The following is a 288358-nucleotide window of genomic DNA, read 5'->3' on the forward strand; positions in this document are numbered from 1 at the left end:
AAATGTACACGTACTGCCAAAATATCCTTCCACTGCTAAGCGACTGCCAATGACTATGAAGAAGACTGCCTATGACTGCCATGTAATTATTATAGGCGACTGCCGTAAGACTGCCAATGACTGCCATAAGACTGCCAATGACTACCAGTGACTGCCAAGAAAATGTACATGTAATTCCAATAGTGAGACACCCCTCGGTCGATATATCGGACCAAAGCCAATTTGACTGTGTACGACACGTATCACTGTGACAGTTTTGACGTCATAAACGTCAAAAGTTGATGTCATCCGATCGCGATCAAATTTTGATCGACGTTTCGTTTACATCTTCATCAGGATGGGACTAACGATTTGATATTGAAGAATAATGTGGGTCGATTTCGGCATAATTGGGGACGGGCTACAGAATGACGCCCTCGACGTTTCGAACTGATGCCTCTAAATGGATGAAATCATCAGGATTTGTCTTAATTATGGGTCGATTGGAACCAAACTCGTCACGTGGATAGAGGTACCCGAATGGAGTCAGACAGAGAGACGGGCAGATGGACAGACAGACAGATGAAAGTAAGAAGTTTCAGTTCAAATATTGGCACATAGTGCACACACAATTTTTTTTTGTTTCAAGCGAGAATGTGAAATGTTGACATATAATATGTTATTCTATTCAAAGTGTGATTTTCTATCCAATAAACTAAAAATCAAAAGTTGTAGTCATTTTCGATGGAACCGAAAGTGACAGAGACTAATTGAATACATCAATCAATCTCGATTTATGTCGTACTCTGGAAAAAAAATTATAGGGATGAGCAACTTTTGAAAAACACCCGGTATGTTTGTTACGGTTAAAATGGATACTTTTTCAAATTTTACAAACTAAAAACAATGTTTTTTTAAATCCTACAAATGTTATCTAATTATAAACCAAATAACAGTAATTAATTAATAAATAAAATTGATTATTTTATTTATTTTATATTATCTTTATTGGTTCACACTGATATAAAACTCTATAAACAAAATAATAAAAAACACTATATTTATGAAAATTACTGAAAAAATGCAGTAAACTGATAAAAATCGTACTCAAATAACAAATATAATAAATTATTCTCTTCAGATCTTTTAATTACTTTTATGATTCAGCTAACCTTGAATCGTCTTTAGCTTTATAATTCTAGCCAGATAAAATGAAATTTACAACAATAAACAGAGAACTATGGAAGGTTTATCTGATAAAATGGAAATTAGCCGCTGTGTTACGAAGCCAGTCGAGGGTCAACATATATCGCCCTAGTATTGACCAGAACTTGGATCTATGGATATAGAAAATTTTCCAACACGCAACACAAGAACTCAGACCTTTGAGATATATGGATTTTCTAATTTAAGGAATTCCCCTATACAATACTCATATAGCTTTCTCATTATTTTTAGTGACTCAGTCCAACAACACCCACAGTCCGGTAATAATATATTCTATATAAATTTAAGAGTTAAATTTTTTTGTACAAAAAAAAATCCAATTAATATTACTTCTAAAATTATAGTTCCATTAGAAGTCATTTTACACACCGGCACCGTTTTGAATCCGAAATACACCCACCGGCACGAAAAACGCCATCTTAAAATTCTGATGAATTTTTAAAGTTTTATATACCGAGTGCGTTTCAAAAGTGGCTCACCCCTATAACTTTTTTATTTCTTCAGATAAAAAAACGAGATTTGGTACGTTAGTATATGACATAAATTGGGATTGATTGACATATTCAATTGTTCTCGGTCACTTGCTGTTTCACCGGAAATGACTACAACTTTTGAAAATGACTACGTATTTTTTTACTTTATTCGATTGAAAATGACACTCTGAATCGAATGACATATCAAATATCCACTTCGGACATATCCGCATAAAAACAAATTGTATTTTAAACTTCAATCTAGAGTGCCATGATTGTGTTAGTCAAGGAGCCTTGGAAAATAGATTTGATCGTCTAATGTTTTTAGTGTCTTGTCCTGGTCGATTAATAGATGCCCAAATCGTATTTTTAATCATATCTCAATTTTTTCAAATGGAACGAGGGTGGCTCATTAGCATATTTTGAAAAGGCATTTTTTTATGAATAATTTGATATCACACAATTGGTATTTCGAGTCAAATTGTCGTTATGAACCGCATGTTATAATTTCAAATAATAAACCATATGCGAAAATGACTGGAAGTGACAAGAAAACAATTGAATATGTCAATCAATCCAAATTTATGTCATATTCTAACATACCAAATCTCGTTGTTTTATCTGAAAAAATAAAAAAGATATAGGGGCCCAAGCAACATTTCGACGTCGCGCGTCGGGACAACGTTGTGTCACGCGACCAAACGTCGGGGCGCAACGTCGGCACAACCTCGTGCCAACCTCGGCACAACCTCGTCTGCACTAGTATGGAGAATAATTTTTGGGTCGAAACGACGTTGGATACCTACGTTGGCTAGCAGCCTAATTTAGTACAAACTACAACATTGTTTAAAATCCTAATTCACAGAAATACAAAACTATAATAATATGGCGTCTAAGTCGCCTTTTATCCTAAATTGGGATAATTATAGTAAAAATATTATTTTTATGATTTAGTTAGTGACATATGCCAGATGGCAGTAAAGGAAAACAAAACAAAAGTATTTAAGTGTGGAAGATGTTTGAAGATCATTATTATTAACTTTAACCAACTCTGTAACTCGTTACCCAAGACAAAAAAGTTAAACACAAACAACTTTATTGATAAATGTATTGTTTCTACTTTGAAAAATACTAATTGGCCTTAAAATTAAAGAAGGTTTAAAAAGTTTCTTGAAATTTTTTTTTTAGTAAAATGAGAATAATTTATTCGCAGTCGAAAAAAAATTGTTTCCGCGTGTTGTTTAGGGTCAAATATTTCAAGTTAATGTATTCAAAAAGCAGGAATTGCTATTTTAGGAATGAAACGTTTTCTTATTCAACAACATGGCGGCTTTCACTTTGCTGTTTTGGAGATTAAGATGGAGTAGTTCGAGTAGTCGCATACCTGGACTAATAAAATCGCAGTTCAGCCTTAACAGGTAGTATACTAGTCGCAAGATTGCCTAATTTAGTCATCCTAGGGCCTAGCTTGTGCCGCCCCCTATAGGTATTCTAAATAAACGAGGGAGTGGATAAAGTATCGGTAATATGTCGATGTATATTTAAATTTAGTTTTATATGTGCCTTTCTTACGTCCCATTTTAATTAAGTTTTTTTTATAAAAACAAAAACAGCACTGAACTGTCTGACCATAAAACACATACACAAGAAGAAGTGCGAGCGCCTTGCTAAATATTGGGAAGTGAAATTGACGTTTAAATTTGACACTGTTGACAAGTCTACTGCTACTAGCGCCCCCAATTTCGCTTGTAGGAACTACGGACTAAATTGTCACGCATGGCGGGAAGTTTAAAAAAATAAAAAAATTTTATCTCTTCAATTATTTTTAATTATGACATACACAAAAACACAAAAAATACACCATTTTTTAAAAATATGTTTAATATCAATATCAAATATACAACAGAAATTAATTACCACACCACAATAAATTAATAAAATTAAAAGAATAATGTTACAAGTAGATCAAGAGACAAAATTAATTATAACAAAACTGAAAAAAATCGCGTCATAGATGGCTTAGAAATAAAAGATATATCATAATTTTGAAAGTAAAATTATATGGGAAATGTCATCGATCATCATTTTTAAGCCATCTGGACGATTATTTCAAACATACAAGCTGAGTTCGTTCATAGTGCTCTGAGACATCTAGATAAACAAAGAATAATCAATTAAAAGTATTCCAGGGGAAAAGAGAGGAAAAACCTGTATCGTCTCTGATATCTGTCAGGATATTGTTGAAAGTGTCATCTTTTTGCTCGAAGTTTTCAGGTCGATCAAAAAGATGACATTTCGAACAATACTTTGCTGTAACTTTCACAAATATCAGAGAGAGTACATACAGGTATTGCCTCTCTTTTCCTCTGGGATGCTTTATATCTGTTGTTCTTTGTTTATCTATATTTCTCAGAGCATACTGCCACAGAATATCTAGCTACGCAACAGAAAAATACTCGAAATGAAAGAGCTAAAATTGCACAAATAGAATGCTAGATGGCGCGACAATATCATAATCAGAATATAATTAGAAATTTTGAACTATCGGTTTTGGATCGACGGCTCGTCGACGGCCTTATAGCTCGGCTAAATATGCACAGTTGCCAGATTCAAAAAGACGTGAATTGGCATCCCATTCTTTTTATTGTGTATAATGCAGTATGTGTTTCTTTCTATTCTTCTTTTTTTGTCAAATACACTTATATTAATTATTCCTCTGGCTATTAAAATAGTTTTAAGTATATTATTACAAAACATATACATTTTTAATATACACTATACCTTATAATGTTAACTAAGAAAATACCTTTAATTACCTTTAAAATTAATAATATACAGGGCGATTGATAGTATATATACAGACATATTTATTAATGCTGGAACGTTAGTAATGAAATATAAGTTTAATAATAATGGAAATAATTTATTAAAATGCAGTACAAAAAATGTTAACTGACTAAAAAATACTATAATAACAAATTTCTTCCGTTTGCCACGTTATTTATATAGACCTAGGAAGATTTTAAGAAGTGACACAGGTACAATTAATAGTATATTAGTTCGGCATAAAAGTTGCTGTCACGACATCGAACAATAAATTAAAATTCGTAAAATAAATTAAAATTATTAATTAAACAAATCTTTATAAAGAAACGCAAGTATACCAAATTTGGGCCCAATCGAACTCCAGGAAATGATATCATAATAGTGTACTATATTATGGTACCACTCGATATACTTTGAGGTACCATAATATTGCAATGTCACCGAAGATCCGTAGTATACCAAATTTAAGAACAATCGAACGCCATGAAATGGTATCGTAATATGGTACTATATTAAGGTACCACTTTATATACATCATAGTTCAATCATATTACAATGTAACCGAAGATACGTAGTATACCAAGTTTGAGCCCAATCGAACGCCAGGAAATGGTATCGTAATATGGTACTATATTAAGGTACCACTTTATATGCATCATAGTACCATCATATTACAATGTCACCGAAAATACGTAGTATCCCAAGTTTAAGCTCAATCGAACGTCATGTACGTAATATAGTACTATATTATGGTACCAGTTGATATGCTTCATGGTACCATAATAATGCAATGTCATCAAAAATACGCAAGTATATATCAAATATGAGCTCAATCGAACGCCAGGAAATGGTATTAAAATATGGTACTATATTAAGGTACCACTTTATATGCATCATAGTACTATCATATTACAATGTAACCGAAGATACGTAGTATAACAAGTTTAAGTCCAATCGAACGCCAGGAAATGGTATCGTAATATGGTACTATATTATGGTACCTCTTATTATGCTCCATGGTACCATAATATTACAATATCACCGAAGATACGTAGTATCCCAAATTTAAGCCCAATCGAACGCTATGTAAATAATATGGTATTATATTATGGTACCAGATGATATGCATCATAGTACCATCATATTACAATGTCACCGAAAATACGTAGTATACCAAGTTTAAGCCCTATTGCCGCCATGTACCTAATATTGCTATGTCATCAAATATGGTACTATAGAAGGTACCACTTTATATGCTCCATGGTACCATGGTATTACAATGTCACTGAAGATATAATATACCAAGTTTAAACCCAATCGAACGCCATGTATCGTAATATAGTACTATATTATGGTCACTTGATATGCTTCTGAAAAAAACGGCGTCCAGTTGGCTGGAAAAGGACGATCGCTGACATTTCCCATATAAATTTACATATAAAATGACAGTGATATTCATTTCATAGCTATCGCTAACGCCGTTTTTTCCCGATTATACAATATGAACTTGGTATGAACACAATCGAACGTCAGGAAGTGGTATCATAATAGTAGAACAATACTTATTATATTGTCCCCGAATTACAATGAAAATTCAGGATTCAATTATACAATCAAACGTCAGGAAGTGATTGTAATTTAGCTCATAAGATCTATTTTAATATGTTTAAATGATGTAGCAAATTTGAAGGTTATCAGGAAGTATTACGATATGAATTACACAATGGCAACACTGCACAAAATTCTTTTAAATTTTGTTTGTAGAAAACTGTTTTCTTTTAAATTTATTGCCCTCTATTATGTAGTAGCGAAACTACCACATCAAAATATCTGATTTGGAGACAGACTTTTAAAGCCTGTCTCCTTTTGCTACCTACAGTTTTATACATGTAACGAGGCTTCTGTTGCGTAGCTAGATATTCTGTGATACTGCCGAACACGATTACAGTATATAATAATTTCAATATCCGAAGTGGAAAGAAAAAAGATCACCTTTCTGTTTTGTACTATGGTCCCTTTCTTCCGATGGCTCATCTTGTTGATATTTAGGATAAATAGGAAGGAAAATATAAAATTCAATTTGATTTTCTGTCACCTAAAATCAGGAGAACGACAATGAGCATGTTAAGATGAAAAAAAAATTATCAACACTTACCTACACGTTAGTCCGAGGAGTTTTATTAAAAATCTATATTTGCCTAAATAATTTATGTATTAAATTTGCAAAGCAAAATGCAGCGTGTAAACAAAAGAAATAAAATGGCGACAAGTCAACGTCAACGACCCGACAAGGAGAAAAGTGGTGTTCGAATAACAAATTATGGGTTACAAAAAATTGTTTTTGTCTCCTTTCAACGCACACTTTGGAAAGAAAAAGAGATGAACAGTTATACTGAAAGAATGTCAAGGTTTTATCTGTCACTCTTGTCAATAATTTATCGGTAAGGAAGATTCCTAGAAAATCGCTTGTAGTCAAGTTTTCAACCATTTCCAGTTCTCCCATAAGAAGTGTCATCCACCTGTGTCTGACTGACCAGTACAATGAAGTGAAAATTTAAGATTTAAGGTTATGGTTCAATACAGTTGCAAAAAGGTAGTGGCTCGACGTCCTACCAACGTAAGAATAAGGAAATTTAAACAACGTTGGGGGACTTCCGTTCGGTCTGTCGTCGAGGCAGCATCGTATGTTGTCTGATGGCTGATTGTTCGGGAGTCCATGTTGTTATTCTGAAGATACAATTGTAATCGTTTTATAAAAGTCTATTATTTTTTGGTGCAAAAATGTTAAATTATGTTCGTGTCTCATTCAGATACATATTTTTGTGAAATATTTTTAAAGAAAATCTTTTTTCACGTTGTCACGGGGGTAACCAGGCCCTATGTAGCCGGATGCTACCAGCATCTACCAGCAAAAATACTATATAAGAATTTTTTTTGTTAAATTGAAAAACTATACAAATATTCAAGAGAAACGACTTTGAGTCGGACGCTTTTACGAGCTTCTCTTGTCTTAGATTGAAGAAGAAAAAAGGATAGATATTCTATCACCCGGCCGGATAGTCCTGGAGCTGTGGCTGTAAAACTAAATTGAAATTGAAATTGAAAAACAACGTTGGAATTAGTAAAACAGACGACGTTTGCATAATGTTGGAATAGGTCCTGAAACTGACGTCGGAAAACTCTTTATTGCCCAACATTGTAACTACGTTGTTCGAATCACCTAAAGATCATTTAAGCAAAAAAGGTTACAAGACAACGTTTATTTGACGTCGCAGAAGCTTTTACTTTGTTGTAGTACCAGTTCAACGTCGGCACAACGTTACAACAACGTTTACATTTATTTTAATACCCAAGGTACGCTGCTAACTATTTATTGTATCTAATCCACCGTTGTGTTTAGTAAACATGTGGTCGCAAGTCGTAAAAATGCTACTTGGGGGTGAGCCACTTTTGAGACGCACCCGGTATTATTGTGTTCTAGGTAGTCCAATTTTGATTATTTTTTAAGCAATTTGTAACTAAATTATTTTACTAAGTTAAAATTTAAATTTTTCATCTGTCCATTATACGAGAAAACACAAAATGTTATTTTGGTGAAAGTTTGGAACACCCTGTGTTTTTTGGTTCATCTCAATAGCTTTTTTGCAGATATTCGCTTTTGAAGAAGACGCACTAACATTTTTTCGTAATTCTGACATTTAAACCATGTCTTTGCTTTTGGTCCAAGCCAACAGACCTATGAGATACGAGTAGTATTTATGATTTATGTCTATTGGCTATTTTGAAATTACTCTAGCAGAGATGGTTTCCAGAAGTGGAAGTCCAGAAGTTGTGTCCGCTATAGTTGCTTTAATTGAAGATGATAGAGATTAAAATTATGCCGCTAAGAGATTCAGTCATTCGTTCACGAAGTACAGTGCAGTCAGCTTCCTAGAGACAAGTTCATATGCTACACGTCCAGGACCCTTTGAATGAGAACTGCGAATCAAGAAGATCGACTTATAGTAAGTTTATCGCTAAGAAACCGCCGTTTGTCAGCTTTTCAAATTTATAATGAATTACACCTTCGTACATGTAAGTGAAAACATGTACGGTCATGATATCATGATATTTTATGCCAAACCACAACTTATCAGGTCTGTTGACTAGAAACTCGGAGTAATACTAGGAGTAATATAATCTAAAATTAAGACCAAGGAAAACGCATGGTTTTAATGCAAAAATTACCAAAAACTGTTAGTGTCTTCTTCAATAGCGAATATCTCCAACAAAAATAAAACTATTGTGATGAACTAAAAAGCAAAATATCGAGAAAGGATGTACCTAGATGATAAAATTATTTTTAAATTCCTTGTTGTGTTAACATATTCCCCAGCGTGTTTCAAACTCTCACCAAAATATCGACATTTTGATTTCCCTCGTATAATTGACAGGTGGGAACTTTCATTTTTAATTTAGAAAAAGATACGAAAAAGTAAAATAATTTAGCTACATATTGCTTAAACAACCATCAAAATCGGCCCATTGGAACAAAATATATTAAACTTTAAAATTTACATCAAAATTTTAGGGTGCCTGTTTTTCGTTCCTGTGAATGTATAATTTTTTACATCACAGTTACATCAATATTATTAATGAAACAAGATTGCAACAAATGTTAGGTTATATTTGGTTCACTGAACTGGTATAACATTGTTTCTACAAATTCTATTCTATATTCCAAAAAAGTTTTTAATAAAGATAAATGTTTACTTTGCAATAACGTTGAACTAACTTTTTCACTGTCTTCCTTCATTATACACAATTTATACTCCAAAAGTGTCTTTATACAATCGTTCATAATTTGTCTGAACTCACTAGGATAACAGTCACTAAATACAACAGCATCGTAATTTAAAACATTTGGAAAAACGCACACAAATAGAACAGCTTTCATATTGAAAGACGCTTCGCACAAACGTACATACACATCTTTATCATCAAACTGATGTCTTTTTATAAATTTGTATCGTCTCTCACAAAGAGAAACGTTTAAAACTTTCACGATTTCTTTTAAATTAAAATAAACACAATCATTTACATTTCCTGGAATAAAAAATCCATATTCCAATAAAAGACGAACATTATCGTGGGATCCATAGCAAATAAAAAATTGCTCGTGTTTTTTGTAGTTTCTTAAAGTACGTAGTTCATAATACAGTTGACCTTTATCCTGTATCACGTCGGCATTAGTTCCAGCCATGTAATGGTGATTAAACATGTCTAACAAAGGGCAAAGTGCCATAGAAGGTTTATCTGATAAAATGGAAATTCCTTCTTCATCAGACATGGACAAAACTAATTGAGGGTCAATGTAAACTGCCCTAGTATTGACGAGAACATAAGCCCACCTAAATAGGGACTTGTCTAACACAGAAACTAGAGTTTTCTTACAACACTGACATAAAGCTTGGTCATTTATTGATGATTTTAGTTTCAAACACCCCTCATTAAATTCATCTAAAAACTTCCTTGATTTAGCTCTTATATCGTCGGGAAATAGTTGTATATTGTCACTGAAATCAGTCCAAGGTAGTACCGGTTCTGGATCCGGTAAGGACTGGATATATTTCACCCAAAAAGAAGATTCCTTTTTATGTTTCTCAATAGCGATAAAAAAAGACAATAAAACGTGAATGCTGAATGAATTCTGCCCACGAATACATTGAAGTAAACCACTTTTATCCACTGTTGCGAATGTAATTAATAGTTCCATTGGGATACGTATTAAAACGTCATTTTCCTTAACACATTTCCTTGATGTGATTCCCCGGCCGGTGATTGGAAAATGTCGAAGTTCTAAAGCTGCCGAATTTAAGAAATCGTGACCATTTAACCATTTTAATAAATTTATTGTAGTACTCTCATGATTCAGGTTAATACTGCTGGCCTGACAACGTTTTCTCTTTCTTTTGCGATATGTTCGACCCATATCTACAAAAAAAAATATTTTACAAACGTATTTTAATATTACACTATAGAATAAAAAATAATGGAGCTCTTAATGGCTTCCAATGTCTTGGGGCTCTTAAGGATCGATAGACATTTAAATGACAGAGAAAGCAAATCTTTGACATAAAGTGCGACGTAGACAAAAAATAACCTCAAACCTGTTCAAATCATAACAAATCGCAAAACGCAGTACTTGTTAAATGCAATGCAAATATTTATTAGTGAAAAGCAGTGATTTTAAACTGACCTGTGTAAAATCTTCTTGCGCCAATATTTTAAATTGTTTTAGTCAAATTTCTAGCAAATTATACGTGTAAGCTGACGGTTAAACACTTTTCTGCATCACGCGCTTGGCTAACCTAAGTTTTTCGGTAAAAATCGAAAGTCAGGTGGAAATAGTTGGTGTTTTCAAATCGTTATAAATTCATTAATTAATATGGGAAGTACAGATATTGATAATAACTATGTAAATGGCTTAGAATATTGTAAAGAATATAAACGTTTAAAAATATTACCTGCGAATGACCAGACAAAAGCGTTGCAAACAATTTTACGCGACAAGTAAGTTCTAAAAGTCTATAAACTAGGCTTTTATTGATATTTAATATATTCTCTTTCAGAAATACTACTCGAAGTGACTTTAAATTTTATGCTGATCGATTAATACGTCTTGTTATAGAAGAAAGTTTAAACCAGCTTCCATTTACTGAATGCAATGTTATAACTCCGACTGGTGCTACTTACAAAGGTAAACATTAAGTTTTTGCATCGCATAAATATTTTATTTTGATTAAAAACAGGCTACAGCATAAAGTATCTGTTAATATAACAGAAACAACTTTTTTTAAGCTAATATTTTTTTTTTCTTTGATAAATTTTATGTCTAATATTTTGACGTTCTCCAGGATTGAAATACAAGTCCGGAAATTGTGGAGTTTCTATTGTTAGATCTGGAGAATCTATGGAACAGGGTCTAAGGGATTGTTGTAGGAGTATAAGAATAGGTAAAATTTTAGTTGAATCAGATAGCGAGACTCATGAAGCTAAAGTAGTCTATGCTAGATTTCCAGAAGATATTGCAAGGAGGCATGTAAGTAAAAAATAAAGTACTTTTAGAAATCCATTATACATTTTTTTCAACATTTAATGGACATTGTTTTTGGCATCTAATTTATCAAGAAAATACGTCTAAGACAAGCTTTTTATTAATACTAATAATTATCTTTACTGCCTAATATTAAAACCAGATTATAGAGAGCAATTTGATTCAGCACTTGAAATTTGTATACCAAAAATATTAAAATAATATTTAATTAGTATTTGGTGTTAAGAATATAAATAATTACTCGTGCTACAAAAAAATATAATCATCAAATCGAGGTTCAATGAAAAGATCATTTTGCAGTCATAGGTCAACAGCACAACCATCACATGAACTTATTTATATGCAATTATATGCAAGTTATAATAATCAATAAAAAATTTTAAAACAGAGACTGCATATTAACAATTTTTTTTTCTTTGACATATCTTAATATCTTTTATATATTTTTATTACCGAATATAATTTTTGTTACAAAATTTTCTGGCTAGGACATTTATTTTGACTAAACTTTATTTTGATGTAATATACATAGAACATGTTTTTATATTAACTATTTCTTATATTATCTAATTATTTTCTTTAACTACTGTTTATTCATAATATGTGAGTTATACCTATATAAAACATAAGAACATTGTACCTGCTTAAACAATTTATAAATCTATTCAAGGAGAGAAAGGGTAACTTTGACAGAAATCATCTAAAAATTGTCAGTCATTATTCTATCCTGGGGCATTGTAAAGTTTGTTCCTTGAGAAGATACATGTTTATATTTTTATTTCACAGGTAAATAATTGTATTTGTATGTTATTTTTTGAATGCCATTATTTATCATTATTATCCTGTTGCAACTGAAAATATCCAATGTGAAATAGAAAATTAGTGATTAAAAGTCGAAATTTATTTAAAAATATTATCAGGAAATTAACTAAAACTAAACCTACATTAATTTATTATGAGAAATCACAAGGTGTTTTGATTTACCCTGTTTATAATAAGCAATATTCATGTTTCTTGTTTTGATTCACCCTGTATATACTAACCAATATAATGTACAGTCTGTTCAACAAGTCAGGGAAAATTTCGACAAAAGACATCCTGACACAACTGTCATTGGGCAACGGCCCAGCTACGTCGAAACACCGGTTCCCATTAGAACACCGAAGTTAAGCGACGTAAGGCGATACTAGTGGATGGACGGGTGACCGGTTCGAAACTGTGTATCGTGCTGTTGTCAAAAAAAAAAGTGTAAAATCTATTGACACACACTGCTCATTCACGGCGGTTCGAGGCCGGATGAGATCGGATGTCTCGTGAGTAAGAGTCGATTTAGACACTTGCCAAGTCGGTAGGCCATTGACCATGATATGGCCGAGGACCGCGGTTCGGATTCCGCGTAAACAAGTAGGCCCCGTCCAGATTAGCCCTGGCAGCAAAAAGAAGGCGTTAACAGAAATCTTTACTTTTACAACTGTCATTGTCAGGGACAGACTATACAATATAATTATAGTTTTGAAAAGAAATATTTTCAATTAAAAATAAAATAATGAATTTACTATTTTATAATTTTAAGAGTGATTCAAATGTACAAAAAGTATTCTAAAAATGCTAATACATAGATATTGCATCAACCACTCGGTATAGTATATTCGGTATAGATGAATTATAACATTATTTAGTCTTAGACTTGCAGGGTCCAGTTTTGGTCTTGTTCTTAGTCTTGCATTTTTTAATGAAGCACTTTTTCTACATAGAAAATCTTTAAATAAATAATATTTTTAGAAGGCTGCAAAAAAATCATGATTTTTTTTTAAATCAAAAAATCGATTTTATTTATTTTTAGGATTTTTTTTATTTTAATCAATTTTCTATTTAAAGTCCTATCCTAAATGGCCAAGTCTTTGCAACTCTGCCCGATATTGACAATATTAACATTTTATTGCGCGTGTCGTTTTTCCACATGGGTCACTGATATATTTTATTCTGTAAACTTTGCCGATAGCCCTATTTTCGCAAAAAAATTCGGCCACTTAGTTCAAAGGGATTTTTTTTTGGAAATAGTCATAACTGTCTTAAGTCGAGAATAAAATTAGTACCATCTAATGTTCGAAGTGCAAAGTACTTATTGCAGAACAAAATGTGGGTAGAAATTTGCAATGAACTAGAAGACTTGATCAACATTCAGCTATTTCAAAAAGGTATAAAACAGCCTTGAACTAGAAGATCTAGCTCTCTAGAACTTGAAGAGCCTTGAATTAAACTCTAGTTTATCTTTTGACATTGATTAGTCCTCGGGAATAAAAATATAATCTGACATCACAAGAAACTAGTTCTACACATAGGTTCTGCACTAGAGTTTTAAGAATGAAATGTATTCAAATACCGGATTTCTGGCACTTCACAATTTCAAAATAAATCTCTTTCATTCAGAAGTGTAAGGGATTTACACGAAGTAACTTCAAAAATCGGTCCAACGTTTTAATAGTTGAATAGATATTAGGGATATATGTGTTATATGTTAATTCTTTTACAATTATTTTTCGATCTACTAAAGTATTTAAACGTTACCTACAACAGCAAGTGTAACTTTATACTTATTTGATAAATAGACATAGGGTGTATTTAATATAGGAATACTTTTTCATAGCTTTATAGGAAAAGTTTTTATAATATTTAGGGTTCCGTACCCAAAGGGTAAAAACGGGAACCCTATTACTAAGACTACTACGTCTGTCACAAAGGTCTATCTTATAAACCGTTATAGCTAGACAGTTGAAATTTTTACAAATAATGTATATATGTTGCCGCTATATACTAAACACAGAATTAAATAAATGTTTATAAATAAAAAAGTACTTTCACTAAACATTATCAAACACACAAGTAAGAATTTTACATAGAATCTTTCAAGTACTCGGTGGCCGCGTGGTTTAAAGTAGGACTTTACGCTGCTATGACGTTGGAACCGTAGTAAGGCACAGGTTCGAATCCTAGTCAAGGCGACTTTTTTTTTAATCGTTTTTTTTTTAATTTTTATATATTTTTACATATTTATTTTTACTTTTTACATATTTATTATTGATTAATACAATTTTTAGTAATGTGTTTCTTCTAAATCGGAAAAAAAGTTTATAATAATATAGTGTCTAATGTTGTAGAGATAATGAATGGTACGGAACCCTTCGTGCGCGAGTCCGACTCGCATTTGACCAATTTTTACAGTTATCTTTCGATTTATCATGAGTTTTTAAACAATTTGATTATTTTGATTTAAATCCATGATTAAAATTTAAAAAATCCGTTGATTTAAATCAAGTTGATTTAAAACATTGCACCCTGATTTTTAGTAATTTGATGCAAATAAAAATTTAAAGTAATGGGCTCTTTCACTATATTTTGGAATTAGCATAATTGAATAAAACAATTAATTCTAGAATTTTCTGTTATCTCACTTTTGAAAAATTTGAAGTCGTTCTTAAGAAAATAAATAAAAACCAAAATCCCCAGAATAAAAATCCGCACTTTATTTTTAATACGTCACACCTGGCATATTGAAAAGCGGCAACAGGGCCGCGGCCGGGCCACCATGCTGGCCCATCACCACCTCCACACAAGGCCATTCAACCTTTTCCAATATGGCGGAGATAGAAGTGCTTTAATTGGCGCGTATTTTAAAACCTGCTTTGTTTCCAAATAGACATTTTTCACACAAATATCGGGTTAGATTACGTAATATTTCACTAATTTTTTAATTTACAGGGAGTCTAAAGTTCTCCACATAAGTATGGAATTTTTTGTATTATTACTTTTATGAAAACATCAGTTAGTTACTTTTTATAAAAAGGTCTGCTTTCTCAGAAAATAAGTAGTGTTAAAATATTCAAACTTGAAGTAGCATATATAGGGTGTTAAAAATCATCGGAAAAAGAAATAACCCGAAATATATGACAGAAAATAGCAATATAAACTAAATATTCAATTGCAAACACTTACCTACCATAGTTTAGAATTTACTGAACGTTTGATAAATATATACTATTATGGACAGTATAGGAAGTTACTTGTCTTAGTAAAAGCCTTGGTAAATGCTCTTCGAATTATAAACTACACTGGCTTGGGTCAAAAAATATGGAATATTTTTCTATGTTTTGCAGCATTACACAAATGGGAATAAATTTAAACTATAATAGGTGAGGATAAATTAAAAATATAATATGTGTTTCAAGATTTTATATAGAAAAAAAAACTAAATACCTTTTTGGGGGTTCGTAAGTAAAACTTACGCTTAGCTTAGTTTTCTTTACTCTTTCTCTTTACATAGGGTATTGTCTTTGTGGTAAAGACGTCAGTCCTTTTTTTGCATAGTTCTTCAATAAAATATATTTGATATTCTGAACAAAAGTGACCTAAAAAAAGACTTACATCCAGGCCATTTATATTTTCAAATGTCAATGTTGTCAATATCTTTCTGTGATCTTTTTGATGTAAAAAGCTTGATTCTTCTTCCAATATTTTACTTATAGTGAGGTAAATGTAAGCAGTAGCCATAACTACATCCTCACTAGGGTAACAGAGGCTTTGGCCTTTGACCTTTTTGAGGCATATTTAATGCACTTCTTACCCGAGAACTACTAGTAGGAGTGAAATTATCTCTTTTAATAGCTGTCAACCATTTTTTACGAAGCTCGTCATTTTTGGGGAATATAAAAGCAGAAACCTTGGGACCCCCTCTATAATTCCCGTTACAATTTGGAACAGAGCATGTAAAAGGCATGCTACAATAAAATGTTAATACCTACCCTTTAATACCTATCTTTTGATTATTGTAAGTAACCATTATAAAGTACTATGCAGACTGGCGGCTAAGGCTTTTTACTCATTTAGGTGTAATATCTTGATAAATACTTCGCTAGTTCTTACCTTAAAATAACTAATAATAGAGGAGTACGACAAGCACAAAAGTTTGAAGTTCTCTATGTGGAATGTCTGGTTTGGATTTTTATTACACTATTATTTTATCACAATTTTCTAATCACACCATGCACTGAACACTAAGAACTAAACAAACGTGTTGCAGAAGCACAACAAACTAGAGATAATTAATTATTTCTTGTATGCAATCGGAACGAAAAACCAAGACCGGCTTTTCAGGTTAAAGGTAAACAATTTAATAATGCGCTGCCTTCGCCGCCATATTTGCCTTGCCCATATCATGTTGATTGACCTTGAGTTGAGGTGGTGCTGGTCAAATTAAATCGCAATGTTGCCAATTGTTGGCTGGCGCATGAGCACGGTTCTGCAATGTGATTGGGTGTATTTTTCATACGTCATCAATTGGCGCTTTAAAATTATTTCAAATTAAAGCAATTTTGAGGGCCTATAAAAAAATATTGAATGTCGTGGAACTATTTTTTTTTTGGATAAATATACTGAAAATAGTCTTCTATTTCAGATTTTGTCCTTGAATTGGGTATTTTATTTTTTGTGAAAGAGCCCATTATTATGATATTTCTCTGACAATTTTTTTTCAATATATTATATTGAATCGACATGCTTAGTCTTGGTCTTGGCCTTGCATATCAAAAGCTAGTCTGGGTCTTGGCCTTGCATATCAAAAGCTAGTCTGGGTCTTGGTCTTGTTTTTTGTGCAAGATCAACAAAATGACCAGTCTTAATCATCGCTAAACATTGTGGTATTTTTGAATGGGATTTTTATAGGAAATTCACCAATCAAAAAAAGCATAAGTATTTATTTAAAATATACTGTTTATTTCAGGTTTTGTTAATGTATCCTATAATGTCTACTGGAAACACTGTCAGTAAAGCGGTCAATGTTTTAAAAGAACATGGCGTGAAAGAAGACTGCATAATTTTAAGTAATTTATTTTGCACCCCTCAAGCTGTGCAGACAATATTAGAATCATATCCAAGGGTGAGTTTTTCATTTGTAGTTATTTTATTTAAAGTATTAATATTTTAAAAACTTATTTTTAGATGAAAATATTGACATCTGAAGTCCATCCAGTTGCTCCCAACCATTTTGGACAGAAGTATTTTGGTACTGATTAAATTATGGTTCTTTAATTACTCTCTTTGACTGAATCAAATTAAAATTATACAATTTCTATCTTATTTAACTTATATTATTGCTTTGCGTATATTTAATATCTAGCAATGTTATATTTTTAGTAAATTGTTAATACCAGCACTATATCGTTTTTATTAGAATTATTTTTATTGGTTTGATATTAGAAAAAATCTAAGTTAAAAATATTTTTTCTTTTTTGGGATTACATTGAAAGTTATTACAATTTTTCTATTGTTTGTAAATGTTAATATTTAAATATCATTAATCTCTGGCTTAATATTGTGGATACTATGGATTACATTTCTAAATATATGTAATTTTAATTCTAATAAAGGGTGTATCAAAAAGTACACAACAAAGGAGATTATTGAGTTATTGCAAAAACTTTATATGGAATTTCTTTGACATGACCATTAACAAAAGATAATTATTTTGACATCTTGTAACCACTGCCGTGGCGACCAGTTACAAATATGTGAAACTGAGGTTATGTGACAAAATATCAAAAAATGTCAAATGGTGGGTTCATACAGCAAAATAAAAAATGTCTATACCTATGTGGCGAATTCATCTCTCCAAAAAAATCCTTTATGGGTATTTCGCCACTGCACTGCAAGAAAATCTAACATTTCTGCGTTAAACCTAAACAGACACTACTTGTCAGAAGTTATATTTACAGTTATACAAATTTGCCTAACAAAGAAAAAAATGCTTAACGTTTCGGAAAGTTTATTTTTTTTTAACAGAACGTCAACGGTTTCTTGTAGACGTATCTGTTTTAAAAAAGTAAAGTGTTCTCGAATAGTTGAATTTAAATATTTTAAATAGTTTTTTTTCTTTATTCTTTGTATTTTTTTGCTTCCGACGACGGAAAGATATAAACTTTCCGAAACGTTAAGCATTTTTTTCTTTGTTAGGCAAATTTGTATAACTGTTAACTGTAAACATAACTTCTGACAAGCAGTGTCCGTTTAGGTTTAACGCAGAAGTGTTTACAAAAAATGACTATTTTATTTTGTAGATTTTCTTGCAGTGCAGTGGCGAAATATTCATAAAGGATTTTTTTTGGAGCAAAATAAAATCAAATAACAAATAAGGAATTCTTATTCAAACAGCAAAATAGAATAAAAAGAAATAATACGATTTGTGATAGTATTTTTCAACCTGATTTATAATATGGTCTGATTTTAGTTTACTGATTTTCCTTTATATTAGGGGTCTAAATAATATGGTGAATGTTATATTTAAAGCCATATTTCTTCTGTTTTCTCAAATACATTTATGTGTTTTCTAAAACTTCAACTTATAACCTCACCCCAAACCTTTGATATTTGAATGTTACTTATCTTGAACTACACCTTCTCCGTCGATGGAACTACATGTAATGTAATTTTTAAGAGTAACATGTAGTTTTCCGAACCCTGCATATATATAACCAACTTTCTTATGTTATTATATTTTTATTTTATTTCACTGTTTGAACCTACCATACGAGAAAAGTTGTTCTGAATTTTTGTATTGAGTATAGTTAACGTACGAATGGCCCAAGAAAAGCCAGATCTAATAAAAATTATTTCTAATGCAATAATTTTATTTTACTGTCCCTCAATAAAATATAATGCAGTAATTTTATTTTACTGTCCCCCCTATAAAAAATAACATTGTTAATATTTAGATTACCAACTTTATAACGCAAATTTTGAATGTGTAAATTCCAAGTAATGATTTTACCCTTATACCGTATGATCGAAAATAAACGGCGTCCAGTTGGCTGGGAAATGACGATCATTGACATTTCCCATATAAAATGACAGCGATCTTCATTTCGTAGTCATCGTTGACGCCGTTTTTTCTCGATCATACGGTACTAATTTCACTATAGATTGGAATATTTTTCGAAATGTATATTATACACATTATATATTCGTTTGTAGTTTTTTTCAGTTTGGGTTTTTATACAATTTTATTTTACAGGAAGGCACCAATAACCTATATGTATAGCATTTGTAAATAACTGGAATTAAATGGATATACCTAAAAGATGGAAATGTATGTACCTACGCTGTCCAAAGTACTGTATGTACCAACTTTTTGGTTTTATGAATTGAATAAAAAAGATATATTTATTATTTTTATTGATTTAAAAAATTTTATTTTTATGTGGCTCTGAAGTTATTGTTATCTGCTGTTTATACCGGGTGCATCGCAAAAGCGGCTCACCCCTATAACTTTGTTATTTATGGAGATAAAAAAACAGATTTGGTATGTTAGTATATGACAAAAATTAAGATTGATTGACATATTTAATTGTTTTTGGTCACTTCCTGTTTCACCGGAAATGACTATAAAATTTGATTTTTTAATGGCACCCTCAGAATTTTTTTACTTTATTCGATAGAAAATGACATTCTGAATAGAATGACATATAATATGTCAACTTTTGACATCTCGCTTAATAAAAAATCGTATTTTAAAATTCAATCTAGAGTGGCTATGTTAAAAACACTAATTCTTAATCAGAGAGCCTTGGAAAAATAGATTTGATTGTCTAATGTTTTTAGTGTCTTGTCCTGGCTAGTTAGAAAATGCCCAAATCGTATTTTTAATCATATCTCAATTATTTCAAATGGAACGAGGGTGGCTCATTAGCATATTTGGAAAAAGCCTTTTTGACGAATAATTTGGTTTGGTAAATATTAAAATCGCAATCGTAGGTTACAGTGAGGTCGCAGTTTCAATTGCGATTTGAGAATCGCAATTTTGCTCACCTCTAACCTCTACGTCGTCGGATACCTTTGAAATTTGAATTTGAATTTAATAAAATACCGAGGGTGCCATTTAAAAATCAAAAGTTGTAGTCATTTCCGGTGAAATAGGAAGTGACCGAAAACAATTGAATACATCAATCAATCTTAATTTATGTCATATACTAACACACCAAATCTAGTTTTTTTAACTGAAAAAATAAAAAAGTTATAGGGGTGAGCCACTTTTGAGACGCACCCAGTATAAAAAGTTGGAAAATTCGAATTTCCGAATTATGTTTCGCTATAGTCTGTCCAACTTTTTTTTAAAGTTGTCTGTCATTTTAAGTCACAATTTAACTTATATTTTCTGTGATTTTTTCGATATCATCTGTCACAATATTTTCTCAATCAATAGCCTCCCATACACCAGAAGATTTGGCCTGTCGACGTGGTCTGCGGATTTAGTCAGCGGATTTAGTCAGCGGAGTTGGGTTGTTACATACCAAAACTCTCGTATTTTGGTATTTGCGGTCTCTCGGCTTAGTCTGGCGATTAGATCTTTGCTCGATTAAATATTTGTCTTTGGGACAAAATTCGACGTTTTTTTAACAGTTTTTATATGTAAGGATAAGTGTCTAGCGGAATAAAATCTGCCGCTTAGAAAAACATTGTTAATCTAATAAGAGAAAAACAACGTTAAAAGTCCGCCGGCAGGGGCGCAACTAGACACTGACTTTTGGGGGGCTTAAGCCCTGAGACCTCTAAGGTCATATTGGTTTGAGGATAATACCAATTTTAAAGAAACAGTAATTTTTTTGTCCATAATATGTTTTCGTTTTTTATTTAATAATACCATGGAATTAAGTACAGGGTGGGTCAAATTGGACGCTTTTAAAGGGAAACACCCTTTTCTATAGGAGATAGACGAAAATTAATATCAGTCTCTCTGGAGCTCAATTTTTATCAAAAATATAATGGTGAAAACCGCACATTGATACCTGTTACCTTTTCGAAGTTACGGGGTGTTTTTTGAAAAATGTGCATTTTTAACAAATCGCTATAACTTTTTTGCTATGGAAAATTTTATGGTTTAAGTATATTTTTTTTACAATTAATAATTTATGAGTTATTAACAGAAAAATTCATTTTTTATTTGGGACGCCCTGTATATTTTTAATTAACTGAAAAAAATTTAAAATTACCTTTCCAAAAATATATAGCACAATTAATATTTTGTTATAGTCCCCTTCGAGATACAGAATTTAAAAAGCCACCAATACAGAATTTAGTTCACGATTTTTAACTAGTAGGCTTTGGACCCCTTATTGATGATCTCCCCCAATGGAACTCGAAAATATATTTTTTTCAGCAAAACGAGGCACCGTCTCAGAATGCTGAAATTATCAACACATTTTTGCAGCCAATTTCGAGCATAATAAATAGCTAACCAAGTGGCCAGCCGTTGGCCGTCTATGCCGCTGGACTTATCGCCTATGGATTTTTCTGTTTGCGGAAGAATAAAGATTCTCATTTTCAAATTGCCCGTATAATCTAGACAATAATTAGAAGTACTTAGCGGTTATGCGAAGGTATCTTTCACCCCCACTTTAATGAATTCCACGAGAAATATTGAAAAACGGCGCCATCCGTCCATAACAGAAGACAGGCGAAAAATGTCCACTTGTAGCAAAATCTCATGTTTTGGTTTGTTATTTATCTTTATTGTTATTAGATATAGTTTAAATGTCTTGATGTTGTGATGTTTTTAAATATAGTTCAAATTATTATAAAATTCTGCATTTCCCATTGCAAATATTATAACATTCGAAATTGTTTAACAAATTATTTGTGATGTTAGTAAAAAAATGGCATGTTCTATTTCAAGTAAAAATGACTTTTTGTGTCTCGCCTGAAATGCCAAAAGAAGTACATTATTGTATCATTTGTACTCCTAATAAAATAATATCAAAAACTTAAAACTAATATCAATAACTTGGATGATCAACCATGAGAACCTGACGATTGTTGCTCACCTTTGCTCGTAGAATCGGACTATATCACGTGATTTTATTGAACCGCACCAAACATCTGGGAGGGCTAATTTTGAGTCTGGAGGGCTAAGCCCTCCCTACCCCCCCTAATTGCGCCTCTGTCCGCCGGCGTTATATTCTTCGTTTTTTTAGACCAATCTAATCCGACAGATCAAGTTAGCGGATTTGGCTTGACAGGCGCTTGGTCCTCCAAAGGTTGGCCTGCCACACCAACAAAGTTATTTTCCGCAGACCAAGTATTTTCTGTACGCCAAATCTTCTGGAGTATGGGGGGGGGGCTATTGAACAGAGACTATATAATTAGTGTAATTGATTATACAGTGTGTTTAAGATAAATTGGACAAAATATATGAATATACTATTTCACTACCATTATTAACTAACTTATAACTCGGATATGGCTTTAAACTTATTTTACATAATAAGATATTCTAATTAAACTTGATATTTTCTTTTATTGAAGTATCTATGTTGATAGCTTTGAATAAGAAGACTAAGCCCACGGCCACACAGAAAGCGTTTTTAGCGTTTTGCGTTTTTTACGTCTTAAGCGCTTTTTGCGATTTTACCGTTTTAAGCGCTTTTTTCGATTTGTGTCCATTAAAAACACGCAAAAGATCCGGCAGGTCTGCAGTTTCTATCAATAATGTCAATTAGTAACGTCGCAAGCTCGTGGATTCCCGGCTCGTCCAACAATCAATCCTGTGAGAAAGAGATAGGCGAGATCGGCGCCGTTAGCGTTGAAGAGACGAAGATAAAAGATGCTGGGATTGAATTGTGGACGGGCCGGGGCTTATATTCGGAGACAAACACAATCTACCGCAAGTGCCAGTGGTGTATGTAAAAATAATGATGATTATTTGCCATTTATTTTAGGAATTTTAGTTTATATGTGTATAGTTTTTTTATGTTGTAGTGTTGTGGTTAGTACTTGTTATAATTATAATATAATATAATAAATAATTATAATTATATAATAGAATAGTAAATATTTCTAGTTGCTAATGCAATTTTACGACATGATTTATGAAACATTATGGAGTGAAACGTCTTTACGCGCGCTGGGAGTAAAAATTCAAAGCCGTGACATACGACCTAGTGAGACGGCCCTGACACACGAGCTCGTTGTAACGAAACGTGTTAACGGCTTAGAAATACGTAGTGACGCGACGTGTAATTGTGTGCAGTCCACGTGTTTATCAAAAATATTGATATTTTAATACAAATTTTGTAAAAGCGAATCAAATTATTACGCGTAAAAAAACATTTGTTACACGTAAAAACTATTTTTTACGCGTATAAAACTATTTGTTACTGGTAGAAAACTATTTTTTACGCGTATAAAACTATTTGTTACTGGTAGAAAACTATTTTTTTACGCGTATAAGACTATTTGTTACGTGTAAAAATCTATTTGTTACACATAAAAAACTCTTTTACTCATCAGAAACTTTTTGTTTCTGGTAGAAAACCTTTCTTGCGCAAAAAATATATTTTTTACGTGTAAAAAACTATTTGTTACACGTAAAAATCTAATTTTTACGCGTCAAAAACTTATTGTTTCTGGTAAAAAAACTTTTTTACCAAAAAAATATTTTTTACGTATAAAAAACTATTTGTTACACGTAAAAAAATATTTTTTTACGCGTCAAAAACTTATTGTTTCTGGTAAAAAACCTTTTGTTACGCAAAAAAAATATTTTTACGTGTAAAAAACTATTTGTTACACGTAAAAAACTATTTTTTACGCGTAAGAAAATATTCCTTTAATTTATTACTTTTTCAACATTTCAAACAACATTTCCTTCAAATTTTTAAATTTAATAAAAATATTTTTAGATAATACCCTAAAATAAAAAAAATGCATACTATTTAATTTATTTTTATTGTATTATTAAATATAACATCCGCCTATGACGGGGTCTCATCTTAGAAAACGCTAAAGGCGCTACAGAAAACAAACCGATTTCTTTTCATTTGCGTTTTTTGCGAGACACGCCGAACGCTACACGCTTTTGGTGTGGCCACTCCTATATAATCCTGTTATTTTGTTTTAGTCGGTAAAGACGCTTCACGCTAAAAACGCAAAAATCGCTTTCTGTGTGGCCGTGGGCTAAGAAAGGAGCATATCAAAAATCTTAGGTCCACCGCGATGGGACGCAAATATGGCCGACTTAATTCCGGTTTTTCAGTGCCGTTCTAATTTTATTTAAAAAATATAAAACTATGATGTAGGGTAGACGTGGGGTAGACTCTATATTTTTTTTATTTTACGTTGTGAATAAATGTTGGTAGTTATTAAAATTGTTATAAAACATATTATAATGAAAATAGATAAGTTTTAATAATTATTTATTAACACAAACATCCTATACGCTACTGAAGCAGGTAAGTCAAATTGACGTATCTAAATTCTTTGACATCTAATCTTTGACAAGTAGTAAATAAAAGCAAAAATGCAAGAAAAAATATATAATTAGTTAATTTAAGTGAATTCCATAAATGATCTGTTTACTACGTATGTATATTATATAGTCACTTACTAGCGAAAAGTTGTTCCATTATTTCACACGATTTTTGCCGAGATCTACCGCACGCTACACAACCAACTATTTTAGAGTTTTTTTCGATAAATCGCGATAGTGTCACTGTTAATTTAAGTTCTGCCACAATCAAGGTCAAGGATCCCCACCATAGAGTCCTTTTTCCGCCCACCATGCATGAATACATGGGCATCATTATGCTCCTTCCTTAGTCTTCTTATTCAAAGGTTGATAGTAATTAAATACAGGGTTGGGAGAAAAAGAATTTCACATTTTTGAAGCTCGTTTGTGTCCCATACAGCATCCCGAAATTTTAACTAGTTTATTCTTTATTACTCGGTGCAGAGACTCAAAAATAGAAATTTCTGAAGAACCTAAAATGCATTTTTCCATATGTGTTCAGTTGTTTTGTACACAAGGTATATAATTTATATCAAATTATCATGTAGAGTATTTTTCACACAACTCCTTTATTCAAATTATTTTAAGATCAAATTTACGTCCAAATCTAAATATTTTAAATTAAGCATATTTTGAGGTGTAAGTACATTTTTTTAAATATTTTTTCAACTTTGTAGTACTCCCGATTTAACCGAAAGGCTTTTGCCTACCAATTTGCATATTTTAAAAATAACGAGCCTCATTCATTTTATGACTTTTGGATTCAACATTAAATTCTAAACACAGCTTCTGTAGGTAACGAGCGCGCATTGAATAGTCACCAGCTGCACAAATAACTATTTTAATCAAAGATTTTAGTGCACTGCTGTGACTTAAGTCCTGTTTATTTTTTTTTTCATTTTCATGTTTAATAATTATTATAATTTTCGTGTTTAAAAATCTTGAGAAATAAAATTTAAACAAAAATAGTACAGTTCTAAAATAAAAAAATAAGAAAATTAGGTTATTGTTCAACTGTATTTTTTTCTCAAAGTTATGATTAAAATTAAAACTATGTTGTATAAACGCATATTAAAATTGAGTGATTGTGCTTATGACTGACTAAAATTGTGATTATGATTACGATTAAACTGGAAATGGAAAATTTTTTAAAAAGAAACTAGGTACATCTCAAAATAATCTTAACCTAATACATTTAAATTTGTCTATAAATTAGATCACAAAATGTTTTATTGGACGGATTGTATAAAAACTCCAGAGTATAATTAGTTTTGCAGAGTTGCAAATTAGGTATATGTATATATTTTTATGTAACTTTAAACTTATTTAAAGACTCTTCAGCAATTTGTTCAGACAACTGATGTGTACGAATTTATTTATTTTTTCTAAAAGCAAAATACGTTTGTATTTTTTGCGTCAAAGTCTCGAAAAATATTTTATTACTTTTATAATATCCAGTGACTGTCATATAATTAATTTTAATAAAGATATCCCCATATGGTAAAAAGGACTTATTATTTTAAAATGGTAGTCTTCACCTAAAAAAAAGATATTAATATACACCTAAAAAAACAATATTAATATGTTAAATTATTAATATAGTAATTATTTTGAGTTTGATTTTCTTGGGATTTAGGTCCAGAAAAACACTGTTTTTGTTATGACATTACACTGATGAGGCTATAATGTTAGCGGAAATGTTTGTTTTTTAAAACCAAATAAAGATACTTAAACCAAATGAAAACCTAATCCGCGTTTTCCCGATCCTAAATCCAAGAAAATCAAACTTAGAATATTTAGAAACAAGGTTCAAGAACTTCAAATTTTCCAAGAATAGAAAGTGTATAATAATTTTTTTTTTTTTAATATTGGCACATATGAAAATTGCCATACATTTCTGCTACAAGAAAGAGCATTTGAAAACGCTCGGGAAAACGTCTTAATTTTAAAATTAAATATTTATTTGCCGCTGAGACCAAACAAAATAGAAAATCAGTGAATAACATCAATTTTAGCCATTGTTAGTTATCATAACAAAATTGTATAAAACTATGTTACTTTGTTTTAAAATATACGAGCCCTAACAACTATATGTTGGGACAAGGTCATATTATGGAATTATTGCCCTGGTTTTTCAAAATGACTGAAAAATATATGTTTAATTTTTTAAATATAAACATAGCCATATATCCTAAACAACTTGGCAATATTTTTATGAATTTGTAAATCAATCTATATTTACAGTAGCGGATTTTGTTCATAAAAGGACAAATTTGCTGACAACTAAACGTTGGGACAAGTATTTTTAAATAATTAATATCATCATAGGCGGCTTTGCTATAAACGTCACAAATGTCGCAAACTGTTTACTTCAGCATTGACAGCTTGTAAGTGACTCGATAGTTTGAATAATGAGATTTACTGTAAGACGTTTTAATTTTCAATTTTGTTAATTTAATCCAAAGTAATGATCCGTGGAAAAGCTACAAATCAAAAACTACGCGAAATTATCATTCGTCAATACAGTACGGGAAAAACAATTCGAAAAGTTTCTGAAGTATTCCAAAAACCACGGTCTTTAATATAATAAAAAAATACGGCGAATCTGCCAACGTAGACGTTAGAGGTAAAAGTTCGGGAAGGCCAAAAGTTGTATCTTAGAAAGATTTACGAAATTTAGTAAAAATTTGCAAGTCTGCGAGAAGAAGTACTCTTCGCGAAGTAACAGTTAAATGAAATACCTTAACTGGTTTAAATATATCAAGAGAATGTTGCCGAAAATATATCCACAAATGCGGTCTGGGGTTTTACAAGTTAAACTTTATTTTGTGTGGATAATCAATTACCTGAAGATTATTGATACAAATTCTTATTTAGGCCAAAGAAAAACCGCTACTGACAGAAATTCAAAAGAAAAATCGCTACAATTGGGCAAAATCTAAATTATCATGGACACAAAATGATTGGAATAAGGTCATATTTAGCGATGAGTCTAAATTTGATGTTTGCGTTGGAGATCATCGAAAACGAGTAATACGAAATAAAGCAGAAGAATTTCATAAAGATTTCTTAAAGAGGGTTGTTAAATTTCCTAAGGGGATTATGGTTTGGGGTTGCATGTCAGCAAGGGATTTGGGCAAATTAAATTTTATAGATGGCACTGTTAACGCTCAAAAATATCAACATATTCTTGAGACCTCACTTTTGCCTAGTGCTCAAGAATTGTTTCCAAACGAAGACTATATTTTCCAACAAGATGGAGCATCGTGCCATTCAGCAAGATCAACTAAAAATTGGTTCGGTAATAATAATATAAAAGTTCTATCCCATCCTTCACGTAGTCCGGACCTCAATGTTATAGAAACTGTGTGACAAATGAAGCAATATTTAAAAAACCACCCTCAACGAACAATTTTTGATTTGCGGACAAAACTGCAGGAAATTTGGGATAATTTTTCTCCTCAAATGTGCCAATCTTTGGTAAACACAATGCCATTAAGAGTTCAGGCAATTGTTAAGGCGAAAGGTGATGTAACTCCGTATTAAACAAATTTCTTGTTGTGCTGTCCCAATATATAGTTGTCAGCAAATTTGGCTTGATTTTGTCAAAATAAGCTATTATCAAAAGTGATATCTGTTTGCAAAGTTATAAAAATATAGTAAAATTGTCTAGATCATATTGTAATGTTTGAATTTAAAATAATAAACAAAATAAAAATTGAGTCGTTTTAACAAATTACTATTTTTATTGAAAAAAGACCTTGTCCCAACATATAGTTGTTAGGGCTCGTAATGTGTTTTATTTGAGATAATGAGGAAGATTATAATATATATTTGATACTATTTGATACTTTAATATATATTGTAATCAAGGGCACGGTTTTAAATTAATTGTTGCCAACCATGGAGATATTCGGTACCGGGCTGACTAACTGGAATTTAAATTTCTCGCTGGAGGTTCAGGTGGTAGCTCTGCTGTAAAAAATGTCAAGTTGCCACATTTATTTATTTATTTCCTGACATTGTCATTCGTTTATGATTCGTTTTGACACTTTAGTTTTCTATTACAAGTTTTTAAAGATGTTTAAGATTAAAAATGTTTATTACCATTTGTGAAGTGTACAAGATAGCTTAATAGCCGTAAAAAACTCATCACAACATTATTAGAATATTTTAAACGGAAAAGCGGTAGTAATGGCCCTTTATGTCCCTTAAGTGCCGTTAAGAAGGTGAGTTTTGATGATTTAATTAAAAACTGTTTATGTATTTATAATTAATTTATTTTTGTTTCCTAAAATATTTTGATTAAAAGAAAATATGTAAAAGTGGGCAACACTGTGCCGGTTAAGCTTAATCACGTCACCAAAAGTTTATTTGATATAAACTATATCTGTACTTTTACAAGGTAAATATAGAAAAATTAAATTTAGAGAAAGGCCCAGGGGCGCATATACGGGAGGGGTAATGGGGGTAATTACCCCTCCCAGAAAGAAATTAATTAATAAGATAAAATTCGGTATAAAATAAAATTGTTACAAAAAAGTTAATAATACAAATTAAAACAGAATATCCAAACCAATCCAAGTAGATTTTTTTCCACAGTTACAATACATTAATAATAAGACTCAATCTATAGATGCGCCACTGGAAAATCCTGAAATTAATTTCAATATTTTTGTTTTGCTTCTAATGATGGAAAACAAGCTTTTAAAAATGTTTTTTGTTTCATTAGTAGTACCGTATGATAAAAAACAAAACGGCATCCAGTGGGCTTGAAAATGACGATCAATGACGTTTCCCATATAATTTTACATATAAAATGACAGCGAACCACATTTCAAAGCCATCGTTCACGCCGATTATTTTTGCGATCATATTGTAGAATTCTTTTGGTAATACGAGTAGTTAGTGCTGTAAATGGAAATATTTCCATGCATAAAGATATTGGGAATTTCCAATTCATCAGAGATGAAAACCAATATATATAGTATTATTACGTAATATATTTTTTTTTATATTGTATTAACCTATAAAAAATGTTCACATTTGATAGGTATATCACGAGCTCAGTTCATCCAAAAATTGCCAATTTCCCATCATATGGAATAATTTGTTAACACAAGAACGTTCTTTCAAAAAAAGAGAACGAATGAAAGAGTGGGTAAACTATTATACGTAACCCAGAACGAAAACTTGCTAAAGAAATACTAAAATAAAAAAAAGTAAGTTTTTAGTGATAAAGATTTTGAGGAAGTTGGATGACTTTAAAAGCCCGAATGCCGAAGATAATATTGAGGATGATGACGACAGTGGTTAAAAATCCTACTTGCTAGACTTGTTTGCCAAAAGTAATTATTTATTTAATTCTGTATCGTTATTTTTTTAGTAATTATTTAGATTTTATTTTTCTTATTTTTTTAGTCTTTAGGTAATTGTTTTAGAATTAATATTTCCATAATTTCCAATGTTTCAGACAATATTTACGCAAATACTTCCAATACTATATGCATTTCCGAAAGTCTTACAAGACTAGTAATAGTAGAATGTTACAAATTATTAAGACATTCTCAGTAAAAATTTATTACATGTGTGTATACAGGGTGTCCCAGAAATATGTGCAAGTATTTTAAGGGCTGGTAGATCTCGATAAAAGAAACATATTTTCTCTTTATCGTTTTTCAAATAAGTCTAAAATAACCGAGTTATTTCACTTTGAAAATTTCCAAAAAAAAATATTTTTTGCTAAAATTTTGAGAATCACTGGAGACCTTTCTGGATTTTCTTTCTTGTAGGTACATTTAATCTAATACCTATGTTGCCATATTATCAAGAAATTATGTTTTTTAACTAAAAACTTTAAAAAAAATCCAAAATTTTTTTCAAAATATTTGAAAATACGATTTTTTTTAAAAAATTTCGTATTTTCAATTTTTTTTTTTCGCGAAAAAAACCTCATAGGCGTGTTTCTGGGATTGAACTATACTACCAGTTAAAATACTTGCACTTATTTCTGGGACACCCTGTATAATGGTTACAAGAAGTTTTAATATCATACATTTCGCCAATGCACGGCGCATTATAAATCAAATAGGAAAATACATTATTTCCACTTGTATTATTGCCGTTATTATTATAAAGCAATAAGTAAGCATTTGAGGGGTGCTGATACCTTACACAATAAGCGAAATTGTGCTCTACGACAGGCCATTGTGCCCGGACTTTTGTGACTCCGTAATTCACCCCCATATTAAATGTTCATTTAGATACACTTCACGCCTCGGCGAGGGACGATGCACACTTGGGTTGGGCACTTTTTTTACTGCTAAGATACTTAGATTCATATTTCATTTGAGTCGCTGCAAATATGCAAATGCATTTTTTTATAAATTTATATTATAAACATGTAATGGTAAATATTTATAAATTATGCAGAAATTCTTGATAATTCAGTTCAGTTTAAACAATAGACATTATCTAATATCTATCTAGTTTAAATAATAGACTGTCTCTATTTTTCTAATAATGTAGTTATAAAAACATTTCGACCACAATCTGGTCTTCATCAGTTTCTCTACATGTCATATTTGTGAATTGTAAATCCACACACGTATGGTAATCGCAAAACAATTTCCGATGCACGTGATCAACTTTGAGTGACAAGCGATGGCGACAGCGCTGCCAGATTGTGATGGATTTATGAGATGAATCTGAATTTAAAAGTGACAAAATATTTTTTGTATAATTTTTCAAAGATTTTTACGTTTTATTTTTAATTTAATAAGTAATATTTTAGTAATTAATTGATTTATTTGTTTTATAGCTTATTTTACTTATTGAAGATTATTCTCAGCGTTATTATGGGTTATTTATTTATTTATTGATGTACATCTTACAACGCCATAAGTGGTAATAACAAGTAAGAGGATGCCAAACCAAACCAAATCAAACTAACGTAGAAATAACTTTGAAAGTGGTGTAATGTGTTTATCAATAAAACTTACTTCTCTGAGTGCAGTCAAGGGTAAATAAAGGACCTTTATTGTCACGTTCTTGTTCAAAATAGTTTATCAGGGAAGTTACAAGTTCTCTGCTTCGACTGTTTAAATGCTTTGGCGTATTTCCATCACACAATTTCAAGAAATGCAATACAAAAACTGGAAAATTTAGTTCTTAAAAGAACTGTTTGTGCTTAAAAGTACAATTTAAAAAAAAACTATGAAAATAGGCAAAAAGAACGAGAATACGATAAAAACAATACACAATAAGAACAACAACACGATATTATACAAAACAATGACTAAAGAATATAAGGACATGTAACGCCCCTATACGGGCTGCAGCAGAATTTGTGACCTTTTTTTTTGTTTTGGTGGCAAACAATGAGTCATCATTTGGTCACCAGCGACAATTTTAGCGGTTTTTAATAGGTTGTGTGTAGTAAACTTTGTATAAACTTTATTACAATGGGGATTAGTTGTTCAGCTTTCAAGTGTAAAAACAGCAGCTATAAGAAAGAGCCAGGAGTTACGTTTCATAGGTAAATAAACAGTCCACTCCAACTTTTTAGCGTTTTCTTATTGAATTCGATAATTATTCTTCAATTTCAATTAACATCTATATGTACTTGATATGTGCTATACGTCGATACTAGTTTTGTACCTTTTGTTAACATTTTAATACGTTTTTTTCGTAATTAATTAGGATAATACACCATAGGCGTAATCAAAACAATTTATCAAAATATATAAATATTGCTTCAAACAGCTAGGTTAAGAAAAATATGTGCCACGGCACTGTTTGGTGTCATCGTCACAATTTGCTCTCGGGTGTTATTTGTCCTTGGATTCTTTAGTCATTGATACAAAATAATGACTGACATTAGGAAAATTGTCAAATAATAAACGACAACCTTGCTGAAAACGGCGCACTGTGACCAACATAGCGATAATAAAATTCGGTTTAAACTAATTTTTGCAGCTTTAATCTAAATAAAATATCTGTTACATTATCATTGTTTATTGTTATGTGACGCGTTCTACAGGGTCCGGCAATTGCTGTCCTCCATTCGCGAACTTCGAGTTCCGGGCTTTACGCCCTGGGGCTACTCGACGGTTCTGAAAGGCTTGAACAGTTCGGAGCTGCTCAACTGCGTGAAAGGAGGACAGCAAATAGTGCATCTGTAGCTCCTAGCGTAAAAAACTTAGGAATTTTGAAAGTATGTACTAGGATGTATTTTAGGAAAATATTTTAACTTCTACAGGGTGGCTCAAAAAAGTGTGAGTAGATCGGGTTAATATTTTTTAAATGGAACACCCTGTATATTATTACATTTTTTGGCTTCCTTTCAGATCAATTTTCATAATCCTAAGATGTGAGTAAATATATTTTCATAGTTTCAGAAATATTAATAAATAAATAAAAAATATATATTTTTCAGTCTTCCTTAAAAAAATTATTAAAAATACGAGTACAAGAACTGTCCTGAAATCAAAACTATATTAGGTATTTATTTTAGATGGTTTGTACTTACTTTTTTCTATAAATATCTTAATCTTAAATCGTACAGGGTGTTCAAAGTTCTACGCCAAACCTTCTAAAATATAAAACATTTTTTCTTGTTTTTTTTAATGTATGTATATTATCTTTTTATTAGATGGAGAATTAAAAAATGAACATTTTTTGCATTTAGAATATTTCAAAATTTTTAACGATTTTGCAGATACTCGCAGTTTTATTTCATATGGCTCTTTCAACGTTAAAATTTGAAAGAAAAATCATTGGGTGGCTTTAATAAAAATTTACTGTGGAAAAACAAAATATAAAACCGCAAATATCTACGAAACCGTTAAAAAAATTAAATACTTTAAATACATAAAATGTTCGTCTATTAATTCTCCATTTATTAAAAAAATAATATACAGAGCGTTCTATTTAAAAAAAACAAAGACAAATTATTTTGTATTTTAGAAAGTTTGGCGTAGAATTTTCAAAATCCTGTGTGATTTAATGTTACGATATTTATAGCAAAGTAAGTACAGACTATCTAAAGCAAACACCTAATATAGCTTTGATTTCAGGACACTTCTTGTATTTTTAATAATTTTTTGACAGGTTGAAAAATGCATATTTTTTATTTATTTATTAATATCTCTGAGACTATCGTAATATCATATCTAAAAAGTGATATGAAAGGAAGCCAAAAATGCAATAATATACAGGGTGTTCCGTATAAAAAAAATTACCCGATCCACTCACACTTTTTGAGCCACCCTGTAGAAGTTAAAATATTTTCCTGAAATACATTCTAGTACATACTTTAGGTCTGCACTTAAACAAAAAAAAAACAAAAAAGTTTTTTATTCTAGGAGCTACAGATGCCCGACGTACTATTGCCGGACCCTGTATATAAAATAAATAAATAATCAAAGAATCGTATTTTTAATAATTCGCTCATTTTTCAGTTGACATAAAAATATTGTATAATATTTTAAGAGAAAAAAAGTAAATTATTTGATTTATTGTGTTAATTTTAAATTCCTACATTCCTACTGTTCCTTAATTATTTGATCGAGACCAAATGTCTGTGGCTCGATTTTTTTATATCTGAATTTTTTATTAATTTTCCTAATACGAATTGATGAAGTTGTAATGCAAATGGTCGCGCGAGGTAATACGTAACACCGGCGGCTTTGTAGGCCTTAAATCCAAAAAGTAAACCAGGCCAATAATCCTATATAAGGGGGTGAGTACAAATCGGTGCAGCTTGCGTTGGACAAACGCGTCCTCTACTCGACCGCTCTCCCCTAAAATCGTATTCGGGTTTTAAGGATTAAGTTTAACAGGGCGTCTATAATCCTGGCACTGTCATCTTGGACAATTTGCCAAGTGAAAAATGGGAGGTACTTTTGGTAACACTTGATAATGAGAGTTTCTTTATAAATAGAAAAAAAATCATTTAATTCGTTATGATTTCTTGAATTTTCTGTTTTATATATAAATTTATAGAGAATTTTTAACCGTAAGTAAAATATAAAAGTAATAGAGGTTTATTTCGTTGCTACGTTTGATATCATAAAGTCACCTATAAATACCAATGACTAAAGAATACAAGGATATGTAACGCTCATATAGGTACGGGCTGCAGTAGAACTTGTGATGTTGAACGCCATTTTTTTGGTTTAACGAATGATTCATCAGCTGGTTATCAGCGACAATTTTAGCGATTCTTAATAGTTTGTATGTAGTGAACTTTGTATAAACTTTATTAGAATGATGATTAGTTGTTCAGCTTTCAAGTGTAAAAGCCGCAGGGACAAGAAAGAGCCAGTAGTTACGTTTCATAGGTAAATAAACAGTCCACTCCACCTTTTTAGCGTTTTCTTAGTTTTCTTATTGAATTTCATAATTATTTTTCTGTTATTATATGTACAGGGTGGGTCAAATTCGACGCTTTTAAATGGAAACACCCTTTTCTATAGAAGATAGACAAAAACTAATATCGGTGTCTGTAGCTCAATTTTTGTCAAAAACATGATGGTGAAAACCGCATATCGATATCTGTTACCGTTTCGGAGTTACGGGGTGTTTTTCAAAAATATGCATTTTTAACAAATCGCTGTAACTTTCTTGCTATGGAAAATTTTGTATTTTTATGAAAACATTTCCAAAGCACCTTTTTACGTACAATTTAATGGTTTAAGTATAATTTTTTTAAAATTAAAAATTTAAGAATTATCAACAGAAAATTTGATTTTGTGTATAGGACACCCTGTATATTTCTAATTTATTGAAAATAATTTAAAATTACCTTTCCAAAAATATAACTGACAAAATTATTTTCAGTTAATTAAAAATATAGAGGGTTTCCCAAATAAAAAATCAATTTTTCTATTGATAACTCTTAAATTATTCATTTTAAAAAAATTATAGTTAAACCATTAAATTCTACGTAAAAAGGTGCTTTGGAAATGTTTTCATAGAAATACAAAATTTTCTATAGCAAAAAAGTTACACGGATTTTTTAAAAATGCACATTTTTGAAAAACACCCCGTAACTCCGAAACGGTAACAGATATTGATGTGGGGTTTTCACCATCATGTTTTTGATGAAAATTAAGCTCCAGACACCGATATTAGTTTTCGTCTATCTCCTATAGAAAAGGCTGTTTCCATTTAAAAGCGTCGAATTTGACCCACCCTGTACTTGATATGTGCTATACGTCGATACTAGTTTTGACCTTTTGTTAACATTTTAATACGTTTTTTTTTCGTAGTTAATTCGTATGATACCAAAGCATACACCATAAGCGTAGTCAAAACATTTATCAAAAATATAAATATTATATCTTCAAGCAGTTTAGGTTAAGAAAAATATGTGCCTCGGCACTGTTTGGTGGTATGGTAACAATTTGGTCTCGGGTGTAATTAGTGCTTGTATTCTTTAGTCATTGCCTGTGCCGGTACCTACACCTAAATCGTACCTTTTCAATATCTGGTTTATAATTATTGCAATGCCGTGACACTTTGTGATATATTTAGTAAGCAGTCAATAACACTGCAGTTACTATCAAAGATCTTTTTTCAAGTAGCACTAGTGCTTGTAGAAAAAATACATATTAAAGATTCTTTGTATGTAGGCTCTAATATTTCGATGACTTAAGGTAAGTAATTCTGTACGGCTTGGTGGAATGTAATTGAGGATGTATAGTTTTTCTCAAACTAGAGAATATTTCCTAACAACATCATCTTATACTTGTAAAAAGTCTGCTAAAAAAATTATTTTGTTATTTTCAATGGTGTCGCTACTTCTCTAGGCACCTCTGTAGAGTTGCTCAATTTACAGGTTTAATAAAAGTATCTTACAGTGGAACTATAAGTATAACTTACACTACTACAACTTGATTTTGGAGTTTTTTGGAGTAGCATTTGGTCTGTAGACAGAAATATTTACACAGATGCTGATTTGAGGTACAAGATGACCTGCAACCTGCAACCAGAACTCAGGTAATAGTCGTTAAAACAGATAAAAATAATGACTCGGAAAAGATTATGAGAGCTATTAAAGAGCTTATTAACACGATATCTTGATGATGATATTGATTATCAAGTTAAAGCCTGATGTAATTTTTTTAAACCACTCTAAGATTAGGTATGGTTAAGTATGAATATGTGGACACGTTTAGAAAAATTTTAGAAGGTAAGTAAAGTAAAGAAAGCCTAGTGGTACGATTTCGGCAACCGGTCTCTTTAATCGTACAATTTGCGTATCGTACATTGATTTTTAAAATGTTAAAGAAGCACAAAATTTATTTAGTTCAATGCTACGGAGAGGGTGATGATAGTTATCGGAAAATATATGATACTTTAACAACTGCAAAAAATATGACATTAATCAAAATCTTTATCAAAATTAAAAATAACCATCTATCAAAGAATGAAATCGAATTGATATTACCATAGAACGCCTGTTAAATTTTAGGACTTCATCAACCATATTTTTGTGTTTTTCTTAATTTTCTCTAAAACGGCATGGAAATTTGGAAAAGTATAAACGGGATTAACCATTTTAGAACAAGCAAAAATTTTTATGAAGGATGCATTTTTCCCAAAATGTCAATAATAATAAAGATTTTCCTTTTGTACAAGGTGGGTCAAATTTGACGCTTTTACGTTTTTTTAAAGAGAAACACCCCTTTTTATAGGACATAGACGAAAACTAATATCGGTGTCTCGAGCTTACTTTTTATTAAAAACATGATGGTGAAAACCGCACGTCGATATCTTTGCCGTTTCGGAGTTACGGGGTGTTATTCAAAAATGTGCATTTTTAACAAATCGCTGTAACTTTTTTGCTATGGAAAATTTTGTATTTCTATGAAAACCTTTCCAAAGCACCTATTTACGAAGAATTTGATGGCTTAAGTATATATTTTTTTAAATTAATAATTTACAAACTATCAACAGAAAAATTGGTTTTTTATTTGAGGTACCCTGTAGTATATTTTTAATTAACCGAAAAGAACTTAAAATTGTCTTTCTAAAAATATAGCACCCTTCATATTTTGCTATAGTACCCTTCGAAATACAGAATTTTTAAAAGTTTGCCACTTTTAAGAAGTAGAGAGGCTTTGGATCCCTTATTGCTGATATGCCCCTATGGAACTCGACAACAGATATATTTTCCAGCAAGACGAGGCATTATCTCACAACGCTGAAGGTATCATCAAATTTTTGCAGCCAATTTCGAGAATAATTGAATAGCTAACCGACATCCCAGCCGTTGCGTTGGCCGCCGGACTTAGTGCCTGGATTGTTGAATGGATTTTTATCTTTGCGGAAGAATAAAGGTTCTTATTTTTAATTTTTGTCCATATAACCTGGACAAGAATTAGAAATACTTCTAGCGGTTATGCGAGGGTATCTTTCACCCCCTCGAATTCCGCGAGAAATGTTTAAAAACGGTCCCGTCTGTCCATAACAGAAGACGGTCGACATGTCGAACACCTCTAGCAAAATCTCATGTTTTGGTTTTCTATTGATTTGTATTGGTATTAGATATAGTTTAAATGTGTTGATGTTAAATACAGGGTCCGGCAATAGTGCGTCGGGCATCTGTAGCTCCTAGAATAAAAAACTTGAGAAATTTGTTTAAGTGCAAACCTAAAGTATGTACCAGGATGTATTTCAGGAAAATATTTTAACTTCTATAGGGTGGCTCAAAAAAGTGTGAGTGGACCTGGATGATTTTTTTTAAATGGAACACCCTGTATATTATTGCATTTTTGGCTTCCTTTCAGATCACTTTACATAACCCTAAGATATGAATAAATATATTTCGATTAGTTTCAGAGATATTAAAAAATAAATCAAAAATATATATTTTTCAGCCCTTCTTAAAAAAATTATTAAGAATACAAAAACTGTCCTGAAATCAAAACTATATTAGGTATTTACATTAGATGGTCTGTTCTCACTTTGCTATAAATATGATAATCGTAAATCATACAGGATGTTCAATATTCTACGCCAAACTTTCTAAAATATAAAATATTTTTTCTTTGTTTTTTTTAAATGGAACACCCTGTATATTATTTTTTTATTAGATGGGGAGTAAAAAAATGAACATTTTTTGTATTTAGAGTATTTCAAAATTCTTAACGATTTCGCAAATACACGCAGTTATTATTTCATATGGCGCTTTCAATGGTAAAATATGAGAGAAAAATCATTGGTCTCTCTGATAAAAAATTACTGTGGAAAATGCCATATGAAATATAAAACCTCAAATATCTGCGAAACCGTTCAAAATTTTGAAATACTCTAAATACAAAAAAATGTTCAATTTTTAATTCTCCGTCTATTGAAAAAATAATATACAGGGTATTCCATTTAAAAAAACGAAGAAAAATTATTTTATATTTTAGTAAGTTTGACGTAGAATTTTGAACATCCTGTATAATTTAAGATTTTCATATTTATAGCAAAGTAAGAACAGACCATCTAATGTAAATACCTAATGTAGTTTTGATTTCAAAAAAGTTCTTGTATTTTTAATAATTTTTTTAAGAATGGCTGAAAAATATATATTTGTGATTTATGTTTTAATATCTCTGAAACTATCGAAATATATTTATTCATATCTTAGGGTTATGTAACGTGATCTGAAAGGAAGCCAAAAATGCAATAAGATACAGGGTGTTCTATTTAAAAAAAATCATCCAGGTCCACTCACACTTTTTTGAGCCACCCTATAGAAGTTAAAATATTTTCCTGAAATACATCCTGGTACATACTTTAGGTTTGCACTTAAACAAAATTCTCAAATTTTTTATTCTAGGAGCTACAGATGCCCGACGCACTAATGCCGGACCCTGTATAATTTAAATTGTTATAAAATTCTTGAATATCTCATTGCAAATATTATTTTCGTTTTAATTGCTGCTCACATGCTAGAATTTTTTTGCATTGCACATACTTAAAACTTTTTTGATGGCATCTTCGTGAACATTTCAATACGCAACTTTGCCCCAATTTAACCAGGTTCGTATCTATTACGGTTACCGAGATACCAATGCTCGTACCTCGAATTTGTATAGCACCCTGTATATATAAAAATAAAACAGTCGGGTTAGTTACACGTTACACCATTTATAACTCAAGAAGGGCTGGATCGATTTGAACTCTCGATCTACGATTTTTTTGACCCAAGAATATCGGAAAAAATACAAAGAAAATTATTTTTTAAATAAATTAGGTTTGGACATGGTTTGGAACTCCGCGATCTTCCGCAATTGACAGCTCACGTCGCGACCGCTTATACCGGGTACGTCTCAAAAGTGACTCACTGACACTGGTCTGGATCATATAAAAAACATACAATGTAGGATATATTTGATATTATACCGGGTGTGTCTCAAAAGTGGCTCACCCTGATGATTACAATTTCTGAATTTTTAATGGCACCCTCGGTATTTTTTTATTTTATTCGATAGAAAATGATACTCTGAATAGAATGACATATCATATGTCAACTTTTGACATTTTCGCATATAGTTTATTTGAAATTGTAACATGCGGTTCATAACGACAATTTGACTCGAAATACCAAGTGTGTGATATCAAATTATTCGTAAAAAAATATTTTTTTTCCAAATATGCTAATAGCCACCCTCGCTCTATTTAAAAAAATTGAGATATGATTAAAAATAAGATTTGGGCATCATTTAACCGGCCAGGACAAGATACTAAAAAATTAGACGATCAAATCTAGTTTTCCAAGGCTCCTTGCTTAAAAATTAGTATTTTAATACAGCCATGACACTCTAGATTAAAATTTAAAATACAATTTGTTTTTGAGCGAATATATCAAAAGTTCACATATGATATGTCATTCGATTCAAAATGTCATTTTCTATCGAATAAAGCAAAAAAAATACCGAGGGTGCCATTTAAAAATCAAGAGTTGTACTCCCGTAAAATAGGAAGTGGCCGAATACAATTGAATACGTCAATCAATCCTAATTATGTCATATACTAACATATCAAGTCTCGTTTTTTAACAAACGTTTTTTTAAAAAAATCATCCAGGTCCACTCACACTTTTTTGAGCCACCCTATAGAAGTTAAAATATTTTCCTGAAATACATCCTGGTACATACTTTAGGTTTGCACTTAAACAAAATTCTCAAATTTTTTATTCTAGGAGCTACAGATGCCCGACGCACTAATGCCGGACCCTGTATAATTTAAATTGTTATAAAATTCTTGAATATCTCATTGCAAATATTATTTTCGTTTTAATTGCTGCTCACATGCTAGAATTTTTTTGCATTACAGCCAGCGCCGTTCAAAGCCTACTTATTCAAAGTGGACGAATTTTTAAAAACTTTATGTCTCAAAGTGGAATCGAGCAAAATATCATGTATGCTATATTCTTGGAAAGGTAATTTTAAATTATTTCTAATGAATTAAAAGTATATAGGGTGTCCCATATAAAAAATTAAATTTTCATTTGATAATTCTTAAATTATTAATTTTAAAAGAATTATACTTAAAGCATTAAATTCTACGTAAAAAGGTGCTTTAGAAATGTTTGCATAAAAATACAAAATTTTCCATAGCAAAAAAGTTACAGCGATTTGTTAAAAATGGCCATTTTTGAAAAACACCCCGTAACTCCGAGACGGTAACAGATATCGATATGCGGTTTTCACCATCATGTATTTGATAAAAAATTGAGCTCCAGATACCGATATTATTTTTCGTCTATCTCCTATAGAAAAGTATGTTTCCCTTTAAAAGCGTCCAATTTGGCCCACCCTGTACAAACAATCTGGGGACATACTGTATAATATATTTTAATTTTAAAACTTTAGGTTTATAAGAATAAACACAGATATCACAATAATTAACTACATTTAAATAATGCTAATTTAGCTCTCTATTATCTTGAATCAAAAACTCGTGATACGGAAAGATCCCCGAAACCTCCTATCATAACCTATCATCATTACACATCCTACCGACAATAAACTAGTTAACAAAACAATCTAATAAAGGCACAATGGGTCAATCAAAACGTAAAATCCCGTCTCTCGAGCGGTCACTAAGGCATGAAGATGTCTCTTTCGATAGAGGGCAGGGAAAGCGAAAACGATCGACTCCTGCGGACCTCGCTGCACCTGCACGTTTCCGGGTGCAGTGCGGCAGGCAGGGATATTATTGCAGCGGCGATGAAAGTTGGACCATTGAAGAGTCGGCTCTAAAAGGATCAGTGGCGTAGGATTATCACATTAGAAGATTAAAAAAGAATAAATGTTAATAAATAGAGCAAATATTGTATTTTGATAATCTATTTGTTATAAGCAGATACAAGGTATCCAGTGCCTCCAGTCCTTTCTTGTAAAATATGAGAGCAATGTAGCACAAAAATATACAGGGTTGACTACAAATAGAAAGACTACAAATTTGAGGTACGAGCATTGGTATCTCGGTAACCGTAATAGATACGAACATGGTTAAATTGGGACAAAATTGCGCTTTGGGATGTTCACCAAGATGCCATCAAAAAAGTTTTAAAAATTTTTAGGATTGCTGAGTTTTTTGGAAAAAACTTATTTTTTTGAAAATCAAATTTATTTTTTCCTTTCGTTACTTTTTAGAAAATCAAAAACTAATTGCACATTCTCATAGCCACTTTATTAGTATTTTTGGATTTTCAAATTAGAGATACAGAGGCGAACTTATTTTTTTTAAATACGGACCAGCATTTTTTATTTCAGATTTTGAAAGAACTCGGTCTCCTGAGTACATTGATATGTATGCCACACTCAATGTTTTTTTTTGTTTTGACACTTGAACACAATTTATTTAAACTAATTTCAAGTCCGGCTCTGTTTTTTTTAATATTTAATCTATTCATCGTTACAATATTGATAAGTTTTCAAACTTAACAATGACGTGGGGAAAAACATTAAATACGGAAAAATCAAATGCAATAAAATAATATAAAATATAATTAATATAAATATATTATTATAATATAAACAATCAAATCTTTTTCCCGGAAGATGTATTGGAAATGGTAGAGCAGTATAATGTCCAGCGAGGTTCCTGGACCTATCGCCAAGGGGCTACATTATTTGACGTCATTTGTAAAAGTGAAATCAATTCACCTCAACATTTACAATAAAGAGTACAAAATGCATTCGGAAGTATAAGAAGAAAGTTCACAGAGCTATAAATAAAATTGAGCGAAAAATAAATTTGTGCAATAAGGAGGTAACCCTTTTGATCATGTAAAACATTAGAAACTAGTTTGTAGAAGTTGATTTATTTACAATAACTACGATTAATATTATACAGATTATTAGATCGCATACTGAGATTTCAAATTCACAATGAAAAAATTAAAAATAATATCTTAAAATTTCTGACCTGGATATTATTTATTTGAATCTTCCAATTGGCTCGATTTTCCTTATTCAATGTTAATTGGGGCTGATGAATATTGTTGCGATGAATATAATCAGATTAAATAATTTATGAAACCAGAGTCGGACTTGAAATTATTTTAAACAATAATTAAATAGTTTTGTTGCTGTTAAGGTATCCAAAACAAAAAAAAGTATAAAGTGTGGCACATCATTGTATTCAGGAGACCGAGTTCTTTCAAAACCTGAAATAAAAAATGCAGGTCAGTATTTAAAAAAAATTAAGTTGGCCTCTGTATCTCATAAATTGTCAGCTAATTCGAAAATCTTAAAATACTATCAGATAGCCCTAATAAAGTGGCTATGAGAATGTGCAATTATTTTTTTGATTTTCTAAAAGCTAACGACAGGAAAAAATAAAATTGATTTTCAAAAAAATAAGTTTTTTCCAAAAATCTCAGCAACCCTTGAAATTTTTAAAACTTTTTTGATGGCATCTTCGTGAACATTCCAATACGCAACTTTGCCCCAATTTAACCAGGTTCGTATCTATTACGGTTACCGAGATACCAATGCTCGTACCTCGAATTTGTATAGCACCCTGTATATATAAAAATAAAACAGTCGGGTTAGTTACACGTTACACCATTTATAACTCAAGAAGGGCTGGATCGATTTTAACTCTCGATCTACGATTTTTTTGACTCAAGAATATCGGAAAAAATACAAAGAAAATTATTTTTTAAATAAATTAGGTTTGGACATGGTTTGGAACTCCGCGATCTTCCGCAATTGACAGCTCACGTCGCGACCGCTTATACCGGGTACGTCTCAAAAGTGACTCACTGACACTGGTCTGGATCATATAAAAAACATACAATGTAGGATATATTTGATATTATACCGGGTGTGTCTCAAAAGTGGCTCACCCTGATGATTACAATTTCTGAATTTTTAATGGCACCCTCGGTATTTTTTTACTTTATTCGATAGAAAATGATACTCTGAATAGAATGACATATCATATGTCAACTTTTGACATTTTCGCATATAGTTTATTTGAAATTGTAACATGCGGTTCATAACGACAATTTGACTCGAAATACCATATACATATAAAAATAATAAATAATAAATAAGTGTGTGATATCAAATTATTCGTAAAAAAATGTTTTTTTCCAAATATGCTAATAGCCACCCTCGCTCTATTTAAAAAAATTGAGATATGATTAAAAATAAGATTTGGGCATCATTTAACCGGCCAGGACAAGATACTAAAAAATTAGACGATCAAATCTAGTTTTTCAAGGCTCCTTGCTTAAAAATTAGTATTTTAATACAGCCATGACACTCTAGATTAAAATTTAAAATACAATTTGTTTTTGAGCGAATATATCAAAAGTTCACATATGATATGTCATTCGATTCAAAATGTCATTTTCTATCGAATAAAGCAAAAAAAATACCGAGGGTGCCATTTAAAAATCAAGAGTTGTAGTCCCGTAAAATAGGAAGTGGCCGAATACAATTGAATACGTCAATCAATCCTAATTATGTCATATACTAACATATTAAATCTCGTTTTTTTAAGTGAAAAAATAAAAAAGTTATAGGGATGAGCCACTTTTGAGACGCACCCGGGATAGCTTATTTGTAATAATTGACGTCCACTGCAAATCACTAACATACTAGACATTGTACAATAGAAAATCAACGGAAAAAGTGGGAAAATATCATATTCAAATCTAGAAAGATATTGAAATACTGTATGATCAAAGAAAAACGGCGTTAGCGATGGCTATGCAAATTGTCATTTTATATGCAAATTTATATGGGAAATGTCATCGATCATCATTTCCCAGCCAACTGGATGCCTTTTTTTTTCGATCATACGGTATATAAAATCGAAATGTTAAAAAAATGTGTGCCGCCAAACGGGTACCTCTATCCACGTGCCGAGTGTTCCAATCGACTCATAATTAAGAAAAAATCCTGATGATTTCGTCGATTTAGAGGCATCGGTTCGAAACGTCGAGAGCGTCATCCTGTAGCCCGTCCCCAATTATGCCAAAATCGAACCACATTTTTCTTCAATATCAAATCGTTAGTCCCACCCTGATGGAGATGTAAAAGAAATAGTGTATCCAACTTTGCAGGGACCGTGTGTACCGTCACTTACATATACATATAGCCTATATACCCACCAAATTTGGTCGCGATCGGACGACGTCAACTTTTGACGTTTCTTACGTCATAACTAACTGTCGCAGTGACACGTGTCGTACACGGTTAAGTTGGTTTTGACCCAATCTATCGACATACCAAATTTCATTTAAATCGGACAATTTTTTGAATTGATTCGTTGATGACGGGTTTCATAGTGCACGAAACGTCGTCAGACTGAGGTCAGACAAACAAACGGAAGTAAGAAGTTTAACTTCAAATATGCGCACATAGTGCACACTGTGCACACACAATTTTTTTATCATTTGTTTCTCTATATCTTTAAAATTATCAAAACAAATTTAATAATTATTTAGATTATGTAAAGTAACTAGGGACGAAGTCAAAAATGCAGTACCTAATATCGCGGACTGTCCACGCACACTTTTTAAGCCACCCTGTAGAAGTCCTTAATATTTTCCTAAAATAGGCCCTAATACCTTTGTTTATATACAAGGCTAGTACATACTCGACTACATACTTTAGGTATGCACTTAAATAAAATTTCTTATTTTTTTATAGAACCCACAGATGTCCAACACACTGTTGTAAGACCCTGTATATTGCAAATTATAACCAGTTTTCTTTTCTATTCACCGCCACTGTGTTTCTGCACAACCCCCGTCAATCCATTTCGTCTCTCTGAAGCCAGCCGGCATCTGTCACCCATCACCATCATCGGAGGACCCGACACCGTCCAAACAACGGGGACGCGGCCGGCGCTATCCACCGCCAGATCTACAGGCCGGCCGATTCCTGCTGAAGGACCTCGGTGGGAACAGGCACGTGCCAGGGAACGGACACGTGCGCCCAAGGGCCGCGGGCCACCGCAAGGTGTCGCGCACGTGCCTCAGTTCAGAAGCGGACAAGTGCCGATTGATATCATGAATTCATTGATAATAAAGCATCGAGATGAAATACAAAATCATAAAACACTAGCTGTAAATATGAAAAATTATGATACATTGGATTTAAGAATATAAGACAAATATTTTTTTTTATTTTTAGGTTTCTCAGAAACATTCGTTCCTCATAGAAATTTGCATCCTGTCAAACACAAAAATTCGAGTCAATATTCAAGCATTTCATTTCGTTTACGCGGAACCTTAATAATATAAAATCCGCTCAAGAAGAAAGTGCCAAAATTTGTAATGAGCATATGCCGCTTTTACTTATACTTACTTATTTTAATAGCTTTTTACTAGAAAGGCTCTCTACATAGAAAATTTTTAAATACAGTTCATACCAAATAAACTTTTAATCACTTGATTAAGCTTGACCGGCACAGCGTTGTCTTCTTTTACATATTTTCTTTTAATCAAATTATTTTAGGAAACAAAAATAAATTAATTATAAATACATATATAAACAGTTATTATTTACATCAACAAAACTCGCCTTCTTAACAGCACTTAAGGGACATAAAGGGCTACTACTACCGCTTTCCCGTTCAAAATATTCTAATAAAGTTGCGATGAGTTTTTACGGCGATTAAACTAACTTGTACACTTTGCACTAAAAGATTTTCTAAAGAGAACAATGTTCGACTGCAAGGTCTGCTACTATAATTTTTAAGTTTAAAGTATCACAACACTATTTATTTAAACCTAAAACTCGTAACACAAAACTAAAATGTCAAAACGAATGACAATATCAGGAAATAAATAAATAAATGTGGCAACTTTACATTTTTTACAGCAGAGCTACCACCTGAACTCCCAGCGCGAAATTTCAATTCCAGTTAGTCAGCCCGGCGCCAAATATGTCTATGGTTGGCAACAATGAATTTAAAAATCGCGCCTTCGATTACGTAACTAAAAGTTTAATTGATATCAAATATAAGTTGTATTTTAAGTAATTTAATGCAAATAAAACAATATTTGTCTGATGCAAATAGGAAAAAAGTAATGTACAGGATGGGTCAAATTCGACGCTTTTAAATGGAAACACCTTTTTCTATAGGAGATAGACAAACACTAATATCGGTGTCTGGAGCTCAATTTTTGTCAAAAACATGATGGTGAAAACCGCATATCGATATCTGTTACCGTTTCGGAGTTACGGGGTGTTTTTCAAAAATATGCATTTTTAACAAATCGCTGTAACTTTTTTGCTATGGAAAATTTTGTATTTTTATGAAAACATTTCCAAAGCACCTTTTTACGTAGAATTTAATTGTTTAAGTATAATTTTTTAAAATTAATAATTTAAGAATTATCAACAGAAAATTTGATTTTTTATATGGGACACCCTGTATATTTTTAAATTAATTGAAAATAATTTAAAATTACCTTTCCAGAAATTAACACACTTGATATTTTGCTCGATTCCTCTCCGAGATATGTTTAGAGTATATAAAAATTCGTCCGCTTTAAATAAGTAGGTTTTGAACGGCACCGGCTGTAATGCAAAAAAATTCTACCTGTGAGCATCAATTAAAACAAAAATAATATTTGCTATGAGAGAATGCGGAATTTTATAATAATTTAAAATATATTTAACCAACATCAACACATTTAAACTATATCTAAGAACAATAAAAAAAAATAGCAAACCAAGACACGAGATTTTGCTACAGGTGCTACATATCGATCGTCTTCTGTTATGGACAAACGGGGCAGTTTTTGAACATTTCTCGCGGAATTCATCTCAGTGGGGGTGAAAGATACCCGCTCATAACTGCTAAGTATTTCTAATTCTTGACTAGATTATACAGAAGAATAAGGAACCTTTATTATTCTTCCGCGAATATATCCATAGGAAGAGATCCATGGGCATTAAGCCAGGCGGCCTCGACGGCCAACGGCTGGGATCTTGGTTAGCTATTCAATTATTTTTGAAATTGGCTGCAAAAATTTGCTGATAACTTCAGCGTTCAGGAATGGTGCGTCGTCTTGCTGGAAAAATAGGTTTTCGAGTTCCATTAAGGGCATATAATCAATAAGGGGTCCAAAGCCTACTAGTTAAAAGTGGCGAACTTTTAAAAATTCTGTATTTCGAAGGGGATTATAACAAAATATCAAGTGTGCTCTATTTTTGGAAAGGTAATTTTAAATTCTTTTCAGTTAATTAAAAATATAGAGGGTGTCCCAAGTAAAAAATCAATTTTTCTGTTGATAACTCTTAAATTATTAATTTTAAAAAAATTATACTTAAACCATTAAATTCTACGTAAAAAGGTGCTTTGGAAATGTTTTCATAGAAATACAACATTTTCCATAGCAAAAAAGTTACAACGATTTGTTAAAAATGCGCATTTTTGAAAAACACCCCGTAACTCCGAAAAGGCAACAGATATTGATGTGTGGTTTTCACCATCATGTTTTTGATGAAAATTGAGCTCCAGAGACCGATATTAGTTTTCGTCTATCTCCTATAGAAAAGGATGTTTCCATTTAAAAGCGTCGAATTTGACCCACCCTGTACGTTCCTCATACAGTGCCAGTAAATATTAATTCATTTTAAAAACCTAACTTCATCCACATCAATTACTGTCCTTGTCTAATATTTTTTTAATTATAAATAAATTTAAGTTGGGGTAAAGAGATCTATTATTTCTGAGTGAATGTCCTGGCGCCCAATAATTATTGTTTTATTGATTAATTATAACACCTATTAAAAAAAATAAAAAAAGAAAAAACGAACCTACGACTGCTCCCAAAGACGAAAAGCTGCCGTTTGCATTGTGTCAAGAAAACGTTACAAAGTATTAATTCCTGCTTTACTGGTTTATATATATGCACTGGCTAAATTACTGCCGGCGGTATAGAAAATAAACAATTGACGAAAGAAAGACCGCCAATTCTCTGGCCACGACACTACAAACAGGAACAAGACAGTGAGATCCTTAGACCCAGCTAAAGGGCAAGTGGGGATTCCCCCTAACACCTCACTAGGAGCTTCTCCACCAACGTCTCACATCTAGAGAAAGCAAAATATACAGCAACTAAACTTTTTAACTTTAGTTTCAACCTTTTTTATGGTTCTATGTTTTTTAAGTTTTAATATGAATTTTGATTGCTTTGAATGTCTTGATTTTAAAATTGAATGTCACATTAAATTTCCAGCCAACTGCTGTATACAACGGCTTCAATCGTAATTCCCATAGATAGCAAGTTACCGGCAGCGGCTAGAAGTTAATTGATTTTGACGGTAATTGATATTTAAAATACAGCCGTTGGACGGCACTAATCTACTTAGTTAAGTACATGCCGCCGTGTGAACGACAAATTAATTGAATTTACCCACCGGCACTTACATATATAGAAATATAATGCCGGAGGTTGTTTAGCCAGTGTGTTATACAAAACCAAAAGGCGATCGGCCTGAAATGACGAGTTAATGTAACAATCAAGGCGGCTTTAATCTCCTCCGACAGGATCACCCCACCCACCGACTCACCGACGACGCGACGTCCTGCTGCAACCCCAACATCAAAAACAAGTGCGTTCTACCCCGTATTAATTCTGCATTAAGAGGGGCGGGGCGAATTAAGCGGCCAGTTTATTCGGCAACCTGATCGCCCATACACACTTGCTCAAAAATGCAGGGACGGAGTAGCTCAAATAAGAAGTTGATTTTGGGATACAGGCTTAGATTAAATTAAGATAGACCTATTGTGATCCTCTTGTGATCTCTATTTTTTTAACTAGTGATAAACAGACTGGTCTTGGTCTTGTATAAAATGCAAGACCGACCAAGGCAAGGTTTACGCAAGACCAATACCAAGCATATGTAAGAGTCTTGCGGTTTTGCAGTCATTTATTTTTTTCACGTTTTTTTTTAATTTACATCTCATTTTTATACAAAATAATTATAAAAAATAACGAATGTTTAATTTACTTACCCCTCACCCCATGTTAAATAAAATTAAAATTTATGTTTATGGTATACAGGGTGGTCCGAATTGTATTCCGGAAACTTCGGCAACATATTCTGCAGATAAAAATAAGTAAAAAAGTTCGTATAAATTATGTCTTAAAATGCTTAGTAGTAGGGTGTAGAAGTTTCATTTTTATTTCGATTTTTTCCAAATAATTTATGAAGTAACAACGTCAATATTTGGATAAAAATTGGTGTCTGGGAGTTTTTTGACATGAGCAATTTGATTTTTGATGTCAATATGATTCCTACTTGTAGAGGGCGCCACCTACATATGTTTAACTGATTTTTAAAAGTAATAACTTTTCGACCATATCTATATAAAACTACTGAGTAAAAAAAATATGCATTTACGGTGTTTTTGGCGTAAAAAGGTCTCTTGGTAAAAATCGCTACGAGTAATGGTTCTCGAGATATTAGGAATCGAAATTATCAATACCTATCATCATTGACATAAATTAAACCTATTGACTAAATAGTTATTAGACTGAAATCATAAATAGCGTGTTTATTTTTTGCCAATAATGACATGTATTGACTATTTCCACTCTAAATATCTTGAGAACGGTTGCTCCTAGCGATTTTTATCAAGAGACATTTTTTACGTAAAAAGTCACAGAAATGTATATTTTTTCACTCAGTAGTTTTATACAAGTACGGACCAAAAGTTATTACTCTTCAAAAGTTAAAACACATGTAGGTGGCGCCCGCTATAAATATGAGTCATATTGACATCAAAATCAAATTTCTGATGGTAGTTTTTTGACATGAGAAAAAACTCTCCATTTTCATCCAAATATTTAAGGTACTTCAGAAATGATTACTTACTTTTATCTGCAGAAAATGCTGCCGAAGTTTCCGGAATACAGTTCGGACCACCCTGTGTATACAGAATATACATATATTGCCATATTTATTTAAGGTGTTTTTTCAATCTTTCAAATAAATAAGGTTGATATAAAAAGTTATTATTTGTTCGGAGTTGTTTAAATTTACTACAAATAGTGTTTGCATAACATGTTACAGGAATCAATGCTGTTTCAATATAATGTATTCAAAAACAAAAGTTTACATCAGACAAAAATTGTTTCATTAAACTGCCATTTGCATTAAATTACTTAAAATATTATTTATTTGAAGATATTTTATGTAGAAAGTTCCATTGGTAAAAATCTGTTAAAAATATATAAAACTTGCAAGACTCTTTCCGCAAGACCAACACTGGACCCTGCAAGACCAAGACGAAGACTATATATTAGACTAACCATCTATGATTCCACATGCTTATTGCTGTTTTGAGTCAAATGTTCGGTATGAACACAGCCATGACACTCTAGATTCAAATTAAAAATACCATTTTTTAAACAAAAATTTATTCAGAATGTAACTTTCTATAAAATAAAATGAAAACATTTTGAAGGTACCATTTAACAATCAAAAGTTGTAGTCATTTCCGGTGAAAAAAGTCAAAAAGGAAGTGACCGAAAATAATTGAATACGTCAATCAATCCTGATTTGTGTCATGTACTAACATAGCAGTGCAGTGGCGAAATACCCATATAGGGATTTTTTTTGGGGGAGATGAGTCCGCCACATATGTAGGTAAAGACATTTTCTAACATACCAACTCTCGCTTTCTTTTGTTTGAAAAACTAAAAAAGTTATAGTGGTGAACCACTTGAAAAACACCCGGTATACATAAAAAATACCTACGCATCAAATATGTTATAGTTATAACTAATTTTTATATTTTTATTAGATAATATGTTTAAAATCGACATATAATTGCGACTTTAAAAGGTATTCACAAACAAAATTTCATAGTAAAATATATTTTTATATTTTTTATTATTAATATAAACAAAAAAGACAATAGTGTGTGTTTTATATACTTTATCTTTAACTCAATTAAAAATACTTCATAATACACCTCTCGATACATTAGGAACGGTCCATCAATCTAACCCGCGACCATTATACCGATCCTGCCGCAGGAACGCCACGATATACGGGGTGTCAACGACAACCGTGACCCCTTCTTCACCCTGCAGCAGGGGACGATGGTAAACACCCCCGACGATGGTAATGGTGGTGGCGAGAGAAGATCCACCCCCGGTCGCAGGCAGCAGAAAACCACCAAACAATTACAGACGATCACCCCGGAAACAACTTGTCAAATCAGCAGGGTGCGCACGTCAAAAAAGTCGCGTTTTCGTTTTGTGGCAGCATTCGAAAATCCAACGGCGGCAACTAGTCTTACGGGTGTTTGTTTTTTATAACCGATTATTGTTTCGAAAATCCGTTTTTTATGATTCTCAAAATGGACATGTCCCATTCCGCGTTTCCTACCGTTAATTCGTTATCACCGCCGAATTCTTTGCTGCTTCGACGGCCGAATAATGCAGATTTTAATTCGGTATTATCAGCGAGTTTGGGATCGACTACGGGTTTTTGGAATAGTCCAGCTCATGATCCGTTGGTTCCTGGTAGGGTTATTGCCAGTATGGATATACCTCAAGGTACTATGTCTCTTCCTATAGATCCTGTTTCATTAATGGGAAATGTTGATGTTCAACAGGTAAGTTTTGTGTGTGTATAGATTTTAATAATTATTCTTAGTCAAGAAGTAGTATTTTTAATTTTTATAAATGTAGTTTATATAGATTTAAAGGTTTCGGCTTCCTAAGCAATGAAAAATGCATAAAAAGTTTCATCACAAATGAGAATAAATCAGTCTGTTTTTGATAGTGTAGCGTACAGCATCTCTCGCGACTTCTGCATGCTCAACGTTGGCAAATAGTATACCTAATATGTGGCAATACTTTCCAAAAAATCAAAAATTACGCTTTTGAATGAAAAGATAATATCCGCAGCTTATAGTCCAAGATCGCAGAGTAATTTTTATTATTAATTATTACTTTATTATTAATTATTATTTTAATAATAAATTATTAATTATTACTTTAATAAAAAAGCTCATCTTATTTAAATAAAGATGCAAAAATAATCGAAAGCAGTTAGTATTTTTTAAATATTTAAATACTTTATTCGGAAACGCATGCGCATAGTTTTCTCTCGCGCTCATAGTCACGGCTGAATAATTTATGTGTTTAGAGGATGTTTGGTCATTACAATCTGTCTGACTGATTAAATATAACTTTATAATAGCTGTCTTAATAACATGTAAAAATCAGGCATGTAAAAATAAGTAAAGTTTATTTATTTTTTGTGGAGCTTTGATAAAGTCTATCTTTATCAAAAATCCACTTTTTGATTTGCTATTGTCTGATAAAAGTTCAGGTCCATGGAAAGATACGAAAGTCTGATACTTTTGGTACTACTTCAGAGTAATATTCTACAATATTTATATAAAAATCAGCCATATAAATTTAAGTTAAGTAACTCTTAATTCTAGTTACCTTTCTCACCCTGTATCTGCCAAGGTGTCATAGGGCGAACTCCCCAAACACGCCGGTATTCAAAGCACATGAGAGCACTACTGAGAGCTTATAAGGTTTCATCCTTGTGAAAATAAATTATTTCAGATTGCTCTGGGATCTTACTCTATTATAAGAATCATGTAATATGAGATCCTAGATATAGAGATCACAGAAAAAAAATATTATAAACCAATCATTGATATTACAAAAATCGATTATATCCTTTCATCAGCGTCGAGACTAGCCTTTTTTTCCGGAAAAATAACTTCTTTGTAGTTCAACTTAGGTTTCTGTATTCGATGTTAATATTTATTTAATATCACACCAAAAATATCACCTGTTATTTCAAAATACAGGGTTGTTCACCACATACGACACGGAGTATTGTAGCTAAACGATGAGATTTTTACAAATTGTAAGTTTTGGGTTCGTTGAAGGACTGTTAGGACTACAATTTAAAAATATTTTTACAAGATACAGAGTGTCCCAAATAAATAAAAAATATCAAAGTTGTATTTTTTTAAATGGAACACCCTGTATATTATTACATTTTTAGTTTCTACTATTAAAATAAAGGTAAATTTGATTAAGGTTTATTACACTTAAACCTTACCGTTTTTGAAATATTTTCAATTTTGTCAAATTGCAGTAAAAATTTTAAGGCTTCATTTCTCCAAGGGTATCAAAGTTTTTAATACTAAATATTTACTGAAGTTTATTTATTGATCAGTTATTGTGTTGTAATAATAAAAATAATACTACCTTATACAAAGTATCTAAAAATTTATTTTAAATAATTATTAGCTTTAAATGGCAATAACCTGTTTAATTAAAATGGAACACTCTGTAAATTTTATGAGAATCAGATGCACAATTTAATTGTCTATGAAATTGTATTATACCATTTTTTTACCTATTTCTTTAAGTTTCCGTAGAAAATGCATTTTCTTGTAATTTAGAACTTATTTATCAATATACCCATGGAATATGTACTTAAATTTTAGATTATTTTTAAAGATGTACTAAATTTTTAAAGAGTACAGATACTAATATTGTCGATATAATTCGTTTATTTCATTAATAAATTAAAAAAAAAACTGTTTAAATAATTGTTAAAGAGGACCAATTTATGATTCCAGTATTCAAACTACATTAACTGACTGTTTGCGTTGATTAATAATAATTGCCCCAAATACTAAAAAGCTGAGTTTTGTATGTGTATTAGACAGTGTGGTAAAAAGTAACACCTTAAAAATTATATTTAATTTTTAATAAATGCTTATTTATAACAATAGAGACGTTCATTTTCATAACTTATTATTATATTGATTTCTGATTCAAATCCACATTTATTTAGAATAATTTATTAACGAACACAATTAAGTATGTAATTAATTAGTGTTTGGGCGGAAATAATGGTGTTATATTTAATTAATTGTATACTCTTTTATAAAGATTTAAATAGTTTTCTTTTTACATATTACTAGCGTTTACATTTTGCAATCTAAAATGTCAATATTCCATGGGCATATTGATAAATGAGGTCAAAATTATAAGAAAATGCATTTTCTACGAAAACTTGAAGGGATCGGTAAAAAATGGCATAATACAATTTGATAGACAATTAAATTGTGCATCTGACTCTCCTAAAATATACAGGGCATTCCATTTAAATTAAAGAAGTTATTGGCGTTAAAAGCTAGAAATTATTTAAAATAATTTTTTAGACACTCTGTATGAGGTAGTGTTATTTTTATTATTGCAACACAATAACTGATTAATCTTGGAGAAATGAAGCCTTAAAATTTTTACTGAAATTTGACAAAATTGAAAATATTTCAAAAACGGTAAGGTTTAAGTGTAATAAACCTTAATCAAATTTATCTTTATTTTAATCGTAAAAACTAAAAATGTAATAATATACAGGGTGTTCCATTTAAAAAAATACAACTTTGATATTTTTTATTTATTTGGGACACTCTGTATCTTGTAAAAATATTTTTAAATTGTAGCTCTAATAGTCCTTCGATGAACCCAAAACTTATAATTTGTAAAAATCTAATCGTTTAGCTACAATACTCCGGGTCGTATGTGGTGAACAACCCGGTATACATGGCGTCAAAAAATAGTGTATCTAACTTCTGTAGGTAATTCTACAGATAAAAATAAAACAAAAAGTTCCTATTAACATATGCCCTAAAATGATTCCTGAAGAAGTTACAGCCCTCGAAAAGGTAAAGTGCTTATTTTTAAAAACATTGTTAAACAATTTTTCTTCAAATTTGGCACTCTTTACACACATTTTAATGCCAAGCCAAAGCGTATGGCGATGGTGTAAAATTCCGTAACAGTCCTGAAAGGACATTTTCCATTAGGGCAGACAGTACTACTGGTGGTTCTTTTTTTATCCTTATAGATACATTAATTTCAACAAATGACATGAAAAGCTAGGACTTCTAGACTTGAACTCGCAGATCATTATGACTTAAATCAAAAATATAGACTTAAGTCATAAAACCGACTTAAATTACATTATTTTGATTTAAGTCTTTACGAAAATGACTTGACTTTGAAGAAAATTATACGTTAAAGACAGTAAAAGACTTAAGACTGAAGATTTAAATCAGTTTGATCTTAAAAATGACTTAAAACTTATGATTTAAGTCTTTTTGGAACTGGCGAGTCTCAGCTCTTGTACTATTATAATTAATTTACACGTACATTTTTCTTATAGTTTTCTTAAGTGTCAAATGAGTGCTTATTTTGTAAAAATTATTTATAGATATCTGCTGGTATTACATTTTTTGGGACATTGGGTTTGGACAAGGCTTCAAAAGAAATATGGAATCAACCGTGTCATTGGGTACGAGCGATAAGGTTAGCCGAGGACTGTCATTCCTATAATGTACAGCTCAAACTTCAACCTTCTTACAGGTAAGATCATGGCAATATCGTAAACATTTAGTTTGCACGTTTAAAAAAATAGCACAAATTTAAATTCATGATTTCGCATCTAAAAAACTCATAGAACTTAATATTACATAAGTAAAAAAAATATCAAAATAGAATTAAATTCACGCACAATAAGTGGATAAGTCGACAATTAATACTTAGTAAAAGCCTTGTAAATGGTAAATTGTAAAAGGATAGTATTGTCATAGATTTAGGTACTTAATGTTCTTTTGAAGTTTTTAGTTACTATCTATGAACTTTTAACTCTAGGTATGTGCTATTTTAATATAGTTCCTATCAAATAAACTTTTTGTCACGTGATTAAGTTTGACCGGCACAGCGTTGCCCACTTTTACATATTATCTTTTAATCAAAATATTTTAGGAAAGAAAAACAAATTAATTATAAATATATAAACAGTTATTATTGACATCAACAAAACTCACCTTCTTAACAGCGCTTAGGGGACATAAAGGGCCATTACTACCGTTCTCCCTTTCTAAATATTCTAATAAAGTTGCAATGAGTTTTCACGGCTATTAAGCTATCTTGTACACTTCGCACTAAAAGAGGTTCTGAAAAGAACAATGTTCGACTGCAAGGTCTGCTAGTAAAATTTTTTAAGCTTAAAGTGTCACAACATAATTCATTTAAATCAAAAACTAGTAATATAAAACTAAAATGTCAAAACGAATTAAAATGTCAGGAAATAAATAGATGTGGCAATTTGAAATTTTTTACAGCAGTACCTGAATCCCCAGCGAGAAATTTAAATTCCAGTTAGTCAGCCCTGGGCCGAATATGTCCATGGTTGGCAACAATGGATTTAAAAATTGCTCCCTTGATCACGAAACTAAAAGTTTAATTGGTATCAAATATATGAGTAATATATAAATTAATAAAATAAACATATTTTCATTTATTCTTTATTGTCAATATTGCTGTTTCAGAATTTATCCCAACATTCGAAAGAAACCATTACCCAAACTGATTATACAAGTTGTGAGACCTATATCTTCTGGTCAAGAGCTGCAGCTATGGTTTTCTGAAGATATTTTAGGCATGCTCCAAGTAGTCTTTTTAACACCTTCAAATATACAAGGTAAATATCTTGTTATAATTATATAGAGTGACTGCGCACTGCATATCTCATTGCCACAAATTAACTATTTGACAGACTATATATCGGAATTACGGACGTTTTAGAAAAAAAATGCATTCAAATATTTTATACGAATTTCTTATTTACTTATATGTAATTAGCTGTCATAGGAAATAATGGAGATATAGAGAAAGCTTAAAACTATTTACCATAATTTCATATACCGGTTTATTTTTTCAGATAAAAAAAACGAGATACGTCAGTATATGACATAAATTATGATTGATTGACGTATTCAATTGTTTTCTGTCACTTCCTGTTTCACCGGAAATAACTACAACTTTTGATTTTTAAATAACACCTTCGGTATTTTTTTACTTTATTCGATAGAAAATGACATTCTAAATAGAATGACATATATCATATGTCAACTGTTGACATTCTCGCTTAATGAAAATTCGTATTTTAAAATTCAATCTAGAGTGCCATGGCTATGTTAAAAACACTAATTCTTACTCAAGGAAAATACATTTGATCGTCTAATGTTTTTAGTGTCCTGGCCAGTTAGAAAATGCGCACATCGTATTTTTAATCATATCTCAATTTTTTCAAATGGAACGAGGGTGGCTCATTAGCATATTTGGAAAAAGCATTTTTTTACGAATAATTTGATACCACACACTTGGCACTTGGCATTTCAACACAAATTTTCTTTACGAACCTCAAGTTTTAATTTCAAATAAACCACATGCGAAAATGCCACAAGTTGACATATGATATGTCATTCTATTCAGAGTGTCATTTTCTATCAAAGAAAGTAAAAAAATACCGAGGGTGCAATTTCCAAATCAAAAGTTGTACTCATTTCCGGTGAATCAGGGAGTGACCGAAAACAATTAATTGAATACGTCAATCAATACCTAACTTATGTCACATACTGGAAAAATATTACAACATTAATACAAATATTAAAATACCTACATTAACTGGAAAAATAAAAAAGTTATAGGTGAGCCACTTTTGAGATGCACCCCGTATTGCATTTCAAAAAACTGCCTTGGTATATAATATTAATTCAATAAATTTGAAGAAAAAAATTGCGCATTGTATTTATAATTTTATCTAAATATTTACAATAATAATTGATTGATTAATTAAATTTTACACTTTTTCCAGTTTTTTTTTACACGTATTTAAATAAAATAATTAAATTTGAAATTTATTAGCAATTCACTTTTACGGGATATTTTTTTAATATTACAACTTATAAACGGCTGGAAACCTGTTATATGCTACTGAACTTTTATACCACCTTCTAGACAACCTTGAACAAAGCAGTCGTGGCCGAGTGGTTAAGGCGTCTGACTCGAAATCAGATTCCCTCTGGGAGCGTAGGTTCGAATCCTACCGGCTGCGGATTTTTTCTTTTTTTTAGACAATCGGTAATTCGTAATTTTTATTTTTCATATTTTTCAGGCCAAGAAAAATACATCTGCCTCCGTTGTTCCTCCTTATACGAATCGCCCAATCCCTTAAAATTACACATTACGTTGGCATGCAGCAAATTTCCAATTTCCTCGTTATGGTGTCGATTGGCGGATTTAATGAAAGAATCTCAATCACCGCAGAGCGTCGATATAGAAGGTATTCCCTTTGATCTGAAATTGAGTCCAGACCAACAAGTTGCCAGACAGAAACAAGCGTTAGATTTAACAACAGCTGGAGAAAATGAACAAGGAGGACATAAACAATTGTATAGGCCTTATATTGAGTCAGCATTCAAACCCTTTAAGTAAGTCTATTTTTAATATATTTCTAAGTTAAGTCTCTCTGTCCCACATGATGTGGCAAACACCTTCCAACTTCGGCGTGTAGAGATAAAATTCATCCAAAGAGTCCAACATTGGACATAATACCGGGTGCGTCTCAAAAGTGGCTCACCCCTATAACATTTTGATTTTTTCAGATAAAAAAACGAGATTTGGTATGTTAGTATATATGTAATATATACTAACACACTGAACCACCGAGTATTTCACAGTATATGACATAAATTAGGATTGATTGACGTATTCAATTGTTTTTGGTCACTTCCTGTTTTACCGGATAATTACTACAACTTGATTTTTAAATGACACCCTCGGTATTTTTTTAGTTTATTCAATAGAAAATAAGACTCTGAATAGAATGACATATCATATGTCAACTTTTGACATTTTTGCATATGGTTTATTTGAAATTATAATTAGCGGTTCGTAACAGTATGATTTGACTCCAAATACCCAGTGTGTGGTATCAAATTATTTGTCAAAATATGCTAATGAGCCACCCTCGTTCCCTTTTAAAAAATTGAGATATGAGTAAAAATACTTTGAGCATTTTCTAACTAGTCAGGAAAAGACACGAAAAACATTAGACGATCAAATCTATTTCTCCAAGGCTCCTTGATTAAGAATTAGTGTTTTTAACATAGTCGTGGCACTCTAAATTGAATATTAAAATGCGATTTTTTATTAAGCGAAAATGTCAAAAACTGACATATGATATGTCATTCTATTCAGAATCTCATTTTCTATGGAATAAAGCAAATAAATACCGTGGGTGCCATTTACAAATCAAAAGTTGTAGTCATTTCAGGTCAATTCCGGTGAAACAGGAAGTGACCAAAAACAATTGAATACGTCAATCAATCCTAATTTATGTCGTATATTAATATATCAAATTTCGTTTTTTTATGAAAACATAACTAACTGAAAAAATAAAAAAGTTTTGGGGGGAGCCACTTTTGAGACGCACCCGGTATACCACGTTCGGACTTTTGGTAAATTTAAAATATTTATATTTTAAAGTATTATTATTTTAAATAACCAAATCAAAGAAGCTTCCAACGTTGCAAGCATTGTTCGGTATGCTACACGTGTACCCAAATGACATTTTTAGGAGGCTCAGTAGTGGCCTTGCTTCTAGTATTGCAGACATATCATACAAAAAAAAAATTTGTTTCATAAATTGGTAATCATATCTAAGCCATTGTATCTGAAATTAATTATCGAGTTAATTCTATAATAATAATAAATCGTAAATAACATTCGGCGTAATATTAAATCAAAAGAAAGAGTACATACCTTTCTCTTTCTCTGTTTGTATTTGAAGATAGCATTCACCAACTCCAACAGTAAGTTTTTTTTTGTTTCAATTGCAATAATTTTGCGCAACAAAAAATTATCATACCAGCGGCAATCCCAGAATTTAGGTATTATTTGATCCATTTGACCAAGTCAAGAGTACCTATATACGACACTGATTTAAATTTACACAAACAAGATGAGTCTTAAATAAGTGCAAATATTTTAGGGGTAGTATATTTCGACCCCAGAAACACAATTTTGAGTTTTTTTCACAAAAAATTTTTTTTGGGAAATTCCGGAAAATTCGGAATTTTTTGAAAATTTTTTTGGAATTTTTTTTAGTTTTCAGTTAAAAAACATAATTTCTGCATAATGTGGCAACATAGGTAGTAGATTAAATTTACAAGAAAGAAAACCCAGGAAAGATCCAGTTGTTATCAAAATTTTAGCAAAAAATCATTTTTTTGGAAATTTTAGAAGTAAAATAACTCGGTTATTTTGGACTTATTTGAAAAACGATACAGAGATAATATGTTTCTTTTATCGTGATCTACCAGCCTTGAAAATATTTGCACTTATTTAAGACTCACCCTGTATAGTGCCAAATTTAAGTCCAATGTTGGAACAAACATTTACCCCATCACTCATCGCATGAAGTTGACACACTTGCGGAATTCAATATTGTACAAATGTTGGACACATTATGATGTAGTACTACCTTTGCACTATTAAGTTACTAAGTACTTACACACGTCATACGTCTCCTCAACGAACACCTCAGTAGATGAAGCTGAGAAACAACAGCGAATGCAGATTCTGTCGGGAAAATAGGCGAAATACCTCATCACTGAGTGCGCCGAAACGACAACCGTTCGTGTCATAAACTTTGGTACTGCTGAATTATACTTACACACGTCATACGTCTCCTCGACGAACACCTCAGTAGATGAAGCTGAGAAACAACAGCGAATGCAAATTCTGTCGGGAAAATAGGGGAAATACCTCATCACTGAGTGCGCCGAAACGACAACCGTTCGTGTCATAAACTTTGGTACTGCTGATGTCGGAGATGGAGAGCTGACCTCTGGTGGAGCCGTCTCAGATACTGGTTGACAGTTTCGATGGTAAAGGCTTGGCGACTGCATACGGGACCAACGGCATACTGATTGACTCAGACGGCATAAGTACAACTACCTATACTTGTATTTGTGCCATATCATGCGTGATTAATGATGAGCAAATTCAAAACCCAAACCCAAAAGTCCCTTAATCGTGGTCATTTGCCTCTAATTTCACCCCGTTATGGATTGAATTATAAATAATTGCATCTTAATGCTCAATTTCATCCCCTAAGGAATCTTTATGCAAAGTTTAATACTTCTAGAAAGTATTTAGTTATAACATTTTAATACTGCTTTCATTATTTTACTCTTTTAGGGGATGAATTTCCGCGTATCACTTTATAGTTCCCCTTTGCGTTACTTAATGCCAAATTCCATACTCCTAGAACAGATTTTCAATTTTTTTTTATATGATCTTTGAACCCTAATTTTACCCCCATAGGGGATGAATTGTCAAGAATCGTTTCTTAGTGAATTTAGTCACTTAAAAAACCATTGTGCAAAATTTCGTACGATTTTAATAATTTTTTACACAAACTTTCATCCCAAATTTGAGAAATCCAAGGTTGAAATTTGAACTCTCCTCCTCTTAGGCACGATTCCCACTATGCCGTATCGTCACCGTCACGTCGGTGTCGCGCCGAGCCGCCCAGCGTCTCGTCATAAAACTTGAAGTAAATGGGAGATGGACGGTGCCACGACGCGACGGTGACGTTACGGGTAGTGTGAATATGTTCATTGTTGGTAATTTAAGAATATTTACTGTGGTGGCCGGCGGCAAACCGGCGGCTCGACGTGAACGTTATAGCGATAGGACGTTATAGTGAGATTCGCGTCTTAGGGGTTAATTGCCAAAAATTGCTTCTTTGTGCTCACGTTTACAGCTTATATTGTTTTGATTCTAGACGTGAAAGGTCATCTCTAACAAGAAGTCCAGTAATACCAGATGCACATGCAACTCCAGATCTTCCAACTGCCTGGCCCAATGTATTTGGAAGCGATATAGTTCAGCTTCATCGAAACTTGATGCATAGCCAGCTCGCAACACCAAATCAAATACCTTGCACCGATGATGCCCAGATCGAAAGTTTGGTAATTACAGTTTATATTTACAAACCTGAACGATAATTAAAATATTTAGGTCTTGAATTGAAATTTTATTCCATTATTTGTGATGATATAATATATATAATCAAGTTGTGTAAGAGTAAGACGCCGCCTTCTGATTAGGAACATTTAACAATAATTGGTTATTAATAACAAATTATGGAGATGATCTCTTAAGAGATCATCTCCATAATTTTCGTAATCTTTGTGTTATTAATGATGGAAAAAGTTAAATTACAAATCCATTGTCTCATTGAAGAGAATGAAAAAGATCTTAAAAAGCGGCAAAGTTAGTCAGCAGTGGGGATGCAACCATAATATATGCAAATAAGTTGGTTCTTGAGGGTGAACTATAATACTATTTTTCTATTAAAGAGTTTGTAGAAGCTAGGATGGATCCTGCAAGAAACTAAACGTTGCTCAGGCAGGGCCTTTTGACTGCCAGCAGAGTACGTATTACCCCTCGGACGGTCTTAAATCGATTAAAAAAAGCAGGTTTACATTGCTATAGGCCTATAAGACGCACTCCGTTGACCGCGAGAGTCAGGTTGAGGTCATAAAGCTCAACATTTGCTCTGGTGCAATGAAAGAGCTAACTGGAATGGTGAGTGGCATACTGCGATGTTCAGCGATGAAAACCGCTTTTGTCTTCGTACTGACAGATGTACAGTTCGTGTGTGGAGACTAAGAAATACAAGACTTAACGACCGATATGTTCAAGAAGGGCATCCCTTTGAAGTTAGAGGTGTAATGGTCTGGGGTGGAATTTTCTACGGAGGCGGAACGGAATTGTATGTCTGTGAAGGTACAATGACAGGTGAAATTTATGCTGACTACATCATTGGAGGATCACCGAGGGCATCTTATAGGCCTATAACAATGTAAACCTGTTTTTTTTAATCGATTTAAGACCGTCCGAGGGATAATACGTACCCTGCTAGCAGCCAAAATTGCCTGGCTGAGCAACGGTTAGTTTCTTGCAGGATCCATCCTAGCTCCTCTCATTAAGCTTTGGTCTTCCCTAGCATTTTTCGACCTTGGTCTACCCTCCCTATACCTCTCCATGACAGATCATAAAGATTTAAGTCTAGAAATTACACTTTAGGTGACGTTAAATCGATCAGTCACATCGATCTGTTGCGCACCGCCAAGAACCAACCCAATGACATGATTTGCTTCCTCTACTGTTAAATGACGTCTGTTCATATTATCCATGAAAGAATAACCACAATATCGCAAACTGCCGCTTAGCAACACGCAAATAAATTCTATTTTAAATAAAAATTAAATGTACCATTGCGATCAAAAAAAGTAGTAGAACAAAATATGATTTAATCTGCTGGTCTATAATAAAATAAAAAAAAACTTGCAAAATTGCCCATTTTTAAAAGGTATGTAAATTTTTTATACTTTTATTTCGCCACGTATACTTACCAATTATTACCAAATTCATGGTAACGCCTAAAAAGTTAAGTGGCATAATTGTATTGTTCGACGATATCCACTTCTCGATATCCTTATAGACCAGGAGTTCTATCTGGGACTACTAATTCTTGTACTCCTTTTTTTTTTGGTCGCAATGGCACATTTTTGATGATAATGCTTTTTATTTGTTTGGGTACAGATTTTTATGTTTACAAACAGTATTTTTTAAACATAAACGACATAGGTGTTAATAGCTATAACACATTTTTCCAGAAAAATTTTCTTCCTAGCGAAAACAAAATATCCTTAACTATTTTCGATTAGTTTATTTAACCCAGTTTCGTTTTTAGATCTTTTATGGGTTAAATGTTTTTAGTTTTCTGTAGACTGACTTTTAGGTGTTCCTACTTTTGGTATATGTTTATTCGTTATCTAAAAGTTTTAAAAAAGTTTTATTTATACACCATTTTAACCTAAATATGTTTTTGTCATACGCTCCCAAAAACAGCTATTTTACGGACTCATTTCAGTCCGTAAAATGTTTCTTTTTCGGCCTAGGCCGTAAAGGTCGTCATGGCAACCTTTATGGACTAAAATGTCTAAATTCGTTATTTGGTTGTTTTATTTTGTCATTCGAAATTTGTCACAAAATCACATAAAATTATACATATATTTAGGTAAAGCCAAACAAGGTCATATTTGTCTGTACTGTGGCAAGTGCTATTCCAGAAAATACGGACTGAAAATCCATATTCGGACACACACGGGTTACAAGCCGTTAAAATGTAAATTTTGCGATAGACCTTTTGGAGATCCCAGTAATTTGAATAAACATGTCAGATTGCATGCCGAAGGTTATACACCGTACAAGTAAGACAATATATAAAATTTAAATAATAACGTTTTTTAAAGGTCCACCATGTTCATGCCAACTTTTTACCTATTTCACAAATAGTACAATATATTTTTACTTTTTTATTAAACTCTACTTGATCTACAGAAGAGATAATAATAATAAATAATAATAACAGCTAATATTTTCTAATTTGTTTCAGTTTAATTTCGTCTTTTCTCCTATTGATATTCGGAATTTCTAGGTTTTACGAGATTAGTTTTGCATGTGTTCTAATTTTTTTAGTTTTCTTGAACATATACAGGATCCGATAATAGTGCGTCGGGCATTTGTAGCTTCTAGAATAAAAAAACTTGAGCATTTTGTTCAAGTGCAAACCTAAAGTATGTGCAAGGATGTATTTCAGGAAAATATTTTAAGTATTATAGGGTGGGGGGTCAATAAGGTGTGAGTGGATCGGGATTATTTTTTTTTAAATGGAACACACTGTATATTATTGCATTTTTGGCTTCCTTGCAGATCACCTTACATAACTCTAAGGTATAAGTAAATATATTTCCATAATTTTGGAGAAATTAATATAAATAAATAAAACATATATTTTTTTCAATCTTTCTTAAAAAATATATTACAAATACCTACAAGAATTTTCCTGAAATCAAAACAATATTAGGTATTTACTTTAGAAGCTCTATACTTAATTTGCTATAAATATCGTAATCTTAAATCATATAGGGTGTTCAAAATTCTACGCTAAACTTTCTAAAATATAAAATAATTAGTCTTTGTTTTTTTTTAAATGTTTTTTTAAATGTAACACCCTGTTTATTATTTTTTTATTAGATGGAGAATTGAAAAATAAACGTTTGTTGTATTTAAAGTATTTCAAAATTTTTAATGGTTTTGCACATATCTACTTCTGCCCACAATTTATTTACGTTATTGTACAGGGTGGTCGAAATTGGTCTGTTTTAATAGAGAAAACCTATTTCCTGAGTAGATAGAGCAAAACCCACATAGATGTCATGGGCTCGATTTCTGAGAAACGTTTAATGGCCTAAACCGCCTGTTGATATTTTCACTGTCAACCGAGATGCGGAGTCTTTTTGATTTTTTTACGATTTGGAAAATTGCCCATAACTTTTGTATTTCCCGGAATAATAAAATTCTGTAAAAACGTTCTTGGCACTTTTTTAAGCACAATCTAGTGGCGTAGTAATTTTTTTTCTATACTTGCTTTTTTAGTCAGAAATAATAAAAAATATAATTCTTTGAATGGAAATCATAGTTGGCTATGAACTTAAAACAATGCTGGCATTTAACCCTTTCCAACGATATAAAGTTATGTGTATTTGTTTCTAAAAATGTGAGAAATAATAAAATTAAAGACTTTTGAAAAGGTAAATCAACATTCTATATTAGTATTACCATTTACAATTAAAATCCAGGGTTACAACTGCACTATCAAATGGAGAATTTAGAGAGAATTGGATTGGAACAAAGGATCCCATATCTTGGCCTGTTAGGTCCTGTGATGTAACTCCTTTCAACTTTTTTTGGGGGAAATTAAAAGGCCTTATATATAAGGGAAGAACCATTGGAACGAGAGAATTACAGAAGGCTACTAGGCAAGCTTTTAGACTTATTACACCAGTTCGCCTAATAAATTGTTGTAACTCTGTGCGCAAAAGATGTTTATTGTTTATTCAACAAGGGGATGCTCAGTTTGAACATCTTTGATGATTTTTTTAGAAAACTATATTCGTCACTCAAAAAATACTTTTTTTTAGTTTTATTCTCTGTTTATTGTATCGATTTCAATTGTAATTACTAATACTAATATAGAATGTTAATTTACCTTTTCAAAAGTCTTTAATTATGCGGATAAAGAATAATATAGAATATTAAATTGTAATAAAAAATAATTAGGCAAATAGGCCAACACAAAATCAAGGCCCGCTTCGATATAAAGATCAAAAATGTAATATTTCTCTCATTCTTAGAAATAATGTCCATAACTTTAGATCATTGGAAAGGGTAAAACGCCAGCATTTTTTTAAGTTTATAGCCAACTATGATTTCCATTCAAAAAATTATATTTTTTGTTATTTCTGACAAAAAGAGCAAGCATGGAAAAAAACTGACTACGCCACTCGATTGTGCCTAAAAAAGTGCGCTAATAACGTTTTTACAGAATTTTATTATTCCGCAAAATAAAAAAGTTATGGGCAATTTTCAAAATGGCAAAAAATTCAAAAAGACCCCGTATCTCAGTTGGCAGTGAAAATATCAACAGGCGGTTTACGCCATTAAACGTTTCTCAGAAATCGAGCCCATGACATCTATGTCGGTTTTGCTCTATCTAGTCAGGAAATAGGTTTTCTCTGTTAAAACAGACCAATTTCAACCACCCTGTATATTGTTAATAATGTATTTTTTAGGCGTTCTGAATAATCGTAAATTCTTAAGTAAAATTTATAATTGAAACCTTAATTCAATTGAAAAACCTTCATTCAAAAATCTCGAAATTAGTGGAATAAATTAGTACTTTCAATTAGCGCAGAAGTTTGTTTCTCTAATTTCAACTTAATCATTCAGAACATCAAAATTAGTAATTAAAAGTTAGTAATTAGGGAGTATTGTTATTTTTGCCCTTAATTATCATCCGTCAAGAGAAATTGTTGTTAGAAATGAAAATTTTATTATTTTATAAGTTATTAGACTTTCTCTATATGGATATAACTGCGTACCGGAAGTTGTTGTTAAGATATTCTATTATTTATTATTAAGTTAATTGTATTTTTTAGACATAATGAATGATCGTAAACTCAAAAGTATAAAGTATAATTGAAACCTCTAATTTATTCCACTAATTTCGAAGTTCTGAATGAAGCTTAATTCTATAAGTTTTATACATCTGGATATTTTACAATTTCCTGTTGTTTCAGGTGTGAACTGTGTGGAAAAATCTTAGTAAGACGACGAGACCTGGAAAGACATCTGAAATCCAGACACATGATGGAAACGCATTTGGGCCAGGATATTTTACCATCAAATTCGCCAGCTGCCAGTAACGATGATTCCAATTCTGTAAATGAGGAAACCATCGAAATTCAGAAATCTTCTGAAGACGTCATAAATCTGACATCTAACATTAAAAAGGAGAATAATGCAGATGACCATTCTTTAACCAGCATTAAGTCGGTTGAAGACGATGACAACAAAAATGTTTAGAGTTATAAACAATTGAAGTTTCCTTTACACAATGTTATTATTAATAATAAAATTATTGACAATTCTCTTATCTCATGATCTAGTATTTTTAAAATAATGTAAATAAATATAATTCTTGTTAATCCTCATATTTGAATGCCTTAACTAAATATGTATATATGAATAATTAATTTGTATATAAATGCTGTAAAAAGATATATTTTTTATAAAATGTTATAGAGAAATTCGAAATTTATATTGTATTTACTTTGTGAATAAAGTTATTTAAATAGTTTTCTTACTTTAATCGATCAATATTTTACCGAAATTATAAACTATCCAACAATGTCATTATTTAGTAGTTTTAGTGCCTTGAAAATCAAGTATATGGGAAAACACCATATGATCGAAAAAAAAACGGCGTCAAAGAGGGCTGTGGAGTGACAATCGGTGACATAAAACAATTGACATAAAACTTGTCAAAAATTAACACTAATTATAGAAAGATCAAAAACGATGGAACGTTTATAGACACACAAATATATTCCAAAAAATTATTATTTCTCCAATTTTAAACCACATCATTTAAAAATCATTTTTAGTCAGTATAAAAATAAATTACAACCTTCAAGGCTTGATCTTGCCAAAATCATCATCGATAGTCTTTCCTCAGCCGCTTTTGACACCATTTTTTTTGATAATATGATAGTTTCATATATTGGGTGGTATGTATAAAGTTAAATAAATATACTTATAAGTTTTGTGAGCAACCGGCAAAGATAGTACTATAGTAAAAGCATTTGCCTCTTTTTATGCATATTCATAATTGTAATATTTTTATTTAAATTTACGAAGAATTTATTTGTTCATCATTCCCCAAAAATTAGCGCTAATACATTTGTATTTATGAAATAAAAAAATGATTGAGATAAATAAATTAAATTCACATAAATAAAGTTCGAATTATTAATTAAATAAATATATACATGAAAATATGTAAATAATTCATTCAACATACCTACTACTACACTTTTTTTATTCTCTTATTTTAAAATTTAAATTAACAAAAATATATCCGGAATCATTTTTTCTACTCTGATTTAATTTCTAGCACTTTTAAACAATAGTTAGCAGTATACAAAAACTATCTATTTACATAAAAGTGACATTTGGAGACATTATTGCGAGAAACGATAAATAAATATGTATGTGGTATAATTTTGGACTTCTGATTTATCTATTGTTGTTCAACTGAAGATCATACCACCTACGACTTTGTCCCAATGAACATTACATTACTGTCTTTTTCAATTATTGTCTTTATAGTATGAGTAACAAAAATTTTGTAACGTATATTTATAGTGACATTAAGGTATGTAGGCTCGAATAATAGTCCAGGAGGCAGTGAAGATTTTCGGTACTTATTTTTGCAATTACCAAACACCGATATAATTATTTGGTATCTAAGCAAATTTCACATATATTTGGGGGGGGGGGGATGATTTCGATGCGTTGGACCGGAAAATCTCTCACTAACAGAACCAAAGATAATAGAACTATTTTTATCGCTGAAAAAAAAAGTGCAGTATATTTTTGTACGTACTAATATACAGTATACAGTGTGGCGCACCTCATTCACCTCGGTTGATTATACAAGGATTATACGAAAACGGAAAGATATAGAAACAAAATATTTTATGGGTATATGTGGGGAGGCAATGTGCACAATTTAAAATTATTTTGAAATATACAGGGTGTTTCAGAACTAAGATCCATACCAAAGTTATATTTTTTCTTACGGAATACACACACGGTATTTTATTTCATTTTTGGATTCTTGGGCCCAAAAAAGGCAGTTATTATAAGGGTTAAATATGTTTAAAATCTTTAATATGTTAATATTTGATATTTAAACTTGCATGCTACTATAGAATAGATTATTAACACCCTGTACATTACTTTTCAGAATTAATTATTGTGCTGAAATTAAAGGCAGAGAAATAAACTTTACTGGAAAATGTTATTACTTCCTTAAATTTATACAGGGGTATCAAAAATTGCTGATCTATTTTAAGGATTTATTTTATATAAAAACTTCGTTATTTCAAATGCAACTGTATTTGTTAAAATAATCCGAAGCAGATGCAAATGCTCTTTCAAACTATATTAGGGTTTCCTGTACCTATCTAGCTGAGATTTTGAATAAAAAGCGATTTTTAAATAAAATTGCAATCAAGATGGCTGCTGTCGCCGTGGCAATTTTCTACTGACAGTTAGTAACTAATTTCAAAGTCGACATTAGTTTATGGACATTATTATTTATAATTTATAACAATTCAATTAGATTTACCTACAATAGTTTAATAAATAAGTATTCATTATTTTATCAAGAAAAATAAAGCAATATCTGCTGGCGGAACGAATGGATATGTTTCTAATGATTTTATTTTGTTAGGAAAATTACTTCTTAGCTTAAAGAGTTTACGCTCAAAGGTTTCCAAAAATAGGAATCTTCCTGATAAGCGTTCCTTTGAAAAACTACTTGGCCTATTTTGCAGAGCTGGTAATGTGATTTATAAAAAACCTGTTAGAGGCAGAAACCTGTCGTTGGAAGTGAAGAAAATGAATTTGCCGTAATTATCTCTTTTATAGAAAATCCATATAACTACAAGTCATCGTAAAGTAAATCAAAGTACTACATCTTCGTTTTTCTTGATAGAATAATAAATACATATTTAATAAATATTATTTATTAAACTATTGTAGGTAAATTAAGTAATAGTAAACTGGGTATAAATTTAAATCATTCCATAAACTAATTTCGATTTTGAAAATATCTACTAACTGTCAATAAAAAACCTGCCATGATGACACTAGCTCTTTTGGTTGTCATTTTATTGAAAAAATGCTCTTAATTCAAAATCTGAACTATATAGCCATAGGAAACCCTAATATAGTTTGAAAGAGCATTTGAATCTGCTTCGATTTATTATAAAAAATACAGGGTGTTGTATTTGAAATAACGAGGTTTTTATGTAAAATACATCCTTAAATTAACCCCTGTATAAATTTAAGGAAGTAATAACACTTTCCAGTAAATTTATTTCTTTACCTTTAAACTCAGCACAAGAATTAATTCTGAAAAGTAATATACAAGGTGTTAATAATCTATTCTACAGTAGCATGCAAATTTAAATATCTTTAAATATCTCAAAAACCAAAGATTTTAAACATATTTAACCCTTATAATAAATGCCTTTTTTTGGGTCCACAAATCCAAAGATGAAATAAAATACCCAGTGTTCCATAAGAAAAAATATAACTTTGGTATGGATCTTAGTTCTGAAACACCCTGTATATTTCAAAATAATTTTAAATTGTGCACATTGTCTCCCCATATATACCCATAAAATATTTTGTTTCTACATCTTCCCGTTTTCGTATAATCAACCGAGGCGAATGAGGTGCGCCACCCTGTATATTAAAGTACAAAAATATACTGCCTTTTTTTTCAGCGATAAAAATAGTTCTATTAGTGAGAGATATTGGTGCAGTTAAGAGGCTGGAAGGTGCAGTAGTCTGGCCAATCTGTGAGAATGGGTAATATGTCTGGCAGGTGAAAAATTGGATAATAATTATTGAAACCATTGCCCTTATTTTCGCAGTCCTAAAAATTTGTGAGATGATAGTTTATATTACAGATGATAAGTTTTATTTGCTAAATATTTGTTGTAGGTTGTAGGAAATTTAATTCTCTAAAAAAACCATCTCTTGATTTTATTTTGTATCTCCCTTAGTTTTTAAGTTATGTTATAGCAATAAAAAATCTGGTCAAAGTTATTTGTCCTAAACTTGGTTTGGATCTAGAGCGATTTTTAAAATTAAGAGTAATGTTTCTCGATTTTGCTATATTGAAAATCACGAAACTGCAGAGTGTGAAAAAAATTTTTGCATCTAAAAATACGAAATATACGACCTGACTTGTGAGTCTGGCCGGGCTTTCGTGATTGTAAATAATGCCAGATGTGTATTTTCAAATCCGGGAAAACAAGAGCAAATATTTTGTAATTTTTGCAATTTTGTCAAGTTGCTGCCAGACTCCAATTCGTAAATCAGCCTGATTTGCTTTTGTTTTTAGTTTATGGTAGTATCAAATAATACGTTAAAACTTCAAGCATGGCGAAATATGGGTTATGGACATGTTATGGATTTAAAAAATCTGTCAAATTTTTGTATCCGCAAATTTTCAGCCAGACTGACTTTTCTCCACTTGGAATGTGCGAGACTGTTATTTCCATTAATAAAATGATTCACTTTAATAAATGTCATATATTTATAACTGCAAAAATAAGCTGATTTTTTTTTTATTTTATTTAGTAAACTCATCCGAAAACTTGAGCCAGATTCACAAATTGTCACTTATATACCTACCTATTCACCCACTGAGAAAATAAGTACAAAATAAGTTCACTGCCTCCTGGACTAAAATACTAATACAATGTGTATAAGTACGAATTTTTTCCGACTACTACATAACATTTTAAAGAAAGAAAAAATGCTGATTTAATATAATATAGATATTGAAAAATATAAATTGTTGTCAGACAAAATAATCTAATAATTTCTTTTTTTCCATAGCAACTGTTAAAATTGCCTTATAGCTATCAAAAATAGTAGATAAAATAGTACTTTAATTGCAAGGGTAGATTAAAAAATGATATTTTAACAGCGAGGATAGGTTAAAAACTTTATTTCTTCTCGCACGTTTTTTAATTGTTTCCATTTTTGAAAATTTTCAGTATTCCTTTTCATAAGTTATTCGGAATTTAAATGGAAGTAGTTTGGATATGGCGTTTGTCGCCTCAGCCTCAATATCTGTTGGTAATTTACTTATTTCGTTTTGAGACATTTCTGGCTCCAATTCAATCAGCAATCGACACAAAAGAGAATTAAAAAATATTGACTCAAAACTGACAACTAAGACGACTGCTAAGAGATAGCTTTATGTAATTGTCAAATTACATAGAAACCAACGCCAACCCAGCATAATATTTTTTTTTCTACTCGTAATAAATTCCTTGAAATAATAATTTCTGTAAAAAATATTGTTTTATACACGACGATAAAAATTGCATTATCGTCTATCGAAATTAATTCACTCGCGATTTCATCGCTCGTGAGTTAATCTTTTCGGTCGACGATAAAATACCATTTTATCGTCTTGTAATGACTACTTTTAAAAGTTTTATTTGCATTAAATTACTTAAAATACTATTTATTTAAAGATTTTCTATTTAGAAAGTACCTACCACTAGTAAAAATCTATAAAGAAAAAGACTCAGGAAGTCTTGGTCTTGTATCTGATCATCGCTATTTTCTATACGCAGAGGTGCTAATAAACCCACCGTTTCCACTGACAAGATTCAGAAACTGGATTGATGGATGATCCATCAAATATCTTCTTTTACTTTCTCATATACAATACAATTGAATATAAAACAAACGATAGAATTAAATTTTGAAGGTTTTATATTCACAAAAATTGTACAGTCGGGAACCTTAACTACTTTACACTAAAAACAATCCTTAACATGAAATTATTCTTTAGCCCCTTCTTGCTGCTGCTGTTGTTCAACTTCAACAACATTTTCCTTCGAACTTTCGGCAGCTTCAACTTTGACAGCTCTTGCGTCGACAATTTCTGCGTTATCTTTTCCTACTTCAGCTACAGTTGCACTGGATACAGCCGGTACAGCTCCATCAATAATAGGAGCGTTTAGAACTGGTGTAGTGTAAGAGGTGATGATGGGTTGAGGACCAATGGAATATGCGTTAACGGCAAATAAACCGTTATCGTTTACACTATAAGAGTAGCTAAAAGCTGGTGAAGCTATGAAAGAGGCTGGTTGGATAAAACTGAACGCTGGTGCGGGTGCACCTTTTACTACAGCTGCGGGTGTGGGTACTGTGATAGATTTAGTAGCTTGTTCTACGGGAATGGCAGATTTTACTTCTAGTGCATTCACTTCGGTCGCCTTAAAGATATATTATTAAGTTTTGACTGTATTTAATATATTTTAGTTAATTTTGTACCTTGGCTGTCTCCTCAGCAACACGGAGAGCTTCCAAATGTCTGGCTCTGGCTTCTACCACTTCAGGAGTGTCATGTACGGGTTCAGGCTGAGCTAGTGGTATGAATTCTGGAGCTGAAGGGGCAATAGGCAGATTTGTAGCTGATACTCGGAATCCATTTGCGGCATCAGCTCTATAAAGATTCGCAATGTGTAATATAAAACATTTGTATTAAACAGGGTGAGTCTTAAATAGGTGCAAATATTTTTAGGGTGGTATATTTCAATCCCAGAAACAGTTATCTTTTCGCAGAAAAATGAAAATTTTGTATTTTTGGAAAAAAATATTAATTTTTTTTTAATTTGCAATTTAACATACAGATAGTAGATTAAATTTAGAAGAACGAAGACCCAGAAAAAATTCTGTGGTCTTTAGAATTGAATCAATTTTTTTTTTAATTTTCAAAGTAAAATAACTCGGTTATTCCCAATGACTATATTTCAGACTTATTTGAAAAACGGAAAGAAAATTAAAACATTTTTAACATGTTTATTTTATCGAGATCTACCAGCCATCAAAATATTTGCACTCATTTAAGACTAACCCTGTATATAAAATCAAAATAGCAGATATAGCTACTACTATTAAATATTACCTATTTAACAGTCTATTATACAGGGTTATACCCATATTTTGAAAAAGCTTCAGAAAAAGAAATTTGGCCATAAATATACCATAATCTATACTGAATATTTTTTGAGATATGAAAATTATTAGACTAAATTACTTTTATTTAATGCTCTTTCGAAGTTATAATCTAGTAACTTTTTTAATATATAAAGATAATCATATACCGGGTGTTGCTCAAAAGTGGCTCACTCTTATAACTATTTTATTTTCTCAGATAAAAAAATGATATTTGGTACGTTAGTATATAACATAAATCAGGATTGATTGACGTACTCAAATGTTTTTGGTCACTTCCTATTTCACCGGAAATGGCTACTTTTTATTTTTAAATGGCACAGTCGATATTTTTTTACTTTATTGGTAGAAAACGATACTCTGAATAGAGTGACATATTATATGTCAACTTCTGAGATTTTCGCATATATATGGTTTATTTCAAATTGTAACATGCGGTTCACAGTAGCGTAGCGTAGGCCCCGCTGCACCCGCAGCGGCGGGGGGGCCTCGTGATTTTGAGGACACCGCATTATTTGTTCCTTTTTTACATTTTATTTGTTCCTAGTTCCTATTAATTTATTTTAATTAATCATATTTTTATTAGAAAATTTCTATTTATGTTTATTTATTTTTATTATTTAGTTTTCTTTTAGTACCTAAGTTTTGTTTTATGTTGATTTATTTTGTAATGTTTTATTTTTTATGTTCCTTTATTATTATTTTTTCTTATGTGGAATAAGTTAAATTTTTGTTTTTATATATTAAATGACTTGATATACCTACATAAAGCTATATTATGTTTTTTAGTGTTTTTTTTATTTTAATATAAGGGCCCCTAAAAATCTTGCGGGGGCTCACATTTGAATTTACGCTACTGGCGGTTCATAACGACAATTTGACTCGAAATACCAAGTGTGTGGTGCCAAATTATTCGTAAAAAATTGCCTTTTCCAAATATGCTAATGAGCCACTCTCGCTCTATTTGAAAAAATTGAGATATGATTAAAAATACGATTTCGGCATCTTTTAACCGTCCAGTACAAGACACTAAAAACATACGATAAAATCTAATTTTCCAATGCTCCTTGATTAAAAATTATGTTTTGAACAAAGCCATGGCACTCTCTAGATTAAAATTTAAAATATGATGTCTTTTTAAGCAAAAAATGTCAAAAGTTGACATGTGATGTTTCATTCTATTCAGAGTGCCATTTTCTATCGAATAAAGTAAAAAAATATCGCGGGTACCGTTTAAAAATAAAAAGTTATCAATACACAAATATCGTTCTTTTATCTGAAAAAATAAAAAAGTTATAGGGGTGAGCCGCTTTTGAAAAACACCCGGTATATTTCAAAAATCACTCGGTATGCATGTTATGATATTGGAATGAAAATTTTACGACAAATCCACTGAGCGAAAATAATTGAAGCTTTCAATTAAATAACATAAACTTTAGTAAAAAGTTTAATTGGAATTACCCTATGAAGTATGTAGGAATTGCCCTATAATTTTTTTTCCAAACGTAACAAAAGTATTCGTTTTTGCGACGTGATTGACAATATAAAAAAGGCATTTTAGCGCCTAGGCATAAAAGTAAAGCACTTTTAGTACGAAGTAGTATAAGTATAAAAGTACGAAAATACCGTATGATTGTCAAAAAGAAACAGCGTCAGCGATGGCTATGAAATGAAGATCACTGTCATTTTATATGTAAAATTATATTGGACAACTGGAAGCTGTTTGGACGCCGTTTTTTTTTCGATCCTACGGTATATTATTAAACTGACACAAAGTGTCAAATTCCACGAGCGTAACCATAGTTTCTCGAATATAATTACTTACAAGGATTTATTTAAAACTTTTTATATTTTTTGGAACGTTTAAAATTGTTTAAAAATTTATTTGTGACTTTTGAAAAAAATAGTATGTTCTATTCCGAGCAAAAATTACTTTTTGTGCCTCACCTGTATTGCCGTTAAACGTACAACCTCGCCACAAGAAGTATAATTTTTACTCCTAATAAAACAATATACTATTTTGCCGGTATGTTACATTCCTTAAGGAAAAAATTTGAATCACATTTGAATAATATAAAATAGTAAACATGAGATATATATTTTTGGAAACACTTGCGGGTCACTCTGTACACTAATTCTAATTACCTGTATTGAACATTTTGTATCTGTCCATTTCCATCGATGTAAGAATAAGATCCTACGGTCTGACCATCGGCAGATTTGATTTCGTTTTTAGCTGAGAGGTCATTAGCATAACCGTACGAATACTGACCAATTGAGTCCTGGGAATGATACTGGCTAGAATGGCGAGCCAATGGAATGGCTGTTAGAAAAGCTGGAGCAGTTATGCGGGTAACTGCGGGTACAGCCACTGATGGAATAACTAAATAAAAAATGTATCTATATGTTACTGTAAATGTCCGAAATACGGTAAAACCTTAGTTAATGCTTTTGGTAAATCCTAGGTTTAGCGCGCTTATCCTAGGTTTTACCGCATTTCGGATATTTACAGTAACAAATATAAGACTGATACGTTACAAAAATCGATATCGTAAAACGATAATCGTTAAAATTTCAATGCCTAAGTAAACAAAAACAGAGATGTCTTTGTATATCGACATCCTTAATTTCTCGATATTGTTGCTATAAGAAAAATAATTCGTACTTTTACCAATGCGGTGTGGTAAATCCTAAGATTTACTGTTTGGGTCCGCCATCCAGTAAAAGTCCGAAATGGAAGCAAAATAAAGAAGTTTTCGAGCTTTTACCACTTGCTTTTGGTAAATCCTAGATTTAGCGCGCTTACCCTAGGTTTTACCGCATTTCGGACATTTTCAGTGACATATACAATCATTATATTATTATAATACATGGTTAGTCTTAAAAAAGTGCAAATATTTTTAGGGGTGGTATATTTCGACCCCAGGAACATTTCTATGAGTTTTTTTTCGCAAAAAAAGATGTTGAAAATCGTGCATTTTCTTTTAAATTGTCCTGTATGTTTTAGAAAACGTTTTAGAACTGTCTGTTGACCGCAAATTTTTCCAGGGTATAGTTTCTTAATATCTGATTAATATCATGGTTACGGCTTTACTATATGGTTACGACACTAAAAGTGATGCAAATACAAAAAAAGATCCGGTGGCTCTCAAAACTGTTTAAAAATAAACTCGGTTAATTTGGACTTATTTGAATAACGGTAAAGAGAAAATATGTTTCTTTTAGCGATATTTACCAGCCCTGAGAATATTTACACTTATTTAGGACTCACCCTGTATATTAAAATATAAAAAAATTAAATGGGAACAATTATATAATAAATTTGTGGTTTAAAATAATTGAATTTTATCGGAATAAATTATTAATGTTTGACAAACTATGGCAGAAATTATCATCGATTTTTTTTTCAAAGGTTCCCGTGACACCCTTTCTTCTCTATAGTATGAGATTCTCTAAAAATCTATAAAATGTAAATATTAAAACATTTTAGATAATTTAATACACTTAGTAAGATTCAGAAAAAAATTAAAAACATGTGAATTTGAAGAATATTAGTAACTCACCACCAGCTTTAGCAATGACGAAAAGTGCGGAAGCCAAAACGAAGAACTTCATGTTGAGTTTTGTTTTTTTTGGTTGCGCTGCTGAATGATAATTCAGTACTCGCCGAACTGCCTCAAGACATCTCGCCGGATGCTTTATATAGAAGACCGCGCCCGAAAAGAATAATTTTAATCCTGATCTGATCGAAAATAAACAATTAAAGAGCATCTAGTTTTTAATTTTGCGTTTGTGTCGTGTGCGGTAGTTGTTGTCTGATTGGTTCGGTTTATAGTATGGTGGCTAATGTCTTGCTGTTTTTATTATAGATTTATTATACATTTTTATATTATGTGTTTCTTTAATACACTCACCGGCACGAAAAATGGACACCTGGAAATTTAGATGTATTTTAAATTTTTATATATTGTGTTCTAGTGGACCGATTTTCATGATTTTTTAATCAATTTGTAGCCAAACACCCACCCTTTCAAAATTAAAAAACAAAGTTGCCACCTGTCAATTATATGATGGGGAAAAACAAAATTTTGATATTTTGATGAAAGTTTGAAACACCCTGTGGAGTATATTAAAAAATCAAGAAATTTAAAAATCACTTTATCATCTCGGTGTATCTTTTCTCGATAGTTTGGTTTTTGGTTCATCTCAATAGCTTCATTTTTTTTGGAGATATTCGCTTTTGGAGAAAGTAGCATTTTTTCGTATTTTTACATTTTAACCGTACCTTTGCTTTTGGTCCTAGCCAACAGACCTGTAAAATCGTGTTTATGATTTATCTAACGTCTGTCTTTAAAAATCATATTATTATTGTCTGTTCGGCAGTTACTTTAGCAGAGATGGTTTCAAGTCCAAAAGTTGATCTCTATCATGATCAATTAAAGCAGCAATAGCCGAAACTTCAGAACTTAAAACCATCTCTAGTAAAGTAAACATCAATAAACAATAATAATATGACTTTTCAGTAACAGTGCAAAAACAATAGACACTATTTTATAAGTGTGTTGATGAGGATTCAAAAGCAACAGCTTGCTTTCAGTGCTAAAATTGCTGTGATTCGTTGCTGTCTTATTTAAAAGCGAATATCTCCAATAAAAATAAAGCAATTGAGATGAATAAAACAACAAACTATCGACAAAAGACGTACCTAGATCATAAAATAATTTTTAAATTCCTTGGTTTGTTAATATATTCTACAGGGAGTTTAAAACTTTCACCAAAATATCAACGTTTTGTTTGCCCTCGTATAATTGACAGATGCGATGTTTCATTTTTAATTTAGAAAGAGATACTAAAAATCCAAATAATTTAGCTATCTATCGCTTAAAAATCATCAAACTCGGTATACTAGTTCAAAAACTATTGAACTTTAAAATACATCAAAAAGAATTTGAATTTTTTACCAAACCACAGCATAAATAATATAAAAAATATAACCTACAAACATCCTTCAAAACACAAAATACACGTTTAACCCACACTTAGTCAATGAACACTAAACAATTTCTAAACATCCTGTAAGAAAATCGATTCTATTGTTTAAAATCTAGTGCTGTAATTTTGGATCTATTTTGAAATATTTTGTTTTTTGAATCGTACAATTATTTCGTCTCTTGTACGAGCTGAAAGTTTTTAAATAAAACGCTGATTTTGAAGCTTACTCTTCAGATGAAAAATAAAATCAAATACTTCTATATTTCCACATCTCGTGGGAAGCACAGCTACAGTCTCGGTAGCATTGAATGAGTGTTATTCTTTTTCAGGAACAACGTACTATAACTCTGCATCTTTTAGTGGCAAAGTGGTACAAGATGGCTTAATAGCAGTAAGCAACTCATCGCAACTTTATTAGAATATTTTGAAGGGGAAAACTGTAGTAATGGCCGTTAAGTGGTGTTAAAAAGGTGAGTTTTGTTGATGTAAATAATAACTTGTTTATATATTTATAATTACTTTATTATTTGGTTTCCTAAAATATTTTGATTAAAAGAAAATATATAAAAGTAGGCAACGCTGTGCGGGTCAAGCCTAGTCACGTGACTAAAAGTGTATTTGGTATGAACTGTATATCCCCAATAAGTCTAATCATTATATTGAACATAACATGCTAATTTAAATTTCTTAGTTCGTAGACTACTTAGGTTTCCACTTACCAACGAAAGATATGAAATAGAAATTACATTAGGAATAATAGCACAGTGTAATGGTTATCATCTTTCATTTGTTGATAAAATAATTAGAAAACGTATGTACAAATTTGCGATTTCTGCAAACTTTTTAGATAAAAATACGCCATAAGTTTTGATTCAATAGATACCATTTGATAGTTAACCCGTGGTACTGCCCGTGGTTTATAAAAAGAATATTTAAGAATGTCAATTATAAACTTGTGTATAGGCTTGGTGCATTTCAATTCATTTTAAAAATACCAACCGCAGCGCCCGATACGGCAGAAATTAGAAATACATGTCGAAAGTATTTCACGCAGACACGTTAGCTTTCATGTCGATCGCATTAAAATAATATTAAAATCGTGACTTTTTCGTGTATCAAGTAGGAGTATTTGCTACAGACTCTGCGATAAAGCAGCGGAGAAGATATAGCCTACTTCGGGTTTTTCTTATTACCGATTCTAAACCTTACTAGACTGTGATATGCATGCGCAGAAGGGAATTTGAAGATTTTATTTCATTTGCGCAGAATTCTAGGACGGTTCAGAATCGGTAATAATAAGAACCCGAACAAAGCTAATATGTAACTGCAAGGCTAGATCGAAGGAACTATGCTCCCAGCCTATCAAGGACCTGCACAAGTTGGTGCAGTATATAGAGGGATAGGAGAATGGGTGCAGACATAGAAAGCAGATAAACATATAAGATAATAATCCTCACAAGTCGCAGTGTTTCCGACAGAGAACGGCCCCTTATTATTGGAAAAATCATAAAAATTTGTAGTATCTTTTGATATTTTTTATTATTTATACTAAAAGCTAAGTTTTATCTAAACATTCTCAAATAATTGCATAGTCCTTTAAAATATTCTAAAACAGAAGCAGATGAATTTCAAGACAATTGATCTAAAGCCGTAATTAAATTTGCCATCCCTAAAAGACTTTAAAGTATAAATAGAAAATTTACGTAAGTAGACAAAATCAATAAGGTAATTTCTTTTTCTGTACACCGAGCAGCAGACTATACCAAATCGATCCTTGCCGGCTTTGAACCAATCTACGTGACTTTTGCGTGTGTATTTTCGTACGGCCCGACGACGACAAGGACATGCATGGAACGAGTACATGTTTTCGGTTTAAGACCTTTTATAAATTTATATACTTTTCGGTCGTTTTAACTTAAATAAGGGCATAAATATTCGACCGGTATATAATTCCAGTATCGGAGAAAAATGCTAAAATAAATGACCTCAACGTCTTCTGTTTTGCTAAGGGAGTATGGAAGGTATTAATTAGCTTGAATTATTGTTTTGTATTTGTGGTCAATTACAAATTTCAAGAAAATAATTAAGTTCATAAAATTGTTATAGAGATATATATATTAGATATTTGAGGTGGCTATCGACCTGTTCCACTGCGACCTTTTCAGATCTACTGTTGTCCACTTCTGACCCCTATGTTACATTCTACAATCCTATCTTTTTCAAAATTCTAACAACTCTTTGTCAATGGTCTATCATTTTTCATTGTCTAATACATTCAGACGCAAAAAAACGCAACGGAGTAATTTTTGGTCAAATTAAAGTGTTATATTTTTGTCAGTTTTAGCCCTATTTTCATGAATCAACTTTAATTCGTAAACTACGTTTTTTATAAATTCTAGTATTTAGCATATTATACAGGATTAATCGTTTTTTTAACTTTTACTTTAAAACACCCTGTGTAATAATTTCGTGTGTAAATTTTCCTACTTTATAATTTTGCAGTCAGAACTATCACTCCTGAGCATTTTGTTTTTTGATTCATGTCAATACATGCCTTGGTTAATTTTTAACAACGAAATGATCACAATCAATTTGCCATTTTCCAATTATCAACTCTTTGATGTAATTTTTTAATATGACGAGATTGCTTTGGTGAATACAAGTCGTAACGTCATATTACGCTGCATTGGATACTCTATACTAAATTAAAAAAAACGTTAAAGGCTAACGATAACGATACATTCCTGGTTTTTATAAACATTTTTAACGATAACAGAACTAACGATATTAAAGAAAGCATCTGTAATATTCAAGTATACAAACAGAAAAAAAAAATGTAAAAAATACCCTAATACTTTGTATTGCCTCCCTTGGCTGCTATAAGTATGTTGGCTGCTATAAGCTGTATACGTCCGTTCATACTGTCATTGAGGTTACATATACCATATTGCGTTATGCTTTCCCATTCTTCTTTAAGAACCAAGCGAAATTCATTTAATGAAACTGGTACTCGCTTCGCGACCTCTAACCCTCCTGCAAAGCATTTCCTAAACGTCGAACATGATGGGCAGTTTACAGTAATATATAGTTCACAATAATAACCAAAGCCGCCAAAGTGTCATATTGAAAAATAACTTGAAAAAGAAATGATAATTATTGAAAAATTTGCAAATTGTTAATGGCAAGTTCATTTCGCTCTTAAAAATTAACCAAGGCATGTATTGACGTGATCCAAAAAACAAAATGCTCAGGAGACATGGTATTGACTGTAAAATTATATTTTAGGGAAATTTACACACGCAATTATTGCATAAGGTGTAATAAAGAAAAGTTAAAGTTAGGGTAAATAAACAACCCCTCGATTTTTTAACCTAATATGCCAAATCCTAAATTTTATATAAAACTGAGTTTACGAATTACAGGTTGATATAATTATATACAGCTTGCTAAAAAAAATCATGAAAATAGGGCTAAAAATAACAAAAATATAACGCTTTAAATTTAACCAAAAATTTCTCCGTTGCGTTGTTTTTTTGCATCTGAGTGTACAAAGAACTCCACATTTGCCAGGCTGTCGCACTGCGATAGAATGTGTTCTGTCGTTTCTTCTTCAGATTGACAAAATCTGCACAATGCACATGGCTTTGTCAATCAATTCCATCAGCTTTAGATACCTATTATGCTTACTATGTCCTGTTAATTAGATGCAGGAATCAAAAGAAGTCTATGTATTAGTGTGTATAGCACGCAATTCCATGACCTAACTTAATAAAATGTGGAAAGATTCAGCTGTTTCACTTAGCTACAAACTAAAGACTACTAATAAAAATATAAATGGGGAAGATTAGAGCTAAAGAGCTCTAATTTTCCTCTTTGCCACTTATGTCTTGGAGACCTAGACGTTGAAGCTGACTATATGCGATGTAAAATCGAGGCTTTTGAAATGTAGTGTTATTTGCACAGCTCACCGTACAAACATTTCAATTCTTGAACAAATTTATATCGAATCAAGAAGATTATATCAACATCTATAAGTTTCCAATACCACTATAAGTTTTAAATACCAATCTTATTTAAGATATTGGACACCTACTTTGGCCACATATCCAGAAAAATCAATAACCTAGGAAAACTAATTGTGAAGGGACAAGTAAAGAGTCGTCCTAGAGGGAAATCAAACCTTTAGGTGGACCAAATGAAGAAAATGCTAGGTCACAGTCTGCACGAGGCTAGTACTGCCACGCAAGACAAAACAACATGAAGAGACATAGTAAATGCAATTGCTTCATGATGTCACTATACTCTCATAGTGTAGAAGGAAGGAGGTGGAAGACGGTCCTGTTAGTAGACCCACTACAGCTTTGACAGTATATCTGTCTTTGTTTACCTATCTCTGTTGCTAAAATAAAAAATCGCAAATAATAAAAAAGTAGTGCCTTGTAAGTAATTATACCGGGTGCATCTCAAAAGTGGTTCATTCCTATAACTTTTTTATTTTTTTTAGATAAAAAAACGAGATTTGGTATTACTCCAGTGCAGTTATGACATTCACCATGTTGAAATTGCAAAAATTTTTAGAAAGCTGCGACCATTGAAAATAGTTAGCCCTAGTAACGCTTATTAACATACTAAAAGTCCCCATTTGTCCGATGTGTGCGTCATCAAAAAAACTCGGCCGCCATCTTGAATTTTGGTACTTTTTGGGAAAAAATGTTAATAACTCGAAAACGGTTTGTTATAGCGAAAAACTTCAAGAGGTAAAAATTAAAGAGAATAAAAAGCTCTATTAGAGTCAATAAAAAATAGTTTATTATCCTAACGCAATGACGTACAAAAAAAATTTGAAAATCGAGCAATTTTTAAAAGGAATCACCGAAATGCAAATTACTAATTTTTTAAGCTTATTAACAAATAACATGAATATTTAGCAATTTTTAGCCTTTTTCAAGAAATATTTCTTATTGGTGGGTTAATAATATTTCTCAAAATTAACAAAAATTGTAAAAGCTATCCTTTACTAAATACATGTGTACTAATAATGTGCGAAAGCAGTCTCCACCTTGTCCCGGTCGGGGCTATTTGCACTTAAACCAAGGTCTTATTGTTACCATTTTGTAAACAACGTGTTTTTAAAAATACAGTGACAGTTTGAAAAATTAGGCTACAGGTTGGAAAAAAAAATAAAATGTAATGTAAACTGGCGACTTTCAAAACGTTGCAAAAATATCCTCATCTGCGACAAATTACATCCGTTTTTTTTAGTTCCTGCAGCACAAAAATCTGAGCTAGTCGAAACTGGAAATACATTCTTATTTTCATTATATGGTCGACATAGGCTAGCAAAAGATTTAGATCTGTTGAGGTATTTTAAATATAAAGCCCTTACATCTCGTCAGGTACTTATAGTAAAAATGTTGATTTAGCTACCTTACCTCCAACAACTAACGTAGCTGAAAATCATTATTATAGGACCTATTTATAAATGCGGTATTAGCTAAATAACGGAGAAGAGGCAACAGAATGTGGATGAAGTAAAAAAACGGATACCGTAGTTTCAACAACAATGTCAAACGCAGTGGCACCAGAATTTGTATTGAAAATGATTTACTGTAATTGCAAATCTGGATGTAATAAACTATGTACCATTGCGATCAAAAAAAAGTAGTACAAGAATTAGTAGTCCCAGATGGAACTCCTGGTCTATAAGGATATTTGAATTATATTGAATTTTGGATTTAGCCAGCAACACTGTTTTTTTGGTTATCCCTAATGCATCTGCAATGTCCCTTATGGGAACTTCATCCCTTAATCGCGTAAATATAATCGACTTTTGCTCTGAAGTTAAAGGCATTTTTTAAAAATTACGTGACACTGACACAAGAATATAGACCAGCAGATTAAATCATATTTTGTTGTACTATTTTTTCAATCTCAATGGTACATGTTTAAAATCCAATATGCCATGTTCATGCTTGTGTGGTAACTGTAATGGTATTTCTTGCGAGAACAAACAAATATCGATCGATGAAGCACAAATCGAATAAAATTGTAAATTTCATTTTTTTCTAGAGATGACAGTTTGAAAAGTTGGTAACACATTTTTATTAAAATGGTCATAATTTGAATTATTGTTATTTGATTTGTAGGGGTATGTTTATAATATATTTACCATAATGAAAAAGTGTTAAGATCTTAGATTAAGATCGTAGATGATATTTATGTCAAAAAGACATTCGCAAGTAGTTTATTACATTTTATTTTTTTTCTTCCAACCTGTAGCCTAATTTTTCAAACTGTCACTGTATTTTTAAAAACAAGTTGTTTACAAAATGGTAACAAAAAGACCTTGGTGTAAGTGCAAATAGCCCCGACCGGAACAAGGTGGAGGCTGCTTTCGCACATTATTAGTACACATGTATTTAGTAAAGGATAGCTTGGACAAATTTTGTTAATTTTGAAATATTATTAAACCACCAATAAATATTTCTTTAAAATGTCACAAGGACTGTATTTTAGTTGAATTGATGCTAAATATTCATGTTATTTGTTAATAAGCTTAAAAAAATAGTAATTTGCATTTCGGTGATTCCTTTTAAAAATTGCTCGATTTTCAAAAAAATTTTGTACGTCACTGCGTTAGGATAATAACATAATAATAAACTATTCTTTATTGATTCTAATAGAGTTTTTTATTCTCTTTAATTCTTACCTCTTGAAATTTTCGCTATAATGCACCGTTTTCGAGTTATTTACATTTTTTCCCAAAAAGTACCAAAATTCAAGATGGCGGCCGATTTTTTTTGATGACGCACACATCGGTATGTTAATAAGAGTTACTAAGACTAACTATTTTCAATAGTCGCAGCTTTCTAAAAATTTTTGCAAATTCAAAATTATTTGCACTGGCCTATATGTTAATATATGACATAAATTAGGATTTATCGACGTATTCAATTCTTTTCCGCCACTTCCGGAAACCGGAAATGATTACTACTTTTCATTTTTAAATGGCATCCTCGGTATATTTTTCTTTTATACGATAGAAAATGACTGAAATGATAATATAATTAAGTCATTTATTAATCATTTTATTAATAGAATGCCATATCATATGCCAACTTTTAACATTTTTGCTTAAAACAAAATTGTGTTTTAAATTTCAATCTAGAGTGCCACGGCTGTGTTAAAAACATTAATTTTTAATCAAGGTGCCTTGGAAAAATAGATTTGATCGTTTAATGTTTTTAGTGTCTTGTACTGGCCGGTTAAAAGTTGCCCAAATCGTAGTTTTAATCATATCTCATTTTTTTTCAAATGAAACCAGAATGGCTCATTAGCATATTTGGAAAAGTATTTTTTTACGAATAATTTGGTACCGCACTTGGTATTTCGATTGAAATTGTCATTATGAATCGCATGTTGCAATTTTTACAAATAAACCATATTCTAAAATGTCAAAAGTTGACATATTCTATTCAGAGTGTCATTTTCTATCGAATAAAGTAACAAAATACCGAGGGCACCATTTAAAAATCAAAAATTGTAGTCATTTCCGGTAAAACAGGAAGTGACCGAAAACAATTGAATACATCAATCAATCCTAATTTATGTCATATAGGTACTAATATACCAAATCTCAATTATTTATCTAAAAAAATACCGGTATATTGCATCAATGGGTACACTCGTCGAATTCGCCACTTAATATCAGTCAAATAATTATTATTTTGTACTTTTGTACAAAAAGCGTTTGGCCTAAAAGTGATCTTTTTGTATTGTCAGTCACATCGCAAAAAAATAATACTATTGTGACGTTTGATTTTTTTTTATATAAAATTAACAAATTTTACACAAAAAAAATATAATCGATCGTCATTTTCAACATAACTTGACACCGTTTCTTTTTCAAAATAATTACGTAAATATGTCCAGATTTTTGAGTAATGACGTTACAAGTTCAAAAACCGAAATACAGAGAATTGTTCTTAATGTTTAAAAACATCATTAATTCTTCTGGTTCCACTGGACAACTATTAAAATAACTTTTTTAGTTTAATGTCAAGTTAAACACAGTAAGCTGGTATATTTAAATCCGCGGTAATTCCTGTAAATCTAGATTTTTCAGTACCACGCCTTACACAAGGTCTGGGTCCCATTGTTGGCAAGGACGTTTTCCTATAATGAGCGTTTCTTACGGTTTATGTTCTCGGTGTTTTAATGTGAGATGCAATGAACTTATTTCATATTAATACTTGTCAAAATATGGCTAATTAATAAAGGGTATATATAATTAGATCATAAATTACCTATTATAATTGATACTTAAATACAGTAATTGACGGAAGATTTAATAAAGTGTTATGTTTTACATAAACTTCTTAATTAATTTTTAATTTAGCTTGCAAGTTCAATCACACCTAGTTTGTAATTTATTTTTAGCACCAATGACTGTGATTTTATTTAATATGTTTATCACGAACAATTCGAATTTGCAAGGAAATTCGAATTCTTCATAATCTATATCGAGTGGTTTTGGAGATATACAGGGCGAGTCTTAAATAAGTGCAAATATTTTAAGGGGTAAAGCACGATTATGAGTTTTTTTCGCGAAAAATTAATTTTGAAAATTAGGAATTTTTTGAAAACTTTTTTGGATTTTTTTTTTAATTTTTAGTTAAAAAAACATAATATCTTGATAATAGATAGACAACATAGGTAGTAGATTAAATTTACAAGAAAGAAAACCCAGAAAAGATCCAGTGGTTCTCAAGATTTAAGGAAAACATCATTTTTTTGGAAATTTTCAAAGTAAAATAACTTGGTTATTTTGGACTTATTTGAAAAACGGCAAAGAGAAAATATATCTCATTTATCAAGATCTACCAGCCCTGAAAATAGTTGCACTTATTTAAGACTCACCCTGACAATTTTTAAAGTAAATTTTCTGCCTGCCTATTTATTACCTATTTAAAGTACAAAAATGTCTATAATAGCAAGTGAATTAAGATTTTTGAACTGGATGAAAAACGTAATGCAAAGCAAATTACGAGCGAAATAGTAGTTTAGAAATACTAATCCCTTGTCTATACCATCGACCAACTTTATATTTATTTTTTCAAAATATCAGGAAAATAAATACCGTATGATCGAAAAAAAACGGCGTCCAGTTGGCTGGGAAATGACGATCGATGACATTTCCCATATAATTTTACATATAAAATGACAGCGATCTTCACTTCATAGCCATCGTTGACGCCGTTTTTTCTCGATCATACGGTATATTATGTTGGACGATGAAATCCATGAGAGACTGGTTAACGAATAATATTATATTTTTTTGTCAGGATTTTTTTCATCATTATGAAGTTTTAATGAATTTGGGGAATGTAATCACCATTTTTAAAAAGGTCTCTTCCTGTTTCACCGGAAATGACTACAATTTTTGATTTTTAAACGACACCCTCGGTATTTTTTCTAACTTTATTCGATAGAAAATGACACTCTAGTAGGAGATATTAGCCGATTGGGCTCCTCCACATGCGCAGTTCGCTTGACCTTGACATATGTGGCTTTCAAACCTCCTTGAGTGATTCCAGAAAGAACCTTGTTGTGAGACCTTAAACGACCTTTAAGGTTGACTTTCAGATGTATTTGAAATGCGTTTGTGTACCCTTCACAAGGACGCATGTGGAGGAGCCCAATCGGCTAATATCTCCTACTCACTCTGAATAGAATGGCATATCATATGTCAATTTTTGACATTTTCGAATATGGTTTATTTCGTGTTTATTTGAAATTGCAACATGCGAGTCATAACGACAATTTAACTCGAAATATATACAGGGTGCTACAAATTCGAGGTACGAGCATTGGTATCTCAGTAACGGTAATAGATACGAACATGGTCAAATTGGGGCAAAGTTGCGCTTTGTGATGTTCACCAAGACGCCATCAAAAAAGTTTTAAAAATTTCAAGGATTTTTGAGTTTTTTGGAAAAAAACAGATTTTTTTGAAAATGAATTTTATTTTTTCCTGTCGTTACTTTTAAGAAAAGCAAAAAACTAATTGCACTTTCTCATAGCCACTTTATAAGAGCTATCTGATAGTATTTTTAGATTTTCAAATTAGCTGATAGTTTGGGAGATACAGAGAACAACTTAATTTTTTTAAATACGGACCTGCATTTTTTATTTCCGGTTTTGAAAGAAATCGGTCTCCTGAGTACAATGATATGCACACTTTATACTTTTTTTTTGTTTTGGGTACCTTAACAACAAAAAAACTATTTAATTATTATTTAAAATAATTTCAAATCCGACTCTATTTTTTAATTATTTAATCTGATTATATTCATCGCAACAATATTGATCAGCGCTAATTAACATTGAATAAGGAAAATCGAGCCAATTGGAAAATTCAAATAAATTATATCCAGGTCAGCAATTTAAAGATATTATTTTTAAGTTTTTTTATTGTGAATTTGAAATCTCAGTGTGGCGATCTAATAATATGCGTAATATTCATCGTAGTAAAAAATAAATCAACTTCTAAAAACTAGTTTTTAATGCTCGAAATGTTCGAAAGGGTTACCACCCTCCCTATTGCACAAATTTATTTTTCGTTCAATTTTATTTATAGCTCTTTGAATTTTCTTCTTATACTTCCGAAAGCATTTTGTACTCTTTATTGTAAATGTTGAGATGTATTGATTTCACTTTTACAAATGACGTGAAGTAATGTATTCATTTGTATATTATTTTTTATTATTTTATGGCATTTCATTTTCTATATTCAATGTTTTACCCCACATCATTGTTAAGTTTGAAAGCTTATCAATAAGTTAGCCAGGAAGTTATTCAATTAACGATGAATAGATTAAATATTAAAAACACAGAGCCAGGACTTGAAATTAGTTTAAATAAATTGTGTTCAAATGTCAAAAACAAAAAGAAATATTAAGTGTGGCATATCATTGTACTCAGGAGACCGAGTTCTTTCAAAATCTGAAATAAAAAATGCAGGTCCGTATTTAAAAAAATTAAGTTGTCCTCTGTATCTCACAAACTATCAGCTAATTTGAAAATCTAAAAATACTATCAGATAGCCCTTATAAAGTGGTTATGAGAATGTGCAATTAGTTTTTTGATTTTCTTAAAAGTAACGACAGAAAAAAATAAAATTTATTTTCAAAAAAATCCGTTTTTTCTAAAAAACTCTGCAATCCTTGAAATTTTTAAAACTTTTTTAATGACATCTTGGTGAACATCCCAAAACGTAATTTTGCTCCAATTTAACTATGTTCGTATCTATTACGGTTACCGAGATACCAATGCTCGTACCTCGAATTTGTAGCACCCTGTATAAATGTGTGGTACCAAATTATTCGTAAAAAATGTTTTTTCCAAATATGCTAATGAGCCACCCCGTTCCATTTGAAAAAATTGAGATTCTGGGCATCTTTTAACCAGACAAAACATTAAAAACATTAGACGATCAAATCTATTTTTCCAAGGCTTCTTGATTAAAAATTAGTGTTTTTCACATAGCAATGGCACCCTAAATTGAAATTTAAAATATTCTATAATTTTGTTTTAAGCAAAAATGTCAAAAGTTGACATATGATATGTCATTTTATTCAGAGTGTCATTTTCTATCGATTAAAGTAAAAAATTACCGAGGGTGCCATTTAAAAATCAAAAGTTGTAGTCATTGCCGGTAAAACGGTTGATTGACGTATTCAATTGTTTTCGGTCACTTCCTGTTTCACCGGAAATGACATATCATACGTCAACTTTTGACATTTTCGCATATGGTTTATTTGAAATTATAACTAGCGGTTCGTAACGAAAATTTGACTCGAAATACCAAGTGAGTGGTATCAAATTATTCGTAAAAAATGCTTTTTCCAAATATGCTAATGAACCACCCTCGTTTCATTTAAAAAAAATGAGATATGCGTAAAAATACGATTTGAGCATTTTCTAACTAGCCAGGATAAGAAACTAAAAACATTCCAAGGCTCCTTGATTAAGAATTAGTGATTTTAACATACCGTGGCACTCTAGATTGAATTTTAATATACAATTTTTTATTAAGCGAGAATGTCAAAACTTGACATATGATATGTCATTCTATTCCGAATGTAATTTTCTATCGAATAAAGTAAAAAAATAACGAGGGCGCCATTTAAAAATCAAAAGTTGTAGTCATTTCCGATCCAAATTAAACAGGAAGTGACCAAAAACAATTGAATACGTCAACCAATCCTAATTTATGTCATATACTAACATACCAAATCTCGTTTTTTTTATCTGAAAAAATAAAAAAGCTATAGGGGTGAGCCACTTTTGAGACGCACCCGGTATATTGAAAAATAAATTCTTTTGTCAAGAAAATATTCTAACAATTTCTTAGTAGTTAAATTTGAAAATTACTATAAACACTATTTTTTTCACTCAAGATTTTCTATGTAGAAAGGGCCTCTAGTAAAAATCTATTAAAAAATGCAAGACTTGCAAGAGTCTTGCAAGACTAAGACTAGACCCTGCAAGACCAAGACCAACGATCTTTCGTTTGCTCATCTTCACTGCTTTCAAATGAAAAACCCACCATATTTATTTTTTTATCAATTTTTTTATTCTATATTTGTTTAATATAGCTAGGGTTATCATGTTGCTATACCTATAATAAACCGTTTTAAAATTAAAATTAAAAAAAGTATTTTTTTAAGAAAATAATGTAACAATAAATGCAGAGATATCATTTACTCAGACTAATCATATTAACACTGAATATTTAATGTAGTCACTGTTTTAAGTTTGAGTAAAATTATAATAGTATTAAATAATTAAACTAGCCAAGGATACTAACCAAAATTTTGTCAAATAAAACAGCCTTCAAACCCTTTCGGCGGTATTCAAACAACGCGTATTTTTAAGAAAAAATACTGACCTTTGTCTAAATGTCAATTCCTACACACCAAAGTCTGATGTAATGGAAATCAGATATTTACATTTTATTTATTAGTAACACTCTTTTATTTCTTGTTGCTAATGATGTTTAAACAGAAAAAAATTGTCACATAATGGCGAGTCTATTCAATGCTCTATTGAGGACCGCAGGCACAGAGGAACATATTCATCAAAAAGATTGTTAATTTCCTGTCTTCCACCTACTGAAACTTCACTGTCTCTACGTTTAAACATCGTATTAGAGACCTGGATAAACCTGGTTCTCGTGGTGCTAGATTGCTTCTCGGGAAAAAAGCTAAAGAAATCAGTTTTTTAGTGACAGTGCCAAGATAAATGAGTAAGTTATTTTAACTGAACTCTACCTTAACTTTACATAATCAAAGTAACGTTTAATTAAACGACATATTTTATTTATATTTAAAGTACATACAGGGTGTCCCACTTAAGATGGATACAAGCCAATATCTTGATTGTTTGTTGAGCGATCTTTTTCGTTTTTGGCAGGAGGCTGTATGGCTATAAGACGTACATTTTGCCTAGGGTAAGAAATGCGATACCTCATAGACGTACGTTTTAATGGGGTTTGATATTTTTCGAGTCAAGAGTAAACTACCTTTAGGACAGTATTTATTTCAAATCTGATAAATTATATTGAATCCTCCTTACCTAAGATACTTAAGTTCTTACTTTGATAAATATTGATACAGGGTGCGTCATTAAAATAAAACATTTTTATTTTTATTATTATTTTTTAAGTACTTACGACGCCACTGGATAAACAACAGGTTTATTATCAATAACCAATTATCAATTAACTTATTTTGTTTACTTTAAAAAATTGTTTTTTAAATTTGCTAATACAAATGAATAAAATGAGTTACAAAATAATTTAAAAAAATTCTAATAATTAAAAAATTAATTAAATTATTAATAATTTCAATGGAATCTGAAATATGATTTTTATTCGTTTTTTTTGAGGAATATTTTAAAAAATCCAAATAGTTAGATATTTAAAACAATCACTATTAACTTTGAAAAATATGCTCTAAACAAAGATTTATAAAACTATAACGAACTAAAAGTCAACATCTTCGACCAAACCACCATAAAAAAAACGATTATTAATTGATAATTGGTTATAATTGGTTATTGAAAATAAACCAGTTGTTTATCCAGTGGCGTCGTAAGTACTTAAAAAAAAAATTAAAAAAAATAAAAATGCCTTATTTTAATGACACATCCTGTATCATTATTTATCAACATTAGAACTTATGTATCTTAGGTAAGGAGGATTCAATATAATTTATCAGATTTGAAATAAATACTGTCCTAAGCGTAGTTTACTCTTGACTCGAAAAATATCAAACCCTATTAAAACGTACGTCTATGAGGTATCGCATTTCTTATCCTGGGCAAAACGTACGTCTTATAGCCATACAGCCTCCTGCCAAAAATGAAAAAGATCGCTCAACAAACAACCAAGTTATTGACTTGTATACATCTTAAGTGGGACACCCTGTATATATCGGGTGGTGCATCGTCGTTGGAAACATAGGAAATCCGATGCAAATTTTAAACTGTTCAAATATTATTGGCTCCCCTATTGATTTTATAGCGAAGTTGTAAATAGATTTTTTAAAGGTCTACGTTTGGTAAACACACATGCCAAATTTCAACAGTCTTGGACAAGCGGATTTTGAGTAATTTGAGAAAAACTGCATCTATTTTTAAATTAAAATTGAACAGGTAACAATCAAACACCAGTCAAAAACCGACATACATTAAGTTGTCAACGCCATTTTCAAACCGTAACTTAATTTTAATAAAAGTTTAATATTCAGTAGTAGTATTTTATTGTTATACACATGAAGAAAAAGTGAGTATGATAAAAGTTGAGTATGATAAATGAGTATGATAAAACTACGCAGGAAATTATCTTAGACAGTATATCTGACATCTTTCGGTTAATTTTTCCTGAATATTAATATTAAATTACTTTTGACAATGACAAAATCATAGTTTGTAAACCTAAGGTATGTTGGTTTTTGACTGGTGTTTGATTGTTACCTTTTTGGTTCTAATATAAAAATAGATGCAATCTTTCTTAAATTACTCAAAATCGGCTGGTCCAAAATTGTTCAAATTTGGCATGTGTATTTGCCATGCACAAACCATTAAAAAATCTATTTTCGACTTCGCTGTAAAATTATTAGGGGAGCCAATATTTGAACAGTTTAAAATTTGCATGGGATTTCCTATGTTTCCAACGACGATGCACCACCCGGTATATTTCGCAAATTAGATTTCGAATAAATGTTGTGTTATCTCTATTACTAAATATAGCAGATATCCGGAATCGTTGTTGAAAACAGGAAATCCCATGCAAATTTTGAATTATCCAAATATTGGCTTCCCTATTGATTTTACCTCTTTTACAGCATTTATGGAATTTCGGCGCGGTTCGGCTTTTTCCGGAATTATGTCGCCCAATATTATTTATTCAAATTTATTATTATTTTCTTTTAATTTTTTAAATAAAATACAGTGTGTTGCATATAAGAAATTTTATTTTATATAAGGACAGGTATGAAATAAACTGAACACTGGAAACGGACGCGACGTTATGCTACGATTCACAATGATTTTTGCAGTTCACAGTTCACACAACTTTTTAAGTTTTTAATGCCACTTTTTCACAATTATCACGGGTTTGAGTAAATAATATTTTAATTAAACTCACAAGATAGCAATAATTACTTTCAAAAAGGAAGCTTTAAACACTTTTCGGTATTTTTTCAATGAGGGAGGTTTAAGTTTTAATTTTATTATTTTTTAAGATTCTGACTTTGACAAGAAAAAATGATTTCTGTTCTTGTTTGCGGTTGTTCTTAGCAACCGTTATAGCAGCGCCCTACAACGTATGCGCTCCAAAACAATTATAAGTTTTGGCGGCAAGAGCATTCCAATCTAAACTTGTTTCCTTTATCTATGATTACTAACAGTGGCGGATTAAGCCTGTCGGGGGCCCGGGGCGGCGAAGCTAAATGTGGCCCCCGGTCTGTTCAGATAATGATATACTTCTAATGCACATTTTGTAAAGATGGAATGACGTATGTATAATGGTTGACAAAATTCAAGTATTTATACAGGGTGTCCCAGGCTGAGCGTACATTAGAAGTTTCTAAAGAACTACAATATCTAGATCGGAGATTTTTTGCATATCATTATTTCACATCGAGATCTATCGATTAAAAACATTTTCAATATGGCGGCACTTCTGGAAGTACCGGAAGTTGACAGCAACTTTCTTATTTTAAACGGGTGCCCTCATATTTTTTCATACTTAAATTCTCTCTACAATTTTATGAATTTTGATATTAAACACTCTATACCTAACGTTAACTGTTTTTGAGGAAAAAAAATATTTATAATTTTTGGACAAAAAAATCTTCTTGTCAAAAATATGTGTATAGCCTAAATGTCAAATTTTGTGATTACCACAGCCATTAAAGACCATAAAGAGAAGACATGTGGCTATCTATTTCAAAAATTAAATTGTGTCTGAATAAAGCATTGTGGCCGAATGTCATATAATAATGGCCGCAGCTGTCATGGAACTCCGCGATTAAAAAATTATCATAAATCATTTTTTTCAAATGGAAATCCACTTTTTTATTTTACTAGTGAAAAGGCTTTTCAATTAGTTACTTTCTGACTATACATGTTCCTATACCGAAAATAAATCGTTCTTCAGTTATTTAAGATTTAGTTAAAAGCGTATACCTAGAGTTAGAGCGTATATTTTTCTTGATTTTAACCAGTAGGCCTATGACTTTAAACGTCAAGTGATATAACAATAGAGCTGGCCATGTTATATTGTGAAACTTTGTTCAAAAATCAGTATATTCTCGATCATCATTTCCAAGCCAACTTTGCGCTGTTTTTTTTTCGATCATACGGTATATTATTAATAATATCAACTATTAGATATCACTAAAGATCGAAAATACGAGATATATTTTTATAAATACACTTATGCAACTAAATTAGAGGAATAATTCACCACAATACATAAAACTCTAAGATTTAATCATCTGCTGATGATATTAAAACATGGTTAGCGAAATGCGCGTCTAGTGCAAAAATAAAGTGTTTTAGTGTATTGTGGTAAATTAGTGTTTTATTTTGCTGTTGTAACACCAAAGGTTCCAACCCCATTGTAATAAATTAGAGGGATTAAATTATTGAACATAATTTTGCTAACGAGCCACATACTTCTATTCACGAACATTCACAGCATTAGATCGGGAAATCGCGAATGTTCGTATGTATTTAATGGCAACTTATGATGACAAAGTGATGAAAATACCGGTTCCACAAATGAGCCGCGTTACTTTCGCGACTGTTCGCGTGTTCCAGGGAAATACCGCTATAAAATATCGCGATTTTGTAAGCCCTCCAAGATTCGAGGGGCCCCTTCGCTGTCTCAGGCTCGTGGCCCCCGTTATACTAAAGACGGCAGTACTCACAATCGGTTAAAAAGCTAGAATGTTATACTGTGCATAGGTTGCTATTTAAAATGTTTATCCAGTAAAAATACATAAACCATTGAAATATAGCTAAAATAAATAAATTCAAGTTTATATTCATAATTATAGTAATCTTTAAAATTATGAAAAATAATAATTATTCTATATTTTAAACAAAGAAAATTACTCCTTGATTTAATTTCCTAAATAGAAAATACTATTGAAAAATATTGAAAATACTGGGGCCTGATAATTGACAATTATTAAGTAAATATCTGCTTCTATTTATACTGTTTATAGTTTGCGTATACGTATGGTTTGCATACTCCACCTACAAATTGCTTCATAACTACTGAACACATATTGGTCTTGTTTGCCAGTTGAATAAAAAATTACTTATTGAGATTTGGATGCCCCCTGAAAGATGGGACACGGGGCGGACCGCCCCTTCCGCCCCCCCTTAGTCCGCCACTGATTACTAGGTCTAAATATTATAAAATTTGATTAAATCACGTATAAAAACGGTGTCCAAAAAGGAGTAAAACACTCAGGAGGTGATTGATACTTAAAAAATAAGGGAAGTTTCCATACATCTTTCCCTAGAACGTTCCCCTCTGGTTATGTTATATGCTTATATTATCTGTATATATTTTATGCAAATAGGTAATATGAGTATTGCTTGATATGCTGTCATTACAGTGTCATATACTAAATAATTCAATGTAAATCGCTTTTAACATAATTGCTGAAGATACAAGGTTTTCAGCAGTGGAGAATCTAAACTTCTTTTGGCAGGACCAAATTGGCACAAAATAGGATTTTTTGAACCAAACTCATAATTTTATCAACTTTCAAAAACAGATCGGCAACATCATAGGTGAATCAATGGAGCACCTGGCCCCCACAGGGCCCCCCTAAGGCCAACTCTAGTTTTCAGAGATATTTAATTGTTTTAATTCGATACCTGCGGCTTACCTACGCGGCGTATCGAAAAACTTTAAATGTAGGAGTTCAGTACATAGGTACTTAGACACAAAAAATGGGAGTTTTACAAATGATTATAAAAAAGATAGTTTTATTAATAATAAACGTCATTAACAGCATTTATTTATTTACCTCTTTTAAAAATAAGTATTTTTTTATAGAACAGAATGCCTAACACGAAGAAAAATAAGCAACAGCCTCATTCGAGAGCAATGAGCAAACAAGACGAACTACTGGCCGAACAGACCAGATATTTTCTTAATATTAATAAGAAGATATCAAAAACAGAAGCCCTCAAACAGTTTATATGGAATCCAGAAACAAAAGCTTTCATGGGAAGGACCGGTTCGAGTTGGTGTAAGTAAAATTAAATTAATTAATATTTAAACGTACTGGTAATTTGCAAGCTCTCAAGCTTCATACAGAACCTCCAAATTAGTAGAATAAATTAGTGGGTTTCAATTAACGTAGAAGTTTGTTCCTTTATTTTCCTTTAATTAAAAAAAATAGAAAAAATAAAAAAAAATAGATTCGTACAGGGAAAGGTTGTATTGGTTGTCCCATACTACTATTTTATATTGTTTATTCCATCTCTGTACAAATATGAATGGTTTTGTACTCGCCAAAGGAGCAATTTAACGCTATTTTAAATTATCTCAACTGACTAATCTAATGCTCTGACGCATACGACATTATGTGTTAGTTAATTTGCCTTTATCTTGCAATTTTGTTTTGGTTTGCTCCGGTTTTAACAAAATTTCGTGTATTATTAGTTTACAGACGACGGTAAATCACTTGAAAATTACTGCTGGTGGTGGTAGGTGGAGTTATAGCGCGGTATAATACTAAAATATACAAGGCGTTTCAAAAAACATGTACCATCCCTCGTTGGGAGATTTCTCACGTAAAAATAAGATTTATATTTTATATTAACATAGGTCCGATTCTGCTTTGTTTCATAGCTACAGGGGATTAAGGTCTTCATTTTTATTCGATTTATTATAATTGTCTTCAAAAAAATTGTCAAAAAAAATTTTGAGGGTAAAAGTTATTATCAGCGTAACATAAAGGCGAGATAAACACAATTTTATTAATTTGCCTTAATCCAAGACTAATAATAGCAATTAATTTTTTCCAACTGTCCAAAGTGTGTATGTACTCAATGAATCCTCGGTGAACAATATGAAAAAAGATCTGATAAACATGAGTGCGGAAATACATAGCTTTAAAGTAACAGGCTGCTTTTATCAGTTTTTAATATATTAAAAAATAACGGTTAAGTAATCTATTAAATTTATTTATATTTGAATAATGAAATGAATGAAATGAATGAAATGAATGAAATGAATGAAATGAATGAAATGAATGAAATGAATGAAATGAATGAAATGAATGAAATTAATGAAATGAATGAAATGAATGAAATGAATGAAATGAATGAAATGAATGAAATGAATGAAATGAATGAAATGAATGAAATGAATGAAATGAATGAAATGAATGAAATGAATGAAATGAATGAGGAAATGAATGAAATGAATGAAATGAATGAAATGAATGAAATGAATGAAAATGAATGAAATGAATGAAATGAATATGAAATAGATGAAATGGAAATGAAATGAATGAAATGAATGAAATGAATGAAATGAATGAAATGAATGAAATGAATGAAATGAATGAAATGAATGAAATGAATGAAATGAATGAAATGAATGAAATGAATGAAATGAATGAAATGAATGAAATGAACGAATGAAATGTGATGTTTAGATATTTATTTGCGATATAAAAAAAAATAAAAAAAGTTACTCTCCGGCCGGGAATCGAACCCGGGTCTCCCGCGTGACAGGCGGGGATACTTACCACTATACTACCGAAGACTTGAAGATTCGTTTCCCTAACCATGTAAAGAACCAAACTATGACTTTTATTTAGCCGCATAGAGTATTTTTAAACACTCACACACACACACCTACATTCCTATATTTATAGATACCATACACGTTTCTAAATATTTTAATATTTTAACATTATGTCTAAGATTATCACCAAGGTATATTTATTATACTTGGTAATTAGAATTTGTATCATTTAAAGCAATTACCTAATAATAGTTGTATAATGTACTTATCTAATCTATTATATTAAGAGATTAATGCGTCTATATTTAATTCTTAAAAACTTAGAAGTATGTTAGCAATACAATTTTACTGTATTACTGTTTACTATTATACGATTTGAATTTTTCCCAAAATGATTTTGTTCTAACTTTCCCGCCAACGATTTGGCAGTGAAATCCTTAGATTAAGGTGAAAAAGAATTTTTATGGATACCTACTTACTTACAAATTTTTTGAAACTGCAATGAAAAAAAAAATAATCTCTTTGTTTTAGAAATACAAATATTTTTTGTGCTGCCTTTTTGTCTATAGGGTGAGCCAAAAAACTAACCTGTGGAATTTATGGGTTAAAATAAACCTAGGTAATAACCGAGAAAAAAATATCCCCGGAAGACAGGATTTTTAGCTCAAATTTAAAAGGTGTCGGTGAACATTCAAAGTTTTCCATTTAAGTAACACGTAAAAAAATATTTTTCCATTAACAGTATCATACCATTGAAACGGTATACGATCAAATTTTTTACATCGCGGATTCTTGTAGAACATAAAATTTACTAAAATATCTATCTGAGAGTAATCTAGTTTTTTCGCTAGATATGAAAAATTTTAATCAATAAACACTAAAACGGCATATTTATGTTGATTTTTTTCACTTTTCAACGCTTTCAAATATACGAATTATTGAATTGAAAAAAAATACTCTCAGATAGATTTTTTAGGAAATTTTATGCTCTACAAGAATCCCAGATGTAAATTTGTTTATCGTAAACCGTTTCAAAGTTATGGTACTTTTAATGGAAAAAGATTTTTTTACGTGTTATTTGACAGGAAAACTTTGAATGTTCACCGACACCTTTTAAAATTGAGCTAAAAATCCTACCTTCTGGGGATATTTTTTCTCGGTTATTAGGTTCATTTTAATCCATAAATTCCATAGGTTAGTTTTTTTGGCTCACCCTACACTATACAGGGTCCCATGTGCGAATATTCCGTGGACAGAGAATTACTACGTATTTTTGGAATAAAAATAAGTTCATTGGATACAATTTACCTCTACAGTATATCCACCCCCGGATTGTCTTTACAAGAGGAAAAACTTTTTTATTATTGACATTTTGAGAAAAATGCATTCTTCATAAAAAAATGTTTGCTTGTTCTAAAACGATTAATCCCGTTTATACTTTTCCAAATTTTCATACCGTTTTAGAGAAAATGAAGAAAAACATGACTGAATACTGAATATGTCTCCAAAAAATCCTATATGGGTATTTCGCCACTGCAAGAAAATCTACAAAATAAAATAGTTATTTTTTGTAAACACTTCTGCGTTAATCCCAAACGGAAACTACTTGTCAGAAGTTAGGTTTACAGATATACAAATTTGCCTAACGAACAAAAAAATGCTTAACGTTTCGGAAAGTTTATCTCTTTCTGTCGTCGGAAGCAAAAAAAATACCTCGAAAAATACAAAGAATAAAGAAAAAAACTATTTAAAATATTTAAATTCAACTATTCGAGAACACTTTAGTTTTTTAAAACAGATACGTCTACAAAAACCGTTGACGTTCTGTTAAAATGACACTATATCAAGTTAAACTTCAAAATTAACAATTACTACCTGATAACAATAAAATTACTTAATAAGGTAAAACCAAAAAGCCCCAAACTTTCTGTATGATTATTTTTAATTTTTACGTAGGTATGTTATGTTTATTTATGTTATGTTCTTTAAAATCAAAGAAGCGATTGCCATACATTACTGACATCTACAGATGCATGAGCATGAGCAATACATTTATTTTTTATTAAATCTCCCTTTCTTAAATAATCTTTATGTCCTTCGAACATTTAAGGGCCTAGATGTTTCACCAATGTAAAATTAATCGCATTCGCATGGTATTTGGTATATTACATTTTTTGTTTGTTGTTCTGTATTCATTGGATTAGTATGTGATAAAATGGATCTAAGTGTATTTTGTGTTTTGAAAGATATTCGTATGTTATATTGTTTTCCTATCCTTCTTATTTTTTTCCGAAACACCTCGTATGTATGGAATGTAAGTTAAATATATTGTGTATTGTTATCATTGTGTCTATGATTTGGGGTTTTTATTTCGTTTAATGTTTTGTCAATAAAATATGGTTGGAAGTCCTAAATATCAAAAGGCGTCTCTATGGTAATATCAATTCGATTTCATTCTTTGATAGATGGTTATTATTAATTTTGATTAATATCATATTCTTTGCTGTTGTTAAAGTATCATATTTTCCATTTTCCGATAACTATCATCACCCTTCCTTTTTTTAAAACAACGAAAACATTACGTTAATTAAAATTCTATGAATATTAACACTCTATCAAAGAATGAAAACGAAGTTTTTATTAATTTTCTCTAAAACGGTACGGAAATTTGGGAGAGTAAAAACAGGATTAATCATTTTAAAACAAGCAAAAATTTTTATGAAGAATGCATTTTTCCCAAAATGTCAATAATAAAAAAGTCAAAAGATTCCTCTTGTAAAGACAAACCCTGGAACAAACTGTATACAAAAGTTTGAAAAAGTATACGAAAGATCACTTAATTTGCAGCCCTAGATTTTAACGATTTGATAGTCTTGTTTGAACTTACCAGTTTTTGATATTGTTTTATGAGGAGTAAAAATTACACTTTTTTTAGCGTACGTTTGAGAGTTCAGGTCACAAAAAATCATTTCTACTCCAAAGAGAATATGCAATTTTTTTTCTGACGTCACAAATAATTTGTTAAACAATTTCGAATGTTGCCAAATAATATTAAATGATTTAAAAGTAGTACCTCGTAGGTAATTATATATAGAGAAACTATGGTTACAACTGGTTGAATTTGACTCTTTATGTCAATTTAATAATATACTTTCGTACTATTCTGCTAGGAGTAAAAGTGCTTTACTTTTATGTTTAGGCGTCAAAATGACTTTTTTATATCACGTCGCAAAAATTAATACTATTGTAGCGTTGAAAAAAAAATTACAAAAGTGTTCTTAGGTAAAGTTAGTGTATTGTACAAAGATTGTTAGTGTATTCTACTACAGTGTAAACTATGTTACATAGATTACTATGTTATGTGTGATTCTACCACAGAACAGATACAAATCAGAAATTTCATTTATGGGATTTCCGTTGTCAAGATTTTATTTTTTATGTTATATGCGCGCAGGCGGCACAAAACCATGCGCAAGGTTTTTGTGAGGTTGCCAAGGTAACCCATAATTCTCAGTACTTGAAAAATGTATTTTTATATTATAATCCCACGGCCACATTTCTTCACTCATCTAGCATTTCTTTCACGAAATAAGTGACGCAAGTATACAAGAATTACCGAATATACATAATTATGAGGAATTTGATATATTTGGAAAATTAAAATATGCCTAAAAATTAACATTATTATTACGAAAAACGCGGCATGGCAACGTCCCTTGAGTCACAGAATATCTAGCTACGCAACAGAAGCCTCGTTACACGTATAAAATCGTAGGTATCAAAAGGAGACAGGCTTTTACAGCCTGTCTCCAAATCAGATATTTTGATGCGGTAGTTTCGCTATTACATAATAGAGGGCAATAAATTTAAAAGAAAACAGTTTTCTACAAACGAAATTTAAAAGAATTTTATGCAGTGTTGCCATTGTGTAATTCATATTGTAATACTTCCTTATAAAGCCTACCTTCAAATTTGCTACATCATTTAAACATATTAAAATAGATCAGAGCTCTTTTTTCAAACTTTTAGGTATTTAACTTGCCATGTTGGTTGGAGTTAAATCTTACGAGCTGAATTACAATCACTTTGTGACGTTGGATTGTAATTGAATTTCCTGGCGTTCGATTGGACTTAAACTTTGGTATAGTAAGTATCTTCGGTGACATTGTAATATGATGGTATTATGATGCATATAAACTGGTACCTTAATATAGTACCATATTACGATACCACTTCCTGACGTTCGATTGGGCTCATATTTGAATATACTTGCGTATTTTTGATGACATTGCAATATTATGGTACCATGAAGTACATCAAGAGGTACCATAATGTAGTACCATATTACGATACCATTTCCTGGCGTTCGATTGATCCTAAACTTTGTATACTACGTGTGTTCGGTGACATTGTAATATGATGGTACTATAATGCATATAAAGTGGTACCTTCTATAGTACCATATTATGATACCACTTTCTGACGTTCGATTGATCTTAAACTTTGTATACTACGTGTGTTCGGTGACATTGTAATATGATGGTACTATAATGCATATAAAGTGGTACCTTCTATAGTACCATATTATGATACCACTTTCTGACGTTCGATTGGGCTCATATTTGATTGTACTTGCGTATTTTTTATGACATTGCAATATTATGGTACCATGAAGCATATCAAGGGAACCATAATGTAGTGCCATATTACGATACCATTTCCTGGCGTTTGATTGGGCTTAAACTTTGTATGCTCCGTATGTTCGGTGACACTGTAATATGATGGTACTATAATGCATATAAGTAGTACCTTCTATAGTACCATTATTACGATACCATTTCCTGGCGTTCGATTGTTCTTAAATTTGGTATACTACGGATCTTTGGTGACATTGCAATATTATGAAGCATATCGAGTGGTACCATAATATAGTACAATATTATGATATCATTTCCTGGAGTTCGATTGGGCCAAAATTTGGTATACTTGCGTTTCTTTATAAAGATTTGTTTAATTAATAATTTTAATTTATTTTACGAATTTTAATTTATTGTACGTTGCGTGACAGCAACTTTTATGCCGAACTAATATATTATTTATTGTACATATGTCACTTTTTAAAATCTACCTAGGTCTATATAAATAACGTAGCAAACAGAAGAAATTTGTTATTATAGTATTTTTTTAGTCAATTAACATTTTTTATACTGCATTTTAATAAATTATTCCCATTATTATTAAACGTATATTTCATTACTAACGTTTCAGCATTAATAAATATCACTATCAATCGCCCTGTATATTATTAATTTTAAAGGTAATTAAAGTTATTTTCTTAGTTAACATAATAAAGTAGTGTACCTATATTAAAAATGTATTTTGTGAGCATATGTTTTCTAATAATATACTTAAACCTAAAACTATATTTTAAAAGCCAAACGAATAATTAATATAAGTGTATCTGACAAGAAACGAAGAATAGGAAGAAATTTTTATACACCAGAAAAAGAATGGGATGCCAATTAAAGTCTTTTTGAATCTGGCAACTGTGCATATTTAGCCGAGCTTCAAGGCCGTCGACGTGTCGTCGATCCAAAACCGAAAATTGAAAATTTCCAATTATATTCTGATTATGATATTGTCGCGCCATCTAGTATTTCATTTGTGCAATTTTAGCTCTTTCATTTCGAGTATTTTTCTGTTGCGTAGCTAGATATTCTGTGCTTGAGTGCAGCATTTTGCGACGTAGTACCAAATGTAACAAAAATTTACCTCATTTTCTGCACAAAAAAAGTTAAAAAATATTATCATTCAAATATTTAAACCAAAACAATTGAAATTGATTTTAGAATAAATAAAACCAACGGGCATCGTCAGTTTTGCACTCTATTTTGCTTTACTGCTCAATATAAAAAAATTATTATTGCAATGGTAATTAAAGATTCAGGAATTTCTTTGTTAAAATCTGACAACTGACAACGTTGCTCAACATTTCTAACCTAAAAATATGAATGTCATATGAACGGGCGGAAAAGTAAATTAACGGAAAAGTAAATTAAAATAATTTTAATTTACTTTGTGGTGTGTTTGTGATATTTTGTGACTATATTTGTTTGACAATTTTGTTTATAATGGGCCTTCGTTACTGCTGTGTTCCCGGCTGTTTAAGCAATACGGAGACTGATATGGGTCTTAGCTTCTTTTCATTCCCATTGGATCCAAAAAGGTAGATAAATATTTTTTATCTACACAATAAGGAATGTTTCCTCTAGAATTTTAAACAATCTAGTAAGATTTTTTAGAAATTCTAAAGTTTTTGACAGACTCATGTATGTACAATCATCTATTAAATAACGAAAAATATTTTAATCAATTCTAGATGTTCTGACTGGGTTAAGAACTGCAACAGGCATGATTTTAGAGCAAAATCACCTATAGATTTGCATAGAGGGTATAGAGTTTGTGGAAAACACTTTCAACCTACCATGTTTGCGGGAATGTCTCAAAGCCGTCTAAAGAAATTTGCTGTTCCAACTTTACTGATGTCAGGTGGGTTCATAAGCATTGTTTTTCATTTTACTTGTAATTTTTTTCAAATCATCAGTTGCTTGTTTATCTGCACAATCGATTTATACACTTGCACAAACGAACATTTAAATAAACAAAAATAGTTTATAGATAGGCATTTAGAAAATCCTGCCATACCGATATAGGGTATAGAATTCCAATTTTCAATAAATATTTTTTTATGTTTTCAGCTGTTTCGGAATCTACTTCACCAGATGTAATCGCTATTCCATCAACATCCAAGGAAGTTACATCTGAAGGTCAGTAAAATATTTTATAAACACAAGGCTGAATACAGGGTGGCGCACCTCATTCATCTTGGTTGATTATACGAAAACGTAAAGATATAGAAACAAAATATTTTATGGGTATATGTGGAAAGACAATGTACTTAATTTAAAATTATTTTAAAATGTACAGGGTGTGTCAGGACTAAGATCCATACCAAAGTTATATTTTTCTTATGGAACACACGGTATTTTATTTCACTTTGGGATTCTTGGACATAAAAATAAGGTATTTATTATAAGGGTTTAATATGTTTAGAAGGTTTGGTTTTGAGATATTTAAATACATTTAAATATGCATGTTATAATAACAAAGTTTGTCAACATCCTGTACATTAATTTTTAAGAGTTAATTCTTGTGCTTTGACTTTGAAGCCAGAGAAATAAACTTTACTAAAAAAATGTATTGCATCCTTAAATGTATAGAGGGGTATCAAAAATTGCTGAGTCTATTTTAAGTATTTACTTTACATAAAAACTTTGTTATTTCAAATACAACACTATGTATTTTTTTAAAAGAAGTTGAAGCAGATTTTATTTTATATAGATATGTTTCTAAATACGATAGGTTCTTAAATACAGATTTTTTAGATATTTTTAATTAGCAAGTAAGTTTAGTTTAGATGATATATATTTATCTATTTTTTTAAATTTTCATTTGTATTAATAAATTTTAGGATCATTTACATTTAAGTAATTGTATTAGATTTTGTACCTAATATCACATTGCTAGGATTATATGTATAATTTTTACATATTTATAATAACAAATAAAATGTTATTTTATTTCAGTCAAATTGTTTTTTATTATATTCTGTCTACATTTTTCAAATGAAGGTTTGTATTGAAAAAAATAAAATTGCTGAATCATAAAATCATGACAGCGTCAAGCTTATAGTGGGACCCTGAAATTTACATAAACAGGGTCCCAAACTGCAGATAAAGTCGCTTATTCCTATAAAAAATTCACTACAAATTAGGTTACTGCAGCAAAATCCTTATTACTTATTGCAAATCCTGCATTTTTTCCTAGGCCCCCTTTACACAAGTACAGTATGATCGAATAAAAACGGCGTCAGCGATGGCTATGAAATGACAATCGATGACATTTCCCCATATAAAATGACAGCGATCTTCATTTCATAGCCATCGCTGAGGCCGTTTTTATTCGATCATACGGGCTAATCGTATGATCGAAAAAAACGGCGTCCAATTGGCTGGGAAACGACGATCGATGACTTTTCCCATATAAATTTACATATAAAATGACAGCGATCTTCATTTCAAAGCCAACGCTGACGCCGTTCTTTCTCGATCATACGGTATCCTCTACCACAAAACCCACCTTGTCCGAATTATTTTTGTGATTATTCTCTTTGAAAATTAAATATTAATGTTTATTTCTAGAAAAACGAGATACAAAACAATGACTCAACTCAATGAACACTTTTTTTGTAAAATAACGCTTTAAACATTTGAATCAATTGGCATGATTTTTCGTATTATTTTTACATTATTTATTTTGTCACTACTAAATCTTACTTTTTTCAAATAAATACTGTTAAAAAACGAAATACGCTCCTGTCACGATTCACACGTATCTGAGTTCGACCCTGGCTCGTTTAAAGCCATCAACTAATGATCAGCTGTGCGGCGCGCAGGAGGATGAAATCTGTGCGCGAGGAACGGAATTCTTACAAGACACTTGAAAAGCACCGACGTTCAGTGAAATTTCTGATTTGTATCTGTTCTGTGATTCTACTAAAGACTAATGTTCTTTGGTAGAATATCAGTTTTAAGGTTCGGTGTTTGAAATTCCTAATTTAAAAAATGTCCTTCGATTAAATGTATGTACAGAGTGCACCAAATTGGATACTTTTAAGGGGAAACGCCATTTTCTATAGGAGATAGACGAAAACTATCTATAATATCGGTGTCTGGAGCTCATTTTTTATCAAAAACATGATGGTAAAAACCGCACATCGATATCTGTTACCGTTCCGGAGTTACGGTGTGTTTTCCAAAAATGTTTATTTTTAACATATCGCTGTAACTTTTTTGCTATGGAAAATTTTGTATTTTTATGAAAACATTTCCTAAGCGTCTTTTTATGTAGAATTAATGGTTTAGTATAATTTTTTTAAAATTAATAATTTAAGAGTTATCAACAGAAAATTTGATTTTTATATGGGACACCCTGTATATTTTTAATTCATTAAAAATAATTTAAAATTACCTTTCCAAAAATATAGCATACTTGATATTTTGCCCACTTTGAATAAGTAGGCTTTGAACGGTGCTGACTATAATACAAAAAAATTCTAGCTGTGAGCAGCAATTAAGACGAACTATATAATAATACTTGCAATGAGAGATGCAGATTTTTATAACAATTTAAACTATATTTAACAACATCACAACATCAACACATTTAAATTATATCTAATAATAATAAAAATAAATAACAAACCAAGACATGAGATTTTGCTACAGGTGTTTGACATGTCGACCGTCTTCTGTTATATGGGCAGACAGGACCATTTTTAAACATTTTTCGCCGAATTCATTAACTCAGAAGGGTGAAAGATACCCCCGCTATCTAACCGCTAAGTACTTCTAATTGTTGTCTAGATTATAAGGGCAATTTGAAAATAAGAACCTTCATTCTTTCGCAAACAGAAAAATCCACAGGCGCTAAGTCCGGCGGCTTCGACGGCCAACGGCTGGAATCTTGGTTAGCTATTCATTATTCTCGAAATTGGCTGCAAAAATTTGATAACTTCAGCGTTCTGAGGCCTCGTTTTGCTGAAAAAATATGTTTTCGAGTTCCATTAGGGAGAGATCGTCAATAAGGGGTCCAAAGCCCACGAGTTAAAAGTGGCGAAAAATTCTGTATTTTGAAGGGGACTATAACAAAATATTAAGTGTGCTATATTTTTGGAAAGGTAATTTTAAATTCTTTGCAGATAATTAAAAATATATAGGGCGTCTCAAATAAAAAATCAGTTTTTTCTGTTAATAACTCTTAAATTATTAATTAAAAAAAATATACTTAAAGCATTACGTAAAAAGGTACTTAGGAAATGTTTTCATAAAAATACAAAAGTTTCCCTAGCAAAAAAGTTATAGCTATAGATTTGTTAAAAATGCACATTTTTGAAAAAAAAACGTAACTTCGAAACGGTAACAGGTATCGATATGTGGTTTTCACTATCACATTGTTGATAAAAATTGAGCTCCAGAGACTGCCATTATAGTTTTCGTCTATCTTCTATAGAAAAGAGTGTTTCACTTTAAAAGCTTCCAATTTGACCACCCAGTATATAATAAAGATTGGTTAAGATTAAGGGAGTATTAATTTCATGGTATTATTAAATAAAAAACGAAAAAATATTATGAACAAAAAATCACTGTTTCGTTAAACTTGGTATTATCCTCAAACCAATATTACTTTAAAAAACAAACCAATATTACCTGTGATATATTATGTGAGTACGTCTCAGGGTTTGAGCCCCCCCAAGAGTCCGTCTCTAGTTGCGCCCCTGGTGCACCCCAAAGTATTAAAATGCGCGCCGTAGCTGTGGCCAAATTAAATTTAATAATAAATAACACAAAATTATATTTTATTAATTATGACGATCATAAAAAATAAAAGTTTAGAATAACGCATAACTAATAACAATGTTATAGCTGATAGGTGCTTAGATAGGTACATTAACAAAAATGACCAATAATAAGTAGATATAATTATTATTAAAGCGGTGACTAACCTTTGCCTTTACTTTGCCTAGCCCCGGCAACGATCGCAGTGTAGCGAACGCAAACAATGGGATCTCAGGTTAATAAAATACCTTCCTAACCGGCCATGGTAACTCTTCCATCACTTTTCAACCGTCTGAATGCGACAAAGACAATCGAACGAAACCGAGTGGTCGTAGAATACCTGAATAAGCCAACCCATTAAGTCCGAGCGTCCACTTTTTCATTTACCTGACTGTTTGAAAATGTGTACGTAGTAACGTGAGTGTGAACCTAACCTTAAAATTTTTGTTTGGGTGTAGTTTGTTTGTATGCGTTTTGGGCGTCGAATTTTTGTTTATTTTTACATAGTTTTCTAAGTTATCTGTGATAAAAGATGGCAGTTAAACAGAGCTATTCACAAAGGGACTATTATAGGAATAAAATATACGATCCTAGGACTAAGGCCGTGCTGGGAAGATCTCCTAAAAACTGGGGTGAGTTGCAATTTTTGGCGAATTTTGGTGATTTTAACGCCAGACTAGGAAAGATACATATTATTACTTAAATTAAATTTATTTTAAAATTTAAGGCAGTTCTTTTTTAAAACTACTTATTTAAAATTCATTAGGTATGTTATCAAAGTTACCATATTAGAAAAAACAAAATTCACTAACAACAATTTATTTTTATTTTTAAAAGAAAGTTTTCAAAAAGTAACTGGTGGTTTTATGGCTTTCTAAATAGAATATTGATTAGTCTAGCTATAAAGTAACTAAAATAAAAACATAAAGAAGTTACTAGCCCATAACTCAGCTTTATAATGCTGACTAAATACGTGATGTATTTCCATAAATACCTTTTGTTATCATTAGAATTAAGTAAGAATTATCTGTGATAAATGTAACGAGAATTACTATTGTAATTTTTTCAATGAATTGAATACATATATTATACGTACCTATACCGTATTTTAAAGTCAATTGAGTTTAAATATTATTTAAAACTATTTATTTAAATATTTAGTACACATAATATGATAATTTAGCGTTTCTATTTGAAAAAATATTGGTATTTAAAGATAATTATACCTACACTGACCGGCACGAAAAACGGATACCTCAAAATTTTCATGTATTTTATAGTCGAATATATAACATAAGATCGAAAAAAAAACGGCGTCAAAGATGGCTAGGGAATGACAATCGATGGTAATTTTGGCGAGGTCAAGCTCTAGATATCATTTATTTGCCCCGTATTCTTATTTATTTGTTAATGGCGCTTACTGCCAGTTGGTTTTAGGAAGGTTGGAAGTTGCAATTTATTTTTATATTGAATAAAAATAATTTTAAAATGATATAGTTTAAAATTCGAGAAAAAAAAATTGTGAGGGGAATTTGGAAATAAATTTGTGTGTCTAAAACGTTCTATCCTTTGTTAATCTCTCTATAATTAGTGTTAGTTTTTGACAAATTTCATGTCAAGTTTTAGTAAGCGACTCGAATTAATTATAATCGCCAAAATTATAATCGAAACTTTTGACGACGTTTGTTTTTCATATAATATACCGTATTATGTTTTAATGGCACGATTTTGATGATTTTTTAGGCACCATGTAGCTAAATTATTTGACATTTTAGTCCTTTAAATTAAAAATTAAATTTCTCATCTGTCTATTATAGGTATACCTACGAGGAAAAACAAAATGCCATTATTTCTTATTTTAATCATGGATTTAAATAAAAAAGATCAAATTATAACAAATCGAAAAATAACTGAAAAAGTTATAAAAACTTTTTCTATAAAGCTATACAAATTGTACCTATGACAAAAACAACAAAAATATACCATAGGATATAGATCTCTTCGCCAAAGAAAAAGTTACACTTGCTGTTGTAACGTGTAAATACTTTTACTAAATTGTAAAAGATATAACACATACCGGATGCATCTCATTGGCTCACCCCCTATACTTTTTTATTTTTTTTCAGATAAAAAAAACGAGATTTGGTATGTTAGTATATGACATAAATTAGGATTGATTGAAGTATTCAATTGTTTTCGGTCACTTCCTGTTTCGCCGGTAATGACTACAACATTTGATTTTTAAATGGCACCCTCGTTATTTTTTACTTTGTTCGATAGAAAATGAAACTCTGAATAGAATGACATATCATATATCAACCTTTGACATTTTCGCATATGGTTTATTTGAAATTATAACTTGCGGTTCGTAACGAAAATTTGACTCGAAATACCAAGTGTGTGCTATCAAATTATTCGTAAAAAAATGCTTTTTTCAAATATGCTAATGAGTCACCCTCGTTCCATTTGAAAAAAATGAGTTATGATTAAAAATACGATTTGAGCATTTTCTAACTGGCCAGGACAATACACTAAAAATATTAGACGATCCAATCTATTTTTACATGGTTCCTTGATTGAGAATTAGTGTTTTTAACATAGCCCTGGCACTATAGATTGAAATTTAAAATAATTTTTTTTTATTAACCGAGAATGTCAAGTTGATATATGATCGGTATGTCATTCTATTAAGAATCTAATTTTCTACCGAATAAAGCAAAAAAATACCCAGGGTGACATTTAAAAATCAAAAGTTGTAGTCATTTCCGGTAAAACAGGAAGTGGCCGAAAACAATTGAATACTTCAATCAATCCTAATTTATGTCGTATACTAACATACCAAATCTCGTTTTTTTATCTGAAAAAATAAAAAAGTTATAGGGGGTGTGCCACTTTTGAGACGCACCCGGTATACCTACTTAATATGTATCCATCTATTTAAATATTGGACCGATTTTATAATTAATTTCCTGTAAATTCATTAGACTTCTAAACGGCAGAGATTTATCTTAAAATCGTGAAGTGACAGAAATCTGGTACACGAATTCGGAAACTCTAGTGCAGAACTAGTTTCTCCTGATGTTAGGTTATATTTTTATTACAGAGTATCGTATCTATGATCAATGTCAAAAAATATGCTGGGGTCAAGGCTGTTTTATATCTTTTTTGAAACAGCTGTATGTTGATCAAGCTAACTGCTGTCTTCTCCAATTTATCTTTTAGTTACTTTCCAAATTTCTACCACATCCGCATACTTTCTACTGACATTTTATTCTGCAATAAGTACTGTGCATTTTATTAGATGGTACTAATTTTATTCTCGATTCAAGACAGTCTTGACCATTTCCAAACAAAATCTTTGATCTAAGCGGGCGACTTTTTAGCGGAAATAGAGGCATTGACAAAGTTTACGAACTGGAAAAACGACATGCACTTTAGAAATATCGATATCGGGCAGTGTTACGAAGATTTAGCTATTTAGGATAGAACTTTAACTGGAAATAAGTCGTTAATTAGCTGGAAATCCGATTTAAATAGAAAATTGATTAATGTGAAAAAAATCCGATTAAAATAATCGATTTTTTATATATTCTTTTGTAAAAACCTTGATTTTTTTGCACTCTGGTTATTGTTTTTGTAATTTTACTATCATTTGAAAAGAAATTTTGAAAATAATTATTACTAATTAATTGAAACCAAATCAACGAAGCGGTACAATACCGATGAAGATCACAGTTAACCCCCAACCGTAATCTTGATTTGTTTTATGACTTCATACTTAGTCTCATCATCTGCTGACAGTGCGAACATGGTTAACAAAACGCGCGGCCAGTGTTAAAAGTAAAGTATTTTGGTGTATTGTGATGAATTAGTGTTTTATTAAACCAATCACACAAGGCTAACAATAAATTATGGAACCAGAGGAATAATTTGCATAAGCAACTACGAGGAATAGCACTTGTTCATATATTATCTCTGCATTATTTATTTTTACACTTTCACTAACAACTAATTATTATCAGCAATAACCTTTATTAAAAATATGTTGAACAGCATCAGTTTTATCTCCTCTGCCATACAATTGAGCCATATTGCCCTTTGAATCTAGATATAATTAGTTTGCTCTTCTAGTTCGTCCAACATATTATTGATCATAATATTATGGATAATTAATAAAATCAAAATCTTAAGCAATTAGACAACCCTTACTTATTACTACAACCCAATGATAATTATTTATCTGTTCAATTAAATGCTCATCACTCTTACATTATCATCGGATTTTAAAACTTTTTTATCGCACTGTATACTCATGAAATATTATTTGCGTTTAGCCAATATTATATTATTGTTACAGCCAAAATCGGATTATTCTATCTGATATTCTATGGAATGCTTGCTGCCATGGTCGCCATTTGCATGTGGGTGTTCTTCCAGACGCTGAATCCCAGGATACCAAAATGGCAGCTTGAAAGATCGATTATCGGTACCAATCCAGGTTTAGGATTCAGGCCGCTGCCACGGAACAGTACCGAAAGTGCCCTTATTTGGTTTCAAGGTTCCAACAAGAAGAACTACCAACCCTGGGTGGATAGTTTGTTAGAATTTTTAGATGGTAAGTGTTTTGGTAAATATTGTCATTGAAATACCAAAAAGTTTGAAGCGAAAGGCTGTTGAGATTTCAATTTTTCGTCTACTATATTCCAATTTCCAAAAATATGCAAGGACATCCAAAAAATAGGATTTTTTTAATACTTTAGAGGAAAATTAAAAAAAATACATTTTTTGTGTTTGCTCTAGAATTACATAAAACAGAGCAGGTCTAACAAGAGCAAGTCTTAATATAATTTTTTTTTTATTGTAATACCGTATCATCGAAAAAAACGGGGTCGAGCTGGCTTAGAAATATCCATATAATTTTACGTATAAAATGAAAGCGATCTTCATTTCATAGCCATCGCTGATGCCGTTTTTTTTTTTATCATACTCTACCATGCTCTATACAGAACGTAAGCGACATCGCACATGTACAAGGTGTTCCACTAAGAATAACTCGGCTGTATCTCGTAAAGCCGTAGAGGCCATGAAAAATTTCTGGAAATTATTTTCAACCTTGTAGAATGGCTGCTAGAGGGTGCAACTACTATGACAAATAAGAAAATGGAATTTTTACAAAATTCTATTAGTGTTTAGATAAAGTGTATGTACTATAAATAATTGCGTCATAATTTTAAGCAAATTTCCGAGTTTTTTTTGAGCAATTTTTCCTTATCTGTTTGATGATCTCTTTTTATTTAAATGTTAATACCTCCGGACTGAAAAATCCTCCTCATTTAAAAGAGCGTTCCTTACTCTATACTTAGTATACCATATAAACAATAATAGAAGTAGAAGACACCAAAGACATTCTAATAAATAACAGAAAACTGGAAATAGTAGAAAAATACATATATTACAACTATAATACATAGTTCGGGATCTTTACTACCAACTACCTAACTACTAAGTTAGCATGGAGTACTTATGGAAATCAAATTCAAATCTAGAATGCTACTTTATCTAAAGAAGAAAACATTCGACCAATGTGTACTACCAGTCATGACCTATGCATGCGAAACCTGGATACACAAAATATGCGGGAATAACAAGAAATACCGTTAAAGAATAGAGCGGATACGACAAAAGACCCAGGTAATAGATTTCATCCACAGAATCAAATCCCTCAAGTGGCAATGGGCAGGACACCTGGCAAGAAGGACGGACAACAGATAGACTACAAAAATTCCAGTATGTTACCCACGAGGAATTAAGAGACCTAGAAGAAGATCAAACTTGAGATGGGACCATGGTGTTAAGAAAGTAGCAGGGCCGAATAATTTGGGCCCACATAGCCAACAATAGACAAGGAGCCCAACTATAGAGTATCTAAATATGTGAGGGAGGCTACACTATAATTGGAAATGGTTGAATAAGCTGATAATGATGGTGATGATGATGATAAACAATAATAATAATAAGCATTTAACAGTAGACGCTGTCTTCCAATTTAACAAACATGACGCGTTTTTTTCAAAAAAGAAATTAAATGTAATAGTATATCTAATTTTAGCTAATAGTAAAGAGGAATAAGAGCTTAAACGGTCAGCGAAATCACCTTGATATCTTTTTTCAAACCGAAGATATATTAGCAAAAATATAACAAATACGAAAAATAAGTCCTTAACTGCCTTATTTTTATAACACGGGATCAGCAGCTCTCTTGATTATGTCCATTCTAATAAAATAGAAATTAGTAATTTATTATAATATAGTAGTATATATGTAGTATACCAGAATACCATAATATCAAAAATATTAATATCTAATAATTAAGATGCCAATGACATTGAAGAAGAAACGACGTCGACGCGACGCCGACGCCTCAGTGAAGTCATGGTAGACTTTGGGAAAAAGTTCGTTTTAAAGTAATAGCTTAAACGTCAAAGTGTTATTAGATCAACATTTTGATAGTCGTAGCAGTGTTTTTTATATATTCGAGAAAAGTTTATCTTTATCAATGACTATTAAAAAATATGTAACTGTTCCATATCTACATGTATCTATAATATTTAGACTATACTCGAAATATCAAATTTAAATTACTTTAATCAAGGATATTAATAGAACTTGTCACTAGAACATTTAAACAGACATAATTCAAGTATTTTGATTGTTATAATATTTCTAGGAAATTAATGATTGTAATTTCGCCGATATGTTTATCGCCTTATATTTAAACATTTCCAAACAAACATTAAGTTTCAAATAACAAGATAAATTTTGATATCTATATAAGTTGTAGGAATCACAGGCGTTTATTTGTTTGAAATTGGTGAAATACCTACCTATTGAACCTTGCTTTTGACAGTGATGTGTTAAGTAAACTAATATTCAAGTGATTTTCCAAATTCATATCTTATATCGCTTTTTTTATCTAAATATTGATATAAATTTATTATTTGCATTATACAGGGTGGTCCGAACTCTATTCCGGCAACTTTGGCAGCATATTCTGCAGATAAAAATAAATAAAAAAGTTCGTATAAATGTCCTAAAATGCTTAGTTTCAGAGATACAGGGTGTAGAAGTTTCAGTTTTATTTCGATTTCTTCCAAGTAATTTCTGAAGTAACGTCAATATTTTTATGAGAATTGGTGTCTGATGGGAGTTTTTTAACATGAGAAATTTGATTTTGATGTCAATATGACTCCTATTTGTAGGGAGCGCCACCTATAACCATGTGTTTCAACTGTTTTGAAGCGTAATAATTTTTTGTCCGTACCTGTATAAAACTACCGAGGGAATAATATACATCTCTGTAACTTTTTACGTCAAAAATATCTTTTCGTAAAAATCACAACGAGCAACCGTTTTAAAGAGATATTTAGAATGGAAATATACATACGTTATATACATACAATATAAGTCATTATTGATGAACAACGTTGAAAAGATATAGTTATTTCACTGAAATAATAAATTTGGGAATTTTTTATTTTTTTTAAACTAATCATAAATTTTTCTGCAAAAAAATAAGAAAAAAATAGTTTCTATTGAATTTTTTGGCACAAAAATATTTCAAATTTATGATTTCACTCTAATAACTATTTAGTCAACATGTTTAATTTATGTCAATAATGACAGGGATTGATAATTTCGATTCCAAATATCTCGAGAACCATTACTCGTAGCGATTTTTACCAAGACACATTTTTTTACGTAAAAAACGTCGTAAATGTATATTTTTTTACTCAGTAGTTTTATACAGGTACGGACGAAAAGTTATTAAGCTTCAAACTAGCTAAAAAATATGTAGGTGGTGCCCTCTACTAGTAGTTATATTGACATCAAAATCAAATTTCTCATATTCAAAAAACCCCCAGACACCAATTTTTGTCCAAATATTGACGATACTTCAGAAATTATTTGGAAAAAATCGAAATATAAATGAAATTTCTACACCCTGTATCTCCGAAACTAAGCATTTTACGACATACATTTATACGAACTTTTTACTGCAGAATATGCTGCCAAAGTTTCCGGAATATAGTTCGGACCACCCTGTATACTTAATTTTAAACTAAAGGTGTTAAAAACTAAAGGTTAAAAAAATGAAAGGACAGTAGATGGTATCTTCTCTACAGATGCCTCAGTAATGTTTTCATTTTTATTAGATTGGATTAAAATAGCCTCGTTTATTTTTTATTTAGATCCTATGGTTTCATTCATTATAATTTTTGCATTGTTAAAATCACTCTATTCTGTGCCCTGTGTCCCACGAATGCTGACAAATCTCTCATTTGCAAAATTGGCCTTTTTTAAATAATCTTTATATTCTTTAATTCAGACATTTAACAGTCTAGATGTTCCACCAATATAAAATTTATCACATTCACAATCTTCGTTCACATTTCACTCCCAAGTATACTCGCTTTTTTTCAATCATATATGGTTTACATTTAGCATATTTAACAATATCAAAACTTTGTTAATTATTTTATCTTTACTTTTTTTAGGTTATTATTTTCCAAGTAAAATTGCCAAAGGTAGTGGGCAAATCAAAACGTGCTCATATTCTGACTTCCCTAACGAAGATGAAGTCTGTGAAGTAGATGTGAGAGAGTGGGGAAGATGTAACAAAGACGAATTCTTCGACTATCACAGGTAGAATTTCTCCGTTTCTCAAATTAATGATTGTTAATTAATATTATAGAGGTCCGTAAGTTATCTTTTAGTCAATTAACTGGGTGACAATTTGAAAACGAACAGTATTTAATATTACCTCTACCGATGATAGTATGAAAATTTGGCGAAATACGTCAATTTACATATCAAGGGGGACTATTTTTGAGGCATTTGTTGTCGTGTTACTTTCAACCCTTTGACCTCACCCCTAAAATTTTAAATGGCAACTCCGATTTCTTTTACCATTTTTGTGTTCCTTATGAAATTCTCAAAAAATAATGCAGGTTATGTAGAATTCTATAAGAAACACAAAAATGGTAAAAGAAATAGGGGTTGCTATTTAAAATTTTAGGGGTAGGTGCCCTGGGGGTCAAGGGATTGAAAGTAACACGACAACAAACGCCTCAAAAATTGTCTCCCTTGATATATAAATTGACGTGTTTCTCGCCGAATTTTCATACTATCATCGGTAGAGGCAATATTAAATACTGTTCGTTTTCAAATTGTCACCCTGTATATGCATTGGAAAAAGTTAAATCCCAAATATAAAATAGTTCATTTCATTTTATATATTTCGTTCCTTTAAGACGAAAAATACTAAAACAATTTTAATTTGGTCATAATTTTTTTTTAGTGTTATATCGCCCTTATGCACTTTCAACTCACTACTATATTTCACTTAATTTATAGGAGTTCACCATGTATATTCCTCAAGCTGAACAGAATATACGGATGGAAACCAGATTATTATTTATATGACCACGAGCTTCCTCCAGAAATGCCAAAACAACTTAAAGATCATATCAGGAGTATCAACAATACACAGGATGTAAGTACCAAGTCTTCGTTTATATTCCTTTAATAGGATAACGCAACAACAGCTTTAAGCAGAGGAAAGACAGGCACCATTTATATGACATACCGCATGGCGAAAAAAAGGCGTCTAGTTGGCTAGGAAATGACGATCGATGACATTTCCCATATAAATTTACATATAAAATGATAGCGACCTTCATTTCATAGCTATTATTGCTGACGCCGTTTTTTTTTTTCATCATATTGTATACCGGATGCGTTTGAAAAGTGACTCAGCCCTATAGCTTTTTCATTTTTTCACATAAAAAAAAACGAGATTTGATATCTTAGTATATGACATAAATTAGGATTGATTGACGTATTCAATTGCTTTCGGTCACTTTCTGTTTCACCGGAAATGACTACAACTTTTGATTTTCAAATGGCACCCTTGGTAAGGCATTACTTTATTCGATAGGAAATGACACTCTGAATAGAATGACATATTATATGTCAACTATTGACATTCTCGCTTCCAAAAATGTATTTTAAATTTCAATCTGGAGTGCCATGGATGTGCTCAAACCACTAATTTTTAATCAAGGAGCCTTGGAAAAATAGATTTGATCGTCTAATGTTCTTAGTGTCTGTTCCTGGCCGGTTAAAAGATGCCCAAATCGTATTTTTAATCATACCTCAATTTTTTCAAATGGAACGGGGGTAGCTCATTAGCATATTTGGAAAAGCACTTTTTACGAATAATTTGGTGCCGCCGAGTACCACACACTTGGTCAAAAGTTGACATATTATATGTAATTTTATTCAGAGTTCCATTTTCTATCGAACAAAGTAAAAAAATAATGAGGGTGCCATTTTTTCATAAAATCAAAGTTGTAGTAATTTCCGGTGAAACAGGAAGTGACCGAAAACAATTGAATACGTCAATCAATTCTAATTTATGTCATATTTTCCAACATACCAAATATCGTTTTTTTTTTATCTGAAAAAAATAAAAAAGTTATAAGGGCGAGCCACGTTTGAGACGCACCCGGTATAGAACTAATTATAAAATTTATTTCAGAGGAAAAATATCTGGGTGTCTTGCGAAGGAGAAATGCCATCCGACAAAGAATACATAGGAAGCATAACGTATTATCCAAATAATTTTCAAGGATTTCCAGGATATTACTTCCCCTATTTGAATAAAGAAGGATATTTGAGTCCTTTAGTCGCTGTCCGATTTGAAAGACCTGTTCGTAAGTAGAAATATTTTTATGAATAGCCTTCTTACAAAAGAGATATTTACCAAGGAACTACTAACTTTTCAACTCTTCCTTACTTTTATCTATGTTCACTTAATAATTTGCTACTTTTGTTTTCTTTTGTGAATTTTAGCCAATAAATGTTAATAATAATTAAGATTAATTAAAAAATATATTTCTAATAAAATAAATAGAATAATATAATTATTCAATATAAAGATATAGATACCCTACTGACCCTACTGGGAACAACTAAGAAAAAAATAGAAAATTGACATAGTATTTATTTTTGATAAGTATTTGACTAAAAATATAATAGGGACCTTGCCCAAAAAATATATACAGGGTGTCCCTGAAATAAGTGCAAGTATTTTAACTGGTAATATAGGTCAACCCCAGAAACACGCCTCTGAGGTTCTTTTTGGAGAAAAAAAAATTGAAAATTCGGAATTTTTAGAAAATTCCTTTGGATTTTTTTTTAGTTTTTATTTAAAAAAAAATAATTTCCTGCCAATTTCATTGCCATAATATGGCAACATAGGTAGTAGATTAAATTTTCAAGAAAGAAAATCCAGAAAAGATCCAGTGGTTCTCAAAATTTTAGCAAAAAATCATTTTTTTTGGAAATTTTCAAAGTAAAATAACTCCGTTATTTTGAACTTATTTGAAAAACGATAAATAGAAAATATGTTTGTTTGGTCGGGATATATCACCCCTAAAAATACTTGCACTTATTTCTGGGACACCCTGTATAATTTACAAAGTTTGGATGTGGCAGTTTCACATTTCTGAGAGCAACGACAATTGAACTTGCTTCCATGGCTAACTAAGTGAAATTGTATAAAAATGATAAGAATTGGATATAACTCAGTCATTTTTCGAAAAAAATATATTACAGCTAATATCTCTGAAAAGCATAAAAATGGCGCTTTTTATGAAGTCGTAGCCTACTATGGTTTCCATTTAAAAAAAATATATGTTTATGTCATATGTGAAAAATGACAGGCTTTAGAAAAAAAACCGGAGGACACAAACTCATTAGAGATGTGATTATCTAAAACTTTTATTTGAAAATGTTTTGTCTAAAATAGATTATAATGGAATTAGAGACAATTTTTAAAATAGCCGTTATTTGTTTTTTTCGAAATATCTAGTAAGCTATGAATTAACATAAAATAAATATAATATCATATAGTTATAACATAACCCCATAATCTCCAGTAGTTTCCGAGCTACCCATAGAGAACATCGTAGAAAACTCACCCTGTATTTATTTATATTATTGATTATTGAATTAAAAAAACTCTTATTATTCATTTGAAAACTACCGGTTCTTAATTATAATTTTTGCATTGTTAAAATCCACTCTGTGCCCTGTGTCCCATGAATGCTGACAAATGTTAGAGTTACTCGGCTTCTTTTAAATAATTTTTATATTCTATGATTTCAACATTTAGCGATCTAAAGGTTTCATGAATATAAAATTTATCACATTCACATGGTATTTTTGTTTGTTTGAATTATTTTGAATTATAACGGGTTATTACTCATCGTACAGTCTCAGGTCTTTGACAAATGTCATTATCTGAAACAGTTCATAGAGCTTATAGTTCTCCATCTCCGATATCAATCGTACTAAAGTTTGTGGCACAAATGGTTGTGGTCTCGGCGCATTCAGCGATGGGGAGTTCTGGTGTATTCCCCGTTTTTCCTACAGAATTTGCATTCATCGTCGTTTCTTAGCTTAAATATACTGATGTGTTCGTTGACGAGACAGTGTCCTGTTAAAAACGCCATGACAATCCAAAGATTGTTCTTACTTAAATCAAGGAAAATCTTTAGGTCTTAATCTCGGTCATAATTTCTCAGAAATTTCTTTGAGTGTCTTAGACCGTTGGAGGATTCTCATTCCAGGTTACGGGTCGAATCTTCCAGGTTCTTGTGTTCCGCTTTAAGTTAGTTTCCAGTTGGAAAGCAGAACAGTTCTGGTCCAGTTAGTTGAGCGTTCGCTCCTTTTCTAACTAGATCGTTTACTTTTTCATTGCCTTTCTATCCCTTGGTGAGCTGGCACCCAGAGTGGACTTTATTTCCTTTGCCTAATTTCTTCAGCTTCTCTAAGCATTCTTTGACCAACTTCGAATTAATGACTACTGAGTTGATCGCTTTTAGTGCCGCTTGACTATCGGATAAGATGTCTATTTCCTGTTTCCGATAGTTGCTATCTAAGATAAATTGTACTCGTCTTTCGATAGCGTAGATTTCTGCCTGAAAGATGCTAGAGTAAGTGTCCATTGGTTTGAAGTATTTAGTTTTCGGCCTAAATACTCCTATTCCTTTTCCTGCTTTGGTTTTCGAAACATCAGTATAAAAAATGTCTATACCTATGTGGCGGATTCATCTCTCCAAAAAATCCTATATGGGTATTTTGCCACTGCAAATTTGCCTAACGAACAAGAAAAATGCTTAACGTTTCGGAAAGTTTATCTCTTTTCGTCGTCGAAAGCAAAAAATAATACAAAAAATAAAGAAAAAAAACTATTTAAAATAATTAAATTCAACTATTCGAGAACACTTTAGTTTTTTAAAACAGATAGGTCTACAAAAACCGTTGACGTTCTGTTAAAATGATATATAAGATTTTATAATTAAAAATTTAAATTAATTAATTATTTAATTTTATTTTTTTATATTTTTATTTATTTAATATAAGATTTTATTTTAAAGAACATAACATACGTAAAAATTAAAAATAATCATACAGAAAGTTTGGGGCTTTTTGGTTTTACCTTATTAAGTAATTGTTATACAATTTTTGAAGTTTTGAAGTTGATATAACGTCATTTTAACAGAACGTCAACGGTTTTTGTAGACGTATCTGTTTTAAGAAACTAAAGTGTTCTCGAATAGTTGAATTTAAATATTTTAAATAGTTTTTTTCTTTATTCTTTGTATTTTTTTTGCTTCCGACGACGGAAAGAGATAAACTTTCCGAAACGTTAAGCATTTTTTTTGTTCGTTAGACAAATCTGTATATCTGTAAACCTAACTGCTGACAAGTCGTTTCCGTTTGGATTAACGCAGCAGTGTTTGCACAAAATAACTATTTTATTTTGTAGATTTTCTTGCAGTGGCGAAATACCCATATAGGATTTTTTGGAAACAACAGTATATTACGTTATGGTATGATATTTTACCTGCTGAGCAAACGTTTTTCTTTTCCAATATTTTTGTTTGTAGTTCATTATTTATTGGCTTAGTACGGATAAAAATGGAAGTGTATTTTATATTTGCCACAAAGGTATAGGACATTGTAGTGTAACAACCCATGTTCGTCAACAAAGTTGAAGAGGTAATATTTTAGCTAACTGTATAACAAGAAATTTAAATGAAAGAAAGGAACCTACGTTGTGTTAAATATTTTTTTATTGTCATTACCTCGGATGCGTCTCGACAGAAGCAATATTTTGGGAAATTTGAGTAGAATAGTTTATATAAATAAAACGCTAAATTTGTAAATAGCCCTACTTATTTTATTAAATGAAATGAAAGAAGTGCCGTAATTTGACTGGAATTCACATGTAAAAGAGCACGGAGCACGGCAGAGAAAACGATGATCACTATTCCAGAGAATCTAACTATGTCCTGAACTTTAATAAAAGAGAAATAATTAGCGATGGGAACTATCGAATGAATTAGACTATCGAATGGTTAATGAATGAATGATTTCAACTATCGAATGGTTTTATTCGAATAAAATCATTCATTCATTTGTAAACTAAAGCATATGTGACAACCTCGCCGTGCGACTAAATGGTTATCGTTGAGCCACGACTATCGAATGCTTTTGATAAATGAAATTTAGTATTCATTTGGGATTTTGTATGCGTCAGTGCATTATTGGTTCTTCCAAATTTTTATAACTTCGCCGTATAAATACTGTGCTATTTTTGCGTTTATTAAAATAGTTAAAATACTAAAATAGTAGTTATTTTTTAATTTTATTTATTGACGATTGTGTGCATGTGCAGGTGGTCAAAAATTTTCCGATAATTTGTGTGGTTTTCCGTAGTCCGATCTTTCAATTATTTCATTTTATATGGTATATGGTCTATTTTTAATGGGAAATTTTGAGAAGTAGCAATTTTTAGAGAGATGAGATGAACTTACAATTAATTTTAAAAATACATATTTGTATTTTAGATGTTTTAATAATACCTATGAATTAGTTGGAACTTAATAATTATATTTAAGTAATGTGGTTAAATAAATGGTTATCGAACTCAAACTATGGGGTGAGAAAATTAAAATGAAAATTTTACACGTGCCAATTTAAAAAAAGTTAACGATGTTTGTATTTTGTTTATGCTAATTCTCTTACATGTAGTTTTTGCGAAGAAATATTTCATTATTTTTAAAGTAAATGCCAGTAAAAAGTAAATATAATTTTTAAATAGTAATATAAAGCACCTAATATAAATAATTTTGATTTCTAATTTTTTATTTATATTTTCCTTCCATTACACCGCTTGCTTAGAAAATTAATAAATGTTTATATTTCATGATTTTAAAATTTGTTGTTATATTTAATATACCAACGTTGCCAAAAAAATTAGAGGCTATATTATTTTTAAATAGGATCTAATATAAATAATTTTGACATCTAATTTGTTGTTTATATTTTGCTACTACTTAAAAAAATATTTATATTAAATGATTTTAAATTTTGTTGTTAATAGGTATAACAAATTATTACTGTTATTATTATTTATTAAACCAGTCTTTGCTTAAAAACATTAAAAATAATTTTCCTACATCCAAAATAACAAGTATTATTGCAGTGTAACAACAGAATATTAATAAAAAATGCAGAATATATAGACATACTATCCCTAACTAACTAAAGCCAAACAATAATATTCTTTGCTAATATCAACTAATACAAAAATATGGCAACAGCGCCCTTCATAATGTATTTTCTGTGTAAATACTAGCACCTCAATAAAAAAATAATGTGTCCTTATCTATATATGACTCCGCAAAAAATCAAAGATGCCGGCTTCTTTCATTGCATTGCCACCGACCGCTTTCTCGGAAAAAAACCTACGTCGCCGGGCGACAACTAAAATTCAGTTAATATTTTATTATAATCGATCCTGACGAATAAATGAATTTCATAAATGAATGAATTTTATAAATGAATGAATTTTATAAATGAATGAATTTTATAAATGAATGGTTTTTGCTGCCGAATTACTAGAATACAATATTTCAAGGCAGATGACGGATCTATTCGATAATTTTTATTCGAATAGTTTTCAACGAATGTTTTCTTACTAACTATCGAATTATTCGAATGAATTGCAACTATCGAATGTTTCGATAGTATTCAATCGATAGTTCCCACTACTAGTATTTTCTGTGTAAATACTAGCACCTCAATAAAAAAAATAATGTGTCCTTATCTACATATGACTCCGCAAAAAATCAAAGATGCCGGCTTCTTTCATAGCATTGCCACCGACCGCTTTCTCGGAAAAAACCTACGTCGCCGGGCGACAACTAAAATTCAGTTAATATTTTATTATAATCGATCCTGACGAATAAATGAATTTCATAAATGAATGAATTTTATAAATGAATGAATTTTATAAATGAATGAATTTTATAAATGAATGAATTTTATAAATGAATGGATTTTATAAATGAATGGTTTTTGCTGCCGAATTACTAGAATACAATATTTCAAGGCAGATGACGGATCTATTCGATAATTTTTATTCGAATAGTTTTCAACGAATGTTTTCTTACTAACTATCGAATTATTCGAATGAATTGCAACTATCGAATGTTTCGATAGTATTCATTCGATAGTTCCCACTACTAGAAATAATAATAATATAGAAACTGTCCTCATACCTAGGTTTATAGTTTAATACATTCAAAACATGCCACATTTATATCGTTCAAAACTGAAGAAAGTTAGTTTAACGGGTCCCCACCCGTAGGTACGAAGTCCCTGGTTGCGGAGATCGACGCTAAAGTTGAAGGTCTGGTGCAAATATCTTTAGATCATAAGTTATTCTATTTATTGTTTCTGGTTGCCCTTTTGCGAGCTAAGATATTCGCCCATGTACGGACGAAAAATGTTAGTACACTCAACAAGGCCCTTATTCTCACACACCACAAACATCGGCACGAAGGAACAGTAAACGATTGTATTTAGATTACTTTTAAACTGAAATTATTTAGAGCATAGCTAGATTCCATTAAATGCATACACATGTTATATTTATTTTATGCACATTTTATATATCTTTGTTAGATCAAATAAATAAAGAAAAATTTAGAACAGAATGACAACAGGAAAAATGAAATATATTCTTAGTTAACAATAGTTAAATAATGAGAAAACATTTACTTTGCCTTTAATAACATTCTTTGTCACAAAACTAACGAACCAAAATATGGTAGTCTAAACGCTATTATTTAACAACTATCATCTCTGCTCGTCGCCTGATTTCCCTCTCTCTAGTTTGTGAATAATATTTTAAAAATCAATAATTTTATTTATGTATACAGAGTGTCTTAAAAATGAATATTTTGAATTTAAAGAAATATGTCTATTTTTAAATATGTGTTTCATCTCAACATTATTTTTAATATAATTGTAATTTTGTTTCAGCCGGAATCGTAATCAACGTCGAGTGTCGCGCCTGGGCCAAGAACATAAAGTACAGCAGAATGGACAGGACCGGTTCAGTGCATTTTGAACTTTTAATCGACTAAACACGAGCAGCGGCCGTAATCTTATGTCCGGTACGAAATTGTAGATCTGATGTAAATTGATATTAACTAGTATTAAGCGAAAAACTCATCTTGACTGTATCACGGTCTATTTCGAATAAACAGGGAGGTACTGAAATAATTATATTCAGGAGAACTATGATTCTTTTAAGGTATAAGTAAATTTCGAAAGTAACGCCATATCTTTAAATTATACCATGGCATCTATAAAGTCTAGCATAAATAAATTTTTGTTTTATCTTTTTTTTACAAAATAGAACATATTAATGTATTTTGGATTCATTAGTATCTCATTGGATCCTATTTCTCACTGAACGATTTTACCTATATGTTCTCTGAAGTTTTTCTTGCATATTTATTTACCAATGAGTGAAGGAAAAGAAGTTTGTTTCAAAAATAATAAATTATACAGAAAAAAATTACCTATTGAACCACATATTATATGTGTTTAGAAGTTTTTGTAGCTATAATATATTTTTTTAAATAATTGATTCAAAGAATCATTTTTATATGCCTCCAGACTTCCGAAAAGCACAAATAACTACTATATAAGTACTTTTATATTAAACGAAACTGTACAATATTTGTAGAAATAAAATATAAACCATTAATATGTAGATTATTTTATAATTGAAATACTACCAAAAAAAATATCTATATGAAATGAAGAAACACAGCACACACATCTATTGTGATAGAGTACCTAACAAAAACAAAAATAATAATGTGTTTATTATTATTTTATTTTTGAATATCCGTTGATATTGAAATCTTGACCTCAATGCCAATTTAATATAATTTTTACAATTTGTTTGATAAATAAATATTTCTAAATAATTCAATTTTTTTGTGAGTTAATAATTTAATTTAATTACGTATAGTCTGTCCAACTCTAAGAAGTTAGACAGCAAGTGACAGAAAATACGATTTACCTGTGAACTAAAATGACAGACAATTGTCACTGTCATGCATTCTTCCGTTGGACAGACTTTAGCTTATATTATTTTGTTATTCTATTTCATTAGGATGTTTTTGTAAAAGAAATCATGTAGGCCACTGACTTTTTTCTCTTGTTAGAGAAATTTATTGCTGATTAAAAGTTGTCTCTTGATATTTTGTCGATTTCGGCCTCCTTGAACGCAATAAACGCAATTTTATTAATTTGCTTTGATCCGAGTCTAATAGCAAGCTTTAAAAAATTTTCTTATCATTAATCTGCGAAAGTTTTAAATTTCCTATAACCATAGGTATGGACTAGGGTTTCCAGAACAGGAGCTGTTTTTCGGAACCGGGAATTTCGGTATCGCGCCTCTTAGGGGGGATGCCAAACCGGGATTTCCCGTTTTTTTTCGGTACTTTTGGTACTGACTAAATTTTGGTCAATGGTGGTGCAGTTCATCAATCAGAAAGCAAGGGATGATTTTTCATAGTAAAATGGTTAAAAATTTGACATTTTTAATGAAAATACTATCAAATTATTAAGTAATCAGTCATGAAAAAAATAACATGAACACAAGTAAAGAAAAAAGTATTGGTAACTTAAATTTCACATCAAACAACATATACCAACTTAACTGAATTTGAGACAAAAGCACTAAAATATTGAATTAAAAATGTAAATATCTATTAAAACCTAACATAATAAATATATTATAAGAACTTCCAAAAAGAAAAGAAGCAAGAGCAACAAGAAATAACATCATTAGATACTTATTTAGAAGAGTTTAATTTCGACCGCTAGAAAGTATCAAAGAACTTTCTCACCTAACAAAAAAATAATTTTTTAATTATTCTGTTCTGTGATGGCCAAAAAGATCCGAATCCTAATTGGTAGTATTAATTAGAGTTTCCGAAACCGTATTAAAATATTTTCGTTCAATGATTGTGGAGTTCGTCAATTAGCAAGCAAAGGATGGTTCTCAAAAGTAAAACCGATAAAAATTGAGTTTCAAATAAAAATAATATCAAATTATTAAGTCATGACAAAGTAAACATGAACATAAGTGTAGAAAAAACAAACATAGCTTAAAAATTACATCAAACAACATCAACCAACTTCCAGACCAACTTAATTAAATTAAAAAAAAAACTTAACATTTTCAAAAGATGCAAATGCCTATAAAAACATAACACAAAAAATATAACTAATACATTCAGCAATATTATACTAAATAATAAAATAACATATTTAAACTGTAATAATTGCTAATAAACATATAAACTAAACCAGGATTTCCCGAACCCTAGTATTGACGTACGGAAATGCATAATTTTAAAATTACAGGATGTTAAAGCTTTTTAAATTTATGTTTTTTGTAATTATTATATTAAATACCATAATTTTTTTATTCGAAATTGCTGTAGGTTCGACTAATAGTAATAATATTTAATAATAAATTAGATAAAATGAATAATTTATTAATTTTATTTTTAATTTAATTTTATTAATTGGGATTAATTTAATATTATGTACGTAAGATCAATCCATGTGCTGGGACAGCTGGATAACTAGAGTTACTATTTATTCTTTATTTAGATATATCCGTTTGTTATAAAATGACTAAAACATCGAACACATGTTCAACAATAATACACTGCTTAGAGCGAAATCCAACCAATTAAAATAAATAAAGTTTGAAGATTAATAAAAGCAATGTATTAATGATCTTGCATTCTTGCGAATATTATCACTTAAGAGTCCAGGCACATGAAAAATATATTAACATTTTAATTAAAAATATTGATAAATAATATTTTTACCGTAAAAGTAGACATTATTTATATTTGACAGATGCTAATGAAGATACAAAATCATGAGAAAATTATATTTTAAAGAAAAATTACTTGTTTCTAAATTATATTTTCATAATAAAAAAAAAATAAATATGAAAACTGGTGGTAAAAATATATCATCAAATATATGGCATAATATATAATTCCTTCTTGACCTTAGTTTAAATCAAAAGTTTCACAAAATTATCTTGAATAGATGTTTGAAATATTTCTTCTAAACACTTAAAAAATTACTCATTAATACTTGAAAATTACTCATTAAAAATTACTCATTGATATTATAAACATTTTCTTTAATTTCCCAAAATTGTTATTTTTTACTTAAGTTTTTTTAACTAAGATTTCATTGACTTTTTTGTTACAAAATAAATTAATGATATTTTGTTATACCTACCGATAAGGCATTGGTGCATCTGGAGTTGGACTAGAGGGTTCTTAGTTGGTTCTTAGCCCCCCAACCTGAAAATTAACCGCCCCCAGCCGCAAAAATGCCCCCACTGATGTTTGGTGCGAGTCGTTTTAAATTCGTTTTAACCTTAAATCATTATTATCTTTTAAGTGGGCTGAGCCCATCAAAATAAAAGACTTAAGCCCCCTAAAAATCGGTGTCTAGTTTTGTGCACTGTCAATAGGAATTATCCAAGGTCCTATTTTCATTAAATAAAATGCGCATAGAATAGAAATGGACTATATTAAAATGTTACGATAATTATATCTATAGATGAACAAACATGCAAACATAATTAATGAGAGAGATGTGATGTAAATTACAGTTTCTATATATAAATAGCTTAAACTATGACAGTACTTTTCTACTAGTTCCAATGACTGAACAACTTATTTCGTTATGGGATTAAATCAGCAATTGCTTAAAAAATATCTTTTTAGATTCCAGCACATTTTAGTAAGTATTTTTTATTATTTCGTTAAAGAACAGGCATATTTATAAGTATATAAGCGTATATACATTATATTATTTATAGAAATTTCTTTATTAAATCCTATGTTACTCTATTAGCCTTGCTGTTTTTATTTTGTTGTAACATATTTTATATATTTTAATGGTTGTTATATTTGACTAAAATGTAGTCTGTCAAGAGTCAGGAAAGATTTCGATAAATATAACAGTCAAAAAGTGACAGATAATACCATAATACAATTTACATGTGAATTAAAATGATGATACACAAAAATTGTCCTTCATATATTCTTTGTTGTCCTTGTCACAAACTGTCCTTGCCCTGGATCCTTTCGTTGGAAAGACCTGGATTGACGACTATAATTTACTTTTATTTATTACTTATAGTTACGTATTGTATTAACAAAAATTGCAAACTATTTAAAGACAGATTATTATACGTCAAACAAACCTTCAATGGAGTAAGGACTACAGCTTATTTACTACCAGCTGGTTATCTTCGCTCGTTTTGAGTATTCGCGTTTCACTTTTTGCGCCTTTTCTCGTACACCCTTTGTACACAAATATAGCAACCAAGATTTTCCTGGTCTTAGTATTGTAGTATAATATTCTTAGTCTTGATCTTGGTCTAGGTCTTCGTCTTATCGTCTTGGTCCTGCTGCAAAACTCACACTAGTACAGTACTCACACTGCACTTTTTTAATATACTTTTTTACTAGAAGCACCTTTTACATAAAAAAAATCTTTAAATAAGTAGTAATTTAATGCAAATGAAACTTTAAAGAAGGAATCAATAAATTTGCCTGACAAAAAATTTTATTTTTCAATATACAGGGTCTTCCAGAAATAAGTGCAAGTATTACAACTGGTAGTATAGTTATATACCCCACAAACACGCCCATGAGGTTTTTTGCGAAAATTTGTTTGAAAATTTCATATTTTTCTTCACATTTTTCTTAAAATATTGAAAACTTCTTAGTGCCGCCTGTTCAGTTTCCCGAAATTTGTTTATAGTGCATGGAGAGAATGCAATGTTGCCCACGTTATCCACATTCTGTATGATTATTATAAGTTATAAGTTCAAATTTTTAAATTTCGACATAAAAATACTTAAATTAATTTATTCATTGTAGATTTTTTAATCATTGTAGATTACTATTAAGTATTGTGTAACGCCTACTGTTTTAAATACCTTTTTACAGTTTATTAAACTGAAATAATGTGTTACTGGTAATTTGTTTTGTTTCGTTAGGTTTGGTTTGGTTTGACTTACGTAACATAAACTAATATGTAGGTGGGATAAGAAATTTCTATAAAAAAAACCATAAGTTGGCCAGCTCGCATTGAACAGGCTATGCTACTACTAAAAAGTTCTCAATTAAAAAAAAATAAAAAAGAATATACAAGTAATCAATAAATTTTCATTAGTGATGAGAGAGACTAGTCTTCGTTTTCGTCTTTCACAAAGACCAACTTATGCAAGACTTGCGCAAAACCTAGACCAAGACGCAGCATGAAAGACTCTTGCTGTCTTGCGGATTTTTGACGTTTTTTATTTACGTCTCATTTTTCATAGATATTAATTAAAAAAATACGGAAATTACTACTCCCCCTATAATTTATTAAACAAAAATTAATAAAAAAGTGTTTCTCCCAAACTATTGCCAGAGAATATGTGATTTATAGTAACCGTATCCGTAACCGTAACCGTAACCCTAACCGTAACCGTAAAATAAGCCATAAGGGCGTGTTGTTTTCACTTTTGTAACTAAATAGTTGGCCGACTAAAAATTGCATGTCTCAGCGCCTAGGCTTATTGTTTCGAATTTTCGATCAGAGTATACAGAATACATATATATAAAAACGTAATTCAGAGTATTCAAGGTGTCTTGTATTTCAAATTAATATATATATATATATATATATATATATATATATATATATATATATATATATATATATATATATATATATATATATATATATATATATATACCAGAAATGAGTGCAGATATTTTAACTGGTAGTATAGTTCAACCCCAGAAACACGCCTATGAGGTTTTTTGCGAAAAAAAATGTTGAAAATTTTATATTTTTCTTGACATTTTCCGGAAAATGTTGAAAAACTTTTGAGTGCCACTGTTCACTCCCCGGGAAATTCGTTTACCGGGCATAGAGAGTGTCCGAGAATGCAACGTTGCCACCTCCTACCATACCCACATTCTGCATGTTTATCTATAAATTCAATTATTTTAAGTTGCTACAGAAAAAAATACGAAAATTCATTTTATTCATATTAGTGTAGATTGCTCTACTAATTCTAGAGAAACGCGCAATATTTTAAATACTTTTTACAGTGGAGTAAACTGAAAAAATAAATCTTAACAATTATAGCTTCTTTTTTCGCCATATTAGGAAATATTTTCAATCGTTTCAATAAACAATTATAACCTTTAATGTTTAGTTAGAGCTTACCCTTTTAATGAAAGTGTTTTTTATCCAGCACACATATACGTAAACACATACACACCAAATATCTATTAAACTGAACATCACAAACCTATCACATGCCTATTACTTTTAAAATATTATTTAAAATTTTTCACATGATAATAATCAAACACTAAACTCATAAATACAATAAAAAATGTTAAAAATTTACTACATATCCGGAGGCTGATGGTAGACAGTCCGGGGTTTTCTTCGCCATTTCTTCAAAACCGACGCAACCCCGACAACGATTTCGAAAACACTGAAGGAATTACAATTACAAATTACAAATTTTTATTTAGAAATTTTTTACCTTAGCGTCCTCTACTGGACTGATGTATTACTATTATGGGTCAACGTTTTGGTGGTTGTATAAAGATAGATAAATCAATTTTCTAAACGTTTAATGTATGGAGTAGGGATATCCCAAAAATAAAATAAAAGTACAAGAAAGCGTATACCCAAGAAAGAATTAAGGTAAAATCAAAGAGTATTCTACGTTATCTAAAATATAAAAATATGGGAAGCCCCGACAACAATCTGACACCTGATATCAAAGTGATAAACAAACATCGGCGCATGCGGCAGCGAGCACTTACACTTAATTTTTCAGTTCATTGCTAGATAGCCTTTTACTAGGGATGCACTGCAAACAAATATTCCAGCAAAACTAAAGTGTTTTTTCTTATTCTAAATTCTAACAAATAAATAAACCTGTAAAACTGTATAAATAAAATCGGTCATCGATTTAAAAAAAAAGATCGATTATACCAAAAAATCGTTTGATAAAAATCACGTCGATTTGATAATAATCGATTCGAATCGTACATCCCTAGTATGGTGTGTAGTTTAAGGTTATGTTTAAGGTTAATCGTGGGTTATTAAACTCGCACAAAAACAAAACAGAAAACAACAAAAAACAATGCAAACAATGCCAAATAAACCTGTAAAAAAGTACTTTTATTATTCAAAATGAAATATCATATAATTCAGTTGGTATACGAATATTTTTTGATTTATTTATAATGTTTGGTGTCAAAAATATGTGAGAAATGAGGTAAACAGTTTAAATGTCTTAATAAATTCGTTTTTAATTTATTAACCTTTCAGGTATCTACCTAATGGTAGGAAGAAATTAATTATGTAATGGTAGGAAAAATAATTTCACTTTAATTATGTATTAGAAAATCAGTAATCTTAAATTAGGATGCATCAATGGAGAAGAAGGCAATTGTAATCACAATACAATAATAGATCTACAAATACCAAGCAATACATTAAATCAAAAATCTCAGTAACACTGTTATTATGTACTCCCTGTGGTCTTATTAAGTATAAAGTTTTGTTTTACATGAAAATAATTATCCCATTTAATTATGCATTAAATTTTAGTGTCAGCTTATTGATAGCTCGATTACCAGTCAAATAGTTTCGATGTTTTCTATACTATGAAGAAAATTTGATCTGATTAGATTAATTCAGATGTAAATTTATGTTATACGGTAAGATATTTTTAAACAAACCAAGAAAGTTCTCTTCAGACAAGTTCTGGTCTGAAATTGCAAATATTAACGAAAAAGTTATACATGTAGTTTTCTATTCATAAATGATATTATTGATTTTATTCTAGGTGAATGTATCGAGTCATATATTATGCAGAATATATTGAGAAAATGGTAAACTAACTAAAAGTGCTAACAAAATTTCTTAGGAAGTTATCGATATACCTAATTATTAGAAGCTGTAACAAATGTTCAAAGAGTCAGAGTATACTTTATTAGAAGTGTGTTAGATAGAATTATACACTTTAAAGAAAATATCTTTTATTATTGCAGGTAATGCATATTGTGTAATGCATATAATATGTGAAATCTATTATTACATACAAAGATTGAAAATTATTTAAACAGCTACCTGTATGTTGTCTCACAATCTCATTTAGTGAATGGGTTATTAAAAATTGAACATATTTACACACAGAATATTGTGGATATGGATATCTGGAAAGCATGTTATAACCATTTTTATTTTTAGGATTTATGAAATGATTACATAAATATACTAACAACAAATTGCAATGCATCTGTATATTAGAGACAAAGATGAAAGAGAGTAACAAGAATATATGTATTCAAAAGAAAAATATCAAGACCATTTGTAGTAATTAAAATTAAAGAATAAAATACATAAAATGTACCATATGATCGAAAAAAAAACGGCGTCCAGTTGGCTGGGAAATGACGATCAATGACATTTCCTATATAAATTTACATATAAAATGACAGCGACCTTCATTTCATAGCCATCGTTGACGCCGTTTTTTCTCGATCATACGGTAGTTTATGTGTGAACAAATTCTCATTTCATATAAAAATTGGAGCTCTATCTAGAGTATATTTGAATATAAATGTTTTTATGTATTGGAAGGGGGACTGTAGTTTTCAAATATAATAAAGAAAATAGACTAAAAAAACATGTGTGTAAGTTCTTTTTTAAACTATTCTGTAGTTACGTAAATGTGTTTCAAATAGGTTGCTTTTCACAATAAAGTCAATACACAGTAATTATGCTTTACTTTTTCAAAACACACTCTTGTTTTTTATTATCAGAGAGTTATTAATATTAGAAAATTTAGTTACATGAATATAATAGGAGTAAATATTATGTTTCAAGTTTCAAATAATTAGAATATGATATGAGTCATAATAGCTTAAATATGATTGCTAATAAAATACCTAGTTTATACACATTTAGATATATCTCTTTAAATATAAATTAGTATTGCCACCATGCGATTAATGGGAAATACAATATGGTCGTGAAAACAAAAACGGCGTCAGCGATGGCTATGATATAAAGATCGCTGTCAATTTATGTGTAAAATTTTATGGAGAATGTCACCGACCGTTATTTTCAAGCCATTCTGGACGCCGTTTTTTTCGACCATACGGTATTTCTAGGTATGGAATTATGTCTCTAATATGTAGTTAGGTAATTTTTTCCATTTGCCTATTGTTAATTATAACGTCGTCAAACTATAAAATTTGCTATATTTTTTACTTAAATTTTTTTTAGTAATATCAGAACATGTTTTGAATAGTTTAATTAGTAATAAAGCTACTAACATGTTCAGTTATTTTTTTTTTTTCTATAAAGCTTTTTTGATAAAAAAATAAGTATACCTGCTAAGACGTTAAATTGCTTGAGAAATTACGATCGATGCCATTTACCATCCACTTTTACACAATAAAATGCCATCGATCGTAATTTCAAAAGCAGAAAACTTGCCGCCGTTTTTTCCAATGAAATGGGCGGTGGGGAGAAAATTACAGATTCCTGTATTATATTAACGTCATTATTAATCGCATGTACACAAAGCATGTACACTATTAAAATCGATCTAATTTCTAATATTATCGAGCTTTTAAAATTCGAGAAAGTGATCGGAGATTGTGTTTAAAGTGTTGTGAAATGTTCGTTAGTGCATATTTTTGTGTCGGTAATCGGTATCGGTATAGGCAAATCGCGATGGAGTATACAAATCCGAAGAAGGTGGATATGCTAAGAGCATAGGTACTTTCTGGCAGGGGAAAGCGCTGTAGAAGCTCGGGGACTTATTCCGAAGAGTATCCGAATAGATAAATCCCTAATGCTCGAACCTTTGTAAGTATGGTTCAGCATTTGAAGGATTCGGGAGAAAAGCAACGAAGAATTGCTACAAAACGTTAAAAATTCCATGCTCAGAAGAAGGAGAGCATGTATTGGAAATGGAGGTCGTCATGTTGAACAATTATTGTAATAGCATGCAGTCAAGAAGCAAGGGTATACCGGGTGGTGCATCATCGTTGGAAATATAGGATATCCCATGCAAATTTTGAACTGTCGAGATATTGGATCCCCTTGTGCAAATTTGTAATGTATCTTTAAAAACCATTTACGATTTAGCTCTAAAATTAATAGGGGAGCCAATATTTCCACAGTTGAAAATTTGCATAGTGTTGTTAAGAATTGTAGTGAAGTGATGTTATTAAGTGTAGTGTTATGTGCAGTTTTAAGAGTGGTAAAATGGAAAAAAAGAAAGCTCTGCAGTTGTATCTCTCTGCTATAGGGATATCTTTTTTTATTGTTTGGTAAGTTTTTTTTCTTTTAGTTTATTTTGTGTAATGTGAAAAGTAGGGCTACTGGCGATCACCCACTTAAAAAAAGTAACGCACCTCTGCAGAACCTCTTGGATGGTGTGGGATTTTGCAAGTACTTTTTAAGTCTTTCTAGTCGATGTGGCAACAGCGGGCGGCGAACAAGCTGAGATCCGCGAGATCTCTCCCCCGCGCCGGGGGATCCGCGAGATTCCCCGGCGGCTCTCAAAATGTCGCAATTTTTTTTTTAAACTTTCAAAGTTAAATAACTCGGTTATTTTCAATCTATTTTAAAAATGGTAAAGAGAAAATATGTTTCTTTTGGCCAGATCTACCACCCCTTAAAATATCTGCACTCATTTCTGGGACACCCTGTATATATATATATATATATATATATATATATATATATATATATATATATATATATATATATATATATATATATATATATATATATATATATATATATATATATATATATATATTTTAAAATATGTGATAATTGTGTTGAGTAGTTTAATAATAACGCGTAATATACCGGGTGCGTCTCAAAAGTGGCTCACCCCTATTTTTTTTCCAGATAAAAAACGAGATTTGGTATATTAGTATTTGACATAAATTAGGACTGATTGACGTATTCAGTTGTTTTCGGTCACTTCCTGTTTCACCGGAAATGATTACAACTTTTGATTTTTAAGTGGCACCCTCGGAATTTTTTTTACTTTATTCGATAGAAAATGACACTCCAAATCGAATGACATATTCGCTCAAAAATAAATTGTATTTTAAAATTCAATCTAGAGTGCCATGGCTGTGTTAAAAACACTAATTTTTATAAAGGAGCCCTGGAAAAATAAATTTTATCGTTTAATGTTTTTAGTGTCTTCTTCTGGCCGGTTAAAAGATGCCCAAATCGTATTTTTTTAATTATATCTCATTTTTTTTTAAATGGACCGAGGGTGGCTCATTAGAATATTTGGAAAATGCATTTTTTTCGAATGATTTGATACCACACACTTGGTATTTCGAGTCAAATTGTCGTTATGAACCGCATGTTATAATTTCAAATAAACCATATGCGAAAATGTCAAAAGTTGACATATCATATGTCATTCTATTCAGAATGTTATTTCCTATCGAATAAAGTATAAAAATACCGAGGGTGCCATTTAAAAATCAAAAGTTGTAGTCATTTCTGGTAAAACTAGAAGTGACCGACAACAATAATTGAATATGACAATCAATCCCGAATTTCTGTCGTATACTAACATACCAAATCTCGTTGTTTATCTGAAAAAGTATAAAAGTTATAGAGGTGAGCCACTTTTGAGACGCACCCGGTATAATATCCACACCCATAGAATTGGGACTCTTAAGTCAAAAAATCTGGAACGATACAAATCAATAAGCCGGCCTTCGTCGCAAAAACCGTTCGATCATCGTTGTCCAAACCACCGACCGCACAGCTTCCACTCTCGCACTCCAGATGCCGCTCTCGGGGCGCCGTTCCATAGCGACGACGACGTCGGCGGCGGCGTCGCAGTGCTAACTTTGGCAAGGGTGACGCGCACGTCGATAGCCGCCTTTCCACCCCTTCTTGCAGCAGAACCACCACAGTGCGAAGCGGCAGGACGTACAGTTGCAAAAATGGCAGACAAAAAACCCGCTGACGGCCAGCAGTTCTACCAGAGACCGCCGAAACTAGGCAAATGGGAGGCCTTCAGCCAGTTCCTATGGAACTCGGAAACGAAGCAGTTTATGGGAAGAACCGGAGCCAGTTGGGGTAAGTTTTTTTTACTTTTAATCCAGGTTACATCCTTTTGCATAGATATCCCTAATTCACCACCAAAATCGATTAAACAAAACCTACTAAAGATTCAAACTAAATTCATAAAAATCTACTTTTCTACCCTTTCAGCATTGAACTCTTGACCTTTTCATAGCACTCTTACATAATCCTAACATTTTATTAATAAAAATTCATGTCTTGGCGCTATTTGAAACCGGCATTTTTTCTAGCGCGTTAAAAAAACGGGAATAGGGCAAAAAGTCGTTTGAATAAAATATGGGTTCGGGGGTTGTTATTTAAGGGTCTTTATTAAGGGACGGCGCCATCGCGGCGACTCTGGGGATTTCGGAAGGCCGACGCCCGCTATAAGGATTCGATTTATATAGTTGGTAATTTGGGAGAGTATATATTTTCTCGGATTTTTTAAAACAGAATTTTTGCGTTTTATTAAAAATGAAATATGCAGAGAAGTTTCATCAAATTTAAATTTAATTTATATTATTTTAACATTTATTTAAGCAGACTCAAGAAAATAATTAATACTTGTGCCACACTCCTTTAAATTATACAGGGTGTCCCAGAAATAAGTGCAAGTATTTTAACTGGTAGTATAGCTCAACTCCAGAAACACGCCTACATGAGGCTTCTTTCGCAAAAAAGAAAATTCAAAATGCGAAACAAATTTTTGAAACATTTTTTGGAGATTTTTTTAGTTTTTAGTTAAACAACATAATTTCTTGATAATATGGCAACATAGGTATTATATTAAATTTACAAGAAAAAAAATCCAGAAAAGATCCAGTGGTTCTCAAAATTTTAGCAAAAAATCATTTTTTTGGAAATTTTCGGAAGTAAAATAACTCCGTTATTTCGGACTTTTTTTGAAAAACGATAAAGAGAAAATATGTTCCTTTTATCGAAATCTACCACGCCTTAAAATACTTGCACTTATTTCTGGGACACCCTGTATATTAAGGAGCTAATTTGTAGCAATATTTGCTTTATATGAAATAAGAATTTGAAATTTAATATACACCGGGTGCGTCTCAAAAGTGGATCACTTCTATAACTTTTTTATTTTTTCAGATAAAAAAAACGAGATTCGGTATTTTAGTCTATGACATAAATTAGGATTTATTGACGGTATTCAGTTCCTTTTGGCAACTTCCTGTATCACCGGAAATAACTACAACTTTTGATTTTTAAATGGCACCCTCGGTATTTTTTTACTTTATTCGATAGAAAATGACACTCTAACACCAAAGGTTCCAACCCCCAACTGTAATGGTATAATATTAACTAAGAGAGATCGTATTTAAAAATTTTACTCCCATTTTCATATCATAACGAACTTTGGAATGTTTTGTTAAAATATCTTTTATATTTGCTATTTTGCCTCTTCAGTCCCATTGTTCAATCCCACGACACCCAAAGAGTTTTTTAGATGTCGAATTTTTTTTTTAATATCTTTGTTAAATTATAATTTAATTATATATATTTTTAATAAGTTAATATCTTTGTTAAATTGTTATTATTCTTGTTTATTAAATCTGTCTTCATTGTTTTATTTGCTATAATTCTATGCACTTACATATATTAATGTGTTGCGCTTATACATGTCCAAAACAATGTATATCCGTTCTTATAATATAAATTAAACTGTTGTATTTAATGAATTTTTGATAATAGGTCAGTGAGGTTTAATCTTTCGCCTTTATTTGTTTACTATATAAATAATGATAGTTTAAATGAGCGTTTTTATTTTATATGCAATAACGGGGGATATATTACATAAAAATGCCCCAACAGGAACAAATTCTATCAATAATACAAAAATTAAGTACATTGAGGGAAAATTATAAAATGTTAGACAGATGGAATATTAATATTTGGCAATATTTGGGATATTACAGTTGAGGGTTGAAACCTTTGTTGTTACACAGCAAAATAAAAACACTAAATCACCACAATACACCAAAACACTTTTACTTTTACACTGGACGCGCGTTTCGCTAACCATGTTAGCATCATCAGCAGATGATTATAAACTATCTATCTACTATCAGTTTATAATCATCTGCTGATGATGCTAACATGGTTAGCGAAACGCGCGTCCAGTGTAAAAGTAAAAGTGTTTTGGTGTATTGTGGTGATTTAGTGTTTTTATTTTGCAATATTTGGGATAATTATGCTAAAGTTATTTTCAAATTATGTTAAAATTATATTATATTAATTATTACGAAATTTTACAATTTTATGTTAAAGATTATATTAACTTGATATCTATTACAGATTGTTCCTATAAGTCTTATTAAGTTGATGTTTTTAAATAGAAATTAGAAATTCCCATATACTTTTTTAATTGTATAAAGTATATTATTTATTTTAATCATGACAAACTACTAACGAACTTGTAAATGACAAGAAAATAAAATTCAACCTTTGTATAATCGAAGAAAACGGCGTCCAGTTGGCTTGGAAATGATCGATGACATTCCCCATATAATTTTCCATATATATAAAATGACAGCGATCTTCATTTCAGAGCCATCCCTGACGCTGTTTTTTTTTTCGATTGTATGGTATATGACATATTATGAACATAATGTATTAAACAAGGATTAAACTAAAAATAGCAGAAGTTATTAGTTTCATTATATTACAGTTATACACGACACTAAACGACAAAATCGATCTATCAACGTTCTCCATGATCATGAACCAATTAATAATTATATTTAACAAGTGACTGACGAACCTTAATGATGTTGTGCTGTTGAAAGCTGGTTAAATGTGCCTAAATTTATTTAGTTTTTGTGTTTAAAATATATCTTAATTAAGTACAAATGTACTTACTAGGCGCATTAAAGGTGATAATAATGTGCGTTTAATTAAACACTACTTATTGTGATTCACATGTTTTTTTTTAATTTTAAGTTTTTTAGATACTCACTATTTAAATATCAATATTACTGTTGATTAACGCTTGTTTTTCCTATATAAATTAATCATTTTACGAAAAATATCCATTGTGATTATTTAACATGTCGTTCAGAGCTGCAAGCTTGCAGTCAGAGTTGCAAGCTCACAGAAAACTTAAGTAAGAAATATAGACTTAATAAGTCAAAAAAACGACTTAAATAACGTTATATTGATTATATATTATATGAAGTCTTTACAAAAATTACTTGACTTGAAATAAAATGGTTTAAGTCAAACTTTATGTTGAATTTGACTTAATATTTAAATAATTTTGATTTTAGAAATTACTTAAGATTTAAGTCTTATTAAAACTGACTTGTTACAGCTCTGTGTATACAACATTCAATAAATTATCAATTAGACAACTTGATCAATTAAATATCTAAAAGTCATTAAATGTCGTTAAACTTAATAACATGTTTATATAATATTTTGATAAGTATAAGTGATAATTTAAATAAATTTAGTAGCTATATTAGCTAGATTTTAGCTGTTTTTGCCCTTTCCTATGTCTCTTATCAAACTTCATTAAACTTTAATACGTCATTTCCAGTAACAACCTGCCCTAATTTCTCTTGGGTGCTTGTTAATGATTCATTATTTTGCCTCAACTTCAGGAATTAAATTGAATGCATCAGTAGAGCTACTTGATTAATTAAAATATATTTGAATATACCCAGTGTTATGCAGAAAATTGTACTTAATTAGCGTTAAGGGAATAAAGTATGTATGCGCACAGGTTAATTAGGTAATCGAATAATTAGTTCAATTAGAGGTGAATACTAAAATTTCTCCTATGTTATTGATTTGCTCACGTCATTATCTCTAATGACGAAATATATACCATAATATATAACCATTTATTACTTACGATTTTTCAATATTTAATTAATTATTCAATACATTTCATTGAAATGTATCTTTGAATTATAAATATAGCAACTATAGACTAGATATAAAAATAGCATTTTTATAATATAATTTAATTTGTAACTATTTTTCGAATGCAGTTGGGGTGGAAACCTTTGGTGTTCCTAAGCAAAATAAAACACTGGTGCATTACAATAAACCAAAACACTTTATTTCTAATAGCGAACACGCATTTTGCTAACCATATTAGCATCATGCGTAAAATTATGATTACTACAGTTTTAATCATTTGCTAATGATGGTAACATTATTGTTAACTAAGTACCGTATGATCAAATAAAAACGGCGTCAGCAATGGCTAGGAAATGATAATCGATGACATTTCCCATATAAATTTACATATAAAATGACTGCGATCTTCATTTCATAGCCATCGCTGACACCGTACACTATCCACTATTACACTATCGAATTTCTTTGTCAAAGTGTAAAATGTGTGTGATTTTATAAAATATTGTATATTAACATTGTCAAATTTTACTTAAAATATAATTTATAAAAGATCTTTGACAAAGAAATTTGATAGACTCCTTGGACTTTTTCTTGCAGTCTAATAATACTCTTACTCTTGGTCTTGCTGGGACAGTCTTGTTCTCAGTCTTGGCACCGTCTTGGTCTTAGTCTCAAATAAAACTTTAAACAAATAAATTATCAGAATAATTCTCTAATGAATTTTTTAATATAGGTATTATATTGAATCAGCATTTCTTCCTCTAAAATATTATGCAATAGGCAGGAATATACTATTTGTAATAAATCAAATCAATAATTTTGAACTATACATTATATTTTATATCATACAGGGTGAGTCTTAAATAAGTGAAAATATTTTAGGGGTAGTATATTTCGACCTAAGAGTCACGAATATGAAGTTTTATTGGCGAAAAATTTTTTTGAAAATTTGGAATTTTTTGAACATTTCTTTGGAATTTTTTTTATTTTTTAGCTAAAAATCATAATTTCTTGATAATATAGCAACATAGGTAATAAGTTTTCAAAAAAGTAAACCCAGAAAAGATCCAGCGGTTATCAAAATTTAAGCAAAAGATATTTTTTTGGAAATTTTCAAAATAAAATAACTCTGTTATTTTGGACTTATTTGAAAAACGGTAAAGGGAAAATATGATTAATTTATCGAGATTTACAAGCCCTGAAAATATTTGCACTTATTTAAGACTCATCCTGTATAAACGTGAAAAAAAATGCTTGGTCTTTTTTTGAAAAAATAAAAGTGTTGCTTATAGACCAGACTTAATATCTTTTTCATATTTGTTCATGTTGCTTATATACTTTTCTATATTTCTTCTTTTGTCTACTTTTTTTTCTAAACAATTAACGAGATCTTTCTAAGCTTTCTTGTTCTATTAGATTAGACTAGATTAGATTAAATAGAGGTGGCTAGCAGCTAGTTCCACAGCACCTTTTCAGATCCGTTGTGGTCCTGTTCTGATCTCTAAGTCTCTAGGTTGCATTCTTTAGTTCTATCCTTTTGAAAAAGTATTGGAGACTAAACCCACTATAGATCTTTGTCAATGGCTTATCATTGCTTAATACAATAAACTGCATATTGGCCAGGCTGTGGCAGTAACATAAAAAAATCTTCTGTCGTATGTATATGGCTTCATCCGTCAATCCCAGCATCTTTAGACGCTAATTAAGCTTCGAATTCTCTGTTCGTAGACCAACTAAAGCTTTGATTGCTTTTCTGGAAATGTTACAATTTCAAATAAACCATATGGGAAAATGCCAAAAGTTGACATAGGTATGTTATTCTATTTAGAGAGTCATTTTCTATCGAATAAAGTAAAAATATACGAAGGGTGCCATTTAAAAATCTAAAGTTGTAGTAATTTCCGGTAAAACAGGAAGTGACCAAAAACAATTGAAGACGTCAATCAATCCTAATTTATGTCATATACTAACAAACCAAATCTCGTTTATTTATCTAAAAAAAAAATAAAAAAGTTATAGAGGTGAGCAACTTTTGAGACGCACTCGGTATATACGGAAGATATTTTTTTTAATTTGACGCCCTGATAGTAATTATCACATGACATATAACAAAATGATTTATTTGTTAATGAACATGTCGAACTGAATCCGCAAATTATTTTCGATAACACAATTATATTTTGTTTCATTTGATACAAACTTTTTATCACACCCTGTGTATGATTTAAAATTGACTAAGTTATGCCAAAGGTTATGCTTTATCCAGGATCCTAACGAGTCACATCTTCATTAGGAAAACGTAAAAATCAAATTTACATTCAGTATAGCACCAAAATTTGGATAGCTTTGATATCGCTGCTTACTTCTGTAGAAAACTGCAACTGTTCCGTTTCCACCCTCCTCCCACTGCCCCTGAATGGGGGGCTTATTGATCGCTTTATTCTCCAACCTTCCCTATCTTTCTGTCTCTGTCTCTCTCTCGCCCTCACGACACATTTATCTGTAAGCAGAGGCGAAACTTCCCTCTCACTGACCCACTTACCATTCGTGTGCCTGATACTGAAAATGGGAGATGATGGCCGTTTGCCATTGAAATAAAAGGTTTTAAAATAAATAAAAAATAATAAATAAAAGGTTGTTAATAAAAAAACAGTTTACTGTCTGGAAAAGTTCATATTTAAATAGGAGTTCCTCGTTTTACGCGGAGGTTATGTTCGTTAAAAACGCCGCGTAAATCGAAACCGTGTATTTCAAAACCAAACCAAACTTTTTATGATGCAAGAAAAATGCAACAGAAAAATTTATAGTCAAGTTTAAAATGCTAAACTCTTAGATTTTTGCAAATTGTGAAGGTAATATAAATAAAGGTAAATTTGATTGAGGTTTACCGCATTTTAATCTTACGGTTTTTGAAATATTTAGGTTTTTGTCAAAATACAGTAATAATTTTAATGCTTTATTTCTCCAGGCGTATTTAAGTTTTTAAAACCAAATATTGTACTGAACTATTTCTATTTACTAAATTTTGTGTTGCTATAATAAAAATTACACTACGTTAAAAATTTATTTTAAATAATAAATTACTTTAATTTAAATAGAACACCCTGTATATTTTATCAGAATCAGATGCACAATTTAATTGTCTATCAAATTGTATTATATCATTTTTACCTATGTCTTCAGGTTTTCGTAGAAAATGCATTTTTTTATAATTTAGACCTCAATTATCAATATACCCATGGAGTATTGACATCTTTGACTATTTTTAAAGATGTAACAACTTTTTATGGTGCGTTTAGACTTGAGCACGCACGCACTGGTCCTCCGCGAATGCTCAAGTGTAAACGGCTGTGCGCGCACGCTCACTCTGAATCTGTCTGTGCGCGAGCAGCCGCGAACGTGAGCCATCTGGTGTCGGTTTTTGATCCGTGCTCAAAGGGATTTTATGTGTGCGCGAATGCTCAGTTTGCACCGGCAATTTGTTTTGTCTGCGTTCGTGCGTATGTGATTTTTTTTCATTTTCTTTATTAAAATTATGGAGTGGATCAATGAATCTTCGTTATTATTGGAGAAAATATGAAAAGTTGCCTATATTATGGGATGTTAAACATTTTTTGTATTATTAAAAAATAAAAAAAAAACGCATGACAAGACCTTGTAAATAAAATTAATATTGAATATGTCGATATTAATCAAATTGCTAAACAAAAGACATAAATTTTAGAAATTTCTTTTGTTCGTAATTTTTGGTGTTATTAAATTTTGTAAATATTCAAAGTCGGGCCTGGTCATTCTTGTAAAGTTTTTGAATTGATCATAGTTCTCCTCAGACACTAAGTTGTTGCAGTAAATTATATCGATTTCTAAAAATTTGGGTTTTCAACGATGTTTTCGATTTTTCTCCTTTTTAATAATTAAGCTGTGCATAACAATGACTGCAGCCTCGACTATTTCTTGGTCGTCCATTATTTTCGCCAACACAACTCTGCTGTGCGCGCACAAATGGATCACTTCATTCGTCGGAAAATAAGTTTTTAATTTGAACGGAGCCGAGAGCGCGAACGAATGCTGTGCGCGCACGCTCAGCTTGTGCGTGCTCAAGTCTAAACGCACCATTAAAGGGTAAAAATACTAATATTGTCGATATAGTTCGTTTATGTCATTAAAAAAATTAAAAAAAAATGTTTAAATATTTGTAAAAGAGGACCAATTAATATGATTCCAGTATTCAAACTACATTAATTGACTGTTTGCGTTGATTAATAGTAATTGCTCCAAATACTAAAAAACTTAAATTTGTATGTGTATTAGACAGTGTGGTAAAAAGTAACACCTTAAAAATTTTATTTCATTTTTTGACGGATGCTTATTTATAACAACAGAGACGTTCATTTTTATAACTTATTATTATATTGATTTCTGATTCCAAATCCACATTTATTTAGAACAATTTGTTAACTAACACAATTAAATATGTAATTAATTCATATTTGGGCGGAAATAATGGTGGTATATTTAATTAACGGTATACTCTTTTATATAAAGATTTAAATAGTTTTATTTTTGTATACAAATAGGCTGGTAATATTATCGTTTTTAGCACCTGTTCATTTGTTGCTTTAAAACAATCTAAAATGTCAATATTCCATAGGTATACTGATAAATGAGGTCTAAATTATAAGAAAATGCATTTTCTACGAAAACTTGAAGGGATAGGTAAAAATGGTATAATACAATTTGATATACAATTAAATTGTGCATCTGATTCTCCTAAAATATACAGGGTGTCCCATTTAAATTAAACGTAAAAAGTTATTGCCGTTTAAAGCTAGAAATTAATTAAAATAAATTTTTAAATTTTTAGACACTCTGCATGAGGTAGTATTATTTTTATTACTGCAACACAATAACTGATCAATAATTAAACTTTAGTAAATATTTAGAATTAAAAACTTTGATACCCTTGGAGAAATGCAACCTTAAAATTTTTACTGGAATTTCACAAAATTGAAAATATTTCAAAAACGGTAAACTTTAAGTGTGATAAACCTTAATCAAATTTACCTTAATTTTAATCGTAGAAACTAAAAACGTAATAATATACAGAGTGTTCTATTTAAAAAAATACAACTTTGATATTTTTTCACTCTGTATCTTCTAAAAATACTTCTATATTGTAGCTCTAACAGTCCTTTAACGAACCCAAAACTTACAACTTGTTAAAATCTAATCGTTTAGCTATAATACTCCGTGTCGTATGTGGTGTACAACCCTGTATAAGTATATCAACTTTAATTCGGAAGCTCAGTGTATTATAAATTTTAGTATTTGACTTATTATACAGGGTTAATCAAAGATTTTTTTTTTGTCCTATTTTTAAAACGCCCTGTGCAATAATTTCGTAAGCAAATTATCCTAAAACATTATTTTTCGGTCAGAACCATGTCTCCTGAATATTTTGTTTTTATGAGCGAAGTGAAGTTGCCACAAACATTTTGAAATTTTTTCAATTATCGTTAATTTTTGATGATATTCTTCATAACGACGAGGTGGCTTTGGTGTGTCGAATATTGTGCAAAAGTCTTGTGTCAATATGTGTCATCTTGTTGAAGATGGCTGAAATTTGTAAATAAAAAAAAATCGCTTGGTCCTTAAAGAAGAATGAGAAAACATAACACAATATATTTGCCACATTAACAGCATGAACCGATGGCGACGTCTACAGGCAAAATACTCTAATACAAAGTATTAGAGTAGTCATAAATGACCTAAATAAAAAATATTTTCATGGTGCCTGTCTGTCTGTCTGTCTGTCCGTCTGTCCGTCTGTAACACGATAACTCAAAAACCGCTGAACCGATTTTAACCAAATTTGGCACAAAAATACTGTGGCACCCGAGAATCTGGCTATTAGTTTTTGGTGGGGGTGGGGGGTTGGTAAGGGGGTATGGGAGGGGGTTAAAAATTTTAAAAAATCGTAACTCAAAAATTACAGTGGCTAGTGAAACGCGGTTTTCAAATTAAGATTAGGAATAATATTTGCAACAAAATCCATACATATATAAACCTCAAAGGTTTTTTTTGTTACATCCATCCCGCCGAAACTGCTTTACCAATCTTGATAATTCTTTTTTTAAATGAAAGGTATATATGTCTAGATTTGTTATAAAGTATTTTCAAATTGTTGAATGGCTATTTCTTTGTGTAAATCGACTAAATATTAAAATATACCTGAAAAACACCTACACACAATACCTCCAGAAATAAATTATTTGTCATTGTCAGTGGTTTGTCAGTTAGATTATATATCTAGTTTTTAGATATTTTAGGGATCAATTCATACAGCCAGCTTTAGATACATAAATATTAGAACAAAGGTTCGTTTACACGATATTAGTGAATTAGCTACACAAAGCGATTTTAGGAAATTTCATCCTCTTAGAGAGTAAAATTATGTCGGAACAATTTGTTGTATGAAAATTCCTTACTATGTGGTCTAGAAGAATGAAATCCTACAGAAAGAATTAGAAGAGATTTTTGAAATTCATCAACCAAATGGGTAAAGTTAGTAAAAATTTATATAAAACTTGGTGACCTCTGGATTATACACATAAAAATTGGCACAAAGGATCATTTAAAAAACATGAGTTAGTTATTTGAATAAAGCGATTTTATGAATTTATAATCTTAGAGAGTAGAATAGGGAATGAAAGTTTACTGTACGAAAATGCATTACTATAACATCTAGCAGTATAAAATTTTATACAAGGGTTTATTTAGTGACACATCAATAATATAAACGAAATATTTCTTCTTCAATTATCCTTCAAGGAATAAAAAATAACTATAAATAGAGTATTAGTGCTCTTAATAAACCAAAAAAAAAAGATGAAAAATAAAAAAAAAATATCAAGGTAGTATATTAAGTAAAGCGACAATTGAAAATTTCAAATATTCATTTGAAAACTTCATATTTCAAAACTACAAACATTTATTTTAATAATACAAGGGTAATACAGTTTATATGTGACCATAGGTAGGGGTTCTATCTATAGAGGGTAAATAATCATTTCACTATTTATTATTTTGGAGAGATTTTATTTTTTCAGATTTTGCAAAATTTCTTTGCAATTGATTTTGGTTCGATTTCGAAAATAATCTATATAGAAATAAGACATAAAAAACACTGAAAAGCCGCTAAACCGATTTTAACCAGATTTTGCACAAAAATACTGTGGCACCCGAGAATCTGGCCATTAGATTTTGGTGGGGGTGGGAGGTTGGTAAGGGGGCATGAGAGGGGGTTAAACATTTTAAAAAATCGTAACTCCAAAATTACAGTAGCTAGCGAAACGCGGTTTTCAAATTAAGATTAGGAATAATATTTGCAATAAAATTTGTAATAACATCAAAATCAGTCAAAGTCGCAGTTTTTGAGATAAAAAAAATGGAAAAATTTTATTACTTCGAAACTAAAAGAACTGCCTACCAACTTTTTATTAACATATTTTAGTCGCAGTTTTTGAGATATTAACATATTTTAGTATGGGCGGTTTTTGTTTTTTTTTGGGTTAGCTATTACAGTTATTATTTTAATATCCTTAGTTCTGTTAGTGTTACTAATATCTACTAAAACCAATAAGCCTGTATATCGGTATTTTTTAACATTTTTTTAAATTTTAATATAGAGTTCCAATCAGTGTCGATATGATATTACTACAATAGTGAGCAAAACCACCTAGTGATATTAAAAAAAATAAATCATAAAGTAATATGATACCTAAAAATTGCAAATTGTTTGTTGGTGGTTGGAAAAGTTCATTTCGCTCTTAAAAATTAATCAAGGACACATGGTTCTGGTCGAAAAGTATGTTTTAAGAAAAGTTACTCACGAAATTATTGCACAGGGTGTGTGTTTTAAAGTTAAGGTAAAAATAACCTGTCATTAACCCTGTGTAATAAGCCAAATACCAAACTTTATAAAAACCTGAGTTGATGAATTAAATTTGATAGATTTATATAGAGTTCGCTAAAAAAATCATGAATATGGGGCTAAAAGCAAAAAAAAAATATAGCACTTTAAACTTGACGAAAAAATTCTCCGATGCGTTTTTTTGCATCTGTTGTGTATAAAGGATGAGTTTTAAATAAATGTAAATGTTTTTAGGGGTAGTATATCTCGACAAAGTTTTTTTTCAAAGTGGGAAATTACCTGGCGACTGGCAGAGATCGATATTTATTGCTCTACCCAAGAATATCAAAGCGAGTAAATGTGACGACTTTAGGCTTATTAGTCTGATGAGCCACATGTTAAAAATACTTTTAAAAATAATCCTCAACCGAATATATGCTAAATGTGAACAGAGCATCGGAAAAGAGCAGTTTGGATTTCGTAGCGGACTAGGCACACGTGAAGCCCTGTTTTGCATGAGGCTATTGTTGCAAAAATGCAGCGAATTACGCAAGAACATCTATATGTGCTTCATCGACTTTGAAAAAGCATTTGATCGAGTCAGACCTTAGAGTCAGACATACAGAGCTCTTTCGGCATCTGAAATTGTATAACGTAGACAACTATGACATGCGCCTTTTAGTAAACTTATACTACGATCAAACTGCTGCTGTTAGGGTCGATGAAGGAACTACAAATGACATCCCAATAAAACGAGGAGTAAGACAGGGGTGTGTTTTGTTACCGTTATTATTCAATTTATATTCGGAGAACATTTTTAACGAGGCTTTATCCGGCAGAATAGAAAGCGTTAAAATTGGAGGCGAGATCATAAATAACGTAAGGTACGCAGACACACACCGCCATTGTCGCAGAAAGCATGGAAGACTTGCAAACGTTGTTAGATAGGGTTCATGAAGCATTGCAAATGGGGTATTAATATAAATATCAAGAAGACGAAATGGATGTTTGTGGGTAGAATACAAATTGATTCGATCCCGATGAAAATCAGCGGACACAATATTGAACAAGTACAGCATTTTAGATATTTAGGAAGCTGGCTAAATAGTGAAAATACATGTGAGGAAGAAGTAAAGGCAAGAACTGAAATGGCACGTAGAACATTCAAAAAATGGAATACCACACTCACTAATAGAAACCTGTCACTGCAAACCCGATTGCGAACACTACGTTGTTACATATGGTCCACTCTTCTTTACGGATGCGAGACATGGACGCTAAAAGTCGAGAATATAAATAAAATAGAAGCCTTTGAAATGTGGTGCTACCGGAGAATTCTTAAAATTTCTTGAACCGAACATATAAGCAACGAGGAAGTTCTTGGACAGCTGAACAAAGATCGGGAACTGTTAACCACCATCAAGGCCAGTAAGGTGAGCTACTTCGGACACATAATGCGTGGCACCAAATATTATATTCCTCGTTTGATTATTCAAGGAAAAGTCGAAGGTAGAAGATGGGTAGGTCGAAAGAAACTGTCATGGCTCAGAAATATACGGAACTGGACCGGTCTGGGGGTGGAGAGGCTGTTTCATGCAGCAGAAGATAGACGACTCTTCCACGAAAAAGTCATGAGGATCGCCAACGCCTGAAGACAGGCACGGCACCGCAAGAAGAAGATATCTCGACATGTCGATCCCAGAAACACGTCAATGACATTTTTCAACATTATAAGACATTTGCTTACGTATAAATTTTTTTGGGAACTGGAACACTGTGAACTTTTTAATTCGCTGGGCAAATGTGATTTTTTACATAAATTTGAAACTATTTCTAAGACTGATGAACTTAATTATAGTACACAGAATATGTTTAGAAGTTTATGCAGAATATTAAAAACCAAACAATAAGTTAAATACGTTTTTAAGGTAAATATTTCTTTTTATTTCAGCAAAGATTTTGATTTTCTACATCATATTCTATGCCGTGCTAGTTGGATTTTTCGCAGTAATGTTAGCAGTATTTTTCCAAACGTTAGATATCAAAAGACCAAAGTGGGAGCTGGATAGATCTTTAATTGGTAGCAATCCAGGTAAGTAAAACAATTGTATAATAGTAGGTCAAATAGAAGAAATTTAAACACACTTCTTAAACAACTAAAAATATTAGGTTAGGTTAGGGTACGTTGCTGGGGTTTGGGATCATGTTTGATCCCTCACTCGGAGGCCTTGGGCCCATTGCGATACCCCTGTATTGTTGTACCAAACCTTCCTCTCATTCTTTCTTTGCGTTAAAGCACTTCCAGCTCTTTGCGAAGTTCCCGATGTCGCCGATGTTGTCTGCTATTGCTTCCTCTAGTCCTCGAAAAAACCTTGCCCTAAAGTATTAAAGCGTCGGTATTCCAGTGCCGAACAGGTGCTCTATTGTTTCTTCTTCCTCTCCGCATTCTCTGCAGTAGTCGTCGTTGGAAACCTTCCATCTCACGAGGTTTACCCCCGTGGGACAGTTTCCAGTGACGACACCTACAATTATGCGTACTAGGTCCTTTTTGTGCTCTAGTAGTTGTTTTGTCATTTTGCTACCTACTGGTCATAGTCTTCGAGCTGTAGCGCAGTCCTCACGGTGTTGCCACGTCTCTTGCTGCTTGGCCTTGATGACAGTTCCTATAGCTTCCTTCAGTGTGTTGATCGTCACAAGTGGTGGGTCATCTGCCACGGCCTATCCCCTGGCCCCGTCTTTGGCGAGTCTGTCTGCTTCCTGATTGCCCACCACATTGCTGTGGCCTGGCACCCAGCACAGAGTAGCCCCGTCCTGACGCAGCCAGGACAGTGCTTCTCGGCATTCCATCACTGTTTTCGATCTCACTGATTGCATGGTGATTCTTCTTGGCGCCCAAGCTGTCAGAGTATATCACTATATCCCCTATTGGTCTATCAGCAATTTTCTCTCTTATACAACTAGCCGCTTCCTTTATGGCGTAAACCTCTACTTGTAGAACATTACAGCCATCCAATAACCTTAAAGATCGTCGGATGTCTAGTTTCTCTGTGAAGATGCCTATACCTGTGCCTCATGAAGTTGCGGAAGCATCTGTGTAGACTGATATCTCTTGAGTGTTCATGAGATAGCTAAAAATTAAAAATATTAACATGAGAGAGAGGTCAGATTAAATTAGATTTTTGAGGTGGCTATCTGCTTGTAACCACTCTGACCTTTTCAGATCTACAGTTTACCCCCGGATTGTCTTTACAAGAGGAAAAACTTTTTTATTGTTTACATTTTGAGAAAAATGCATTCTTCATAAAAATTTTTGCTTGTTTTAAAATGTTTATACTTTTCCAAATTTCCGTAGCGTATTAGAGAAAATTAAAAAAAACATAGTTGAACAGAATTTTAATTAATACGAAAAGAGTGATAACAGTTATCGGAAAATGTGTTTTTTTTACAAACTGAATCCGAACAGTAAAAAAACGCCGTTAATGGAAATTAATACCATCCAATACCATCTATCAAAGAATGAAATCTAAATGATATTACCATAGAAACGCCTTTTGATTTTTAAATTTCGACTCCATTTTCATGTTATTTCAAAATTTTTTTTAAATGGGTATGGAAATTTTGAGAAAATATAAATAGGATTAACCATTTTACAACAAGCAAAATTTTTTATGAAGAATGCATTTTTCTGAAAATGTCAATAATAAAAAAGTTTTTCCTCCTGTAGAAAATCCAAGGCATACTGTATTGTTGTCCTCTCTCTTTTCAAAAAAGTCTTTCATTTAGTAACAACTTGAAGAATGAACCGCCCTTTGCCAATGGCCTATCAATATCAAGTACAAAAAGTTGCACATTTGCCAGGCTGTCGCACTGACATAAAATGTGTTCTGTCGTTTCTTCTTAAGATTGACAAAATCTGCACATGGTTTCGTCCGTTAATCCTGCCAGATTTAGATGCCTATTAAGCTTACAATGCCCTGTTTACTAACTACTTATTAAAAGGCTCACTAAAAAAAAGACCCACTACCGCTTTGACTGTCTTTCTGTCTTTTTTTATCCGGTCTGCTGTAACTTTTGGCGAATTTCTACTTGGTCAGTTCTACTATGAACTGTTTCTGGAGACTATTCTGGAGATTTGTTGGCGACCCACTATTTTCTGCCCGTTCTTGTAAGAGTAGAGATAGTTCAAGTCTAGTTGAAAAATTACTATAATATTAAAATACTTAAATTTTGGTATCAAATCTAATGCCTGATACATTGTAGGACTTGGATTCAGACCAATGCCCTCAGACAAAAACATAGAAAGTACGTTAATTTGGTACAAACATTCCGACAAAGGAAATGTTCAGTACTGGCAAAAAGAAATTAATAAATTTTTAGGCGGTAAGTCTTCAAAATTTAAAAAAAAAATAGAAACTTTTTTTTCTATGAAAACCTTTTTTTGCAGTATACAATAAAAGCAATAATCCTCACGCGGACAAGTTGGAGGAATGTCGACAGTTTCAACTACCATCCCCCGGAAAAGTGTGTGACGTGAAAATCGACCAAATGTGGCATCCCTGCTTGAAAGATGCGGGCTACAATTTCGAATCCAGTGAAGGAGGTCCATGTATCTTCCTAAAACTGAACAGGGTAACGTATAACTGCATTACAAAAAAGTTACTCCTACTTGAATTAATTCATTTTTTTTCCAGATCTTCAATTGGAATCCTGAATATTTTAATTCGACCACTATAGAGGATCCGGGCCTAAAAATGAGCGAAGAACTGAAAAGGGAAATAAGAGACGCTGAGGCACAAAACAAGGTATTTTTATATCTATTTAACACAATATATTAAATAAATATTTTTATTAAAATTAAGTAGGTATACAGTTAAATCAATTGATATTTACGTGCACATCGTTTTTTAATTTTAGCTACGACCGTATATCTAATAATTGGCTCTCAATATTTTTTTCTAATTACTTTGCTTAAGTTATAATGAGAGCGTATAATAGTTGATTTGATATTAATCATAATTTTCTGTCATCCGCCTACATTATTTAGTTGTTGTCGAGGAAAAAACGACTAACAAACTATGATTTTTTTTTAAAAATAGCTATTATTTATAAAACATTTTTATCTAGTAAAAATGTTTTTTATGTAAACTCAGAAATTAATATTATTGAATTTTTGGGTTAATATTCACAATATTCGACGTTATGAATCTCCGATCATTACTAGAATTATTATTTTTGTGTGATACCATTTTTTGTGAATAATATTTCTAATACACTCAGATGCAAAAAAAACGCAACGGAGATATTTTTGGTCAAATTTAAAGTGTTATACTTTTGTTATTTTTAGCCCTATTTCAGGAATTTTTTAGCAAGCTGTATATAATTACATCAACTTTAATTCGTAAACTCGGTTTTTTATAAACTTTAGTATGTATTTGGCATATTATACAGGGTTAATCGAGGGGTTGTTTTTTTTTGCCCTAACTTTAAAACACCCTGTGCAATAATTTTGTGAGTAAATTTTCCTAAAATATAATTTTACGGTCAGAACCATGTCTTCTGAGCATTTTGTTTTTTGAATCAATACATGCATTGGTTAATTTTTAAGGACGAAGTGATCTCGCCATAATCAATTTTTTCAATTATCATTTCTTTTTGAAGTTGCTTTTCAATATGACAAGGCGGCTTTGGAGATTATTGTGAACTATAAACCACTATGAACTGTTCATCATTTTCGATGTTTGGGAAATGCTTGGCAGGAAGTTTAGAGATGGCGAAGCGTTACCAGCATCATTAAATGAACTTCGCTTGGTTCTTAAAGAAGAATGACAAAACATATCGCAACATGATATCATGCAGCCTCAATGACAATATGAACGGACGAATACAGGCAGTTCTAACAGCCAAGGGAGGCAATACAAATGCACGGTATTAGGTTATTTTTTACAATTACTTTTTCTGTTTGTATGATTATTACAGATGTTTTCTTTAATATCGTTAGTTCTGTTATCGTTGTTAATATTTATTAAAACCAGGACTGTATTTTCAGTATTTAACGTTTATTTTTAATTTAGTATACAGTATGAAATAATAATCACCAAAACCATCTCGTCATATTAAAAAATTACATCAAAAAATAATGATAACTGAAAAAATTGCAAATTGCTCGTAATCAGTTCATTCCGCTCTTAAAAATTAATCAAAGCTTGTATTGCCATGAATCAAAAAACAAAATGCTCAGGAGTCATATGGTTCTGACCGTAAAATATTTTACGAAAATTCACGCACGAAATTATTGCACAGGGTGTTTTAAAGTTAGGGTAAAAAAACAACCCTTCGATTAACCCCGTATAATATGCCAAATCTTAAAGTTTATAAAAAACTTAGTTTATGAATTAAAGTTAATATAATTATGTACAGCTTGCTAAAAAAATAATGAAACTAGGGCTAAAAATAACAAAAATATAACACTTTAAAATTGACCAAAAATTTCTCCGTTGCGTTTTTTTTGCATCTGAGTGTATAAATATAAACTTTTTTGTAGTATTTAGGTTTAACGCGTACTTCTTACGAACTTCTTCGATCATATTGTACTTCTTACGTACATATATTCGCAGTCAAAATAAAAAACAGTATATTAACAACTTAACAATAAACTAATCGAAAAAAATATTTTAGCATCGCATTGTCTGGGTAACTTGCGAAGGCGAAAATGTAGCAGACATCGAACACATTGGTCCTATCCGATTCATCCCTCAAAAAGGTTTCCCGTCTCAGTACTTCCCGTACACGAACCAAGACGGTTACATCAGTCCACTTGTCGCCGTTTATTTTGAAAAACCGAAACGTAAGTATACTCTAAAATTAAAAAAAATCACATATTTGATTGAACATACTACCACAGATTAGGTATCTTATAAGTATACAGATAAAAATCTTGTCCCTAATTAGTGGTACCAAAAATTGTTTTTTCTGACGATGTGCAAACGAGTAAAATTTCCTGTGCGCAAAAATAAACTCGCGTAAAATAACAATAAACAACGTAATAGAGAGATATCGCTAAACCGAATAGCGTGCATGTACGTTAATAAGGCCAGTTGTTATTTCCTTTACGTGAGGTGGTATTAACTCTCTTCATTTATAGTTATCGGATCGGAAAGAATTCTGTTCGCGTCGCGTCCGCTTAAATAGCGTTAGTTAGCGCAAAGTTAGGTTAAGTTTAAATAACTTAACCTAACTTTGAATTTAAAACTTTGAAATTGTTTTGTTTACTAGGTATTTTAAAACTAAAGGGCTAAAGTGCTTATTTCCAGTGCTTTATTGTTCAACGTCTGCCAGTGGGTTTAGGGCAACAAGCAACAAATTCTCTTAGAAGGGCTAAGTCGTCATCTGCTGTAAACCTAAGCCTCTTTATATGTTCTTTAATATTGGAAGAGGTGGAATCCAGATTTTGGGCCATATTTATTTAATGAAAACAAATCCCAGCTACTTAAATATCCAATTACCTAATAAAACTAAAGTAATAATTCAAAACAATTCAAACATAACCTAAAATAAAAGATCTCGCTGGCCGGCCCCGGTTCAAGGTTATTAAAAGATACAGTACGTCTGTCTGTTCTGTAGCTACGGGGTATCCGTGAGAGGGGAAACGATATTCTCTCGATGTTTTTCGTGAAAAATTAGACGACGCGTCCCATCAATAAAAATTCGACAAGTTTGCAAGTAGCCAATAAAATGAGTGGGCGGAGCGATTTACGGTGACGTACTCGTCAAGTCGACGTATAAAATATATTGCTGTTTATTTAAATGTTTTTTGTCCGCATTCCTTTCATAGACACAGATCCAGCAGATGTACTGTAAGGTTGTCTCGTAACTCGATCCGCCATCGAGAACGTCATCTACTACGTCATAGGAATGATATACCGCTCATAGATAAGGGGATAAAAACTGCCCACAGTCCGACAGTGCATTTCCGAATCGATATTCGTTGTGTACTTTATTGTTTATAGTGTATGGCGTCAATAGTTTTCAGTTGTTTGATGTGTGATTTCTTTATTGTATTGTCCATTTATCTCTCTTTGTCGGTTGCATTTATTTTCTATTCCTTTTATCTATGATTTTATACGTTCTATCTACGTCAGAGGGATGCTATTCCGCTTCGCTCCTATTGGTCCAAAAGTTACGAGACAACCTTACCTTTTAACAACCTTGGCCCCGGTTGTCAAATACCCGCACATGCCCATTTAAGCTATTTTTAAACGATATTTAGAAATAGCGCTTGGTGTAATTGATCCGCAAATTACGTCAGGCGGTAACGTTATTAGCGGGTGTTCCGTTAAAAATTGACTCGCGCATATCGTAACCATGATAAGGTACGTGTAATTACTGCATGACGCTATTCGGTTTTCCGATATCTCTCTAATAACTGTGCCGGTCAGGCGCTGTGCACAATTTTAGAGGCCATAAGTGGGCGTGCTATGTGCGCAAACTAGTAACCTAACTAGTGCCCGATTCCGAAAATTGGAACCACGAAAAACAATAAAGAAAAAACAAAGTTTATAATATGTATAATCTGTGATACTACATTAGTTTTTGTGATGTGTTTTTAATAAAAAAAAGTTGGGCCTCCATTGCGATTGTTGGATATTGAATTCGTACTGATGGAATTTAATTATTATTTTGGATGTACCAAAAATTTAACAAAAATATTTTTTATATATATCATGAGTTATTGAAAAAAAAATATGGTAGATTTAGTTAATAAAACCGAAAATGCAAGAAAACATATGTAATTATAGTTAATTCTACCGAATATCATTATTGACTGGTCTTCCACACGTATAATCTGTCCAACGATAGGATCCCTGACTGTGACAGTTGTATCTGTCATTTTAGTTCACAAGTAAATTGTATTTTCTGTCATATTTTGGATGTCGTCTGTCGAATTCTTCCCTGATTCGTTACACAGACTATAACGTATATTATATATTGTTTATTTACTTATCAGTGAACTGCACAACAAACTATTTTACAGTCTTTTTTCTGAAATTCCCAATGATTTCACTATTAATTTAAATTCTGACACAATATTCTCTGTGGGTTAGTTGAACAGAGGGCAGATGTATAATCTTCTAAAATAAAGACATAATATAAAAGTCCGTTAGAATACGGAAATAGATTGAAGTTTTCTGATTAGAGTGATATATAATTTATATGGTTTTGTAACAAATTGCTCGCTATTTATATATTAATCAAAGCACGTGCATTTGGAATTTTTGGTGTGGCTTAACACGACAGGGTAGTGCCCTTGTAGTGCTAAGCTTTAAGCAGATTTCTGAAATATAATATATATTTCCTTCGGCCACATACCCGCTTTACCCGACCCCCGAGAGCAACCTAAAAGTACAGCCTAATAGATCCTTAATAATTATTAGCTAGTAAAAGAATAAACTTTTTATTCTATATAAGAGTCCCTCCCTCAATATTTTGAGAAAACAACGCTTTTCATTTCTTGTTCATAATTAATGTGAATAATAATAGTGTGTGAGAAAACAGATAAAACACACTAACCGTGTTTGTTCACTGGCTTTTGAGTTATGTTTGTTTACTGCGTGGTTATACGGACTTAGACCACTTGTTGACCAAGCTGCGCAGTCACTTCTCTTAGGTGACAAACCATGTGTTGCTCTCAGTGGCTTGAATTTGAATTAGGACTTACACCACGTGGAAATTGATTAGAGAGCCCCTTGACGAACAATATTATAACTCTCAAAATTATAGACTTCACCATTTAGCAGCTAAGGGGCTGATTTGAGACACTCGTATACAAAATTGTTTTTGTTTTCAGGTGGCGTTCTCATCAACATCGAATGCAAGGCTTGGGCCAGGAACATCATTCACGACAGGGTCGATAGAAGGGGTTCCGTCCACTTTGAGCTCATGATCGACTAAATATATCTCAAACAATAATTAGGAACGCAGGAGCTCTAAGAACTGCCAGCTTTCAGTCATACATAGTACATATATAGTAATCGGGCCTTTGTTTTTACAAGCAAAAATTACACACTGTAATAATAATTTCGCTCATTTAAAAAAAAATATTTCGCTGATTTTGCATCGATATTATAATTTTTTATACCAAGGTACATGATTTTTTCTTGTAAAAATACGGCTGAAATATGACGCTGCACGCATTTTGATCACTTGTATATGTTATACAATAATTTGAGATTTGCTGTACGATTCTATTGAGAAAATGCATTATATATTATTTATTTATTTAAAATAATTCGGAATAGAAATATTACAATTTTGAGGAATCGCTAATTAATTAATAGATATTCTATTTATTTATATATCTCTAAAGGACAACGACCCAACTACGTAGAAACACTGGTTTCCGATAGGTCATCGGAGTTAAGCGACGTTAGACGATGCGAGTAGATGGACGGGTGACTGTCTGAAAACTCTATCGTGTGGTTGTTCCATGGCTAGAGTGTAAAATCTATTGACACACACTGCTCATTGACGCAGGTTCCTGGCCGGATGAGATCGGATATCTCGTGAGCAAGAGTCGATATGGACACTCGCGAATTCGGTAGGCCTTTGACAATGATATGGCCGAGAACCGCGGTTCGGGTTTCCTCAGATTAGCCTTTGCAGCGAAAATGGAAACGACTTCAAAAGTTAACAAGCACGTTATAATACTTGATAAACTTTTGGTGAACTATAAATTTTATATACTTTGTGATCTGTTAAATAAAAAGGCAAATAAATACCTATAATATTTATGTTTGTAAAATGTGAATTGCATTTTCAAAGAAATTTAAGATATACCTACAAAGAGTGACAATAAAGTAAATAAGAAGAAAAAATGGATCGAAATTATATACAGTATGTCCCCGGATTGTCTTTAGAAGAGATCACTTTTTTATTATTGACATTTTCATAAAAATTCATTCTTCATAAAAAAAATTTTGCTGCTTCTAAAATGGTTAATCTCGTTTATACTTTTCCAAATTTCCATACCGTTTTAGAGAAAATTAAGAAACTCTTGAAAATATGCTTGAATTTTTTCTAGAAATTCTAATTAAATTTAATCCTAAAATTGTTCCTATAAGTCATAAAAATCAAAAGGCATTTCTATGGTAATATCAATTCGATTTCATTTTTTGATAGATCGTTATTATTCATTTTGATTAACGTCATATTATTTGCAGTTATTAAAGTATCATCTATGCCGTGGTATCACATTTTCCGATAACTATCATCACCCGTTCCGTATCATTGAACTAAATAAATTTTGTGCTTCTTTAACATTTTAAAACAACAAAAAATATTACGTTAATTAAAATTCTATGAATAACAATCTATCAAAGAATGAAAACGAAGTTATATTACCATAGAAACGCGGTTTGAGTTTTAGGATTTCAACTTTCAACTATATTTTCATGAGTTTTTTAATTTTCACTCAAAAAAAGGGATTATACATTTTAGAACAAGCAAAAATGTTTAGGAAGAATGCATTTTTCTCAAAATGTCAATAATAAAGAAGATGTTCCTCTTGTAAACACAATCTTGGGACATATACTGTATATGGATGAAAATGATATCGTCATAGCAAAATTGAAATATTTCTAAAGAATGTTATTTAATAAACTTTATTTTCCATCTGATTCATCTATTTTTTACCATTTTCGATTTTCTTATTTTTAGGTTAAATAAGTTTTATAAAAAAAAGAAAAAGAAAGTTAATAAAAAATAAAGCTCAAATATCAGTCCTCAATAATTTGTTAATATAAACTTAATATAATTCTAATAGTAGTTCAACTTTATTACTGATTTAAATTAAAACTACCGTTTAAAATACCCTATTGTTATTATTAAACTAAAAATAACTTAAATCTATAAATATACTAGTGCTTTCATTTTATTTTGTCCCACAATTCTAAACTATATCCTGTTTATTTTTGGGTATAATAAATTTCGTTAAAAAGCAAATTATAGGGTTTCAATCAAGTTTTATTATTTATCATGTTATACAAATTCCGGTATAAACTATATTTTTTTAATGGGACATTAAATTGTTATATTAGATAGCACATTTCTTTGTGATTTCAAAAATATATCACACATGCCTCTTTTTCTTCATAGTTTTATTAAAAATTAATATAAATGTGTAAAAATGATATGGTATATAAAACAAACAGTATGACCAACTATACCTAGCTTAAAACCAATAAACATATTAGCATTGGTGTATATTGATTCGAATTTTGATAAAACTCTAAAAAAAAGATATAGGTATATGACTGAAAATATATTTTTGAAATTAGAAAAAAAACATGTTATCCAATACACTAATAATAATATATATAGGATATTCCATTAAAAATAGTTTTTTATCAACTGTGACATTTGACAGCGTATGACATTTTTTGTAATATACCATAAAACTTGACTAAAACCCTTCAATTTATTATTTTAATGGATGTTCTATCTCCAAAAACAAAAAAGTTATGGTCAATTAAAAGTGGGACAAAATAAAATGAAAGCACTGCAGCTACACCTTAGGATTGGAGCCCTTTGTAAAATAACAAAAATATACACTTTTACCACAGTAAAATATGCAGAGACATCTTTTAGCCCCCCATACGCCGAAAGATCCGGCCTGCGCATTCGGCCCGCGAGCCCAGCCTTCGTATGAAATTTTTGCGTTTGTGGCCTTTGGCGGGCTAAGCCTGTCACATCCTACAAGCCAAGTCCGTGGACAAGGCCTGTGGGATTAGATTTGTCTAAAAAACGAGCGAAGGATAACATCGGCGGACGTGTAACGCTCTTTCTTTCTAAGTGGTAGTTTTTATTCCGATAAACATTTATCTATATAAAAATTGTTATAAAATGTGGAATTTTGTTCCAAACGAGAATATTTAATGGAGCAATGGTCTAATAGGCAGGCCAAGTCTGCTGACCAATATACGAGAGTTTTGGTACGTGAGGCCAAGTCCGAAGGCCGGACCTTTCTGTGTATAGGGGGTTTTTGAGAATAGTGATTGTAATGCACCAGAAAATCTCAAATTATTCCTATAATTTGTCGAAGACATATTCATACATATGTCTGTGTTTGTAAAAGGATAGGTGTCAAACGCCACTTTGTTTCAATGTATATAATGTTATAATTGAGTTAGCTCAAAGATAACTATGAAATAATAAAAGATCTCCTTTGTGAAAGAGTACTCAAAAAAGCTTTAATAACTATAATATAGTTTTTAATATAAGTCAAATTTCAGGTCTTTATTTTCATTCAGTGGTTCTTTATTTTTCATCTCTAATATACTCAAATCACAAAGTATCAACAAAATACTTTGAGGAAAAGAATAGTCAATGAAACACACAATATGAAAAATTATATGTGCAAAAAAATAACTGCAAAATATGACTTATATTCAAAAAAATGTATATTATGTATTTTTTGAATTTATGTATGTATTAAGAATAGTTATTTTGCTTCTTCTGCTTTTAAGTTTGCCACAGATGTCGATTGCTCTTTCACGTGTACCCTATGTATTTATTATTACATTTTTAAGTTAAACCAATTTACTATAAAATGTAAACTTAAAACCTTAACTTTCATGTTAATGCACTGTTAAATTGTCGCTAAATGATATTGAATCGTACTTAATGTTCTTTTGAGAAGAACTATGCATAATAGAAGAGAAGAAAAATAAATTTTATTGTTATCGATAGATGTAAGTGTTAATAGTACTTCATAGATTATAGATTATTATAGAGGTTAATAAATTAACAACAAAAAGGCTATTGAAATCTGATCATTTTCTTTTTTTGGGGTACATTTTGCATATCAACAAGGAAAACAGAAACTGACATTCTAAAACAATACCAAGCGCACAAAAAAGTATTTTTTTCTTCACGTTTAGGTACATTTTTTTCAAAATTGATATATTAATTTTGCCTAAAATACAATTTTAAAAAAGAAACTATTTAAAAAGAATAATAAATTACAAAGCTTTAGTTAGGTATAAGAATATGAAGAAAATAGATATACAGGGTGGCGCACCTCATTCGCCTCGGTTGATTATACGAAAACGGGAAGATGTAGAAACAAAATATTTTATGGGTACATGTGGGAAGGAAATGTGCATAATTTAAAATTATTTTGAAATGTACAGGGTGTGTCACAACTAAGATCCATACCAAAGTTATGTTTTTTCTTATGGAACACCCGGTATTTTATTTCATTTTTGGATTCTTGGGCATAAAATAAGGCATTTATTATAAGGGATATTATTCAAATTCTTAGCTAGATAGGTATAGGAAACCCTAATATAGTTTAAAAGAGCATTTAAATCTGCTTTGATTTATTTAAAAAAATACAGGGTGTTGTATTTGAAATAACGAAGTTTTTATGTAAAATAAATATTTAAAATAGACCAGCAATTGTTGATACCCCTGTATACATTTAAGGAAGCAATACATTTTTTTAGTAAAGTTTATTTCCCTGGCTTTAAAGTCAACACTAGAATTCACTCGAAAAGTAATGTACAGGGTGTTGACAAACTTTTTTATTATAGCATGCATATTTAAATATCTCAAAAACCAAAGCTTTTAAACATATTAAACCCTTATATTAAATGGCTTATTTTATGTCCAAGAATCCAAAAATGAAATAAAATACCGGGTGTTCCATAAGAATAAATATAACTTTGGTGTGGATCTTAGTTCTGACACACCCTGTACATTTGAAAATAATTTTAAATTATGCACATTGCCTCTCTACATATACCCATAAAAAATTATGTTTCTACATCTTTCCGTTTTCGTATAATCAACCGAGGCGAATGAGGTGCACCACCCTGTATATCTTTTTTTTAATAATTATATTTTTATACAGGGTGCTTTTTAATAGGCGTTTTAATGGTCAATGTGGTTAACTTTTTACCTTAGAAAGACTTGAAAAATCACCCTGTAAAATATCGGACACTTATTCAGAAACACCTTGTATAAAGTATAAAAAAATTGCGGTTTGCATTTCTTGTTTACATAACTATCTTATCTTAGGCGTTTTCTTGGTAATACTGGAAATGTATTTAATATAAAAGATAAACGTATAAATAAGTAAATAATGTTATTTCTATGTATTAAAATAACTAAACTTATTTCAACATTGAAAGAAATTAAAATCGATTTTGTTTAAAAAAAATCAATATAATAAAATTATGTTTTTTAATTAAGCCTAAATTGAAGCAAAAACCCCATAAATATATTATTATTATTCCTTCTTTATTTTTTAATTAATGTAAGGAAAAATAGGGATTCACATAATTTTATAATAAGAAATTCATAATTAAATTACAAAACCTTTGTAGTAGATATAAATTAAAAGACAAATTAAAATACTACAATATATAACATGATGCATTTGATTTGATATTTTTATGTATTTTTTAAAACTCCATCCACGGAGGACAATAATAAAATGATATACAGAGTGCGTATTTTTTTGTGGCTACTGTATTGTATTTTAAGTTGAAATTCTTATTCAAAAAAAATATCAAATGCATCATTTTGTCAGTAATATCATCCTATATTACACCTACTTTATATTTTATAACTTTAAGAAAACAATAACACTGAGAAACAGTATTTATTGATTTGATTTCAATGTTTTTAAAAATGACAGTATTTAATGAATATAGCAATTATTGTTTGATTATGTCTGTATTCTTTATAATATTTGTCTTAATAATATGAAGAAAATATTAGAAAAGAGTAGCAATCTTTTGCAGAATGTATATAATTTTGTTCCATGTAGGTATTTCCAGTGAAATTCTACAAGTTCATTTCCTTTCAGTTTTTATAGGTATGTAATTAAAAATGCTCTGATTAACTTTTATAAATTATATAAGAAAATGGAATTAAATATGAGTCAACTCAACTTCTAACTTATAATTATTAAAAACAATAGCTAAACAGTGCATCTTAAAAATAAAACTTGTTTTGCGCTTTAACGTGTCGTAATTTTTTTATTAAATACTTACTTAGGTACTTTAAATAAAATAATTAAAATAGCGGTTCTAAAATGTTGTTTCTTTTATCCTTTATTATTCATATCCTAAAATCCATAGAACTTAACATTATTTAGTAAAGTGCACTTCTAATAAATGTAGTTTTGTTATCAACAAAGGTTATAAAACTATAAAATTTAATAAAAATTTATGAGAGAACTATGGGAGAACTAAACTAATAAGTGTGTACAAATATTTATGTAACTCACAATACACTTGTTTTATTTGACGCATCTGCGCAATGTTCGAAATCTGAAAGCTGATAGCTGACCGTCGATCGAGAAATCCAGCTCGAGCTAAAGTTGATTTCAGGTGGATGACACTTCTTATGGGAGAACTGGAAATGGTGGGAAACTTGACTACAAGCGATTTTCTAGGAATCTTCCTTACCGATAAATTATTGACAAGAGTGACAGATAAAACCTTGACATTCTTTCAGTATAACTGTTCATCTCTTTTTCTTTCCAAAGTGTGCGTTGAAAGGAGACAAAAACAATTTTTTGTAACCCATAATTTGTTATTCGAACACCACTTTTCTCCTTGTCGGGTCGTTGACGTTGACTTGTCGCCATTTTATTTCTTTTGTTTACACGCTGCAGTTTGCTTTGTAAATTGAATACATAAATTATTTAGGCAAATATAGGTTTTTGATAAAACTCCTTGGACTAACGTGTAGGTAAGTGTTGATAAATAAGTTTTTTTTCATCTTAACATGCTCATTGTCATTCTCCTGATTTAGGTGACAGAAAAGGATCATCAAATCAAATTGAATTTTATATTTTTTCATCCCAGGACCGATAATAAAATATATATTTTATGGATACCTTCCTAAATATCAACGAGATGAGCCATCGGAAGAAAGGGACCATAGTACAAAACAGAAGGGTGATCTTTTTTCTTTCCACTTAGGATATTGAAATTATTATATACTGTAGTCGTGTTCGGCATTATGCTCTGAGAAATATAGATAAACAAAGAACAACAGATATAAAGCATCCCAGAGGAAAAGAGAGGCAATACCTGTACTCTCTCTCTGATATTTGTGAAAGTTACGGCAAAGTATTGTTGTAAATGTCATCTTTTTAATCGACCTGAAAACTTCGAGCAAAAAGATGACACTTTCAACAATACCCTGACAGATATCAGAGACGATACAGGTTCTTCCTCTCTTTTCCCCTGGAATACTTTTAATTTATTATTCTTTGTTTATCTAGATTTCTAAGAGCACTATGAACGAACTCAGCTTGTATGTTTGAAATAATCGTCCAGCTGGCTTAAAATGATGATCGATGACATTTCCTATATAATTCATAGATGGCTTCATTTCTAAGCCATCTATGACGCCATTTTTTTCAGTTTTGTTATAATTAATTTTGTCTCTTGATCTACTTGTAACATTATTCTTTTAATTTTATTAATTTATTTTGTTGAAATTAATTTCTGTTGTATATTTGATAATGATATTAAACATATTTTTTAAAAATGGTGTATTTTTGTGTTTTTATGTATGTCATAATTAAAAATAAATGAAGAATTAAAATTTTTTATTTTTTTAAACTTCCCGCCATGCGTTACAATCTAGTCCGTAGTTCCTACAAGCGATATTGGGGGCGCTAGTAGCAGTAGACTTGTCAACAGTGTCAAATTTAAACGTCAATTTCACTTTCCAATATTTAGCAAGGCGCTCGCACTTCTCCTTGTGTATGTGTATTGTGGTTGATTTGATACATCATAATAATTAACATTAACAATACCGACCATTTTTCTTGTAGTATTTGTAGTTCGTTAAAAAGTGCATAAGTTAGGCATTTATTGTTTGGTTTATATTGAATAGATCAGCTCAAGATGTCCCTAAAACTTGTTGGTGTTTTGGTATGCGGTTTTGTTATTGTTGCAGGTAGGTCTTTTTATAATATTGGGAAATGAAAAGTGGTGGACCAGAAATGGGAGGCGTTTTTGCTAAATCACAAACTCATGTATACTTCTTCTAATAACAAATGCTTTATGGGCAATAAGTTGGAAAACCTATTGCTCATAAATAAACACCATTTATATGATGAATCAGCACTATCAGCAGTTGTTTTTTTTTAATTTGAAGTATGTGGTTCTGTTCAAATTATTCTTTTTCACATTTTAAACAAAGGTTATAACATTATCATAAACTATCGTTAACAAAAGATTATAAGATGAAATAAATATTGGTTGAATAAATATTTGTTAGCTGTAATAAGTAAAGCAAATTTTGAATATGGGGTTATGACGTTTTAAATCACAGAACCTAGTTAGGTAAATCCCAGATAAAACTTAAAAAGTACATAAACTGAAATAGTAATAAATAGGTATTTTTATCTTTCTATTAAGTAATTTGCAAGTGATAAGAAATTACCGAAATATGAAGTGGATGCCTAATTGGTTTTAATAAAATTTTATAAAGGATATTTTTTCTTTTGTGAGATAAAAGCATTATACAGTACCTAGTACCTATGATATTTATATTACGAAAAAAAACGGCGTCATCGATGGCTGTTAAATGAAGATCGCTGTCATTTTATATATAAAATTGGACACCTTTTGTTTTGGATCATACAGTATATATATCGGTGTTGCCAGTTACACCATAAAACACAATATATTAAAGCACAGTTTAAACTAGGGTTGGCAACTTTTTTTGGATGAAATATAGTACCGTATGATCAAATAAAAACGGCGTCAGCGATGGCTATGAAATGACGATCGATGACATTTCCCATATAATTTTACATATAAAATGACAGCGATCTTCATATCATAGCCATCGCTGTCGCCGTTTTTATACGATCATACGGTATTTTTACTATTATTACAGAAAAAAATAGTGCGCGGGGTCAATATACATATAGTACGTTTTAAAAAGGGGTTAGAGGAATCTTGGTAATACCGGAATCTTATTTGTAAAACCTGATATTTGTCCAAATTTGTATTCCGAAGTAACTGTTTTCATTGCAAAAAACGGAACCATTCCACGGTAAATTTAAATTAAAATATATTAAAAGTTCAAAAATTTAAACTTGCCCTATTTCTTTCCTCTCGCCATTTTTGATTCATCAAAGAAAATATTCTTTCGTAAAAGCAGAGGTAGCCGGACAATAGTTTAAATAATTCCGGCAAGGAATCTTCTGATTTTTGAAAAATGTATTGTCATGTTTCATCAGTACTTTTCTCAAGAAAGTTAGAAGAATCTTTTATTTTTAAATAATTTTTTTTAGAATGGTTACTGCGGAAAGCAAATCGTCTGTATTTATTTTTAATTTCTTTTTTAATTCCAAACGTTCAGTAATAGAGGCACAATTATTATTAAACAAAAGTTCGTTTTTTAAACTCAAGTTTTCTAAAAGACATAACCTATTATTTTCGTTAAAATAAAACCATTTTTCTAAATAAGTTAAACTTCAAATTAATGAATACTTTATTTCAGTATTTTATATAAAAAAAATGATATCTTTATCTTTTTATTTACGATTTATGGAGTTGGTTACTTGATAAACATCGAACTACAAATTACTTAATGTTAATAGTTAATTCTATCTGATATCTACATTTTTTAAATATGTTAGGCAAATCTTTACAATTATTTTTAATTAAACTTTTAAATGTATTCTGGCGTTATCATATACAATACATTTTCTTAACTTGTCGATAAACGTATAGTTTTCAATTTTTTTAATATTTGGAAACTTTTTATCACAGGTATATTATTACGAGTTGCTAAATACTCGCTAACGCAATTTTAGGACGCGCTTTTTATTATCTAGATTTTATTTTGTTCATATTATGCTGTAGTTTATTTCATATTAATATTCGTGCTTTAGATCTAAATTTTAATGCTATTCAATTACTTTAACGCGATAAAAAGTTAATGTTATTTTTTAATACCTTTCTGTATAATATTTTTCATATTTATATCTGGCAAATATTTCATTATTCAATAAATACTATTATTTATGCAAAAACTATATGCAGTACCATATGGCACAATACAAAAGCCGGACTAGTGCGGTGACGTCAAAAATCGATGTCTCTGGCCTGTATGTCATGTTGGTTATGGCCGAACTAATATATTATTAATTGTACCTGTGTCACTTTTTAAAATCTACCTAGGTCTATATAAACGTGGCAAACAGGAGAAATTTGTTATTATAGTATTTTTTTAGTCAATTAACATTTTTTATACTGCATTTTAATAAATTATTTCCCTTATTATTAAACGTATATTTCATGACTAACGTTTTAGCATTAATAATTATCACTATCAATCGCCCTGTATAATATTAATTTTAAAGGTAATTAAAGTTATTTTCTTAGTTAACATAATAAAGTAGTGTACATATATAATAAAGATGTATTCTGTGAGCATATGTTTTCTAATAATATACTTAAAAACTTAAAACTATTTTAAAAGCCAAATGAATAATTAATATAAGTGTATCTGACAAGAAACGAAGAATAGAAAGAAATTATTATACACCAGAAAAAGAATGGGATGCCAATTAAAGTCTGTTTGAATCGGGCAACTGTGCATATTTAGCCGAGCTTTAAGGCCGTCGACGTGCCGTCAATCTACGTCGATCCAAAACCGAAAGTTGAAAATTTCTAATTATATTCTAATTATGATATTGTCGCGCCATCTAGTATTTTATTTGTGCAATTTTAGCTCTTTCATTGCGAGTATTTTTCTGTTGCGTAGCTAGATATTCTGTGCCACAGTCCTCGTGGAAAAAGCCATACGAAGTCATTGGTAGGATTTAAAAAAGGCGTCCATTAATCCCAAAGAGACCTGGTTTGTCTTATTGCTTTGGTTTTTGTATTTATTGATAAGATTATTGACGTCCAATCAGAAATTTGCTGAAAGGGAAACCGATGATAACCCATTTCAATTATTTGAGTCCCTACCAAAACGAAATAGAAGATTGTGCTAGGACCGTGAGAACCTGCAGCTTTGATTCCCCTGATTCTGAGATGTCCTATGGGCCGATATAACAACAGTGAGTAAACTTGCTATGGTGTAACCAAAGACGAGACCTCTTTTCTGTACCTCGCATACCTTATTTGCTCGTTTACTGTGTGGCCCGAGATTTGCGAATGTCTAGACGCGACGTTCAAAGAAACTCCAAGCCGCGACGTTCAAAGAAAAGTTTGGGCGTGTAGGGGAGCAACTCCGATACGATTCAGAGATTGGAAACGTCTTGAGGCTAACCGACAATGCGCATGGTCAAGCACACATCTACCTGGTTACCAAGGAATGATCAACGAGTAAGCCGATCTATCTCAATCTATGGAAGACCCTGACTGATGAGAGAAGCCCCGCTAACAACAACATTACACGGTTAGCCATTCCGAAGCTGGCGCGTGGACTCGATGTTTTGAGTTGGCGTACAATCTGGAAGATGATTGAAGTCCTGTTTAGATTTATGGGAATCGATATCCTCGTTTGCTGTTACAACCCAAAGCAGATATCGGCGGAGATATTCACGTTAAATTCAAAATAAATTTGTCATATAAATATTTGTAAATAAGTTTATTAATTAGTTTTAAGTGTAAAATAGTTTCCTGTTATGTTCTTTAGTGTAAATAAACTTTGTTAAATAAATAATACTTTAAATTATCCACACGGAATCCACTAAAAGAGTAATAATAGATAAAATAATGATTGGAAAGGGAAAAGAGCTGCTTATGTGTTATTAATCAGTGCTGATAGTATAACTTATTTTCTTTTAGCGCAAGTTTCTCATGCGCCTCCACCAGGACCAACAGGGCCAATTAAACCAGTTACAAATTCAACAAGCAAACCTACAACAACTGTAACCACTCCTAAAACAACTACCATTTCGACATCCAAACCTACAACTCCAACTACTAAAACTACAACCACAAGTACTACTCCTGCTTCTACAACTTCCACATCTACAACTTCAACATCTACAACTCCGGCTCCTGCTCCGACCACAACCCCCCAACCTCCCGTTGGGCCACCCGTTAATACATTTAAAATATCTTATTCAAACTCTTCAAATTATTGTCTGTTGATGAATGTTTCACTTGAAATTGAGGTATCAGGAACCAACACAACAAATTCTACAAAGGTAATTTTCAATATTTTTTCTATTTAAAATTTAATGAGAAATTAAAATATCTTACGATCATTATTTGTATTATTTAGTTGTATTTTCGATGTTATATAATAAATATTGTGTTTTTTAGCTTGACGTTCCTTTATTGCCAATTACTTTTGGAAGCTGTTCACCTGATTCTGGAAAGCTACAAATTTCCTGGGGAACTAACAGTATTGAATTTCATTTTGAAGAAACTAAAGCTAAGAAATATGATTTTAATATAATTTATGTAACAGTTGGTAAGTAGTCTTTTATTACATAAATATAATATGAATATAGTTTAGTATAAGCTTGGTGCATTTTTCACCGGTGCTGCCACCCTCGGAGAATCCCGTAAACAATCGAGTTATACAAATACACGAGCTTAAATAGCGAGTATAAGAAAAATGTGTTGTAATTTGGGAACATTAGTAAGTGCAGTTGGAGAAAATTCTAAAAAAATAAAATAAAAAGAATAGAGTAGAATATCTTTTTGAAGGTCTAGTGTGTATTATAATTTTATTATAGATTTTATATTTTAATTTTTTATAGAAGTTCATAAAAAATTAAGGACTACTTGATTAAAAGAAGTATACCATTAATATTGATTAAATTATATTTTATCTTCACAGTATATGCTTATTTAATTTTTTGATTATGTAATGGGCACTCTGTTTACTTACTTGTTTCGACGAACTGCCTGAATTCAGTTTTCTTTTGATCAAATTGGTGTGATAAAGCTGGGAAGCTGTGAAGCTGTGCACCCAGCAATAATGCAATTACGCCCTCCTTTTCGTGTTGACGTACAAATTTCGTACCTAGGAAGTTTGTAGTTTAAATAACTGCACTAGTAAAAACCAAAATACTTAAATATTATGATATAGCCATGATTTCAGTTTTATTTCAATGGGATCAACATGAACGGTAATCGGGACCGCATGAAATAAAGTAGCCGGAAAGTTCTGATTTCTGCCATACCGAGCGTTGCTTGCAGAACTTTTAAATCTCGGTTAAAATGCACCAAGTCTATAAGGCTTGGTGCATTTCAGTTGATTTTAACAAATTCCGACCGCAGCGCTTCAACGAATTATCAGTATATAGTTCACGCCGCCGCGCCGTCATGTTGACCGCATTAAAATAATATTGAAATCGTGGTTTTGTTATAATATTTAAGTATTTTGGTTTTTTGCTAGTGTAGTTATTGAAACTATAAAACCATAACCATAAATAAAACTAAAAAAAACTAAGTGAAAAAAAGTTCGAACTAGGCGTCGCGTCGTGTTGTGTTGTGACAATTTCTAATGTTAATAAAATTGCCGAAAAAATGTTAAAACGTGTAAAAGAGAGTGTAATTAGGGCGTTGTTGGGCGCAGTAACATTCAATAACTCAACTTTCCCGGGTATTCAACTCTCTCGAAACAACATTTCATAGCTTCATAGTTTCTCACACCGATTTGATCAAAAGCAAAAATGAATTCAAGTAGTTGGATTGGAGGGAACAAGTGAGTAAACAAAGTGCTCGTTACATAATCAAAAAATTAAATACACATATACTATGAGAGGATAAAATACAATTTTCAATATTAACGGTATACTTTTTTTAATCAACGTAATGTTTTATGAACATCTTCTAAAATTATAATTATGTACCTTTAAAACATTTCGTTACAGCCGAAATAGCCCCAATTATGCCTCACTAGCCAAACCGGTGATTAAAACTATGCTGGCTACCGTAGTTGAACTCATCTAAAAAGTTTTTTAACTGGAATAATAAATTATAACACAAGTTAGACCTTCTGAAGATATCGAAATATTTACTTTTTAGGGTTCCGTACCCAAAGGGTAAAAACGGGAACCCTATTACTAAGACTTCGCTGTCCGTCCGTCCGTCTGTCACAAAGGTCTATCTTATGAACCGTTATAGCTAGACAGCTAGACAGTTGAAATTTTCACAGATAATGTATCTATGTTGCCGCTATAAGAACAAATACTAAAAACAGAATTAAATAAATGTTCATAAATAAAAATGTACCTTTACTAAACATTATCTTTTAAGTAAGAATTTTACATAGAATCTTTCAAGTCCGTGTAGTTAAAGCTTTAGGACTTTACGCTGCTATGACGTAGTAAGGCAGGTTCGTATCCTAGTCAAGGCGACTTTTGTTTAATCGTTTTTTTTTTTAATTTTTACATATTTATTATTGATTAATACAATTTTTAGTAATGTGTTTCTTCATTTTTTTTTAAATTACTTATACGCGCATTCAAAATTTCAGCTAAATCGGAAAAAAAAGTTTATAATAATATAGTGTCTAATGTTGTATAGATAATGAATGGTACGGAAGTATTGGTCAAGTGCGCGAGTCCGACTCGCACTTGACCAATTTTTTTATTTTTATTTTTAAAATTTTCACAAATTATACTCCCTAACACTTTTAGAAAAATTAAATGATATATTTTTCATATACTCGCTATTTAAACCCGTATATTATGCTAGTTTTTTTAAGATATTCTCCGATGGTAGCAGCACCGGCGGAGAATGCACCAAGCCTATACCCAGTGGAAAAATCTACCTTATGTGAATATTACATTGCCATTCTAAAAATAGAAATAAATGTTAAATCATGATAAAAAAAAGTTTCCCCATTTTATTTTAGAGATAAACTTGTTTGGGGCTTTTTAAAGTACTTATTAAAATTAAGCAAATTTTTAGTTAATAAAAATTAAATGTGAGAAAACAAAATATTTTTGTTGTGTATATTGAATGTTGCACGATTGAGGTATAATTCTATTAGTAAGTGTAGTTTTTTTTGTAGGAAGTGATTTATACATTTACAACAAAACTGCTTTTCCGGCTCGCGTCTCTGAATCCTACAAATGTGATAAAGTGCAGACTTTGGATCTAGCTGTATTAAACAACTCTACTACTAAAGCTGCCCAGCTACATCTTAGCCATCTCCAATACCAAGCTTTTACAAACTCTAGCAAACAGGAATTTAATACAGGTAAGTTCCATTTTCTAAGTTTTTTCTATGGTTTGTAGGAGTTTTAAAAATTGCACCATTTTCGTATTTATTAGGTAACAACAACAAAATTCTTTTTTTCAAACATCACAAAAGTATTAATTTTTGCAACGTGATTGACAACATAAAAAAGTCATTTTAACGCCTAGGCATAAAAGTAAAGAACTTTCGAACGTCCGAAAATATATTAAATCAAATTAAACTTACATAAAGTGTCAAATTAAACGAGTGTAACCGTAGTTTCTGGACATAGAATTACTTACTAGGTATTACATTTAAATCTTGTTATACTATTTGCAACACTGGAAATTGTTTAAAAATGATTTGTGACGTTTGAAAAAAAAATAGCATGTTCTATTTGGAGAAAAATCCTTTTTGTGCATTGCCTGCAATGTCAAATGTACAGTCTCGCCACAAAAAGTATCGTTTTTACTCCTAATAAAACAGTATACAACACATTTTTGTTGGCCAGTGAGTTGTAAGTTTGAGTCAGTTGATGAAGTATCATTTATTTTAAAATATCTCTTTGAATCAATACAGGAAAAATTAAAAATAATTTTACAATTTTTCAGTTTCTTTCGAGTCTCTTCGGAACTATTTGGATATTTTTAATTTGCAAAACGGCATCTTTTTGGTCACCAAATTGTTCAACTTTTCTATAATTTGACCTCTTTCAAAAGCCACCTTCTATGTAGTGTTGTAATACAGAGAATGTTTCCACTGACAAGGGAATGTTCGTGAACGTTCAAGACCATTGTGCGAGAACATTCCCTTATAAGAGCACGGATCAGCACAAACGAGAACGTTCCCTGAAAACATTTTTACATTTTTTTAGCGGTTCTTAATTTTTGAGTCTGAATAGCATAAGCTTTGTACAAAAATAGTATTTTCATTTTATAGTATTTAAACGACAATGTGATAACGAGAAAATTGCGACCTGTTTTTTTTTGTACCTCTAGCCGAAATTAGGAGTTCGGGGATTCCCCAGTATACTATTAAGGACAACGTTCCGATTACCTATTTGTTCTCAATTTTTTTCTTTTTTCTTGAGAATACTAAGAGCTGTTGTACTAATGAGAATAAAATTAAAAAAGTTTGTGTGATTAATCTTCTAATCTAATTTTGGCGTAATTATAAATTACTGACATTTTCTCGTTTCTGTTCATTTATTCTCATTCATTTTCGATGAAAATTTTCCAAAAATAAATTCCCGAGCATTCTACAATCTGCTTGTATTAGATAAAAATTTTGCAGTTTATTATAAGATCTGACTAAGGAATGTTGAAGTTTTTGTAAATACTTATTACTCGAAGATATTGATTTTTTTATTTATTGCAGTTCATAGTCTATCTCTATTTAATCAGATGGCCTTGTTTTAGAGAGTAAATAACAAAAATTATTTATATTATTTTTTTAATAAAACAGTCTTAGATGTTTCAAGTTTAGTTGGAATAACTTTATCTCTACATATGTGTATGTTTAGGCTTGATGGGCCTTTTTCAAAAGTTTCTTAAATCTAACCGCCTAACTACAGTTTTTTGTATATATTCTGGGGCCGTGATAAAAACATGGCAAATATATTTGTTGCACAAAAACGGGTTATAAGAATAATACAGAAAATGGAGTATAATCAATCGTGCCGATCTATTTTCAGACAACTGGGGATTATGACAGTCTATGCATTATATGTATACGAATGTCTAATATTTGTATATCAAAACAAAGGTTTATTTCAAGCGCCAAATAAAGACCAATATACCACAAGAGCGGACTATCTTTTATATCCCATACATCGCCTTCAAGTAACTGAAAGGAATCCTGAGTATATGTGTATTAAGTATTTTAACAAGCTCCCTCTAAAATTAAGAAAAATTGAAAGTTTAAAAATATTTAAAAAAGAAACTAAAAAATTGTTAACTGAAACGGAACCGTATTGTTTTAATGATTATTTTGGGTAAATGTATAAGTTTTGTATAAATGTATTTTTGTTTTCTTTGTGACGTAATTTCATTTGTTAATTTTTATAACAAATTTGAAAATAAAGCTATTATTAATAAATATATTTGCTGTGGGGTGGGTTTAAAAAGTTTATTTCCAACAGGGGCAATAAAAAATGTGTTTAAAAATACTTGTTAGTCGTTTATATTAACTGTGTGACTTTATTATACAATAATGTAAATTCAGTTAAATTACTACATAGAGAATCAAAAGGCAGACGCTTAAATTACCTCGAACAATTAGAAATATTAAAATGAGTAAAAAGGTCGATAATAAACGACCAACAAGAGTTTTGAAATTATCTTTTATTTCTCCTGTTTTAAACTGCTTAAACCCATCCCCATAGCAAATATATTTCGTTAGTTAGGATAGAAATCAGTAAACTTTAGTTAGGCGGTTAGTTTTAAGAAACTCTTGAAAAAGGCCTAACGACCAGAAACATACACTAGCCCTGGTCACTTTATTTACGTGGTCTGTACTAAAGTACAGTATACATTAAAATGTATACAACAGAAATAAATATATACGACCAATTGACAGACAGAGAGACAAAATAAAAAGCGGCATACAGTATTGCCGGTTTGTACGAGAAATAAAATAATAAATGAAGATAATATATCTAAACTTTTCAATAATGCTCATTTCTGTTAGACAGTTGTTTGAGAATCTGTTATAGTCGTAGAAAAATGAGTAACTAATTGTGAAAAATAAAGTTCCAACCCTAGATGCAATATTTTTCGTTTTTCGTAAACACCTACTTATGCGGTTTAAAATTTTGATGCAGAATCCGGCAATACTGCATAAAAGAAATGTATCAACCTAACTTTTATCTCTTTTTAATACATTTGATTTTTCATTTAATCTGTCTGTATCACTGCCTTATATGTTAAAATCCAGACCACACAGTTTTGATGACCAGATCAGTATGTAGAGAAGTTTAATGGGAACTTCCTTAGAAAAAAAGAAAAAAATCTAAAGACACATCTAAAAGCGTGTTTTATTAATAATAATATTTCAACGATGTTTCACAAAGAAACTATCTTCTTTACTATTTATCATGTATTTATGTTAAGTCTTAAATATGAAAACGAACTGTTTGCATTTCCCGTTTAAAATCAATAATAAATATTTGATATTGATAAGTCAGTCTGAATAGTTGGATCTCCACAAATTGTTGATTACGGAAGCCTGGTTTTATAATAACAATGTGTCATTGAATTTTTATCCAATTAGTACATGTAATTGATAATTGTATATAAATAAAATAATCTCTTAGAAATACTTTACCTAATTTGCGCTTTTGTTTGTTTTGCTTAAAATGATATTTAATTCATATTTAATAAGTTTTCGTAATCTTATGCTTTAAATCCTATGAAATAAAAGAAAATATTATGCATATAATCTGATATTGTTGAACACAAAGGGTAATGATTAATGCATAATTATTAAACTAAATCAAAACACTAAGAAATTACTAATAATTAAATGAGTAATAACTCTACTAAATATATTTTTTCTTCTTAAAAAAATTACTAAAATTTTATTTGTATTTAATCCCTATAATTTATACGTTGTTTACAAAGTACCACAAAATAATGTGCCTTTATCAAAAGTATGTTCGTCATAATGTAAGTATGAATCATAATCGATTCCTTTATTATTTTTAACCATTAAACGGCAAACTAATAGGAGACCAAGAGAACAAATACCTAATAAAACTTATCTAAAACTATAAAATAAAATATTTTGAAGTCCAAATTAAAATTCATAGGCTTACGAGCAGTTCAAATTTATTTAAATAGTTCTAGAGTAACATGTGCTAACTAGGGATGGTTTTTTCCGATACTTCGATAACTATCGATAGTTATCGATATATCGTCACCTATCAATGTATTGAAGCATTTCTATAAGTATCGGTTATTAATAGCTATCGATATATTGATATATCGATAGTTATATATGAAAATTTATTTTTGTGGGTATAATTTAATTTAATTTTTAAAACCTGAATATTAGTTGAAAATTTCAACTAATATTTATGTTTCAAAAAAAATTATATGTATAACAATTGTTATACTTATAAAAAAATTATTCAAAGAAAATTAAAGGAATATTATATTTTGAGTTTTCCTTAAAATTTCATAAGACCACTTTTATATTGATATTTACGATTGGAGATAGATTTTCCCGATATATCGATAACTCGATAGTGGTTTCAAAAATATCAATATACAGGGTAAAATAAAGCACTAAATCACCACAATACACCAAAACACTTTTACGTTTACACTGGACGCGCGTTTCGCTAACCATGTTGAGCATCATCAGCAGATGATTATATCATATCATATACCACACAAACTCAGTTTATAATCATCCGCTGATGATGCTAACATGGTTAGCGAAATGCGCGTCCAGTGTAAACGTAAAAGTGTTTTGGTGTATTGTGGTGATTTAGTGTTTTGTTTTGCTGTGTAACACCAAAGATTCCAACCCTCAACTGTAATATACAGGGTGTCAAAAAAAGAGTGTATCTAACTCTGTGTTTTCCTGAAATTTGGTACTCTTACATACATTTTAATGCCAAAGCGAATGAGTGTTAGGGTACTTTCCATTAGAATAGAGAGTACTACTAGTGGTACTTCTTTTATCCTTATACATACAGTAATTTCAACAAATTCCATAAAAAGCTAATACTTATTTACGTAAAAAAGGTGCTCTTCGTTTAGTTCGAACTAGTAAACAAATTTCAACATATTTGCGTTTAAAGATTACGATGTAGTATTACTTAAAATTAGAATTTTAGTATTAGTGAAATAAAACACTAAATCACCACAATACACCAAGACACTTTTACTTTTACACTGGATGCGCGTTTCGCTATCAATGATCAAGACTGAAGTCAATGAAAGTCAATCATTCAATCAAGATATTTGCGTTTCATCATTTTTGCACCAATGATCTGAAAGTCTTGATTATTTGCAGATGATGCTAACATGGTTAGCGAAAAGCGCGTCCAGTGTAAAAGTAAAAGTGTTTTGGTGTTAGTGTTTTATTTTGCTGTGTAACACCAAAGGTTCCAAACCCCAACTGTAATATTAGTGAAATGATAAAATGAAAAGAAATTTTAAATAAATTAATCTCCTGATTTCGCTAATACTAAAATCAATGCATCGGAACCCTTAAACGCAAATATCTTGAAAACTGTTCACCATTTCGAACTAAACGAAGAGCACTTTTTTACATAAAAAAGTCTATAGCTTTAATTTTCGTTTGTTGAAATTACTGTATCTATAAGGATAAAAGAAGTACCACCAGAAGAACTTTCTGCCCTAATGGAAAGTACTGTTTCAGGGCCAGAATTTTACACTATCGCCATTCGCTTTGGCATTAAAATGTGTGTAAGAGTACCAAATTTCAAGAAAAACGGTTTACCAACGTTCTTAAAAATAAACAAAATATATTATTATTTAACTTTTCGAGGGCTGTAACTTCTTCGGGAAGCATTTTAGGGCATATGTTCATAGGAACTTTTTATTTTAGTTTTATCTGTATATTCACGCACCAAAGTTAGATACACTATTTTTTGACACCCTGTATAGATAGTTCTGGTTTATCTCATTACCGAATTATTACAGAATCGGTAATAAGAATAACCCATAATAAGTAAGCTATTATATCACGGACAGGTTTACTGCGAAATTATGACAACAGCATAACCCTAACATAAAAATTAACGTTAACGGGATAATTCACGTTCAAAGGCTAATTTCACGGGGAATAAAAAATCACGGTCGCGGTACACCTGTAAATGCGATTTCATGTTTTAACCCAACTCTAGTTTAAAGCACTTGCTTTTAAGCGAAATGTTTAAAACATAACAACTAGAGATAAGCAACGAATCGCAAACTGCGATTCAATGATTTTTTACTGCGATTTGTGATTTCTTCTACTTGCGAGTTCCAATTTAGGCAACCAATATTACTATAGTTGCGATTTGCGATTTTGTTGCGAATGCAATTTTGTAGTAGTTTTAATTTAAAGTTATTTTTTAGAATTTTATAGTTAAATGGCGACTGAATTTTTTTATTTTTAGAGGAAGTATTATTTTCTAGAGCCAAGATCATAATATACAGGGTGTTTCTCAAAAGTGGTTCGCCTCTATAACTTTTTTTTCTGATAAAAAAACGAGATTTGGTATGTAAGCATATAAATTAGTATTGATTGACGTATTGAATTCGTTTCTATCACTTCCTGTTTGCCCGGAAATTACTACATGATTTTTAAATGGTACCACAGAATATCCAACTACGCAACAGAAAAATACTCAAATGAAAGAGCTAAAATTGCACAAATAAAATACTAGATGGCGCGACAATATCATAGTCAGAATATAATTGGAAATTTTCAATTTTTGGTTTTGGATCGACGGCACGTCGACGGCCTTGAAGCTCAGCTAAATATGCACAGTTGCCAGATTCAAAAAGACATTAATTGGCATCCTATTCTTTTTCTGGTGTATAATAATTTCTTTCTATTCTTCATTTCTTGTCAGATACGCTTATATTAATTATTCGTTTGGCTTTTAAAATAGTTTTAAGTTTAAGTATATTATTAGAAAACATATGCTCACAAAATACATTTTTAATATATTATTATGTACACTACTTTATTATGTTAACTAAGAAAATAAATTTAATTATCTTTAAAATTAATAATATACAGGGCGATGGATAGTGATATTTATTGATGCTGAAACGTTAGTAATGAAATATACGTTTAATAATAATGGAAATAATTTATTAAATGCAGTATAAAAAATATTAATTCACTAAAAAATACTATAATAACAGATTTCTTCTGTTTGCCACGTTATTTATATAGACCTAGGTAGATTTTAAAAAGTGACACAGGTACAATTAATAATATATTAGTTCGGCATAAAAGTTGCTGTCACGACATCGTACAATAAATTAAAATTTGTAAAATAAATTAAAATTATTAATTAAACAAATTTTTATAAAGAAACGCAAGTATACCAAATTTTGGCCCAATCGAACTCCAGGAAATGATATCATAATATTGTACTATATTATGGTACCACTTGATATGCTTCATAATATTGCAATGTCACCGAAGATCCGTAGTATACCAAATTTAAGCACAATCGAACGCCAGGAAATGGTATCGTAATATGGTACTATAGGTAGGTACCACTTTATATGCATCATAGTACCATCATATTACAATGTCATCGAAGATACGTTGTATACCAAGTTTAAGCCCAATCGAACGCCAGGAAATGGTCTCGTAATATGGTACTACATTATGGTACCTCTTGATATGCTTCATGGTACCATAATATTACAATGTCATAAAAAATACGCAAGTATAATCAAATATCAGCCCAATCGAACGTCAGGAAGTGGTATCATAATATGGTACTATAGAAGGTACCACTTTATATGCATCAAAGTATCATCATATTACAATGTTATCGAACACACGTAGTATACAAAGTTTAAGACCAATCGAACGCCAGGAAATGGTATCGTAATATGGTACTACATTATGGTACCTCTTGATGTACTTCATGGTACCATAATATTGCAATGTCATCAAAAATACGCAAGTATAATCAAATATCAGCCCAATCGAACGTCAGGAAGTGGTATCATAATATGATACTATAGAAGGTACCACTTTATATGCATCAAAGTACCATCATATTACAATGTCACCGAACACACGTAGTATACAAAGTTTAAGACCAATCGAACGCCAGGAAATGGTATCGTAATATGGTACTACATTATGGTACCTCTTGATGTACTTCATGGTACCATAATTCTGCAAAATTAGCAAAAATACGTAAGTATAATCATATTCAAATATGAGCCCAATCGAACGTCAGGAAGTGGTATCGTAATATGGTACTTAAGCTACCACTTTATATGCATCATAGTACCATCATATTACAATGTCACCGAAGATACTTACTATACCAAGTATAAGTCCAATCGAACGTCAGGAAATTCAATTACAATCAAACGTCACAAAGTGATTGTAATTCAGTTCGTAAGATTTAACTCCAACTAACATGGCAAGTTAACTAAACGTTTGAAAAAAGAGCTCTGATCTATTTTAATATGTTGTAGCAAATTTGAAGGTAGGCTTTATAAGGAAGTATTACAATATGAATTACACAATAGCAACACTGCATAAAATTCTTTTAAATTTCGTTTGTAGAAAACTGTTTTCTTTTAAATTTTTCGCCCTCTATTATGTAGTAGCGAAACTCCCGCATCAAAATATCTGATTTGGAGACAGGCTTTAAAAGTAGCTTTAAAAGCCTGTCTCCTTTTGATACGTACGATTTTATACGTGTAACGAGGCTTCTGTTGCGTACCTAGATATTCTGTGATGGTACCCTCGGTATTTTTTCCTTTATTCGATAGAAAATGACGCTCTGAATAGAATGCCTATTACAATATTTAAATATTAAAATCGCAATCACAGTTTCAATTGCAGTTGGAGAATCGCAGTTTTGCTTATTTCTAATAATCCTGGCTATTTGTATTCATTTAATATATCCTTTTTTCTTTGCAGCATGGGATTGTTCTGGTGTCAACACTCCTGATGTCGTGCCAATTGTGGTCGGATGTGTCTTAGCAGTTTTGGTTATCCTGGTTTTGGGAGCCTACTTGTATGGAAGAAAACGCTGGAACGCAAGCGGTTACCTTTCTATGTGAGTCTAAAATAGACTATGTTTATAAGCAGAGCTGTTTTAAACAAAAGGAAATTTGGATTGTTTTCTTGATTTTGATTTTTAATATATGTACCTCCAATTTCTTCATACCTGTTAAGGAATATCAACTTCAATAATTCAACATATTACCTGGAAATATGTTTATTTACGTCTTTGTTTTAAATAAGATACTCTTATATTTTCATATTAATTCTATTAGTTTTTTTTTGTTAACAAAGCTTTATTAGTTAATGGGCATAAACTAAAACTTTAATATTTTGTTTAAAATTGCTCTGAACTGATAGGGGGATATGTGATGTTAAGTTTATCCATATATGCTTCTTGTGTTGTTTTGTAACTTTGAGAAATTATTCAGTTTTTATAGTTGGTTTGGTTTAGACAGTTTTAATAAATAAATTAATAAAACCTTTACTTTTATTTCTCTTATATAAAGTTTAACATATTTTTGTTAGGTCATTATAATATATTTCTTAAGTAACTATCTGCCTATAATGACATTTAGAGATCTAGATACTTATGTTAAAGGAAGTAGAATCCCAAAAATAATATTTTAATATACTATGAGAATTAAATTTATAATACTATATTTCTATCAACAACATTAACATGATAAGTAGAATAAAATTACTTATTCTCCAGGAATACAGTTATTTCTTAACTAAAGCTAAACTAGGTATTAATTAGAAGTCCTTCTATTTATGGCTATAAGTAAATATATTTGCTTAGAAGTTTGCTCTGCGTTACTATTATAAATAATCAGATTGATTTCAGAATTTCAGTGACGAGACTGGTGCTATAAAAATTTGTGAGGGCATATTGTTATATTATTGTTAAACCAAAACAAGCATTTTCACTACAATTATTCTGAAGAGAAAATGCATTGTTGTCAAATCGCTAGTTTAATTTTGGCAATGTGCCTTCACATTTTCTAATTCTACCTGCCGCCATTGAATTTAATGATAAAATTATTACTAACAATATTATTATTGTAGTTATTGCCCCCCTTTATATCAGTTTTTAGTATTAGTTTTTATAAAATTGTCTCCATACTTTATACATTAAAAAAAGCTCTCTGACAAACCGTTTAAAGATATTTCAGACTATTATGTCTTTTCGTCTTGCAATTCATCTAATTTTGTCTTCAACTACGTTTAAATATATATTTTCTATTATTCCCTGTATGGTGACAATTTATTTATGAATTAAGAATTAGTGATTTGAGTTTTATTTATCTATCTCAATTTTGAACAGTGTAGTCTTTTTAATCCGGATATTTAGTAACTAATTTATCCTAAAAAGTCCCCATACATGTGTACTTGTTATGTTGCTTAATAATATATCTCCCAAATCTTTATTTTTTTTTAATAAGTATCCGGATTAGTAGAACGCATGGGTACAAAATAAAGACTGTAAACATAACAGGGTTTAGTGAATTTTAGGTTTCTGTAGTCTTGGCGCCATTTTTTTATTAGACGGGTCAATGAACCCTTTAAAATAACATTACACTGAACTGAACAAGAAATAAAGAGTCTTTACAACGTTTTAATATAAATATGTTTGTGTAGTTGAACTGTCAGTAAATACAAGCATAAATTCGTCATGTTTGTTTTAGCAAATATACAGAATCGGAAAGAGAGAATCTTGGTATTTACGAGTACATGTCTGAGAGTGAATTGCTAGAGATTTTATTAAGTCGGAGAGAGTAAGAACACGACAGTTCATAGTCAACTAATTTCACGCATTAGTTCATTCGTTTAGGGATATTTATGCTCTTCTCTCTTTGTTCAATACACTTGATTGTATTGGACAAATTCACTGCACTCTCCCTTCATACAGAAATTGCGATCTAAAGCCGATCGTTGTCAACCCTGTATAAAAAATCATTTGAAGGCGTACACTTATAAGTTGTCATTTACATGTCATTTATTCATAACCAGTTTATTGTCTAATTATATCAATTGTAATCGCTTGTCATAATTTTTAACGTTTTGTTTTCAGATTTTAAGAAATTTAGTCAACAAACCCGAAAATGTTTATTTAAAGCAAATTTGTCATTGACTGTTACCTTTTCTTAGCTTAGAAAGCTGTAAATATGTTTATCAATCTACAATAAAATATCATGGAGATTGATCTAAATACTTGACCACTTAAAAACTTATTCTTTTGGAACTAATTTTTTTTTGTTCGTCTTATGTTATCTTTATGTAATTTTCTTGGGAAAAAAAGAAAATTAAAGTATTTTTAAAGATAAAAAATATAGTTTTAAATACGTACTAGTAATTGATTAAAAATGTAAAACTATTAAAAAAATAAGCTGGCTATAGGCGTTACCATCGAGAAAAAGAAGGTCACATAGCCAGTGACTTAAGAATTTGACACACAGATCTGTTTTTTTAATAGAATATTAATGGTTATTTTGTGTTGAAACATATATAATATTTATTTTTTAATATTTCTGGTCAATTATTTATAAAAATTACAGTGCCATCAACGATTAAATTTGGAATGTCCAAATGTGTGTAGAGTTCCGTCAATCGCCTTCTTTAGATGACGTCAGGAGTTAAGGCATCAGGCCTTCTCCTTTTCTCGACGGTAACGGAAATGATCGCTTCATAATTTCACTGATCGCCACATACTCAAAATCAAAATACCTAGTTTATGCTACTCTTTATTTTGTACCCTGAATTATAAAATATAATATACCAAAAATAAAATATTAGTGTGCCGATACGTATATGAGTCTTTAGGTATTTGTGTGTGGTTAATAATAAAATCCTTCCGAATTAGTTATTCACAATTTTAACTTACTATAAATTTGATTTGATTGATGGCGATATAATGAAAATGAATATTAAACGTAATTAAGATTATTTGATTTAAAACTTTGCTTTTTGAAAATGTTTACTGGGCTGTGAGGAACAAAAAAGGTATTGTACGAATATTGTGCAACAGTTAATAAATTTTTCTTCAATATTTGCTTGTTTTATTTTACTCCTATAATAGTCCCCCTATTGGTGTTATATTTGAATTACATATATGATGACGTAATTAAAAAATAAAATATTTAAGAAAATATAATCTGACAATAAAAATTCTATAAACATGTTTTAAATTTGCTTCTTGTTTCTGTTAAGGCATGCGTTTGTTTTTAAAATATAATTAAATATAATTTCCACAAACCTTTCGCCTCTTGCAGGTTTGCCGACACGGGGGATGATAAAGACTACATACCTATGAAAACTCTATCCTGCTTCAAGTAAAGAATGACGTATTAAAATATTAGAATAGCACCAATGTTTCAGCACCACGCTGTCATTTAGTACATGTTATTCAGTTGTGAGTACTTTATAGAATAACACAATTTTAAAATTAACACAAAAACATATTAGCCTTGTTTATATATTAACTAGTTATTCAACGTGAGTTAGTTCTGGGAGTTCACTGATAGATGGCTACAAGACTGCAGCGCGGGTCTTTCAAAAATTTGAATTTCTAATTAAGTGGGACAATCGCAAGAACGGTAAACTTATTAGGTTAATAATTCTTTTTAGTTTATCGTTCTTGCGATTGTCTCACTTAATTAGAAATTCCCGCGATGCAATTCTCGTAGCCATCTATCAGTGAACTCCCAGAACTAAGTCGCACTGAATAACTAGTTAATATATAAACAAGAATATTAGTGTTGTGAAAAAAATCAAAACGTATTTAAAGATTATGTAGTGTGTATCAACGTGAATAATTTCGATTTATATAGATAGAGGTATGATACAATCGAAGAATTGGCTTGGAAATGAACATCGCATATAGGTGAATGTCACCGATTATCATTTCGAAACCAACTCGACGCCGAATTTCTCGATCATACGGTACATATTTATCGATCTACATGTTAAAGCGGAGGCGGTGACGTCATTTAGTGTAACCACAGCTTATTCAGAGTACCAGTTTCGACAGTATTTTTAAACGAAGCTTCCATGGAAAATTCGGCTGGCTACGTAAAATAAGACATAAAGGTGCATTCATACCGGCTGCGGCTTCGCCGTGCCGCGCAAATCATTTTTTTAACATATACTTTTGTGCGCGCTAAAAAAAACACTTCAAAAGTACATGTTAAAAAAATGTATTGCGCCGTTTTGCGGTGTGAACGCACCTTAAGATAGGCGAATTTTTATTTTTTTTTGGATGTCGTTTGACAAAATCTTCCCTGGCTCGTTACATAGACTTTATGTAGGTACGCAGGTTCCAAATTTTCTTAATTACATATTCTTTATTTAAAAAAGCTGTATAATCTCGAAAGTACACTCGTATTCTTACTTAACTCTTGGAATTCTATATAAAACTGTTATGGTGATTAATTGAAATTGTGATTACAGGCGTAAAAATATTTCGTTTCTAGCTGAGCCTATTACTGAAGTTATTGACTTTAGTAGTATTTCGTATTAACTTTGAAACTCTTGTTAAAAATTTAACTTACAATATATAAAAATACCGGGTGCGTCTCACCCCTATAACTTTTTTATTTTTTAGATAAAAAAAGAGATTTGGTATGTTAGTATATTATGACATAAAATAGGATTGACTAACGTACTTAATTGTTTTTGATTACTTCCGGTTTCACCGGAAATGACTACAACTTTTGATTTTTAAATAGCACCCTCAGTATATTTCTACTTTATTCTATAGAAAATGACATTCTGAATAGAATGACATATCATATGTCAACTCTTGACATTTTTGCTTTAAAAAAATCGTATTTTGAATTTCAATCTAGAGTGTGAGTGAATCTAGTGTGTTAAAAACACTAATGTTTAATCAAGGAGCCTTAGAAAAATAGTTTTGATGATCTAATATTTTTCGTGTCTTGTCCTGGCCGATTAAAAGATGCCCAAATAGCATTTTTAATCATATCTCAATTTTTTCAATTGGAACGAGGGTGGCTCATTAGCATATTTGGAAAAAGCAATTTTTTACGTATAATTTGGTAGGTACCACACACTTGGTATTTCAAATCAAGTTATGAACTGCATGTTACAATTTCAAATAAACCATATGAATATGCAAAAATGTCAAAAGTTGACATATGAAATGTCATTCTATTCAAAGTGTCATTTTCTATCGAATAAAGTAGAAATATACTGAGGGTGCCATTTAAAAATCAAAAGTTGTCATTTCCGGTGAAACTGGAAGTAACCAAAAACAATTGAATACGTTAGTCAATTCTATTTTATGTCATATCCTAACACACCAAATCTCGTTTTTTATCTGAAAAAATAAAATAAGTTATAGAGGTGAGCCAATTTTGGGACGCATCCGGTATACTTCAATACTTTTCTTGTAGTTTCAGACAGTTTACTAGGCAGTATGTATCATAAGACATAATACATAAATATTTAGTTATATCCCTTTGTTAATTGTTTAAGATTATTAGATTTATATACCGTATGATACAGAAATATGAGTTACACTGTCGGGCTTACCTCTTTATGTTTCCCATTAAAAATTTCCAAGAATTGATATTTAATATTGAAAAACTAGACATTTTCAAACACAAATCTCTTTTGAAAAAATATTTTTTTATCGAATAAATTTGCGTGCCTAGGATTGTTTTACTTTATTCCATTCAGCTAGTAACTTTAGTCTATTAAATGACATACGCGGTAGGACAGAAATTATTGACTCATTTCAAAGGCTACCTTGCTGCGTTTTTTTTTCGATTGTGTAGTATTTCGTATAACATTGACTTATTTATATACGGATTTCAAATATTTGTATTCAAAAAAAAATACACTATGATATTTTGTATATTTAAAAATTTACACAGTTGATTTTATACCTAATTATAAGTTGTGATTACATTTTTTTGAGATTAATTAGGTTAGTGATATATGAGTTTTAATTTTTAAGACAAAAATCTACTTAGTATTTGAAATATACAGTATAACTTTATATATACGATTTCATATAAACTTATATTAGTAGGTTCAGAACAAATAAGAGCATTAATTGACTGGTTTTAAACGTAGGTATATTTTCGAATGCATATTGAATATTGTTTGTTAAAAATAAAAATAAATAATCAGTTTTCCAGTTCAGATAAAAAAAATCTTTAAATAATTGTTAAAAAATATAGCTAATGCCTAAGCATTTTGTGATTAAGATCTTATTGAAAGGGACATGTGATATTAGCATAGAATATTTTCAACTAGGATCTCTACATTGATGAATGTGTAACATATTTATTACAAACCTATTATTTTGTAAGGTCCAAATATGGGCACATTTATCTATCCGTTTCTTTTAAATTTATTATTTTTTTATCATTTTTTTGTATTAAATAGGAAGAAATAAAAATTTTAAGATACTAAATTTGTTTATTCTTACCACAAACATTATTTTCGAATTAAACAATAAATTAACATTAACGCAAACAGAATCGAATTGACAATGAATAAAAACACTGTTACAAAAAATTAATATTTAATTGAAATATTTAAACGTGAATAAAACTACAGAAAATGTGAAAAATAATATATACTTAAAGATATACTTACATTTTTAGGAGGTTAAAAAAACTTTAAGAAACAGAATGCACTCAAATGATGTGTATAAAAATCACATTTTCTATAAAAAAATCAAACGGAAAATGTCGCACTGCCAACGTTGTCAGATTGTGCAAATATAAAATAAAATAACCATTTATTGGGTATAGATAAAATGCTTTGTCTACGAAAAAATATTATTTATTCTGAAATAATGTTTATGTTAAGTGTTATTATATTTTTATTATTATTTTGTAACAGTTCAATTTGTTTGTAAGTAACATCTTGGCAACCTTGAAAACAATTAGTTTAAAATTTTCTCACTTTTCCCACAATAGCGCCACCAGCTTTCTTCTTCTTTTTCGTATTTCAGGTCTTAAAATATCTGTAACCACAGAATAAAAGTAATGTTTATCTTTTTTTTAACTTGATTGGCTAGTTGATTGGTTTTACGGCCTAAGTTGCCAGGACTATACGGCCATTCACTTTTATACTTTTGGTTAAATGGGATAATCGTATAAATTCGATATATAGAAATGTTCTTCTTCTTCTGTAATATAATCCTTACCTTTAGATACCTGGGCATACAGCTAACCCATAGAAAAATCTATGCTCAAAATATTATGCTTGACCTTCTTCTTGACCTTGAACAGTAGTTCAAATAAATCCATAAATGTCAATTACTTCTTCTATGGTCAGAATGTCCAAAGTTGACATCTGTGGTTGACATTTATTTTCCAAATTCACAACAGCTGATCGTTATTTATCTTTCGTGTGGTGTTTTCAATTTTAAGCCAAAATAGATTCATCAAATACAATGAAACCTACGATTGTAGCAGACGAAATGTTTCCAGAAGGAGCTGGACCCTATATGGAATTTGACGAGGTAAAATTTATTATGTAGTTTGCCGAAAATCCTTTTGAACCTCGTAGTCCACTGTTAAGTAACGTGGTAGAAGCTCTTATAAAGTGCTTAGATGTTATATAGTTAATTAGAAATAGGTAGGTTTCTTTTTATTATCGACTAGTTGTTTTCATATTGATTTTTTAATGTGGACAGCAATTGACAAATTCTTTTTTTTTTGAAAATTTGCAATTTTGTTGGCTACCTTGTATAAGAAGTCTTCATAGAAAAAAATGTAAAAACATTTTAAACAGGCGCCCCCATTTATATTGGAATTTATTCCGTATGGCCGATACATACTGATTATTCTATACAAAAATCACATGACCAGTGTATTAAAAAAGTTTTATTTAATTTAGGCAGGAGGATCAGCTTCCTTGCTGATGGATATAACTGCCATAGAGAAAGTGGTTCATGCAGACTTCTTTAATGGTAAGAATTTATAAAATACTATATACATATAAATATTGTAAAATGCTTGAGAATTTAGGAATATTATTTTTGGAGAACGTTCCCCGAGTATGAACGAGAATATGAGCAAATGTACAGAATTTATAATTGTAGTCCACGAGTCAGTTGCAAAAACATGCAAGAGTTTTTGAAGGCTCAGTGGATTGCATTTTACTGTTAAAAAGCAAAGGTACAGTCAGTAAAACAGTTCCAGTTCCAGGACACCTGGCGCTGAGAAACACGCAAGGGTGTAATTTTAATTACACCTCCAAACTCTTTTCTGAAGGCTGAAAATTTGTAGATAACAATAGAATGCAAACTAAAACAAAAATATAACAGTCAGACAGAGCAGTATGAAGACATAAAGTGTAAGCGCTACCTCAAACGCCCTATCAAAAAATTATTGTCACTCAAAGTGATTTCTGAAGGCTAAAACTTTGCAAGGTAATAATGAAAACATATTTATTAATAACAGTAAGACTCATCGATAGTAGAACTGGATTATCGAGACTGGAGAATAGGATTTGTGATTATCTATTATTGATATTTTAACATAAATAGTATAAGAAAAATATATTTTAAAACATGTAGTTTATAAATGTTGGAGAAAAACGGTCTCAAATAAAAAGAGACATCTTTTTTTGCATAAAACAATTTTTACCAAGGTGTTACATTAAATTATTTTGTTTTGTGTGAAATTATTGATGAATATCCATATATATATTGAGAAGAGACCCGCCTATACGCGCGCTGCACTGTCACTATTTTCGCTTCCATCAGCTGTTGACTGACGGGTTTTTATTATCGACGAATCTGACTGTTTTTATTAATAAATATATTGTTATTCACTTTTACCTTAACAAAGTTTTAGCCTTCAGAAATCTCTTTGAGTGACAAGACTTTTTTGACAGCGCGTTTGAGGTAGGGCCAATAGTAGATTATTTTCTTTTATCTATGGTTAGGGCTTACGCGTTGTGTCCCCACATATTGGTTTGTCTGACTGTCATATTTTTACTATAGTTACTTATTTAAAATTTGTTCTGAATTTTCTCGTTTGCTTTACTATGCTCAAGAAAAATGAGAATTTTGAGAATATTTAGAACCAAAAAAAAAAGAGAAAAATTAAGAACAAATAGGTATTCAGAAAATCCTATCTATCCTTGCATCCTAACTGCAACTTGTAAATTAAAAGGGCAAATCAGTATCTAAATCTATATAATAAGGGTATAATAGTACACTGTAATTTTGCCCATGTCACTTGCTTAATATCTAGATAATATGGTGTATTATATTACATAAAGAGAACATATTATTTTTGTAAAAAGCTTATGCTCATACCCAAGAATAATCACTTTAAAACATGTTTATAGGGACGTTCCAGTTTGTACTTATACATGCTCGTTTGTGCGAATACATGTTTTTATAAGGGAATGTTTCTCCTATTACAACATTGAATATAAATAAAAATTGATATTATAAAATATTCACAATAGACAGATAACTAATATCTTATTAACTCATATCATGTCATATATTTTCAGATTTTGATGACCTCTACGATGATGATGATTTGCAGTAAAGAAAAATACGTTGGTTGGTAATAATTATTTATTGATTCAAAACAAAAAAATCTACAATATTCTGAAAATACTGTTTGATGTATTATTTTGCCCCTAAATCAGAAGTTGAAATGTACTTTTATAGTTGTACTATATTCCACATAAATTAACAAAAAAATAATTAAACAATACCCTAAAATGGCATCTTGAGTTTTGAGAAAACTTCATTGAATCAATATTAATAACACATGCAATACTCTATTTAGATATTAGATTCTGTACAGTGTATTATTAAAAATAAGGATTTTCGTTTAATTCTCATGTGCATGATTAAATTTTGAAACCTAATTTTAATCTAACAATATAAATCAATTTTAATATATGTACTTAGCTATATTAAATTTGATATGTACAAAAATAATATTGGTTTAAGTTTATGTGCTCTAAAACTATATATACAATTTTGCATAAGATAAATTAGTATAATAAAATTTAAGATAGATTTAATTATCTCGTGCATGTAAAGTTTATCTCAATACAAATTACAATCTTTTCTAATATACCATAAAGAACATTAATTGAAAAATTTGGTCCTCTACTACGTCGCTACAACAATTTTAAAAATTCGACAATTTATAAGCGTTTTAGATTTATCACTTGTTACACCACATCATTAAAAAGTTTTCTGTACTAAAATCAATGTAGCTTTGGATGTTAATAGTTGAAATGTACTGTAATGTAATTTTATGTAAAAAATTATTATTTGCCTTAGCCAAATTCGATTTATGAAAAACTTTTTAATCACATTGTATTTTGTGTATGTACATTTAATTTGAGAAGCTGTACTTCGTATATTAAGGACTGGCAAAGGTTAGTCAAGGATCGAGATTTCCGTATGTAAGAAGAGTACAATGCGTTTATAATGTACTGAACAAAGAGCGAACAGTAAACACGTTGCCAAACGTATGAAATAAACCGTGTACACAGACGTGGAAGGGGATATAGCAGATTTGGCGCCGTCGACCGGTCGACCCACTCAGTACTTCTGTCAGTACTTAAAACGATTTAATTACGTCTCGCGATATTTTATTTGTTTATTTATTAACGAGTCGTCGTAATTTTCCCTATAACTTAAACGTTTTTAAGTGCAAGTTAGAAACACTTGCATTTTTGGTAAAAATAAGTGGAATTGAGATGGAGTTCGACAGTGGTCGCGCTATTAGAATTCAAAAATCGATGTCTCTAAATCTATTGAAAATAATTGATTGTAGTTTTTTTAAAAACTTTCTTAGATTTCTGCTATATTTTCTTCGCAGACAGTATGTGAAATCTTTATAAATAAAAAAGTTACACGATTGCTGAAAATTGCTATGCACTAAAAGTAAACGGATGGGTTGTTTAAAATTTTTGAATGGAAAAAATAACCTCATCGAATTTTTCTTATTTAAACATCTTGTAAAAGATACAATCTTCAAAATAAAATAAAAAGTTTCAATGTCTAAAGTGGTTTTTAAGTTATGGCGCGTTATGTGTTAAAAAGTTCACGAAAAGAGTTTTTAAATTATCGCGATTATTGACGTTTTATCGTTATAAAAAAAATGGACACCCCCGTTTCGAAAAAAAAGTAGTTTAAAGATAAGCGGTTTACTAGATTTTATTTTACTTGATAGGGAAAGTCGCACCGGCAACGCCGCAACGACACCGTCGCATTTCACTCACTTCGACTTATAAGATCCCTATGCGAGTTACTTCCACACATGTAAATACCGACCCAAAAGTAACAGTTGCCAGCACGGTATAGAGCTTTTCTACCTGAGGTATTATGCTGATAAATAACAATAGTGCATAAAAAGTTCAGCTCAAAACTGGTAAAAATTAGTTTAGTCTGAAATAAGCAATATTATTTAATATATTAGTGCAATATATTTCATGATACAAAGTTATAGCATTAAATCAAAATAAGATTAGTGTTTCTTATAGCATATATTTATATGCCTGCAGTGTTTGGATGTACAATTGAAGGGTCCAGGGAAAAAACTTGATAAGCGCCATTTTCTTAATTTTAGGATTTTACAATATTATAGTTAGGTCTAACTGGTCCCTACAAAAAGTATAAACTGCGCAGGGCAATAAGTTGTTAAATGCTATGATATATGCCTATTAAAATATAGAATACAAGGAAAAAACCTGATAACCACCAGCCGTCCAGTGCTCTGTAAAGTTAGTAAAATGGCGCTTATCTTGTTTTTCCCCTGGACCCTTCAATTGGTAAGGGTGGACGGACACAGAAAGAACAAAATAGTTTTAGTCAAAAATGTTTTCATGTGACGCCTTAATCCAAATAAAATGGGCTAACGCACATCGATCAATCGTGAGATGTAAGACAGGTTTAGGCTCATTTAGACAGCCAAGCTGATTAATCGTCGCTGTTAAAACATTTTAGGCTGAACGCATACAGAAAGAATAAAACTGTTTTAGCCAAAAACATTTATGTCTATAAAAGATAAACAATTATGTTTCAATTATGCAAAATTTTCTATTTACAATCAAACATGCATGCCAAAAATGTTTTATCGTAAAACGACAACCTAGCGCTTGACATCGATCAGGCTCACTGTGACTAAATGAGCCTAAACCTATCTTAATGCTCGCGACTGTTTTGCTTTGTATGTCCAGGCTTAGTCGCGATCCGTTCTGTATCTGCTGCCGTGCCTATTTAATGTAAATAAATAATTTTGCTTCTCTTCAAAGCATAATGTTTTCATAAAATACAAAAAAATCGATTTTTCCCGGGACAAAAACGAAAAAGTTTTGTCAAAAAGGCAAGCAGTCTTTCTATGTGCGTCCAGCCTAATAAAAAAAATATTGGAAGGTGTACTAAATTCCTCATAAGCTTATTTACCATTGATTTAAATGCTTGTTTGAAGGTTTCGTTTGGATAAATGATAATAAAGCTGCATAACTTTCTATTTATTTAGGTATACAAAAAGGGGATATACAGGGCGAGTCTTAAATAAGTGCAATTTTTTTAGGGTAGTATATTTAGACCCCAGAAACACGTCTATTTTTTTATGCAATTTTTTTAAAATTTGGAATTTTTTGAAAAAAGTTTTGTAAACTTATTTAATTTTTAGTTAAGAAACGTAATATCTTCATAATATGGCAACATAGATAGTAGACTAAATTTAAAAGATAGACAACCCAGAAAAGATCCAGTAGTTCTCAAAATTTATGAATTTTTTTGTTTGATTTGTGTGACAGAATGACGGATGATGCACGACGGATGCATATACACTCACCTTAAGGGATGTTGTCTCATAAAAACGGTACCATACAAATGTTACTAACTAAAATCTGTCCAACGGCTCAGGGAAGATTTTGGCAGATGTAAAAAATGACAGAAAGTACAATTTTCCTCTGAATTAAAATGACAGATGCAACTCTCAACTGTCACTGTCAGATCTTCTCGTTGGATGGGCTATATCTTATAGTTTGATGTTAAAATAAGACAAACGAGAAATTTATAATTTTTATATTCACCAACTAATTAAAAATTATAGAAATTTAATAATTATAGAACGGCCGTTGCTGTTAAGTATGTTTTTTTTTTATATAAGATGTTGTAGTTTCTATTTTTTTTTTAAATTTTACTCACTACATCATTATTTTTGGTTATATTAACTAGTTTATATGGCTCTTGGAATGCTATATCTTTCTTCCTAGTACATTTTTCTTTATGAGTTAAAATATTCAATATTTCCTATTCCTGTTTTTCGAATAAAATATAAGGAATGATGAATATTTTTCATTTACAATTACATTTTGATTACAAAATATTTTTATTCATTTATAGATCTTATATTTAAAAAAAACCTTCAATCTGTTACTTTAAATGTTATATTAGAATGGTGGGAATAAAAAGATAATTTTATAGAAAGTTATAGATATTCTAGAAAATTGAGTCTTTTCGCATATACATGTATAGTTTGACTATACATTCAAAAGTTAGTCTACTGTCTTTTTGAAACCTTTATTGTGTAGTGTATATGTATGGTTAGAAATAATATTGCAGTGTTGAGTATGAACCATGCATTTATCAACATTCTTATACGGTGTATGCCAAAAAGTGCCTAACAAATTTGAAAAAAAATGGAAAGAAAGTTGCAGATTTCAATGCATATTCAACTCAATATTCTCAATAACAAAAAAAAATTTGATATGCTATATGACCGCTGTCATGGCGGTTAGGTTAGGCTAGGCAACCTAACCTAACCAACCTAAGATTTACATTTAAATATGTAAAAAGTGGGGTTTGGTTATGTTCAAGATTATTTTATAACCTTTTATATTAGATTCTCTAAGTATTCTAATTCTAGATGAAAAAACAGTACGTTAGGTTGAAGTATTTTTTTTTTTCTATAAACCATTCCTACAAATTTGTTGGGTTTACTTTGTTTGGAAACAAAAAATTTAGCGAATAAATGTTTTTTTTTTGGAAATTTTCTCAAAATGCCAAATCAAACCAAAAAGATTGATATTTTTTAAAAACCCTGTATATTAAAATAGGTACATAGTTATACAGTCACATTCAAAACAGCTTTTCTCATATTTGCCCATATCTTGTCTTTTAATACTACTTTTTACATATACAGGTATTTTCGCAAATCGTCACTGTGACATCACCTGACATTTATGTGAATAAAATTTTCTTTTGTTATTGATTATGATTGGGGGTTGGAACCTTTGGTGTTACACAGCAAAATAAAACACTAAATCACCACAATACACCAAAACACTTTTACTTTTACACTGGACGCGCGGTTCGCTAACCATGTTAGCATCATCAGCAGATGATTAAAAACTGATAAAAACAGATGATTAAAAATTTCAGTTTTTAATCATCTGCTGATGATGCTAACATGGTTAGCGAAACGCGCCTCCAGTGTAAAAGTAAAAGGGTTTTGGTGTATTGTGGTTATTTAGTGTTTTATTTTGTTATTGACTGTGATTTACTAAATACACAAACTTTTTTCAATAACTGAAAATATATCTTACAAACTTTTTGACACACACTGTATACCACCCTTGGTAATTCGCTCAATATAAAAAATTCTAATTTGTATAAAAGCATACCAGCAGATTTTGAGCAAATACTCTTCTCAGATCCTTTTTGCATCGTAAAAAAAGTGTTGGACTGATAACGACAAAATGTGATAAGGTCTGGTTTATGACACTAATGACAAGTTTCTGTCATACTTTACCACGAAACTCGTACTATTATCTCAAGTCGTAAGAATTGGCAAATGATTCTGTAAAACATTACAACTGCTAATGGTTAATGTTAAATAAAGTGCTCGGAGAAAATCTACGTTATCGCTGAGAAAGCATTATTAGTTCATATCGTCGCTGGACAAGTCTGAATCGCCTTCGTCTTCTGAGTACTCGCCAGCCATGGGTGACATAGGATCGTTGCTACTCGAGGGACGGGAATTGTCTTCGTCTAACGTTGTCTCGACAAATTCCGACATGTGAGGCACTGATGACGTGCTAGCGTTCGGAGATTCTAGCAGCTGATCTAATGGGTCCTTTGAACCAGAAGCAAGTTCTGCAATAAAACAAAGAGTTTAATATTTTTCGTAGATCAGAATCTATATTTTAAAACAGGTGTCAAGGTATAGTATATTCCTCCCAGGGGCGCCGGCTTTTAGAAAACCTCGTGGGTGCTCATCAGATATGGGTGTAACAAATTTCGAGTTTGTTACATTTGTTGTATACCGGGTGCGTCTCAAAAGTGGGTCACACCCAGGGGCGGATACAGGAATTTATTTTAGGGGGGGGGGCCAAAATAAAAAGTAATGTGGAATATGCCATTTAGGGCGTCATTTTTAACAAAAAAGCCTAATATATAACACAATTTACAGATTTTAGGGGGGGGCCCGGGCCCGGGCCCCATGGCCCCCCCTCTGTATCGGCCACTGCTCACACCCTATAACTTTTTTATTTTTTCAGATAAAAAAACAAGATTTGGTATGTTAGTTTGACATAAATTAGGATTGATTGACATATTCAATTGTTTTTGGCCACTTCCTGTTTCACCGGAAATGACTATACAACTTTTGATTTTTAAGTGACACCCATTTTTTTACTTTATTCGATAGAAAGTGACATTCTGAATAGTCATAGTTCTGAATTCATATGTCAATTTTTGACATTTTAGCTTAATAAAAAATCGTATTTTAAATTAAAAAAAGTAATTTCAATCTAGAGTGCCACGGCTATGTTAAAAACACCTATTTATATCAAGGAGCCTTGGAAAAATAGATTTGATCGTCTAATAATCGTCGTTTTTAGTGTCTTGTCCTGGACGGTTAAAAGATGCCAAAATCGTATTTTTAATCATATCTTAATATTTTCAAATGAAACGAGGGTGGCTCAATAGCATATTTCGAAAAAGCATTTTTTACGAATAATTTGATACCACACCCTGTGTATTTGAGTCAAATTTTCATTATGAACCGCATGTTATAATTTCAAATAAATCATATGCTAAAATGTCAAAAGATGACAGACATATGATAATATGTCATTCTATTCAGAGCGTTATTTTCTATTGAATAAAGTAAAAAAAATACCAAAGGTGCAATTTAAAAATCAAAAGTTGTAGTAATTTCCGGTGAAATAGGAAGTGTCCGAAAACAATTGAATACGTAAATCAATCCTAATTTATGTCATATACTAACATACCAGATCTAGTCTTTTCAACTGAAAAAATAAAAAAGTTATAGAGGTGAGCCACTTTTGAGACGCACCCAATATATCGAATTTCTTGCATGAGGTATGTAACAAATTAATAACACCAACTTGTTGTTGTTTTGTAATTCTATAGTTATGGATATCAATTTGTAAAATACTAATTATACTTATCAAAATTAAAAGGGCAGGTAATATACACTCGATACAAAAAAAAACGCAACGGAAAAATTTGTCGTCAAAACTAAAGTGTTATATTTTTTATTTTTACTCTTATTTTTATATTTTTTTTAGCAAACGGTATATAAATATATCAAATTTAATTCATACTCAGTTTTTATAAACTTTAGTATTTTGCTAATTATACAGGACTATTCAAAGGGTCTTTTTTACCCTAACTTTAAAACACCCTTAAATTTTTCTAAACTATTATTTTTCGGTGAGAATCATGCCTACTGAGCATTTCGTTTCTTGATTCATGTGAACACATACCTTAATGAATTTTTAAGAGCAAAATGAACTTATTGCGGCCAACAATTTGCAAATTTTTTCCATTATTACTTTTTGATGATATTTTTCAAATTAAACAATGTGGCATTGGTGAGTATTGTGAACTATATCCCACTATGAACTGGCCAGCATGTTTGACAGATCTGATTCCATAGAACACGTTTGGGATATGTTTCGCAGGAGGGTTAGAGGTCTCGAAACGGCTCCAGCTTCATTAAATGAACTTTGATTGGTCCTTCGAAGAAGAATGGCGAAACATATAGCTATAGCAGCCAAGGGAGACTAAAGAAAGTACATATTAGGGTACTTTTTACAAGTTTTCTTTTATTTGTGAACCAAGTTATTACAGTTATGTTTTCTTTAATATAGTTAGTCCTGATATTGTTATTAATGTTTGCTAAAATCAAGCCTGTATCGTTACTCTTAACGTTTTTTTAATTTGTTACAGTGTATCTAATGCGGCGTCAATATTATGTATTACGCCAATAGTCACCAAAGTCACCTCGTCATATTAAAAAATAATATCAAAAATTAATGATAATTGAAAACATTGCGAATTTGGCGGCAAGTTCGCTTCACCCCGCATTCCTGAAAGCTGCTTACTGTTTAGTTTTGTTGAATATGCTCGTGGGTGCTGGAGCACCCGCCCACACACGCAGTCGGCGCCGCTGATTCCTCCAGTTAAAATATAGAAACGATACGGTATAGGCTGAAAATATCCGCAATCTATACACATATGAATGAATAAAGGTTAATGTTGAAAATGTTATTCTTTTTTTTGCCTTTGTCGGTCATTGTCCGGGCAATAACATTATTGGCTACATAATATTGGGAAATGTTAAAATAAAACGGCTATCAGCACCTACAATATAACAACTAATATTTCCTCAATCTAGGGTACTTTGATCCTATTGTTTTTTTCTCTCGCGTATTGAAAAAGGCCTCTTTTTTACAACTCAAAATCTAAAAAAGTATTCATCTATCGCCATAATTCTAAATAAAATTGTTAATTTGGCAACAATGTCTTTCGCTACTCCCACTGTTCATATAGAAAAGAAATACTGTTGCAGCGATGCGTGTTTAGCTTTTTATGATTACTTAATGGGGAGGGGGGGATGCGATGGTGATTATATCATAATTATCAAATACGACACTTTGCTTTGGGCGTCTAGTAACATTCTTCCGATTTTTGGACTATTTTAACATAAAAAAAATTAGAGAGAATTTATAAAAACTTACTTTCTACATATGTCCATAACGATTCTGGAATAAGCGTCTTAATTCTTTCCAAATCTTCCTTTGAACATTTTCCATTGTCCAAACCTATAATAAGCATACAAAAAGAAATAAATTAGCAGCTTGATTTTTTAATAATAAATAAATATAGTTAGATATATTTACCATGCAACATTCCAATCTGTTTTAAAATCTCTATATCGTCATTAATTTCGAATTTGTCATTGAACTGAAGTAAGTAGTCCATCCTAAAATATGACATACATATGTATTTTCAACAAATAAAGATATAAAAGTAGGTTTTGTAGTTTTCACAATGCAAGACTTGCTTTTGTTTGACTGTATAGTCTAGTGAAACTTCTTTACACGGGCTGGGAATAAAAATTCAAGGCCGTGACACACAAGCTAGCGAGATGAAAAGTAGTAAGGTCAGCCTACAGCTTAGAAATACGTAGAGACGCAACGTGTATTTGTGAGCAGTCCACGTGTTATCAAAAATATTAATATTTTAATTGTTTATTAATTTTTATTTTACGCGTATAAAACAATTTACTACACGTAAAAAACTATTTGTGACACGCAAAAAAAGTATTTTTTACGTGTAAAAAACTATTTTTTACACCTAAAAATATATTTTTTAAATTTATTATTTTTTCAACATTTCAAATTACACTTTCATGTCCTTCAAATCCTTCAGTTTAATAGCTGTTAGCAAGAAGTTTCACTTCGAAGATGCGCACTGCGCACATGTGCATACATAATTTTTTTAATACATACTTGTCATTTGAGATGCTACAATTAATAACAGTCTTTTTATTTGTGTTTATAACGATAAACGGTAGCTGAATACAACAGTTTGGTCCTGGTGGCCCGGAAATCTTTTCGGCTTCCTTATTTCTTTGGGCAAGGCTTTTAAAAGCAATTTGGTTCATGATTAACTCGTGAAATTGCCTTTCCTTTTCTTTAATTAAGGTCATTTTTTTGAGTACTTCCTTTTCTAACTGATGATATTCCTTAAAAAATGTGTTTGGCTATACAGTGTGTCCCAGTTCATGGACATAGAACTACTACACATTTTTGTAATCAAAACAAATTCACTTATTGTATAGAAGTAAATTGAAATGACCGATCACACTTAAAAAAATAGACACATTTTTTAAGATATTTTAGGAAACGTCCTGATTTGAATATTTGGAGTATTTATTAGAAAATTACTATTTATTTATTATATGATTTAATTAATAACTTTATTTAATATATTTTTATTATTAATGACCATTATTAGAAAAAAAAGGTTTTTTATAAGAGACAAAAATGCAGTAAATACTAAACGGACCATTTTATGAAAAAAAAAAAAAATCGATCGTCGGTGGATTTGTAAAATATTTTAACTAAAATTTGTGTACGGGCGGGCGTAGTTTTCACCCTTCCCGTACTTTTTCTTGATTTTTCAGAAAGTCAAATGTTACAATACTTAGCAAAATATAGGGACCCCAACCAGAGAAGAACAAACGTAGAGAAGCGACAAAACGAATCCCGCCAAAAAATTTGGAGTGGGAGGTAAACATGCTGTCATCTCAACGTGTTTTCGGAATACGGCCAGCGTTGCCATTGTTAATGATAAGTCCTGAAATCTCACTATTTTTTTATTTGTGTAAATAATCTTTTTTTGAATTAATTAATCTATATTTTATCCTTACCTTATAATAGTACTTAAAGAAAGAAACTAACTTTAAGGACTAAATATTATTAAAACTTAAAATAGATGCAGGTTTTTAGCGTTTAATTATTAAAAACTGCCTTTTGCAAAATTAATAAATTGCAGCCTTGTGAAAAGGGAGTTTAAATTAAAAGCCTTGTTATATAAATGAATAAATGAAAAAATATTTACTTAATTCTAATGTTGAGAATATCAGTACTGGGCCATCAATTTCATAAAAAATGTATAGTCTAATAAACAAAGAACTTTTGGAACACCCATGTCCTCAATTTCCAAAAGACTATGCTCTAAAACTCTTTATCAGGCTGAAAATATTCTATACTATAAAATATACGAATAGGGACCTCAAAATAAAACAAAAAGATAAGAAAACTATTGAAATATTTTATCGCATATATAATTTAATAGCGGCGCTAATTTGAGTTGTGTTATCTTTAAACGTAATATGGTTTTTATGTAAAATATGATTTTTTTAATATATAGAGTGAGTCTTAAATAAGTGCAAATATTTTCAGGGCTGGTAGACCTCGATAAATGAAGCATATTTTCTCTTTACCGTTTTCAGTTTAAGTCCAGAATAACCGAGATGCTTTGAAAATTAAAAAAAAACAATTTTGGTTACATTTTTAGAACCGCTGAATCTTTTCTGGGTTTTCTTTCTTGTAAATTTAATCTACAACCTCTGTTCTCATATTATAAAGATATTATGTTTTTTAATCATCTGCTGATGCATTGATGTAAAGTGTTTTAGTGTATTGTGGTGAATTAGTGTTTTATTTTGCTGTTTTAATACCCCAGTTCCTACCGTCAACTGTAATCATGTTATTTACTTTTTTTTATTTATTTTATTTCTTTTTATTTATTTATTTTATTTTAGTTTGGTTTAACGCTTGTGATAACAGCTGATAAATATTCGAATTTTTCTTAAAATTGTTTTACTTAAAAACACACTTTCAAATATTAATTTCGAAACGAACAATATTATCAGATACGATTTGAAAATGTCTCTCTAAAAGAAATATGTTAGAAAATGGTTAGAACGCGGTAAATCCACAAATCGCGGAAAACCGTTAAATCTTAAAAATAGTTACTATTCAATATGATTCCTAAATATTTCTAATATACTTTTTACTGAACACATGTTTTTTCAGTGTACAACTTTTCTTATTTCTTTTGTCTTCATTGAATTTCTCTCAGTGTAGCTAGAAACATAAACTACCATAAACATGCTATCTGTCACGTACGCCAATTTGAAGGTCACAAAACTTGGTCCCCCCCTACTTCAATAGTGCCGACGGTTTTTGTCCCTTCTCTACGTTTGTTCTTCTCTGCCCCAACTCTTATTTAAATCGGATGAACGGTTCTTAAAATATCTTATTAACTATGTTTATTTTTTAAAGTTTGATGCCCTCTAACGGACAATCAAAGTACCTACTTTAGTATAAAGGTAAATTGAGCCCAATAAACTTGTTTCGGTTCCAAAAATACGCAGTAGTTCTATGTCCAGGGAATATTGGGGCACTCTATATATCTATGACCTTTCTAATATACAGTAGATATCTTAAAATGTATTCATTTTTACCTTAAAACTATGGAGGGTAGAGGTGTAGAAAATGTCTTACTTGTAAAGAGTTCGTTGGTAATCCGATCCACCTAATTTCTTTCTTTTCTTTCGAAATAATATTCATGGCCATTAGAACGTTAAGCGCGTCGTACACTCTCCTTCTGATATTCTTCTGGTCGTATTGATCAGCTAAAGGGCTATTGGTCGTGTTCTGTTGAGCCGTGAATTCGCGTACCAAGTCGTCGGCTACTTCATTGTAAGTCGTTGTTACTTTTTCTTTGACTTTTTCGCAAACTTTCATCGAAAAGTGTCTCAAACCTCGGCTAAGTTTTTCTGCTTTTCTAAAGCGTTTGCTACAAAATAACCAATTCAAGAACATAAACACAAGAACATTATGCGATTAAATTATTTAATATTTATGCGAGAAAAACTCGCATAAATATTAAATAATAATAAAAATAGATTTAAAAAAAAAGTTTGAGTACACAAAATGAACTTTCAGTACTAAAAGAGTGCATACATGAGAATGTATACATGAAATTTTTGTAGTGGCCGCCACAATATTATACCCATCAGGTGTAATATTGTGTCTTCTGTATTAATGTTTATAGGTCAGTAAGATTTAATAGGTTATGAAATAACGTATAAATCACAGCCTATGCATGCCCAGCTTGCCGACTCACGTGCGTGAAAGTCTACATATGCTCTGTTTTACGACTCGGAATATTTCGACAGACGATGACAAAGGCAGACGATGAAAAAAAGGCAGACGATGTCGAAAAAAAGAGAAAAAATCGAGGGAAAAGTAAGTGTAGACCCAGAGAGTTGTACCTATTAGACACCAATAAAGTTTGTATACCATCTCGTATATAGCACTAAAAAGTGAAGTAGCTGTAAAAATAGATATCACAGGATATGCAAATAATATTATTATTAAGGTCAAAAGGCCCTGGTTTAAAAAATTGAGATTAAAGTTATTTAACCAACTTTTAAGGTTCAGTAAATGTTTGTAAATTATAGAAATTATTATTGATAAAATATTTTGTTTTATTTATTTCTGACCAATATTAAAACTTGTTTTATTTGTACATAAGTTATACTGGTAAATACATATAATAAATCCAAGAAGTTTCTTGAAGTGTTTATAGATTTTTTGAATGTGTGTTTTATAATATTTTAAAATAAAATAACTCAATATTATTGTTTCAGTGTTAAACAGTTTTTTTCATAATAAAGTAACCATTTGTCACTAAAATTTTGAATATACCGTATGATCGAAAAAAAATGGCGTCCAGTTGGCGTGGAAATGACGATCGATGACATTCCAATATAATTTTACATATAAAATGACAGCGATCTTCATTTCATAGCCATCGCTGATGCCGTTTTTATTCGATCATACGGTATTAATTTCCCGCTTTGCGTTCCAATTGACCGCCTTACATTTCTTTGTAAAATAAAACAAACTACTTTGAAATTAAAATGACAGGCACATCTATCACACCAAAATTTTTTTCGTTGGACCAGACTACAACTAGTATTAGATTGTTCGAGGTGGTTATCGGCCTGATCCACTGCGACCTTTCCATAGCTATTGTGGTCCTTTTCTGATCATTAGGTTACATCTCCAGTCCTATATTTTTCACAAAGTCTAGCAACTTGGAGACTGAACCCTCCATGTAGCTCCCTGTCAATGGTCTATCATTGCCTGTTACCGAGAACTGCACATTTTCGAGACTCTCGCACCGACATAAAATGTGTTCTGTCATTTATTCTTCAGATTGACAGAACCTGCACATGGCTTCGTCCGTTAATCTCATTAGCCATTAATGCCTATTATTCAGCATACAATTAAGTTAGTAGACCCACTACAGCTTTGACTGCCTTTCTGCCTTTCCTTACCAGGTTTGCCGTGAATTTTGACGAATGTGCTACTGTGAACTTTTTCTCTTGACTCTGCCCTGATGAGGTTTTTCACCATTCTAGAGATTTGTTTTCAACCATCGTTTTGTAGCCATTCTCGTGATTGCTTTTACAACGCTGCAGAAGGGTTCTGGATCTATAAATGGCATTGATGAGCCTTGCTTGGCTATTTCATCTGCCTATTCGTTACCTTTGTGTAACATAAGTTGCGGAAAAAGAAAAATAATATTTATTTTGTAGATTTTCTCGAACTAATATATCTATAAGAGATATCATAAAATAGTTGGTCAGTGGATTCCACATAAAGATAACTATTTATCGGCTAGAATATATTAGTTCCAATCTCAAAGACCTTGATTTTTGAAAAAAGTTGCTTGACCCCCTTACAATTCTTTAAAATATTTTTGAAACTGTCTGGTTTTTGAGATTTAGAGTTTTTGTTCCAGAGAGTTATTAAATGTTGCGAAAAACGGAAAAAAAATATTAAAAGAAATGATCGTGGCACTGCCTCTCTGACTGTTAGAAGGTGCACGAGAACGAACTCGGTCAAAAACAAGCAAAGGTGACCGGTTGCCAGTGAATAAGTTGTGCCTATACTAAATGTTTCTTTTTGTGTACTTACTCTGGCGTGAATTCTACATTTTCTCCCGGATCTGGCCTCTTCCTAGATAAAATAGGAGGAGGTACATTTTTAGCCGATTGCGGTGGATGGTACTGTGGACTTGGCGCTTGCTGAATAACTGGAATTGCCTGCGAGGTCGGACTATTTGGGACTGACATAAGATGCGCTTGACTCACCAATTTAATATTTTGCTAAAAGTAAATGACATTTTCTATGTAAAATTATACAGGCTGTTTTAAAAAACATGTACCATCTCTCGTGGGGAGATTCCTCACGTAAAAATAAGATATATTTTTCATATCATCACCGATTCTGCTTTGTTTCATAGCTACAGTGTGTTAAAGTCTTAATATTTTTTCGATTTATTATAATTTTCTTCCAACTACTTTTAGCGTTTTGAATGAAATTTTGAGACATATTTTACAGCTAAAAATGTGTCGACATATTCACCAGAGACGTGCATATGGGTTATCACTAGAATATTTTTCTAGAAAAAGCATGTACGTCACTGATTTTTTTCTCTTGTTAGCGAAATAGTGTAAACATATTTTTATAATATACGAAATAATGTAAACATACATTAATGCCGATTCAAAGTTGTCTCTTGATATTTTGTCGATTTTGGCCTCCTTAATGGGATAAACGCAATTTTATTAATTTGCCTTGATCCAAGTCTAATAGCAACCTTTAAAAAAAATTAATATCATTCACTTGAAAAAGTTTTAAATTAGTACTCATGGATTCCTCATCAAAAATATGAAAAAAGTTCCTATAAACATGGTTATGGAGATGCATAGTTTTAGAAGTACAGGATGTTAAAACTTTTTAAAATTAGTTTTTTGTAATTATCTAAATACCATTATTTTTTTATTTCATATTGCTGTAGGTTGGACTAATAGTAATAATATTTTATAATAAATTAAGTAAAATATATAATTTAATTTAATTTTTATTCATTGATAAGATAAACGTTGCGTTTATCTCATCAAGGAGGCCGAATTTGACAAAATATCAAGAGATAACTTTTAACTGGCATCAAACGGTCTATACATCTTTGATATCAAAAGAAAAAAGTCAATGGCGCACATCTATAATAATAATAATCGGACCTATGTTTATATGTAAAATAAATCTTATTTTTACGTGAGGAATCTAAAAAATATATTTTTTTCCTCAATGATAATATTAATGGTCGTGTCATACTTCGAGCATTAGTCCTAACCTTACCTTTAACAGCGGAGATAGTCTTGAGCCGAGCGCTGTAATGTAACGTTTGTTTGCTGCTCGCGGCGGATGTTTCTTTAGGAGTCGATACGCGAAAATCTCATTTCGAATGTTTGGCTGCAATGTTCCAGTATTTTTCCTCGTCGTATTGCTTAGCGAATAACATGATGCCTGAATGATTGGAATACGGACAATCGCTGAAACTGTACTGACTTATAATGTAACAATCAAAGAGATTCGCTAAAAAATCGACAGTGGAGTGGATCGCCGTTGCTGTTCGCGAGCCGCTTGGTTCGCTAATTACTTTTCGGCATTGATTAGCGAATGCTCGTGTTACATTACATTACAGTGCTCGGCTTAAGTCAATCTCCCCCTTAAGGAAATGTCGTTCATAATTTTACTTGTCTCAGAATATCCATCAGGGGTCAATTTTTTTTCATATTTTTTAGTATAGTTTTTCTGAAGTCAGATGGAATAGACTGAGACCCTTAATTTTCGCACTGTCATCATCGAACAAAAGAATTAAGAGTCCCAGTATTTCTAATGGACTTCAACACTACTATATTAGACACTGGGTTACTAATGTCCATTTGCACTGGACTTAAGTTTAGAAAAATTTAACAGAGTATTTTTAAAACTAAATATCGTTAAAATTCAATGGGCTTGATTGGTAAAAATGGGCGTGATTTGACAATATAGAAATTTTTAGTGGGGTTAAAATTCTTAATAACCAAAATGTGAGTAAAATAATACATTTTTTTTATATTTTGTACAGTTATGCTTAATTTTAAGTACTAGATACGCATTTGTCGTCATTTGCGTCACTTTGGAACTGTAAAATTTCCTTTGTGTCAATGCTAGTGTGTGCTTGAAAAAATACAATTATAATATAATATATCCACACAAATTAGAAAATTTAAATAAATAACCTTTTAGAAAAAAATACCGAGAGATAAAATTCAAAATATTAAAAAACACATCTCAGTGGAATTCCACATATACAATTAGTAAAACTACTCCAATGTTAATAAATAAAAAGGTATATGTATATATTATATATTTAAGTCTGGACTTTCTTTATCATTGATATAAATATGTATAGGATAGTATAGAGGGGAGTGGATATTCCTCTTTTATTTGACACATAACACAGGTTGTAAATTTAAAACATCCTAATCACAGGAAATCACAAAAAAATCAAACAAAAGTCGCTTGGCCTTGGCGCAAGAGAGAACTAACTTAACATTTCTTTGCGAACTTTGTAAAAATACTTGAATAAACAGTGCAAAGAAAAACGTGTAATCTTTTAACATGGCGCCCAACGTGGGGCGCTAAAGCAACACCGTCAACTACTTTTGTTTTTTAGATATGGGCTACTATCGGTATTTTACTACGACACTAAATAAACGCGCGTAAACAAAAAAATATTTGCCTAGCAATAGAGGGTGAGTAAAAATCTAGAGTCATAGTGTACCAAGCATGTGTTGAGCTCTCTAAGTTCACACATATTTTTAGAATTTCGAAAACTAGAGAGACTAAGTTTCACAATGATAACATTCACTTACTTGTGAATAAACATTATTTATTTCTAGACAAAAAAAAAAGATAAATATTAATTATTATTTACAACTCAACAATGTCAAAAATTATTTCGAAAATTTAAAAACCCTAGTTTTGAGCATGTGCAAATTAATGTTGTATTAACATTAAGAATATAAATCATCATATCACATATTTCTTAGGACCCATTAGGTCTAAAGCTAATGTTAAGGTTTGAAAGCATGAATGCTAACCTTAGTTAACGTTGATTCATATTTTCAAAATTAGGACTAATGTTAGTTTTGAGCATGTGCAAATTAATGTTGTATTAACATTAAGAATATAAATCATCATATCACATATTTCTTAGGGCCCATTAGGTCTAAAGCTAATGTTAAGTTTTGAAAGCATGAATGCTAACCTTAGTTAACGCTGATTCATATTTTCAAAATTAGGACTAATGTTAGGTTTAGGGTTAAGATTGGAAGCATGAACATCCATAAGTTTTCAATAGACTTACCATCTGAGCTGGAGTTAACCTAATAGTTTTTGCACCTTTAGGAATAGTGCCTGAAGTAACCTGTATTGGCATTTGTTCTAAAATTATATAAAAATTATTATATAAACGCGAGTGATACTTTACACTTCCATCTTACTCGCAATTTTTTGGTTCGATGTTAAGGTCCTAATGATTTGTTGTTGCTGTCCAACAGCTGACATAAAGGCCTACAATAAACATACAAATAACACTAATTTTTTTATTTTAATATTTCAAACTCCATTTTCCATTTTGATATTTGTTATGTAACATCTAGACTGTATATTAGGGTGAGCCAAAAAAACTAACATGGAATTTATGGGTTAAAATGAACCTAATAACCGAGAACAAATATCCCCGGAAGCATATTTGTATGTTGCACACAGATTATCCATTCGGAATTAGTCGGGTCTGCTGCGATTCGGCGGTATGTAAGTTATACTTGGGAGAGCACTTTCTTGGATAAAGCGAGTGCAACATACAGAGTAGTGTTGGCGTTATTATGAATAATTATGTTTTGTGAATTGACGACATATATATGGGTATTGACTATATTATATTTTCCAACACTTTTAACGATATAGCATGGGAGCAAAATTAAATTATATATGTGAATGTACTTGTATATGTGTATCTTGAATTTTGACTGAATTACAGTTGGCTAAATTTTAATTTTTATTTGCTTGTGATGTAAAAATATATAGGAAAGTTATTTCTTCGAGATAAACAGTGGTATTTCTACTACAGAAGAACGCAGATTCTGAGGGGAACCGACACCGACAATTTTTCTGAGGTAATTTTCGACTTTTAAAAGACATCCCCCTTGAAAGCTCGAAAGCCTTTAATTTAACTCAGTTATGCGAATTTATTATAAATGGCTTTGAAGAATACTTTAGTCAAAGAATACTTGATTTAATTTTTAACAGAGTATCAAAACAAGAGATTGATATCTGATTGATACAAATGATGCTTGTGAAGTAGTGTCATCGGATTTAACCACAATGGACTTCCGGTGAAAATCTACTATTATCTCTTACTTATTTAACAGGTATCTCACATTTATATCTTAAATCATTCTTATTGCATAATAAAAACCTTCTAAATACAACTTAATTAAACCACAGTTTTAACTGCTTATACCTTATAAAAAATAAACGTTAAGTAGGTATGACACGTTATATACAACAATTTTGAAGGCTTTTTAAGGACACTGAGAATATCATAAAATATCAAGCGTGTTTTATAAAAGAATAGTTATTTACTTAAATAGTTCGTGTTAGGTACAACATTTTTCCTATAAGGGCCAAAATTAAACTGGCATATACATACATATATGTTACAATGTTTCTGTATGTTGCACTCGCTTTATCCAAGAAAGTGCTCTCCCGAGTATAACTTACATACCGCCGAATCGCAGCAGACCTGACTAATTCCGAATGGATAATCTGTGTGTAACATACAAATATGCTCCCCGGAAGGCAGGATTTTTAACAATTTCACATGGGCGCGTATGCTCCGTCCGACGGCTATCTTGAAAAAACACGACGGACTGTCCGTCGCGGACGGTCCGCTCCATCTGAAAGCGCTGTTATGCTCTACAAGAATCCGCGATGTATTTTTTTTTATTGTAAACCGTTTTAAAGTTTACGTAAGTTTTTTTTATTGTAAACCGTTTAAAAGTTACTTTTAATGGAAAAATATTTTTTTATGTGTTATTTAAATGGAAAATTTTGAATGTTCACCGATACCTTTTAAAATTGAGCAAAAAATCCTGCCTTCCACGTATATTTTTTTCTGGGTTATTAGATTCATTTTAACCCATAAATTCCATAGGTTAATTTTTTTGGCTCACCCTACTGTATATGAAGGGTCCAGAGAAAACACATGATAAGCGCCAATTTCATAATTTCAGGGTTTTACAATATTATCTTAGGCCTAACCCTACAAAATGTATAAACTCTGCAGGGCAATAAGTTGTTAAATCCTATGATACACATACAGGGTGTCCCAGGGTGAGCGTGAATTAGAAGTTTCTAGAGAATCACAATATCTAGCTCGGAGATTTTTTGCACATTACAGTTTCACAACGAGATCTATCGATTAAAAATATTTTCAATATGGCGGCACTTCCGGAAATACCGGAAGTTCACAACAACTTTCTTATTTTAAATATGTACTCCAATTTTTTATTACATACTTAAATTCTCTGTAAAATTTTAGGAATTTTGATACTAATCGCTCTATATCTAACATTGATCGTTTTTGAGAAAAAAAATATTTAAAATATTTGGACGAAAAAAAACTCGCTGTCAAAAATATGTGTATAACCTAAACGTCAAATTTAGTGATTACCACAGACACTGTGCCATAAAGAGAAAACATGTGGCTATCTATTTCAAAAATTAAATTGTTCAGGTGTCATATATTCATGGCGGTAGCTGTCATGGAATTGAGCGATTAAAAAATTATCATAAATCATTTCTTTCAAACATAAACCCACTTTCTTTACTTCACTAGTGAAAAGGCTTCTCAATTAGTTACTTTTTGACTATACATGTTCCTATACCTAAAATAAATAGTTTTTAAGTTATTTAAGAACTAGTTTTAAAGCGTATAATTTTCTTGATTTTAACCAGTGGCCTATGACTTTAAACGTCAAGTGATTTAAAACAATAGATCTGGCCATATCATATTCTAACGCTTTGTTCAAAAAGCAGCATTATTTCCGAGCCAATTTTGCGCTGTTTTTTTTTCGATCATACGGAATATTATTAATAATATCAACTATTAGATCTCACTAAAGAGCGAAAATACGAGACATATTTTTATAAATACACTTTTTAAACTCTTAAGGCAGGCGGTATTTATAATATAGAAAATTCAAATAATTCGTTTTCTGACAGAGGGACCGTTTGACACTTAATGTCAAAGGAAGCTAGATAAAATGAAGAAAAATATACGTTTTCAAATTAAATTTTAAATAACTTAAAAACGATTTATTTTATGTATAGGAACATGTATAGTTAAAAAGTAACGAATTGAGAAACCTTTTCACTAGTGAAATAAAAAAAGAGGGTTTCCATTTGAAAAATAAAAATGATTTATGATAATTTTTTAATAGCTCCATTTCATGACAGCTACCGCCATTATTATAAGACATTTGAACAATTTAATTTTTGAAATAGATAGCCACATGTCTTCCCTTTATGTCACAGTGGCTGTGGTAATCACCAAATTTGATTTTTAGACTATACCATTTTTTTGACACGTAGCTTTTTTCATCCAAAAATTTTAAATATTTTTTTCTTCTCAAAAACGGTTAATGTTAGATATAGAGTATTTAACATCTATATTCATACAATTTTGCAGAGAATTTAAGTATGTAATAAAAAATGGGGGCACCCATTTAAAATAAGAAAGTTGTTGTCAACTTCCGGTATTTCCGGAAGTGCCGCCATATTGAAAATATTTTTAATCAATAGATTTCGTTGCAAAACAATGATGTGCAAAAAATCTCCGATCTAGATATTGTGGTTCTCTAGAAACTTCTAATGCACGCTCAGCCTGGGACACCCTGTATATGCCTAGTAAAAATATACATACAGAGAAAGAACCTTCCTTGGCTTTTATCATGTTTTTCCCCTGACCCCTCATTTTGTCTACAACCTTTTATCTCAGAAATAACTTTCAAGTATCTTAGAAAAACTAATATACTGTATAGGTATATAATTAATACCCTCGTTAATACCTATATAGTGGGTGCGTCTCAAAAGTGGCTCACCCCCTATAACTTTTTTATTTTTTCAGATAACAAAACTAGATTTGGTATGTTAGTATATGACATAAATTAGGATTGATTGACGTATTCAATTGTTTTTGGTCACTTCCTGTTTCACCGGAAATGACTACAACTTTTGATTTTTAAATGGGACCCTCGGTATTTTTTTACTTTAATAGAAAATGGCATTCTGACTAGAATGACATATCATATGTCAACTTTTGACATTTTCGCTTAATAAAAAATCGTATTTTAAAATTCAATCTAGAGTGCCATGGCTATGTTAAAAACACTAATTCTTAATCAAGGAGCCTTGGAAAAATAGATTTGATCGTCTAATGTCTTTAGTATCTTGTCCTGGCCAGTTAGAAAATGCTCAAATCGTATTTTTAATTATATCTCAATTTTTTCAAATAGAACGAGGGTGGCTCATTAGCATATTTGGAAAAAGCATTTTTTTATGAATAATTTGATACCACACACTTGGTATTTCGAGTCAAATTTTCGTTACGAACCGCAAGTTACAACTTCAAATAAACCATATGTGAAAATGTCAAAAGTTGACATATGATATGTCGTTCTATTCAGAGTGTTATTTTCTATCGAATAAAGTAAAAAAATACCGAGAGTGCCATTTAAAGATCAAAAAAAAGTTGTAGTCATTTCCGGTGAAACAGGAAGTGACCAAAAACAATTGAATACGTCAATCAATCCTGATTTATGTCATATACTAACATACCAAATATCGTTTTTTTAATTGAAAAAATAAAAAACTTTTAGGGGTGAGCCACTTTTGAGACGCACCCTGTATATAAAGTAATTTTTCATTTTATTAGTAAAATCAAACAGATTTAAATCTAATAGTCTAGTTTATAGCAAGTTCACTTTGATATGTAGATTTTTTCTACTATATAGGTATATATTATAAACAAGATTGATATAGAATTCTTACAACCTGAAGCAGAGAAACAAGGTCATTGAGCTTGAGGTATAAGCATATAAATATTTTGGCTATGATTCTTCTATCTAATTTTGCTGTTCTCCATTATAAATTTTATATTATTTTGTAATAAAAAATAATCTCCCATTATTTTGTTTATAAACATAAACACATTTGATTCCTAGTATAACCCACTTTATAAGATATGAAATAGAATTGAAAAAGATCAATCTTCTTGAAATATCTATAATAAAAAAAGAAATAAAAACAACCTATGTCGAACTACTGTATATTAAAACCTTATAGGTACCTATTTCTTTCCTTATACATAAAGAAGCAAATTTAATAAACATATTTCAATCAAAAAATACTTCTACTACTTAATGTTTAAGAAAAAAAAACTATAAAAATAAAAAATATTTTCGTTTTTCTTGTAGTTTAACCTATTAACAGAAAAAATACCTTAAAATATACCTTTCTTACAAACTGATTAAGTGAAAAATATGAATTGGGCTCTTCATTTTATGAAAGTATGTCAAATATTTTATTGATATATAAATATTACTGTAGCTCCATTAAAAAGCACACTTGGTAATTTTGACCATATAAAATTTTATAACAGATTTTTCACCTTTGTATTCTGAAAATTAAATTAGTGAAAACACCTAAAACTTATTAAAATAAGAAAACCTTTATATTGATAGTATTACTTTTTTCTGACGAAATAAGATTTAACTGTAGTAGTTACAATGCAAACTTGTAGTGATATAGGTATTCTACCAAAATACCTATAATTAAGAATAGGACACTAACTTGTGAAGAATTAGAGGTGGCTGCTGAAGATTTGTACTGTATCTTTACAGGGGTTCCGGTAACTGCAGATGTCATACCACCGATGGGTTTTCCTGATGATTGAACCAGTTTTACCACTTGCGGTTGGCCTGTAGTAAAGTACGAAATTATCGGAGTTAAAAAATTATAGCCCTGATAAAACAGAGTGGTCAGTGCCAAATTGGCACTGCCAATTCAACATGGCCCACTACATTTTGCACTATCTTAAAAATTAATTTACAAGCCTCCTGTGTAGGCAACAATTTTCCTACAAAATTAACAACTACAATTCCTTGGAATACTTTATAAAAATAAATTAAAATGAACTACTGCTCTTAAGAACCGCGGTAGATATTAGTGATGTATAAAGATTTACCATTCGCTCCCTGGATCACCCAGTTGGACGTGTTTTGGTTTTGAGTCATGTCCGACATTTGCGAATATCACTACACTTCAGACAAATTAAAAAATAATCAGCAAAATAATTTATTCTCAAAATAAGTACGAACACACCACTCTCGGTAATCTCAAATTGACCAAAATGGCGACTTTAAATCTTCAACATTTCAAAGTTTCTTACACAAAAACTGTTTGCAAAAAAATGTTATATGTAACGGAATCAAGTTTCTAGATCTTTATACTTTCATTTTACCAAGTTTTGCTTTATTCCATTTAAACCGAAACACGTCTACAACTTTTTAAAGAGGCGCTTTTTCATGCAGAAATCCTTCTAAATCAGCTTAGCGGCGGGCACAAAGTAACCATTCTGATTGGTCCACTATATTCACGAGGGACAAGCCAAAAGTAGTTCATATGACGGTCCAATTTGACCTAATTTGATGTTCATATAAATTAAGTAGGGCTGTATTGATGTATAGATGCTTGAATTTAACAAATCGATTGTGTAATTAAATATTTTAGTAAATTGTAGAATTACCAATTTTTAATATCTTCAATAATAACAATTCGGCAATTACCAACAGTTCTTTAAACTATACGGTATTTTGCTTCCAACACAGTGCTGCAAGCAAATAGTTTTTTTTTGGCACCGGTAGTGGTATGTAAAAATACCATATTTTGACCTGATTGACATGCAATAAATTCTTAATTATCGTATTCTGGGGACCCAAATTTTATTGTAGTTCTCACTTTAATCATACAGTTTTACGGTATGGAATCTCAGTCCGATATATTATATATGATAGGTCAGGGTTGGGGTGCTTCTGATCTATATCTCTGAGAAACTAAACAGATATAAAAAAAATATGAAAGACATGTCAAAGTTGTCAAAAGTCAAAATATGGAAAAACAAAAATAAAAATGGATTCCATCGCCGGAAATATTGTGCCAGATAATTGTTTAGAACAAATATTCTCTTATTTAAGTCTCCGTGATCTCAGAAACTGTTCCTTAGTTTGTAAAAGGTGGTACGACTTTTTAAATGATGAAAATAACGACGTGTGGCGGTTACACTGCATTCGAAAATTGGCCGAAGAAGCCCTTAAATCCGATCTCCTATCGTCAGTTCCTACGTATAAAGCAAAATTAAAAGCTTTTTATCACGCATGGAACCCCAACGATTGTTCTAGAAATATATACATTAAACCTAATGGTTTTACATTACACAGAAATCCAGTAGCTCAGAGTACAGATGCTTGTCGGGGTAAAATAGGCTTTAGACATGGAAGGCATGCTTGGGAAGTTATTTGGGAGGGCCCATTAGGAACTGTTGCTGTTATAGGAATTGCTACAAAAGATGCCCCTTTACAGTGTCATGGTTATGTAGCTTTGTTAGGTTCTGATGATCAAAGTTGGGGATGGAATTTAGTAGATAACCATTTATTACATAATGGGGATGCTCAAGGAAATTATCCTTTGCTTAATAATGCACCAAAATATCAGGTATAAATGCTAACCATTACTTTGAGTCTAATTTAAACATAATAATTTTAGGTTGGGGAAAGAATTAGAGTGATTTTAGATTGTGATGATAACACACTATCATTTGAGAAGAATTATGAGTTTTTAGGAGTAGCTTTTAGAGGTAAATATGCAATATATTTATACAATTTAAAAATAAAAGTAATTATATCTATTATTTTTTAAAGTAAATACCTACCAGTTAACTAGTTTTATTTATATTATATTAATACTCTGTATATTCTTAGGATTGCCAGACAAGAAACTATATCCAACTGTGTCTGCTGTTTATGGAAATACGGAAGTATCAATGGTTTATCTAGGAGCACCCTTAGATGGCTAACACAACCTTAAATCTTTTAGCCTAATGTCCTGTAAAAGATGGAGAGAGAAAATATGTGTCTGCTATATGATGGTACAACCAAGGTCAATAGAATGTTTCATCTAAGGACATCTAAGTACTTTTTACTTGAAATATTATATATGGTGCTTAGAGTATACTAGGATGGACATTTTATTGATTAAAGGTGTAGTTTACAGGTTAGTTCGGTTTGCCCATTGTGATATACACCTATAATTTCCTCACTAAGTTAATTTTATACTGTTAAGTACAATTTTTCAAGAATACCAAAAGAATACCTAATTGAACCAAAAAAAAAATTTAAATTGCACTGGAAATGTCACTTGTTTAAATTAAAATTGTTTTATTTCTTTATAGAAGATGGCTCTGCTATTTAAAAAATGACATGAATATTTGAAATTTGTACTTTATTTGTTTTATTGTGGCAGTTAATTACTATTTAATAAAAATGTAATAATTATCATGATTAAAGAAAACATATTATCTACCCATATTATCTAATAAAGACTATGTTTTTTCAAGAATAATTAAACCAAAATTAATTTTTAAATTGCATTGGAAATATCACTTGTTACTAATTTTTTTTATAAGATGGCGCTGCTGTATAAAAAATTGACATTTGAGGATTATTGAAGTTTGAACTTCAATTGTTTCTTTTCGGCAATTAATTACAGTTAATAATATTAAAATATAATAATTATTATCATGAATAGAGAAAACAAATTATCTGATAAAAGCAATGTTGTTAAGGAGGTGGAGAATTCCAGAAATAATCTCGATGACCACGAGAAAAATAAAAAGGAAATACTTTTGTTCCAAAATATATTAGATGGAATGGAGTTTCATGTATTGAACATGAGAGTTCAACTTAACAGCTGTATCGTTAAATTTGACGCAATTTCAAGAGAAATACAGGCCTTGGAGAAAGATTTGAATTAAAATGTTTAATTAATTTGTTTACATATAGTATTATGTATTAATAAAATAATTGTGTTTTTCTAAAAAACAATTAAAATTTCTCTTCAATCTATTATTATTTTATTTAAAATTTATTTCTAGAGCACTTTTCTTAGAAGTCTTTGATTTAAGATATTAAGTAAAGCTTTTTTTTGTGAATTAATTTTTGTAATCAGATATAAAGACTTCTTTGTTTTTTTTGTAGTTTTTTATATCTGTTTTTTGTTTTGTATTAATTAATAATGATTTTTGTGTATATATTTGAAACAAAATTAATTTCTTTTTACATCAGCACCAATAAATAAATATTTTAATTGCATTGTAGTACTGCGAAATTTATATTAGTGGTTTAATAGAAGTATACTGCCTTTTCCTAAAGAAAAAATGAATAAATTTCTTATACATTACTATCTGTGTATTTAAATATTTCTATTTAAATACTTTTGCAGGTTTCTTAAGCTTAAAACATAAAATAAACACAGTGGAATATTTTTTTGATAGCCGCCTTTGTAGTTTTATATAAAAAGTAATTTGAAAAGGTGTAAAATTATAAACTAGAATTTTCGTCAGTAACAATTTTCACCTGTAAATAATTTTTAAAGACTGTATAGATTAATTTGTGTACCTCATTGTTGTATAATAGTATTTTTGTTAATTAGTTTTATTCTATTGAATATTTTGTAATGATACCACTATAATAATAACATATTAATGACCAACTTCCAAAAAACAAGTTTTCAGAGAAATCCTCTTAACTGGATATATTTTTTTTTATATTAAAGGTATTTAGCAATTGATTGTTTATAAATTTGTGTAGGTAGGTAGGTATATCAAATAGAGTTAATGTGGGTAAATAAAAACATTTGTAATTTTCTTTCAAATTGAAAGAAGCAAAGTTGACATTCTGTATGTTATGCACTTTGTAGTTTTTGAGATAAAGCAAGGTTTATTTTTTCTTATAACTTAGTTCATAACTGACTTACCTAGGTTACCAATAGTATTTTTGTGAAATGAAGTCAAATGGATTTAAAGTGTTTCAATCATCCGTTTTTAATGAAATAAAAATATTTTGAGTACCTAGGTGCATAGTAATTTTCTTGTATGTATACCAAATAGCTTCAGTATAGGAAGCACTACCTTGCTTCTCCCAAGGCGTGTAAACGCTATATTATATACAGTTTAAAATTTATAAGTTTATAATTTAAGTACCCAAGTAGCATTTTTGGACACATTTTAGGTAATGTTTCTAATAATCGTTTCTCTCTGTTTCTTGACACAAAATGGAAACGGTAGGCCACAAATAGGAAACATTTTCGAAACCTATATATTTTATATGGCTTTATTACATGTGTTCCTAATCTGGTGGCACTAGCCGTTTCCTGAAATGTTTCGATGCGAAATCAAAACTTTTAGAGGAAATCTTTCGAAACATTTTCTGCAATTTGTGTCCAAGATGTATCCGTTTTCAGCAGCTACTGTTTCTAAATGTAAAGTAAAGTAAAGATTTCAGTTAACGTCTACTTTTTGCTGCTAGGGCTAATCTGGACGGGGCCTACTTTGTTTACGTGGAATCCGAACCGCGGTCCTCGGCCATATCATCGTCAATGGCCTAACGACTTGGCAAGTGTCTAAATCGACTCTTACTCACGAGATATCCGTTCTCATCCGGCCTCGAACCGGCGTGAATGAGCAGTGTGTGTCCCTTCGTGTAAGCACCCGTCCACCCATTAGTATCGCCTTACGTCGCTTAACTTCGGTGTTTTAATGGGAACCGGTGTTTCGACGTAGCTGGGCCGTTGCCCTGTTTCTAAATGCGAAGAAACAAAATACCAACCTAAAATAGTCTATGGCTGTGTGGATTTCAAAATGAACAAACAGTTTGATTGAAATTCATCAACAATGTCGACTTTCGCCATAATTTTTTTGCTTTATAATCTTTGTTTTTAGGTTTTCCCGCACAAAAAATGTCTGCCAAAAGCAAATTCATCGTTTAATTTAATAATGTAACTACTTTCATATTTTTAATGCCCTTTCTATATATCATTAGTTGTTGCTACAAAATATTTTTGTTTGAAATATACATTTTTATTTTTATTTCTATATCATGGTTCTGGCAATAAAAATATATAAATCAATATAAGTAGAACGCGTTCTTATGACTTTAAAAGCTCAACAGCCGATAAAAACATCACTAGCCAACATGGCGGAATTTTAATTCATTATTTTATAAAATTGACATGGAGTCATTCATTACACATCTATATTATATCATATTTGTGTCTAAAAAGAGAGAAACTCGTGTTTCGAAATTGAATCGACAATAAATGGAAACCTTGTTTCCAAAATGTTTCGATTTAGCGCTATCTGTGTAGAAATTTCGAACTAGTCACCTGTTAACAACGCCAATCAAAACTTCTATTCAAAATAATTAAAACATTTTTATCCATGCTTATTTTTATTTACTTATTATAACATAATTAAAACATATGAACATGTATTCCATTGTGGAAAAAAGAGAAAAAAACGTTTGCTAGTAACATTTTTCTTCGGTCTCCTGTTGGGTATGGGTAGTGGCTGTTATTACATTTAGTCCTAAAACAAATCATCTCTGTAATACATATAGTAAATAATTATAAAATCGCATAAGAAAAATATCTATTTGTACCCACCATAAATATATCCTTCCTTCTGCTTTTTTAATTAAAGTACTGTAAAAACTTGAAGAATGCTTAAATGCAAAAACTACAGAACAAAATCCAAACAATATAGTAAGATTATGTTCTCATATTTGGCAGAATATCAAATAAATTATGGAAACTTTTCAGGCACAAAACGGGTACTAAATCTATATATGTGAGCTAAGACACTAAGATCTTTATTGTTATAGCTTATGTAGCGAAACCATATTTTGGTAAAATTTTTCGAAACAAAAAGCGATTTATGTTACGAAACGCATGTATCAAAAATGTGACGAAACTGTTTCGCAATGCTTTGCAACAGAGATTTTGTTTCGATTTTGTGTCTAAAAATGCTACTTGGGTATATTTCTAAGAATCAAAATGATATAAGCTTTTTTGGTTATTAAATGTAAACTTAAAATATTTTTTTATATAATAGCAAAAGAAATACTGGATGCAATAGATAATGGTTCTATTACAACATCAGTTAAATGTTTTCAATTACCCACTTCAACATTTTTTTTGTTTTTTAGCGTTAAGATTTCTATTAATTTGTATAGTTTGTTTGGACATTTTATTTTTTTTATCTATATAGCTGGTTTGGGCATTTTATCAAGCAATGTTCCAATGTTTAAATTATTTATTTCCAAAACATTTGAATGGTATGGTTTTATCAGAAACAGTTTTGCAGTACATACATGTTACTTATTGTCCAATGTAAATAGTATTTTTGTAAAAACAGAAATAGTCCAAACGAATCACTTCCTATCTACCATATAAATAAGGTTTATTAACATTACAATGTAAAGGCAATTTTTTCTTTTTTATTTGCAGAAAATGAAATGAATTTTTTATAGTTCAAATATTATTATTCATTCTAGTCTTGATTTCTGTGATGTATTATATTATTTACTGATTTTATTTTATACAATGTACGTCAGTAAGTCTGTTCAACGAGTTAGGGAAGATCTAGACAGATGACATCCAAAAAATGACAGAAAATGCCATTGGTCTGTGTATTAAAATGATTACAACTGTTACTGTCAGGGATCCTGCCGTTGGACATACTTATTGTATGTATTATAATATTTTATTTTTTCTTTGATGTATGAAGTGTACAATTAATTCTTTATTGTTTTTCTTTGCAATAATAATTTATCGGTATAAACCAATATTATATTTTAATGAATTTTATATTTATAACTAAGAACTAATTATTTAACAGTTATGAATCTGAAAATTAACAATTGACAGTTTTTATAAGTCAGAATTTAAAAATAAAGAATTTTAGATCAGGAAATGTGTAGTTTATTTTTCATCAGCCATATATTTCAATATAGGAACAGGAATATATTTCAATATTTACTATTAGTTGAACAATCTAAAATTTTTTTAATTAGGTATATCTTGTAGTATTTTTTTTTGTTATACAGGATGTTTAAAAAATGTCTGTCGTGGGGGGATTCCTCACGTAAAAATAAGATTTATTTATCTTCTTTGTTTCGTAGCTACAGCTATAATTTGTGAAAATTCTAAAAATAAAAAAGTAAATATTTTGATATCTTTAGAAGGTCTAACTTTTTTTAAAGCTATAGGTAATTATAATTTTTGAAGATGTTCATAAAATATTTAATCATTAGTTGATTTAAAAATAGTATATTATCCTCTCATAGTATATGTCTATTTAATTTTTTGATTATGTAACTCACTTGTTTTGTCGAACTGCTTGAATTCATTTTTGCTTTTGATCAAATGGTGTGAGAAGTGAGAAGCAGTAAAGTTCTAAAATGTTGTTTCGGGAGACTTGAATATCCTGGAAAGTTGAGTTATTGAATGTTATTGCACCCAACACCGCTCTAATTACGCTCTTCTTTACGCATTACTTTAATTAACATTTGAAATTGTCACAATACAACACGACGCCTAGTTCGGATTCTTTTTCACTCGTTTTTTACTACCCGAATTTTTCTGATTTGTGCTGTCTACAGCGCCGCAGTCGGAATTTTTTGAAATCAACTGAAATGCACCAAACCTATAATTAATAAGATAAAATTAACAAAAAAAAATACAATTTCTTCTTCGTGAATTCATATTATATTAATTTTATTAAATACATATCACAAAAAAATTAAACATCTTAAGAAGGCTTTCCTAAAATTACTATAGATAAACCTACTTTTGATTGGTGGTGTAAAAATACAATATTTAGTTTAAAATTGAATCAGCTAGATACAACAGACTATGTTTATAAAAAAAGTTGATATAATCCTTTAGTAACGGTTTAAACGGGTGCATAGCATGCTAATAAAAATGTACATTCATATGCAAAAAAACGCAACGTAGAATTTTTTGGTCAAATTTAAAGTGTTATATTTTTGTTATTTTTAGCCCTATTTTCATGAATTTTTTAGCAAGCTGTATATAATTATATCAACTTTAATTCGTAAACTTTGTTTTTTATAAACTTTAGTATTTGGCATATTATACAGGGTTAATCAAGGGGTTGTTTTTTACCCTAACTTTAAAACACCCTGTGCAATAATTTTGTGTGCAAATTTTCCTAAAATATAATTTTACGGTCAGATCCATGTCTCCTGAGCATTTTGTTTTTTGGATCATGTCAATACATGCCTCGGTTAATTTTTAAGAGTGAAATGAACTTGCCACCAACAATTTGCAATTTTTTAAATTACCATTTCTTTTTGAAGTTATTTTTCAATATGACAAGGCGGCTTTGATGATTATTGTGAACTATATACTACTATGAACTGCCCATCACGTTTGACGTTTGGGATATGCTTAGCTCATAGATAAAAGAAAATAATTTACTATTTAGATAGATATGAAACTTAATAGTAAAATTTTGGGTCAAAGCGCCCCTCCGTGTTTTTAGTGGAGACTACGTTTAACCCAGCGCCTTCGCCTTTTCTGCTGTAAATGTTTTTTATGTTTATATTTGAATTCAAAGGATTTATTTTTAAAGTTTCACTGATATATTAGTATATCAGAGTAACTTTAATAAAACATAAGAATATATATATATTTTACAATTTATTTTTTCATTTATTTTACAGAGTTTCATGTAAATGATCGTAAGTCGACTGGCTGTCTAATGAATAGACCGAGATTTATAGATTTTAAAGCGAACGAAAAAAAATCAAACAACGAATACATACCATATATTTTTCTTTTATCTAAGATACATACCTTATTGTCTTTTGGAAACACGTACATTTTTGCAGTTTTGTTAGTTTCTTTGCAAGATGCAACACAACAAGAAAACACCATTTTTACAGTTAATAAATAATAAAACTATTTCTGACTATGATATTTAAAATTTAGATAGATAGAAAATTAAAAAACAAACGAGTATTTGCAAATGCAGGCCCAAATTCAATAAAAATCAAAATTTTTCCTGCGAAAATGAGGCTTTTTTCACTGAAAAGGTATTTTTTGATTTATCAGCAGTCATTGTCAAGTTGACAATATACAGGGTGTTTTCGAATTAGCCTAAAAAAATTATGGTGTGATTCCTCGAGGAATCACACCATAATTTTAAGAAATAAGAACACAAGTAAGAACACATGATCATGTGTTCTAGTGTTGAGTAAGTGTTAAGTAAGTGTTCTAGTTTTAAGTAAGAACACATGATCATGTGTTCTTAAAACAATTTTTATATAACCATTAGGTCTAAGGTACTTCCTTTCTGATCTACAGGGTGTTAAAAATTAAAAAAAATCGATTTTTTTGCTTAACATAAATGGTACACCACTGCTTTTTTAAAGAAAATATATTTTTTTTTGACTGGCCATCCTTTTTCAACAAAATTGATCTTTTGAGTTTTTCTTGTTCATCAAACGGTTGTCGAGAAAAAAATAAATATACTTATTAAGAGCCCGCCTTAATTCGTTTTCTAACGATTTTTTATTTTTTAGATTAATTAGGTAACACCCTGTATATGCATATCACAGGCAACCAAATAAACTAGTAACCTCTAAAAATTATTTTTCCTGCCACTAGCGACATACCGTGTTTTTAGTTTGTACTAAATTATTTTATCAAAATTGCACCATATAAGTTTCCAGGCAATGGCTTAGCTGGAGGGTTAGAGATCGCAAAGCTGTACCAGATTCATTAATGTACTTTGCTTGGTCCTTAAAGAAGAATGGGAAAATATAACGCAATATGATATATGCAGCCTCAATGACAGTATGAACCTCGGTATGAACGGACCTATAGAGGCAGTTATAGTCTGTTATAGTAGCCAAGAGACGGCAATACAAAGTATTAGGGTATTTTTTAAAATTTTTTTTCTGTTTGTATACTTGAGTATTACCGGATGTTTTCTTTAATATATCGTTAGTTCTGTTATCGCTATTAATGTCTATTAAAACCAAAGGAGTGTATAACAAGTCTTTAACGTTTTTTTTAATTTAATATATAGTATCCAACTCAGCGTATTATGACGTTACGACAACAGTCACCAAAATCCATCTCGGCATATAAAAAAATTACATCAGAAAGTAATGATAATTGAAAAAATTGAAAATTAATCGTGATCAGTTCATTTCGTTCTTAAAAATTAACCAAAGCATGTATTGACATGAATCAAAAAACAAAATACTCAGCAGTCATGGTCCTGACCGTAAATTATATTTTAGAAAAATATACACACGAAATTATTGCACAGGGTATTTTAAAGTTCAGGTAAAAAAACAACCCCCCGATTAACTCTCCCAAGCAGCATTTGGACGTCGGGACAACGTTGTGTCACGCGACCAAACGTCGGGGCGCAACGTCGGCACAACCTCGTGCCAACCCTAGTCTGCACTAGTTTGGAGAATAATTTTTGGGTCGAAACGACGTTGGATACCGACGTTGGCTAGAAGCTTAATTTAGTACAAACTGCAACGTTGTTTAAAATCCTAATTCACAGAAATACAAAACTAATATGGCGTCTAAGTCGCGTTTTATCCTAAATTGGGATAATTATAGTAAAAATATTATTTTTATGATTGAGTTAGAGACATATGTCAGATGACAGTGAAGGAAAACAAAACAAAAATATTTAAGTGTGGAGGATGTTTGAAGATCATAATTATTGAAACACTTTAACCGACTCTGTAACTCGTTACCCAAGGCAAAAAAGTTAAACGCAAACAACTTTATTGATAAATGTATTGTTTCTACTTTGAAAAATACTAATGGGCCTTAAAATTAAAGAAGTTTTAAAAAATTTCTTGAATTTTTTTTAGTCAAATAAGAATAATTTATTCGCAGTCGAAAAAGTTGTTTCCGCGTGTTTTTTAGGGTCAAATATTTCAAGTTAATGTATTCAAAAAGCAGGAATTGCTATTTTAGGAACGAAACATTTTCCTATTTAACAACATGGCGGCTTTCACTTTGTTGTTTTGGAGATTAAGATGGAGTAGTTCGAGTAGTCGCATACTGGACTAATAAAGTCGCAGTTCGGCCTTAACAGGTAGTATACTAGTCGCAAGATTGCCTAATTTAGTCATCCTAGAGTCTAGCTTGTGCCGCCCTCTATAATCTAAATAAACGAGGGAGTGGATAAACTATCGGTAATATATGTCGATGTATAATTAAATTTAGTTTTATATGTACCTTTCTTATGTCCCATTTTAATTAAGTTTTTTTATAAAAACAAAAACAGCACTGAACTGTCTGACTGAACAGAACAATGAAGTGAAAATTTAAGATTTAAGATTATGGTTCAATACAGTTGCAAAAAGGTAGTGACTCGACGTCCTACCAACGTAAGAATAAGGAAATCTAAACAACGTTGGAATTAGTAAAACAGACGGCGTTTGCATAACGTTGGAATAGGTCCTGAAACTGACGTCGGAAAACTCTATATTGTCCAACGTTGTAACTACATTGTCCGAATCACCTAAAGATCACTTAAGCAAAAAAGGTTACAAGACAACGTTTATTCGACGTCGCAGAAGCTTCTACTTTGCTGTAGTACTAGTCCAACGTCGGCACAACGTTATAAAAACCATTAAATTTATTTTAATACCCAAGGTAGGGAGCTAACTATTTTTTGTAACTAATCCAACGTTGTGTTTAGTAAAAATGTGGTCGCAAGTCGTGAAAATGCTACTTGGGCTGTATAATATGCCAAATACTAAAGTTTATAAAGAACTGAGTTTACGAATTAAAGCTGGTATAATGATATACAGCTTGTTAAAAAATTCATGAAAATAAGGCTTTAAATAACAAAAACTTGACAGTTTAAATTTGAAAAAATAACAGTTTAAATTTGAAAAAATAACAGTTTAAATTTGACTAAAAATTTCTTCGTTGCGTTTTTTTTTGCATATGAGTGTATATACGTAAACTGTAGAAATGTTTATTTGTTTGCAAGATACCAGACAGTTTTGTGATTGTATAAAATGTCAAATATCTGATGGTGTTCAGTATATAAATATGAATACGATGAATACTAAATAACGAAATATCCCTAGATCATATATATATATATATATATATATATATATATATATATATGAATATATATATATATATATATATATTAGTTATATATGAATATAACTTCCCTTGTTTATATATATATATATATATATATATATATATATATATATATATATATATATATATATATATATATACAGGGTGTTTCAAAACAAATGCGAAAAACTTCAGGGGGTGATTCCTTGTTCAAAATAAAGGGTAGTTTGCTTTATAAACGTTGGGTCAAAAGTCAACCATTAGGGAGATAGCGCGGTACAAAGATGGCGGAAAAATAATGTTTTTATTTTTTATCTTGAAAACGAAAAGAGATAGACTAATGAAATTTTATGGGAGCATTACTGTTATGAAAACACACTTTCTGGTAATTTTCTCACTTTTTTAAAACGAGTGGAAGGGGTTGAAATAAACTACCCCTATTATTCTTGTTAACGAAATTTAAAGAAAAATCTTATCAAACACATACAAAAAAATTAATTTGGATATTTTAGTTTGTTTAGAAACTTTTTTATCTCTTGTATTTTTTTGATAAAACTCATCGATTTGAAATTAAAAAATAAAATGTAAAGCATTACATGTCAGGACAAAAAACATTTTCTGATAAAGAATCTAGTAGGCTGCTGTAATTTTTTTAGGAAAAAATCTAGTCGGCCGCTGTTACTTTTTAGGATGTTCCTAATATTATTTTATTTGACATTACTCTACTGCAATACGTTATTATCTAGATGATTATTATTATCGTTATTATCACTAGATTCTTAATCTAAAAATGTTTTTTGTCCTGACATGTAATGCTTTACATTTTATTTTTTAATTTACAATCGGTGAGTTTTATCAAAAAAACGCAAGAGGTAAAAAAGTTTCTAAACAAACTAAACTATCCAAATTAAAGCATTTGCATGTGTTTGATAAGATTTTTCTTTAAATTTCGTTAACAAGAATGATAGGGGTAGTTTATTTCAACCCCTTCCACTATTTTAAAAAAATAAAAAAATTACCTGAAAGTGTGTTTTCATAACAGTAATGCTTTCATAAAATTTCATTAGTCTATCTCTTTTCGTTTTCAAGATAAAAAATAAAAACATTATTTTTCCGCCATTTTTGTACCGCGATATCTCCCTAATGGTTGACTTTTGACCCAACGCTTATGAAGCAAACTACCCTTTATTTTGAACAAGGAATCACCCCCTGAAGTTTTTCGCATTTGTTTTGAAACACCCTGTATATATGATCTATAACTAGGTTAATATCACATGTAAAGGTAATTTAATAAACTGGAATGAAATTACTATAGAAGATATACTTTATGATCCAAAAAATATTAAAGTAAAAAACTATATATTTCTTTTAATGTTTCTAAAGAGAAATATATTTTGTAATTAATTTTAATAGCATGACTATGTTGTTAATTTTAATTCATTTTTTTTAATAATTTTGACTCGTTCAGATAATAAAGTGAGAATCATATTGTAATATATTGTGTAAATTACGTCTGTATCGTGGACTATAAAAATAGATGTACCCTAACTACTAAAAGTTGAGTTCAGAAACACACTGAATACAAAAAATATGTAAAAAAGACGAAGTATTCAGTATTTTATTTTTAAAAAAAGGTACTTAGCGATTTCTGGGCAAAAAGAAACTCCTTTGGTTTCCTGATATATGTCGTTTTTAAAATGTCTGTAGTTACATACTGTCATCAGAATAAGTGTACAACATGTATATAAGTGCTAATTTTAAAAGATAGATAAAATGTTTTGAAACAATTGACGGAGGATAGGAATGTATTGTCGTAGGATAACGTTAATATATTCAGAAATATTCTGGTCTAAACGGCAATATATTATACTGTTTTTGTAATAAACAAATAAGCCTTGACTAATCGATACAAATATATTTTAATTATTCTATTTCGCTATTATAAACATTTTTGCTATATTTTATTATATTTTTATTTAATTTTAGGCTATGCTTTTAAAGTAAAAATATATTTAAACAATGTTTAAGAAAATATATCTAGTTTAACACAGATTACTTTTCTTTAATGTCAAATTTATATTTAAACCAGTGTTTCAGTCAAGTGAATTTAGAATTGACGTTTTCATATCGAAATAATCGACAAGCATGATATAAAAATTGACACTTGAGAACAGAATTTAAATATAACTTTGAGTTTACTCTTCTATTTTGAACATTAATCCTTTATAACAAAGGAAACTGTTACTCTTCAGAAACTCTTACTTCCTTTGATTACTTAGGTACTTTTCAAAAATATAAAAATTTGATTATAATATTGGACCGTATAAACTTTGTTTATTGGAAATAAGTTTGAAATTACGTACTATGTATGTTATAAGACGGCTGGTATAGTTTGAGTAGATCAATGTACACCCGTGATGTTATTAACTACCGTATGATCAAATAAAAAACAGCGTCCAGTTTGCTCGGAAACGATGACATTCCTCATATCATTTTAAATAATGATAGTGATCTTCATTTCATAGTCATCGTTGACGTCGTTTTTTTCGATCATACGGTATATATTTTTAGATATAAAAATGTCATCGATTGTTGTATTTAGCGTAATTTTAATCCGAAAGATCAATCAATATACAGGGTGGTCCGAAGTGTATTCCCGAAACTTCAGCAGCATATTCTGCAGATAAAATTAACTAAAAAGGTTCGTATAAATGTATGTCCTAAAATGCTTAGTTTCGGAGATACAAGGTGTAGAAGTTTCATATTTATTTTTTTTAAATATTTTTTTAAATTTTTTTAAAAATTTTTCAAAAAATTAAAGTATAGTCAATATTTGGATGAAAATTGGTGTCTGGGAGTTTTTTGACACGAGAAATTTGATTTTGATATCAATATGATTCCTTGATTTGAAGAGTAATAACTTTTCGTCCGTACCCGTATAAAACTACTGAGTGAAAAAATATTCATTTCCGTGACTTTTAAAAAAAGGTCTCTTGGTAAAAATCGCTAGGAGTAATGATTCTCGAGACATAAATTATTAAAATTAAACATTGACTAAATAGTTATTAGATTGAAATCATAAATTTTAAATGTTTTTGGTTTGGTTTGGCCAAAAGTGCAATATAAACTGTTTTATGATCATTTTTTCGAAGAAAAATTTACGGTTAATTAAAAAAATAAAAAGTTCCCAAATTTATCGTTTCAGTCAAATAACTAGCTACTCAATATATATATATCGATAATGTGTGTTAACTATCAAAAAGCGACAAAACTGTGTTTTTTATTTTTATTTCTAACTCTATGGTTTTTTATGATAAAAACATAGAAAAATTTGCAAAATTAATTTCCATTTATTGCGAAAAATATCTATATTTATAGGCCGTAAATGAACAGAGGAAAGTCGCCTACACCGCACCCATAGCTGCAGGCTCACAGAAAACTTCTCTTTCACATACCTCTTTTTTGATTTAAATCATTTTAATGACTTGAGTCAATTGATATTAAGTCATTTTTGAAAAAAATGACTTAAAAAATTTAGAAAGAAAAATTTTTAAGAAATTTCAGAAAGCTGATTTAATAGTCTGAGCTAGCAACGTTTTTGAGAAATTATTTTAAGACGTCTGGCTCTTTGATATATCTTTTACTATGCTCTCTGGAACAGCATGCGGCCCGTCTGGCTGCCGATACCCGTTGCGTTCACTACTGCGCATCGGAAGAAGATAAGAAGATCCTATGTTTTTTATTAATTTAGTCCTATAAATTCTAGTATTGAATATAAATCGAACATGTCTCCATAGCGCAGTGCGTTGAGTTTCCGACCACAAACCGATGCATGATTCAGAGTTCGAATCCGGGTCAGGGCAAAGACTTTTTTATTTTATTTTCGTTTATATTCTGATAGTAAAGTATTAAATAAATCTGGTGATTCAAAAAAAAACAAATATTTAATACTTTACTATCAGAATATAAACAAAAATAAAATAAAAAAGTCTTTGTCCTGACCCGGATTCGAACTCTGAATCATCGGTTTGTGGTCGGAAACACTACGCACTGTGCTATGGAGACATGTTCGATTTATATTCAATACTGGAATTTAAAGGACTAATAAAAATATAGGATTTTCTTTCAATGCGCAGTAGAAAACACAACGTTTACCGGCAGCGAGACGGGCCGCATGCTGTTCTAGAGAGCATAGTAAAAGATATATCAAAGAGCTACACGTCTTAAAATACTTGTTTTTCCGACGTTGCTAGCTCTCGTACTATAAGACTTAATTTAAGTCTTGATTTGTGATTTAAATTTTTTTTAGAAAAGACTTAAGCCATTAAAAAATTATGTCTTATTATAAAAGGCTTAAGTCAGATATTTATATATTTTTATGATAAATTTTTAACAGCAGCATTTCTTTTTAAACAGTTAGGCGGCAGCCAAGAAGCAGAATAAAAAACAATGCTGAATACTAGTAGCAAATAAAATGTTACGTTTTCGGAACTGGCTTTAATTATTTGTCGTGTTACGCGTGCCTAGTGAGTCTGTTGTCTTTCAAGTGAATCTCCGACTCCGTTATGTAGCCCGAAAGACGAACGACAGAAATTTATTTCGAAGTACATCTTTTTGAAAAAGTTTGAAAAATTTGTAAATTTTTTAAACTTTTTGTGTAAAGGGGTAGGGTTTTGGCTACTATCCAATATTCATTTACATCCAGTACATTACAAAAGAATTGTCATAAAAGTAAATGACTTAACGACAGAATAACAGTGTCCTAGTTTATAAAAGATTCTAATCCTCTAGACAACTTTCTAATTTAATTATACGTCTATTGTATATGATCTAAATCTATATCACAATTTAAATTATCCTTAACCTTGGTATACCTAAATTTCGTTAAGAAAAATTGAGAGAGCAAGATGTACGTTTTGCATACCAACGGACACAGTAGGCCTTCGTGAAAGAAAACAGCCGTTCGGTACAGTTGGCCCCGGAACGGATCCGAATCCAAAGGGCACATGATATGGTTCATATTGATATTAGTCAACTAAAATACAAAATAAATGAAATTGAAGCCTCGTTCACAACCTCGAAATTAGCGGAATAAATTAGTGGTTTCAATTACACTTTAAAAATTTACGATCATTTACAATGTCTAAAAAAATTAGCCAACAAATTTTAGTTTACTTTTTAGTATTTTGTACGAAAAATGCATTCATATCTTTGTTAAATTTTGGGGCGTTTATAACAAATCTGACACTTAAATTAAAAACATAGTTTTAGTTTTCAGGAACATTCTATCAATAGATACTTACATACTTACGTACATATTTAGAACCACTAAATGCATATCTCCAAAACTTGAACTAATATTAAAAAAATATATTTCTTAATTCTTTCAGTTTTAGATATATTTTGGCTGTTATTATTTTTTAATTAACAAATTAAATTAGGAAAATAAAAAAAGAAATATTAAGGTAGTACTTACTATGGACACTCCTTGAAGGACGGTAAAATGATAGAAAACTAAAAAACTATAAGCTAGTACGTTCCAATTATAATCGGTGATATTTTCCACATTGTAAACGCCTGAAAATAGAATAAATTGTTATATTGAGTACTGAGTTTTCAATATGAATAAACTACCATTTTTTCTATTTGAAGAAATAATGATATGAAGTTTTGTACTATTAGACCTACATGGTTGATGGATGACATATTTTAATATACCTATTCAACAAAAATTTAAACTTTAAGCTTCTACCGGGTGCGTATCAAAAGTGGCTCACCCCTATAACTTTTTTATTTTTTCCGAGGGGTGTCTCACTCGGCTAAAAAATGTACACGTACTGCCAAAATATCCTTCCACTGCTAAGCGACTGCCAATGACTATGAAGAAGACTGCCTATGACTGCCATGTAATTATTATAGGCGACTGCCATAAGACTGCCAATGACTGCGAGCGACTGCCAAGAAAATGTACATTTAATTCCAATAGTGAGACACCCCTCGATTTTTTCATTTAAAGAAACGAGATTTGCTAGATTGACGTATTCAATTGTTTTCGGTCACATCCTGTTTCACCGGAAATGACTACAACTTTTGATTCTTAAATGGCACTTTGGCGTATTTTTTTTACTTTATTCGATAGAAAAGGACATTCTGAATAGAATGACATATTATCTGTCAACTTTGACATTTTCGCTTAATAAAAAATCGTATTTTAAATTTGATTCTAGAGTGTCATGGTTATGCTTTAAACACTAATTTTTAATCAAGGAGCCTTGGAAAAATAGATTTGAAAGTTTAATGTTTTTACTATCTTATCCTGACCGGTTAAAAGATGCCCAAATCGTGTTTTTAATCATATCTCAATTTTTTCAAATGGAACAAGGGTGGCTCATTATCAATCTGGAAAAGGCATTTTTTACGAATAATTTGATACCACAGACTTGGTATTTGAGTAAAATTTTCATTATGAACCGCATGTTATAATTTCAAATAAACCATATGCGAGAACATCAAAAGTTGACATATGATATGTCATTCTATTCAGAATGTTATTTTCTATCAAATAAATTAAAAAAATAGCGAGGGTGCCATTTAAAAATCAAAAGTTGTAGTCATTTCCGGTGAAACAGGAAGTGGCCGAAAACAACTGAATACGTCAATCAATCTTAATTTATGTCATATACTAACGTACCAAATCTCGTTTTTTTAACTGAAAACCTAAAAAAGTTATAGGGATGAGCCACTTTTCAGTTTTGAGTCGCACCCGGTATATATTATAGTAGCGTGTACCAGCGACTTCGTTCGCGTCGAATTAATCATTTGAAATGGTGATGATAAAGCAAAGCAAGAATTTCCATTAACATACAAACTGGATAAAATTTTCTCACATTTATGTCAGCATGAGAAAAAACAATATGGCGATATTATTATATAACTTGGTAATATTTGAGGGGTAGTTTCATCTCGTTGGAATTTGACTTTCGAAAAATCCGTTTGCCAAAAATAAGCTTTTTACGTCAAGCAGTTTTAGCAGAATCGTGGTTAAGAGATTACCCAACTTTTTGGAACACTCTGTATGATTTTTTAAAAAATTTCAAAATATGCAAAAAAAACAAATAAATTATGTTTGTCCAAGCGTTTTTCCGAAAGACTAACCGTTTTTTAAATAATCTTAAAATATGCAAAAAAAATAAAATAAAATATACGTGTTTAAGCGTTTTTTCGGAAACTTGACCGTTTTTTAAATAAAAAATATTGTAATATTTGAGGGGCGTTTTCACCCTCTTGGAATTTGAGATTCGAGAAACCCCTACAGTCAATCCGTTTGCGAAAAATCAGCTTTAAACGTCAAGCAGTTTAAGCAGAATCTTGATTACTCAATGGTCATATTTTATGAAACACCCTGTATAAATTTATAAAAAATCTTAAAATATGTAAAACAACAAAATAAAATATACGTGTTTAAGAGTTTTTTTCCGAAAAACTTACCGGTTTTTACCCCCTTAGAATTCGAGTTTCGAAAAATCCCTTCTTATCGAACCTCTACACCCTAAAGCCAATCTGTTTTCCAAAAATCAGCTTTTTACGGCAAGCTCTTTAAGCAGGATCGTGATTAATCAATGACCAGATTTTTCGAAACACCCTGTATACATTTTCAAAAATCTTAAAATATGTAAAAAACAAAATAAAATATATGTGTTTAAGCGTTTTTTCGGAAACTTGGATGATGCCGGACTTCGAAAACAAGTTATGCAATAGATACCCCAAAATAGGAGAAAGCATCCCATCGGAGATACCCCTAAAGCGGAGAAGATCCAAGAAGATTCGGAAGGAGAGTATAACAAAAGCAATGAGTGAAAAGAGATATTTAAACAGGCTCCTTTTTATCAAAGAGTTTATTGAAACCTTAAGAAGTACTGCCAGTATCAAAAACGGGCTAAAAAAATTGCAGTATCTCAGTAAAGAAGTAGAAATGACAAAAACAGATATGTAACTCAATGTACAATATTTCATATTGTTATTGTTTTAATTAGCTCAACTTATAGATATAGAGAATCTTCACTTCAAACCGAAACATTGTACAATACAAACTTTCAAATAAGATTTTAGTATTCAAATTCTTATTTTAATCTGAAACAATGTAAAAAAATACGTAAAAACTTACCTCCAAGTCGTAAAAGATAATAAGGCACAATGAGCATCATACAATGTTGGACCCAATAAACTGTCGCTTCAAATGGAAGCTGAAAGAATTTGAAACAGATGTTTGATTGTTGAAAGAGAAAGACCAGAAATTTCTGGTCCATTTTTTTTATAATTTTTTTCCAAACCAAACAACAATATTAAGCAAATATTAAGTATTTTATTTGACTATGAATGTCATATGTCACCTTTTAATACTTTAGTAAGTACCATTTATTTTATTACTAGTTGCGAAAAGAAAAAAAATCGTAACTGGTTGCGAAATTAATATTATAAAAACAAATTGACTTTCAGAAACATGTTCAGACACTGAACATCTTTTAAAACGTCAAAGAATTATAAAAAGTGTCACTTTATATGTCAAAATCTCTGTCCCTGCTTATGTTGTGTGTTATCTTTGGTTGTAAAGCTTCATTCAGAACTTCTAAATTAGTGGTTTCAATTAACGTAGAAGTTTATTCTTCTAATTTCAATGTAAGCATTCAGACCGTCAAAATTAGTAGTAGTAATTTTAAATTAGTAGAAAAAGTTTTTCCACTTAATTGAATTAACTTTTTCCAATTACTTAACTTCCAATTATAATTCAAAATTTGCGAGTAATGTAATTTTGACTTTTTATATCATATTTATTATTACTACTTACTATTTTTATTATCATCCGTCATGAGAAAATGTGGTTAGAAATTGAAAGTTCATTGTTTTCTAAGCTAATTATTAGGCTTTCTCTATGGATACAACTGACTACCTTACGCTGTTGCTAGGATATTCTATTAATTTTAATTGTGTTTTATAGACGTTGTGAGTGACAATAAACTCTTAACTATAAGGTATAATTAAAATCACTAATTTATTCCACTAATATCGTGATTCTGAATGAAGTGTAAGTTAAGAATAATGTTCAAATTTAATCAACATCCTTATTTGACATCTCGGATGATTCTTTCACATTCTTGATTTTTCAGGAACCGATCCTGGACTGAAAAAGTCACAATTAAACTTAGTTTATTTTAAATAATAACTATCGACAAATTTATTTGATCACGAGATGCACAAAGACATTTCGAAAGTATTTGCGAAATGAAAGATCTTTCAAAATGTCAGGATTATGAAAAGTGTCACATTGAATGTCAAAATGTGGTCAAAATTGGAAAAAAATCACATCGCTATGCGCTTCTTGCACAATTTTCCATTTTCCGTAATATGCTTTTTACAACATTCATTATCTCCGTATTACGCTATTATGTGGCCATTAACTTTACCTACCAGTCGCGTATCCGTTTCGTAGAAAACAATGGCTAGAATAGGACCATTTAAATAATTCAAATGAATTCGAAATACTGCTGTGACAGTTTTGCTGGGTTTTGCTGCCAATAAGTAAATCTAAAAGACAAAAATTAATGTAAATTATTTAAAAAAATGTTTGTATGGTATTTGGAAACAAACAGCTTCGTATATGTACAGGGTGGGTCAAATTCGACGCTTTTAAATGGAAACACCCATTTCTATAGGAGATAGACGAAAACGAATATCGGTGTCTGGAACTCAATTTTCATCAAAAACATGATGGTGAAAACCGCACATCAATATCTGTTACCGTTTCGGAGTTACCGGATGTTTTTCAAAAATGTGCATTTTTAACAAATTGCTGTAACTTTTTTGCTATGGAAAATTTTGTATTTGTATGAAAACATTTCCAAAGCACCTTTTTACGTAGAATTTAATGGTTTAAGTATAATTTTTTTTAAATTAATAATTTAGGAGTTATCAACGGAAAACTTGATTTTTTTTTTGGGACACCCTCTATATTTTTAATTAACTGAAAAGAATTTAAAATTACCTTTCCAAAAATATAGCACACTTGATATTTTGTTATAATTCCCTTCAAAATACAGAATTTTTAAAAGTTCGCCACTTTTAACTAGTAGGCTTTGGACCCCTTATTGATGATATGCCCCTTAATGGAACTCGAAAACATATTTTTCCAGCAAGACGACGCACCGCTTATGAGCGCTGAAGTTAGCAGCAAATTTTTGCATCCAATTTCAACAATAATTGAATAGCTAACCAAGATTCCAGCCGTTGGCCGTCGAAGCCGCCTGATTTAGTGCCCATGGATCTAATCCTATGGATATATTTGCGGAAAAATAAAGGTTTCTTATTCTTCCGTATAATCTAGACAAGAATTAGAAATACTTAACAGTTATGAGAGGGTATCTTTCACCCCTACTGAGTTAATGAATTTCGCGAGAAATGTTCAAAAACAGCCCCGTCTGTCCATAACAGAAGACGGTCGATATGTCGAACACCTGTAGCAAAATCTCATGTCTTGGTTTGCTATTTAGTTTTATTGTTATTAGATATAGTTTAAATGTGTGTTGATGTTGGTTAAATACATTTTAAATAGTTATAAAATTCTGAATTTCTCATAGCAAATATTATTTTCGTTTTAACTGATGCTCAAAGCTAGATTTTTTTGCATTACAGCCGGTGCCTTTCAAAGCATACTCATTTAAAGCGGGCGAATTTTTATATACTCTATATCTCGAAGAGGAATCGAGCAAAATATCAACTGTGTTATATTTTTGGAAAGGTAATTTTAAATTATTTTCAATATATTAAAAATATACAGGGTGTCCCATATAAAAAATCAAATTTTCTGTTGACAACTCTTAAATTATTAATTTTAAAAAAAATATACTTAAACCATTAAATTCTACGTAAAAAGGTGCTTTGGAAATGTTTTCATAAAAATACAAAATTTTCCATAGCAAAAAAGTTACAGCGATTTGTTAAAAGTGCATATTTTTGAAAAACACCCCGTAACTCCGAAACGGTAACAGATATCGATATGCGGTTTTCACCATCATGTTTTTAACAAAAATTGAGCTCAGCCACCGATATTAGTTTTCATCTATCTCCTATAGAAAAGGGTGTTTCCATTTAAAAGCGTCGAATTTGACCCACCTTGTACAAACAGCCAGTGAGAAAATAAATTTACTATTACTAATAAGACTAATAATAATTAGAATGAATAAAAAAAAATAAATATGTGTTAATTGAAGTTTAGATAATTGTGTAATTATTTGGATATATTAGTAAAATAATTATTTAATTAGTATTTTATTAATTACAATACCTGCATAGCGGTGGTAATGTGACAAGGATTTAAAAGGTATATTCCTGTTCTGGATGCACATTTAAAGCCAATTTCCATGCCCCAACATAGGCACACTAGAACAAGAAGGAATCTTTTGCCGGGTCTGTCTTTATCCAGTAATGGTATTGTGGGAAGGGAGCACTACAACAAGTAACACAGCTAATATTAGATAAAAATGTAAATAAGAAAATGCATAACGTGCTAGCAACTCTTACTTTTGGGTCGGTATTTGCGTGTGTGGAAGTAAATCGCATAGGGATCATATTAAGTCGGAGTGAGAGAAATGCGACGGTGTGCGGTTGCGACGTTGTCACAATTCTCCGGTACGCTTTTCCCTATCAAGTAAAGTAAAATCATGATCGCAAACCGCTTATTTGTAAAAAACCTTTTTCTTGGAAAAGATAACTAAATAAAATCATTAGATATGTTCCGAAGCATCTGAAATGGAATTATAAGGATATCGTAAGGGTGTCCATTTTTTTATAACGAGAAAACGTCAATAATCGCGATAATTTAATAACTCAACATTTTAACACATAACACGCGATAATTCAAGAACCGCTTTAGATACTCTTTATTAACTGAAACTCTTTATTTATTTTGAAGTTCGGATCTTTTACAAGATGTTTAAATAAGAAAAAATCGATAAGCTTGCTTTTTGTTAATTCAAGGTTTTTAAAAAACCCATCCATTTACTTTTAGGGCATAGCAATTTTCAGCAATCATGTAACTTTTTTATTAATAAAGATTTTCACATACTGTCTGCGAAGAAAATATATCAGAGATATTAAGAAAGTATTTGAAAAAAAACTTCAATCAATTCTTTCTAATGGATTTCGAGATATCGATGTTTGAATTCAGAGTTCTAATAGCGCGACCACAGTCGAACACCAACTCAATTCTACTTATTTTTACCAAAAATGCAAGTGTTTCTAACTTGCACTTAAAAATTTTCAAGCAATATGGAAAATTACGACTCGTTAATAAACAAAAATGTATCACGAGACGTAATTTAAATTTTAAAAACACGGCCTTCCTAGTATTTTAAGTACTGACTGGGTCGACGAATCTGCTATATTCCCTTCCACGTCTCTTAGCAATGTGCACAGCTTCTTGGTTTATTTCAAACGTTTGGCAACGTTTTTACTGTTCTCTCTTTGTTCAGTATATTATAAACGCATTATACTTGTCTTACATACGGAAATCTCGACCCAAGACTAACCTTTGCCAGCCATTAGTATAATCGAAAATGTATAATAAAAAAACAGCATCGAAGACGATCTAAAACGCGCTGTAATCGCAAATGTAAAAGCGCAGGAATACTTTTGAGGTTAGAATATTTTTTTTTCATATTTGACAAAAAAATTGCATTTTTTCTCAACTCAAGCTCTCTTTGTTCTACTTTTATTCTTATTTTTGTCTAAATAACATTGGTAATACACTTAGTTTTATAGAAAATTTGTTAATTTTGAGGGCCAAATGAAACGGATCCCAAATAGCACTAAAAATATAATATTTTTTTTTAATCTAGTGCATTTTTTTGTTTAAAATCATTATTAAAGCTATTTTTTCAAAACAAAAATACAAAAACAAAAATTATTAGAAAATTCAGTAGAACTGGCAAATCAAGTGTTAAAATTCTCTATAACGTCAAATATGTGTCTAATATTTTTAAAATATTTTGAAATTCCGTGCATAATCCGCATTTTTTTTATTTAAAATTAATACTAAAAATGGTTACTTTTTGATAAAAAAAGGAAAAATTTAAAAACCGTGTGTCAGGATAGTTCACTGGACCCACAGTAGGTGAGGGCATGTTAAATTTTTATTATCATATGTTTTCAAAAGGAATGTTTGAAAATATATGACAATAGGATGACAATACAATTTTTTTTATATATATAGAACGTGAATCATAGACACAAAAATTATGAAAAATTTATAGCATAAGGCTTTATATGTACCATAATCTCAAAGATAAAACATAATAACGAACAGCATTAATAACTAGTTATATTAGCTTACTTTAGGGAAACTCCAACAGAATAAATATAGAGTGGCTATTAATATTAGCATGGTTTCAATTCGCCGCCAAGTTATGTTAACATAGTTAATACATTCCGGTCCAGCATATTTTGTAATTGACATGTCTATTCCTCCTGCTGCACAATCCATGTTTTCTAATCTACAAAACAGTAAATAAGTTCAATTATTAGTTAAATAAGTGTTTTGCTCAGTAGCTACTCCTTTCCAAATAGTGATGAAATATTGTATCAAAATGCACAGTAAACAATTTATCCGAATGGAAATTTTGCTTGTATAAAAAATAGTTATTTAACGAAATATTTATATAGAAATAAAAATTGTATAAAATAAAACTGTAAATTTTGATGGGAATGACTGTCAAGAGTGACAGACGGGGGTAGAAAGAGGGAACCTATAATTTTGAAGTCAAGTCATGAAACTATGGCAGCGAATTATTTGGTCAAAAAACGATAGGTTAAGCGTTATAATATGGTAATCGCAAAACAATTTCCGATGCACGTGATCAACTTTGAGTGACAAGCGATGGCGACAGCGCTGCCAGATTGTGATGGAGTTATGAGATGAATCTTAATTTAAAATTGACAAACAACATATTTATTATATCATTTTTTATAGAGTTTTACGTTTTATTTTTAATTTAATAACTAATATTTTAGTGATTAATTGATTTATTTGTTTTATATCTTATTTTACTTATTACATATTGGCAAAAACTAGTCCATTATGAAGATTATTATAAGCGTTACTATGGGTTATTCTATTACAATAAATAGAGACAAGAGGAAAACTTTTTTATTATTGATATTTTGAGAAAAAATCATTCTTCATAAAAATTTTACAAGGGGCTACAACAGTAAATAAAAGCAAAAAAAGCAAGAAAAAATATATTATTAGTTAATTTTAAGTGAATTTCATAAATGATCGGTTTACTATACTATACAGGGTGAGTTTCCTATGATGTTCTCTATGGGTATCTCGGAAACTACTGGAGATAAGAGAGTCGGTTAAATGGGGAAAGAATTGCAGTTTTGTGGGGTCATAAATATGCGCCTTTCAGATTTTTAAAAAAGTTCATGGATTACTAGATATTTTGTAAAAAACAAATATCGGCTATTTTAAAAATTGTCCCTAATTCCATTATAAGCTATTTTAGACAAAAAGTTTTCCGATAAAAGTTATAGATAATCACATCCTTAATGAGACTGTGTCCTCCGATTTTTTCCAAAGCCTGTCACTTTTGACATATGACACAAACATATGTTTTTTTAAATGGAACCCATAGTTGGCCATGACTTCATAAAAAGCGCCATTTTCTAAGCTTTTTAGTGATATAAGCTATAATATCTTTTCTTCGAAAAATTACTGAGTTATAGCCAATTCTTATCATTTTTAAACAATATTTCACTTAGGTAGCCATGGAAACAAGTTTAATCGCCCTTGCTCTCAGAAATGTGAAGCTGTCACGTCCAAACTTTAAAAATTAAAATAAATAAAATATCTTACAACGCCATAAGTGGTAATAACAAGTAAGGGGGGTGCTATTAATGCACAAACTAATAATCACAGAATTTAATAAAAACTAACTTTGAAAGTGGTATAATGTGCTATCAAACTTACTTTTCTGATTGCAATCAAAGGTAATAAAAAACCTTTATTGTTACATTCTCGTTTAAAATAGTTAAACAAAAACAGGAAAGCTACAAGCTCTTTGCTTCGACTCGTTAAATGCTTCGGCATATTTTCAACACACAATTTCAAGAAATGCAATACAAAAACTCGAAAATTTAGTTCTTAAAAGAACTGAGTGTTTAAAAGTGCAATTTTTAAAAAAAGACTATGAAAATATAATAATAAAGGATAATTGTGAAATAATAAAGGACAACATTGCTGAACACGGCGCGGCGCAATGTGACCAACATAGCGATAATAAAATTCGGTTTAAACTAACTTTTGCAGCTTTAATCTAAATAAAATATCTGTTACAATCATTTGTTCTATGAAGTAAAGTTATAAAATGAAAAGCTGTTGGGTATCTTAAATTATACAACAAATTTAAACATTTTTACAAAAATTTCATTTAGTCAGGTTTATAGACTTTAGTGTCAATGTCGAACGATGACGTGCTTCGGAAAATGTTTTGCGATTACTATAGGTATCTGTGTTTCTCTTTGGTTAAATTAAAGCATATATTTTATAGAACCCTAGGAATAGGTGATGACGTAATTTTTGTTTAATATTTCTTTTATATTTGTAAAATATTCGATACCTATGTTGTTTTAATGCAGCTGAATATAATTTTATTTTATAGAAACATAATCTGTAAGGTGTTCTACTTGAAATACTGAAGAAAAATTCATCTACTTTTGACACACCCTGTATATACTGTGTAATAATTATTTATAACTGTATTCTAGAACATTTTCGAATAATCTATACGGACAGTAATAAAATATTTGCAACTCAAAAATCTAATTTTATAAATTTAGGAGAGCTTTAGACGTTCAGGAAATGTACAATACTATAATAATAAAGTTGTCATATTTGAAAAAATACTCCTCAATATATACAGAGCGGTCAACAATGATTGAATTAGTTGTGTGTTAGTAAATTTTAGGATTAGTGATTGGTACTAATTCTAAATCAAGTCACTGACGTTCTTTGGCTTTTTTATATTCTTGAAAATTTAAGTTTTGACTTTGTTATTTTGCAAAATCGATTTTTTTTTTCATATAATAAATTACCATTTTTCAATACAACTCTAGGGTTCAAATTTAGAAAGAAATATTTTCATATTTACGGCTAATTTTCATCCTGGCGTTCAAAAAATAAGGTTAGAATTGAACAGCAACCGTTCAATTATTAGCATATTTAAAAAAAGCATTTATTACGAATAATTTATTACCACACACTTGGTATTTCGATTCAAATTGTCGTTATGAACTGCATGTTAAAATTTCAAATAAACCATACGATAAAATGTCAAAAGTTGATATTTTGTCAACAAAAATGCATTCAGAGTGTCATTTTCAAAACGAATTTTAAAACATTTTATTCAGAGTGTCATTTTTTAACGAATAAAGTAGAAATATACCGACGGTACCATTTAAATATCAACAGTTTTGTAGTCATTTTCGGTGAAACAGGAAGTGACCAAAAACAATTTAATATGTCAATTAATCCTAATTTATGTCATATGCTAACATAGCAAATCTCGTTTTTTTTATCTGAAAAAAAGTGATAGGAGTGAGCCATTTTTGAGACGCACAGTTTGATATAATCTTAAAAACGAATAAAATATAACCAGCGATTTTTCTTTCAGTTAACATGATTACCTGAAATGACCCGAAGAAGTGACAATTCTATTCTGTGAAATAAACAATATATCCCTCACAAAAAGTTTAACAGTCTGCTTAAATTTAACTAAACAATAATAAATAATTTTTAGTAAGCATTAATAATAAAAACAAAAAATCAATCTTTGTACTCACTCACTTCGCTGTCCACTAATCGCATTAATAAATTATAAACTTACCGATATTATTTTTCAAAATCAATAAAGAAAACCTTGAAGTATAAATCTATCATTAATAAAACATAATCTAAATAAAACCTTACCTTTTTTGATATAAATATATCCTTCCTGGAACCTAACACTGCTGACCCAATACCATTTGATCTTTCATTTCTATATAATTCCAATTGGAAGCATTTCCAGACATTCTGACGCCTTCGGAAACTAAACTAAACTTCGATACCTATCTTCTATATATTGATAGAAAGAGACAAAAGGTAAAAGTTTGAAACAAAGATTAAACTTTTCTTATAAATCCTCGTTTTCTTTGGATCTCAAATAACTTTCGATAACGCTAAAAAACTTTTTTTAAAGATAAAAACACGGTTTTGAAGATTAAAAGATGATGCAATACGCACTGCGGGTTAAATTTTTGGCAAATTTCCAGAAGAAACTTTGTTATGCATAAATAAACGAAACTAGGTTAGAATTATACCGATATCGAAGTATCCACATAACATTATCTTATGTTGGCAGGATAATCCGGAGAAATAGCAAAACAGCATGATATCCAGGACACTTCCGTTTACATACTAATGACGGCTATGAGCTATTTCAGTGCTAATTACAGGGGAAATATAACCTTATTTTCGTTGGATCGTAATAACAAACCGTAGGTACGTAGGCGGTCTATTTATAAATCTGGAAAGGCTGGAAACCCGCAGTCTAGCCGAGCCAGACTGCACTTGGAAAAAAATAGGTTTAACGCCATCTGTCTTCAACGCAATAAACGAATATACGGTGAAACTCTTTCCGGGCTGTTCCGGGCTATATCGATTGGATTTCCTACAAAATCAATGAGGATAGAGGTTTCTAGGTGAACATATTTTCTACGATATAAATATTATTTAGATAGTTTGGTTGTAGATGGCAATATGATAAAGAGTAAGGAATAAAGAAAAGTATAGTTGTAACAGATATTTAATAATAGATATTTTAAATAAGTATCATAAGTTAACTATTTTTTTTTAAATATGTAAGTAGTATACAATCGTAGAAAGAATCAGAGTTGGCTTAGAAATGAAGATCGTTACCATTATTGTATATAGGTATACCGTATAATCGAAAAAAAAACACATCCAGTTGGCTTGGGAATGACCATCGATGACATTCCCCATTTAATTTTACATATAAAATGACAGCGATCTTCAGTTCATAGCCATCGCTGACGCCGCTTTTTTTCGATCGTATAGTATAATTCATTGATCATTATTTTCAAGCCTACTTGACGCCATTTTTTTATCATATTGGTATTTGTGATGTGTGAAGTTCAGTATACTGTTCTTCTTTCACACTTCACATAATATACTCTTTGATCTCTTCCACAAAATCATTAACGATTAATTTTGAAATAATTATTTTTTGTGTTTCTATCACATGAACAAAAGGAACTTTGGAACTCTTTTTCATTTGCCAATTAGGACGGCAATCTCCCAACTCCATCTATTAACCAAGACCATCGGGAGGGGTCTTATCCCTCCATCCCCCTTTTTTATTCGCTTTTTATGTTAGCATCATGATACGGTGATTAATCAACAACTGATAAAAATTGACTTGGTGAGTTTATGCTGTAAAAGAATATTTGCTTTGAGTGAGAATTCTAATGAATTCGGTTAAAGGTAGGTTCGTATACACGCGAATTGCAAAATGTGAATTGCGAATTTACGTAGTTCATAAAACAACGAAATTCGCAATGAATTCTAGGGATATTTGTGTTTCTAAACACATGTTGAAAATGTCACCTAATTAAAGAATTTTATTTATAAGTTTATTTTGTGTAATTGATGAAGCTACTTAATTTTTTGACGTAGATCATGATCTATTGCTATAAAGCAATATACGGTATACACCGGGTGCGTCTCGAAAGTGGCTTACCCCTAAAGCTTTTTTATTTTTCAGATAAAAAACTAGATTTGGTATGTTCGTATATGACATAAATTAGAATTGGTTTTTGGTCACTTCCTGTTTTGCCGGAAATGACTACAACTTTTGATTTTTAGATGGCAATCTCGATATATTTCTTCTTTATTCGATAGAAAATGACACTCTCAATAGAATGACATATCATGTGCCAACTTTTGACATTTTCTCTTAAAAACAAATGCTATTTTAAATTTCAATCTAGGGTGCCATGGCTATGTTAAAAACACTAATTTTTAATCAAGGAGCCTGGGAAAAATAAAGTTGATCGACTAATGTTTTTCGTGTTTTGTTCTGGCTGGTTAAAAATGCCCAAATCGTATTTTTAATCATATCTAAATTTTTTCAAATGTAATAAGGGGTGGCTCATAAGCATATTTGAAAATATTTGAATAATTTAGTACCACACACTTGGTATTTCATTTGGTCAAATTGTCGTTATGGATCACATGTTACAATTTTAAATAAACCATATGTGAATATGTCATTCCATTCAGAGTGTCATTTCCTATCGAATAAAGTAGAAATATACCAAGGGTGCCGTTTAAAAATCAAAAGTTGTACTCATTTTCTGTGAAACAGGAAGATGACAAGAGACAACATGTATTATAACTTAAAAACTCAAAATTCGCAACAAATATTCGCAAAAATTAAATCAGTGTTAATATTCCCGCTCCCCAGATTTTAAATTATGCGAATTCGAATATTAAAACAACTTTCTTTCAATTTTGCCGCCTCCGTATTTTTTTTTTGATATAGACCAATAACAGCAATATTCGTAATTCGCGTGTATGTGAACCTACCATAACACAAAAGCACTAACTAAAATGTACTTGAACAGGCGACACCATTTTATTTAACTTCATCTCCGTATATTTCTTTCTTCCTCTCTGCCACCCCGTAAACAAAGAAAAGCCCGAAGCAGCAAAACCCCAAATCTTAGAACTGAGGTTTATCCTGTGGAAACCGTGAGAAGCGGTCCAGGTGTCCGCAACGCCTACAGACAGGACAGAACGATACGTCGACAGCCATTTACACACTCTCGGACAAACTCTCCCGTTAGATTTATTATCGTTGCTCTGAATTCCCATTTCTGGCGAAATCCAAGACGTAAAATATGGAAGGACCGCAAATCCGGGTCGGACGGGAAAATGTTTCGTCACATTCAGGAATGAAAAATCTTGTTTCTTTATATCGTACTTTTATTTTTGTTTTTAAAGCGATCATTTTACTTGAACATAACTGTTTCGTCTCATAAAAAGTCCATTATTTAAAGATAGTGAATTTTATATACAGATGGTAGGTCTATTTGTCTTCTTTGTTCTAATCATGTTCTAAGTAAGATGGCTTCCATGGCTCTATATAATCATAATTATAAAAGGATAATCTACTACTTCGATTACTAAGTAAAAGTAAACCGTGCACTTGAGAACAATGTGTATTAATAAGTAAAATATGTTGCCGTGCAATTGCCAACTCATTACAATTATTATAGAAATAAAAATCATAGTATTGATACGGTCATATGTTGCGAGGTAATTGATTAGATATTAGAACTCAATTAGATATTTATATAAAGTGTGTTTAAACTGGCCTATTGCTCTAATTAAATTAGTACAATTTGGTAAACCATTGAAATTTTTTATACAATTATAGTGGACTCCACCTTCATATAGTATAAGCTATTATTTAGTCTTCTTGTTGTATATCCCAAGTAGCATTTGGACGTTATCTAACGTCGGGTATACGTCGCGTTCAATAAACCCGACGTCGGGTACCAACGTCTGTTCTACCGCCTTATTTGCACCTAAATGGGGAATACAGATTCGGGTCGCCTGGACGTCGGTATCTGACCTAATAGGGAATGTAATTCTACCAATTACCAACGTCATATTACGTTGGATTTTAGTTACTTAAAATTCGTCGCTAAGCACTTATGTTACGTTTGGTTTCATATTCGCTACCAAGAATACATAAAAACCTAACCAAACTACCTAATTACAAATGGATTCATAATCACTCCTCGAATATCGAAGATAAGTGCCTATCTAATTTCATATTATAATAATTCTGAATCATTAATCCAGACATCAGTTTTGTCAACGGAAGTCACTTTCTTGATATATCTGATTAAAATACTCCGGAAAACAACGAGCGCCTTCAAAATTAGGTAGATTTATGAAATAAAAATATCTATAAAAAAGTAACTCGCAAAATATTTTTTAATTTTCCAGCTGGTTTAATCATAAAATTGTACTGTGGTTCCCCCAAACTCAACCTTATCAATATTCTACTAGAAATCGAAATGTGAATATAAATTTTAAAAACAAAAACGATTTTAAAATGGCTGACAATCGGATACGTGTTAAGAATGGCGGATTTCTGTGTCCGACTTAATATGAACTACCAATCTACCAATTCCGACCGGGTCTCCAACATTAGTCGTCTCACACGACCGAAGTCATCAAACCGGACGACCGGCAACCGTATTATGACGTATATAATTCCAACGTACGCCACGTAACCTCACTTTGCGTTTTGCGTATCAGTGATTTGTGCAACTATATTTTAGTTTTAGTTTTCTCGTTAAAAAAAATGGGCAGCCCCTTTTTTAGCCCAACCTCACATGTCGGAAGAGGATGGGGTCTGCTGGTATCCTAAGCTAAAAAATGAAATTAAGATGCACCAGTGTAATGCAGCATCACTTCCGGATAAAAAGCATTTACGGGTGGAGGCAAGACATCACTACTACTATTATTATTTTGCAAAAGCCTCGACCTCTTTCTGTAAAATGTAGATGAATGTCTAAATGCCTTTTTAGTGTTTTTTTAGGCATAATAAAATATTTAAGTTTGTTTACAAAAACTTTTTATTAGGTTGTGTTCATGATGTTCATTAGGTCGCAAATGCTACTTAATGGGTTGTATTTACGGACATAAATAGAGATACGTAAATTAGGTTATAAATATGAACATAAAATACAACAAAATATAATTGGACGTTACTTTAGGGATTATCAGTGCGACGTATCCTATTCGGACAACGGGTAGACGTCGGGCTAGTTCAAGTATTTGTACGTCGTGCAAGCAAACCTGGGAACGACGTTGGAAAATTAATAACAATGGTACGTTGTTATTTTGTACGTCGACAGATCGTTGGATTTACCGACTCAGATCCAACGACGTCGCTTTTAATAGGAAAGCGACGTCACAGGTCGTATCACGAGCACCCGATCTAAATTTGCACAAAGTCTGACGTCGCTTCAGGTCAGATTTAGTTCGAAGTCAGATAGATGCTGCTTGGGATGTTTTTATGGGGTTTGTTTTGTTGGAAAAGTATTTGATTCTTAAAGAAAAACCAAGAGCATCTTTTAATGAAAATTGCACTGACAGTTAGTAGATTATAAGTTTTGAATTTCTCCCTACTTTATCCCGAATTTTCATGTTAAGCATCGTACGTAAAGCTCTTTTTTGAGTTATAAATAGCTTCTGCTAATGCAGATGTGTGTAGATGTGTGTAGATCGGAATAAAATACCTAATGAATGGAAGTTAGCCTATATCACTTCTATATATAAAAAAGGGAACAGAAAAGACCCGAATAACTACAGAGGTCTTAGTGTGAATTGCACCTTCAGTAGACTTTTTACAAAAATAATAAGGAATAAGTTAGAAATATCTACTTACAACAAAATCAGTGAAGAGCAGAGTGGCTTTACTGCAGGGCGTTCATGTATAGATAATCTATTTACTATCCAACAACTGATAGAAAAACGGAATTCACGTGAAGAAGATACACATCTAGCTTTTGTAGACCTTCAAAAAGCTTACGACTCCATTCCCAGAGTTAAACTATGGTACATACTGGAACAACTTGATGTGGATGAATGTCTCATAAATTTAATTAAGATGCTGTACAACAACAACACAGCTCGTGTTAAGAGCGGTAACAAACTGTCTGAGGTAATTTTTACAACTAAAGGCCTTCGACAGGGATGTCCTCTGTCGCCTCTTTTATTTAATCTGTATTTGGAAGTGGTTCTTAGGAACTGGAAGAAGAGGTGTGGGGAAATGGGCGTCCCTGTAGGAGATGACTGTTTGGTTACATTAAATTTTGCCGATGATCAGGTGGTCATAGCTCAAGATACATTACTAATTTTATGGTTCTGAGCATCATGCCATTGAAAACACTTCAATTCTGCAAGTTTAATATTGCATGTTTACACCTACCTTACTTGAACTTAATATAACGCTTTGTATGTTTCTCTTCTAAAATATATATATTTTTCAAAACATTGTAATAAATCACAACGATCACGTGGTAACACATACGTTCCATAGGCGTCATTCCAGCCGAATCTCTCAACGTGAACATCTAGTGAACTTTCGCGACAGCACGTATATGTCGTTCACGTGCGAATTTTTCTCCCGGCTGCAGATGTCCAGGTCATCCATTCCTCCAAGTGACGGGAGATTAAGGTTTGCTCGTTCCACAGTTAGCCGAAAATGTGTATCGAAATTGACAAGGGCAATCACATCTTTGTAGATAATCTTTCTGTTAATTTGTTATTCGATATCTGAAAATATCTTAGGTATTACACTTTTTTCAATTTTTTAACTACATCTCTCGAAATAATTACCGCGAAAATCTGCGAAAGTTTCGAAAAGGTTAAACTGAGGTTTTACGACCGTGCCGCACCGCAAAAACGAAGCCGAACTTAACGACGTGGTCGGTATATTTTTCACGAGCCATAAACAAAGAAAGGGCAAAGCAAAAGCGAAAATCTTAGAGCTGAGGTTTATCCACACCACCAAGAACCGTGCGAATGTCCAGATGCGTCCGAACACTGTTGCCAGTCGGCCATTTTTAACACTCCCGGGTAAACTGGGTGCCCTAGATTTATCGCTGTTACTGTGGAATTCCTAGCCAGTTACAAAATCCAGAAACAGAAATTATGGGCTGTTACAAACTCAAGAAAATATCTGGTTTAAAACCCACATTTTTAAAATTTCAAAATATGTTGCACAAAAAAGTATTTATTTTTTAAAATGTACGCAAATTCACCTATTATGTACGGATTTTCACCTATATAGCGTCAAAATAGAATTCCATGTTTGTATATTTATTTTTTAAGTATTACTTACTTACTTACTTTTTCGTATCTGGATTATATTATAGTTTATTAACCCAGTAATGGGCTACGTCCAATGCTTCCTGTTTAGCCAGCCATAGGTCATCGAGAGTACACTTGTGGAGGCACGCAGGACATTGAAGAAGATGTTCCATGTCCTGAAAGGCGCCGCAGTCGCATTTGTCGTAATTTCTGTCCAGCAAACCCCATTTGACCAAATTGGATTTTACTGGGGCCATCCCAGTTCTGATTCGGTTGAGCATTCTCCAGGTTTTCCAGTCGCTAGAAACACCATTTGGTGGGTCCAATGTGGGTAGTGGTAGTAGGTAGTCCAAGTGGGTAGTGGGAGGGAGGTTCATCCAGGGGTGGCTTAGGAAACGGCGTCTGGTTTTAAGTCTACCTGTGCCGCACTCATGGCCAAAAATTGTGTGACGAGCATCAAAAGTTTGTTTTAACTTCTCAGTATGTTCATGAGCTTTTCTGCGTAAATCGGGGCTTGTAAAACCTGCGGCCTTCTAAAGGTTTTCTAAGGAGGTGGGTTTCATACAACCTGTCACTTTTCTGCATGTTTCATTCAGACTGATGTTCATCTTTTTTTGCATGGATAGATCTACACCACACTGGGCAGGCATATTCTGCAGTTAAAAAACACAGAGCTTGAGCAGAAGTTCTGACCATGATAGGTTTGGCTCCCCATTTACTATTGGTCAGCTTCCTTATAAGGGAATTTCGTGCTTCTACTTTTTTGCGTGTTTTTTCACAGTGATATTTGTAGGCCAGTGTTCTGTCTACACGACGCCAAGATAGGTAAGCTTATCTGTGTGTTCTAGTAGTGTCCCGTCCCATGTAACATTAAGTCTGCGGGTCGTCTGTCTCGAATTAAGGTGGAATGCACTCACTTTAGTTTTGGTGGGGTTGGGTTTTAAAGAATTCTTTTTGTAATAGGTTGACATTGTTTTTAGGGCGCTTTTTAGTTTCTCCTCGATATCTTCGAACCCTTTGCCTTCAACTGTTATTGCTAGGTCATCTGCATATGCAAAGGTTCTAGTGTTATCTGGAATAGGTTGGTCATTTGTATATATGTTGAAAAGAATTGGTGCCAGCACGCTCCCTTGTGCCAACCCATTCTTCTGGTTTCGCCCTCGACTCTTTTTGCCCTCGAGCGTCACGAAAAACTCCCTGTTTTGGAGCAAGGATTCGAGTATCTTGACTAAGTGATAATCTTTCAAGGTCTCATTGGCTTTATGCAGTAATATCTTTTAAGTACCTATTAAAAAGGGATCTGTTCCCTGTATATTGTATACTATTATATTCACTAAACAAAGATATAAACCACATAAAAAATATATTAATAAAAAACGACTATCCGCCATCTTTTACTGAAAAAACCAAACCAAATCATAGACAACAGGATACATAATATAATGATAACAATACACAATATATTCAACTTACAATTCCATACATACGAGGCGTTTCGGAAAAATAAGGATAGAAAAGCAATATAAAATCCAAACGTTCTTCAAAACACAAAATACACTTAGATTCATTTTAACCCACACTAAACCAATGTTGGCAAGACCAACCAACACTGGACAACAAACAAAAAATGTAATACACGAAATACCATTTGAATGTGATAAATTATATATTGGTGAAACATCTAAACCCTTAAATGTTCGAATTAAAGAACATAAACATTATTTAAGAAAGGACGATTTTCCCAAATCTAAGATTTGTCAGCATTAATGGGACGGACATAGGGCACATAGTAGATTTTAACAACGCAAAATTTATTATGAAAGAAACCTATACTAAACGAATAATTAAAGAGGCTTTTTTAATACAGTCTAATAAAGATAAATGTATTGCTCAGGCATCTGTAGAGGTTAGTAATGTATGGCAATCGCTTCTTTGATTTTAATGAACATAACAAAAGTAAAAATTAAAAATAGATTAAAAATTAATCATACAGAAAGTTTGAGGCTTCTTAGTTTCACCTCATTAAGTAATTGTTAATTTCGAAGTTTAACTTGATATGTCATTTTAACAGAACGTCAAGGGTTTTTAAGGCTGCCATTCCCTAGGCGATAAACGAGCAATCCGATCGAGCGATCTAGTCGCTTTCGATCAAATTGTCGAAAGATCTCCAGGTTATAGTGCGTCATTTAAATCAAATTGAAAGCGATATTGTGGTTGCCAAGCAATCTTTTGATTTACAGTGCGGAATGTGAATCGGGTTGCGGTTGCCAGCAATTTAAAGAGGTTGTACGAGGATCTCCCAATCAGTGGACGTCGGCAACCGGGTTGCTCAACTATTTTTATTATTTAGTACGTGTACAGGAGAGTGTCGAAAATTCTTGATTGCGTATTATTCTACGTGTCTTGTACGAGTATATTGTTCTCGTTGGTTTTTATAACCAAAAATTAACATGGAAGAAAATTCTGAGGAAAGTGAACAACGTGACCACCACCATCTCTCCATTATCTTCAATCATATTTACATTTTATGCAACCCAGTACTCTACTAAAAAACAGTAACTGAAATTAATTTTCAGAAAAAATGATTGACAATCAAACTGCTTGAATGTCGCCTTATAAATGGTCCGTTCCAAGCAACCAAATTTCCAAGAAATTTAGAAGCAATTTTATCGCTCAACTTGGTTGCTACAAAATTGCCCAGTGAATGGGGGCCTTTAGAGACGTATCTGTTTAAAAAACTATAGTATTCTTAAATAGTCGTATTTAGATATTTCAAATAATTTTTTCCTTTGTTCTTTGTGTTTTTTGCTTATGATGACGAGAAAAGATATACTCCCTGAAACGTTAAGCATTTTTTTGTCCGTTAGGCAAATTTGTTTATTAGTAAACCGCTGCGGACAAATTCGTCTCCGTTGGATTAACTCAACAATGTTTTGGTTTAACTACAAAAAAATAACTATTTTATTTTGTAGATTTTCTTACAAGTGCACAGTGGTTCCCCTTAATTAGCTGCGCGGTCCTAACTGTTAGATATCTAGATATAGCTTGACTGCACCTTTTTTAATAGAAATTGATAACAAATGCTAAATAAATATATATAAAAAACTTAATGTAATATGTATTAAAAAAATTGGGCCCAGTTCGTGTGATTTGCATTTTAAGTTCTAACTATTCGGAGAGGTATACAGATTATGTTTGCGCATATGTACATGTTTTTTCATATTGAAGAGATCAAATTTATTTTAAATGTTGAAAAAAGAAAAGAGGCAGTTGTTTCATTTTATAAATACAATTTTATTGTCAATTGATAAACAGTGTGTCCACGAAATAAGTTGACACGAAGAGGAAAAAATAAGTTTTTTATTTTAAGACAAAAAGTCAATCTTTAACCACCCGGTATAAGATCCGGCGGCAATTCGCGGCAGCCAGTGGCAATTAATTTATATGCAATATACTTTAAGCAACAAGTATTATCATGCCGTTTAAGAGGATTTGAAAGGGAAAGCAGTTAAAAGTCTTAAAGAGTGACAAGCAAAAATGTAAAAATACTTTTTTTGTTGCCTTCAAATAAATTGCCAGAAACTAATATTACTTAGGTTTGCTATAGTTCTATTGATTTTTTTACGAAAAAACAGTTCTTTTTACCTTCTTTTCGAATGTCCATTACAGAAAAGGCAACAGCTTTTATCAATTTTAATAAAATAAGTAATTAATTGGCGTTATCTGAAAACTGTTTATGTCAGTTTGATACCAGTAGCAAAAATGTGACATTTCTAATAAAAAAAGCGCTACACTAGGCTTACTTGATTTTGTTATTTATTATGTATCGTTTACAGGGGAATATAAGAAGTATTAGCAACAGCTTCATGCAAACACTTTGAAATTAATATTTCTAAGTAATGACCTATCTGGGAACCACTGTGCAGTAGCGAGATATCTATAGAAGTTTTTTAAAGAGATGAATCCGCCAGGGAGGTATAGACATTTTTTGCTATAGTTCTATTGATTTTTTTACATAAAATATGTCAATTTCAGGTAATATAAGAAAGTGAATAACAAAGTGAATTTACAAGAAGAAAAGAAAAGACAAAAAATGATCACAATGATCTGGCAAAATTTATTACAATTTTTTGATCGATAATTTGTTGTAGCATTAGCATCAATCGTTAATCCTAAAATCCTCTAACAATGTACTGCCAACTATTTTAGTCATTATAAATCGCACCGTATTTAAAACACAAAATTTTACTTAAATATTAAGCACATTTATAATCAGAAACAATTAAAAAACCACCATCGCTTCTAATTATTAGCAACACGCAGCGCCAGCTTTGTTTTTTCCTCTCCCCATTAGTCTCATCCAAACGATGCCCGTATAGCCTGAAAGGTCACTAAATAATAATCAAAAGTAATGTAAATAATTAAAGGGAATTGGAGATTTGACGTATCAGAGTCGGTCCTAATTAACGTTAATTAATTAATGGATAAAACGGCTGAAAAGAGTAAATGAAAAAAGTGGTCGTTTAGAAGGCGATGCCAGCAGTCTGTATGTGTGCGCGTTCATGTGGGCTCCGATTTAAAAATCATTATGGGAATTTAAAATTGCCTCGTGTGATTTTTATGCCGGAGAAGATGGAACTAACTCTAGGTTATGGTTAATGCTTTTTCCTTTGAATAAAAAGGAAGCAGCATATCAACAAACTTAGGGGCAGCGCGGGGGTATTAATATGGCTGATTTTTTCCTGAAATTCCGGGTTATCAGTGCTGTTCTAATTTTATTTAGAACGTGCAAAAATGTAATGGCGCAAAACGTGTAAATATGTAATGACTCGTGTACTTGACAAGCATTTGTAATTGGTACATGGTGCGTCGGGCATCTATACAGAATTTCTAGGTTATTTTTATAGGAACTAAGCCGCATTCTCGCTAGACTCTGTATGCCAATGAAAAATACTTGCCAAGTAGACGAGTCTTGAGAATGCGCCTTAATGTAGGGTAGACCCAGTGAGCATTTTATTCCTTTAAAGGAAATGTGTCCTAGGTGACGTCGTTGTTACGTTACGAGGCCCTTCTTTTGCCTAATAAAAATGAATTAAACGCAGATACCTAACTGTTTCGTAAATGTGACAAAACTTTGCTCACTGGGGACGCAATGTTTTGTTTTACGTTGTCAATGAATGTTATTAGTTATTAAAATTCTTTAAATCATATCACTTCTAATAAAAATAGGTTAAGTTATAACATACATACATATCCGGTTTTATAGCGTTCTACGCCTTCCGGTTCTCAGTCTCGATTGCCTTCGATCTTCCTAATCTCCTGGAAGTAAATTTCTTTCGGACATGGCTCGGTTAATGCCCTCAATCCAGGTAGCTTTAGGTCTTCCTTTTTTTATTCTTTCCGCCGGTGTCAATTTTAGGATTTGTTTTGGTAGACGTTCGTCAGCCATTCTCTCTACATGTCCATACCATATTAGTTGGCGTTGTTCGATTTCATCGAGGATAGTTTTCTTAACGCCCATAATCTCTCTAATTCTCTCGTTGGTTATTCGTTCTATTCTTGACTTTCCGGCAGATCTTCGCCAAAAATCCATTTGAAGAGCCAGTAGTTTACGCTCTAAAGTTTTATTTATTTGCCAGGTTTCACATCCATACAATACAACACTTTTAAATATTGCATTGTATAAAAGGTGTTTTCTTTCGATAGAGATGTTTGTTGACCATAATAGTGAGTTTAGGCATCCTATATCTCTTTTCCCTTTAATTATTCGCTCCAATATTTCTTCTTCAGTTCGTCCACTTTGGCTAATCTTTGTTCCGAGGTAGGTATAATCTGAACAATATTGTACTATGCAGCTGCCACTTCCAAATCTGTTCCCTCTCCACCGATACACATATATTTAGTTTTACTGCAGTTAACAGTTAATCCCCACCCTGCGTATTCTTTAAAAAGTTTCCTCGCCATGAATTCAAGGTCTTCCCTATCTGCCACTTGGTCATCTGCAAAATGAAGGGTGTCATTTTTTAGTTCTATTCCCATTCCACTGCAGGATCTTCTCCATTTCTTTTATACCCCAGTGCAGTTGCCATTCACCATGTTGAAATTGCAAAAATTTTTAGAAAGCTGCGACCATTGAAAATAGTTAGCCTTAGTAACCCTTATTAACATACTAAAAGTCCCCATTTGTCCGATGTGTGCGTCATCAAAAAAAAATCGGCCGCCATCTTGAATTTTGGTACTTTTTGGGAAAAAATGTTAATAACTCGAAAACCGTGCGTTATAGCGAAAAACTCCAAGAGATAAAAATTAAAGAGAATAAAAAACTCTATTAGAATCAATAAAAAATAGTTTTTATCCTAACGCAATGACGTACAAAAAAAAAATTGAAAATCGAGCAATTTTTAAAAGGAATCACCGAAATGCAAATTACTAATTTTTTAAGCTTATTAACAAATAACATGGATATTTAGCATCAATTCAACTGAAATACAATCCTTGTGACATTTTCAAGAAATATTTTTTATTGGTGGGTTAATAATATTTCAAAATTAACAAAAATTGTAAAAGTTATCTTTTACTAAATACATATGTAATAATAACGTGCGAAAGCAGTCTCCACCTTGTCCTGGTCGGGGCTATTTGTACTTAAACCAAGGTCTTACTGTTACCATTTTGTAAACAACTTGTTTTTAAAAATACAGTGTCAGTTTGAAAAATTAGGCTACAGGTTGGAAGAAAAAAATTGAATGTAATGTAAGCTGGCGACTTTCAAAACGTTGCAAAAAGATCCTCATCTGCGACAAATTACATCCGTTTTTTTTAGATCCTGTAGCACAAAAATCTGAGCTAGTCGAAGCTGGAAATACATTCTTATTTTCATTATATAGTCGACATAGGCTAGCAAAAGATTTAGATCAGTTGAGGTATTTTAAATATAAAGCCCTTACATCTCGTCAGGTACTTATAGTAAAAATTTTGATTTAGCTACCTTACCTCCAACAACTAACGCAGCTGAAAATCATTATTATAGGACCTATTTATAAATGCAGTATTTGCTAAATAACGGAGAAGAGGCAACAGAATGTGGATGGAATAAAAAAACGGATACCTTAGTTCCAAAAACAATGTCAAACGCAGTGGCACCAGAATTTGTATTGAAAATGATTTACTGTAATTGCAAATCTGAATGTAATAAACTATGTACCATTGCGATAAAAAAAAGTAGTACAAGAATTAGTAGTCTAGGATGGAACTATTAATATATAAGGATATTTGAATTATATTGAATTTTTTTTTGGATTTAGCCCACAACACTGTTTTTTTGTTTATCCCTAATGCATCTGCAATGTTCCTTATGGGAACCCCATCCCTTAATCGCGTAAATATAATCGATTTTTGCTCTGAAGTTAAAGGCATTTTTTAAAAATGACGTGACACTGATACACAATGTTTAAAATCCAATATGCCATGTTCATGCTTGTGTGGTAACTGTAATGGTATTTCTTGCGAGAACAAACAAATATCGGTCGACGAAGAACAAATCGAATAAAATTGTAAATTTCATTTTTTTTTCTAGAGATGACAGTTTGAAATGTTAGGTTACAAGTTGGTAACACATTTTTATTAAAATGGTCATAATTTGAATTATTGTTATTCGATTAGTAGGGGTATGTTTATAATGTATTTATCATAATGAAAAAGTGTTAAGATCTTAGGTTAAGATCGTAGATGATATTTATGTCAAAAAGACATTTGCAAGTAGTTAATTACATTTTATTTTTTTCTTCCAACCTGTAGCCTAATTTTTCAAACTGTCACTGTATTTTTAAAAACAAGTTGTTTACAAAATGGTAACAAAAAGACCTTGGTATAAGTGCAAATAGCCCCGACCGGAACAAGGTGGAGGCTGCTGTCGCACATTATTAGTACACATGTATTTAGTAAAGGATAGTTTTGACAATTTTTGTTAATTTTGAAATATTATTAAACCACCTATAAATATTTCTTGAAAATGTCACAAGGACTGTATTTTAGTTGAATTGATGCTAAATACCCATGTTATTTGTTAATAAGCTTAAAAAAATAGTAATTTGCATTTCGGTGATTCCTTTTAAAAATTGCTCGATTTTCAAAAAAAAATTGTACGTCACTGCGTTAGGATAATAAACTATTCTTTATTGATTCTGATAGATTTTTTATTCTCTTTAATTTTTACCTCTTGAAGTTTTTCGCTATAACAAACCGTTTTCGAGTTATTTACATTTTTTCCCAAAAAGTACCAAAATTCAAGATGGCGGCCGATTTTTTTTTATGACGCACACATCGGACAAATGGGGACTTTTAGTATGTTAATAAGGGTTACTAAGGCTAACTATTTTCAATGGTCGCAGCTTTCTAAAAATTTTTGCAAATTCAAAATTATTTGCACTGGCCTATTTAAGGCTTTATTGAGGTAGATTTTGAAGAAACCATTTCAAGAAATGGTTTCATTTAGTTGGTCGTAGAATGCATCCTTAATCAGTTGTGTAGCATCATCATTTGGGCCATAGGCGGCGACTATTACAATTCTATGCCCTTTCAGAGATAAGTTTAACGTAGCTAGTCTTTCGTTAATTGTTTTACTTTACTACCTGATTTTATTGGTGTTTTTTTTTCCTGATAAGGATTGATCCCCCTTTGGCGGCTCTTTGGCTTTTTGGTACTCCACTATATATATGTATGAAATCACCATAGTATTCCAGGCCGTTGCCTTTCTTTTTTGTTTCTGCAAGAACGGCGACATCCACTCTCATTTTTTCCAAGGCTTTCACTACATCTTCCACCTTTCCTCCAAGTCCTTGAGTATTCCATGTTCCAAAAATCATCTCCTTCATTCTATGCTTTGGTCGTTTCCGTTTAATCATATCTACATTCCGAGGCTGTATTCTGGGATTTGTATCTTGTGTTTAGATTTAAATGTAACGGGTAGCTGGCCCGTTGCCACAACCCCCAACCTGGAGAACCAGGATTTTTATTCAAGGTTTTCTTCCTTTATAGCCTTTGATGAGTCAACGACTAACTGCAGCAGCTTCGCCGTATCCTGGCAGAAGCCCTTACTGGGTACTATCATCCGGGCCAGATGAACCCAGGTTTTTTAACGAGGTTGCTACTCCTCCCCTTCACCCTTTCTCAACCTGGCTTAGGACAGGCTTTGGCGGGTTTTAAATTAAAATTAAGTTATAATAAATATTAATAACAAAACTACTAGATACGCTACTGAAACACAAAAGTCTCAAAAACTGTTAATGTTAGGTAATATCAAAATTCATAAAATTTTACAGAGAATTTAATTATGTAATAAAAAATTTGGAGTACCCATTTAAAATAAGAGTGTTGCTGTCATCTTTCGGTATTTCCGGAGATGCCGCTATATTGAAAATATTTTTAATCAATAGATCTCATTTTGAAACAATGATGTGCAAAAAATCTCCGATCTAGAGATTATAGTTCTCTAGAAACTTCTAATACACGCTCAGCCTGAGACACCCTGTATTTCGACCCCAGACACACAATTATGATTTTTTTTCGCAAAAAAAATCTATCAAATATGGGGCGTCATGATGTCGAATTCGCCGCTAATACATGAATATATAAAAAAAATTGCCTCGGTCTTTTTATTTTTGATAGTTTTTCTTTTTGTAAATACAGGGTTTAGTTAGGTATATCTTAATTCTTCCTTGATCACTTAGATATACCCGTGACCGGCGGGTGGTGCGATGATCCCCAACAGGAAGTATCAATAACAATTTAAAGTTCTTGACGATAAATCAAGTTGTAAATGATGGAAGAGTAGCTGGCAGGCGCTGGAAATAAAAACAAATGCCGGCCGTCAATTGAGGTGGCGCCTGTCTCGTTGCCTACCCAGACGACGTCACGAAATTGGGCCACAGAGGAAGAAAATCACGGTCCACTTGGCGTCTTATCTCGATGGAGATAAATGGATTTGAGCGGATATTTACCGCAATTATACAGTTAAATATAAGCGAACTCACAGCGAAGCGAACTATAGCTAAGACTTTTTTAACACTGGAATATTTTTGTCAAATGTGGAATCCTTTGAATAAAAATATTAAGGAAGGAGTATACAAGTCCGGCAATAGTGCGTCAGGCATCTGTAGCTCCTACAATAAAAAAAATTGCAATTTGTTTAAGAGCAAACCTAAAGTATGTACTAGGACGTATTTCAGGAAAATCTCTTAACTTCTATATAGGGTGGCTCAAAAAAGTGTGAGTGGAGTCTTAAATCATACAGGGTGTTCAAAATTCTACGCCAAACTTTCTAAAATATAAAATAATTTCTCTTCATTTTTTAAATGGAACACCCTGTATATTACTGCATTTTTGGCTTCCTTTTAGATCACTTTACTTAATCCTAAGATAGAGTAAATATATTCGATAATTTCAGAGATATTAATAAATAATTAACAAATTATTTTTTTTCATCCTTTCTTAAAAAAATATTAAAAAGACACGAGCTGTCCTAAAATCAAAACTATATTAGGTATTTACTTTAGATGCTCTGTAAATATGGTAATCGTAAATCCTACAGGATATTCAAAATTCTACGCCAAACTTTCTAAAATATAACATAATTTTTCTTCATTTATTTTAAATGGAAGACCCTGTATATTATTTTTTCATTAGATGGAGAAATAGAAAATAAACCATTTTTGTATTTAAAGAATTGCGGAATTTTTAACTGTTTTGCAGATATTCGCGGTTTTATATTTCATAGTAAATTTTTATTAAAGCCACCTAATATTTTTTCTTTCGTATGTGAGATGAACCGCCTATTTAAAAATAGACATATTTTTTTAAATCTAAAATATTCAGTTTTAAGACACTCTGTATACATAAATAAAATCATTGATTTTTAAAATATTATGTTGAATGTACTAATACTTTTCGACCGTGACTGGGCGAATATCTTAGCTCGCAGAGGGCAATTAAAAGCAATAAATATATTAAAATATTTACACCAAACATCCAACTTTAGCTTCGAGATCCGAAACCAGGACCTTAGTACCTGCAGGCGGCGACCTGCTAACTAACCAAACACTCTTCAGTTTTGAATGATATAAATGTGGCATGTTTTGAATGTATAACACTACAAACCTTGGTATGAGGACAGCTTCTATATTATTATTATTTCTCTTTTATTAAAGTTAAGGACAGCATAGTTAGAATCTCTGGAATAGTGATCATGGTTATCTCTGCCGTGCTCTCTTACATGTGAATTCCAGGCAGAGTACGGCACTCTTTTCATTTCATTTAATAAAATAAGTAGGGCTATTTACAAATTTAGCGTTTTATTTACATAACCTATTCTCATCAAATTTCCCAAAATATTGCTTCTGTCGAGGCGCATCCGAGGTAATCACAATAAAAAAATATTCAACACAACGTAGGTTCCTTTCTTCCATTTAAATTTCTTGCTATACAGTTGGCCAAAATATTACTTCTTCAACTTTGTTGACGAATTTGGGTTGTTACACTAAATATGTTACCGTTGAAAGAGCCATATGAAATAATACTGCGTGTATCTGCGAAACCATTAAAAATTCTAAAATACTTTAAATACAAAAAATGTTTTAACTCTATATCTAATAAAAAAAATAATATACAGAGTGTTCCATTTTTAAAAACAAAGAAAAATGATTTTATATTTTAGTAAGTTTGGCGTAGAATTTTGAACACTCTGTAAGATTTAAGAGTACGATATTTTAAGTTAAGTATAGATCATCTAACCTAAATACGTAATATAACTTTGATTTGAAGACAGTTAATAATTTTTTTAAGGAAGTTTGCGTTTATTTACTAATATCTCTGGAATTATCTAAATATATTTATAGTTCAGTCATTGGAGATCAAAAAAGGGGCCTGCTTGGAAAAAAGTCCGGAAGTTTTGAAACTTTGCAGGTTTATAGGTTTTGGGGTCCCTAACTAAAATCCATAAAATGCACATTTCCAGACTTGCCGCCGGCGCGCCGCCATCTTGCCAAGATGGCGCCCAACATCGGTATTTTGTAAATATCTCGAAATCTATGCGTTTTTCGCAAAAATGAATGAATTAATGATACACCATTGTTTCATGACAAAATTGAAGAAACTAAACTGAAACTAGTTTTAGTAAACCCTAATCGACATTTGATTTCGGAAAATCGACTATATGTATATCATACTTTACGCAAAATTGAAAAATTTCCAGGGATCTTGTGCCTAAACGGTTGTCTTTAGCGAAACCTTTCATAGAACCTTTTTTTATAGGAAATCTCTTTAATTTTGCTCTCTTCAAATTTTTGCGAAAAACGCATAGTTTTCGAGATATTTATAAAATACCGATTTTGGGCGCCATCTTGGCAAGATGGCGGCGTCAGCGCGAAGTCTGGAAATGTGCATTTTATGGATTTTAGTTAGGGATCCCAAAACCTATAAACCTGCAAAGTTTCAAAACTTCCGGACTTTTTTCCAAGCAAAAATCTCCAATGACTGAATTATTACTCATATCTTAGGATCATGTAAAGTGATCTGAAAGGAAAGCAAAAATGCAATAATATACAGGGTGTTCCAACTTTTAAAAAAAATATCATCCCGATCCACTCACACTTTTTGGAGCCACCCTATAGAAGTTAAAATATTTTCCTAAAATACATCCTCGTACATACTTTAGGTTTGCACTTTCAAAATTCTCAAGTTTTTTATTCTAGGAGCTACAGATGCCCGCTGCACTATTGCCGGACCCTGTATATAATGATATCCATTGTATGCATACATGGAAGACGGAATCAACTTCATAAGTCCCCATACTTGACAGACTATTGGCACCTATTGGCACACACTGCTCATTTATGCCGCTTAAGGACCTGATGAGATCGGATATCTCGTGAGTAAGATTCTTAATAGATTTCTTAACAGTAAAACGGAGACGTTGACGTAACTTTAAAATTAACGTTTATTATCAAAGAATATCCTTCCAAATATACGAAATAACAGAAATAGTTAAGTTTATTATCAACATGATATTTTATCTCGGAAAAAACATAAGTAATCAATTTAAAACAATGGATAGATTGTTTTACATTTTTACTGATAAGTAAAAGAAATAAATTCAAAATCTACATATAAGTAGTTTCCAGAATAATTTGATTTTACCTTTAAAAACGAGTTAACTTAATGTATAAAGCAGTTAAAAATAATTATAGTGGATTCTGACTAATACGAATCACTTTTCACGAGATTTCTCACGGCAATTTGTACTCGGTTGGCCTCCGCACTCTCAATTGTCCAAATTAAAGCAGAATTAACGCAAATGTTGAAAATTTGCAACGAAACACTTTTATATACTTCCCAGAGGATTTCGACTTCCTGCCAGTTTGCAGATGGCATCGTTGTACAAGGTGAACCGCCCGAAAATTCAATTTAAGCAATAATATTTTTCGACTTTTTTATTATTTTGTCCAATCGCTTTCCCTTCCAAAAATTTTACCGCTCGCCACTGATCAATAAGCATAGAGGATCTGCTAATAAATCATCAATGTTTTCATCATATGACTTCATTCGATATGCATAAGACTGGCGGGAAATAGATACTACAATTTTACTGCTTACATATGTATACCATGATAGAAAGACCCATGCGGGCAAGTTGCGGAAAGACTCATGCGGGCTATGAAGCAGTTGCTTGACACAGAAATCTAGAGCAATGTACAGCAAGGCAAAACCTGTGCAAACAGAGACTGGCATGCCATGAGAACATGCCCAACAGCAGCAATGGAGGTCATAACCTAACACCACTGCACATTGTCGTCGGTAGATATGCCAATGCGACGATGATTCGAATGGTCATTGACGGAAACAGTACTGAGAGAATTGTCAGGCCAGAGACTTAGAACACTCTCAAAAGTAAAATTCCACTCCTCCAACTCCCAGTGGATGTATTTGACCGAAAACTAAATACTCCGAACCAATAGGCACCTACCTCCTGCATCCTTCAGGCAGAAATCTACGCTATCGAAAGATGCGTACAATTTATCTTAGATAGGAACTATCGGAAACAGGAAATAGTCATCTTATCCGCTAGTCAAGCAGCAGTAAAAGCGATCAACTCAGTAAACATCAATTCGAAGTTGGTTACAGAATGCCTAGAGAAGCTGAACAAATTAGGCAAAGAAAATAAAGTCCTCCTAGTCTGGATGCTAGCTTACCAAGGAATAAAAAGCAATGAAAAAGCAGACGATCTAGCTAGAAAAGAAGCGAACACACCACTAACTGGAAGAGAACCGTTCTGCTTCCCAAGTGGAAACAAATTTAAAACGGAACTCAAGAACCTAGAAGACTCCATCCGTAACCTGGAATGGGAATCCTCCAACGGAATCCTCCTCTAAGACACTCGAAGAAATTTCTCAGAACTTACGACCGAAAAAAATCAAATATTTTCCTTGATTTAAATAAGAACAATCGTCGGATTGCATTTCAAAATTTGCAATCAGGAAACTTAAAAAATACTTGTTGACACAAGCTCTTTACTTCCCCCCTCTACAGTCTTAGCCCGCGGTTACATTGAACGCGGGTCCGTGCGTTTTTTTAAACGTCCTAGCTCTGACGGAATTTACTCGCACGACTATTTTATTTTAGTGGTTACATTAGATGCGCGTTTATGGTGTCCTGTGTGTCGAGTTTGTCAAAACGAAAGCCAATACTTTGATGCTGTCTGAGGATTTAATGTTAAAATAACTACTTATGAACAGAAAAAAATGTTAGTTAAATGATTTATATGCAAGAAAAGGGGAAGAAAATAAATATGTAAAATATTTGGTGAATTACAACAGTAACCGGTCAACTTTTTTGAATATTTTAGAATGTTTCTGTTTATCTGTATTTATCTGTAATTTTAGAATGTACCAGTTTGTTTTCATTCGACCAACGGAAATTGACGTAAGTGCATGGACGCGCAAACTCCGATGCAATGTAACCGCGTGCGTAGATATCATTTGTTTGTTTTTTGCTGCGTGCACGTCCGAGCACGTACGACCAAAAAAACGTACGGACACGCATCCAATGTAACCACGGGCTTATAGTTAAATATCTGATCCGTACGATTAGTTTTTGAGATATTTCTCTTTTAAAATTAAGCAACATTTTTCAAAATTAGTTAATTTTGATTTTGCCTTAGAAAAAAAATCATAAAGGTCTTAAATACAGGGTGTCCCAGAAATAAGTGCAAGTATTTTAACTGGTAGTATAGTTCAACCCCAGAAACACGCCTATGAGTTTTTTTTGCGAAATTTTTTTTGAAAATTCGGAATTTTCGGAAAATTTCTTTGGAATTTTTTTTAGTTTTATTCAAGAAAACAATAATTTCTTCTCTAATATGGCAACATAGGTAGTAGATTAAATTTTTAAAAAAGAAAATCCAGAAAAGATCCAGTACTCAAAATTTCATTCCAAAAAAAAATATTTTTTTGGAAATCTTCAAATTAAAATAACACGGTTATTTTGGACTTATTTGAAAAACGGTAAAGAGAAAATATGTTTTTTTTATCGAGATCTACCACCCCTTAAAATACTTGCACTTATTTCTGGGACACCCACATAGTAAGTATACAGGGTGTTCCTTAATGACATGCTAATATTTAAGGGGGTGATTCTTGGACCTATTCTAGGAGAAAAACTTCGTGTGAATGTGTGTCCTAAACATCTTAATTTCTGAGATACAGGGTGGAAACATTTTCTAAAAAACTTTTTTTTTTAAAAACTCTGATTTTATTACAGATATCTTTATGAAACTTAATACACGTCTTCTATGCATCAAAATACCTTTTTTGGTGTACGTGTACAAAGAATTTTATTTATTTCAACCAGTGCCGTCCATACGGGTTTTATATTGAATATTTTTGGGGAAAAAAGTGGCACACCACTGACTTCTTTTAAAATAAAAATGATTTTTAACATATCCATTCATTTCTAAACATTGTCTCTTAATTTTTTTTCGTGCGGCGCATAGTTTTTGCTTAAAAAAATTAAAGTCAGTTTACTTCAACAGGGTCAAATCGCTGATAATCTGATGCGGTGACTGTTGTGGTGTTGTTGTGACTATCATTTCTGCATCGGCTGAAATAAAAATTAAGAAGTAAAACTTTTTTTTGTATGTCAAAATAAGCATTTTTATGCATGGAAAACGTGCATCAAATATAACATCAGAAATATTTTGAAAAAAAAATTCAAAATTTTACAACTCTATTTGGAAGGTTAAGATGTTTATACGGTATATAGTTTTTTCCTTAGAATAGGCCCAAGAATCACCTCTTTAAATATTAGCGTGTCATTAAGGAACACCCTGTGTATTACTAAGTAATATACATACACCGGAAAAATCTAGGGATATCATTTTATTAAAGTTAAAAATAAATGTTTTAAATAAACAACCACATATTTGTAGGCCGATTCTGTCTACTTCGACTGAAAAGAAGTAGTCACACTAGTTATTTCTAAATTTGGGTTATTTGCAGAAGTGTTTGTGCATTTTTTGTCAAATGTATAAAAAGCACCTAGCATCAATTGTTCGAATTTAACCTGTACTGGCTATGTTTTTTATGATAACTGGCCAGAATTCATTCAAATAACTCTGTTTAGTATTAAACGACATTATGGAGCGTAGACATCTTAACAGACACGAAATGCTAAGGGCCATGGGTATGCTCGAAGCTGGAATGCGCCAAATCGACGTAGCTAGAGCATTAAATACAACGCAAAGTGTAATATCGCGATTAAGTGCACGCTACCGTGAAAGTGGTGATGTTGCTGAAAGGCACACAGGGCGACATCGCATTACTACCCCTCAGCAAGATCATTTTTTTACAATTAAATGCTCGACGCCGACCGACTCTTACAGCACCAGAGCTTAGTTTAATTCTCCAGGAAACACATAATGTAACCGTTAGTCCTGACACTGTTCGCAATAGATTAAGAGAGGTCAACTTAAGAAGCAGACGTCCCTGGAGAGCTCAACCCTTAACGAGAGGAAATCGAGAGGTACGATATTTGTGGGCTCAAGATCATGTTCAGTGGTCGAATGAACAATGGGCCAATGCTCTCTTCACGGATGAATCACGCTTTGGAATTCATCCGGATTCGAGAAGGCTTAGGGCATGGAGAGAACCGGGAAATCTTATTCGGTTGGATCATGTTCAGGAAGTGCACCCTTATCAAGGTGGAACAGTTATGGTCTGGGGAGGAGTCCAGTTAGGCCGAAAAACCGATCCCGTTTTTCTTGAAAGGTTTCTAATAGGAATCACATATCGTAATTCAATTCTTGAGCTTGTCGTGTTACCATATGCCAATGATTTTGGGAGAAACTCCATTCTCATGCATGACAATGCACGGCCTCATCCAGCCAGAGTGGTAAGTGAGTTTATCAATGCTCATCAATTAAACATCTTACCCTGGCCGGCACAATCTCCTGACCTCAACCCCATCGAGCACGTATGGGACGCGGTCCAAAGACGAATTTTGAGAATGGGTAAGCCTCGTGAAACTCGTAGGGATCTGGTTCAGGCTGTGAATGCAGCGTGGCAGGCTGTACCTCAAGAAGAGATCGACAACCTGATCAGGAGCATGGAGAGACGATCTAGGACTGTAATGAACAGTAGAGGAGGCCATACCCTTTGTTAAGTAAAAATGTTTTTTTTTTTAATTCACAGTTTAGAATTAAAAAAAAATGTGTGTATTTTTTTGAGTTCAATAAAAATCAAGTAAATTTGAAAAATTCGGTAAATTTCGCATTTTTATTTCCAATACGTCCTGTAAACTATTTGTTTATTTTAAATTTATTATATCAGAAATGCAAATAATAAAATTACTGACGATGGCTGGATAAAATTGTAATATCCCTAGACTTTTCCGGTGTGTGTATTCAAGCCTCCGATATAGTAAGATCTACCTAATAGATCTTTGTCTGAAAAAAAGAAAGTTTTACATTTCCATACTACTACTTTTAAAATTAAACAACAAAGTTTTGTTGTAAAAAATATGCAATTTTACAACTCACTATATAAAATAACGGATCGTTACTTCTGTTGACTAATGGCTTTATCATAATGCTGTTCAATTGTCACCGAAAAGGAACTTGCGATTATAGTAAATTTTCTCAATTTGCTTTTATTGGCCATTCAAACTGTTAATAAAAATGAGGATGCGATAGATTGCAGGAAGCTAGAATGACTTAAGAGATTCGAAATACGAATTGCTTCTTATATATTATTCATAAACTTTAAAATTGCATATACAGGGTTGCGCCTCTCATACGACGCGGAGGCTGCGAGGAGAACTACAGCTTGTAATGAATTGAAATTTTGTGAGCGTACGTAGGTTGATTTCTATGGTTGATTTAGAGCATTTTTTAAAAATATAGATAGCTCTACAGGGTGTCCACAAAAAAAGTTACACATGAAAGTTTTGTTTTTAGTAATTTAACACCCTATATTAATTGATTTTTGGATTCTAGGAGAAAAATAAAGGTGAAAGAGAGAAGAAGAACAAATTTAAAGTTTCAATAAATGCTAACTAAATTATAATTTATCCGGTATAGCGTATTATGTAGTTAAAATATCTATTGTACTTATAAAATTAAAATTTGAGCCGAAAAGTTATACAGGGTCAGAGAACATTGATATTGAATACTGGCCACACTTAAAAGCAATTTAGTCTTTTATTTTAAATAGAACACCCGGCATATTATTTCATTACCTAATGTGGAATTCATATATCTTTAAAATACTATTAAGGTTGCCTACTTTTTAAACAACGATTTTCTTAGATATTTTCATTTTTATGATTTTGCGTCCGTACATCTTTATTATTTGATAAATCAAGGTGGCTGTGATATAATAATAATAGCTCCCGTATATAGCGTTTAACGCCTTGGGAGTAGCAAGGTACAGCTTGCCATACTAGAGCCGTTCGGTATACAAGGAAGGTAATGTGGCCAGCACTACGCTTCAACCGCCTATTATTACCTCAAGATTGTGAATCCCAAGTACTCATTTAAGGCCGAGTCGACCTAGGTACCCAAACTATTTTTATTTTAATAAAAATAGTCGGCTGATGCAATGCCGGGTGTGGGAATCGAACCCACTACCTTGAAAATGATAGACGAGAGCCTGTACCTCTATTTTGTTAATTTAACAAAAATGAATGTAGGTGGAGTAAAATATTCAACGGTACTAAAAAGATATACGTTTAAAACATATTTTAATTATTACAGAATTGAAACTAGATATAAACGTATATAACTATGTAGGTAACAAAAATTAGCTAGATGAAATCAAAAACTTAAAATTTTTCCATTCCTGTTCCCTGCATAAAATGATACTCTTTTCAAAAGATCATTTCATGTTAAGAGGCATTATGTGAAGTTCTACTTCGAAAAGCAGCCACAATAATTTCTTTCATGTTATCAACAATAGTCGAGTCGAGGTCGAGTTTTGAAAACATTGTCTTTACCATATCCCGATAAAAAAAGTCCAGACTAGATAAATCGAGAGCATTTAAGTATTCTGCAGTCCCCAACAATCATATCAATTTTGTCTGATATGAGATCTGTTTTCATTTTCGGCAAATTTTTGCGAATTCTTTTGTTTTAACTGACACAAATTGTTAACGAGTTGTTAAAGTTAAACTAGTTTGACATCTATGTTAAAGTAACGTCCGACATATCACAGCCACATAGATTTTACCAAATAATAAAGATCTATCGTCACTAAATCATAAAAATGAAAATATCTAGAAAAATCTTTGTCTGAGGGGTAGGCAACCTTAATAGTATTTTGAAGAGACAGGAATTCCTTATTGAATATGGGAATAATATACTGGGTGCTCTATTTAAAGTAAAAAAGTAACTTGCTTTTAAATATTGACCCATGTTCTATATTAATTTTGTCTCACCCTGTATAACTTTTTAGGTCACGTTTTAATTTCATTAGTACAATGGTTATTTTAACACTGCACAACACATATTACACTATACGGGGTAAATTACAATTTAGGTAGCTTTAATTAAAATTTAAAATTTGTTCTTCATTTTTAGAAAATGTTAATTAAGTATGTCAAAAACCTTACATTTTAGCCATATACTCTAACTCCCCTAATGAAACCCACCTTTATTTTTCTCCTAAAATCCGAAAATCAACTAACATATAGGGTGTTCCATTAAAAAATACAACTTTGATGTGTAACTTCTGCAATATTTTTTCAAACGCAAACATTTCTATTTATGGCGTCCAACGTGGAGCCTATATCTTGCATATACGGCCAAATTTATATATCGCTTAGGGAGGGGCACATGTAGTAGAGCTGTATTACCGATATTACATTTTAATATAACAGCAAAGACAAACATGATAATCAATTATTTTAGATTTTGAAATTTAGGTAATATTTTCATATTATATAAGATAAGTTGTGAACATTTTGGCACACATTGTATAAACAAAATATCTATTTTAGTTCTATTCAGTACTTCTTCTGAACATAATAATAAACAGATAAATCAATTATCAAAATGATTAGTATTTGTATAAAGCTCTGAAATAATCTTTAATAATTATGACAAGTTCGTTAATATCTGTATCAACATCGGCCGTATTCAAAGCTTCAAATGTCATTAATCATTTTTCTCTCTCTTTCGTACGTACCTACTATTGATACCGTATACGAATTTAATAAAATCGCAGAACGCGGTCCATATGGTGAGATTTCCGCCCAGATTACAACATAACAGTGGACGATAAATTAATATAATCCATAGCTCGACGATGACAACCATGTCGCCTCGTTCTCTTACAGTCTCATAATAATAATTAGGCCGTAATTATGGTCATTGTAAAGCTTGGGGTCTTGTAACGTAAACACAGAGACCTGGACCTGCGAGAGGGATGGGGCCTACTATACCAACGATGTGGCCGTAAAACTGTTAGTTGGGATAATAAATAAGAGTTTTGTTGGTAATAAAATTATGAAAAATGATTTTTAGGTATTAAAATATTATCCAATAGTAAAAGGAAGTCTGTTTAGGTAAAATTCTAATGCTTCCAAAACTAAAGCAGGATAAGGGATAAATGACCGAAAAGTAAATACTCCGAACCAATGGGCACCTACCCCCGCATCCTTCGGGCAGAAATGTACGTTATCGATAGATCCGTACAACTTATCTTAGATATGAACTATCGGAAACAAGAAATAAAAAATAGATAGTCAACTAGTACTAAAAGCTATCAACTTCAACCATAGTAAATAACTTCAGTAACCATCAATTTGAAGTTGGTCAAAGAATGCCTAGAGAAGCTGATCGAATTAGGCAAAGAAAATAAAGCCATCCTACACTGGGTGCGAGCAAACCAAACACTCCACTAACTGGACCAGAAGAGTTCTGCTTCCTAAGTGGAAACCAACTTAAAACAGAACTCAAGAACCTGGAAGACACCATCTCTAACCTGGAATGGGAATCCTCCAACGATCTAAGACACTCTAAGAATATTCTTAACACCTACGACCGAGAAAAATCAAAAATTTTCCTTGATTTAAGTAAGAACAACCTGGTATACAGACGGCTCAAAAACGTCAGAAGGCGTAGGAGCTGGGATAGTAGGGCCGAAACAAGAGATATCCTTCCACGTAAGTTTAGTCCCAGGCAGAAATAACGGCAATCCACTATTGTGTAGAAGAAATAATAAGGTAACAAAGAACAAATCGTTCTGTGGCCATCTTCACAGACAGCCAAGCGGCGCTAAAGGCACTCAGCTCCGCGGAGGTCAATTCTAGACTAGTGTGGGACTGTGTGCGTGCTCTGAATACTTTGGGCGAACGTAGCACTGTTACGTTGGCCTAGGTGCCAGGGCACGAGGGTCACAAGGGTAACGAAAAGGCAGATGAAAGGGCCAAGCAAGGCTCATCAATGCCATTCATAGGCCCAGAACCCTTCTGCGCCGTTTCAAAGGCGGTCACGAGAATGGCCACGGAACGATGGGTGGCCAACAAATCTCTAGAATGGTGGAGAAACTCACCAGGGCAGAGACAGGCGAAAAGGTTCATTGTAGAACATTCGCCAAAATTCACGGTAGACTTGATAAGCAAAGACAGAAAAACAGTCAAAGCTGTAGTAGGTCTACTAACAGGGCATTGTAAGCTAAATAGGCATCTAAAGCTGATGGGATTGACAGACGAAGCTATGTGTAGGTTCTGCCAATCTGAAGAAGAAACGTCAGAACACATTTTATGTCGGTGTGACAGCCTGGCAAATGTGCGGTTCCCGGTAATAGGCAATGATAGGCCATTGCCAAGGAGCTACATGGAGGGTTCTCCAAGTTGCTAAACTTTGTGAAAAAAGATACGTCTGGAGAATGTAATCTAAGGATAAGAAGAGGACCACAATAGATCTGAGAAGGTCGCAGTGGATCAGGCCGAAAGCTACCTCTAAGAATCTAATCTAATCTAAGAATAATCTTCGGATTGTCAAGGGTTTTATTACAGGACCTGCTCAGCGAACCCCTCAGTAGATTGAAGTTAAGAAACAACGGCGAATGAAGATTCTGTAGGAAAAATGGGGAAATACCAGAACACGTCATCACTGAGTGTGCCGAGACGACAACCATTCGTGCCTCTGTGAAGCCGTCTCAGATACTTGCTTTTGTCAAAGCCCTGAGACTGTATGTTGAGTTATAACTCGTTATTTTTTCTCTTTAATCTCGTTGGATACACTTTAATTGTTATAATAAAATGATAGATTGTGTACAATTTTAAGTTGCTTTTTAGTTTATAAGAAATTTGTCTTATGTATTAAAAAAATATCTTACATGATTTAATATTTTTAGTGTTTTTAGTATTTTTGTTTCCAGAATGTAAAGTGAATACCGTTCCGTTATGCCGTTTTCTGTTTGCATAGTAGGCCTATCGTCGAGGGCGTATGTATCATTACTCCCTAGTCGAAACTTAGCAGCCCTGTTGCATACGACATCTGTCTGTTCCCAAAGAGAGCTATCATTCAACAACAATTGCCATACTACGCCATTGTTCCTATTTTTCCTTTTTTAGCCACGCTTTCTAAAGCCTTTATTGCGAATTTATGATCAATAAATGATCTTTTCTTCTTTAATGTTTTATCATTTTTTTGATAATTTGACGCAGTTTTTGAAGTGATAAAAAATAATTTATTAAATTTTTCATTTCTAAAAATCAAATTTTTGGAAAACCAGGGTTGAAAATTGAATCAAATTATACAGGGGGAGTCTTATACCGGGTGCGTCTCAAAAATGGCTCACCCATATAACTTTTCTATTTTTTCAGTTAAAAAAACGAGATTTGGTATGTTAGTATATGACATAAATTAGGATTAATTGACGTATTCAATTGTTTTTGGTCACTTCCTGTTTCACCGGAAATGGCTACAACTTTTGATTTTTAAATGGCATCCTCGGCATTTTTTTTTTACTTTATTCGGTAGAAAATAACAGTCTGAATAGAATTACATATCATATGTCAACTTTTGACATTTTCGTGTATGGTTTATTTGAAATTGTAACTTGCGGTTCGTAACGAAAATTTGACTCAAAATACCAAGTGTGTGGTATCAAATTATTCGTAAAAAAATGCTTTTCCAAATATATGCTAATGAGCCACCCTCGTTTGAAAAAATTGAGATATGATTAAAAATCCGATTTGAGCATTTTCTAACTGGTCAGGACAAGACACTAAAAACATTAGACAATCAAATCTATTTTTCCCAGGCTCCTTGATTAAGAATTAGTGTTTTTAACATATCCATGGCACTCTAGATTGAGTTTTAAAATACAATTTTTTATTAAGCGAAAATGTCAAAAGTTGGCATATGATATGTCAATAGAGTAAAAAAATACCGAGGGTGCCATTTGAAGATCAAAAGTTGTAGTCATTTCCGGTGAAACAGAAAGTTGCCAAAAACAATTGAATACGTCAATCAATCCTAATTTATATCTTATACTAACATACCAAATCTCGTATTTTTATCTGAAAAAATAAAAAAGTTATAGAGGTGAGCCACTTTTGAGACGCACCCGGTATAAGTTCAAATATTTTTAGGGGCGGTTTATTTTTACCCCATGAACTATGAAGTTTTTTTTTCGGAAAAAAAGTATTGAAAATCGTGTATTTTGTTTTTAGAACCTGCTTTTAGAACTTTTTAGAACCGTCATCGTCAGTTTACCGCAATTTTTCCCATGGAATTAATTAATCTTAATCTCTGAAAGAGAAGTATATAATCTCTGAAAAGCAAATAAAGAAAAAAACCGGTGGCTCTCGAAATTTTTTAAAAATAAATCATTTTTTTTTAATTCTCAAACTTGAGTTAACTGAAGGAGATTGAGATGGTTCGGCAAAGTAACTGAGACCTGCATGGCTAGATGTGTGAATAGACCTGATACTGATAAGGTAAGTGACTTTTTTCATAAAACTCTTTAAATACAAAATTTAAAATCAGTAAGACACTACTAAATTTTCACTTCTGAACTAACAATTCATTTTAAAGAAATTACATAATATAGTAATGCTTTGCACCTAATAAACTTGCTACCTACTGTAAATATTTAAAGTAAAACAGTTCAGTTCTAGACACGCCATACGAAAATAAATTCCAGTCCACACAAAAGAAAAATACGGCCTCGTAGCCGTAATGACAGTGTTAATTTAAAAGTGTCTTTTTCAACGTAGGGTGCATTTCATAGCCTTTCCTCCAGAGGATTGCATGAAATACGACTCCTGCTTTAATTATGCACTGCAAACCAAGTGATTTAATCTTTTTTCCTAAACGTATTAAGGAGAATTTCGTAATTAATTTCTTTAAATTAATCTAAACTAATTCAGTTGTTTATAATAAGTGAAATGTTTAATTTTCATACAGGGTGAGTTTTCTACGATGTTCTCTATGGGTATCTCGGAAACTACCGGATATATAGAGAGTCGGTTAAATGGGGAAAGAATTGCAGTTTTGTAGGGTCATACATATGCGCCTCTCAGATTTTTGAAAAAGTTTGTGGCTTACTAGATATTTCGAAAAAAAAAAACAAATTTTGGCTATTTTAAAAATGGACTCTAATTCCATTATAATCTATTTTAGACAAAAAGTTTTCAGATAAAAGTTGTAGATATAGTCACATCCTTAATGAGATTGTGTTCTCCTTTTTTATTCTAAACTCTGTCATTTTTGACATATGATACAAATTTATGTTTTTTTTAAATGGAAACCATAGTTGGCCATAACTTCATAAAAACCGCCATTTTTTAAGATTTTCAGTGATATAAATTATACTATGTTTTTTTTTTCGAAAAAATACTGAGTTATAGCCAATTCTTATAATTTTTAAACAATTTCACTTAGTTAGCCATGGAAACAAGTTCAATCGTCTTTGTTCTCAGAAATGTCAAACTGTCACATCCAAACATTGTAAATTAAAATAACCAAAAATTGTAAATATGAATTTTTCAAATGAAGAAAAGTGTGTAGGATTATTAGTTCAACTTTTCTTGGCCATACATTTTCGAGGACACGTTACATATACATATGCTTTTTAGAGAACGAGTTTTCAAGACATATTAGAAAAGTTAAATTTAGAGACTCGCGCATGAATAGATTGGTTCCAACATGACTTTCATTATGACACTCCCCCCCCTGAAAAAAATGTTAAAAATTAAAATTATTTGTTATTAAATTATAATTATTTAAATTCAAGTATAGGAAGAGGTCGACCAATTGCATGAGCCTCCTCGATCACCTGATCTACCTATTTTAGATTTTTTTTATGTATTTATATATTTTAACTGTAAAGTGTAAATTGTAAAGAAATGTTTAATAAAATATTCTGTCTTTTTATTAGTCATAAATTATAATAATTAAATAAATAACATAATAAGAATACCATACCAACTAAGTGAAATTAGCCAAGAAAGATAAGAATTGGCTATACCTCAGTAATTTTTCGAAAAAAACATTATATAGCTTATATCGCTGAAAAGCCTAAAAATGGCGCTTTTATGAAGTCATGGCTAACTATATGGTTCCCATTTAAAAAAACATAAGTTTGTGTCATATGTCAAAAATGACAGGCTTTAGAGAGAAACGGAGAACACAGTCTCATTAAGGATGTGATTATCTACAACTTTTATCTGAAAATTTTTTGTCTAAAATAGATTATAATGGAATTAGAGACCATTTTTAAAATAGCCGAAATTTGTTTTTTTTTTTCGAAATATCTAGTAAGCCATGAACTTTTTCAAAAATCCGAAAGGCGCATATTTATGACCCCACAAAACTGCAATTCTTTCCCCATTTAACCGAGTCTCTATCTCCAGTAGTTTCCGATATACCGATAGAGAACATCGTAGAAAACTCACCCTGTATAATTCATCGTATTATATCTATCATTTACAGAAGATGTTTCTTAAGTTCATTTTTATTGTATCGATACTTACAATTCATCTTCCTTTGCCAATTCTTCTGTAAGTTTACAGGTGAGTTGAATGTAGCATATAGAATATATGGGAAGGGGGGGGGGGGGAGTTAATCACTGCGACTTTAGAGGTCTATTGGGTGTCCCCATTTCTTGAGGTATAACGAGTTATAACTAATCATACAGTCTCTGGGCTTTGACAAAAACTAGTATAGTACTATTCTTTTAAAAGTTCCTCAATATGGCCGACCTAGTTACGAAAATTGGTATTTTTTTTTAATGAAAAATAAGTTGGCGTTAGCGAATTCAGAAATTGATTTATTCTTTGGTTAACAATAATATTTTTCAGGATTGTCAAGTTGACGTTAAAGTTAGGTTATTAGGTGGTTGTCATAAATAAAAACATAGATTATTGAAATTATTTAATAAGAATAAAGGTATTTTACCGCAGACCCGAAGAGATTTTACTTAAAGGTATTTTATAAACTTTTTCAGTGAGAATATTAACTCCCTTGTTTCTTATATTTCAGTTAAAGGGACGTAAGAACTATAGGAAGCAAATTTTTGTTTTCATGTTTTGACGATATCTGAGAGTTCCTAGAATTATCAAGATTATTGAATAATTATAGTTGTTTAATAAGTGAAATTAATAGAAGACTTGGAAATAGGATGATGCTTATAGTTGATAGATCACCCCATTTCTCTTAATTTGTTTTTATTTCAGTACAGTTAATCACAAATTGAATTGATGTGTGCAAAAACAGCTATATATTCTAAACAACTATATATAACATATTATTTAAATAGTTCTTTTATATACTATTAAACTGTATCAACTACAAAGTATTTAGCAAAAAATTATAAGGTAGGTAATAAATTTTGTAGATATAATTTATGAAAATTTATAATATATAAAGATTAGAACACAATCCTCTGAAGGAAAAAGAAATACTCAAAAACTCATTAAATATACTTTATTAAAAATAACAACATACAAAAACATCCATGCAAACTGTAATAATCAGAACATTATCGACATTATACCTTTATTAAATTTGTGTCCACACTCCTGTCAGGAAATCCAGAAATGTTTGTTTAAATATTAACTTATTTTAAATTGCCAGAAACACATCAGAATATATCACAACCACAACTATAGGTTAATCAGTACTAAATTTTATACCTAGTAAGTGATGCGTTAACTAACAAGTATAGGATAAAAAACAATTATTAATATAGAGTGTACTATACAATTTCCTGCTTATTTATGAAATGACTTTCCCTTCAAATGTAAGGAATACCAGTAAAATAAAACATAATTTTTGGTTTGGTTTGGTGTTTGATATTCTAACTACATCTATTACAAACCTTAAGTGCTTTTAGTGAGTAACTGTATTTTTTATTATTCTTTGTGTATCCTGTAGAGTAAAAAAAATATATATTTCAAGAAATATAAAAACAATGCAATAGATGTCAAATAGATTCATAAAAACTATTTACAATTATTGTACATAATTATATATTTCAAGTGTTATTTGATGTTTGGTCCCATTACCAACATTACCTTATTTAGGTCTTCTCTACTAACTCAACTTTTAAACCTGTTTTAAACCTTCTTTATATTTTAAAACTGATTTACAACAATCTGTAAAGCCCGCGCTGTTTCCTGAAATATAAGTTTTAATCTATTTATTATCATATAGTACATATTACAAACCTGAAAATTACTGATACGAGGAAACTTCTCAAAATAATTAGAGACCCTTTTACAAACATCTGGACTAATTTATTTTTACGAATTTGTGAACGAGTCAATGTTTTCTAATACGTTTTTAAGCGTTTTACACATTTTGAATATCTTCCAGCCTATTCGTCAATTCTTGATCGGTGAAAAGATTATTTATAACTATATAATTAGTACTGCAGGTTGCAGGTTAAATAAAAGAACAAAATCAAGTAGAATTTCTGAATAAAAACTGAAAAAATAATGAAAATATTTAGAAAAAGGAACCGTAAACGTCAATGTCAGCCAAGTGTCAGAGTTCAATTGGATTTACCACATATTATCAATTTGAACGATTTGAAGTACAGTCTATTCCAGTTTAGAGATTTTCGTTTTTTAAGTCTCCCATACTGAAGTCCGCCATATTGGGAAGTTTTAAATGAATACAAGTATATTTGAGTTTGTTCTCCATCTTCGATATCAGTAATACCAAACTTCATGGCACGAATGGTTGTCGCCTCGGCACACTCAGTGATGAAGTATTTTGGTGTTTCCCCATTTTCCCCACAGAATCTACTTTCACCGTTGTTTCTTTGCTTCAATCTACTGAGGTCAAGGACCCCTGTTAAAAAACCCATGACAATCCAAATATTTTTTCTTACTTAAATCAAGGACAATCTTTGATTTTCCTCGGTCATAAGTTCTGAGAAATTTCTTCGAGTGTATTAGACCGTGGGGGGGTTTCCATGCCAGATTACGGATGGAGTCTTCCAGATTCTTGAGCTCTCTTTCTACCTAGATAATCTGCTTTTTCATTGTTTTCTTTCCCTTGGTGAGCTGGGACACAGAGTAGCAGGCCTTTATTATCTTTGTCTAATTTGTTCAGTCAGCTCTCTATAGGCATTCTTTAACCATCTTCGAAATGATGATTACTGAGCTGGTCGCTTTTAATGCCGCTTGATTATCGGATAAGATGGATATTTCTTGTAGTTCGATAGTTGTTTCCTATCTAAGATAAGTTGTCCGCATGTTTTGTTAGCTTAGATTTCTGCCTGGAGGATGCTGGGGTAGGTGCCCATTGATTCGGAGTATTTAGTTATCAGTATACCATGTTATGGTACGGAATTTTACCTGCTGAGCAAACATTTCTCCCTTCCAATCCTTCTTCAAGCTTGACTGCACTGAACATTTTCTTGGGTGAATGTTCTGCTCTAGTATATAGTCAATGGTTCTTGTCTTTAAAAAGCGTTGCATTATAGAATTGATGATATTTGAATTGTATCTGAATACTTTCAATGTCAATTTTTTATCTTCTGTTAATATCTGAAAGTTAATGAGCAATATTCCTACGAGTTCATCTCAAGTATATATCAAACATATACCTTTCATATTTACGTTCATATCTAGGACTGGACTTTCTAACATTTCTGGTTATATTGCTCATTTATTGGTTCTTATACCTCCATTAGAGTTGCAATTGAAAGAGTGGCTGCAATAACCAGGCAGCTCCACTTTTCTCCAAAATGATTTTTTTTTTAATGAAATACCCTTTAAAAAAATTGGGCGATCGTTTCCTGCAATAATCATAGTTCTCTCAATATAACAGTACATAAATGACGACGTTAGTTGGAGCTGCCTTCCAGTGGCGGATACAGAGGGGGGTGGGCATGGGGCCAAGGCCCCCCCTAAAACCTATATATTGTGTTAAATATTAGGCTTTTGGATTAAAAATGGCTTTCTAAAAAGTATATTCTGCATTACTTTTTATTTGGGCCCCCCTAAAATAAATTCCTGTATCCGCCCCTGTGCCTTGCTCTGGGTTTGCTGCAAGAACCGAGCAGCTCTTTTTCGATTTCCCAGAAATTTATTAAAATGGAGCTGCCTGGTTATTGCAGCCACAATAATTTGGCACACCAATTTGGTACATTGCTGTTTTATTTTATTAATTAGAAAAGCTACCAAATTTTCGGTGTTATTAAGTAGAAGTTCCGTAACCTATTTCATAAAATTATAAATTTCAGTTATTACATCATTTCAAGCGCGTGATTCATGGAATTAAGCGGCAGAAAAACAGGCGCCTATAATTTAGCTACTTAGATTTAATTGACTGAATCAGTCTTGGTCGTAGATGTAAACAAATCCTTGTTAGTTAAAATATTTTTTTTTAATAATGCATTGAGAGAAAAATGTTAATTAGAATCAGTTAATGAAGATACGCTACGTATATTTCAAAATCTTGAAACATTTACAGCGCTCTCAGATGGAGCGGAGCGTCCGCGACTGACCGTCCGTCGTATTTTTTCAAGATAGCCGTCGGACGAACTCCATCGGACGGAGCATACGCGACCATGTGAAATTGTTCGTATAAACTCATGGTACTTGCTCGAAGGCGCGGACGCTCCGTCGGGATCGCGGACGGTCCGCTCCATCTGAAAACGCTGTTATATTTATGAATTGGGCCATACTAACCATAGATAAATGAAACAAGTTTAGATTGGAGTGCCCATAAGGACAATGTAAATACTATTTGGCGCTATTTTTTAAACGGTCGCGACCCAAAGCTTTAGACAATTTCGGATTGGTTCGGCTTTTTTCGGAATTATGTCGCCAAATATTTATTCAAATGTATTAGTAGTTTCTTTTAATTTTATAAATAAAATTCAGTGTGTTGCATACAAGAAACTTAATTTTCTATAAGGACATGTATAAAATATCTATAAAACATTGGAAACCGACGTTATGCCCCAATCCACGATGGTTTTTGCAGTTCACAGTTCACAACACAGCTTTTTAAGTTTTTAATAATTACTTTACAATACAATAATTACTTTGAGAATGGACGCTTTAAACACTTTTCGGTATTTTTTCAATGAGGGCGGTTTACATTTTGAAAGATTTTATAATTTTTGAAGATTAGGACCTTTGACAAGAGAAAATTGTTTCTGTTATTGTTTGCGGTTGTTCTTAGCAACCAGATCGCGTAAAACAGTCGCGACCTTAAACAATTATATATTTTGACGGGCATTCCAATTTAAATTTATTTTCTTTATCTATGATACTAACTGAAAATATGCATAGATGAGCACGTGTAACTATAGGTTATAAGATAATAAATAAGTCTTTTATCTCTGAGTATCCTTCTAAATAATACGTTGTAGAATGGAGAAGGAGTGGAAAGGGGGTTAATCACCGCTATCTTAGAGATCCATTGCGTCCCCCTTTCTTGAGTTATAACTCATCATACAGTCTATATCTCATACATGAGTATCTTCCTGTTATAGGGGGTATTTCCCATCCTCCTCTGACAACAGATGGTTGGGGTTTCGCCCTCCGTGTCTTTCACAGTCGATGATCTCCGGCTAAGGAACCCTTAAGGTGGAGGCTGGAGGATCAGTCTCCATTTTCTTCACCTCTTTAACTTGGTCTCTCATTAGACTTGATACCGGTGTTGTTCCGGATCTATAATAGAGAAAATATATCTCTCATTCTCTATTGCCTCTTTGGATTTAAGGTCAATTCCTGTTGTAAGAATCTGGACATGGTCCTCCTCCCTTGAGTTGATGACTCACCAACTCGATGTCCTTGCATTGGAGTTCTGGAAAAGCTGGTGATAAATCGCAATGCTTAGCGGTCTACTTATACAGAGCCTCGCATGTAGAAGAAAGGAAGACGAGAATACAATGGGTTGCCCCCTGGTGCTCCAAGGTTGAGACCAGTATAGGATAGTTTTTATCTAGCCACGCATCTTTTTGACCTGGTCCCACCATCGTAGAATTTAGGTTTTTGGTAAGGTTGTATCTTCTTTGTAGCCTGTCGACTCGACGATACATAGTCATAAGTCGAAACGTCGCCGTCGGTTGTCTAAAATAAAAAAAAATAAAATAATGTTAGTAAAAAAACTGCAGTACATTTATAAAAATTTATACATGTATAAAAATTATATCTTTAATTGGTTATAGTAAATAACTATATAAAACAGTTATAATAGCGTTTCACATCATATTTTATAGTAAAAACATCTGTTTATGATAATAATTAACTTTTAGATTGCGAAATTATATAAACCGTAAAATCTCCAAACACAAATAATAACATCTATTAGTTCAAGGTCCAGATAATAATCTTAACGTCGCGTAATTTGTGGTTTCCATCAATGAATGTGTTGTCCGTTTACAATTTAAATCTTTAACCGGGTTAACGCCGAACTGG

The 288358-nt window shown here is 31.2% G+C and overlaps 11 protein-coding genes, 1 long non-coding RNA gene and 2 other non-coding genes across 21 annotated transcripts; 9 read left to right on the plus strand and 5 right to left on the minus strand.

Moving 5' to 3' along the window:
• Positions 1–9153: 9153 nt before the first annotated feature.
• Positions 9154–22975, minus strand: LOC115876797 (SET domain-containing protein 4). Of its 2 annotated transcripts, none has more exons than XM_030892755.1 (2): positions 22470–22975; positions 9154–10478 (listed from the first exon to the last, which is right to left on the minus strand). In XM_030892755.1, exon 2 carries the CDS (start codon positions 10474–10476, stop codon positions 9163–9165), a length of 1314 nt encoding a protein of 437 aa, XP_030748615.1. In that variant the 5' UTR covers positions 10477–10478; positions 22470–22975; the 3' UTR covers positions 9154–9162. The 2 variants fall into 2 exon arrangements, with proteins under 2 accessions (XP_030748615.1, XP_030748604.1); XM_030892744.1 differs by lacking the exon at positions 22470–22975 and adding an exon at positions 10744–10869.
• Positions 10598–19837, plus strand: LOC115876807 (uracil phosphoribosyltransferase homolog). 2 transcript variants are annotated; one of them, XM_030892765.1, is made up of 6 exons: positions 10598–11057; positions 11117–11244; positions 11402–11586; positions 17378–17533; positions 17596–17659; positions 19664–19837. In XM_030892765.1, exons 1-6 carry the CDS (start codon positions 10933–10935, stop codon positions 19675–19677), a joined length of 672 nt encoding a protein of 223 aa, XP_030748625.1. In that variant the 5' UTR covers positions 10598–10932; the 3' UTR covers positions 19678–19837. The 2 variants fall into 2 exon arrangements, with proteins under 2 accessions (XP_030748625.1, XP_030748634.1); XM_030892774.1 differs by lacking the exon at positions 19664–19837 and having other exon boundaries at positions 17596–18273.
• Positions 22976–52658: 29683 nt separating the features above from the next.
• LOC115876327 lies at positions 52659–63337 on the plus strand. The gene is made up of 5 exons (XM_030892066.1): positions 52659–53044; positions 56689–56840; positions 57809–57960; positions 59437–59752; positions 63115–63337. The coding sequence occupies exons 1-5, from the start codon at positions 52775–52777 to the stop codon at positions 63335–63337; spliced, it is 1113 nt and encodes a 370-aa protein (XP_030747926.1). The 5' UTR covers positions 52659–52774.
• Positions 59295–59376, plus strand: Trnas-cga. The gene has a single exon. It is a non-coding gene; the product is annotated as a tRNA-Ser (tRNA).
• A 198-nt stretch (positions 63338–63535) lies between the features above and the next one.
• On the plus strand, positions 63536–68956 carry LOC115876338 (zinc finger protein 177-like). Its single transcript, XM_030892073.1, has 3 exons — positions 63536–63605; positions 65419–65611; positions 68543–68956. The coding sequence occupies exons 1-3, from the start codon at positions 63536–63538 to the stop codon at positions 68826–68828; spliced, it is 549 nt and encodes a 182-aa protein (XP_030747933.1). The 3' UTR covers positions 68829–68956.
• A 5362-nt stretch (positions 68957–74318) lies between these two features.
• Positions 74319–79293, minus strand: LOC115876816 (cuticle protein 19.8-like). The gene is made up of 4 exons (XM_030892788.1): positions 79148–79293; positions 77730–77967; positions 74901–75072; positions 74319–74842 (listed from the first exon to the last, which is right to left on the minus strand). The coding sequence occupies exons 1-4, from the start codon at positions 79197–79199 to the stop codon at positions 74405–74407; spliced, it is 900 nt and encodes a 299-aa protein (XP_030748648.1). The 5' UTR covers positions 79200–79293; the 3' UTR covers positions 74319–74404.
• A 14442-nt stretch (positions 79294–93735) lies between these two features.
• Positions 93736–129585, plus strand: LOC115876825 (sodium/potassium-transporting ATPase subunit beta-2). Of its 2 annotated transcripts, XM_030892799.1 has the most exons (7): positions 93736–93885; positions 99223–99418; positions 115741–115998; positions 119939–120086; positions 120798–120936; positions 121984–122158; positions 128847–129585. In XM_030892799.1, exons 2-7 carry the CDS (start codon positions 99229–99231, stop codon positions 128948–128950), a joined length of 1014 nt encoding a protein of 337 aa, XP_030748659.1. In that variant the 5' UTR covers positions 93736–93885; positions 99223–99228; the 3' UTR covers positions 128951–129585. The 2 variants fall into 2 exon arrangements, with proteins under 2 accessions (XP_030748659.1, XP_030748668.1); XM_030892808.1 differs by lacking the exons at positions 93736–93885; positions 99223–99418 and adding an exon at positions 111754–112015.
• Positions 100873–100944, minus strand: Trnad-guc. The gene has a single exon. It is a non-coding gene; the product is annotated as a tRNA-Asp (tRNA).
• Positions 129586–132605: 3020 nt separating the features above from the next.
• On the plus strand, positions 132606–166616 carry LOC115876838 (sodium/potassium-transporting ATPase subunit beta-2-like). 2 transcript variants are annotated; one of them, XM_030892820.1, is made up of 8 exons: positions 132606–132665; positions 140671–141092; positions 154826–154966; positions 157135–157254; positions 157319–157503; positions 157566–157676; positions 159550–159718; positions 162719–166616. In XM_030892820.1, the coding sequence occupies exons 2-8, from the start codon at positions 140957–140959 to the stop codon at positions 162820–162822; spliced, it is 966 nt and encodes a 321-aa protein (XP_030748680.1). In that variant the 5' UTR covers positions 132606–132665; positions 140671–140956; the 3' UTR covers positions 162823–166616. The 2 variants fall into 2 exon arrangements, with proteins under 2 accessions (XP_030748680.1, XP_030748691.1); XM_030892831.1 differs by lacking the exon at positions 132606–132665 and having other exon boundaries at positions 140666–141092.
• A 4001-nt stretch (positions 166617–170617) lies between these two features.
• Positions 170618–190320, plus strand: LOC115876846 (lysosome-associated membrane glycoprotein 2-like). The gene is made up of 6 exons (XM_030892845.1): positions 170618–170853; positions 174711–175075; positions 175194–175344; positions 177901–178089; positions 186715–186853; positions 190071–190320. Exons 1-6 carry the CDS (start codon positions 170802–170804, stop codon positions 190132–190134), a joined length of 960 nt encoding a protein of 319 aa, XP_030748705.1. The 5' UTR covers positions 170618–170801; the 3' UTR covers positions 190135–190320.
• Positions 190321–194158: 3838 nt separating this feature from the next.
• Positions 194159–196530, plus strand: LOC115876855. Its single transcript, XR_004049213.1, has 3 exons — positions 194159–194415; positions 194677–194749; positions 196309–196530. It is a non-coding gene; the product is annotated as an uncharacterized LOC115876855 (long non-coding RNA).
• A 4718-nt stretch (positions 196531–201248) lies between these two features.
• On the minus strand, positions 201249–220265 carry LOC115876862 (transcription factor Dp-1). Of its 2 annotated transcripts, XM_030892863.1 has the most exons (10): positions 219878–220265; positions 219484–219611; positions 214071–214140; positions 213935–214011; positions 210652–210842; positions 208165–208459; positions 205600–205835; positions 204988–205070; positions 204826–204909; positions 201249–201931 (listed from the first exon to the last, which is right to left on the minus strand). In XM_030892863.1, the coding sequence occupies exons 1-10, from the start codon at positions 219933–219935 to the stop codon at positions 201717–201719; spliced, it is 1437 nt and encodes a 478-aa protein (XP_030748723.1). In that variant the 5' UTR covers positions 219936–220265; the 3' UTR covers positions 201249–201716. The 2 variants fall into 2 exon arrangements, with proteins under 2 accessions (XP_030748723.1, XP_030748733.1); XM_030892873.1 differs by lacking the exon at positions 219484–219611.
• Positions 220266–220811: 546 nt separating this feature from the next.
• LOC115876873 (F-box/SPRY domain-containing protein 1) lies at positions 220812–221985 on the plus strand. Its single transcript, XM_030892885.1, has 3 exons — positions 220812–221403; positions 221455–221545; positions 221670–221985. Exons 1-3 carry the CDS (start codon positions 220822–220824, stop codon positions 221762–221764), a joined length of 768 nt encoding a protein of 255 aa, XP_030748745.1. The 5' UTR covers positions 220812–220821; the 3' UTR covers positions 221765–221985.
• A 14265-nt stretch (positions 221986–236250) lies between these two features.
• On the minus strand, positions 236251–249529 carry LOC115876449 (transmembrane protein 164). 3 transcript variants are annotated; one of them, XM_030892251.1, is made up of 8 exons: positions 249245–249529; positions 248930–249188; positions 245294–245453; positions 243248–243409; positions 241375–241491; positions 240074–240152; positions 237386–237486; positions 236251–236944 (listed from the first exon to the last, which is right to left on the minus strand). In XM_030892251.1, exons 3-8 carry the CDS (start codon positions 245441–245443, stop codon positions 236726–236728), a joined length of 828 nt encoding a protein of 275 aa, XP_030748111.1. In that variant the 5' UTR covers positions 245444–245453; positions 248930–249188; positions 249245–249529; the 3' UTR covers positions 236251–236725. The 3 variants fall into 3 exon arrangements, with proteins under 3 accessions (XP_030748111.1, XP_030748093.1, XP_030748102.1); XM_030892233.1 differs by having other exon boundaries at positions 248930–249529; XM_030892242.1 differs by lacking the exons at positions 248930–249188; positions 249245–249529 and adding an exon at positions 245513–245670.
• Positions 249530–288358: the final 38829 nt, after the last annotated feature.

The sequence above is a fragment of the Sitophilus oryzae genome, unplaced genomic scaffold (genome assembly GCF_002938485.1).
Source record: "Sitophilus oryzae breed Bouriz unplaced genomic scaffold, Soryzae_2.0 scaffold_1059_pilon_pilon, whole genome shotgun sequence".
NCBI lineage: Eukaryota > Metazoa > Arthropoda > Insecta > Coleoptera > Curculionidae > Sitophilus > Sitophilus oryzae.

Excerpts from the sequence above, each read along its gene's own strand:
- LOC115876327 (XM_030892066.1), top strand. The coding sequence starts at position 52,775 with ATGATTCTCAAAATGGACATGTCCCATTCCGCGTTTCCTACCGTTAAT. Across the intron at positions 57,961-59,436 it reads AACACCTTCAAATATACAAG|GCCAAGAAAAATACATCTGC; the intron begins GTAAATATCTTG and ends CATATTTTTCAG. Across the intron at positions 59,753-63,114 it reads TCAGCATTCAAACCCTTTAA|ACGTGAAAGGTCATCTCTAA; the intron begins GTAAGTCTATTT and ends TTTTGATTCTAG.
- LOC115876338 (XM_030892073.1), top strand. The coding sequence starts at position 63,536 with ATGGAAAAAGTTAAATTACAAATCCATTGTCTCATTGAAGAGAATGAA. Across the intron at positions 63,606-65,418 it reads AGATCTTAAAAAGCGGCAAA|GTAAAGCCAAACAAGGTCAT; the intron begins GTTAGTCAGCAG and ends ACATATATTTAG. Across the intron at positions 65,612-68,542 it reads GAAGGTTATACACCGTACAA|GTGTGAACTGTGTGGAAAAA; the intron begins GTAAGACAATAT and ends CTGTTGTTTCAG.
- LOC115876807 (XM_030892765.1), top strand. The coding sequence starts at position 10,933 with ATGGGAAGTACAGATATTGATAATAACTATGTAAATGGCTTAGAATAT. Across the intron at positions 11,058-11,116 it reads CAAACAATTTTACGCGACAA|AAATACTACTCGAAGTGACT; the intron begins GTAAGTTCTAAA and ends ATTCTCTTTCAG. Across the intron at positions 11,587-17,377 it reads AAGATATTGCAAGGAGGCAT|GTTTTGTTAATGTATCCTAT; the intron begins GTAAGTAAAAAA and ends TGTTTATTTCAG.
- LOC115876838 (XM_030892820.1), top strand. The coding sequence starts at position 140,957 with ATGGCAGACAAAAAACCCGCTGACGGCCAGCAGTTCTACCAGAGACCG. Across the intron at positions 141,093-154,825 it reads AAGAACCGGAGCCAGTTGGG|CAAAGATTTTGATTTTCTAC; the intron begins GTAAGTTTTTTT and ends TTTTTATTTCAG. Across the intron at positions 157,255-157,318 it reads AATTAATAAATTTTTAGGCG|TATACAATAAAAGCAATAAT; the intron begins GTAAGTCTTCAA and ends CTTTTTTTGCAG.
- LOC115876873 (XM_030892885.1), top strand. The coding sequence starts at position 220,822 with ATGGATTCCATCGCCGGAAATATTGTGCCAGATAATTGTTTAGAACAA. Across the intron at positions 221,404-221,454 it reads ATAATGCACCAAAATATCAG|GTTGGGGAAAGAATTAGAGT; the intron begins GTATAAATGCTA and ends TAATAATTTTAG. Across the intron at positions 221,546-221,669 it reads TTTAGGAGTAGCTTTTAGAG|GATTGCCAGACAAGAAACTA; the intron begins GTAAATATGCAA and ends GTATATTCTTAG.
- LOC115876797 (XM_030892755.1), bottom strand. The coding sequence starts at position 10,476 with ATGGGTCGAACATATCGCAAAAGAAAGAGAAAACGTTGTCAGGCCAGC.
- LOC115876449 (XM_030892251.1), bottom strand. The coding sequence starts at position 245,443 with ATGGATTGTGCAGCAGGAGGAATAGACATGTCAATTACAAAATATGCT. Across the intron at positions 237,487-240,073 it reads TTATCTTTTACGACTTGGAG|GCGTTTACAATGTGGAAAAT; the intron begins GTAAGTTTTTAC and ends TTCTATTTTCAG. Across the intron at positions 236,945-237,385 it reads TCCTTCAAGGAGTGTCCATA|TTGACTAATATCAATATGAA; the intron begins GTAAGTACTACC and ends TTTGTATTTTAG.
- LOC115876846 (XM_030892845.1), top strand. The coding sequence starts at position 170,802 with ATGTCCCTAAAACTTGTTGGTGTTTTGGTATGCGGTTTTGTTATTGTT. Across the intron at positions 175,076-175,193 it reads ACACAACAAATTCTACAAAG|CTTGACGTTCCTTTATTGCC; the intron begins GTAATTTTCAAT and ends TGTGTTTTTTAG. Across the intron at positions 175,345-177,900 it reads TATAATTTATGTAACAGTTG|GAAGTGATTTATACATTTAC; the intron begins GTAAGTAGTCTT and ends TTTTTTTTGTAG.
- LOC115876825 (XM_030892799.1), top strand. The coding sequence starts at position 99,229 with ATGCCTAACACGAAGAAAAATAAGCAACAGCCTCATTCGAGAGCAATG. Across the intron at positions 99,419-115,740 it reads AAGGACCGGTTCGAGTTGGT|CCAAAATCGGATTATTCTAT; the intron begins GTAAGTAAAATT and ends TTATTGTTACAG. Across the intron at positions 120,937-121,983 it reads GTATCAACAATACACAGGAT|AGGAAAAATATCTGGGTGTC; the intron begins GTAAGTACCAAG and ends AATTTATTTCAG.
- LOC115876862 (XM_030892863.1), bottom strand. The coding sequence starts at position 219,935 with ATGTCGGACATGACTCAAAACCAAAACACGTCCAACTGGGTGATCCAG. Across the intron at positions 219,612-219,877 it reads GGTGATCCAGGGAGCGAATG|GCCAACCGCAAGTGGTAAAA; the intron begins GTAAATCTTTAT and ends ACTTTACTACAG. Across the intron at positions 205,071-205,599 it reads TGTAGCATCTCAAATGACAA|GATGGACTACTTACTTCAGT; the intron begins GTATGTATTAAA and ends GTCATATTTTAG.
- LOC115876816 (XM_030892788.1), bottom strand. The coding sequence starts at position 79,199 with ATGAAGTTCTTCGTTTTGGCTTCCGCACTTTTCGTCATTGCTAAAGCT. Across the intron at positions 75,073-77,729 it reads ATACAAAATGTTCAATACAG|AGCTGATGCCGCAAATGGAT; the intron begins GTAATTAGAATT and ends GAATCTTTATAG. Across the intron at positions 74,843-74,900 it reads TTGCTGAGGAGACAGCCAAG|GCGACCGAAGTGAATGCACT; the intron begins GTACAAAATTAA and ends TATATCTTTAAG.